At 52.7% G+C, this 284,548-nt stretch overlaps 1 protein-coding gene across 8 annotated transcripts; it reads left to right on the top strand.

Moving 5' to 3' along the window:
- Window positions 1–7,048: 7,048 nt before the first annotated feature.
- Window positions 7,049–170,536, top strand: Septin9 (septin 9). Of its 8 annotated transcripts, none has more exons than XM_075990207.1 (12): window positions 7,049–7,148; window positions 26,445–26,501; window positions 97,341–97,979; window positions 159,307–159,498; window positions 160,490–160,618; window positions 160,920–161,001; window positions 161,369–161,506; window positions 163,185–163,302; window positions 164,729–164,824; window positions 165,019–165,115; window positions 167,793–167,844; window positions 168,741–170,536. In XM_075990207.1, exons 1-12 carry the CDS (start codon window positions 7,061–7,063, stop codon window positions 168,874–168,876), a joined length of 1,824 nt encoding a protein of 607 aa, XP_075846322.1. In that variant the 5' UTR covers window positions 7,049–7,060; the 3' UTR covers window positions 168,877–170,536. The 8 variants fall into 8 exon arrangements, with proteins under 8 accessions (XP_075846322.1, XP_075846323.1, XP_075846324.1 ...); XM_075990208.1 differs by lacking the exon at window positions 7,049–7,148 and adding an exon at window positions 7,436–7,530; XM_075990209.1 differs by lacking the exon at window positions 7,049–7,148 and adding an exon at window positions 11,747–11,768.
- The last annotated feature ends 114,012 nt before the right edge of the window (window positions 170,537–284,548 follow it).

Raw genomic sequence — 284,548 nt, forward strand, 5'->3', positions numbered from 1 at the left:
GAGGGCTGGGGACAGTACATTTTGAGGGTCAATTCGAAGTGGGCTGAGTGTCATGGGCAGGGGACACTGTGCTCCAGTTGGAACCCAGGGACAGAGGCAGGAGTCTTTCCACATGGCAACTTCCTAGGGAAGACTTGTGAAAATGACCAGGTGGAGTCACCCTTTCTTGACACTTAGACTCAAAATGGAGGCAATGCAGGTCCAGGCTGTTGCAAGGAGCAGACCTGGCCCACAGCAGATACTGAGCACAGCATGGAGAAAGCCAGAGTGGGGCTGCCACCTTTCTGTACAGCCTCCCAAAGTAGGTTCCACAGAAGCTTCCGGGCACCCTGTGATAAAAGGATTCTGGAGCCGGGCGATGGTGGCGCAGGCCTTTAATCCCAGCACTTGGGAGGCAGAGGCAGGCGGATCTCTGTGAGTTCGAGACCAGCCTGGTCTACAAGAGCTAGTTCCAGGACAGGCTCCAAAACCACAGAGAAACCTTGTCTCGAAAAACCAAAAAAAAAAAAAAAAAAAGGGTTCTGGAGTCAAGAGCCCCGTCTGGCGGTGCCCACAAGTAATCCCAGCAGGAAGGTGAGGGGGTGAAGGCTCTCTTAGGCTACAGCAAGACTGTCTCAGCAAAACCAAAGCAACAAGAAAGACATTAGAGCCATAGAAGACATTCACATAGTGCCAAGTTAGAGGTGCGGGGGTGGGGGGTCCGTGAATGAAGTGCTTGCCAGTCAAGCATGAGAACTGGGGTACATGTGCTCAGAGCCCACATATTGCTGGGTGGTCATGGTGCACACACACACACACACACACACACACACACACACACACACACACACACCAAAACCAGGCATGGTGGCACACACCTTTAATCTCAGCACTCAGGAGGAGGAGGCAGAGGTAGGCAGATCTCTGTGAATTCAAAACCAGCCTGGACTACAGATTGAGTTCAGGACAGTCAGGGCTACACAGAGAAACCCCGTCTCATAAAACCTTAAAAAAAAAAGGAGCACCCTGCCCCCTCTCCTGTTCCCCCTACCGCAAGCCCTTTGCACCAGCTGCTCTGACAGCTGTTGCTCATGTCTCTCTGTCTCACCCCTGCTCGTTCTGACTGTGCACACCCTTCTGCATGTTCTCAACCCCCCACTTCCACCCCCACCCTTCCACCTCCCACCCCCTGCTACTCATCTGTCCATCCTTCTTACCAAAGCAGAGGCCCATGGGGCAATATTTAAGAAATCAATTTCAGATCAGCAACAGGAAAAAAAGTAACTACAGACACAAAAACACACGAGCGTCTTAAAGCTCTTCTCGTTTTTTTTTTTTTTCTGAGTGTCTTCCAGGAAGGTGGTGTCGGGAGACACACCCACGGAACCTCCTGGAGAGCCTGTGCACAGGGTTACTGTAAATTTCACACTTCGGCAAGGCCTCAATCATCAGACCCTGCAAACAGCCGGAGCCGGAGCAGAGTCAGCAACAAAGACGCTGAGTCAAGCAGGCCAGAGCGGCAGCGCTTAGCTCTGACTACAGGGGACCTTCCCCGGGGAAGCCGCTAGGTGGGTTAGCTCCGACTACAAGGGGCCTTCCCCAGGGAAGCCACTCAGGCGGGTTAGCTCCAACTACAGGGGACCATCCCCCGGGGAAGCCACTCAGGTGGGTTAGCTCCGACTACAAGGGACCTTCTCCAGGGAAGCCACTCAGGCGGGTTAGCTCCGACTACAAGGGACCTTCTCCAGGGAAGCCACTCAGGCGGGTTAGCTCTGACTACAGGGGACCTTCCCCGGGGAAGCCACTCAGGTGGGTTAGCTCCGACTACAAGGGACCTTCCCCAGGGAAGCCGCTCAGGTGGCTTAGCTCCTGCTACAGGGAACCATCCCCCGGGGAAGCCACTCAGGCGGGTTAGCTCCGACTACAAGGGACCTTCTCCAGGGAAGCCACTCAGGCGGGTTAGCTCCGACTACAAGGGACCTTCTCCAGGGAAGCCACTCAGGCGGGTTAGCTCCGACTACAGGGGACCTTCCCTAGGGAAGCCACTCAGGCGGGTTAGCTCCGACTACAGGGGACCTTCCCCAGGGAAGCCACTCAGGTGGGTTAGCTCCAACTACAGGGGACCATCCCCCGGGGAAGCCGCTCAGGTGGCTTAGCTCCTGCTACAGGGAACCATCCCCTGGGGAAGCCACTCAGGTGGGTTAGCTCTGACTACAGGGGACCTTCTCCAGGGAAGCCGCTCAGGCAGGTTAGCTCCGACTACAAAGGACCATCCTCCAGGGAAGCCGCTCAGCAGACCGCCATAAGGAGGATGTTCTCAGAGGAGTACGAAGATGATGGGGGCTGTAGGGCTTAGATGGCAGCATGGGGTGAGCGGCTGAGGCTCTGCTACAAACCCCGCCCCTCTGCAACTGGACTGACTGGGAAAACTTCAACAAGGCCAGGACCTTGGATCGGAGCTACAGACTTGGGCCTTTCCCAAGGGAAGTGGCTGCTGAGAAGGCTTGGTGTGGTCCGCGTCTCCCACTCCTCACAGCCTAGGGTGACCCCCCAAGAAAACCAGGTGGGGAAACATGACAAACACTGGTGCCCTGCTGTTTAGATTTTTCCAGCCACCAGGCTTGATACCCTCCCGCCACTCCGTATTTTTCCTTATAAAGAACCCAGTTTCAGGTATTCTGCTAGTCACACAAAATACACCAAGCTATGAGGCAGTAAGAGATTGTCCATCCCACATTGGTGGTGGACTCATTTCCTTGCTGTCACCGAAGGCCTGAGTTGCTAGACTGGGATGTCCCACTCAGTAAGGTCTTGGCTCTAACTGACTAAAAGCAGAAGCTCTTGGGTCTGGAAACTTGGTGGCAGATCCGGCTCCTGTTGAGCCCAGTCTTGGCCAGCTCCTGGCTGAATCTGAAGAAGCAGTCCTGGGTTCTGGCTCCCGACACTGAGGGTTGCATGCCTGTGGCTTTAAACCTCGTTCTCTGCGTTACTACACTTCCCATGAGCCTCAGGCTTTGGATGAAGTCTCAGGAGGCCACCTCTTGCTGGTGGCTCATGCTCTAGGAGATGGGTTCAAGCTGACATTGAAGGCCACCCAGAATCCCAGGGAAGGGACCTTGGCCCCACGGTGGGAGATGTTTCAAGGTGACTGCAAAGCATGCCGGGTCCTCTATGTCCAGTTGGAATTATGCTCTCATGAAAACCTTATTCCCACCACGAAGGGCAAAAGGAGTCCAGGCCAGAGTGGCCAGAGAGTGGGACGGCCTCGCTTAGGCCTGTCATGGCGGGATCCTCAGCCTTGGCTCCAGTTCTGAGGCACTCCTCCCTCTTCCCCTGAGGTAGTAACCGTCAGGCCCTGAGCAGCCAGCATTCATGCTCCTGGGGGTGAAAGGCCCTTTCACTGCCTTCTGGCTCCAGCCCATGCAGGGCATGCACCCAACTCCTTTCAAAGGGAGGGCGTTCTCAATAGGTGTGCTGAAAACCCACCCCACCAGGAAAACATCCCACCCACAAAACGTTTTTTTTTAAAAAAACTAATAAAACTTGCATTTAGAAGCGTTTCTGGTTTCCAGAAGAGTCGCCCAGAGCATACAGAGAAATCCCAGTGCTCCCCGGTATTTCCGTTTTCACACGCACTGCCTGCTTGCCCCGGTGATGCAGGCTGGCTGCTCTGGAAGACAGGCAGGACTCAGGGTCTACTCCGGGCTCCATCTTCATGTTTTATAGCCTATGAGTTTCGACCAATGTGTCTATTGTGCTGGAACCACCTAGAAGAATGTCACTCTCCCTCCCTGACGCCTGATGTCCTCCCACTCCTTGCTTTAACAACCCCCCCCCAAATCCATGGACATCATTAAACCTTCTGAGAGAAACCCTGTTTCATCTTGGCCTTCAGGAGACCACTGGGGACTTCCCAAGACACACAACGTGCTTTTTCCGGGGCCTCAGAAATCCTGTGACTGTCCAAAGGGTTCATGGGGCAAGAAGTTTTCTCCGAGTTTATTTATTTATTATTTATTTTAGAGGATGTCTCATGTGGCTTCCAATTACTGATCTTCATGTCTCCAACTCCAGAGTGCTGGGATAATGCATACGTGTGTGTGCACTCGTCTGTGTGTGTGAGCACATGCATGTGTGCATGTGTGTGTGTGTGCATGTGTGTGTGCGTGCGCACTACATGAGTGCAGGCATATTCAGAGTCTGGAGGATGGCAGAGTGCTGGCACCTTCTGCATATACTGCCTGGAACACTCCGCAGCTAATCCTAAACTCTTAAGGTGACTGTGCTGTCTGGGACCCTCACACAGCATGAGCCACCGGCAAGAGGTAGTCTTCTGAGTCACCCACTCAGAGGGCACCAAGACCCAAGGCTCATGGGAAGTGCATTAATATACAGGTTTATTCGTTCACTTCAGGCAATGGTTCAGCTAAGTTTTCTGCTACCACACGAGGAAGTGACCTCCAATGCCCAAGAGTGTTTCTTTCTGGCTAGCTCCAACTTCCTCCAGGCCCATCAGATTCTTCCTACTGATCTTGAGGCCAGTGCTATGTGCTTCCTGTTTTATTTAGAGCCACAGAGATAATTTTCTTTCTTTCTTTTTAAAGATTTATTTATTTATTATATATACTGTATTCTGCACTGGATCTCATCAGATGGTCTCTCCAGCTCCTCTTTCTTTCTTCCTTCCTTCCTTCCTTCCTTCCTTCCTTCCTTCCTTTCTTTCTTTTTTTTCCGAGACAGAGTTTCTCTGTAGCTTTGGAGCCTGTCCTGGAAGAGCAGGCTGGCCTCGAATTCACAGAGATCTACCTGCCTCTGCCTCCCGAGTGCTGGGATTAAAGGCGTGCGCCACCACCGCCCGGCTTTTCTTTCTTTCTTTCTTTCTTTCTTTCTTTCTTTCTTTCTTTCTTTCTTTCTTTCTTTCTTTCTTTCCTTCCTTTCTTCCCTTTTCTTTTTTTGAGACCGAGTCTCAGTATGTCACCACAGTTGTCCTGGAACTCACTATGTAGACTACACTGGCCTCCAACTCTCAGAAATCTGCCTCAGAATGCTGGGATCAAAGGTGTGGACCTACACCCAGCCTTAATATCACTTAGGAATTGTGAGCTCAGCGTGGCACCATGTCGGGAATGTCATAATCCTCGTTTGTCACAGCAAGACCTGGATCGTGAAGAAAGCTGGTGAGGGGTCACCAACCACTCAGCAGGCAGAGGAACAGAGTATTGAAAAAACCTTTAAAAAGCCTGTTTAGTGAATTGTAGCGGCATGTGGGCCGTCACCGTTGGTGACGTCAGGTATACTCACAGAGGCAGTGAATCTGTCCCACATTTTAAAAAAATAGCCATTTAAAAGATCCAAAATGAGAGCCGGGCTGTGGTGGCATATGCCCTTAATTCCAGCACCCAGGAGGCAGAGGCAGATGGATCTCTGTGAGTTCAAGGCCAGCCTGGTCTCTAGAGTGAGTTCCAGGACCCTCGCGTAGAAACCTTGTCCCTCTCCCATCTATTCCTTCAATCTTTTCCAATGCAGGTGTCCTAGGCTTTCGGAGGTTCAGGTTCTCAGATGAGAGAGAGAGAGGAGGCACACCGGAGCTGCCTGTGCTGTAACTGAGCTGCCTGTGCTGTAACTGGAATGGGCTCTCTCTCTCTCTCTCTCTCTCTCTCTCTCTCTCTCTCTCTCTCTCTCTCTCTCTCTCTCTCTCTGTGTGTGTGTGTGTGTGTGTGTGTGTGGTGATGGGGGAAGATTGGTGGTCTGAAATCGGCTGAGCGCAACCTCGGTTTTCCACCGACAAGTTTCCCACCACACTCAGGCGGGAAGCGGCAATTCCCTGCAAAGGAAAAAGGGAAGGGGATTTTAGGGTGATGTAACTCTTCTGTGGGCTTTTCAGAACGGTGTGCCAGAGCAGCTCTGCCCCTACCTGGATCGCCCGCTCTTCCTTCCCAGTGCCTTGAGTCGGTGAGGCAGTGGCGCCCCAGGCTTCACCACGCCCTGCATACTGCCCGGAACCTGCACCTCCCATCACCGTAGCTACCTGGCACATTCACCTTCTCCGAAGCCCTGTTTGCCTTGCTTTGGCATAACCTCAATAGACCGCTTTCAACACCCTCGGGACAGAATTAATCACTTTCCCCTCCGCGTCCACGCGCACGCGGACACATACGCAAAACCAAAACAAAGAACGTTTTATTATAGGAAGACTTTTTCTTTTTCTTTTACTTTCTGTTTTATTTACTTATATTTGATCAGTTCACATTTTGTTTACTTACCTGTGTGAGCCTGTAGTGCGTTGGAGGAGGGGTGCACGCCGTAGTTCAAAGGTGATGTGGAGGTCAGAGGACAATTTGTGGCAATGCCAATTTTTGGGGTCCACTTTGTGGGTCCCTGAAATTGAACCTAGGAGCAAGTGAATTTAATCTTTGAGTCATCTTGCGTGAGCCATGTGTGTGTCTGTGTGAGTATATTCACACTTGTGTGCTGCTGGAAGGTGTTGGATCCCCTGTAGTTGGAGTTAGAGGAAACTGTGAACTCACCGAGTGGGTGCTGGGAAGGCAACTCGAGGGTCCTATGGTTAAGTAGCAAGTGCTCCTAACCACTGAGCTATCGCTCAGCGTGCCCACCCCTCACCCCCGCCCATTTCTTTTTCTTTTGGTTTTTCAAGACAGGACTTCTCTGAGTAGCCCTGGCTGTCCTGGAACTTACTCTGTAGACCAGTCTGGCCTGAAACTTGGAAATCCCCCTGCCTCTGCCTCCCAGAATGCTGGACTTAAAAAGCTTGAGCCACCATCGCCTGGCCCCTTTTTGTTTGTTTGCTTGCTCTTTTAAAGACAGGATCTTGGTTCATAGTTCTGGCTGACCAGGCACTCACTGTACAACCAGGCTGCTATTAAACTTGCAGTGATCCTCCTGCCTCAGCCTTCAACGTGTTGAGATTACATGCATGCATTTTTTTAAGAATTTGAAAGTAAGAACTCAGCGCTAGCTGCGGAGTTCCAGATTCCCTTGCTGTAGAGACTCGGGGACCACTAGACATGGAGCCAGGCACAAGCAGAGAGTGGGTGCTTCTTCAATATCAGATGTGGCAGAAATGATGACCAGACCCAAGGTTCTGGAAGAAGACACGGAGGTCCAGGCCTTTGGAGCAGCCAGCACGGCCCGTGCGATACCTGTGGGTGGTAATCAGCCCGACTCATTTAATCCAGCGTCCCGTTCCCCACTCCACCCCTCAGACACCCCGCGACTGTCCTGTGGTAGCCCGTGGCTGCCCGGGTGCCTCCTCCTCCGGCTGCTCCTGCCTAACCCGGGGAAAGTTGCAGTGGCTTACTCTCGGCTTCAGAGGGGTGGTGTGGCGGGTGGCGCGGGACGCACCTGCGTGGGGGCGCGGGGTGGGGCGGGGCGGGCGCGCACCTCGACGGGGCGGGGCGGCCGTGCTCCCGCCTTCCTCCCGCCCTCAGGCGGCCGCGAATTAGCTACCTGGGAGCCCGCGCCCCGCGGCCTCGCCGCCACACTTTCCTGGGAGCGGCGGCCACGGCGGCACCATGAAGAAGTCTTATTCAGGTGGGCGCCGCGCCCGGCGTGGGGAGGGTCGGCGTCGGGGACCTGCGCGTGCCACCTGAGCGCTGGTGGCCGGAGTGGACGAGGTTACCCAGGAACCAAGTCGGTCCGGTGGCTCAAACCTCGCGGGACGTTGTACTCCCTGGACAGTCTATAGTCCCGGGCTGGATTGTCCCCTCCCCCAGATGGTGATTGTGGGGCGCTCCACGCGTGAGCTCTGTTCTCCATGCACTTGGCTTTCCCCTATGCTCAGACCCCCCGGGGCCGCCAGGGCCTGGAGGAGGCCGCTGTGCAAGTCTCTTGCCCTCTGCGCCGCCGGAGTTTCTTCTGATCTTGCCCTTTCTCTGTCCCTCGCAGACCTGGCTCACTCTAGAGAGCGAGGGGCTGCTCTGGGGGCGTCCCCCTCGCCCTGTCAGTGGAATGTTTGACTTATTGGTGGCGCTTGAGGCACCTGGCTGCCTTCCGGGTGTGTTGGTGGGGTGGGGCTGGATGGAGGGGTCTAGACCAGGCCCCAGCACCTCTTTTTGGTGGTAACTCCTAGTAGTCATTTGCCCAGTGGGGCACAGGAAGGTCTCCAAACGGGGCCACCCAGGAGGGTTGGGCCAGTTATTTGGGTCTCGGGATGTCTTGAGTGTTCTAGCGTGGCTAACTTCACTCTAACAGGTAGTGGTGTGTGTGTGTGTGAGGGGGGTATTGCAGGGCTCTCGCTACTCTCTTACTTCACGCTTCCATTTCACAGACAGCCCAGCAAAGGCTGTGAGAGCCGGTTAAGGCAACCCTGATCTCCACTCTTCCTTGTGACCCAGGCTGGATCCTTTGTCCGCCTCCTCTAGCCTCACAGACCTTCTCTTCACGTTCCTTTCCTAATCTGTTTGGACAGGAAGCATTCTGCCAAGAACCTGTGAGTTCATTTAAGATAAGAGCTGTGAATCAGGAGACTGAGTTAGAGTTGAAGAGGTCATTTGAGCCATCCCCCTGCCTTGAGGTTATGCTCTGTTTCCTCCTGCTTTCCATATTCAAGAACCAAAATGTCTTGACTTCATCTTAAAGAGGGTCATTTAGCTTGCCCTAAAAAGAATAGCCCTCTGGACCAGTAGCTCCCTGTGGTTCTTAGCTGTTAACTTGACTGCTTGGCCCCCAGTCACTGGCTTCTTTCAGGAGAACTTGTTGATGGGATGGTGGGGGAGGTGGGGGCTTCCAGGTGGTGTGTGCGCTGGTTTGGCACTGGGCCCCTCTCCCTCCCCAGCATGCTCCAGATGCTTGGAATGGTTGTGGGCATTGGGGCCCTTTCCCCGGGCTCTCTGGCTGGCCTGGGGATGGCTGATGCCGGTGCTTTGGTTCGCGTCTCCTCACACATCCCGACTGGCGGGTCTGGACACTGAGGTACCCAGGTCCTCCCAGCTCACAGGTGCCTGGCTTACTGCACAAACCCCAGAAAGCCACCCCAAGTCTGAATGGGGAGTCTAAAGCCTGGAGTTTCTGGGGATGGTGTGAAGGCCAGTACTTGCCCCAGCATCTCTCCTATGCCTACCCAACCTTGACCAGGTACATTTTTGCAAAAATATGAAACTTTCTGTGATAGGTGTGTGGAAATCCAGCTTCCAGCCCCTAGAAAAGCAAGCTCTCTGTTTCCTTCTGTTTACCTAAAGGGGTAGGGCCCCTGGAGGATGGGCAGAGGGAGGGTCTGGACCATATCCAGTTTGTTCCCTGCCTGGCAGGGTGCCAAGGGGTGCTTGGGTCACTCTGCTGCAGTTGGGTGGTAGGAGTTCAGCCCACACCAGTGTCCTCCAGCTCTCCCGGAGCCAGCCCTGTTCTGAGCAGGGTCTCTTGCCAAAGTCAGATTGACTCCTAAGAGCCATCGCCACCAGAAACTCAAGCAAAGTAGCAAGGAATGTTAAAAATCTCCCCAGCGCCTGAAAATCCAAGGGCAACCAGCAAAGTTTGTGTCTTTCCCATAGACGGAGTGGGATTATCACTTCTAGACCTCTTTATGAAACACATGGACTGGCTGCCACACTGTGGTCAGGGAGCAGCCGTGAGCATTCCTGGGCCGCTCAAGAGGGGAGATGAGAAGCCTGTCTGGAGGGACCCCATGGCTTTACCTACAGCTACCAAATATGCCTTGTGTAGTGGGTGCCCATAGTCAGGCGCAGTAGCAGGACAGGCCCTTAGCTTGCAGGAGCTTGCCTTGTCACTGGGGAGGCAAGATCTGGATAAAATAGCAGCTCACTGCTAACCCTGTCTCCTCTGAAGCAGCCCAGGGCACCTGGGAGGAAGGGGTGGGGCTTTTGGGGTGACCTCTAGGAATAAGGGGTCTGATGCAGTGGAGAATAAAAAGGATCTTCCCAGGTGGGGAATGTGCAGGGCATTTAGAGGACCCTCTGGCGGCCCTTTTAGAGCCTCAGCCCTTCCTGAACACTCCATCTTCCCTTTTGTTTCAGCGGCAAGCTGTAGCAGTGTTGCCCAATGGTTAAGGTGGGAACTTGAAACTGTGAGGCTCTTGGGATTAAGTCCCCGGTGCTGCGGGGACCGGAATACTTCATCTCACGTGTCTCATTGTTAAACAGGGACAAAGCTTGGTTGTGAGCGTGGTTTTCTACAGGAGCAGGTTCAGAAGTACTTGTTCTAACTCTCCAACTGCTATCCAAGCATGATTTCCCTAGGCCATTAGGAGGGACCGGGAGGCTGTGTGTTACCCTGCGCAAGGGGACCTAAGGCTCCTCTTGACTCGCATGGTTTGGAGGCCCCTCTGCACTGGAGCCAGCTGCAGGCCACACCTTTTGTTCTCTGGGGTCCTGAACTTAGTTACCCACAACCTGTGAGTCTCCTGGAATTCCCCTTCAGTGCCCTTGGCTTGCTTGGAAGTCTTCGGTGGCAGAGGCTGGGGGACTTAGCTGCCAGCAACCAGACTGGCCAAGTGGATCTCTGTGTGCACTTTGGCGTTGTCTTGCGATTCGTGTAGCTTTCAGGAGACTCTCAAAGTGGCTGGCTTTGCCAGCTCTATACTGCACAGGGATTCAGTCCTAGGCGGTCCACAGGGATAAGGGTTCATCCCTGCCCAGCGCTCTGGGGGGCTTTGGGAGGGCAGAGGATGCACCTTCTGAGGTCCCCTCTGAGTAAGCTACCCATGTGTTGGCAAGCGTGGGAATGGGCGACTTTCTGGTTCTTCCGCATTTTGGTGCCGGCTCCAGCCACCCCTTGTCTTCTCACAGTCATGCTCCCCTGCATTCAAGAGGCCTGGGGCTGTGTCCCATACTAGCCTAGCTCCTGAGGTCCCTAGTCCCAGGAGAGCTGACTGAGCACAAGTCAGGAGACAGCTCTTCCCAGACCACTGGGGAGGTGGGAAGGCAAGTTCAGGCATGGTCGGCCATCTACCCTGCCTGCCCCTGCTTCCTCCTCTCTCTGACTTTCCACTCTGCGGAGAGGAGAGTGCAGTGTACTGGATGGAGTATTCGGTAACCCACTTTTTACCCGAAACCTGTGGGACCTGCCTAAACCAGGATGGCCGCAGAGAGGACAAAGGGTTGCCACTTAGGAGCAGCTGGCTTAGCTCGACGGCGGGCTGGCTGTCCACGCGGAGGGGCTCAGGTGGGTGTCTGTCGGGAGCCGTGGAAGGCCCATCCCGCAGCTGAACGCTCAGCTGCCCTCCTCAGGTTGGCCTGTCTATCACGTGCATGGAACCTGCAGGCAGCCCGTTCCGCATGTTTGTCCATGGGCAGTGTTGTGTGAGCTCTACAATTTGCTAAAGATGTTTTTGATAAGAAAGATCTAGCTCAGACCAGCCCAGGGCCAGGCCCCAAGGCACATGCTGAGTGGATCTCTAGGGATGTCAGGGGCTCCAGAGAGACACCCCAGGCTCAAGGAGTGTGAATGCTTAGGTAGGGAGAGAGGGGACTCTCGCCTTTCTTAGACTTGTTTGTTGGGGCTGTTACCTTGGAAACAGCCCAGCTCTTGTCTGCTGGAGGGATTTATGGGGGAAGCATCAGGACCAGTGCCTGGTGAAGCCCCCTGGGGCTTGTGCAAAGACAGCCCTGCTGTTCTGAGGGATTCCTAGAGAGGCGTCAGTGTCCTGACAGGAACTGCCACAGGTCATGTGATCCCAGAGTGCCAATTAAAAGAAGTCTGCCTTGCTGGGTATAAGCTGGTTGACACTGTAGTATCAGACACAGGGAGTCATGTGGCAGCCAGGCTCGCAGGGCGTCGTCCAGTGTCTGTGGCAGCAACAAAGCCAGCCATGGCAGGTGAGCTGGTCTCCCCTGATGGGATAGCTTCGCTCTGGCTCCAGGAACTTTAGTTAGCCTTGCCAGAACAGCCCTGCTGAGCTGCGAGGGGCCTCTGTCTCCCCAAAGTTCCTGACAGTTTTTGTGTGTTCTGAGCCATTCATTCCAGAGTGTCTGCTGGGGGCCGCTCAGCCCAGGCTCCATTCTGCCTGCTCCCTGGCTGCTCTCAGCAACAGCACTGGGGAGACAGAGGGTTGAGGGGCACTGTGCTCCCAGCCCAGTTTCTTGGTCTTATCTCTCTAATCCCGCCCTGGGCCCCGGTCCCCTTGCAGCCCTGCTGAAGATGACACCAAGTCACTCCAATCAGAGGGGGTGGCGGCCCCGGGAGCCTTGCTCGTCTGTGGCCTCTTGGCAGATGGGCAACAACCAAGCTTTGTTCGGGGACTGATCTGACCTGGTTCGCTGAAGCCTGACTTGGCAGCTCAGAGACCTCAGGACAGGAAACAGGAGCAAGGAAAGCCAATCCCAGCTTCGGGTCACGGGGTGGCCCTTGGACCCAGACCTTCCCTGGCAGGGTCCCAAGACACCAGTCAAACCCTGACCTTCAGTATCATTTGGAACGCTGGGAGAGGGGAGGAGAAGGACTCTCTGGAGCTGAGGTTTGCCGCAGCAGCCCACCTGACCCTGACATAAGGATCCCGAGGAGAGGACCAGCGGGTGTGCCAGCCTTCCCTGAGCCAGATTCGGCTGCAGTCTGCCACAGTGGTCTCCCCGTCACTCCCCTAGGCCTCCACTGATGCCGAGACCATCCATGCACACACTCTAATGCCCCCAGCCCTACATCTCCAGCAAAGGGTGGGCCACCACAGCAGACAACACCCTCTGGGTCCGTGCCAGGCCAGGCGTGTTGGGGCAGCCACTGACTCGGGGCAGTGGCAACTGTGCCCAGGTTTGAACTGAGTTCCAGGTGAGCATGGTTACCAGGAAGGGCTGGGCACGGGTGATCTGGCGGGCTGCCCAGGCCTTGTGCTGAGATCAGTGGGCCCTGTATCCTGGGGCCTCTTTTCTCAATCCTCTTTGTGAGAGGATCAGATCCCAGCAGGGGGATAAGGCTACTGTAACCCAAGATGCTTGGAAGTGGGTTATAGCCACTGCTTGTCACCTTCCAGCGTGCTGGGGACTTGGCCGGTTGGCGCAGGGAGGTCTGGGGGAGCCATTTGTAAAACTCACCAATAATTTTATATCTTTGGCTCGTATTTGTAGTGGGAGCTAGGCAAAGCTATAACTGAGGGGTTCTGGGTCAGATGGCCACTGCAAGGAGCCCAACGGGCCTGGGAGGAACGGATGGTGGCTTCTTGCCGGCACTGGCATCATACCGCCTCCCAGCTTTCCAAGGTGTGGCAAAACCTCAGCTATGTTGGGTGAGTCACTCTGGATGGCAGAGCTTCCTGGTGGCTCTGGGTCAGCCTTGACTGCTGGACCCCGACATTAGCTTTATTTGATTTCGCTTTTCCCGGAAATGCTTTCTGAGACAGACTGTGTTGTCTGTTTATTTTTATGTGTTTGCTTTATTTCGCTGTTGTTGCCCGTGGGCGATTGTTGCACAGTGGACTTCTCTGTGAACAGGAAATTGAATGGGAAACTTAAAACCCTAAGGGTTGTAACACTGTTACGCGCTCTCCCTGCTTGTTCCCACGCATGTGAAATGTATCATTCAGTTATCTAAGGTGTAGCCCATGCTTTCACAGTTGCATATTCCTGTCGCTGGGCTCCTTCCACAGGCATCCAGACACCCGCGTGGCTCAAGGCCAGCAATAACGGCTCTTCAGAATAGACACCCATGTCTGCCACACTGGTCCCCCTCCACAGTGATGTGTGACCCTTGGAAGGTGCGGAGCTGAGCCGCACCCGTGTTTACAGCACCCATCCCATGCTTCTAGCTGTCGTCGGGGCTGGCTTCAATGCCGTTTGCTTCCCTGAACTCATCCTCTTGCCTTGGCCTTCTGCATGCGGGGATTTCACTTGTGAGTTCCCTGGTAGGCTCTGTCGTCTGCAGCTGTCCCTGAACGCCTTCTTTCTTCTTTTGCTCGTCTTCTTCCTTCTGTTTAACTTTTTGTTTTGTTTGTTTGAGACAGGGCCTCCTGTAGCCCAGGTTTCATATAGCCTTGAACTCCGGATCTTCTTGACTCCACCTGCTGAATGCCGGGATTACAGGTGTGGGCCACTTCTCCGCACTCTAGAGTTTGTTTTCTCCGAGTGAATTGTTGTGCCCATTTGCCTCTGGGGTGCCCTTCTCTGTCCTGGCACTTTTTGCATGTATGTCCATTTCTTCAGGTAGATAAATGGTGACTCACAGGTGGAGGGTGCTTGTTTGTTCCTGGCCACCCAGACTGGAAATAATCACACAGAAACTATATTATTTGCAATACTGTTTGGCCAATAGCTTAAGCGTATTTCTAGCTAGCTCTTACATCTTAAATTAACCCATTTCTACTATTTTATATTTTACCACAAGGCTCGTGGTTTACCGGCAAGGTTCTAGCGCATCTGTCTCCTGCGGAGGCTACATGGAATCTCCTTGACTCCGCCTACTCTCTGGCTTTATCTCTTCCGGCCTGACTATATTCTCCTCTGTCGTGGGCCCATTCACTAATGACAATAAAATATTTGCCATTCCTGTGAGTGTCTCCAAAGCCAGACGAAGGGACCCCAGTACAGCATTTTATTTTATTTTTTTAAAATATTTATTTATTTATTATGTATACAATATTCTGTCTGTGTATATGCCTGCAGGCCAGAAGAGGGCACCAGACCTCATTACAGATGGTTGTGAGCCTCCATGTGGTTGCTGGGAATTGAACTCAGGACCTTTGGAAGAGCAGGCAATGCTCTTAACCACTGAGCCATCTCTCCAGCCCCCCAGCATTTTATTAAGAGGTGTAATGGACAGAGAGAGTTCCCCCACACTGCCTGTCACCTCCAAGTGACCCCAGGGCTGGCTTGCTGCTGAACAACTTCTACTGTCTTGATTCCCTGCTGTGACTGGCACACGAGGCTGGGTCCAGTGTGGCCTCTCCATCTCTGTCACCTCCTTCGTCCCTGTGGGTCATCTATTCCTTTGACCAGCCTGAGCCCAGGCATGGGGATCGATTGGCGGCTGTGCCACTTGGCAAGAGTCATCTGCTGGCTGGTTACTTTGCAGTGATTTCTTCTGGAAACTTCATTTCCTCAGGCCAGTTGGTAATGGCTTTCTGGCCTTTCCTGCCATCAACATTTGGTTCCTCTGGCCTTGGTCTCCCTGCCGTTTTCCTGGTCGGTCCTTACAGGGCCTCTCTACATGCGGTCCTCTATCTCCTCCTCTCTGTGGGGACCCATGCGTGTAATCCAGTGACCCCGAGGTGAAGTGACACCGCGTGTTAGCTGCCTTCCTGTTGCTGTGACGACATGCCCAGCAAAAGCCATGTAGGAAGGGCAGGGCTGATTTTGGCTCACAGCCTGAGGGTCCAGCCCATCGTAGTGGGATGGAGCAGCTGGTCACACTCCATCCACAGCCAGGAGGCAGCGAGAGATGAATGCTGGCTCTCATCTCGCCTGCTCCTTTTTATGCAGTAGAACTCCAGCTTTTGGGACTGTGCGGCCCATATTCAGGGTGTATCTTCGTTCCTCAGTTAAACAACGCTGACGTAGACACGGGCAGGGCAGAGAGGTGTGTCTCCCGGGTGAGTCCAAGTCCAATCAAGTCTTTGGTGACTTGGGGGCACCAGGCCAGTGTGTCCCCACACACTTGGGCAGCCATACATGGCTCTCCTGTGGTGTGACTGGCAGTGTCTGATCGCTGGTAAATCTCACTAGCCAGAGTTTTCTTCTGTGCCCATTGTCCTTCCCGGTGGTCCCTTGTCAGTTGCCTGTGCCTCTTGGGTGTGTGCACTGATCTTCAGGAGGGGTTTTGCAATGAAAAGTTTAATTCTCTGTGTGTGTGTGCGCGTGTGCACAGGCACGAGAGAGAGAGAGAGAGAGAGAGAGAGAGAGAGAGAGAGAGAGAGAGAGAATAAAAACCGCGCACGGACATCCTCAAGGGCAAAGGTCAACCTCGGGTGTTATTTCTCAGGTGGTGTGGTGGCTTTTCTTACTTGTCAGCTTGCCTACATCTGAGATTAACTAAAATTCAAGCAGCTGGGCACTCCTGTGAGGGATTTTTTTCTTAACTAAACCATTTGAGGTGGAAATATCCACTTTTCATCCAGCCTGTTTGAGGTGGGAAGGTCCACCTTTAGTCTGGGCTGCATCTGCTGGCAGCCTGCATAAAGGATACCCATGAGGGAGCCCTTTGCCTACTTCTCTTCTCTCTTGCTGGCGAGTCCTTTCCTTCACTGGCCATAGAGCCTGCTTCTCTGGGATTCTGGTGTATGCTGAAGACCAGCGGAGACGTCCAGCCTTACGGACTGAACAACTCCTGGATTCTTGGGCCTTCCCTTGGTAGACAGCCATTGCTGGACAAGCTGTAACACAGTATGTAAGCAAGTCTAATACCCTCACCTACCTACTTTTCTTTCTTTCTTTCTTTTCTTTTCTTTTCTTTTTTTGAGATAGGGTTTCTCTGTATATCCCTGGCTGTTCTGGAACTCTATAGCAATCTGGCCTTGAACTCAGAGATTTGCCTGCCTCTGCCCTTCTGAGTGTTGGGTTTAAAGCCATGTGCCACCACCGCCTGACTTTATTATTATTATTATTTTTTTTTGGTTTTTCGAGACAGGGTTTCTCTGTGGTTTTGGAGCCTGTCCTGGAACTAGCTCTGTAGACCAGGCTGGTCTCGAACTCACAGAGATCCACCTGCCTCTGCCTCCCGAGTGCTGGGATTAAAGGCGTGCGCCACCACCGCCCGGCTGACTTTATTATTTTTTATTATGTGTGTTTATGTCTGTCTCTCTGTGCGTTAGTACACATAAGTGTTAATACCAACAGAGGCCGGGTGAACCAGATCCCCCCAACCCAGTTAGAGTTGTGGGCCATCATCCAGTGTGGGTGCTGGGACCTGCACTTGGGTCCTCGGTGAGAGCAGTAAGCCCTTGTAAGCACTGAGACATCTCTGAGGCTGGCCAGTGAGCCCCAGGGACCCTCCTGTTTCTGCATCCCTGGTACTAGGATTTCAACGTACGCTGCCGTCCAAACCCAAGTGCTCATACTTGTGTGTCAAGCAGTTGATCAACTAACTGGGCCGTCTCCCCTGCAGCCCCTGGAATGCCTTTCAATATAGATGACGGGAAGAACTAAAAAGCCAAATAGGAAATAAAATCCAAATTGTGTGCTTAAACACTAATTTTTTTCTTTTAGATGTATCTATTTTGTTTTATGTTCATGAGGGTTTTGTATGCATTGCATGAGTGCCTGGTGCTCTCAGTGGTCAGAGGAGCCCTGGATTCCCTGGAACTATAGTTGTAGGTGGTTGTGAGCCGTTATGTCTGTGCAGGGAACTGAACCCCGGTCCTCTGTAAGAACAGCCAGTGCTCTTCTTAACCACTGAACTGACTCTCCAGCTCTCTTAAACAGTTCTTTAAGAGAACATAAGGTAGGACTTATGAGGGCTGGGATTCATGAAGGTCAGTGCCTGAGCCCCCGCCCTCGGTTCCCTCGCCAGCACACGGTAGCAACAGAAATGCTGGGGCAGTTTCCAGGTTGCGATTCTGCTCACTTGTTTCACCTTGAGCCCCGGACACACTCTGTATTACTGGTTGGTTTGGAATTCTGAGCTGACCTCTTGCCTCTGCCTGCTGAGAGCAGGGATCACCTGCAGTTTAGACTGTGCCTTTGAAACAGCTATTAAGTATCGGAAGTATCACGGAATCTAGAAGAGTATCATTTAGTCTGTCGCCTCTCCAAAGTAACATTTTTGTGACTTTCTTTTGGCTCTGCTTCTGCACCAAAACCTGTGTTTCCTTTTCTGTGGAGAGAAGAGAAAGTTAAGTCTTTCTGAGTGGCCACATCTTTTTCCTTTTCTAACTCCTCTCCCCCTTCCTACCTTCTCCTTCCCCTCCTCTTACAGGCCCCCCATCTTTTCAGGGGGTTTGAGACAGACTCTTACTTAATAGTCCAGGCTGGACTGGAATTTAAGATTGTGTCCTAAGGGCCAGTGTTTAAGGTTTGCGCCACCATGTCAGATGGAAGTTTTTATTTATTTCGTTGGCTGAGATTCCTACAGAAGGAGAGAAGGGGATGAGGGGGGTGCGTGTATGTGCGTGTTCCTGCCTGTGGGAGTGGATGGCCTTGTGACTGGAGGCCACAAACCGACCTTGAGAATGGTTCCTCAGTTGCTCTCTACCTTGCTTTTGAGGCAGAGTCTCTCATTGGCCTGGAATTCACCCATTAATCTAGACTGGCTGTCCAGTACCTCCCAGGATCCTCCTGTCTCCACCTCCTCAGTGCTGGGATTACAACTGCACACCAGCTGAGTATGGATGCCGGGATGTGGGCACAGGGGATCTGAACTCGGATCCTTGTGTTTGTGCAGGGAGAGCCCTATACCAGCTGAGCCATCTCTCTAGGCCTGGGGGGTGCAGATTTGTGGAGAGTCAGTAGTGGGTGCAGTTTTTCTGTGCTGCCCTGGCAGTGTGAGTCCAGTCAAGAGCCAGTAGCACGAGAGAGCAAACGTGTGTCATCATCAGATCTGTCCCCCCTGCTCTTGTGATCAGAGCTCCATCTCTGACTCAGGCTGCAGGAGAACAGAACCCTCTGTGTGTAGTTCCTCCCCTGGCGGTTGGGATGGCTTCTCCAAGACTGCTTGCTCCTGGCTCTCAGCATTTCAAATCCTGCCCCTCCCTACTGCCCGCGGGGTTCTGGCGACGAGAGCTGCAGAATACCGCGGTGTCTATGATTTTGGATTATGTACTGGAGGTGGAACTGGATCCGGAAGTGGAGAGAGAATTCCTGGGCTCCATTTCTGCCTCGGGATGCTGAGCCGTAACCGAGCTGCACATGGAAACAACTGGGTATGCCATAAGCATCAGTGCCAAGTGGAATAGCTTTCTATTCCACTGAGCTGAGCGGCTCCTGCAGGAGTCCCCAGACCACCGCTTCCATTCAGAGCTCCGCGGGAGAGTTCTGACACTAGATTCCAGGGCCCACCCTCAGCTGTGGGGGACTTGTAGGAGCCAAAGCCACCAAGGAGGCAGAACCTGTTGCTGGGAACACCTTTCAAGGCAGAGAAGGGGAGAAACTTCTTGGCTGTCTCTTGTACTCAGCACCTCCTAGGCTCTCTCTGGTTGAACCCAGCTTAATCCCAGTAGATCTGAGGTCCCTGTCCCTGTATTCTGTAAGACATCAGCTTGGGCACACCAAAGAGTGCCTGGAGAGTCTAAGAAGGGTGATTCTAGGAGACCAGGACAGGGTGTATGGAGAAAAGCTGTGTCCTCTTGTTCCTGTACACCTGTCCCCCAACATTGCTTCGTGGTGTTTGAGAAGCAGGATGGCCCTGTTTCTGGCGTCAGCCACTTCACCCCGCTTGCTCTACCACCGCGTCCTCGCTCTACCACCGCGTTCTCGCTCTACCACCGTGTTCTCGCTCCCCCTTTGCTCTAAGTGGGAAAGTCAGGCTGCAAGGTTAGTGTCCTCTCCTTGTGGACTCAGTTGTCTTCGTAAGTCTCAGTCACTGCTCTGCCGCTGAGACACCGTGGCCATGGCAATGCTCATAAAGAAAAGCATCCTTGTCGTGTTCCTGATTTTAGTGGGATGGCTTTGAGTTTTTCTCCATTTAATTTAATGTTAGCTGTTGGCTTGCTGTAAATAGCTTTTATTATATTTAGGTAGGACCCTTGTATCCCTATTCTCTCCAAGACCTTTATCATAAAGGGGTGTTGAATTTTGTTGAATGCTTTTTCAGCATCTAATGAAATGATCATATGGTTTTTTCTTCCAGTTTATTTATATGGTAGGCAGTTTGGATGCTCATCTTAGGAGACCTGGATAGAGGTGGGCGGTCCTTGGGCTTCCCACAGGTCACGGAACCCTGATTGCTCTTCGAGCAGATGAGGGAGGGGGACTTGATCGGGAGAGGGGGAGGGAAATGGGAGGCGGTTGCGGGGAGGAGACAGAAATCCTTAATAAATAAATAAATTTAAAAAAACCAATAAATAAATAAAGGAGAAAAAAAAAGAAAAGCATCTAACTGGGGTCTTGGTTACAGTTTCGGAGGGTGAGTCCGTTGTCATCATGGTGGGGAACATGGCCGCACACAGGCAGACATGGTGCTGGGGAAGGGGCTGAGAGCTTTACATCCTGATCCACAGGTAGCAGGCGGAGAGACACTGGGCCTGGCCTGGGCTTTTGAAACCTCAATGCTCACCCTCAGTGACGCAGCTCTTCTGACAAGGCCACACCTCCTAATCTTTCCCAAACAGTTCACCAACTGGGGACCAGGCATCCAAACATATGAGCGTGTGGGGGCCATCTTCATCCAAACTGCCACATCCGGCTCTCCCCCAAGTTCCACAGTGAAGTCTTAACCCTCAGTGGGACTATCTGGATATGCAGCCCCCAAGGGAAGGTGATTGAGTCCTTAGAGCCAGCATCCTTATGAGAGGGGAGGAGACACCAGAGTCCACATCAGGTGTGTCAAAAGGACCACAGGACAACAAGGTGATGAAGAGACTCTACAGGAAACCGGTTCCAGCTGCGTGCTGGTCTTAACACGTTTGCTCTCCTGAATTGTGGGGGAATTGAAGTTCTGTTACCCTCAACCCCCAGTCTGGGCGTTCTGACACACTTGAGCAACTGAGATAGGGTCTGAATAGGATATGGTCATGTTGTGAAATGCCAGCTCGCCAGACCTTTTTCCTGTGTAGTCCAGACTGGCCTTGAATTCAAAGGGATCCTCTAGCCTCAGCCTTCAGAGTGTGTGGGGACCACAGGCATGAGTCACCTTGCCCAGCTTAATGTCAAGGAACAGTGAGGTCATCCTAAGTCTGTCTCGTATTTGGGTGATTTGCATGTTACAAATTTGCATTTTGCATTAATAAACTGTTGCATTTACTACAACTTGATAGTAGCAGCGAGCCTCCCCGGTGAGGAGGCTTGCTGGAGCCTAGAACTGGAAGGTCACTGTCATGAGACAGTGGCTGCCCAGTGGACTAGAACGTGTATCATTCTCCAGGCATGAGAGGAACTCGCAGACTCCAGGGGAGCTTGCTCCACAGTCACTGCGAGTGCTTTGAAGTGGGCCTCGATGACAGGGAGAAAGATGTCACTGCCCCATCCCAGAGCAGGGGCTCTTGCCTGGGGTGTGACTAAACCTCAGGGGATCTGGATGCCCTGGAGGGCTGCTGGTCACAGGACTCCGGAGCTGGCTGGACTCACCTGAGCTGGATTTCCTCTCAGTCTGTCTGTCTGTTTCCAGTCTTGCTTCAATACCACTCCAGCCACTGTGCTGGCTTTGGGGACTTGTGGTCCATGCTGGTGACTATCAGTTGTATTCCAGTGGTCTTCTGGGGACAGGGCCTCCTGAGAGAGCTTACCATGCTGACTTCTGTAGTTCTTGGTGGCCGATCATTGCATGGTCACTAAGGCTCCAGAGAAGCAGGACCTGAACAACTCATAGCTTCGCCTCCCTCCTTAGTAATGCCTGCCTGAGGGCCACTAAAGGCCAGCCGTTGCCAAGCCAAGCATGAAGCAGCAGTCTTTCTGCTCATCTCTGTCAGCTACCAACCCGCCGCATCCTCAGATGGGTTAAGTTTGGATTCTTGAGGATTGATCAAGGGCCACGGCTCAGTCAGTAAAGCGTTTGTCACATAAACATGAGGACCTGGGTTTATCACCAGCACCACATAAAAAAGTACCGCGGTGACCTGTGCCTGCCATCCTGGTGCTGAGGAGGTCGAGACAAGTGAGCCCCTGGGCTCACTGGCTAGACAGCCTAACCAAACTGAGAAGCCCCTAGTTCCGGTGAGAGATCCTGTCTGTCTCAGAAAACAAGGTGGATGGCTGCCTAGGAGTGAGGTGGTCCTCTGGCCTCCACATGTGCACCCGTGAAGGACTGGTGTTTAGTATAAGAATGCCCCCCAAACACTTGGAATATACTTACACCTGAGAGGTGGTTTGCCTCACAGCCGAGATTCAAGTTCAGCGAGGCAGCCTGTATTTTACACAACAACCTCACCTGGGAGAGCAGCAGGAAATCAGACGCTCACTGGGTCCTGACTTGTGTGATGGGTGTGACCGCCTTACAGCTGGAACGGCCGCCCCACAGCTGGAACGCCTGCCTCCTGGAACACACTGGACTCCTGTTCCTCATCTGTGAGATAGATACCTTTGCTGGCTTGACACTGAGCGAGGTCCCTTGTATACTCATCTCCTTGCGTGGTGCCTGGGGCAGCAGTGATGCCTGGTGTCTTCACCCAGCCGCATCCTGTTGATATGGAAACCATGCCTCCAAACGCCAACACACACACACACACACACACACACACACACACACACACACACACACACACACACACCACAAATCCACACAGTAAGAGCCACAGATTTTCTTTGATTTTTAAAAACTTTATTTAATTTTATGTATGAGTGCTCTCTGCATGTACACCTGAGTTCCAGAAGAGGGCATCAGATCCCATTGTAGATGGTCGTAAGCCACCCTCTGGGTGCTGGGACTTGAACTCAGGATCTCTGGAAGAGCAGCCAGGGCTCTTAACCGCTGAGCCATCTCTCCAGCCCCAGCTACAGATTCTAAAGACACAACACTGCCTCTGGTGGTGGGGTCTGGTCTTGCAGCTGGGCCTTCATGGTAAGCGCTAACACCCACAGACCAAGGGCACTTCTTTTTGGTTGGCATTTTGTAGTGGATGAGCGGTTTGCCTCTCATGGCCTGCCAGACAAGAAGCAGGCCCTCCCCTCTACAGAGGAAATAGATACAGGGCCGGGATCTCCTGGTCTAAAGACCGAGGCCTCTGGTGAGACAGTGTTTGATCTGTGCCCTCGCTGTCCCCAGCCCTTACTTTTGTGGAGGAAGAAGCTGTAGTTTGAGTCATCTTGCTACAGAACAAGGTCCTCCAGGCAAAATAACCACCGCCGTCACCAAACCCGCTGTGTCTGCTTCCAGGAGGGCCTGTTGACTGTTGACTGACCTTTCCTCACAGGACAGACTGGGGAAGGTCACCGAACCTTCACCAGAAATTCCAGCTGCCCCTCCCAGCCACTTTTATGAAAGTCTGTGCTAAATCACGTGGCCTTTTGGTGGGGCAGCGCCAGGGTATACAGGCTGAGGGAGGCCGACAAGGCTCAGAGCCATCAGTGCTGGGCAGAGACTTTCCAGTGTGGTTGCTTTGACCAATAAACCCACTGGTTTATCCTGGCGGTGTGTGGGGGGGGACGACTTAGGCTTGTCAATGGGCTTATGAGGAGGAGATTGTCTTATGTCTCCCCAGGTATGGTGGTTTGAATGATAAACGTCCCCCATGATCTCCAGCATTTGAACACCAGCCAGCGGTGCTGTTTGGCGAGGTCATGGGGTGGGGCAGCTATGCTGGAGGAAGTGTGTCATGGGGGCGGGAGGCAGATTCAGAGAGCAGAAGACATCATGGTACTTCACGCACTGCTCTGCCTCTTCCTTATGGTTGGAATATGGCTTCTCGGCTTCCACCGTGGCCTCCATGCCTGCCACTTGCCGTCACGCCTTCCCGTCATTCTGGACCCTCATTCCTCTGAAACCGGAAGCCAACACAAGTGCCCTCTTCCTTAAGTTGCTTCCGGCGACTTATCGTGAGAACAGAAAAATAGCTAATACCTCAGGGAGGGAATTCTCACAGATTCACAGCCAGAGGGTGGGCAGAAGCCCTGGGCTGGCAGAGAGGCTCTTCAGGTCTCAGCCCCAAAGCTTCATAGTGCGCCATTTAGTCCCAGATTCAGAGGCCAAGGGCACATGCTGGGGGGCGGGGGGCATGGACAGACAGAGAGTAGCTCATCAGCTCCATCTCTGGGGAAGACAAGCCCTGAGTAGTTGCTGGTGACATCCCTAGAATCTGTACTCCAGGCCCACCTACAGCCCTCGATGCTGGTCTGGCTTCTCACACCTGCTAGCAAACAAGCCGCTGACCTAGGCTTGTTTGGAGCTGGAGCCCCCATTCCAGGTCCCGAGGGGAAGGGCTACCTGCATTCTGTCTTGCTTTTCTGAGACAAAGTATCTCACTGATTTGCTGAGGCTGCCTGGTCAGGGAGCCCCAGAGTCAGTTTCTGCCTGTGCTGGTTATGTTCTGGTACACGGGCTTTTTCACGTGGGTCTTGGGATCAAACTCAGGTCCTTATGCTCGTGCGAAGCAGTTTATAGATTGAACTCTTTCTCCAGTTCTTCTTGTCTGTAAACCTTAATGGGCCAGAGGAAGAGTCTAGTGGTGCCCCCTTTGACCTGGAAGCTGCTAGTGGATGAAGTCACTGTACCTGGGAGGTCTGATCTGCAGCCAGGCCTCATTCTCGGAGAACTCCGGTCTCTTGCTCTGGGCTGACTCCAGATGGCAGGTTTCGTGTGTCGCTGCTCCTTCTGAATCTTCTTCATTTTAAAGTTGCATAAAAATAACTCAATTCTCTGCTGGATCATAGTCCTTGGCTGCCTTTGACACAGGCCTGTGGGAGGAGGTCCAAGCCAGAGCCATTCCCGGTCTGGGGTTCCTTCCAGGACCATGCCTAGGCCTGGGATGCAGAAGACCCTCAGCCCCTCCTGGTCAGCAGCCTTCTTTGTGGCTTCTCTGGCAGGGTCGCCTAGCAGGGATGTCCATTTTAGGAAGTCAGAAAAACAAACAGCATAAAGAAAATAAAAACTTTGCCCCAGAAACCCAAAAACATGCTGTTTTCCCAGTTGGGTTTGGGGAGAAGGGATCACATGCCCCGGGTTGCTTAACTCACTCAGATCCTCTTGTATTTCTGTCTGAAGCCAGAGGGCAGGTAGTCGGTGTGGGTGTTGAGCTGGCCCAGAGGAAGGACAGGGCACCCTCTGTCCCCAGCATCCCCTGCAGAACTGTCTCATCCGGAAGTGACTCAGGCCACAGGAATGTCCAATGCCGCCCTTTTTGGCTGACTGTTCCTTACCCCAGTTTCTATCTTGGGGACTCAGTGACTGTGCACCAGTGCTAGGTGGTCCTGGACCTGGGTGGTGCCTCCTAGGAGTTTCTTGACTGACTCCATGGGGGTGGGAAAAGGTGGTGCTGATGGCGTTCATCCACAGACGCGGTGTCGCTCATCCGGTGTGGATGGGCTGTTGATGGTGGTGAGGTACCCACACTTTAGCACACTCAGGAGAAGATTCTCTCTCCACTTCTCCTCTGTGTCCCTGGGCACCTCACCTAAATCACAGTCCTAGTCCGGAAGGTGTGTCTGTTCCAGGGACCGGTTCTAAGTTTCCTTACAAACCCCATTTACCTGTTCATTCATCCGCCTACCCATCCATCCATCCGTCCCATCTATCTGCTCACTTATTTAACCATCCACCCATTCACCTACAAGTCCATCTGCTTATCCGTCTATTTCCCCCATTCATCTTCCTAACCATAATCCTCTTCCTGGGAGACTGGCCAGGAACTACTGACTAGGTGAGTGGTTGAACGGACAGATAGATGGATAGATGGGTGGACGGATGAGTGGTGTAAGAATGTAGGAGTCTAAAGAGAAGCTGTCCTCTTTGACTAACAGCCAGGATGTGTGTCAGATGGCTGAGGGCACAGGGAAGTGCCTAGGTCTAGCCTAGGTGACCATCTTGCTGTTTGGGATGGGCGGGATAGCCTCTCGGTGTGTCCCTCGTGACTATCTGAAGGATAGTTATGTGGCATTTAAGAGGGTCACTCCCTGAACACCGTGACCTGGCTATGGTAAGGTGGCAACATGGGTTCTTGAGTTTGCTCCTCTTGGCAGCCCCTGCGTGTGCTCAGCTTAGCACCTCACCACGTCCTCAAGCTAAGGCTTGCCCACCACAAGACTCTGCAACAAGGGAGTGCCAGCCAAGGGGCACCTGTGCCTGGAGGCAGAGTGTGGCGGAGACTTAGCGGATCCAGACTCGCCTGTGTTCCCTTTTGGGGCAGAGAGAGAGCATCCCACCTTCCCTCAATGCAGTCTGGAGGGAGGATGACTTGGAGGATGAATGGAGCTTCTGGTCCTTGTGTCTGGGGAAACGCTATTGATTGAGCAGGTGTGAGTTTTTTTTTTAAGACAATGTTTCTCTATAGTCTTGATTGCCCTGGTCATCCTGGGACTCACTCTGTAGACCAGGCTGACCTTGAACTCAGAGATCTGCCTCTGCCTTCCAAGAGTTGAGATTGAAGGGCTGTGCCACCACCACCCAGCCAGGTATGGGCCTTAAGTGGTTGGTCCAGGTTGAGCGGTAGGTAGCCCCTCTCCATTAGCAATCCTCACTGTGAGGATATTTGACCTGGACCCAGACATGGAATCTCACTATGGTTCCAGCTTCTGGTTGCTCTGTGGCCCCAGGCAGGTTACCCTGAGACTCAGCTCCCTGATCTGCACAATGGGTCCTGTGTCAGTTGTGTGAAGCATCCAGGTGGGTGGCTGTCATCGTTCTGAGGGACAGGTGGAGACCTGTCTGGGTTTATTTGGTTCTGCAGCCTGTGGCAGGTGCAGAAGTGGGGATACTCCCGTGTTTGCCACCCACCAGGAGACAGAGCCTGGCGGCCTTGTGTGACCTTTTCTCTTTGTTTCTGCCTGTAGGAGTCACGCGGACCTCCAGCGGCCGCCTACGGAGGCTTGCGGATCCCACAGGCCCAGGTAAGCTGCTTGCACGCACACATCTTGGCCGCCTTTGAGACCTGACTCCCCATATGACTTTCCTGGCGGGGTAAAGCCCCTTGCTGTGGTGCCTGTATTTGATGTTTCTATGCAGGTAGCCAGGCTAGGGTCTGCCACAGCTTGCCCACCACAGATAGCCACCCCCAGGCACAGGATAGAGAAGTAAGGAAGTGGGCAGAGCAGGGTGACCTTATTTGCGGCGAATAAACTGTAGAAGGGTGTCTTTGACTGTGGCCCATTCAGTGTCTGTGGACAGCTCCAGCAGTGGGCTGTTGGTACAGGGAGGAGGGTGTCACGTGCTGTTCTTTCTGCTTCTTCTGAGTGTTCAAACTTCTCCCCAATAACCGTTGGAGGAGAGGAGACAAACGGGCCCTTGTTAGGGCTCTGGGATCACCTGGGAAGGAATTTCCTCTCCGAAGCTTGAAGGAGACTCTGTTGGTGGCCAGAGATGATGGGACCCGCTTCCGTAGCAAATGATACTCTTTTGAGGTCATGTTCTCATCTATGCAAGTGTGCTGGGGGCTAGCTGGGGTGAACAGAGGAGATACAAGGGCAGAGAATAGGTAGTTACTGCAGACAGGGGCAGACATTGTCATGAGACACCAAAGGAAACCCACAGTGACAAATTGTCATCAACACTACCCCAAGAGCCAAGCTCTTCAGTCCCAACCCCATGGAGGACTCCCTCCAGGCAGGGAGCGGCCAGGGACAAGGGCATCCCACCACCTGGGCCCGCTGCCAGAGGAACACTCTGCTGGTTGGACCATCTTGCTTTGTGTTGTGGGGAGGGTGGCCAGGAGCCGCGTGTGCCCATCAGCCATTGAAATGGAGGCTTTAGGTGTTGGTTTGCACAGAATTTACTTTCAATGAAATCCAACATAAATTGTTATATAAATTTGTAGCTATGGAAACAGACTATTCTGGACCAACCAGGGCTGCCCAAGGTTCCAGAATTCTAAGCATCCCCAAGGCTGTGTTGCTTCTCCTAGCTCCATCTTCTGAGTGTGGCCTGGCCGAGGGTGACTGGCTCTTCGCAGGGTGCAATGGTGACGTCAGGGATGGCGCTGGGCTTAGCATATGTGTGATGTAGATGGTGTGCCAATGTGGCCCTGGGGTTGAGTACGTGTGTGATGTGGATGGTGTACCAGTCTGGTGCTGAGTGCCATGTGTGATGAGTCTGGGTGTCGGGAGAGGAGGCTGATGCCCCAGCTGGAGGTGGCTGGGCCGCTGAGCAATTCAGCGGTTAAGAGGCACCCCGCCCACCGTAGCCACGAGACCCACTAACCACTAGCCAGCCCTGCTACTGCTGTGTGTCTGGACGCCTTGTGCTTGGGGCCCCTTGCTTTGCTCTTCTCTGCTTCTCCTTCTTCTTGTTGGCCACCTTGACCCAAAGGGTTGGAGATAGGCGGCGTTTAGGGGTTCAGGTCTTGGAGAGTTGGTACCCTGGGCTGCATACATGAGGTCTCCCTCTGCTGTTGCCTCCCCAGGCTCAGGCCAGCCAGTTCTGTGCCGTCAGCACTTGGCAGCCTGGACTTGCTCGGCTTGGAAGCCTAAGGCATAATTTGCAGGAGCCTGAGGCTGCGAGCAGTGATCTGGTTTTGCATGGGGTCTGCCTGCTGACACACACAGTCTTCCCCAGGGCCTCTGCCGGCTCCCGTGGGACACCCATTCCTGTTCTCATCTCATCTCTGAGGCCTGCCTCCCTGCTGCCCTGACCCCAGAAGGGTTCTCTGCCAGACCCCAGGTCCCTACTTGGGACCCCCCTTTGCCCCTGTCTTCTTTCTAACCTTGGTCACACACCCTAGCTGGTCTCCTGTCCAGGACTTTTTGTTTGCTTCCCTGGGGAGAAATGGGGACTGTTGGGTCCATTTTCTGTTCTTTCTGAGTCGTTTAGGTCTGGGCACAAGTTACAGTCTCTTATCTCAGGTGACATCTGCAATAAAGCTTTGCGTTTTCTTACTTTCCATATTTATTTATTTGTATTTTTGTGGTACTTGGAATTGGACCTAGGACCTTGTGCATATTAGACAGAAGTACCAACATTAATCTCATTAATTAAAAAAAGAACAGCCATGGTGGTTCATGCCCAATAATCCCCACGCTTGGGAGTCTGAGAGGAAGAACTGCCCTTAGCCTGGCCACACAGTTTTCAGGCTAGCCCAGCTTACAATGTGAGACCGTCTCAAAAGCATCCCAGACCAGCTCAGTGTGGTGACATGGCTGTTATCCCAGCATTTGGGAGGTAGAAGCTGGGGGATCAGGAGATCAAGGTCATCGTTATCTGCATAGTGAATTCAAGGTCAGCCTGGGCTACGTGAAACCCCCCCTCAACAAAACAACAATTGATTATAAAGAATAAGATACCCAAACACAGAGTTGCCTACCAGCCATCTCTAGCAGTGAGATGTTGCAGGGTACCCAAACCTCTAGGAAATTTTCCCCTCACTGTATTCCTGCCAGGGTGACTGTGGAACCGGAATATAGCCTAGGTTTGGGATATCTATGTTTTGCTTCTGGATAGTCTACCTCCCCTGTATACTAACAGCATCACATAATTGCATATCCCCTGTATACTACCAGTGTCACATAATTGTTGGCTGTTTGCTTATGTCACAGCTTTTATGGGTTAGGTTGGACTGTGGAAGCCCTCGTGGCTTTGGCTCACCGATTCTTCCTGAGAGCGGGTAGTTTGTCTACCCTTCACCCTGCTGGACTTCTAAAGATCTTTTCTTTGCTACCGACCCTGCTGGGAAGGCTCTTCTGCTCACCTCCTTAGGTGGGGAGTGGGATGAACTGATACCTACCTGCCCTTCTGGACGTTGCTACAATACCCTTCCCAGTGGTTTTCTGGTCTGTTCTCCCACCCTCGTCTCCTTCCTATGCTCCAAGCGGCCTGTCTGGGCAGACGGCCTTCATCGACCTTTGCCCTGGTTCCCACGGCTCACACAGCACTTCCTGGGCTGACTCGGGGCTTCTCTACCTCAGCCCCAAATCCCTGGAGCCTTCCGTGCCATCTGGTGTGTGCTGGGAGCCGCTTCTGCCTTCCAGTACCTTCGAGGTCTGTGGCTTTGTGTCTGATCCCGCCATCGGTTGACTCATCTCTAAGATGCTTGTCTTTGCGGACGTCATCGGCCAATTACTTTGAGATAAGGTCATCCCAAACTACCAAGTCCAGGGACTGGAGGAGAAGCCACAGGAAGGTGAAGCCAGGGGTAGGGACTAGAGTACTCCAGTCATAAGATGGCCTGTGAAGTGGCCAGGGACAGCTCCCCCTTGCTGCCCTTCAGGAAACGTGGCTTGCCTGCACTCTGATTTTGGACTTCTGGCTTCAAAGCCGCGAGAGAAGAGAGTTCCAATGTGTGAAGTGCCCCCATTTGTGGATTTGCGACACGGAGTCACGTAGCACTCTGACACCTTCCTGTCTGTCCTGGACAGATGTCCCTTCCGTGAAAGGGTCTCTCCCTGACATACCGTGTGGGAACACTGATGTGAGGAGATGGGAAAGGCTCCCCCAACGGCTGTGCTCTGCCTCCCTTGGTTGGTGCCCCAGGCTCCCTTTGATCCCTTACACACTCCTTGTTAGGGAAGCCACCTTGCTCCCAGGCACGCTTGTTTGTAACTAATTGTCAACTGCTGCCACCCCTAGAAGGGGCCCTGTCCTACGTGTCCTGTTGTTTCTCAGGGCTGTGTGTCCTGCTGTCCTGGGTGGGTGGGGGAGCTACTGTGGATGTGAGCATTGACAGCCGGTGACCCTGTGCCAGGCCATGTTAACTGTGTGCCACATGAAGGGAGCGGGTGGAGGGAGAGGTCGCAGAGGGCCTTGCCTCTGGGCTCCTGTGGACACCCCTGGTTCATCCCTTCTGCCCCGACCCAGTGGTTCCCCACGCCCGCTTTTCTTCAATGCCTGAGCTTCACCGCCTGTTCAGAGAGGTTTCTATTTCTGTGTTCAAACGCCGGGCTAAAAGCAGCTTGGGGAGAAAAGGGTTTATTTTACCTCACAGATTCTAGTCCGTCACAGAAGGAAGTCAGGGCAGGAACCCAAGGCCGGCACTGAAGCAGGGCCCATGGAGGATGCTTACTGGCTTGCTCAGCCTGCTTCTTACAGCACCCTGGACCACCTGCCCATAGTGATCTGAGCCCAATCATGTCGATCATTAATCAAGAAATGCCCCCACAGGCTCGCCTACAGCCCGTCTGATGGAGCCCTTCTCTCAACTGGGGTTTCCTTTTCCCAGATGTGTCTAAATTTGTCAAATTGACACAAACGAAGCAGGATACTGCCTACCCAAGTCCTCAAGCCAGGAGTTTCACATCAGCCTTGGCCTCTGCCTCTTCGCCCCACACAGGCCAATCCCTGACTGTTTGCCCTCTGGGGACCCTAGGTGAGCCGACCATGTTTTGGGCCACGCCCCTATCTCCACTGTCTCCTCAGACCCCTGCTTGTTCTTCCTCTTGCAGGCTCCTCCCTGTGCAGAGATGAGTTCATGGTACCAAGTACCGCGTCTGTGCCAGGGAGCAGCCTACACCCCCTGGATAGTCACCTCTGCCTGGGCTAGCCTGCTCTCTTCTCCTCTGCAGGAGCTTTCTCTGGAAAACAGCTTCCATGTCTTGCTGGTTCTAAGCAGGATCCTGAACAACACTGGCTGGCCTAGCCTGTTACGTTTAGTTAGGAGATGCCCGTGGCCATTCTGTCCCCTATGCATGGGGCACATGGCTGGCCGTTGGATCGGACTTCACAGAGCGAGTGGGACTAGCCAAAAGAGCCAGTTTATTTTATTTTATTTTTTTGGTTTTTCGAGACAGGGTTTCTCTGTGGTTTTGGAGCCTGTCCTGGAACTAGCTCTTGTAGACCAGGCTGGTCTCAAACTCTCAGAGATCCTCCTGCCTCTGCCTCCCGAGTGCTGGGATTAAAGGCGTGCGCCACCACCGCCGGGCAAAAGAGCCAGTTTAAAACAGAAGTAGTAGACTTCTTTTACTTTGGCCAAGAAGTAACCGTGTGTCTCCTAGGGCAGAAGGCCAAGGGAGGAGCAGGAGGAAACAGAGGGTTTCGGCAGTTGCTGTCCACTAGGCACTTAGGACTGTTTAAAAAAATGTTTAACTATGTGCATGTGGGGGGTATGTGAGGGAAGGTGCCTACGGAGGCGCCAGATCCCCCTGAGCTGGAGTTAAAGGTGATTGTGGGTCACCAGAGGTGGGTGCCAGGACCCAAAATCAGTAGTCTATGTTTTTTGTTATTGTTGTTGTTTTTGTTTTTGTTTTCAAGACAGGGTTTCTCTGTGTACCAGAGCTTGGCTGTCCTGGAACTCACTTTGTAGACTGGCCTCAAACTCATAGATCCGCCTGCCTCTACCTCCCAAGTCCTGGGATTAAAGGCGTGCGCCACCATTGGCAGGCAAACAGTATACGCCTTTAACTGCTGAGCCATCTATCCAGCCCAGGACTGTTTTAAAAATTATTTTATGTGTGTGAGCTTTGTGTGTCATTACATCACATGCATGCAGTGTCCTTGGAGGTCCGAGCGGGCACTGATCATCTGAAGCTGGAATGATTGATCGTTATGAGCCCCGACGTACCTGCTGGGAAGCAAACCTGGGTCCTCTGCGCGGGAAGCAAGTGCTCCTCAACACTGAGCTCTCTCTCCAGCCCCCAATGAGCTTACGTTTTTCAAATGTTTGCTTGGTTTTGTTTTTGTTTGTTTGGGACAGGATCTTACTATGTAGTGCAGGTTGCCTTCAAACCCGAGATCCTCCTGCCTCAGCCTCCTGAGTGCTGGGAGTATAGGCGAGTGGCACCATACTTACGATTAAGATTTCAGTTCACGGAACAGAAAGCCTTGGGGGAGTGCTGCTCATCAGGATGGCTTCCTGGCCACCCATGTCTCCCATGCCAAGCAAGGCAGATGGAGCACATCTTCAGCCTTGCAGTCCTTTTGGGAGGAGCTGGTTTGGACTGGCTGCGTGGTGCATTCTCAAATTCATTGTTTATCCAGCAAATATTTATTTGGTGCCTACTGAGCAAGCAGAAGGCGGGCTCCCCGTGGGAAGTGGAAGACTCCTGGGCTGTACCTCCACACCTCTTTCCGCTTCAGTTCCCACTCTGGTTTGAGTGCAGCTGGGGGTGGGGTGGGATGAGGTAGGGTGGGGGCTTTGGGTGGCTGAGCGTGAGGACCTTTAGTGAAGAATATGGGCCTTTTGGATCTGGGCTGCTTCTCCCTCTTCTTGGTCGTCGTCCACACTGACCTGGAAGGGTGCCAATGTGGCAACTTCAGGTGGCGTGGTCTGTAAATCATGCCACAGAGGCCCCAACCCCACCCCACCCCACCCCACTGCACTCCTGCACAGAGCTAGCCAGTATTTACTTAGGAAGGCGGATCTTGAGGTATAATAAAAAGCTGAGAGAAGCTTCTAGATAGGAATGTTATGGCCCCAGACTGGAAGCAGCTTGCTGGGGAAGCTGCAGCAGCCCAGCCAGGGCCTCTTCCGGCTGCCCACTCTGTTGGCAGGTACGGTAGCAGGATAGTCGGGTTGGCTCCAAGGCGGCAGCCTCAATGCCTTTGTTTCTAATTCAGGGACCTGACTGGAAATGAAAGTATTTTATGTATTGATTATTATTTTTGCATAGACCCTAGGTATGTAGTCCTGGCTGATCTAAAGCTCACTCTATAAAGCAAGTGGGGTTAGAACTTACTGTAATCCTCCTGCCTCTGCCTCCTAAGGGCTGAGATTACAAGGGTGTGCCAATACACTTGACATAGGAAACTCTGTGTATGTGTATGTGTGTGCTCACGCATGCACATGTGGGCATGCATATGGGCTTGCACATGCATGCATGTATGTGGACGTGTGTGAGGGTGTGCACGTGTGTACATGTGTGCATGTGTGTAAGTATGTGTATGTATGTGTGTGCATGTTTGTAGGTGTACGTGTGCACACAATTGTGTGCGTGCACATGTCTGCTTGTGTGTGTGGGGGCCAGATAGCAAGCTTGGCTGTCGTTTACCCGATGCCCACTACTTTCCCCTTTTTCTTTTTAAGACAGACTCTTTCATTGTCCCGGACTATGTTAGCCTGGGCTGGCCAGTGAGCCCCGAGGACCCTCCTGCCTCTGCCTCCCCAGCACTGGGATCAGGTGTGACCACTATGCCCGGCCTTTTTACATGGATGACGGGAATCAAACTCAGGTCCTCGTGCTTGAAAGACAAGTGTTTTATTGTCTGAGCTATCGCGCCAGGTCTCCAAATGTCATTTGTTTAAGTGGCATTTATAGGGTCTTCTAACTTGGGTTTGAGTGCTCTTGAGTCCCTGCCCTGAGGGAGGGTACGAGGCAAGTGGCAGGAACCAGCCTACAGAGGTACAGTATCCTTTCTGCTGGGCTCTGTACCTCCCTCCACGCAGGACCTCTCCCCCCAGCACACCAAGAGCCCAGCCCCTTCACAACCCCTTTTCCCTGGGCCCTGTCATGTGGTCACAGCCATGTGACTGGTCACAGCCATGTGACGGTCCTTCCTTTCCTGTTCCCCTGGGGTCTCCAGGTTACCGACAGTAACTCGGGCTGCCTGATCACCTAGTACTTTTTTTCTGCCCCCCCCAGTGTTGGGTATGCAGATCTATGCCCCCCAGAAGGGGTCCAAGGAGCTAGGATGGCATGTTGGCATCTTAACTGGGCATGCTGTCGGATGCAGTCTGGGAAAATCCTCGTGGTTTAAGGTCCCAGTTCCTGGTTGCTGAAGTCACCTGTACCCTTTCCTTTGGCTCCATAGGAGTTGACACTTTAATTCAGGGGCCTGACGGTCCACTCAGGAGAAGTCACACCATGAAAGTTCCAGGGGCAGAGTTGTCTGGGAGAGCCAAGTCGTGTTATGGGATAGGACAGAGAGGAGGAAGCAATCCTGAAAGGCTTCCTGACAGAGACGATAATGCCTGAGTGCCGAGCTGCTCCTTCAGGTGGGTTTGTGCCCAGTGAGCTCACCTGCAGCTTGGAGAGGGTCGTAGAATTGTGAATGACATCACAGCATGTTGTGGCCGGGGCATCTGGGGCATGGGTGGGGGTCAGTGCTTGGTGGGGGCCAGGATGCTGACCTCGGACTGGAAGGGCCTGGAGATGTGTTGACCTAACTTCAGAGAGGGTGGGGGTGAGAGCTGGGGCTTTGGGCTTGCATAGGGAGATGCTCCAGAGCTGTGTGCTGGGGGTCCTGCCTCCGCAGAAGAGCGAGCCTTGTCCTCACTGGAAAACCTGTTGAAGCTAAGCTAGTCCCCACGCGCTACCGCATTTCCTGAGTGTAAGCGCCACAGTTCCTTGTGTTACCATGGAGCCGGAGGGCCATGAGTGGCTCTTGAGTTGCCCCTAAAACCTACACACAGTGTGGGCAGTGGATCTCTTGGCTCTTGTAGCCAGGGCTTGCCCTGCCTCTCACCCTTTCTCGTCACAGCCTCCGCCTATGACAAATGTAGGTTCCGTCTGAGCCATTGGCACTGCCAGGGTTTTGGTTTCAAATTACTCCCCTCGCCGGGCCAGAGTGCTTAGATTTTTAGGCATGGAGGGGAAACAAACTAGGTCCTCAAAAACTGAGGGGCACAGTGACTGCAGAGCCCAAGGGCGTGGATGGCCTGGCATCTGCAGGAGGCACCAGCCCCAGCCTGGGCCCACATGCCGTCCTGGGCCACTGGTGCTCACGGCCTCTCAAATCTGGTTTTCTGCTGCCCTAGGAGTTGGGCCTGGGGAGTCTTGTGTGGAAGAAATGATTTCCTCTTCCTATTTTTTTTTTGTACTTACTGTGATAGAATGGATAGACATTGTGTTAATAAGCAGAAAACCATCAAGGAGTCTGTTGTCAAAGTCAAGAAAGAGTAAATAAAACCAGGCCCGGGTGGTACACACTTGTAATCTTAGCACTTGGGAGGAGGAAGTGGGGGTTGGGGGGACAGGGACCCGCAGGTCAGAGTTAGGGAGGGGCGGAGCAAAAACTCAGCAGTTAAAGAGCCAGGTCTTGCAGAGGACCCTGGTTCAATTCCCAATATCCACATAGTGGCTCCAGGTCCGGGGACCCAACACCCTCTTCTGGCCTGCTTGGGCACAAGGTACGGACATGTGGTGAAGAGACTGATGCGCAGCTACTAAGTTGCTTCTGGTGGGGGTGGGGGTGGGGGTGGGGGTGGGAAAGGACTCGGGTTTTTTTTAAGGGGCTGGCCACTGGGAGTTTGACCTTGCTCCAGTGAGTATATGGGCAACACAAATTAGACGTGGTATTTTGGTTTTTTTTTTGTTTATTTTGGGGGGGCACAGGTGAGAGGCTGGGTCCGGGAAGAAGGGGAAGTGAGTGTGATGGGGTGCATAGTATGAAACTCCCAAATAATTAATAAAGATATTATGCTGGGAAAAATACAAATTTTCAAGAATTCTTTCTTCACCCCCATCTCTTTCCCTTTAGCTCCTCCCAGACACATCCCCACCTCCCTGCCCTCCCAACTTCTTGTGTTCACTCTTTTTCATTAAATAATTCATCAGCTCCAGTTTTCATTGCCCACCTGTAGGTAGAGGCTGCTTGTTCATTTCCTGGCCGCCAAGACCCAAATAATCACACAGAAACTATATAGGGGTGTGTCTTTCTCCTTTGGTGGCTCCATGGCATCTCCCTGACTCCGCCTTCTTTCTTCCTCTATCTCTTTGGAATTCCTGCCTCACTCTATTCTGTCCTGCCGTAGGCCAAAGTGGCTTCATTCATTAACCAATGAAAGCAGCACATATACAGAAGGACCTCCCACACCACCCACCTACCTCCGAGTGTGTGTGTGTGAGTGTGTGTGTGAGTGTGTGTGTGTGCGTGAGACCATCTACCGGCACACAGTTGGCCTACCAGGTGCCACGCCCTTTAGAAAAACCGACTCCACCCATCAACTGCCGTCACTCCCCAATTAGGGGTGGGAGGCTCATGAAGCCCTCTCCCCTTTATGCTGGACACGTCCTCTTGACCTCTAGAAGGTCTTATGCAGACAGCTACAGCTGCTATAAGTTCATTGTGCTGTTGTGTCTGGAGACACGGTTAGGATCCATCCTCCCTGACCTCCGGTCTTACCCCCTGCCTTCTAACCTCCCCCCCTGGTCCCTGGGCCTTGGGGAAGATGTGGGATGTTAAATGTCTGTTGTCTGTTTGCAGCTGAGCGACTTTTACTCTATTAATTCAACCAGCTGTGAGTTTCTGTTTTAACCACTGTCCGCTGCACAGAAAAGAACTTCTCTGTTGAATTCTTCCTCTTTCTAAGAAGTTTTTTTTTTTTTTAAATTATTTCCGTGTATTTATTGTGTGCTTGGGAGTTGAGTGCTGCGGAACGTGTATGAAGATCAGAGGTCAGGCGTGGGTGGCAAGTACCTTTCCCACAAGAAGCCATCTCGTTGGCCCCCCTCATGTAGCCCAGGCTGGCTTGTACACCTAACCAAACTGACCTTGAACTCCTGATCCTCCTGCCTCCACCCTCCCAGTCCCGGGATTACAGGTGTGCACTAAAGCACCTGGTTTCTGTGATGCTGGGAGTGGAGCCTAAGGCTTTGTGTCTATGAAGCAAGCATTCTTCTAACTTAGCCACATCGCCAGCCTCAAATATCCCCCTTAGGGACACATATGCTGCTGCCTTCGGGACACCTGAGTGGTGCAGGGATAAAGTCTTCATCGGAAGCCCCGTTCCTAACAAGGCCTCAGTCATGGGTTCTAGGATGTGAATTCTTAGGGGACCATTGGTCAACTCTTCCCGTGCCCCAGCCTCTCTCCACTAAGGCTGTTCCCAGCTCTCTCACGGTGCAGGCTGCCCTTTGAGGCTCCACTCCACGCTCCCTGGCAGGGACATTTCACTTGATGTCTCCCAGGAGGCTAGAAATGATCTGCATACTCCCACAGGAAGATGCCTTACTGTCTAGGGAAGGGCATTTGGGGTCCTGCCCCAGACAGGGAGAGGATGGTCCTGAGGGGGCATCTTGGGCTTGGGGGTGTTTTAGCTATGGGATGGAGGATGCTGGCCTTGGGAACCCGAGCACAGTGGACAGTGGATGGCTTATCTGAAGGCTGTGATGTTTGGGCTAGTGAGCATCCAGTGGCCAGGCATGAGTGCTTTCCCAGGCTTGCCATGTGCCCTCTCTTTTTCAAGAGACACTGTAAGTCTGAGTGAGGCAGGATGACACATGCCCGTAGTCCTGGTGCTCTGGATGAAAACCCTGAGGATCTCCACAAGTTCAAGGCCAGTCTGATTTGCTTAGAGTTCCAATCCCTGGCTCAAAATACCAACAAAAACCCAAATCAATAAAGAGATACCGTTTTTATAGAAACCCTGACATGGAATACATTTTCTTTAAGTAGAGATTGGACAGCAAAGCCCCCGCTTGCCACCAGGTTTGAATGATCTTTTGGTACAAGGATGTCCTACACCCTGGGGTCCTTCCCCTAAATCCTCCTACTGGTACTGCTAAGTCCATCAACCCAGCCAGGGCTCTGAGCAGGTGCTGAGGGCTCCTCCTACCTCTACCAGGTGAGCAGCCCCTGGACCAGGTGGCCACCAGGAAATAGAGCTGAGCCCCGGGGCCAGCCATGTTCTCAGAGAGCCGCTGAGTCTGGGGAAATCGCAGCCGGAGGACGTGTTCCCTCCCTAGGGACAGCTGAGACTGACTGACTCATGTGTATGGGGTGGGAATCTTCCAGGAAAGCCTCCAGCCAGCTCAGCCTCTTGGGAGCGTTGGGTGGGGGCAGCCTGTCCCTCTGATGCTGCAGGCTCACAGGACAAGGGGACCTTCTCAGGGTTTGTCTTGGGCAGGTATCTTCTCCCTGTCCTTCGGTCTGGGAGGTGACCACCACCTACCCAGATAGGTTGCCCGTAGCGGGGTTGAGATCTGGCCCTGCAGAGTGAGGTGAGGCAGGCAGGAAATAGGCTTTTTAAACGTTTAAAACCCAAAAAAAATTCACAGCATCGCTGGACGGGAGGAAAATGAAAGCCTTTGGAAGTGGCCAGGAATTTGACTCTACGAGTTGGTTTCCAAGAGCCTAAGTTAGGCATCTCCAAGTGGATATTAAAAGGGAACAGCCAGACTCCAGCGGCGGGGGCTGGAGGGGGCGGAGAGAGGAGGCGCTGCCGGAAGCTGCACGCTGGACGGCTGAGGCCACCACACTGAAGGCCAGGCAGCTGGTCCCGCGCTCAGGGAGAGGACCCAGGGACTCCCCAGGATCCCATAGAGCCCCCTTCCGTTTTTCAGTTTCTCCCCTCGTGTTCCCTATTCTCCCCTGTGTGGCAGAGACAATGCTACTTCAGTTCGGAGCAGAGACATATGACCACCACATGGAAATGTGGTAATTTGGATCTGTTCGTGATTGCAACAGATTGAAGAAATTAGACCAGACAAAGAGTGTTTTTGGAGGAAGAGGAGGAGGCAGAGAGAGGGAGGGTGACACGGTGAGAACGGGGAGGAGGACCCCTCCGCGCAGGGGACACCGGCATCCCGTCTGCCTGCTGTAAATACATCCGTAGGAATGGAGAGAGATCGCATCACAGGTAGGCCCTCCTTGTCCCATGGCTCCTATCTCTGAACCTGACCCACGTCGAGCTGTGGCTTCACCGGTGATTCGGGAAGTGGGCACCCAGGGTCAAGTTCACTTACTTTTACAGAAATATTTCCTTTTTCTGCTGACTATTCCTCGTTGGTGAGCTGGAATGCCGCTTCCCACTAAGCCCTGCCGAGTCTGGCTTTTATTTAAACTGGGTTCCTCTGCTGTGCTATTTCTCTTTCATTTTCCGGTATGCTGCTTTTACGTCTGTGACCACTGTGAATTTAGAGACTCAGGAAGGGTGGGTGGTGGGGATGGGCTCTGCGTCAGGGCCAAGGCAGCCTGGCTTGCTTGCCCATCATCTGGCCTTGGTCTTCTCCTGAAATAGCCTTGCTGGGCCTCTCGGACAGTTGATTATAGAGGTGGTGGCTCCCAGTGCTTGGAGGAGGTGTATGCACTCATGTGCACCCTCGTGTGTGTGTGTGTGTGTGTGCGTGTGTGTGTGCATGTGGCCCCAGGGCACACTCGTGAGTGCACAAGTGGCCATGCACTCCTGCAGTCCCCTTGGATTAGGTAGAGATCCAGCAGTGTAAACAGTTCAAGGAAGAGAACGGGGTCTCCCCTTTCTTAGCCATCCTAGTCGAGTTGTTCCCAGGTTAAGCTGCCGGTTCCTGCTGGGACCATCCACGTCTGAGGTCACTACTGCCTCCTCTGCCATCAACATCTGAGTCACAGGCCCCGGGATTGTGTGGGTGGGGAATTCTAGGGATGTGACCCTTACTCTAGACCCGTGTCCTGTGGTCACGGTGAGACTAAGCCCCACCCAAAAGTGTCATTGGCCTTGGGCTATTGGTTGCTTCTGTGTGCACGCACAGGGATAGGGGTCTCTAAGAAGTCAGATAGAAGGAAGGAAGGCACATCTCAGGGGCTCCTCTGAGGGATGGCCTGACCCCACCGATTCCAATTCTGTGATTTCTGATGCCGTGTCAAGCTGGCCGGCATTCACTAAGATGGCGGTGACCGTGATGGGCACAACAGAAAACATGGGAGGGGAAACCTGCCTGTGTTGGGCTTGGCATCGTGACCAGCTGGAGGTGATGGGTACAGAGCTGTGCCCAGTTTGCAGGGGTGACATGGCAGAGAACGCCAGCAACTTCTGAGGCCTGGACAGGTGGTACTGTGTCCCCCTCAGATAGCCTGGCCCTACACCTCCTCTGTCACCAGCTGTAAATGACAGTTGTTTTAGTGTCTGGCTGGCAGGGGCCTGCACTTTTTTGTGTGGCTATGCTGGGGTGTGGGTTCTCTGGAACACTAGGCCACTGAGCCACACCTCCCTCCCCCAGCCCAATCCTCCTTCTGTGGATGACAAGACCCAACCCAGGTGGGTGACAACAGGGTATTTGAGAGCCTCGCATAAAGGGGAAGCGGCTCCCTGGAGACCCAGGGGTGAAAGCTTGGAGCCTCACAGGCTGACCAGAGCTTTTTATACACTGGACAAAGCAACCTTTGAGAACCGTGCATCCTGGCCCTCACCACCCAGCCATCGCCGGTGCCCTCAGCCGAGGACAGAGCAGCACCAGACCAGAGTGGGGCCTTCTCCTTTCGTTTGCTTTGAGGCAGGGGCCTGGCCTCAGATTCCCTGTGTAGCCCTGGGTGGCACAGAACTCCTGATCTTTCCTAAGCCTCTATCCCTGGGGTGCTGGGGTGCTGGGATGCTGGGGTACTGGGGGGCTGGGGGTGGAACCAGGGCACTGTGCATCCCAGGCAAGCACTGCCAATGACTACATGCCCAGGTGGGACCTTCTGTGAGGATGGGCCAGGGCCGAAGGCCAGTCCTTCCTCCCTCCCTGTTTGGGGGAATTGGGAACGGCTCTCAGCACCGTGACCACTACAGGCAGCTGCTCTACAACTTCTATGCTCCCAGTCATTTTCATTTCTTTTTCATTTCGAGGCATAGTCTTGCTGTGTGCCCCAGGCTGATATCGAATCCATGGTCATCCTGCTTTGACTTCCTGAGTAGCTAATACGCAGGCGCAGGCCCCCATCCTAGGCTCAACTGGCACTTTAGGAGATTAAAAAAAAAAAAGCACCTCATTTGGATGTGATTTTCCAAAACTCAGCTGTGTACAGCCAGACTAGGAGCGAAGAGGAAAATCCCCGCCACTCCTCCAGTGAGCGTGTTTCTCACCCTTGCCGATTAAGCGGGGTCGGGTGTAGCCCTGGCTATAACCCCAGTCCTTGCTAGGCGGCCTCCTGCAGATCACTGTGAGGTTTGGCCTCAGTTTCCCAATCTCCAGGGTGAGATTGAGCCCCTCCCCGTTCCGGGTGCTCGGTGTGCATTTGGGTGGCTCCCCCTTCCAGCTGGATGTGCTGAGTCCTGCCTTTCTGTCTTGGTGTTGGGTGGTGTGCGAGCTGGTCCATCCTCCCCTGCACTTCCGGAGGTGATGGACTAGGGGTACAATTGTTGCGTCCAGATGGATGGAGATCAGGCTGGCGCCCCAAGGGCTGGTGGCTGAAGTGTGTCCAGGACTGCTGTTCAGGAGGTGTGGCAGAGGGTGTGGCCTTGCCCTGGTTAGGGTCATGGGACCTGCCCAGCTTCAGGGAAGAGGCTCAGGGCCAGAGTCAGCATCCTTAGCTCTGCCCCGTCCTTCCCTTTTCTTCTCTTCCTTCTCCTGCCTTGTGAAACTGGCCCAGGGTCTTCCTTGGCTCTCAGAGATTTCCCTAGGCAAATGCCTCTGGCTCCTTTGCGGAGCTGGCGTGAGTCACTGAGCAGGGGCAGGCCTCAGAGGTACGGAATGCGGCTTCTCCAGCCAAGGGTCGGCGTGGTTTCTTTTCTCGTTGTTCTGGATTGGCTCTGTGGCTTTTAGACATTAGAGCAGTTTTATCTTGTTCCAAGTGCTTGTGTTTCAGCAAGGGGCGGGGGGAGGCTGACTCTCTAAGAAGGGAACTTTCCACTCATCGAGGCCTTGGGAGAACAGGGAGGGTGACAATGGCTGGGCCAGGGAGACCATCACAGACAGGGACCCTGGACAGCCTTGCCCAGTAATGAGTCTACACATGGAAGGTCCCCACCATCCTGGCATCGGGGCTGTGCTTCCGGCTTGGGTCTGGTTTGTGTAGCGGACACACCAGGGTCCCAGTTCATCTCAGGATGGACCCCTGTCTTGGGATAGGGCAGGAACTGGGGGCTCCCTGGAGAGTATACCTCACCTCTCACTGCCCCGCCTGTCTCCAGCATTCTGTCCCTCCTCATCTTCCACTTCTGAGGAAGTCTTATCCAGGGCCTGGGGGCTGGCCTGAAGCCTCCAACAGGCCCCAGCTGTGACTGATGTGGGACTCTGGTTAGCTCTGGGGTGGAAATCAGAAGCAGAAGGTGCCGCGTGAGCGGCGGGGGCTGGCTCCTTCCGAAGCTCCAAGAAGCTTTTTGGCCCAGTCCTCTCTCAGCTCCTGGTGGCTGCAGCAGCCGCAGCGTTGCTTGTCTCTCAGTCCCATCCCTCCGGCTTTTGCCTCTGTTGTCTGGTGACACATTGTATCTGCAAAGAAACTTTCATGTTTTCCTTTCCCCCAAATTGTCTTATTTGCTTTTATTTGTGCATGTGCATGCGTGCTGTGGCAGGTGTGAGGTCAGAGAACAACGGGAAGAGATTCGGTTCTCCTCTTCCATTTGGTACAGAGACAGAACGCAAGTCCTCAGGTTTGGTGGCAAGCACCTTTACCAGTTGAGCCACGCCAATGGCCTAAGAGCCATGTCTCACAGATATGACTGTGTGGGGTAGTGGGTGTGGGGTGTGTGGGGTGGTGGGGGAGTGTGGAGTGTGGGGTTGGTGGGGACATTGTTCACACTGTGCCTGGCAGGCATTGGTCTAGTTATAAGATTGTGCAACTGAGATAATCTTGACCTCCGGATCCTCTTGCCTCCACCTACCAAGTGCTGGGATTACAGATGTATACCACCACGCGAAGCTCTTTGCCCATTTTTGAGTCAGATTGCTTTGTAGTTGAGTTGAGGGAGCTATTTATATATGCTGGCTATAGTTCCTCATTTGCTCTGTCTTGTCAGAACTTTCTTGTGCCCCATGGACTGTCTTTCCCCTTGAGCACCCACCTGGTTTTGCGGCTTTTGATGAGGAGTGGGACAGCATTGCCTGTCACACAGTGCTGAGCAGATGCAGGACAGCCTTTCTTACGGCTCCTCAGGCACCATCTGCCTTAGGCTTCGAGACAGAATCTCTTTCTTGGTGTTGCTGTTTTGTTTTGTTTTTGAGACAGGATTTCTCTGCATAGCCTTGGCTGTCCTGGAACTCACTCCATAGACCTTTAATCCCAGCACTTGGGAGGCAGAGGCAGGTGGATGGATCTCTGAGTCCGACTACACAGAGAAACCTTGTCACACACACACACACACACACACACACACACACACACACACACACACTCACGCTCACACACACACACAGAGATTCTGTCTCTGTAGACCAGGCTAGCCTTGAACTCAGAGATCCACCTCCCGTCTCTTAGCCTGGAACTTGTCACTTAGATCAGATAGTCAGCGAGCTTCAAGGATCCACCATGTCTATGAGGTCAGTGCTGAGATTTGAACTCAGATTCTCATGTTCACAAGGCAGGTTCTTTATCAACTGGTGGAGATGTGAGTTTTGGGGGAGTTACTAAAAGCCTCTCCTTGAGGGTGGTCTGACTTGGGATCTGAACAGCTGTACAAAACCAACAGTTCAAAATCCAAAAGTGGAGAGGACATTAAGAACAAAAGTTCTGAGGTTGGATGAGGGCACAGTGGGGATGGGGAAGAATTGGTCCCTGACTCACAGTGGTGTGAGTCACAATCTCCCCAGTTCCTGAGTTCTGGGGTCTTGGTGTCCTGCTTTGATTGGGTGGAAGCAGAAGGGAGCGGCCACTGTCCATCTTTCTGTTTTGCACCTTTCCTTCAGGCTACCCCCTCCGTGTTCTGTTTGCCCCTGTGCTCGTGGGCAGCCCTCAGTCTGGACTTGGGTAAGTCCAGCTGGCGTCCTCAGCAGCAGATTCTCCCAGCCATGTGTGTGCTGACTCGTTCATGACAGATGTCACAGGGCATTGCTGTCAATAATGACAAAAACGACAGGGGCTGGAGAGATGGCTCATCAGTTAAGGCTTCTTGTTTGTTTGTTTGTTTTTTGAGACAGGGTTTCTCTGTGTACCCCTGACTGTCCTGAAACTTGCTCTGTAGATCAGGCTGGCCTCGAACTCAGAGATCTGCCTGCCTCTGCCTCCCAAGTGCTGGGATTAAAGGCATACACTGCCCTGCCTGGTCAGTTAAGGCTCTTGCAGAAGATCCTGGTTTGGTCCCTAATACCCACATAGCAGGTGCAACCATCTGCAATTCCAGTAACTTCTCTTTTGGCTTCTGAGGGTACCAGGTACACACAGTGCACAGACACACATACAAGCAAAATACCCACACATATAAAATAAAAATAACAAATAAACATTCTTATTAAAAAATAAGAAAGTTTGTATTGCACATTCAGGGTTCTGCCTAGTGCCCCAGCCCAAGGTAGAGAGGAAGACGGGATTGGCAGTGGTGGGGGGTTGTTGGTGTTCTGCCTGGAGAGGGTAGCCTCAGTCTTCCAGTGGGTAGAAGCTATCCTCCAGGAACTGGATACTCAGTGTGGATATAGTGTGTTCTACAGACAGGCAATGCCTATGCATCAACAGCTCCGTAACTTGCTTGGTATTTGTTGGTGGCCCAGCAAGGGGCTAGCTTGCTATCTGCAGGAAATAGAGGGGCAACTGCAGTGATCCCTTCGTCCAGCAGGGGGCGGTGCAAGCTTTTATAAACCCAGTATACCTGGGCGACACTTTCCTTGGATCTGCAGAAGTGGGGCTACATGTTGCTGCTGCTGCTGCTGTTGCTGCCTGTGCTGCTGCTCCCAGGACAACTTGCATCAGGCTGAGGGGAGGCCACCGAATTCCCATTCTAAGTGGATGGCGTCTGGAGGAAAAGGGGGGCGATGTCTCTAGATTCTTTTTGTATTTTATTTTATTTTTCTAGCTTTCGTTTGACGTGTTTCAATCTCTCAAGGTTTTCAGTTCACTTTACTTTGTGTGTTTGTGTGGTTGGCGTGTATTAGTGTGTGAATGCTGACATTGTCTTCCGCTATCATTTCACACCATTGGTTTCAAAAACGACGTGTGTGTGTGTGTGTGTGTGTGTGTGTGTGTGTGTGTGTGTGACACACACGGCATGGTGCGTGTGAGGACAACTTCTGGGAGCCAGTTCCCTCTGTGTGAGCCCTAGGGAATACTAGCACAGGCTGCCATATCTAGCTTTTACGTGGGTGCCGGAAATTGAACCCAGGTCCTGCGCAATAGGCTTTCTTTACCAACTGAGCCATCTTTCCAGGCCACATTTTTCCAACTTCCTGAGAAATATTTCAGACATAAAGGAAAGATGGGATTGTGACCGCCCTTCATCCTTCATTTAGGTTCGTCCTCCGTCCACCAACAGTCGGGCTCTCTCCAGACATATTGTGCTGACTGATTAATTAATTTGCCTTTGAGATAGAGTCTCACTCACGTAGCCGAGGCTACCTTCAAACTCATTTTGTAGCCGAGGCTGGCCTTGAACTTCTGATCCCTCTACCTCCATCAGGCAACCACCACCGGCTACGGAGACAGTCTAAATAAGTCACAGACATCAGCACACGTGACCGTTACTCCGCTCTGTCCATGTCTCTCGTGAACCACAGCGATTCTCTTTCCGTATTTTTGTGCTGCTCAGATGCTGGGTGCGCTGTCCCGTGAATTTTGACTGGTAGATGCACTGTGTGGCTCAACCGCAGCCACAACATGGAACACTGGCATCACCCCAGAGTCCCCTGTCCCTTTCTTTGTAGTTGCTGGCTTTGTCTTCTCCAGGGAATCTCCCCACCCTGGCTGGATTCCCTTATCTGGTTCAAATGCTGGCAGAGTCCCGCTTGCTGCTGTGGATCCCCGTGACTTGTTCCGTGTTACAACTGGGCTGTGCTCCTAGCCTGACCCTTCTGTGGCTTTTACATTTTCCTGTTTCCTCTGGTTGCTTCTGGTCGGGACCCTATGATGAGCGTCTTATTCCGGATGCTGCCTTCATTTGTTTTGTGGAAATGCCTAGCCTGATTGGCCCTTAGGATCAGTGTCTGTCTAATTCTGGAAGAAACTGCTAGATCTTCGCCCAAAGTGGCCATGAGACTTCAGTCCCAGCAGTGGCTTGCTCTGTGTGCGTGCCAACATTTGCTGCTGTCACTCTTAAATTTTAGTCATTCTGGCGGGCGGGTGGAACTGTCCCGTTCTGGCTTTCATTTTGCATCTGTCTGGAGACTAATGTGGCCCAGCGCATTTTCATGACCTCCCTAGCTATTCCTATATTTTTCCTTTGTCAAGTATCCTTCTGAAATCTGTTGCTCATTTTCGAATTGGACGACTCCACTCTTCCTCATTACTTCTGGATATCGGTCTTTGGTCAGATGGGTGCTCTAGGGAGAGTTCACTCCGGCCTGCACCTTGGCTATCGGTTTTGGCTTAACCGTATTTTTTAATGAGTAGAAGGTGTCCCCTTGTTTTGTTGAAGTCTCATTCTGTAATTTCCCTTTGTGGTTTTCACTCTCTGTGTACTGTAAGAATCATCTCGCGCCAGGCTGCAAAGGAACAGTCAGTTTTCTTCTAGTATGTTTGCAATTTTAGCTCTCAGGCCTCAGCTTTGGGTCTGGTGTAAGGGGGGGTCAGTGTCCACGTTGTCGGTGGTTTTTGTGTCCTTGTAGTGGCTCAGCTACTCCTACGGACATCTTTCCATGCTGTGTGGTGTGGGGACTTCTCTTGAAAAGCATTTGAGGACTGGGGACGCAGGAGGAGTCAGCACCATGGAACCTATGCATGGTGATAGACAATGCCTGTCCCCCAGCACGCAAGGGATGGGAGCATGAGATCCGTTCAAGGTCATCAGCTACACAGTGAGTTTGAGGGCACACTGGGCTAAGTGAGTCTTGAATAATAAAGAGAGGAGTGGGGCTCAATGGTTAAGAGCATCGGCTGCTCTTCCGGAGGACCCAGGTTCAAGTCTCAGCACCCACATGGTGGCTCACAACTCTCTGTAATTACAGTCCAGGGGATCTGATACCTCCACACCAATGTACATAAAGTAAGTTTAAATAAATTATTTTAAGAAAATAAGGACGACGAACACTAGAGAGACGACTCAGTAGTTAAGGGCACTGGCTGCTCTTGGCAGAGGGCCTGACTTCAGATCCCAGCAACCACATGGTGGCTCACAAGTGCCTGTAACTCAAGTTCTAGGGCCTCTACAGCATTGCAAGTGGTGCACATGCAAACAGGCAGGCACACGTACACACATGTAAATAGGATTTTTAATTTTTAAAAAGAAAGAAAAGGCCAACTTGGTTGTATGCACCTGTGGTGAATCTCTGTAAGTTTGAGGCCAGGCAGAGCTATAGTGTGAGACCTTGGTTCAAAAAATAAATAAAAATTAAAAGAGGGCGGAAAAGGGAGGAAGGGAGTGAAAGAGAGAGAGAGAGAGAGAGAGAGAGAGAGAGTGTTCGGGGCTGGGGGGCTGAGAGGGTGAAGATGCTTGCCACCAACTCTGACGATCTGAGTTAGATCCCAGAATCCATATGACAGAAGGAGAGAACTGACTCTCAGAACTGCCCTCCGATCTCCACACCCTCCACGCATCCACACCAATATAGAATTGCGAAGGTCTCCCGTCCCTCTGTCGAGAGAATCCATTGCTTGTGGTTTTCACAGAGGGCCTCTTGTGAGTGTTTGTTAGATTTCTTCCTGGGGCTGTAGCTTCTGGCATGACTGTAGACTGAAGAGCTGTACATATATATTTGTAGAACAAACAGACTGTTTCTCTTGGGACCCTCTTATAACACGAGGGTGCTCCTAACACAGCGGGGGCGCCGGCTTCCCCGAGCACCAGGCAGCCCCCCTCCCTGCCGGGGACTGCTGCTCTGTGGGGCAGACCAGCTCTGACACCGCCATTTGTCTGCAGGCAGCGAAAGCCTCCATGGCTCGGGGTTCAGTTCCTCAAGGCTGCCCTTCCTGGGATGCCACTCAGCAAGTCTGGTACTCTGGAAATTCTGACTAATCAGCCGTGAATTGGGGAACCCTCTTGGGGTCCAGCTCTCATTTGCTGAAGCAGTTCCTACAACACCGGGAGCCCTTTGCTTAAACTTGCCAGTCTAGCGGGAGGATTGTTTTAATTTATTTTTGTTCTTTTTAAGTGTGCGCATGTGTGTAGTGTGTGTGTACATGTGCGTGTGCTGCGTGTGTGTGGGCGCATGTGTGCGTGTGTACATGTCTGCAGGTGCACAGACAAGGCAGATTCTCTAGGAGTTAGAGTTGTAGGTGGCTGTGAACTGCCAGCCAAACCGGGTTTGCAAGAGTAGTATGATCTGAGCCGTCTCTCCAGCCCCTCGGAAGCCTATTCTGAAGACTAGAAATGAACGACCGGGCAGAGGGTGAGGTTTGAAAGGGTGCAGCGCTCATTGCTGAGTGCGCCAAGCTCCCCTAGTATGGATGAATCTAGTGTCTTCCTGTGTGTCCCTGAACTGAGTCCTTGTGGGGTGTTGTGGAGAACATGCCGTGTGACAATGACTGCTTTAGTTGTCCAGCGTGGACGGCAAACCCTCTCAGGTGTCAGTCACCTTTTGCTGATTGATGACTGCACAGCCGGTGTGGTCACTCACACTTGGGGTTCACACCCAGGAGTCTGAGGCCAACCTGGAACACACCGGAAGTTCAAGATCTTCCTGGGCTTCAGAGAGAAACCATATTTCCTGGCTGGAGAGATGGCTCAGTGGTTAACAGCACTGCTTGCTCTTACAGATGACCTGGGCAAGGTTCCCAGCACCCTTGTAGGGATTTCCAACCATGTGTAACTCCAGTTCCAGGGAATCTGAAGCCCTCTTCTGACCTCCACAGGCACCGAGGACGCATGCACATGTTGGACAGACATTTGTGTAGGCAAAACACACACATATAAAACAAAAATAAATGAATATAAAACAAAAATGCATGTCTCAGAAATAAAACAAGCGGATAAACAGAAACCACACACAAACGCAACACATCCCACACACAAGCACACACACGCATGCCCTCCATCCCCCACATGAGCGCCCCCTTCCCCACACACATACCCCATATTAGTTGCGGTTAAGATCGCTGATACAAGGCTGTTTCCTGACCAGGCCCTGACTAAGCCACCAAGTCAGTAGAAGGAAGGAAGTAATGATGATAAGGGCAGAAATCAAGGAAATGGAAAAAGAGAAAAAATAAGGTCATTCTTTGTTTCTTTAAGACGTACAGAGCCATGAGCTTCAGCTAGACCACTGAGCTGCAGAGAAGGCAGAGGGGGCTTTGGGATAGAGATAGTCCCTCTTAGCAATTCGGGTCATCTACTCCTGTAGAAGGGCAGGCTGTTGTGCACACCTTCAGTCCCAGCAAAAAATAACCACCAAAAATCAACATTGAAGGGGTCTAGAAGAAACCAGAATAGTGTTCTGTCTGTGGTGCTTAATGGTGCCGGGCAATGATGGTGCACGGCTTTAATCCCGGCACTCTGGAGGCAGAGGCAGATGTCTCCCTTGGTGGATTTTATCAGACACTTACGGGGGAGATGGTGCCCACAGTATGCAAGCTTTAGCAGACAGCGGCGAGCGGAGCCGGCCCCCCCCCCCCGGCCCGTTGTAGGAGGCCAGAATTACTCCAACAAAGACATTACCCAAACCAATAAACTAAAAAAGAAAACACTTGTCAGTATCCCCCATAAAATGTTTAACCCAAAGCAGGCAAATAAAAAAAAACCAACAACAACAACAACATTTGCAAAGGGTTATAGCTCACAGCCAGGCTGGACTCAGTCCAAGACTGGCTTACTATTCAAACCCAATTGGCGTGGTGCTGCAGAGTAAAAAACCCAGCACTTGGGAGGCTGAGGCTGGAAGGATCAGGAGTTCAAGGCTTTCCTTAACAGCATAACCAGTTTGGGGTTAGCTGGGGCTTCATGGGATCCTGTCTCAAAAAAAACCGAAAAAACAGGGTGAGCAAGAAGGCTCAGCAAATAAAGGAGCTTGACTCAAGGCCTGGGACCGACATGGCGGAAGGAGAGAACTGATTGGACAAGCTGGCCTCTGACCTCCACACGTGTGCCACGGCGCAAACACACGTGCACAGTGACCACAGTCGTGGTAAGAAATCTTCAGACACAGGCACAGACTGTAGGGAGGAAGCCGCAGGGAAAGTTAAGTGGCTCCCAGGGGTCTGCAAACAAATTTTCCCTTTTACTTTTTTTAAAAAATATTTATTTATTTATTATGTATACAATATTCTGTTTGTGTGTATGCCTGCAGGCCAGAAGAGGGCACCAGACCTCATTACAGATGGTTGTGAGCCACCATGTTGTAGCTGGGAATTGAACTCAGGACCTTTGGAAGAGGAGGCAATGCTCTTAACCTCTGAGCCGTCTCTCCCTTTTACTTTTTAAGATTTAAATGTATTAGGGGCTGGAGAGACGGCTCAACAGTTAAGAGCACTGGCTGCTCTTCCATAGGACCAGGGTTCAATTCCCAGCACCCACATGGAGGCTCACAACCATTCTAGTGGGATCTGATGCCCTCTTTTTTTTTTAAAGATTTATTCATTTTTTAAAAATTTATTTATTTATTAAAGATTTCTGTCTCTTCCCTGCCACCGCCTCCCATTTCCCTCCTCCTCCCCGAATTAAGTCCCCCTCCCTCGTCAGCCCAAAGAGCGATCAGGGTTCCCTGCCCTGTGGGAAGTCCAAGGACCACCCACCTCCATCCAGGTATAGAAAGGTGAGCATCCAAACTGCCTAGGCTCCCACTAAGTCAGTACGTGCAGTAGGATCAAAAACCCATTGCCATTGTTCTTGAGTTCTCAGTAGTCCTCATTGTCCGCTATGTTCAGCGAGTTCAGTTTTATCCCAGGCTTTTTCAGACCCAGGCCAGTTGGCCTTGGTGAATTCCCGATAGAACATCCCCATTGTCTCAGTGTGTGGGTGCACCCCTAGCGATCCTGAGTTCCTTGCTCGTGCTTTCTCTCCTTCTGCTCCTGATTTGGACCTTAAGATTTCTGTCCGGTGCTCCAATGTGAGTCTCTGTCTCCTTTCATCGCCTGATGAAGGTTAATATTCAGGAGGATGCCTATATGTTTTTCTTTGGGTTCTCCTTATTTAGCTTCTCTAGGATCACTAATTATAGGCTCAATGTCCTTTTTTTATGGCTAGAAACCAAATATGAGTGAGTACATCCCATGTTCCTCTTTTTGGGTCTGGCTTACCTCACTCAGGATAGTGTTTTCTATTTCCATCCATTTGGATGCAAAATTCAAGAAGTCCTTGTTTTTTACTGTTGAGTAGTACTCTAATATGTATATATTCCATACTTTCTTCATCCATTCTTCCATTGAAGGGCATCTAGGTTGTTTCCAGGTTCTGGCTATTACAAACAATGCTGCTATGAACATAGTAGAGCATATACTTTTGTTGTATGATAAGGCCTCTCTTGGGTATATTCCCAAGAGTGGTATTGCTGGGTCCAGGGGTAGGTTGATCCCGAATTTCCTGAGAAACCGCCACACTGCTTTCCAGAGTGGTTGCACAAGTTTGCATTCCCACCAGCAATGGATGAGTGTACCCCTTTCTCCACAACCTCTCCAGCAAAGGCTATCATTGGTGTTTTTTATTTTAGCCATTCTGACAGGTGTAAGATGGTATCTTAAAGTTGTCTTGATTTGCATTTCCCTGATCGCTAAGGAAGTTGAGCATGATCTTAAGTGTCTTTTGGCCATTTGAACTTCTTCTGTTGAGAATTCTCTGTTCAGCTCAGTGAACCATTTTATAATTGAGTTGATTAGCCTTTTACGGTCTAGTCATTCATTATATACACACTCTTCCTTCCTGCCAGTACACCTCTATGCCAGAAGAGGGCACCACCAGATCTCATTACAGATGGTTGTGAGCCACCGTATGGTTGCTGGGAATTGAACTCAGGACCTCTGGAAGAGCAGCCAGTGCTCTTAACCTCTGAGCCATCTCTCTAGCCCCATCTGATGCCCTCTTCTGGAATGAAGGCATACATGCAGTTAGAACACTCATACCTAAAATAAATAAATGAATCTTAGAAAAAAAAAAAGAATGGCCAAGAAGGGTTAAAGAGGCAGAGAGCTATTGGAGAGGCAAACAGAAGCCGCGGGTGGTTAGAGGCCTCGCTAAGGATCCCAGTGAGAGAGCTGCTGGGCTTGCTGAGAGCCCAGACCCGGGCTGCAGGACCCTTGAAGGAAGCTCTTAGATCCTAGAGGAGAGAGAGAGGCACCTTGAAGAGGCTTTTTAGGGCCCCACCACCATCCTGAGCTGTCTGTCTGCTGATTCCTTGCCACGGTTTCACCACCATTGAACCAGAAGAGGGAACAGCGCATTCCAGCAACCCCAGATTTGGGGCTTGGCCTTCAGGGACTTGGGTGTTGTGCAGCTATGGTTTGGTTCAGGGCCCAGCCCCTTTCTCTTATCTTCTGCCCAGCACCAGGGATGAAATGGCATCTTCTTTAGGCCAGGCTTCAGCACCCCAGGACTGCTTTTCCCGGTGTGCCCAGGGCCCTAGGATCTGCTCCCAGGTATGGAAGGAGGGGGCTCCCAAGGGCACTGACCCTTCTGTCTTAGTTATATTTGTTGGTGGAGAGAGACGCCTGACCAAGGCAACTTAAAAAAGGGAGGAGTTTTCTGGGGGGACCTGCTTACAGTTTCATAGGGGACCATGGCGCTGTGAAAGCTCGGTGCTGTGGCCGAGAGCTTACATCCTGTCTGCAAGTTGGAGGCAGAGAGAGAGCCAACTGGAATGGTTATGTTTTGAAACCTTGAAACCCAGCTCTAGTGACATATCTCCTCCAGTAAGTCTTCACCCCCTAATCCCTTGCAGTTCCACCAACAGGGGAGCAAGCATTCAAGCACGCCTCTTGGGGCAATTCTGTTCAAACCACCGCAGAGGGGGTTCTCAAAGGCACCGACCTTTTTTTCTCCGTGTACTTCCCAGAGCAAAGGAGGGCTGACGCAGGCTAGGGGCTTTCTGACAGAGGCCCACACATCTGCGGGAGTCTTCTGCCCCAACCCAGCCTGTGTGTGTGTCCTCAGGTCTTGTCCCTGCACCTCCAGCCCCTGTACATGCACTGGATCCGGAAGGAGGCCCCGTCTCTCTCCTTTCCCCAAGGCACGCACGCTCGCCTTTGACAGAGGAAATGATTCACACCCAGGTTCAAAGGTTGGGGTCAGAGCAACCAGCGTGGGTGAAAGGAACCGAGGAGAGGAAGCAGGGTGGGGACAGGAGGCTGGGTGGGTCCTGGAGAACCAACTCCCACTCTTGGACGCACTGATGGGAATCACCGAGTATAGGAGCCATTGGAGTCCTGTCTCCCAAGTGTAAGATGCACACAGAGTCAAAGAAATGTCAGCGACATGTGTGTATGTGGTGCAGATATGGGGGTGTGTGTGCATATAGCTCTCATATTAATTTCAGTGTCTCCCTGACTGTCTGACAGAATTTCCACATACCTCTCCACCCTTCCAGGCTGCATTCAGAAGGGTGTGCATGCCTGAGTATGCTTGTGTACATGAGATCTCTCTCTCTCTCTCTCTCTCTCTCTCTCTCTCTCTCTCTCTCTCTCACACACACACACACACACACACACACACACACGCACGCACACACACACAAACACTCACATGCATGCACCACGCCACATGCATACGCATATACACATGTACACACACACACACACACGCCAGCTAGGGGCCAGAACCCCCCTGGTCAGTACCTAGGCCTGGCAGGAAACCGGCTCTGGGAAGCTGTACGCCCCACCTTTGGCATAAAACCATGTTTTGTTGCTGTTCGTTCGCAGCAACAGAGCATGGGGGTGGGGCAGGGCAGCCTCAATCTGAAGAGCAGGTATGTGGGGCAGTTCAAGGACTCACCGCTGTCTCTGAAGGGTTTGGGAGACACTACTGTATCCCCAGGGGTCTTGTCAACACCCTGAAGGCCAGGGTGCCCTCTTCTCTGTGCACCGTGGGCAATGGGAAGGCTGACCTCAGAGATGGCCTTCAGTCCGGTCCCTGGAATCTCAGCCAAGATCAGAGCCTAGAAGGTTCCACGCCAGGAAGGGTTGGTCAGCAGCAGCATAGCCAACCTCCCAGCTGGCCCAGGAGCCTTAGGGAACCTGTTAGCTAAAACAGTTTCTGAGCTAAACATATTGTACTCCCAGCCCTTTAGCAGGCTGAGGTAGGGGGGTAGCTGACTGTCCCACAGGTTCTGACTGACCCTGGGTCCCCCGGATACCGTGAGGTTCAGGGAAGGGAACTGAATGACCCTGTGAATGTTGGAGTGGTCATGTGGGGCCCCCACGTGCACAAGTGGCCAGCTGCTGTAGGTGGGACATGGGAAAATCCACCAGGTTTTGCTGACCAGAGTGAACAGTGTGTGACCTTAACCATGAAACAAAATTGGGGAGGCAGAGTTTGTGGGGGGGGGACTGCCAGGTACTGGGCTACAAAGCAGCTGCCTAAAACATCAGGGTTGTCTTGTGAGTGTTCTGGGGACAGAGTCTGAAAGGAAAGTGTGGGCAGAGCTGACCGCTCTTGAAGGCTCTGAGGGATGCACCTTGGGGTGGTGGCCAGGAATTCTTGGCATCCATTGGCCTGTGGCTGTATAACTCCTATTTCTCTTCTCTTTCATCTGGCTTTCTATGTGTGTGTGTGTGTGTGTGTGTGAGAGGGGGGGCACAGAGATGGAGACTACATGCTTGTGTGTCTTATGTATGTATGTCTGTGTGAATCATGTGTCTATATGTGTATGTGTGTTTATTGGTATGTGTCTATCTGTGTATGAGTGTCTGTCTGCATGTGTGTGAATGTATATATATACGTGTGTGTGTGTGTGTGTGTGTGTCTAAGCTACCCTTGCCTTTCTCCGGTTGTTAGATCAGGCCTTCCCATTCTACTATACCCCAATTTTAACACATTATCTACAGATTACCCTATGTCCAAATAGGGTCACAGTCACAGGTACTGAGTTCAAGCCTGGACTCCTGGTACCTTTTGGAGGGGTCACGGTCAGTCCTAGGAGAGGATTGTTGGGCTGGGGGGCGGGCAGGAAGGCCCCTCTGTGGTCACAGAGGTTGAGAGTGTCAGGGATGGGACTCTGGTGGGGCTGTGGGATCAGGTCCTGCACCGACAGAGGATGCTGAAGGAAATTAAGGAGCTGTGATCACTTGCCACAGGACTGGAGGTCACTGTGTCGGGCAGAGAGTGAGCCTTTGAACTCCTCCGAACACCAAATATCTGGCATGCTAGCAGTCTTAGATATTTGGAATGTTCTAGAAGGTGTGAAAATGCGTTTTTCTTTTCTATTTCTCTTAGCATCCGTGGTATAGGTTGCTTCATGAAGTAGTGCCTTAAAGTTTCAGGGAAAAGCTGTGGCCGCCGTGGATGGCTGAGAGGGCAGGGATCTCAGAGCAGCTGTCAATACAATGGGACTCTTAGCTCATAAGGGTTTGAGTTGCCAAGTGTCCCCATACTGATCTGTGCTCAGCAGGGCTCACCGCCAGGCCCCTCAAGTGTCACCAGGCTCTGTCCTGTAGCTCATCTCTCTGCTCTTTCCTTTCAACTGCCTGGGTGACAGGAAGCCTGCTGCCCCGGTTCCTATGGAAACAGAACCCCAGCTTCATTCGGTCTGAGGCCAGACTTGGAAACTGAATACCTCACAGGTTCTGGGACGGTGTGAGCAGATGGTTGAACATGCGTAAGCACAGACGCGTGTGTAACTTGTGCACATACACGTGTGCACGCAATCATGAGCCTAGCGACCGAGTTGCTCAAGTTGAGGTCCCCCAACCTCTGGGCCAACACCGTTCTCAGCATGTGACAGATAGAAACATGTTTTCATTTCAGGATATGAAGGAGATAGCATCCACCTCATTTTATAGATGAGAGAGCAAAGGCACCCCGGAGCCAAGGGACTTACTTGCCTTACTTTCCCTCATTCCACAGTTGCTGTCTTCTCTCTGGCATCAAGAGAGTTTCTAGAAACCTAGGCCCTTTGTTTTGTACTTGGTGCCTAGGAAATTAGTTTCCCTGAAGCTTCTGCTGGGCTTGGACCCTCTTTCTAGCTGAAGACTGAATGATCCCATACATGGTGGTTGGGTTCATGCCCAGCCTCTCCAGCCCTGGCTGCCCTCACACTGTGCTGCTCATGGCTATGGGCTGGTTGGGGAGGGGCAGCTCTTCTGAAGCTGTCGGGGGGAGGGGTGGAGGGAGGAAGTAACCCTTGAGCTTGTTATTTCTCCTCCCTGGATATCCTGGGAAGAGCAGGTAAGGGCTCGGCTGGCTCCGGCTGTTCTTGCTATGCTCCTTACCATGGTGGACAAACCATTGATGGATCGTGTCTGCTACAGGAGAGGTCTAGTGTCTTCTTGATACACAGTCATCAGGGACATTGATCCATGGACTTTGTGGCAACCACTTACTCAAACCAGGCTGGTACCCTACGGTGGCATCTCTCTGAGATGCGGACAGAGGGTCGACAGGAAGTGGCATTTAAAGATGTGGAGTTGGGATGGAGAGATGGCTCAGTGGTTAAGAGCTTTGCCTGCTCTTCCAGAGGTCCTGAGTTCAATTCCCGGCAACCACATGGTGGCTCACAACCATCTGTAATGGGGTCTGGTGCCCTCTTCTGGCCTGCAGACATACACACAGACAGAATACATAATAAATAAGTAAATAAATATTTAAAAAAAATAAAGATGTGGAGTTATATGCTGGCTCATTGAACTAACAGTGGCCAAGGTTTCTGTTCTAAACACCTCCAAATGCCAGGTCCTTACCACTGCACAGGGCCAGGGAGGGATCAAGGTGGAGTTTTGTGGTTTTAATTTAACTTAATTTTTTTTTTGAAACAAGGTCTCTGTAAGCACAGGCTGGATTAGAATTCTTAACAGTTACCCTGTCATCAAGTTCTGGGTTACAGAGATGGGACACCATGCTCATCTCAAAACCAACAAGCCTTATCTACTTATCTACCTCCCTCCCTCCCTCCCTTCCTTCCTCCCCTCCCTCCCTCCCTCCCTCCCTCCCTTCCTTCCCCTCCCTCCCTCTCTTAGTCTCATCTAGGTCAGACTGGCCTTGAACCCCCTTGTAGCTGAGGATAACATTGAACTTCTTGATCCTCCTGCCTCCTACCGGCTGCTGGGACTAGAGACATGGACCATCACACCCGGTTTATTCTGGGGATTGAATCCCGAGTTCCATATATGCTAGACAAACCCTCACCCAACTGATTTCTACCCACAGCACTCAAGATGGTTTTTGAGCTGGTTATCTGCACAACTGGTCATGCTTTGTTTATTGTATTTGCTCAAGAAAACACCTGTGCTTCCTAAGCCCCTGGTGGGTTTGACTGATCTCCCTGACCATATCCTATGGTACAGTGTCTCCCTTTGTGTGTCTAACCATGAAGACAGGGGTTCTTTGTCCCTCCCTGGACGCTGACTCCATGTGGCATCAGGAGTGCAGCTGGAGATGACCGACACCCTGCTGCTGGTGGGCTTGTGCGCCCGATTCCCTGGCATGCTGTGTTGTTGATTGCCAGTCACATATGCGTGGAGCGCCACGTGCAGAGGATCTGCAGATGTCGCTCCTGGGAGGCGGGGCGGGCTTCTCCTCCAGCACATTGCCAACACTTGCTGGCGCCTGACGGCCGCAGCATCCATCTATGCCGCACAGCTGCAAAGACCCCGGGAAGGGATCCGAGTCTGTGTACCCCATGGGCCTCTTACGTGTGGGGGAGACCCTTGGCCTTACACTACACCAGAAAGGCCTTCTGGACAAGGGGCTGGGGTCAGGCTGAGCCAGCCCAGGAAGGCTGAGAAGTATCCTTGGTTCTGTCCCTGTGGTCCAGCCCTGAGTTGTCATTCTCGAGGAGAACTAACAGGTGAAATATCTAGTACCCAAACCAATCAACCAAACAACCCCAACAAAATACCTACACTCCACAGGGCTGTGGATACAACTTGTTCGTACAGTACTGTTCTGACCTCACCGATTTCTCTAATCCAAGACATCCCTGGTGTTTTGTGGGACTGTAATGTGCCTCCTTGCACGGGAGTGTCCCTCACTGTGAAGTCTCTTGTCCCACTGACACCCCTAGAGACCCAGTAGGGATGGCCATGGGAGCTGGGTGTGTGGATCCAGACCCAGAGCTGACTCCCACTGTTAGGGAGCTTGGGGGCTCCTGTACCCTCTGTCCACACTGCACCCTGAGGAAGGGGGACCATGGGGCAACTGCCTTGCAGCCTGTAACAGAGCATCCATTAACCAGGTGACGGGGGTGGGGGTGAGTCCCTGGGGACCAGGAGGCACAGGAAGCCCTTAGAAGGCATAGCCAGCCCTCAGAAAGGGGGAGTTCTGCCCTCTCTCATTCATGTTTCACCCCGCTTCCATTCCTTATGTTTCTCCGTCCCCCTGACACCCCATTCTGCCCCTTGTCCCCCAAATGCCCTTGCTACCACTCTGGCTCCCTGCCCTTGTGGCTCCTGGTCAGTGGCTTCCAGACAGGCCAGTCAGGTATCCAGGAAGCCAATTAGGTGCTCAGATGGGCTGGCGCCCTTCTCCTGCTCTTGAGGAGGGAGCTGCTGTTTCCTAGTATGCGTGTATGCCACGCTCTGAGCACAGGGGTAGGATAGGGAGCTGACTTACACTGTCCAGAGAGTCGCTTGGGTCAGGCAGAGAGAAGGTGAGCTCAGAGTGAGGAAGCCAAGGTCTCTGTCCTGAGTAGGTGTCCTTGGAGTTCTGGGAAGAAAGAGGAGGCGTCCCTGGGGCTGGGCTGTCTCGCTGACACAGGCTCAGTTGTGCCCACTCTTGTTTCACACCTGCAGTGGCTCCCGGTCACCTTTCCCCGGTCTGCGCTGAGATCACTGTGACCCCTCTGCCGCTCTGCGCCAGCCCCATACTGCGTTCATTTGCCCTGCGCACTTCTCTGTCCATCGCTGCGCACCTCTGGATCTCCTTGAGTTCAGTCAGGGTGTGTGAGTTGCTTTTCTGTGACAAACCGTCCTGGGAAAAGCAACTTACGTAAGAAAGAGTTTATTTTGTTCAAGAGGGACACAGTTGGTCCCTGCTGGGAAGGCACGGTGACAGGAGTATGAGTCTAGCTGGTCACACTGTACAGTCAGAAAGCAGGGAGAGAACAGGAAGTAGGTGCAGCTATAAATTTCAAGACCCATCCCTCAATGGCATACTTCCTCTAGCAAGGCTCCACCCCTAAAAATTCCACAGCCTTCCCAAACATTGCCACCATTCGGGACCAATTGTTTGAACACATGAACCTATGGGAGACATTTTACATCAGAACCACAATGTAGGGGCTGGAGAGATGGCTCAGTGGTTAAGAGCATTGCCTGCTCTTCCAAAGGTCTTGAGTTCAATTCCCAGCTACAACATGGTGGCTCACAACCATCTGTAATGAGGTCTGGTGCCCTCTTCTGGCCTGCAGGCATACACACAAACAGAATATTATATACATAATAAATAAATAAATATTTTTTTTTAAAAAAAAGAACCTCTGTAGCCCAGGCTGTCCCGGAACTTACTATGAAGCCTCAGACTGGCAGCAATCCTGCCTCAGCCTCCTGAGAGCTGAGATGACAGATGTGCACCGTCATGTATCCTGAACTAAGTTGCGTTCTTGTTCTCTTCTGGAGTCTCTGCCAAATTCTTGAGTCTCATTTTCAAGATTTTCCATTGCTGCCCAACTCTGCACAGCCAGAGAGCACAGGAGGTGTTAGGACCTGGCTTCAATCTTTGCTCTGACATTTATCCACCTGCACCCGCACCCACCCAACCGCCATCCTTGGCAAATCTCCTTATTCGGCTTAGAACAGGTCTCATGCCAGTAAACGAGGGGTCAACCATCTGCTTCAGATCCCAGAGCGACCACCTCCCAAAGCATGCTATCGTGGATGCCTTCAAGCTAAGCGTCGGTCAGTGCCAGTGTGGGAAGACCTCAGTGTCCCATGCATGGAGTCTGATGCCATGCTCGGGCCTTAGCACCCCCTCATGCTGGGGCATGCGTCCTCCCTGAAGCACCTGCTTTCTTCCTGCCCGCCAAGGTCCCATCTGACCTTGCCTTCCTCTCTCATGATTCGAATGTCCCCTCGCTGCTTCTGGGGACACCTGTGCTCGTCACCTGCCACCCTTTTAGGTTAGCTGTGTTCTCTGTTAGGCGAAGGCTGCTATTTCCAGTCTGAGAAGACAAATCATGCCTCGGATGCACGTGGCTATTCCTTTTGCTGTTTCTTTTGTCATCGTGGCTTGATGCTCAAGACCCCACCTTGTCCTCAAGCAGCTCCCAGCCTGGTGGGATGGTGGCCCCATTCTGTATCAGCCAGAGGACCCTACTGCTACTACTGAAGATGATGATGATCTAAAATGTCAGATACTTGACCAAGACAGGTTGCTTTCTTCTCATGCCCTAGTCCAGGTTTGCGCCTTTGGTGGCCTAGAGCATCCAGGACCCAGTGTGACTGCATTCCAGCCATGGAGAAAGGAAGACGGGACAGGGGATGGGACTGAACAGTGCTTTTCATTTTTAAGAGTGTGGCTTGAAAATTCCATACTTTAACTTTTATTGTCCTTCTCCACCGGCCTTGACCTAGCAGTCAGGGTGGCCAAGAAATATCTTGCTTAGCTGGCCAGCTGTATGCATGGTAGGTGCTTCTGTAACTATGGAAAAAGTTGGTCAAACACGGCCATCAAGAGTCTGCCATATGCACCAAGGCTCCACGCGTGTGGGCAGAGAGGTGGCAGTCACATGGTAGGCGGTCACTCTTAGCCTGCACAGTAGACTTGCAATGGCAGGTGACCAGGCTGCCTGTGGAAGGGCTATGGCAGCTGCCGTGTGCTGTCCAGTAGCTGCAGCTCAGCTGGCAGGTGGGTGAGGAGTGGGTGTCACAGAAGTGACATGGTTCTGCAGAAGAGTGACATAGGCTCTGACATTTTAGGTTTCAGTATGACAGCATTTGAAGTTTTCCTAGATGAATATTCTAGATTATTCATAAGCCAGTGATCAAACCCTCTGCCTCCATGGGCCCTGCTGATGACTAGGGAGATCCTGTGCCCCTCGTGGGTTTCATTACTTCCTTCTGCCTGTGTGTGTGTGTGGGGGTGCTCACCTGGTGGCTCCCAGCTGGAGCACCCGTTTTTTTTTTTAATATTTATTTATTATATACAATATTCTGTCTGTGTGTATGCCTGCAGGCCGGAAGAGGGCACCAGAACTCTTTACAGGTGGTTGTGAGCCACCATGTGGTTGCCGGGAATTGAACTCAGGACCTTTGGAAGAGCAGGCAATGCTCTTAACCACTGAGCCATCTCTCCAGCCCCTGGAGCACCCGTTTTGATCTTAGGAAATGATGCCCCCAGTGCCCGAGTTTCCCCTTGGGTCTGTGTGCGTCACTACGCTCCTGACCTTGAGCGGCCGCCACAAGTCAGACAGACTCCACCTTGGCCCAGCTGGGGCCAGGCCAAGCCACCGGGACTCAGGCTCTGTGGTCCCTACGTGGCCCTGTCTGGGAATGTCCTCGCCCTGCTCCTGAAGGTGAGGAATGTCTCGTTGGTGTGAGCAGCAGAGCAGAGAGTGGCCCATCTGGCTAGCAGGACCTACTGAAGTCAAAGCCAGCTTCACTCCTGGCTTCTCGCTCCCCTGATCAGACCCTGCCTGGGGTCCTGTGCAGTAAGAGACTAAAGGGATGGGTAGCTCCGATTGTCAGCTTGACACAATTAGGATCATCTGGAAAAGACAGTTTCCATGAGGGACTGTCTAGATCGGGTCAGCCATGGGTGTGTTTGTGGGGGTGCTCAGCTGGTGGGTCCCGACTGGAGTATCCATTTGACCTAGGAAATGGTAGTTCAAGTGCCCATGGTTCCGCTTGGGTCTGTTTGCAACCCTGCACTCTGACCTTGAAGGGCAGTCATCAAGCCCGACAGCCCTCACACTATAAGCTTGGAAGCCTGGAGCATCAGGTGAGGAGGGAGGACAGAATAGGGGTGAAGGACTTTGGGGAATGGATGGGGACAGTGGCGGTGCTTCTTTTAGAACAAAAGATTTAAGCCGGGCAGGGGTGGCATATGACTTTAATCCCAGCACTTGAGAGCAGAGGCTAGGATATATCTGAGTTTGAGGCTAGCCTGGTCTACAGAGCAAGTTCTAGGACAGCCTGGACTCCACAGAGGAATCCTGTCTCAAAAAAAAAGATTTTTTTAAAATTTTACACGTGTGAAAGTTTTACCTACATGTATGTATGTGCATCATCTATGTGCAGTGCCCACAGAGGCCAGAAGAGGGCGTCAGATCCTGAACCACCTCGTGGGTGTTGAGAACTGGATCTGGGTCCTTTGTCAGAGCAGCCAGTGTTCTCAACCATTGAGCTATCTCTCCGGCCCCTTATTTTTATTTTTTAAAAAGATTTTTTTCATGTCTAGCTCTATGTGTGTGCCATGTGTGTGGGTGCCCACAGAAGCCAGAGAGGGTGTCAGTCCCTTGGAGATGGAATCACGGTTGTGATCCACCCAATCCCTGACAGTACTTATTATTAATTAACAAAGCTCTGAAGCCTGTCTGAGGTGGTATCTCCCAAGGGACTTGGACCCCAAAGTGTGACCGTGGTAATTGACCCCCAGAGGCCATGCTCTGCCACCTGTTAGGCCTCTCACTCAGTTCTCTGCTGCACAATTCTCCAGTAAGACTGTCTGTTCCCTGCTTAGTCCCGCGGAGCTAGGGGTTCCTTGGAAATGTGGAGGACCCCCAGGTATAGAGCAGCAACAGTGGTGTTTGGGTTCCCAGGCAAGGGGTCTGGTTCTTTGCCGTTTGTGTCGTCTCTCTCTACTCAGACTGCTTGGCAGAGCTGGCAAGCCTCTGGCAAGGGCCCTCTGTCGCAGTCATCCGGCTGTGACTCACGCTGGGGAACAGGGACAGAGCAGCAGCTGGGTGTGTTAGCAGCAAACTCATTAGTCCCGGAGGTCGCTTCACATGAGGGACAAATGGCTCATTTAGTCTGCCTGGGGCTTCAGCCACACTCTGGGCAAGGAAGGCACAGCCAACCGGAGAAAGCAGCCCCACATTATCCCCAGGGCCCCGCCTACTGCTCTCCTTCCTCCCCATCCTGTTTCCCAGGCAGGTCATGGGCCTGGACTGAGGCAGCCTGTCAGAGGGAGGCTGGCCTGAACCGGCTGCCACTCTCGCACAGAGCCACTGTGGGAGCCTAGGGTGTAATTCGTAGCAGGAAACAACAGTGTTTGGTAGACAGGGAACGTGGAAGGCTCCAGTGAGCAGCCAGAGCTAAGCACCCACCCCCAACGCCCCTCCCTTGGGCCTGGCTTTACCCTCTGGGAAAAGCCCTAGAATGTTCTGGTTCCCAGTTCACTGGTCCCCTGAGTGACTTTTGTAACAGTGATCAAATACCTAAGGAAAGCAACTTAGGGAGAAAGTGTTTGGACTATCAAGGGGACGGTCCATCACGGTGAGAGCTCGCTGCTGGCAGCAGGGGCTCCGAGCAGCTGACCACACTGCACCAAAATCTGGCAAAGAGCATCGGAGACTTGCGCTCAGCTCACTTTTCTTCCTTTTTTAAATTAATCAGTTTGGTGCGTGGACGGCATGAACATGCCATTTCAGACATGTGGAGCTCAGGGGACAACTTGCTGAGTCCCTTTCTCCCCCTCCCACGTGGGACCCAGGGGTCACACTCAGGTTGTTGGGCTGGGAGACAGGCACCTCTGCCCACCAAGCTTGTCATCCGAGGGACATTCCTGGAGGCTCTTCTAGATTATTCTAGGAGATTATTCTCATCAAGTAGACAGTTGAGATCAGCCATCGCACTGGCCAAGGTAGAAACCCAGTCCAGATGTATCTGAGAGAGTCACCACGTCCAAGCCCATGCTATAAGGAGGTCTCCAAGGCTGTGTGGTGTAGACTCCAGGACCGAGGCCGTCTCCTCTGGACACCCGCAGACTGGATGCCAGTCCCTCTTCCTTTTGGCCTCCCGGGTTGACCTGGCACGCTCTTGTGAGTGGATGAGGAGGGGGAGAGTTGAAGTTCCTATAGGCCAGCTGTCATTGCAGACACTTGTGCCATCTGCTGTACTCCCGACTGGGGCACTGACACCCCCACATCCAGGACCCCAGGATGAGCTTTCATTAACGCAAGCTCCTACTTCCTCCCTATTAGCTGTTCAGCAAACAGCAAAGTTGACGTCCAGTTATGTGGGTGACCGCACCAGTCAGTCTGGTGTGGAGAGTGGAGTGGACGGCGGTCGGGGTCAGGTGAGGAGTAGAGTGGACGGCGGTCAGTCAGGTGTGGGGAGGTGGATTTCAGCAGAGCTGTGGAGGGCAGACAAGCCTTGCAGCCCCTCTGTGTGGTGCAGCAGGTGAGGGAGGGTTTCTATTCTCTGCCCTTCCCAGGTTGGTCCCTGTTCCTGGCTGAGTCATCTCTCTGCCTGTAGGGGTCCCACCTTGGGACTGGCAGGGGCATTGTTAGGGTCCTAGGCGACGGACATGGGTGGGGAAGGGTGCTCCCTGGGGAGGTATCACTGGGGTAGCTGTGGCGATTTTAAAAACGAATGTTTTCTTCTCACCCTGAGCTACGCTGACGTGGAAGTAGGGCAGGCTGGTGACTCAGCCCTGGTCCCCACACTGCAGCGGTGGCAAGCTGCCTCCGGCCTCAGACCCCACAGAGCAAGGGTGCTTGCTTTAGAGAGGGTGTGTGTGGGGGGGAGGCCAGAACACTGCAGGCCCCTGGGAACAGCCTGTTCTTCCCTGATGGAGATGGGGTCCAGCCAAGAGTCCTGGCAGTGCAGGGCGAGGTGTCTGCAGTTGGCACAGCCCGAGGGGCAAGCTGGGTAGCTTCATTGCTACTGTCCTGAGACTGAGGGCCAGCCTAAGCATGCTTGTAGGCCCATTGTGTGCCTTTGTGATCTTAGGAGGGTTCAAGGCAGTGTGTCCATTGCTGGGCCCCCTCCCCTATCTCAGCATCCCCAGCCTCAGATGCGGGCTAGGATGCTGGGGACATCTCTGTATTCTAGTGTGTGATGGGGAGCAAGGACACTGGGGGCGTAGTCCATGGCAGAGCTTGTGTAGGAAATCAGGGTTGTGAGGACTGAACAGGGGTGATGGCGGAGGATGCCTGAGACTTGGAAAGAAGGGCATCATGTCTCCCTGATATGTGGGTTATCACTCACAATGATGGCCCTGGCGTGGATGATGAATTCACCATCAATGCTCACTGGGTGAGCTATCAGACAAGCTGGGCTCAGAGCTCAGGGGCCAGGGCTCCGCCTTGGAAGGCCCTTTCTCTCTTGCTTCCAGGCTCTATGGGTTTCATGTCTTTTTAACTTGAATTTTTTTTTGGATAAGCTAAGCATGGTAGCACATGGGTGGGCAATCCCAGCACAAGGCAGGGTTAGCAAGAAGATTGAGATTTTAAGGCTAGCCTGGGCTGCTCTGTCAAAAACAAAACAAAACAAAAAAACCCCCAAAACAAAAACAAACAAAACTCTGTCAGAATTGCAAGGGACACGAAGCAAGCAGTCCAGGCACCGCTGAAGTTTTCGGCCCTGTTAGAGTCGGGGATGTGAGGTTCTGTAAGCTGTGCACTGGGATGCTGCCCTCAGGGACGTGGGGTGGAGGTGCCTTTGGAGCCCAGAGCAGAGCAGAGGCCAGGAACCTCTGGGATGACTCAAGAGCCTGCATTTAGAAGACTTGCAAGAGGAATGAGTATTTTGTTTAAAAAGCCCCTGGCTGGGAGATAAGCGCCCAGGCGCTGTGGTCAGGCTTTTTTGTAAACGTTTAGCGTGAGGCAGGCCCAGCTGGGGACTGGGAAATTAAGGAAGGTTAGTCATGTGAATCTGTGAAGGGAAGCCTTATGTCTTGGGCAGATGGTGGGACGGGCTTTGTGGCCCGTACATGCTTGGCTGTCAGCTGTGCCCACCGTGGGGGCTGCCTCAGGGAAGGTTCAGAGTTGCAGCCCGTAGGATAGCTCGGTGGTCCAAGTTTGGAGACTGCCCCGACAGAAAGGGCCCTGGAGTGGCCCAGGTGCAAGCAGCACTCTGTCTGGCGTCCTGTTTCTTCTAGACTGGGGTGGCTCAGTGTAGTGTGCAAAGTCCGTGCGAGTGTTCCTCGTCCTTCGTGCCTTTTTGGACCAGTTCCTCCATCAGGAGTCCACAAGGATTCTGTTGTCTAGCAAAGAAAGTTGGGCATTGCCTTCAGTGGGACTGAACCCTAGCTGGGAGTCCCGCTGGCCTATCTGGAGGTGAGGGAGCAACCGTGTCTGAGGTCTTAGTGGGTGGGGACCGTGGATGGCCATTCTGTTGTCAGAGACTGAAATGACAGCCGCTGCGGGGAAGAGTTGCGGGAGATGCCCATGTAGAGGAAATGACCGCCACAAACGTCCTAGGACAGGAGGTAGCGTGGGAACAGAGAGGGGACCAGTGGACTTAGTGAGTGGATGAAGCCAGGGCAGCTGGCAGAGGTGACGCGGGGCTTGTACAGTGTGAAGGAGGCAGATGGGACATCCCATCTAAGCTCGGAAGCCTGGTGAGCCTGGAGGTGGAAAGGGAGAGGAAAGTGAGGGGGGATGTCAGTCAGGAGTGTGGGGGTGCATGAGGGAGCGTGACGGGGAGCTTGGGGGGCCGTGGCGGGGAGCCAAGGCAGTCAGGGGGTGGTGGCTGTGAGCAACAGGAAGCAGCTACTATTCAACTCTGTGTGACGAAGTAAAATTACATACATAGTCATCTATGAACTAGAGGAGTTTATCCAATTAGGAATAAATTATAGGAGCTGGAGAGATGGCCCTGTGGTTAAGAGCGCTTGCTGCTCTTGTAGAGGACCGGGGTTTGGCTCCCAGGACCCACATAGCAGCTCACAACTTCAGTTCCAGGGGATCTGACACCCTCTTCTGACCTCCACGGGTTCCTGCATGCATGCAGTTCAGGCAAAACTCTTTCTCATAGAGTAAGTTTAAAGGAGAGTAAAATATTTGAGTTTTTGTTTAAAATTAAACTATGTAGAATTATCACACCATCTTGCCATTATACTTGAGTCTGTCCCCAAAGAACCAGAGGCAGGGGTGCGAACATACGTGCATCTCCATGTGTGGATTGCGATGACAGCAGCCTGAAGGCTGAAGCCACGCCAGTGTCTCCTGAGTGATGAGGAAACCGTGGTGTGTCCATACACTGAGATGATTGTCACAGGCTGAGGACAGCCTGGGCTACAGGGTGAGTTCCAGGCCAACCTGTGCTGCACAGTGAGGCCCTGTCTTTAAAACAAATAAACCAGAATAAGCACGTAAAGAAAACACGCATTACTTAGTTAGGAAAACAGTAGGCCAGTGAGGCAGTTCAGCGCTTGCTGCCAACCCTAACGATCTGGGTTCAGTCCCCCAAACCTACTTGGAGGAAGGAGAGACCTGACTCCCCTAAGTTGCCCTCTGACCCTCCACGCTCACGCTGGGGCACACATGTATGCACAGCCACACAAAATTAACAAACAAGATTGAAAATAGATAAATTACTCAAAGTAATCTAAGTAACACTCCAGCTCCACTCCTGAGCCACGGCCCAGTCTGTTGTTGTTCGTATCTGTGTGGGAGAAGTCCCATGTTCCTGGCTTTGGTGAAGATGCCGCACTGACAGCTCGGAATTAGCCAAGATGGGAGCTCTTGTCTCGTAGGCAGATGCTTCAGGTCCTGCAAATGCTATTATTTTTTTAAACCCCAGACTGCCACTGTTAAATAGCACCCAGCTAGAAACTAGAGCACGGTGCTTATCTTGGTCCCCAGATGTTCTAGGAGTACCCTGGCCAGCATTATGATGTTGAGAATGAAGGAAAGAATGGAGATTCTTGGCTTGAGAATCTGGGTAGGCCACAGTAGTTCCATTTTGCCAGGATGGTGATTTCCACAGCTTCGGGGCCGTGGACCGTCCTACGACCACTTGCATTATACCTGTAGCGTGACAGGCCCACACGGAGATGAGGCATATGGGTTCTGCCCTTGAGCAGTCTTGGGCTGTGAGGAGGCCGGTCCTGTCACTCACTGACTGGAGCATCCTGTCCAAAGGCGCAATAGGACTGGGCAGGGAGCCACGACCTCCCTGAGGAGGCCACCCCCACTGCTGAGTTGCTTCCGACTGAGGCTGTACCTGGACTCAAGGGTCAGGGACCCTGGTGCGCATGCCAAGCGACTGTTTCCGCAAGCCCTTCCTGCACCCTTTTTCCCAGGCTTTTTGTGCCCCGTCCCCCAGGGCTGGACCTGTGGGCTTCTTCCCATGCCGTCCCCCCCCACACACACAAAAAAAAGGAAAGAAAAGGAAAAAAGTTCGCCGGTGCTTTCCTTTCTGCGAACCAGCTAGACTCTCGTTCTTAGCCCCTCCCCCATGACAGGGAGCTGCCTGACCAGTCCAGGCCACCACCTGCACCAGGAGGCTTCTTTGTCATAGGACTCTCTGACCTGATGGGTCAGTTGTGAGCTCAGGTCTGTGTACTAACTCCACACACGGGCTGGCTTCACACCACAGCCAAATTGTTCCCTCCAAGGCCAGCGTGTGCCACATACTCTGATGGTGTCTGCAGGGCTGTGTGGTCTTGGCCTGTGGCTGCCCCTCTCGGCTTCTGACTAGAGAGGGCTCTGACTCTGTTTTCTTTTCTATCTTTGATCTGGTCTTTGGATCCCGGCTGATCCTGGGTAGCCTCTGGGATGTTCCTTACCTGTAGCGCATCCACAGGGCCCCTTAGGCTGTGTCTGGTCACATTCTGAGCGTCTGGTAATCACATGTTGTCTTTGGGGGCACGTCTGTGAGCATGCCGCTGTCCTGTTGGTGCGTTCACCTGGCGCACAGCACCCCTCTGGTTAGGTCTCCTGCCGCCTCTTGCAGCCTGGATTATATAACACTGGGCCCTACACTTCTTTCTTCAACCACGGTCAAGGCCAGAGCCCCTAGACCCTAGAAAGGGGACTGAGTGGCCAACCATCTTTCTGAAAATCCCAGAATGCCACAGCCAAGCATGTTATCTAGGGGACAGTTGGGGTGATGAAAGGGATGGGGGAGTGGGGGTGGGTTCAAGCTAAGCAAGGCCCAGTGGCAGTTGGGTTGTTCTGGAGTTAGGAGAAAGTAATTATGGTGAGAAGGGAGGTGCCCTCTGTTTCCCATGTCCTCTAGGGACAGAAAGAAAAGAGACACAAGGGTGAACTTCCTATTGGGAGGGTGGCCAAACCTGCTTTGGTTTCCTGATGGAGGAGTCCGGGCATCTAGCGGATTCCCAGGTCTGATACAGGGCTGAGTGGTTACAGGGAAGGGATAGGAAGCAGAGGGCTGGGTTGCCAGAGTTCCGCAGCCACTCTGGCAAGGGGTGTTCTGGAGTCCCTGAGGGGAGCACTGCATGAAGTCTGCACCCTGGCTGGGCTCTCTTGGAACCCTGTGGTGTGCCTGGATACAGGCTGAGCAACAATGAGCTTCCCTCTGCTAATCTGCACTTGCCCTGGGGAGAACAATCGCACGGGCGTGTCTCCACTTACCAGGTGCTTTTTATAAAAAACACAAGCGAACAACGCCCGCCTGCCTGCCCAGGTTGGATGCTGTCCCAGGGACCCGGCATCTTCCCAGGGCTCTGTGCTGTGGGCCTTAACTTCTTAGATTGGACCCCAGCATCCCCAAATTCAGGACACACAGGTGACGGGCTGATGGTCAGACTGCCAGGCAGGTCCAGGTCCAGACAACAGCGGTTGGGGGTGCCCTGGAAGTCAGGCTTCAGAAGGATGCCTGTGTGAGGGCCTCTAAAATGGCCGTGGTTTTGCAGTTCCCATGTCCACAAAGCTCACTTGGTTGAAAATAGTTTAAACCATCTGAGGCATGAGGGAGGGAGGGAGGGGTGGATTTTCTGAAAAAGGCCGGACTCTATTCCAGGAGCTTAAAAAAAAAAAAACAAAAAACACCACATTAAACCTAGCTCAGGCTTGGCCTCTCCTACAGAGACCTCCAAAGCCTCACCTGCCTCTGCAGGTCTCAGCACCCCACCCCACCCCCATTACCACACTTTTATAGTGATGGAGGAAGCAGACCCAGAGCCAGGACAGCTCAGCGACTCACTTGTCACCACTGAGGACCAGGGGATAGGCTACCCACCCACTTGGCAGGGACTTATCTCCTGCTATGCATCCTTAGAGCTCTGTCTGCACAGAGGTCCTGAGTCCGAGGTAGCGCTCTGGCAGTGGACTGTCCGAAGGGAAACTTGTTGGCTCAGCCAGGAAGCGGAGAAACACCCCGGTCTCCCTGGGGACCCTTCCTGGTAACTGGTGACTTGCTTCTGTGTCTAACCCATGGTTTTATCTGACTGCCCAGGGATGTCTGAAGTGTGAAGGCTGCTTGGACAGAGAAAGGCCAAGCTGTGGGTACCCACTGATGAGGAAAGGGCCCAGGAGCAGCCCTCTTCCTTTCTTCTGATGTTAGGAACTATAGTTTCTCTCTTCTGCAGGGAAGGTCGCGGTCCACTCTCTGTACTCAGGAAGCCCTTACAGTGGAAGGGGGGAGGGGTGCGGGAACGACTCTTTGAAGGGCCGCCTCTCCCTGCCCTCTGCTTTCTGTAGCACCTACCCAAAGGGTGCAGCAGCGACCCCCGGGGACTCGAGGGGGTAGCAGTCCTCGATGTACTGGATGCTGGGGGACTCCCAGGACCCTCAGCCCTGTAGTCAATAGCGTGGGGTCTTGCGGACACGCACTAGCCCAGCGCTGCCCCTTAACCCTTGCAGGCCCAGTGCTCTTACGCGAAGGAGGCGTTCACGAACTTTGGCTGCGTAAATAAAGCCTCCGGCAGCAAGAACACTGCGCCCAGGGAAGGGGAGGAATCTCGTCCCCCTCGGCGCCCGCCCGCTGCTGTGGCCCGGCCTCCACATCCTCCACATCCGCCCACATCTGGCCGCGGAGGGGCGTGAGGGGGAGGGGCCGAGGCTGTGTCTGTCGCGGTCCCCTGGGCACCCGCCAGGAAGGGAGAAGGGGGGCCAGCTCAGGTCGTGTGCCTGGGACTCCGCAGTCCCTGTAGAAGCTGCTCTGGTTCCAATCCCCCCCTCCGCCCAGTTTTGACAGGCGGGCGCAACAGCCAGTGCGGAGTCGCGGAGTCCGGCGGAGTGCGGGAACCTGATCCAGCCGGGAGGCGGGGGCGGGGCGGGGGCCCGGGTGCTTGGGGAGGGGCCGGCGCCCGCCTTCCTCCCCCATTCATTCAGCCGACCGTGGGGGCCGAGGGGCTCCGGCGGCCAGCTCGGCACTGGGAGCGGGAGCGCGCAGAGCCGGGGCTCCGCGGGACTCCCTGCGCACCAGCCACCATGTCCGACCCCGCCGTCAACGCACAGCTGGACGGGATCATTTCAGACTTTGAAGGTGGGTGCCCGACCCAGCGGCTGCTTGGCGAGCTGGGCAAGAGCCTCCAGGCGGGCCTGGAACGGGACAGGGGTGAGCACAGGAGAGGCACGACCCCGGATTGCTCACCCTGGGGCTCTGCCCCCCAGACCTAGTGTTGCCTACATGAAGAGCCCTAATTAGGGATCCTGTAGTTGATAGACCCTCTGGTTGGGAACCATGCACCCCCGGGGACCCGAGGTTCACATTGCCTCTGGGGTGTTCTTCCTTTTATTGTTGTTTGTGTTTGCCCAGCGACTGTCGCCTCCTCTGGGGCTGGCTTGACTTCTTCGGAACTACTCCGGGGAACGCAATTCCACCCTAGAAATCAGTGGGCTTTCTTCTTTGGGTGTTCGCCCTCAATCCTCTTCAGCGTGGGAGTTAGTTCCCCTCCTCGGATCCAGTAGGCGGCTGAATCCTCAGGGTGGACCGTCCTCCCCTCCCCCACGCCAGCTCCGGGGTTGGGGTTGAGCCCAGTCCCGGGGCTGGCAAGGGCTGCCAAAGTTGATCAGCCGTCAGGCCCCTTGCATCCAAGGGGATCCCAGCCCAGCAAGTTTCAGGGTCCAGGGTGGGATATCCCATATCCCAGATCCAAGCCTGGGACATCTTTATCTATCTGTGAGGGAAGAGCCTTTTGGGACAGAGGGGCCCTGTGAGCGCGCAAGGACAACACTTTCGTCTCTGGTCCTGAGTTTACAAAGTGCAGAAATACTTGGGGTCTGTTTTCTTCAAGAGTGGGCCTGCCATCCCCGCCCTGGGCTTGCATGCGCGCGCTTTCCAGAGGCCTCGTGACTGCCACTGCCGGTGCGGTGGCCCCGAGTCCTGCGTCCTCCTCCGGAGTAAATAAAGCCAGTGGAAAGGGAGGCTTACACAATGGTGTCCCGCGCGCGTCTGGGGCTGGGTTTCCGAGGGGCGGGCCTGACTCTGCCGGGCCGGGAGCCCCCGCCCCTCTGAGGGGCTCTCAGGCAGCCCTGGGCAGAGCCCTCTGGTGGGCTGTGAGCGAGGGAGGAAGGGCTGCACAAAGTTAGCCAGGTTCCAGAGCAGAAGCCCTAGCCCTACAAGTGACCAGTTGGGGGTGCTTCAAGGCCCCATGCTGGAACCAGGGGGCTTGTCGTAAGCCCACCCGAGGTCTTCCGTGTCTCTGAGTTGGGTGACTTCTTTGGGGAGCAGAGCCTTTGCTCTGTATTGGGATGTGTGTGCAAAGTCTGGGAAGTTGGTGGTTGCTGGTGTGTTGGCAGGCGCTGGCCGTTGAGGAGCCTGGGATATCACATCCACTTGGTCACCTCAGTGTTGGGGGCAGTTTTTAGATTCTAGCGTTTGCCATATGTGTGCCTATACAAGGCAGAGCTGCTTCTAGGCAGAACTTGTGTCTCTGACCGCCTGGACCTCCTGGAGTCCATGTCTGTTCTTGGGTCTCCCGGGCCTGTTTTGTTCTGTTCTGTCTTCTGCATGCCCTAGTGACTGTTCAGGCTCCTCTGTGCACCTCGCCTTTACTCTCGGGACTTTCATTCTCCTGGGACTGTGATCTGAAAGTCAGCCAGTCAGTTCCCTTCTCTCCAAAGTCTGGCGGGGAGAGGAGGGGCAGAGGGAGATGAGAGGGGTAGGGGATGTACCACCTTTTATAGGCCCTGGTCTCTTCTGTGTATGCGCTCTACTCCAGGCCTGGGAGGCATTCCTGAGGATTTTCTGCAGGGGTTTCTGCAGAAGGTCTTGTTGAGGAGGGAGAAGTTTAGGGATGGTGCCCATCTCAGCAGCTGGTACCCTTTGCATTGTGGAAGTGGAGGCTGGCCGCTCCTTCCTTCCTGACGATGTCATGCCCTGACTGGGCTGCCTCCCAGGCCAGCTTCTTGACCCTCAAATCTAATCCAAGACAATGGCCTCATTGAGAGCACCCTGGTATAGGGGTTGGCAGTCTTAAGTGATGGGGCCTCCCGTCTGCTTTCCTGGGAATGCCAGTCTTCCTACTGGGGACCCTGACAGCTCAACTGGGGAATAGGGTCAGGCCTCTGAGTGGCCAGCAATTACTAGCCCCTGGCCATCAACAGTGGAAGTTGTTGCTGGTGTGTATGTGTGTGCACGCACGTGTATAAACATGCATGACACTTGTGCACTGGCTGTCTCACTTTGTGCATTGAGCAAAGGACCCCAAAAGTGGCCCCTCAGTGTCCTAGGAGTATGGAGTTGAGCTGGTATGTGGAGAGGGTGTGCACGTGGGGGTTGGACAGCCCAAGACAACTGGACAGATGGAGGGACGGGGACCATGTGACCCAGCCCAGCACGGGTGATAGAAGCTGGCAACACAGGAGACCAACTAGCAGTTGGGAGATGGGGAGGCAAGATCTCTAGTGCAAGTAGGGTGTGTGAAGGGGAGAAGAGCTCTCTGGCCAGCCTGCCCCCACAGGCAGTGAGCAGCAGAGACTCTTGGGAAGAGGGGCCAGCTTGTTCAGAGGAGCCCAGCCACAGGAGGTCAGGTGCTCCCTGATGTCAGTGTGACCAGAATCAGCTGAGGAAGCCAGCCGGAGAAGCGTCCTGGCTCATGCTTCCACCCACCAGGTATGTGGGCCTCTGCCAGGTAGTTGGGGAAGGGGGAGGGAGAAAAGAGCCAGGTTGACTGCAGCTGCTGGGCCCCAACAGTCCCTTTGTGAGCCTGGACAGACAGGCTCATAGCATGGGGCACTGTGGCCTGCTGAGGGGGTGGGACCCAGGTGCTCCTCGCAGGACAGGGTTAGTTCTGAGCTATGTGTATCTCTGGGGGTGGTTTTTTTTTTTTTTTTTAAATTGAGCAGAGAGCCTGCTGCTCCTCGGATCCAGGCAGTCTGGAGCTAGCAGCTGTACCACGCAGGAGCATCCTACACTACAGGACAGAGGGAAGTGGCCCTTGGTGGGTTAGACTCCCCAGATCAGAGCAGCGTGCCTACCCTGCTAGGGGCTGGTGGGTATAAGGTGTGGTTGTGTGGAGTAGGAGCAGGTAGGGCTGTGTCTTCATCACACACCTGTCTTTTTGTTGGGCCCTCACGTCTCCTTCCATTTTTTTCTCTGTTTAATTCCATCTGTCCCCGTATATCCCATCCTGTCACTATACCCCCAGGAACCGGGGGGGGGGGGGTGGTCACATTGGTGATCATCAGGAGGTCTCGTGAGGATTCGAACTTTTGGTTTTCTGTCCCTTGGGACTGAGAGAGTGGCAACTTCCCGTGTCTGGGTACCTGGCCTTTGTGTCCTTTCAAGAAAGGTGTTCCTCTCCCCCTCTATCCCATTCCCCGGGGGTGGAAAATATTTCTTATTTTGCTCATGGAGGTTTTAATCTTGCTAGTTTCTCATCTGTCTGTGATTTTCTACTCTCGTATTTCTCAACATAAAGGACTTTTAGTTGGCTTTTTAGCCTGCCCTTCCCCATGAGATCACTCTGGCACCCACCTCTCTCCCGTGAGTGACACCCGCCATTCCCTGTGACTGGGTTACAAGTGGAGTCCCCTCTCCTTTCGCGATGAAGCACGGGGCAGCTGGATGGTGTTCTTGATCGAAGGCCAGAGTCGTTATCGCAAACACAGTTATAGGCCGAGCCCTTGTATAACAAAAGCCACTTCGAGTGCCAGCTGTTGGCCTGCTCTCCTCACCAGAGTTTGCTGTAACTAGTTTTGCATGCCCAGAACAATCTTGAGAGTCAATCCTTGACGTTGGTTGAAACAGATCTGGCCCAGAAGCCCAGACACTCCAATCCGAGTGGCAAAGCTTTTCTCCGGTGTCCCGGAGGAAGCTCTTCCGGACTTCTTCCCCTCAATAGAGAGGTGGCCAAGAAGGCAGGGCCTGTGCAGCCACCTCTGGGACAAGGTGGAGGTGATGGCTGGACCCAGGTGCCACTTCGCTCCCTGGACGAAGGGCCTGTTGCTTGCAGGTAGCTGTGGGCCTGTCCTTTTAACTAACACCCGTGGGCCTTCTATGCGATGACTCCTGAGGTTTTCAGCCAACACTCCAGCTCCTGGGAACGCCGCCTCTACCGCCACTGAAGGGGCTGAGGGGAATCCCAGGGCTTCCTGTAATGAAGAGGGGCTGGCCTCTTCTGTGAATCCCAAAGCTTTTGACATCCTCAACTTGTTACACCAGGTGATTCCCATCAATGGTTCCCGTGTGAACAAGTTCACTAGACATTAGGGAGGGTAGGTGTGTAAGTACCCCACAAAGGGTTACCTGAGTCAGACATCTAGTGGGGGTGGGCACACCCCCTCTGAGGGACATCAGCCAGGAATCCTTTCTGAAGCATGTGGCATTTCAGGAAGGGTTCGAAGGAAGCGCTGTGGCAGGGGGTGGAGTTTATATTGAGAGAGAGGTCTTTTTTTTTTAAATATTTATTTACTTATTTATGATGTATACAATATTCTGTCTGTGTGTATGTCTGCAGGCCAGAAGAGGGCGCCAGACATCATTACAGATGGTTGTGAGCCACCATGTGGTTGCCGGGAATTGAACTCAGGACCTTTGGAAGAGCAGGCAATGCTCTTAACCACTGAGCTATCTCTCCAGCCCGAGAGAGAGGTCTTATGGGGGAGTGATGGTGGCAGCCTGGGCACTTGGTGGCTGAGCCTGCTCTATTGTTTGGAAGCTGTGTGGCTCAGGGCCAGTCTCTCAGCTCACTTGAGCCTCCATTGTGATTGATGATCTGATAGGTTTTGGGGGGTGTTCTTTGAGGTACAGAACTGGCTTCTTGGGGTTGGGGGGGTTGCAGCAGCTACGGGAACCGGGAGATGTTTGTACAAGACATATAGATCCTCAGTTCTTAGAAGGTCTTACAGACAAGAACTGTCTGAGCCCACTATGGGGACAAGATTGGATAACATAGTCACCCCTGATGGTGGCAAGTCTCAGGGGACTTGGTACCCATAGAACTCTCCTGGGAATCTCTCTGACCTTAGATGAAGCAGGATGGGGGAGCCCCTCCTCCTCCCTGTCTGATATTCTCCATGGAGGTCAGAGTCACATGGGGTGCAGGGTCCTTCTTCCTGGGAGGTTGTCCCAATATCTCTCCCACCAGAACATCACAGGCAAGGGAACGGCATGTCCATCTGCAGGGCCGAGTGCTGACAGTCCCCGGGCATGCACCTGGTGATGGGCTGTGAAGTGAGCCTCAAGGCTGAAAAGCTGGGGACCCTGCTAGTGGAGTGGCCTTGAGGCATAGTGCACACTCAGCTCTGAGGTGTGATTGTCCATCCAGTAGATACCGGAGGGCCAAGGAGCCAAATCTACACATCTTCAACTTACTTGGCTTGGGTACCAGTGGCAGCTGTGCACCCCCTACATATCCCTAAGGAACCCTGCGCCTGGAGTTGAGGGTTGTGGGGTACTTGGTACATGGAGAAAGGGATTGATTGCCCTGGCTGGATGTTGAAATAGGAGCGGCGGGGCTGCGTCCCCAGCACCCGGCCGCCCCCACAAAATAATTACATGGAAATTGTATTCTTTTAAACACCGCTTGGCCCATTTCTATCTAGCCTCTTCTAGGCTAGCTCTCGCACCTGGATTAGCCCATTTCTAATAATCTGCTGTAGCCCATGAGCTGGCTTACCAGGAATGATCTTAACCTGCATCTGCCTGGAGTGGGAGAACCATGGCGACTCCCTGACTCAGCTTCTTTCTCCCAGCATTCCGTTCTGTTTACTCCGCCTACCTAAGGGTTGGCCTATCAAATGGGTCTAGGCAGTTTCTTTATTAATAAGAAATCACTCCCACGTCAGCTGGAGTCCTCTGTCTTGGTCTGGATGTTCTTTAGAACCTGGTTGACCTGTTTATGTGCTGAAAGTACCTACCACCACCCAGGACTGGTGTTCCCAAAGAGAATACAAGCGCTCGATTGTGTGCTTGGTCTAGGAGCCAGGGAGTTTCCCACCTGGTGAATGTGGCCTCTGCCTGCCCTTCTTGGGGGACAGGGTTTGGCCTGACATTCTGGTGCCAGGAGGACAGAGCTGGGTCCCCTTTCCTTTTTCCACCTCCCATTTCAGAAGAGGTCACGCTAGGATTCTGACCTTGGTGGCTTGCGTGACCACCCACTTTTGTCTGTCGGGGGCTAGTCTGCTGCATGGAGGATCTGTATTGACACCTAAACCCAGGACAGAGTTCCACCTCTGTGAGACTGGCCCAGGCACTTTCTTCTGGGATCGGGGCCCTATGGCGGAGATGTGTGTGGTCTGCTCACACACAGTGGCTGGGTAAGGGCACTGGGCAGCCACAGGACTCTTGGTGTGGTCCACCTTGAAACCCTAGGCAGTTTCATTTTGAGGGAATGTAGGATAGTTGAGACAGTTCCTCCCCCTATGTCGCCCATCAAATTCACAGAAGTCCTCCTGCCTCAGCCTCTTGAGGGTCACAGACATAAATCCACCCCCAAAGACCCATTCATTGGGAAGGAAATTCGTGTAGTTTCTTTTGACTAAGCCAGGGGTGGGAGGATTGGCCGAGCAGTGGCTGTCTTTTTCTAAAGGCCTCTAGTTTTTTTTCCCAAATTTGGAGTCTCATGGAATTTTCTGCAAACACAATCTCAGAAGCTCAAGGGTTTGTCATCTCTCTGGCTAGAGAGACCCGCCAGTTGGCCTCTGGACACGCCCAGGCACCGGAGGGCATTTCTGGGCTCTGACTGTTTAATTTGGTCTGGACAGAACTTGGAGGCTCCATGCTGTCGGGAACCAGCAGATGTTTTACAAATTTCCAGTTTGTTCCCATTTTTTTTTTAAAAGACAATCTCAAGAACTTACAGAAAGAGACAGCACCACCTTGCTTTCTATGGGAACCATAAACATTTAGCCCCCCCCCCCAAACCTGTCCCCTTGGCTCCCTGAGGAACACCTTGGGGGGGAGACAAAGAGTAGGTGGGGTTTCTATTCTACCCCTTCCTTCCTTCCCTCCCTCTCTCTCATCCTCTCCTCTCCCCTCCCCTCCCATTCTCCCTCCTCATCACAAAAGGAGAAACTTTGTTACAGATTTGTTTTTATTTTAGGTGTGTGGGTGCTTTGCCTGCATGTTTGTGTGTGCACCAGTGAACGCATGATGCCTGAGGAGGTCAGAAGAGGGCATCAGATCCCCTGGAATTGAAGTTCCAGACCGTTCTGAGCTTTCTGGGCGCTGGGCACCACTCGTGGGTCTTCTGCAGGAGCAGCCAGTGCTGTTACCACTGAGCCATCTCTCCTGCCCCACTTAGGCTTTTCTCTGTCACGGTTTGTTCCCGGAAATAGCTCCTTTCCCACCGCACTCTTCCCTGGCATCTTTGGCCCACAGTCCAGGAACTGAAGGGCCGTGGTCCTGCGTGCACAGCCTCATCCCTGCCCCGTACAGCTTACAGCTTCTTGTGACTCTAAGACTAAGTGCTTGAGGCTACAGGGAGACTGTGCAGACACTTGAACACTGACCATCTGCTCCTTTGACTGCAGATGTCGGGTGGGATCTCTAGGGGCTCAGGCTGAACCTGCTCAAGGGGGAGGATTGAGGACAGCTGCCCCTTGCTGCTAGATGGGGCCTGGCATTGTTCCCTGTCCCCTTTTACAGTGTCTCGCCTTTGAGAAGCTGGGACTCCAGAACTCTATACAACCAATGCCACACCTTTAAACAGGGTCCTGGTTTCCCACTCCCAACCCACAATGTGGGAATGAAGAGCTCACAGGCCCTTGCAGAAGGGACTTGGACACCTCCTTATGGGAGACCGCAGTTGAGGGAGCCTCTGGGAACGAGGGAAGTAGTCACTTTGGGTTTCAGGTGGACCCCTTCCGTACCTCTAGGATGTTGACAGTGGTCATTGACGGTTCCTGTCTCATTTTCCGTTTAGGCCGAGAGAGTGGTCAGTCTCAGACAGAGAATGTGGCCCCAGCCTGCTGCAGCCAGCATCCTCGTGGACTCTACGCTCTGTGCAGGGGCTCACCCTCTCAGGGTTCAGGAAACAGACTCTGATGGAGGACTCTGCCTTGCTTTTCATGTGGGTGGGCTGCTTCCCTTCGAAGGGAAGGTCAGGCCCCTGCCCTGTGTCCTCTAGGGACAGATAGCATCTGTGGTACAAACGGACTCATTTTCCTGACTCCAATGTCCCTTGCCTGCTGTCCTCCATCATGGATCAGGCTCTGGACCGCTCTGAAAATGAACTGGTTATGGGATTTTTCCTTAAGTGCAAAATGAAAACTCCCAGGTTCTCCACTGTTTCTGCAGAAGCCACCGGGTGCCCGCACCTGGCGTGCTCAGCAGGAATGGGTGGGCCTCTTGTGCAGGCCAACCTGGCCACATGAAAAATTCTCATGCTTGTGCCTGTGAGATGTGGGCTCTGTGCCTGTGCTCCCAGCCAGGAGGCACACGGAGCTGAAGGCCAAGTTGGGTGGGGGAGAGGTCCTAAGTGTGGAACCCCAGCCAGGGTGTGAGCTGCTGTAGGTGTGCAAGGAGCTGAAGATATGCAAGCAGCTGACAGTGTGCAGGCAGCTGTAGGTGTGCAAATAGCTGACAGTGTGCAGGCAGCTGTAGGTGTGCAAGCAGCTGACGGTGTAAGCGTCTGAAGGTGTGCAAGGAACTGAAGGTATGCAAGCAGCTGTAGGTGTGCCAGCAACTGCGAGTTTCAAGCCGGGCCCTCCCTCCGGAAACCCCAGGAAAGGCAGCTGGTTTTTTTCTTTCTTTCTTTCTAAACAACAAAAGAAACCCTTGGCCACCAGGGGCCCCTGGGGGTGAAGTAGACCATAGACTGGGATCTTTCATTCTCTTACCACAGGCAGCCTTGCCTGGTACAGCTGAAGGTGGAGGGAGGAGGCCAGGTCCTGGCTCAGAGAAGCTGGGCTGCAGACAGCGGGGTTTGAGGGACGGGGCAGGAACACTCCTCCGACCCGAGGAACAGTCTTGAACATCCGGTCAGGCTGTGGCAGCTCTCCCAGTTACCTCTCTGCTGGTATTTAAGTGAGGAAGCCAGGCTTCTGGGAACAGCTGCCCTGGAGCCAGCTGTCAGGGGCTGGTTGTGGTGAGGAAGGGGACTGTGTCTCTTCCCGTACTTGTGCGTTCTTTGTCTCTGACCCAAGTCTTGGTCCTGGCCCTCGCAGCTGTTTCCTGGTAGCTCCCAGGCACATCCCTTCCACCCGCTTTTCCTCATTGTCATGCCCATTTCCTCTAACCGTGATGTAGCAAGGTGAACCCTTCTGCGGCTGCTGCTAAAGTGTGGGCAGGCACTGCCTGGCAGACCCCGTGTGTCCTAGCCATTTAGCCTCTGGCTGTCAGTTCCCGTGCTGAGACCTGCGCCCTAGTCCCTTCCAGGTGCCACCGTCATGTTGTGAATCTTTGCCTTTTTCATCTGCCTGGCTCTTGAGTATGATGGAACTCTCAGTCCCTTTAGCAGGAGAGAGTGGGTATCTGAGGTCCGGAGCCTAGGGGCTGATGGGGCAGCCTCCGCTTTGGTCCAGTCTTACATCGGTGAAACAGGAGCTCTGCTCTCACCTGGCGGGCTGTGTAGTGGGGGCAGTTGGAGCTTTTCCCAGAGGCCTCAGGGGACATGAGGACAGAGTGTGTGACTCAACTCTGAGCTCAAAGAACTTCACAAGGCTTCCACCTTTCTGTGCCTCAGTTTCCCGTCTGCTGTGAAAGTGGGCATGTTGTCCTGGTTCTACATTAGGCCTAGAGACACCACATTCTCCACTATGCCCTGCCTGATGTTTCTTATTGCAGGGCAGAAAAATGAAGATCTGGAGATGAATCAGGGGCTGTAATATTTTACCCCCTCCTTTAGTATAAAAAGAATTGCCGGGTGGTGGTGGCACGTGCCTTTAATCCCAGCACTTGGGAGGCAGAGGCAGGTGGATCTCTGTGAGTTTTAGTCCAGCCTGGTTTACAGAGCAAGTTCCAGGACAGCTAAGGCTACAGAGAGAAACCCTGTCTCAAAAAACAAAAAACAAAACAAATGGCAGGCTTCTCTTATCTGTGCTAGAGTCATGTGGGGACAAGAGTAACTTACTGCCCTGGCTGTCGCCTGCGTGTGTGTGTGTGTGTGTGTATATGTGTGTGTGTGCGCGTATGTGTGTGTGCATGTGCGCACTTGTGTCTGGGGAGTGAGGGCGTGTGGGAAGTGCTCAGTCACCCCTGACTTGAGAGATTCCAGCCCCCTAGGCCTCCCCTTGCCAGGGCGCAATATAGAGAGGACAGCAATGAGGAAGCCAGGTTCCTGTTCGCTGGATGGTGACTGTCAGCTGGAGGAAGGTGACAGTGGCTTGGAGGATGGGTGTGTGCGCACGCTGCTGCATTTGTGATGTGTTTCCTGCAGGAGGGACATGCAGCCAATTCCCTTTCAGGCCCTGGCTGTGGGCCACAACCTTGTGACTCACGAGCTCCCTTTGTCCCCAGCAGTGCCCCTTAGGTAGCTTCGTTCTGGTGCCCTTCAGTTTGTGACTGCCTAGCGAGTTGTTGGGATCTGTGGCAGCTGAAACCGGACATTGTCCTCCAGTGACTGCCGGAAAGCAGGGAGTGGGGTAGCTGCTGAGCTGGTAGCTCTGGGGTGCCCACAGGCAGGGCCATTTCCAGGATGGTGTGGGCCGCTGGGTTTGCATTTTGTAAGATGCCAGGAAGTGAATGAGGCTTGTGAACCCCCTGCAAGGCAGAGGTCCCCAATTGCTGCCACTTGGGAAAAGCCTGGGGTGTTCAGGTCCTCCATCCTCTGACTAGGGACTATGCTTTATGTTCTGAATGTTATTCTGATGCGGAATGACTCATTTAGAGCGAGAAGATGAGAACTGTAGAGAATTTGAAAAACAGGACCCAGGAATGTGGGCGGCCTTGACCACCCGGCTACCTGGAGAAGTGCAAGGCAGCTCTGGATGTGCCTGAGATCACGGCAGAGTGAAGGACGCCTGTGAAGATACTGCGCGTTATCTGTATCGTAGGGTTACAGACTTCTTTCTTTCTTTCTTTGCACATTTCTATCTCGTGCTTAGATTGTATTATAGTCAGGGGAAAAAGTAGCTATCATTTTTAAAAGTTAATTTTCAAAAAGAAAAGTAATTTTACTCAAACAAACCTCTCGTCTGATTTGAAGGTTGAGGGAGCAGAGGTCAGGGAAGGGAGTCCAGCCACGAGGAGGACAGGAGGAGGACAGCCAGGGTGCCAAAGTGTGATCCTTGCAGTTCAGGGTTAGGTGCTGGGTGGAGTGTGTCACCTTTGCAGTGAGGGCTGCTGGGAGCCACCTCTGCAGGAGCAGTTTGGATCACCGTGTAGTCCAGAGTGTGTCCATCCCTGCCAGGCTTGTGTCCAATACCTAGAATGGCTCGATCAGGTTGGTACAGGAGAGAGAAGTTGCTAGGGCTGGATCAGTTTGTGTTCTGTTGTGTCTGGGATGGAAGGGAACTTCCTTTTCAGGAACCAGGCTAGAGGGCCCTGCACCTGGACCACCATGGGATGTAGATGGTCTTGGTTATTTCTTTATTTCTCATACAATCACCCCCCAGCTCTGGGCAGTCCACAGAGCTCCCCAGGACAAAAGACGACTTGGCTAAAAATTCCCTTTTGTTTTAGCTGAGAAAAGAATGGTTCCAGCAGCCCTGTGATCACTACAGGCTCTTCCTTCCTGTATTGACACTTCCCCAACACCTCCCTCAGTGGGGCTTCAGTCTGGTGGGCCTGGTCCCTGCTGAGACAGACTCTCAGGCAGTGTCTTGGGAGGACAGGAGGAGGTTTCTTCATGCTTGACATCCCCTGGTTCCCAGCTGCCAGGTGCCTGAAGACAGGTCAGAGGTCAGGGGCTGCATTGCTGGACTCTGGGCTGTGGATTGACGGCCCTGGGATCAGTCAGATTGCTCTCTGGCACCTCGGATTTCCATTTACTGTAAACAGGTCCTTCCAGGGTTTCTGGTACTGGTGTAAACAGTCCAGTGAATGTGGGCTGGAGAGGTGGTCTGTCCACCTGAGAGGAGCAGGCAGCTGAGGGAAGGACTTTGCTGCCTGCATGGAAGAGGGGCGCTCCTGTGAGGCAGAGGAGAGGTCTTGTCTCCACTGAGGGACGCTCAGCAGGGGAAGATAGTGCTGGGAGTCGAGGAGCTGGGACTGAGTGGGTGTTGAGACTGAACAGCTGACTAGGACAGATGTGTGAGATACAGAACGATCGGGGACAGCGGTGGGGACAGTGTGATCGTGATCGGTCCCAGGAGGCCCAGGGGAAGCTCAGCAGCTGAGAATGCAGCCGCTCGGGTCTGAAGGGCCGGAAACAGAACTGGAGGCCAGAAATGCGGCCCTAGGGATGTGTGGGGCAGGGTTCTTCTGCCACTTGGAGGGGTAGCCTGTGCCAGGTGTCTGCCCTCTCTGGGTCATGGTGACTTCCAGATGACTGGGTCACCCTTGGTGTGCAGGCATGTCCCTCTGCCTTTGCTTCAGCCTCATGGGATCTTAGTCTGTGTCTCTGAATTGTTTGTCTTTAATTTTTAGAAGACTTTACCTTCTTTTCTTCTCTTCCTTTGTGTACACACATTCATGTGCACACCCGTGTGTGCTGTGGCTTGCGTGTGGAGATCAGAAGGAAACCTGTCCAAGTTGGTTCTCTCTCTCTGTCTCTCTCTACCATGTAGGTCCAGGGGATCAAACTCAGGTCGTCAAGTTTGACAGCAAGCACCTTTACACACTGGCCCATCTCACTAGCCCCTGGCTTCTTGTTTTCTGTCTCCCCACTCTAAACCCAGGATGATGTCACCTTGAGCTCCCTAAGGGCATTTGCAAAGGCCTTCATGGATACCCAGTGTTACTCTGACCTCTCCTTTGGGGATATATTGAGTCTGTAACATAACAGATCTTACGGGCAGTGGAGTTCAGGCCCAGGCTGAGCAGTGGGGCAGCCGGAAAACAGACCTGATGTACTCATGTTTTCCTTGAGTGGCTGCTGGCCTCCTGGTCCGTCTGATAACTATGATATAGCATTCTTCCTCTTGGCTGTTTGAGAGGCTGCACTTGGGAGGGACAAAGGGAATCAAGGCTCTGTCCCCTATATCTCTGTTGCTGCAGCACACCGCTGTGGTCCAACTTCCGCGTAGGTAGACAGGGTGGTGGGCGAGTTGTGGTGGAGGTGGACATTTTTGTGACAAACTTTAGCTGCCTCCTTCCTGCACCTGTTGTGTGAAAGCGTAGTCTCCAGACAAACCCACCGGCCCTTTTCCTCCCCAGACCCGCTGGCCCTTCTCCCAGGACTGCGCCTCGGAAGGTCCCTCTGGTCCTAAGTCCTCCTCCCTGAGCCTCGGCTCCTGAGAACTGGTTAGTATGGGAACCCTGGACTATGGCCAGCTCTTACATGGTTCTGTTCAAGAGGATTTCATGGAGTGTCCAGTGCTTTGCTGACAGAAGGGGACCCCAGGGAGTTTCTTTAGGAAGGTCCCCCGTTTCCCCAGCCCTGTCTAGTTTCCACCCCTGACTGCTTCATGCCAGCTCCTTCTGGAATCTTCTCAGTGTCCAGCTGGGGCCTCTCCTACACAGCAAACCCACCGGCACTCTCAGTTTCCCATGATCCTCCTTTGCTCTATGTCTTTGAGGCCTAACAGAGAATAAACCTACCCCATCCTCATGTTCAGTGGAACCCAGCCAAGCAAGGCTGAGCGGGGACAGGCAGGGCTGTGTGGTCCCTGTGGCTGTCCCCACCTCCAGGCCGCTGGGTGAACATTGGGTGTGATTGTCAAGAGATGGCCTCTAACCCCTCCCCTGGCTCCTGGGTGCTGCTGTGACCGGAGCCTGAACTCTGCCCCCTGGGGTCACTGTGCCCTGTAATTAGGCCGCAGCTCATATCTGCCTGGGCCTCAGGCCACAGAGTTGAGCACCCCATCTGGCACTCTGAACATGAGGGCTGGTATGATTGATGGAGGGTCCCACCTGGGCCAAGTGGCCCCTGGTGGTAGGGGTTGCTTCTGCCTTTTGCTTTCCATTTTTAAAGTGCTTTTGAGACTTTCCCATGGTGGGTGAGGTAAGGAGGGAGGGAATTGCTCTAATCAGGCAGGTCAGGACTGGTCTCTACCCGTGTGTCCAGGGCCTAGTGGCAGGACAGAGAAGGAATGGCTGTACCGGAAAACTGGACTCTGAGAACTGGTTCTTTCTTGCCTAGCAATTCTTTTCTATGCTTCAGAGTGGAAACAGACCAAAGTCTCCCTCAGGATTTCTGGGTCCTCCTGGTCCCCCAGGTAAGCATGGGAAAGGCCCAGGCTGGACCCAGTCAGGCCTATATCAGACAAGCTGACTGATGTTCATTCCATGGAGGGTTCTTGGAGTGCCCCCCCGGAGGATCATGGGAAATGAGACTTTGTGAAGAGCCTCAGAGTATGGGAGAGCAGTTTGGGGAGTCGGAGACCTTCTGATGGTGTTGGATGGTGGGGAGCAGATGAGGTGAGTGGGCTGCACTGTGCTCTGGCCTGGAGTTGGAGTCTCAGCTTTCTGTCCCCAGACAGGACCACAGGGTCTAAGTGCAGGAAGGACGTGGGCCCATTAAAGCTTAGGAGAGTTTGCCTCCCCCCCCCCCCCCCCCGGGGCTTCTAACCTCTACCCTAAGAGCTTCAGGTGATGCTCTTGTTGAAGTCGGAGGCCTCCCGCGGCTGCACTCCTGCCTTCACCAGCTGCCTTTTAGTTAGGAACCTTTGACCTTAGGGGACTCAGAGGTCACATGATCCCCTCCCCTCCCCCAAAGCAGGGAACGTCCAGACCCTCCTCCAGGGACCTGTCCACGTCTGTGTCCATTCCGTGTCCACTTCTGGATGTGCACAGTGACACATGCCCCAAATCTCAGCACTTGGGAGGTAGAGGCAGGAGCAAGGGGTTCAAACGCCTGCGTTGTGAGTTCGAGACAAACCTGGCAATATAAGGCTCTTTCTGATAAACAAAAAACAAAACCCAAACCCTCGGTGTCATGTCCACCTCTGCACAGCTTTTGGGAGAGTGGCTTCCTCTTCCCCGCAGCCTCATCCTGAACCAGGAAGTTCTTCCTCAACTCTTCCACATCTTTTTAGTTTTGGCTCCTTTTTCTTTCAGCAGCTGGTGATTCCAGGTGTGTTCGAGTCCCGTAGCTGTAATTTAGCAAAGAAGAAAGGGAGTCTGCATCCTGTAGCCATGTTTATGGTGAGCCTGGAATGACCCTGGGGCTCTAGGCAGGAGGGGCCAAGGTGGGAGGTTGGAGGCAGGAGTCTAAAGCCTACAAAGAGAGCACCCTTCACTAAAGCAACCTCGTTGAGGGGCTTTGGCCAGCTTTGGAAGAAGAAAGTTGGAAGCTCCCAGGGGAAGGGCGTCTGCTCAGGTCCCCCTTGAGCTCTGGGCAGAGGTTTCTTGCTGCCTGTCTGATATCTTTGTGGAATTGTGAGGAGGCTTCCTGACCCTTTATGTGGCCACCAGAAGTCCTTCTGTGTGTGTGTGGCCAGGGGGGACATCTTCTGCAGGTAGAGTGACCCTGAAATTCACAGCCCCGCTAGGAACTCTGGGTTCTGATGGGGAGCCGTAAGTCTGTCCACAGTGTGCGAGCTGGGGCAGACGGACTGATAAGGAGGGGACCCCACCTCCACTGACGATCCCGGCAGCAAAGGGGTCATTGTTAATGGTGCTCAGTAATGTGAAGCTGGGCAGGGAGCATGGTGGGCTGCGAGAAACAGGAGGCCCACCCAGGGCATAGTGTTCCTTCTCTGGACTTACAAGCCAGGATGGAGAGGTGGCTTCAGAACAGACAGAAAGCCAGTCAGTGGCTGCAGCAGGCTCAAGACCCTTTCTCCCTCTTCAGCTCTTTCCCTCCCCTTTTCTTAACCCCTTCCCTTCTCTTTCTCCTCGAATTTTGCCATGCAGGGTCTCACACAGGCTCCGCCGCAGGGCTGCACACAAGCCTCCTCTTCCCTTTTCTGAGTTCTCAGGGGCACCTTCGTTTCTGGCGCTTCTGTTTCAAAGCATCAGATTCCGTGGGGCTTACCTTTGTCACGCTGTGTTCTCTCAGAGCCCTGTAGGCCAGCAGTCCCACCTCGAGGTGACTGTGGTGTTAGGATGTTCTCCAGGCCCAGAGGGAGGGATGGATGTTCTGCCCGGTGCCTCTTCCAGCTTTGGAAGCTGCTAGCGGTCTTCAGCTGGCAGACTCATCCTGGCATCCTGGTCTCCACCCTCACGTGGCTGTCTGTCTATGTGTGTGGTTTTTCAGCTTTGTTTTCTCCCATCTTTTATGATGACGCTTGTCACTGGTTCAGGGTCCGCTCTAATCCAGGGCAGTCCTTCAGACCCTGACTTGAGTTAGAGAAATTCTCCCCAAGCAGGACCATAGTTGTAGGTTTTAGAAGATAGCACATAAATGCGTCATTTGGGTGAGCCCTGTCTATCTCAGTGCCCCTGGCCCACCTTAAAGAAGGTAGGTGGAGGGGCTGGAGAGATGGCTCAGAGGATAAGAGCACTGTCTGCTCTTCCAGAGGTCCTGAGTTCAATTCCCAGCAACCACATGGTGGCTCACAACCATCTGTAATGAGATCTGGTGCCCTCTTCTGTCCACAGGGATACATGCAGGCAGAATATTGTGTATATAATAAATAAATAAATCTTTAAAAAAGAAGAAGAAGAAGGTAGTGGGTCTAGAGGAGGCCATTGTGATTCCAGGATGCCAGGCGCATGAGCCTGTCGCTGGTTGGACCGGGGAGCCACTTCATCCTACACCTTTGCTTGACTGGTTTGTCCAAGAAGAAATTAACAGAGTGAAGTTGGGGCAGGATGCCTAGGAAGGACCCAGGAGTAGAGCACTTTTCCAGCCTGCCAAAAAAAAAAGCCAGAGGCGGGAATCCCGAGAGCTAGGTCTCCACCACCTACAGCTGCCCGTGGACTGCCTGGGCAAGAATTTCCACACTTGGTTTCTGAAAGGAGCGATGTGGGTCACTTGCCTTGTGGGCTGGACTGAGGAGGGGACCCCACCCCCATTGTGCCTCTATGTGTTTCTTCGTTGTTTCTCTTGGCCTTATCTCAGGGGCAGAGATGTGATGTCTCTGACCTACTTGTTCACGTGATCATCTCAGAGTGTGCCCAGCCTGCCTTTGAGCATGATAGTGAGGGGGACCTTGAGTGCCCAGAGTGACCTTGGCAGAGAAAGAAGTCTATTTCTGAAGTCACCGGAAAGCAGTATATGGAGCTGGGCTTGGTGCTACATACACTCGAGGCTGAGGTAGGAGGATCACTGAGACTTTGAAGTCAGCATGGGCTATATACAGCCTCTGTCTCAAAGAACCAAGAGAGAAGAGGTGGGGGGGGGGGGAAGAGAAGAGGCTGAGGGAGAGTAGGGAGGGGGGAGAGGACACAGAATTGGCCCTTAGCTTCAGTGGAAAGGCTTTGTCCTTGGAGCCCCAAACCCCTTGGCAGATCATTTCTCAGGGATACCTAGAGGTGGGTGGGTGGAAGCGTCCAGCCTTTTCCTCACCCAGAGATTCAGGTTAGAGCTTTGTGAGTTTATGCCAGGTTTCCAAAGGCAGGCAGCGGGGATCCTGGAACAGGACTCTCGGGGCCATGACCTTAGTGTCATGAGCCTCAGAAAGCTCCATCTGTGGACCACGTGTACAGATAAGCCAGGGTAGTCAGAGCCCTTGGCTGCCATGCTGGAGCCCTGGGCAGAGGTGGCTTCTCCAGGGTCTGTCTGCTGGACACAGCAGGACCTGGCCTTGAGGAAGGTGCATCGCAAGCGGGAGGGGAGGCTCCCCTGGTGTTAGCCCCTGCTTTCTCCCTTTCCTTCCGGGACCCTGGACTTTGAGGTGTCTGAGAGCTTGCGCTCTCAGGAGGAAGAGCTTCCTCTGTCTTTATCTGGACTTGGCCAAGCCTTGTTAAATAACCCATGTGGTTGTTGGTAGGGATTCGTGGCTGGGAACAATAGCTGTTTACAGACTTCCGGTACAGGCTCTGCTTACCCGGGCTATTTTTAAGTTCATCCTTTGGGGCTGGTTCTGCTTCCTGAAGGGACATCCCTCCCCCTGTCACTCATCTGTATCCTCCTTGTCCTAAGCCTGTCCCCTACCCCCAACTGCCTCCACTCACCCAGCCTGACTTTACCCACACCACCAGCAGCCCAGGCCTCCAAAAGTAGCTCCTGAGACAGGGACCTAAGGTGGAGGTGGCCACGGGGGTCCCCATGTTGGGATAGGATAGAGAGGACAAGACCAAGAAAGGGAATAGTGTTCAGCCGGTCCTGGGGAGCCCTGCGGACTGTAAACTGGCCCCAGAACTTGCTGCCTTGGAGTGCTGATATTCCAGTTCGGGGAAGACTAGGGCGTGGTCTCCTTCAGACCCCAGGTGGAGCAGAGGCAGGCTACCTGAGTTGAGGTAAAGACCTGCAGTGTGTGTGAGCAGCAAGTGCAGTCTCAGCCAGGAGAGGAGGCCACCTGCGGAGCCACTCCCAACAACAGTGTTGCAGCGGTCTGTACCTGTGTCATGGTCACTGTCACTGGAGCACCAGGTCACTCTCACAGCTTGGTGAGGCCCTGCGTTCTAGCACAAAGACGTTCCTTGTGTCTCCAACTGTTCTAAGTCTTCAGTTATCAGACTTGAAGGAGACTCACAAACCACAAGGTCAGCAAAGGAGGCCTGGGGCCCTTGCTCTGGGCTTCCAGTCCCAGTGCAGGGTGGGAGTTGCTGCTTCCAGTTCAGGAAGAGTAGGAGGGTAAGGCCTCCCAGCCAGCCCCAGCTCTGCCAAGGCCAAGGCCTTGCCTGCTGCCCCGCCCCACCCCACGCTTTCTCAGAGTGAGGATCTGGACCTGAGGCCGGTTCTCAAAGGAGTCTGAGAAGGAGACAGGGCGGTCGCAGCCGGAGGAGCCTGCTGGTCCAAAGCCCACCTCTGGATACAGGTGCGTCCACAAACTCCTCATACAGGCGCGTTGTTACCTGTGGGTGGACCGCTTTACTCTGTTGCTGACTCTGCCTTCCTAGTGGCTCCTGTATGTTGCAGCTCCTGGGAAGAAAAGGTTTTGTTTGACCCGAGACGGTGTCTTAGAGGCCGAGCTGTGCTCCTATGCTGTTCCCTCCCACAGGGGCTGCATATGGCACTGTTTTGCCTTCCTCTGTATCCTTGCGAGACAGTGGTCTCATGCTAGAGCCTGGCTTAGCTGATTTCCCTGGCCTCCCCTCTCAGAGCAGGCCCAACGCAGCAGTCCGTGCACCAGGAAGTGTTCGATCCGGTTTCAGAAGCCGGCAAAGGTTGAGAGGTTCCCGCAGCCCGTGGTCAGAGCAGGGGCCTTAACAATGGTCCCTTGTGCTTGCCACATTCCTCCTTAAGCAGGCCCAGACCCTGGCTGCTCCAGCATAGGCCCCCCACGGGTTCTGGGGAAGAAGGGTTTTACAGCTGGAAGGAGAGGCTGGCCTCTTTTTGTGCCTAGCAGCTGAGACGTGGTGCTTGAAGGACAAGCAAGGGGAGGGGCTTGTGCTCAGCCCCTGCTTTTGGAAAGAGCTGGGAGGTGAGTGTCGGCTTGGGGCCCGTGGGGCCGTGTGCAAAGTTGTCCGGAAGCACCAGAGTTTTTCCTAGCAAGGTGTGTCTTTACAAAATGTCTTTTGTTTTGGGCCTTGGATATTGTGTGTGTGGGGGGGGGCGTGGCAGATGTCGTCACCCCTGTGAACACCTGTGGAGGCCTGAGTTCCTCTCAGTTGTCTCTCACTGAACCTGGAGTTTGCCATTTTAGCTGGACTGGCTGGCCAACGGCCCCATCCTCCCGTCTCTGCGCCACTATGAGAGTTACGGATGCAGATCACCACACCTGGCTTTCACATGGTTTCCGGGGATCTGACTGCTGTCCTGTTGCTTACAAAGCGAGTTCTTTACCACCTCCCCAGCTGGGGCTGGCTGGCAAGCTTCATCCCGAACCTAAGGTCGCAACTCTCACAACCATCTCCTCAGTCTTGGGTCCCGGAAGTCTTAGTGACCCACGTTTACCACTGGAGTGTCAGGCCCGGACAGGAGGACCTGAAGAACACCCACTGCCATTCCGTCTAGAGGCCGTCATTCCTGAGTGGGTGCTAGCGCCTGTGTGCGTGCAAACTGCATATGTGCCTGGGATGGAAGTTAGGGTCTGTGTACGTGGCTTATAGCCTGCTATTTTTACTTAATATTCTCAGCGTTTCTCATCTTCCGTGATGTGATTTTGATGACTCTGGGATTTTAGCGTGTAAGTCTGAATTGTTTCCAGCATGTGCCATGTTCGTGTTGACGTAAATGTCTTTGTACATAAATCTTCGGACTATTTCCACGGGATACAATCCCAGAAGTGGGCCAGAAGCACGGGATTCCTCAATAGGCGTTGACTCAAGTTAGGAGGGTGAAGGCTGAGGAGGCTCAGAGAAGAGGTGAGACTTGAGCCTGGCCTGGTGGGGGGTGAGCCAGTCCTCCATAGTGTTATTGGGTGGTGAAGGGCTAGGAGGGCCTCTTCCTGCTCTAAGGGCTGGTGGCACTGTTTTAGCTCCCAAGGGCAGTGTGGAGACCTTTCCCGTACGGCTGGGTCCTAAATGTGTCTGTGTGCAGGAGCCCACAGTTTGTGGTGCCCCCTGCCCAGCTCCATGGATACACTAGCTTGTTGGGTCTGTTCAAGGCCACCCTGCTACCAAGCCAGTCCTTGGGTTCTGATATGTAGTCATCTCAGATCCACAGAGGGTCCCATGGTCACAGATAGATGCTCCGTGGTGGAACTGCAGTGTGGGGCACTGTGCCATTTTGGGGGGCTTCACAGAGGCTCTCCAAGAGAGAGAGGAAGGGCCTGATAGCCTCACACCACTCCAAGTTCATCTCTCCTACGGCTGTCTGCATCCCGCCTGCTGTAACGCAGTGCCTGAATCCCGCCTAATGTAACGCAGTGCCCGCGTCTCGCCTAATGTAACGCAGTGCCCTCGTCCCGCCTGCTGTAACTCAGTGCCCGCGTCCCGCCTGCTGTAACGCAGTACCCGCGTCCCGCCTGCTGTAACGCAGTACCCGTGTCCCGCCTGCTGTAACGCAGTACCCACGTCCCGCCTGCTGTAACGCAGTGCCCGCGTCCCGCCTGCTGTAACGCAGTACCCGCGTCCCGCCTGCTGTAACGCAGTGCCCGCGTCCCGCCTAATGTAACGCAGTACCCGTGTCCCGCCTGCTGTAACGCAGTACCCGTGTCCCGCCTGCTGTAACGCAGTACCTGCGTCCCGCCTGCTGTAACGCAGTACCCGCGTCCCGCCTGCTATAACGCAGTACCCGCGTCCCGCCTGCTGTAACGCAGTACCGGCGTCTCGCCTGCTGTAACGCAGTACCGGCGTCTCGCCTGCTGTAACGCAGTACCTGCATCCCGCCTGCTGTAACGCAGTACCCGCGTCCCGCCTGCTGTAACGCAGTACCCGCGTCTCGCCTGCTGTAACGCAGTACCCGCGTCCCGCCTGCTGTAACGCAGGTCCGGCACCAAGGCGGCATATTCAGTCTTAGTTCCGGCGTTTACATTCAAGGTGTCAGTAAGGCTGCACTCTATACAGGCCCTCCCAGGAGGTACCTCCTGCCTCTCGCAGCTGTGGTCCTTGGCCTTCCTGGGCTGGGGGCTGCATCCCTCAGATCTGTGACTGTCCTCTGGCTTCTCTAGCTCTCGGATGATCCTATACCCTTCCTTTCCTAGGACTCTACTTGCTCGGTGTCTCTCCCAAATTCAAAATGTTCTTCTTTTTTAATATATAATTTATTTATTTTTATTTCATGTGCATTGGTGTTTTGCCTGCATGTATGTCTATGTGAGGGTGTCAGATCTTGGAGTTACAGACGGTTGTGAGCTGCCATGAAGGTGCTGGGAACTGAACCTGTGTCAATACTCTTAACCACTGAGCCATTTCTCCAGCTCCCCCCACCAAATGTCTGTAAGACCCTTTCCCACAAGGTCCCTTCCACAGGCTCTGTGGGGTTTCACTTGTACAGGTCTTTGGGGTGCTGCTTTTTAAGCCTCTATGCAACCTTTGAAGAAGTTGGGGCTTGTTGGGCTGGATGGGGTGAAGGCACTGCCTCCCTGCTCCCAAGGCTCATCCTCTGGGCTCCGTGCCCGCAGTTAGAAGCCCATGGCCGCACTGTTATAAGTTGGTGAGGTGATTGTGTTGCTGTGGGTAGGCCATATCTGGTTCTGAGTGTACTCGCTGAAACCAGTGGTGCAGGGAGGCGTGCTGTGGACAGCATGGGGTCCAGAAAACCTGGAACGAGCTGGCTTGGTGACCTGATTCTTCTTCTTCTGAGGAGGGCGGGTGCTATCTGGGGATGGTCTTACAAGGTAGGCACCTCCTGTCTGTGTGCACATTGTATAGATGGTCAAGGGCCTAGAAACCTTGAGATCATGGCTGACTGGGGCCCATGGATGCCATTTCGGTCAACTCTGCTCCGTTTTGCTTTGTGCCAACCTTCAAAATCCTCATGAAAATATAGACCGCTGGCGGAGTGCACACGCGGAGTCCAATGCTCCATCCCATTGCTGAGGATGGGGAGGGGGCAGTGAGGGGTGGGGGTGGGGGTCGTTGCACTCTGTGACTAGAGATGTGGCTTGGTGGTAGAGCACATTTATTTGTCATACACGAAGTTACTTTAAAAAACAAAACGAAACAAAAAACAAGAAGAAAGAATTCTTAGGGCTTCCAAATTTATTTCCTGGGCATGGTGGTGCACCTATGTAATCTGAGCATTTGGGAGGTGGAGACGGGATAGCAGGAGTTCAAGGAAGGTCAGCCCAACTACAGATTGAGTCTGAGGTCAACTTACACGAGACTGTCTGGAAAAAAAAACAAAATATATCAATTAATAGCAGGGGAATCATAAAACTCCAGTGTTCTAGACTCTCTTGGAAGGTGAGAAGCTCAGATTGTAGGTTCGCCAGAGACAGGCACCCTGGAGTCCACACCCCCCCTCAGCCAGTCAATCAGCTGGTATCTGCCAACTGGTATCCATCAGATGGAAACTGCCCCTTCCTGCTTCCTGGGCATCTGGGATGGTTGAACACAGCAGCCCAGGGCCTTGTTCCCTTCTGTGTCCCTCAGAAGCAAAGGGCAACCAGCACTATAAAGGGGACCCCAGTCTGGGGAGCCAGGTCCCAGGAGCTTGGGCTTTCTCTGCCCCTCACCCCTACAGTGTGGCCTCACACGGCACAGTGCTGCCTTGGCCACAGCAGTGCCTGCTTGCAAGGCCCATCAGGAGTGTGCCACTGACATTCCCTAGAGAAGGAGGGAGGTGGGGAGGGCATTGGCTCCTCACCTGAGATTTTAGCCTCTCCTCCTAGCTACTTGTAAGCAGCTCTTCCCCAGTTGCTGTTGGTGGTATCCAGAAGGGCTTAGTGTATATAGGCTGGAGAAAGTTAGCTGAGGGGGCTCCGTTTATGTGGCTGTGGGGACGCCATCATTCATTCTGGGTAAAGACTTTCTCGTGTGGCTGTTTTGGGGTCACCCATGTTTTCACAGGTAGCCCCTTACCTCACCAGTTCCCCAGGGGCAGCTGGGGAATCCTATTTTAATTTGTTGTTGGGACCTTGTGAGACATTGTTCATGTTTCCCAGGGAAGAAATTCTGACACCAACAGTATGGGCGTGTGACTGCGTGTGTGCGTGTGTGTGCACGCGCACGTGTGCCCCTATGTGTGTGTGTATGCACGCATGCTTGCATGTGTGTGTAATGTGCATATAATATGCTCGCACACACATACGTGTGTGTGTGTGTGTGTGTGTCTGTGTCCGTGTAACACGCTCATCCAGAGTTGACCTCTGAGTCGGTTTTGAGTCAGGGTCTAGCTAAGGAAATCAGAGGTTAAATTCTGGGACCCACTGAGCTCCACTTCCGAGCATTGGAATTCCAAGGGTGTGTCCTGGTACCTGTCTTTTTAAAATGTGGATTCTGGTAGCATTTTATTGACCAGTTTTTCAGTCCCAGCCTGTAATCTTCTAAAGGAAGTCTGGTACTTTAGCCCTGGGAGTGGGGATGGGAACAGGGGTGGGGACAGGGATGGGGACAGGGATGGGAGAAGGCTGGAACTGGGGCCCTTCCATGTGACCCTGGGGCTGTGGTTAGGGGCTGGGCCAGCTCTTGGTCCTCTTTGCCGTGGGCAGGAAGAGGGCACCATGGGGTCCCATGAAATCTGAGTTCGGGGCTTGGTGAAGAAGACTTTGCTTTGTCTGGAGCCAGAGCTGTTGAGTGTTCTGCCACGTGGGCCCTTCCCGCTCTGTGCCTGGCCAACCTACACAGCTGCTTCTCATTTCGCTGGTGGCTGCATAGACAAGAGTATGGAGGCTTCCTAGCCGCCACACTGCTGCGATCCCGGGAGCAGACCCCGGCGGTGGTGTCAACCCAGCAGAGTCGTCAGCACCCTGGCCGGCCAGGAGTACTGGATGGACAGGGCCAGGAGCGAGGAAGTCGTTGAGTGTGTACCGCTGAGTGTGCACCGAGCCTAGGGAGCAGGTGTGGAGGGCTTACTCACAACGTGATATTTCAGAGACAGGTGCTGTGGTTCCATCCTGTTGGGCACATCACAGGGTGTTCTCTGCCAGGGAAATAGTATTCTTTTTAAAATGGCATTTTGTTATTTAGTTATGTGTACATGTGAGTCAGAAGACAAGCTTGTGGGGGGGGTCACTTCTTTCTAGCGTGTGGATATTGGGGAGGCACTTAGGTCGTCGTCAATCTTGGTCATGAGGACCTTTACACGCCAAACTGTCATGCTGGCCAGGCAGGGAATACTCCTCTTTTCCTAAATATTTACTGTATGTGTATGTGAGTGTGCCTGTGCAAATATGTGTGCATTGCATGCATGCAGGACACGGGATGCCCTGAAATTGGAGCCATGGGTGGTTGTGAGCTACCATGTGAGTGCTGGAATCGAACCTCTGCCAGAGCAGTACCTGCCCTGCACTTCGGAGCTCTATTCAGCCCCAGGAATACTATTCTTTGCTTTTGCTTTTGTTTTCTTTTTTGGATTTTTGGATTTTCGAGACAGGGTTTCTCTGTGTAGCCCTGGCTGTCCTGGAACGCACTCTGTAGACCAGTTTGGTCTCGAACTCAGAGATCCTCCTGTCTCTGACTCCTGAGTGCTGGGGTTAAGGACCTGTGCCACCATCATCTTGGCAACCAAGTAATAGTATTCTCTATAGCACAGCTGTCGGGATATTGTCATGGGGTGTCACTGCTCATGGCTGGCGGTGCTCTGTTGACTGATGGAGGCTGTGTGTGTTCAGGGGAGGAGAGGAAGAAGGAAGAAAAGCCACAGGAGAGGAACTCCAGAGTCCTATGTCAGAGCATCCTATGGCTGTCTCTAGAGAGGGAGGCTGTGCGGTCTGGGCCGTAGCCACAGCAGAATGGATGGCGGGCCGTGAGGCTGTCTTCCTCTCAGTCCAGCCTCCTGATAGTTGGTGCTCTGGGGGAGGTCCTCCAATGGACTTGTCTGTTTCTCTTATGGGTAGGCAGAAAAGGGAGGTGGCTTTCTGAACTCTGTGGCATCCTAGCAAGTGTGTTTATGTCCTTTCGTTTTTCCCTTTTGACTGTGTTGGGTATCGATCCCAGGGCTTTGTACGTGGTGGGGAAGTACTCCTTAATGGAGCTGTATCTGCCCCTCGCTCCTTAGGGGACAGGTTCTCTCTCACAAAGGTACCTATGTTGACTTTGATATTGGTCTGTAGCACAGACAGGCCTTAGACTTGAGATCTTTTCTCAGCCTCCCAAGTAGCTGGGATTCCCTGCCTCTCCTGGTCTGGCACCTTTACCCTTTTTATTGAAACGCAGAATACACCATGTACTGCAGGGTCCCTCTGCAAGTGTGCACACCGCATCCACTCTTCCTCTCTCTCTTTCAGCCTTAAAGAGATCGTTCGAAGTCGAGGAGATTGAGCCACCCAACTCCACGCCACCCCGGCGGGTCCAGACCCCTCTGCTTCGAACCACGGTGGCCAGCTCCAGCCAGAAATTCCAGGACCTGGGCGTGAAGAACTCAGAGCCCGCTGCTCGCCTTGTAGACTCCCTGAGCCAGCGCTCCCCGAAGCCATCCCTACGGAGGGTGGAGCTTGCAGGGCCCAAGGCACCTGAGCCTATGTCTCGCCGCACTGAGCTATCCATTGACATCTCCTCCAAGCAGGTGGAGAGCACGGGCTCAGCTGCTGGGCCCTCGCGCTTCGGGCTTAAGAGGGCCGAAGTCCTGGGCCACAAGACACCAGAGCCCATCCCGCGGAGGACGGAGATCACCATTGTCAAGCCCCAGGAGCCAGTGCACCGCAGGGTGGAGACCCCTGTCTCCAAGGTCCCCGAGGTCCCTACCATGCCTGTCACTGAAGCAGCCCCCAAGAGGGTAGAGATCCAGGTGCCCAAGCCAGCCGAGGCACCCAACTGCCCACTCCCGCCCCAGACCCTGGAGAACTCCGAGGCCCCGATGTCTCAGCTGCAGAGCAGGTTGGAGCCCAGGCCCCCTGTGGCTGAGGTCCCATACCGGAACCAGGAGGGTGAGTAACCCCGGGCTGGGTCTTCAGGCTGCGTACTTGGGATGGGATCTTTCTGTGAGATTCGTGAAAGAGATCCAGTGTGTGTGCGTGTCGGGGGGAGGGGTTGTGTGCTGTGTGAATGTGTGTGAGCATTCATGAGTGCACTTGGATGTGTAGAGTTGTGTCCTGAGGCTTAGGGGTCACAGCAGGCGTCTGCGGCTGGGAAGCACCTCTGAGGCACCAAGCTCCTGGTGGCCAACAGTTGGGCCATGCCAGATCTCTGTCATGTGATCCTGGGAGGCCTGGGAGGTGGGAGGGCAGTAGTTGGTGCTCTTCCGTGGGATGGGACAAGCCGTGTGCCGGTGATGGCTAGGTTGCTGGTGGGCTTCTGGGAGGCAGATCTCTGCCTGCGAGGAACTGCTGCCTGAATGCCTGGTGGGGGCCCAGAGATGAGGACGGAGGAGGAGGAATGTGGGTCCTGAGGTTTGCACTGGAGGCGTCCTGTCCTCCTGCCTCCCTACACAATAAGAAGTGGCTCTTCTTATTGCGGCAAAAATACCCGACAAATGCTTTAGGAGGCTCATGGTTCCAGAGGATGTTGTCATCATAGCGGGGAAAGCATGCCGGCAGCTGCACAGCCACAGCCAGGAAGCAGAGAACGCCCATCTCTGCTCTCTCTGCTTTAGTGCCTGGAGTGAGACACACACAGCTGTTGTGTTGTGTTATTGTTGGCTGTTGTACTGTGTGAGAGTGTGCAGTTCAGTGCATAGTGACACACACAGCAGACACTGGCTCTTGTACTGTGTGTAGTGAAACACAGCAGACGTTGGTTGTTGTACAGTGTGTAGTGAAACACACACAGCTGTTGTGTTGTGTTATTGTTGGCTGTTGTACTGTGTGAGTGTGCAGTTCAGTGCATAGTGACACACACAGCAGACACTGGCTCTTGTACTGTGTGTAGTGAAACACAGCAGACGTTGGCTGTTGTACCGTGTATAGTGAAACACACACAGCCGTTGTTGTGTTGTTGGCTGTTGTACCGTGTGAGAATGTGCGGCTCAGTGCTGTTAAGTACCTTCGGGTTGTACCACCAGTACCACCTCCAGGGTTTTCCAGAACTTTCCCACATGCCAGACAGAAACTCTGCTCCCTGTGAACCGACTCCTTATACCTCGTGCCTCGGGTCCTGACAGCCCTACACTTGGTTCTGTTTGAGGGTCCATGGCATACTCATCCTGTCTGGCACAGTGGCCTCAGCCCTCCTCCATGTTGTAGCCTATGCCAGCACTCAGTTCCTTTTGAAAACTGACGATGTTACATGTGTAGTCAGAACACCTTTTTTCCCTGTAGTGGGATTTGAACCCCGGGACTTGTGCATGCCCGGTGAGTGCTCTACTGCCGAGCCTTGTGCCCAGGCTCAGGTAGAATCAGTTCGTCCATCTGTAAAGAATGCCTGTAAATACTCAGGGTTCTCATGGACCTTTGATGGGTCCTTCCAGGCCTGGGTGTGGCTGTGCCTTTCTCCCTAAGTCTTAGACTTGACCCTGCTGAGAGTTGCCCAGACTCATTGTCCAGACTCAGGTCAGGGAAACAATTGTTGAGTAGAGGGGCCAGTGTCCTGTCTTTCCTCACAGTCCCTGATTGGTTCGAGACTTCCAAAGACACCAGATACATCTCTCTCCTGAGATGAGCTGTTCACACTGCTGACTCAGACAGGATGTGGTGGGAGAGGGAGACAGCTGCACCAAGCCACCCAGCAGTTGATCACAGCTGGTGCTGGATGCATGGGAGGTGGTCCTGGTTTTGGGGTGGGGTGCGGAAGGTCTGTTTAAGGATGCTGATTGTCCTCTGATGAGATGCAGCTCACACACCGCATTCAGGCCTGTGCCAGGCCCTCAGCCACAGCGAGGAGTCTACAACCTCTGCCCTCAGTAGCTTGTGGGCAGGTGGTGGGTGGACAGTGAAAACGGCCTTGTGGAAACTGTTGGGGAGGGCGGGATTTCAGTAGGCTAGGGTGAAGAAAGATATGTGTGTGTGTGTGATGTGTGTGTGTATGTGCATGTGTGCATGCATGCATGTGTGAGTGTGTGTATGCATGTGTGTGCATGTGTGAGTGTATATGTGCATGCATACTTGTGTGAGTGTGTATGTGCATGCATGCATGTGCGAGTGTGTATGTGCATGTATGCATGTGTGTGTGTGTTCTCACACGTATGTGAGCATGTGCATGTGTGTGTGAGGGTGGAGGCCAGATGTCATTCCTCAGGAGGTATCCACCTTCTTTCATTTTTGTTTTTTAGATCTATTTATTTTATTTTGCGTGTATGATTGCTTTGCCTTCATGTATGTCTGTGTCCAGTGTACATGCCTGATACCTGCAGAGGTCAGAAGAGGGCATCAGACCCTTCGGATTTAGAATTGGGGTTGGTTGTGAGCCACCATGTGGGTGCTGAGGCTGTGGATAACTAGGTCCTTGGTCTCACACAGCAGCGTTTACCAATGGCTGGGGACCCTCTGCCCCAAAGGAGGCCTTTCGTAGTCGTCCAGAGCCCCAAGATGGTGCTGTTCCTCTCGGCAAAGGGCAAGGCTGGGAGGGACAGAGCAGGCAGAGCCCTCCCCAGGGAGCCTATTGGAAATCTATGGCATGCCTCTGGGGGGCCCTGCCCCATCTCCTCTGACCCCCAACTTGTCTGAGCTACATCTCATTCTCCATATTCCTCTGGTCACCCATCCATGGGTGTTGGAGGAGGAGGCCGCTTGTTGGTTCCTGGCTGCTCAGCCCTGAAATAATCACATAGAAACTGTATTATTTAAAACACTGCTTGGCCCATGAGCTCTAGCTTTTTATTGGCTAACTCTTGCATCTTAATTTAACGCATTTCTATTAATCTGTGTATTGCCACATGACAGTGGCTTACCAGGTAAAGTTCTACCTGGCTCCAGCTGGTCTACATGGCTTTTCTCTGACTCCGCCCTTCTTTCTCCCAGCATTCAGTTTAGTCGTCCGTGTCCTCCCCCACCCCCACCTAGCTCTGTTCTTTTGCCCTATCAGGCCAAGCCAGTTTTCTTTATTAATTAACCAGTCGTTCTCACAGCATACAAAGGGGAGTCCCACATCACATGGGGTCTCTTGATACCCCTGGCCTGACACCCTATAGCAGGGTCCTTCCTGCTTTTTAGCTGTACCTGCTCAGTTCTTCTCTGGGTCTCCCACACCTTCCTTGCAAGCCCTCAAGTCTGACCTCCTGACCTTTGTTTTTGTTTTGTCGAACTCCTACATACTCCTCAAACCCCTACCCATCCTTTCCTGTAGCTGGACTTCCCTTCCTATGACTCTGAGGCGTCTTTGTGTTTGCCTGGGATGTAAATTATTTGTGTACGAACCATCTTTCCTCTGCTAGCTTCTTTTTCCATGCAGAAACAGATTTCCATAGTACAATAAGTAGTTTATTATTTTTCAAAATGCAGAAAATGTGAACATTAGGAAAAAGCTAAAATTTAACCATAGGCTTTCATTACCCTGAACATCCTGCCGTACGGTCTCAGGATTCTGACTGGAGACTGGTGTCCTAGGGGCAGCACTCAGACTGCTGTCTGTTTTATAGAGTGCCATAAGGAGATTAGTAAGTGACCTGGGCATCGCAGATGCCCAATAAAATAATGGTGACAACTGGCGGGTGGTGACAGCATTTTGGTGGCTGCTGCAGGCCCACGCGGGGATCCCACAGGACCCCCAAGGGACCAAGAAGGTAGGGGTCCTTGCTTCCTGCCCCCACAAACTTGCCTGTCCCTGCAGTGCTGTGGAGTGCTCCTCAGGGTGCACTGGGGAGGGTGTTCCCTGGCAGAGTCTTAGAAGGAGTATGGTGACCTAGATAGCAAAGGGAAGGGGTAGCCGAGGCTTCCGGGCCTTGTTCTCTTATTCCGGATCTTGGAGGGCTCTAAGCTCCCCCTATATATGGTGGGTTCCTGGTGTCATAGATCCCTGGGTGGTGATGGGTTTTGCTGTCAGGGCAGGGTGCCGGCCCAGCCGCTACAGCCTCCCTCTGGCACACAGCCACACTGGCGGCTCCCCAGGCTGCCTTATAAGGCAGGCATAGCACTTGCTCGCCACTCTCTCGTGGTCTGGTACCTTGCCTTCTCTGGCGCTCATGAGGCCCCGCTGAGTTCCTGGGTGTGCCCTGGCTGCACCCATGAGCCCACTGGTTCACAACCATCACCTCCACTTCCCAGCCTGCCTCAGTTTCTGAAGCTCAGGGTGGTCTCTGGTTCCTTGCCTGGGAGGAGTGGCTGACTTCCTCTCATGTGTCCCTGGGTGTTGTGTCTACATCAGTCCTAGGGTCAGAGAGGGGAGAGGCCCCATGCAGACAGTGGGGCTCCAAGTCCTTTGTGTCATGGAGGGGGTTAATCATAGCACAGGTTCTCTGAGGCCACCCAGTGGGTCACAGAATAGGGAACTCAAGGACAGGAAAGTCCGACCAGGGATGGGGAAGAGTACACCAAGTAGCCTGGGGACTTGATACATTCACAAGTTTGGGGAGTGGGCAACCACCATGAGAACTGATGAGGAGGCACCCCAACCTTTGTATTTTCAGGACACCCTACAGGTTATGGGGACCCCCTGGCTGACCATGGACTGTGGCTTTCCTCAGGATGGGTTTGTTCATCCACAGCTCAAGGCTTAGGATGAAAGCCTGCTTGTGCTTCATGAGGTCAGCAGAGAAGTTGCTCACAGGGGCCTGAGGAGCCTCCTGTGTTTCTTCTGGAGAGACCCAGCCACATCTGCAGGAAAGTTGTTCCCACTAGGCCCCCGTCACACCTGAGTGACCCTCTGCTCCCTGCCACAGTGGTCCTGTCCTGGGACTGGATGTCTTTCCCTCCAAAGAATGGACGTGCTCAGTCTGAGCTGTTCCAGACTGTTCCCACCTAGGCCGAGTTGGGAAACTGGACGACTAGGGGGCCAGAGCGGTCAGGCTGGTTGGGTCTCCTTCAAGGTAGAGGCAGACAGACCCTGGCTCCAGGGTCCAGGCCCAGTCCCTCCTTGGCTGCCTACCCAGCTGTCTGCCGCCCAGCTGTCTGCAGAGCCAAGGGTGCAGTGATGAGGGAGAGGCAGGCCTCTCCACGGATCACAGCCCAGCAGCTGTGCAATACCTTAAATAGAGAGACAGCTGCAGCTGCCTGCCTGGGGCACGGGTCCTGCTCCACCCCTCCGATTCTGTGGCTGAGGCTCTGACCACCCAGGGTTCCTGGGGATTGATTGAGCTTGGCTACAGCACAGGGCACTATATAAACCCCCCCACCCCCTACACGAAGCAGTTGCCCAAGGAGGAACCATGCCCACATCCTCAGCCTCCAGGCCCTGGATGGCTGCTAGGATCCAGGGTCTGAATGGCAGTGGGGCTGTCAAGTGTGTCTGTGTGGCTCGAGGGAGGGCACCTTCAGCCATGGAGGAGTACATTGATGCTCTTAGCTGACATCCTGGGTGTGGCCAGCCCCTGACCAGACTCTGGTGGCCAAGGAAAATGTCACATGGCATATGCTGGCCCTGTCCCTAGAGCCTCAAGTCTGGGGGTTGCAAAGGAAAGTAGACTAAGGGCTCCACACCACTTCCTCTAGGGCTTGCAGTGGACCGGGTCGGTGCTGCCCCCACCCACTCCCACCTCCCATTACGGAGACTCATTTACCATCCCGTGGTCAACAGACCATGGACGTCGGGACCCAAGACCTGGCTTCCGTCCAGTTCTCTGCAAACACTGGGCATAGGAGAGGGTGAAAAATGAGGCTGGGAGTGTTTGGGGGGTAGAGCGAGAAAATCAAGAGTGCTGCTCAGCCTGAGGTGTACGAACCATCTCAACAATAAAACCAGTGGAGGGGGAGCCTTGGAGAGATAACTCGGTGGTGAACAGCGCTTGTTGCACTAGCACCTGAGAGGCAGAGGCAGGTGGGTCTCTGTGAGTTCAAGGTCAGCCTGGTCTACCGAGCGAGTTCCAGGAAAAAAAAAAGAATGAATCTCAGCACCTGAGAGGCAGAGGCAGGTGGGTCTCTGTGAGTTCAAGGTCAGCCTGGTCTACCGAGCGAGTTCCAGGAAAAAAAAAAGAATGAATAAATAAATGAACAAATAAATTAGAAGAAAGGGGGGAAAGTGTTTGTTGTTTTTTGCAGAGGGAGGGGCTATTTTCAGTTCCCAGCTCCCATAGGTGGCTCACAACCACCTGTAACCCCAGCTCTGTGATGGATCTGATGCCCCCTTCTGGACTTCACAATCATTCTCTCTTTCCTCTCTCTCTCTCTCTCTCTCTCTCTCTCTCTCTCTCTCTCTCTCTCTCTCTCTCTCTCTCTCTCTGGACTGGAGAGGTAGCTCAGCAGTTAAGAACACTTCCTGCTTTTGCAGAGGACCTGCGTTTGGTTCCCAGCACCCACATCAGGTGACTTTCAGCCACATGTAATGCCAGAAGCAGGGGGATTCCATTGTCTCCAGCGTCCACCCAGACATGACACATAACGGAGAATTAAAAATGTAAAAATCCTAAAAAAACAAACAAAAATCCCAAACTACTAACCAGTGAGCTTGGAAGGTGTTGGGGTGATAGGAACCTATGCCCTTTGTTTCTGACTACTTCACTTTCCCAAGACCAACAACTTACTGGGGAAGTCCTTGTGTGGGGGCAGGTGGGTGCCTGCTGTCTCTGTCTCCCAGAGAGGGAAACGGGCCCACAACCACAGCGCCATACCTGGCCCATGCTGAGTTCTACCCAGTGGCTCTTGGTAGAGAATGTCGTCCGTCTCCCTTCGGATAGTTCACAGCGGCTCTGACGGAAGCAGAATCAGCTCTGGCAGACATTGCTTGTTCTCGGGGCCTGGGATCCTGTTCCTGCTTTGCCCTGTGCCTGATGACTTACTTACCCCTCTGGCCCTTTTGTTTCTTGTGGTCAGAGCGGGTGTGACCCCTCATTATTACGGAGAGTGGCACTGGGACCCAGCACCAAGGAGGCTTATGCTAAGTACAGATATGAAAACTGAGCCCAGCCATTATTAAAGAAGCTGTGTATACACACAGACAGAATATTGTATACATAATAAATAAATAAATAGAAGCTGTGCCTTGCACGCAGACCCGAGGAAACAGAACTTTCAGGTCTCCCAGTCCAGAGGTCTAGTCGATGTGCCTTGGCCACCTACTGGTGGGTATGCACAGGCGCTGTCTTGCTCCCTGGCTCCCGTCTTCTCCCTTCCCCTTTTCTGTCAAGTATTCTAAAAGGCCTTTCTTACTCACTGCTAGATCATAAATTCTAAAGATCCCCAAAAGCCTGGAAAGGAAGCCATCTCCCTCCCCCGCTATCTTCAGGAGGGTGTGCCACGCCGACAGCTGGGCATGCTGTCGACATTTGGAATTGTGTGCGTGTGTGTAGATTTTGTCAAAAAGTCTGTGTAGTGGACTGGGGTGTTGGCTCAGTGGTAGAGCTCTGGGTTAGCATTTGAGGCCTTGGGTTGGATCCCTAACATGGCCAAGAAAAAAATAAAAGGAAGAAAATCTCTTTACAGTCGTCTTGAGAATACAGAGGAAACGGAGATTGCTTCTGTTTCTGTTTGGAACGGCACGAGCCTTTGTTTTCAGCTTCGAAGATTTAGCATAGTCTTTGCAGTGGTGGGACTTGAACCCAGGACATCATGCGTGCCAGGCACACGATTTTAACCCCAGCATCATGGGCTGTCTGCACTCGTTATATAGTGGAGGGTAGCACTGATCTGATCTTCCTACTGATGGAGATCAGCAGTCTCTGGAGATGAGCACACCTCACCCAGTTTTTAAATTTTTATTTTATTTCAATATAGGGTTTCTCTGTCTGTCCTGGAACTCAGTCTGTAGACCAGGCTGGCCTTGAACTCACAGAGATCCACCTACCTCTGCCTCCCAAGAGATAGAATTAAAAGCATACGCCACCACACACAGCTAAATTTTCTTTTGCTAATAGGCACATGTGTGTGTCTGTGTGGGGGTATGGGGGTGTTTGTGCAGGGCTCTTTGGAGCTGGAGTTACGCAGGTTGTCCCACGAGGGACCAGAGTCTCTTCCACTCAGTAATGGGGCTCAGCTCCCCTAATGATATTCCCATGGAGAGCAGACTTTAACGCGTGGATCTCCGGGGGGCGGTTCACCTCAAAACTACTTCAGTCTTAGTTATATGTTCTCGCTGTGTAGACTAGGCTGGGCCCAAACTCATAAAGATCCACCTGCCTCCACTTCTGCCTCTGCTGGACTAAAAGGCATATGTCACCTGCATCTTTTATATGAGCTGGATTGTTCTTTTCTTGCTGATTAAAAAATAATAATTTTTTAATTAAAAAATTTATTTTGTACATATGACTGTTTTGCCCATACGCGTGTCTGTGCACCACGGGCGTGCCTGGCTCTTGTGGGAACCAGAAGAGGGCTTCAGTTTCCCTGGAATCAGATCAGTGTGAGCTGCCATGCGGTGCAGGGAACCTAACTCGGGTCCTCTGCAACAGCAGCTCGAGCTCTTACCGCTGACACCGTGCCAGCCTTGTGATTTGTTTTTAAGGGTTTTTTGAGCTGTTGTTGATGATCAGACTTATGGTTCCAGCACATGAGAAGTTCAGCCAGAGAGCTGGCTGGTATTTATATGTTCTCACTAGGCAGACCAGGCTGGTTAAAGCGGTACGGGATTTAAGGGGTCCCTCCGTTAACCCCACATAGTTACAGCTCTTCCAGACAGAAAATTCGAAGGCTCGTCCTGTGAGGCTTCTGCTTTTGCTTTGGGCTTTGGGTTTCATGTCCTGCTGCTGCATTCCAGGATTACAGACAAGAATTTCACCCATGTTTTCTTCTAATGTTTCTGTGGTTTTATTTTTATGTACTGATGTCGTTAATCTGCTGGAATTTATTTCAGTTTGAGCATTGTGGTGGGGTCTGGGGTTTTGGGTTTTTTTTCTTCTCTTTTTTTTTTTCACGGATGCTCGTGGTGAGCTGGCTCGGCAGTGGCAGTGTGGGGTGTGTGCGGAGCTATTTTTGTTTTTTGGTGACAGCACTGTGCTGGCTTAGCAGAAACACCCTGGATGCTTTTCTCTCTTCCTCTCCCTCTGGAAGGCTTTCACAGCAGCACAGTCCTGTCTTTGTTAAAACTCTTAAGGCGCTCACTAGTGGAACCATCTGGGCCTGATACTTTTGTGGGCGTCTAGCACTTAAGAAAAAGAAAAACCACTTAAAGTTATTTTCCATGGGGCTCTGAGTTTAGAGAGACTCTCCCAAACTTATTTTTTTAGGGTTGAGGATGTAGCTGAGGATATAGCTTGGTGGTGTGGTGCTGGCCTAGCAGGCACAGCCCCAACATCCTCAGCTCCGAAAGAAACCTGTTATTGCTTAGTTGGGTGTGTAGTGAATGCCTGTAATTCCAGCACTTGGGAGGCTGAGGCAGGAGGGTCGTGGATCTGAGACTAACTTGAGCTACATAGTGAATTCCAGGCCAGCTCAGGCCACATAAGAAGACTTTGTCTCAATATGTTATGTGTACATATATACATATGTGTATTATTTGTAAAAATGTATCTGTAAGATGGCTCAGTGGGTAAAGGTGTCTGCCATGAAAGCCTGATGGACTCCTGGAACCCATGTAAAGATGATCACAGAGGACTGGTTCCACAGAGTTCTCCTCTGACCTTACATACACACACATATACGTGTACACGCACACATGCACACGCACACATGCACACGCACACATACATACACACATATACACACATGCATATACGCACATATGCGCCCCCCACATGCACACACATATACACACACATAAAAAGCAACAATAATTTTGAAAACATGTCTTCGTATGTGGTGTATGCCTGTATGTGTGCCCAGTGTTTCTCTCTCTTGGTCCCCTTATTTGCTTGAGGCGGTCCCTCACGGAACCTGAAGCTCCATTGTGTAACTAGGCTAGGTGGCCAGCAAGCCCCAGCCCTCCTCTTGTCTGCACCTTACTCTCAGAGTTGGGGTCACACACATGCATGTCCCTGCTGTTTTTCAATGTCAAGTCTGAGGATTCTGAATCAGGCCTTCATGCCCAGGCGGCAGTCATCCCCCCAGAGCCCATGACCCCCCATTTTTTTTCCTGTAGAAGATTATTCATTCATATGTTTAAAATCTCCCAGGCCATTCAGAGTTAGGTGCTTCAGCACCTTCTGGGGGAAGGGCATCATGACTGCCCTCAGCATCGGTCCTGGATATGGTCCTGTCTGCAGGTATATGAGATGTGTTGGACCAGGCGAGGCCCTGGACCACTCTGGATGCACACTTGTACATTAGAGAATGACACAGATTCTGAAAGGGACATGTGCAGAGGACCCCGTACTCTGAGAAACGAGGCCACCTACCCACCTTCCATTGTTGCAGCCTTGGAGGAAGGGAAATTCTGCCTCGGAGTCGGGGGCGGACAGTGGTCTAGGCAGGATGCTAAGTCTCGGGAGCATGAAATCTGGAGTCTTCGGGAGAGTAACTGAAATACATTTTACATCAGAGCATAGGCACACGTGTGTGTGTGTGTCCTTGTCTTCCTTAATCTCTCTCCACCTTATACATTGAGGCAGGGTTTCTCACTAAACCCAGAGCTCGCTGGGTCTAGCTGGCTCCTTTGCTCCAGAGCTCCCAAGAGCTGAGATTACAGGCGAGGACCTAAACTCTGGTCCTCATACTTTGGGGGAAAGTACTTTATTCACTGAGCCTCTTCCCAGTGCCCCCATTTATTTAATGTTCAGAATTATGTGTACTTGTCTTTTTCCTTCCTTCCTTCCTTCCTTCCTTCCTTCCTTCCTTCCTTCCCTCCCTCCCTCCCTCCCTCCCTCCCTCTCTTCTCTTCTCTTCTCTTCTCTTCTCTTCTCTTCTCTTCCCTTCCCTTCCCTTCCCTTCCCTTCCCTTCCCTTCCCTTCCCTTCCCTTCCCTTCCCTTCCCTTCCCTTCCCTTCCCTTCCCTTCCCTTCCCTTCCCTTCCCTTCCCTTCCCTTCCCTTCCCTTCCCTTCCCTTCCCTTCCCTTCCCTTCCCTTCCCTTCCCTTCCCTTCCCTTCCCTTCCCTTCCCTTCCCTTCCCTTCCCTTCCCTTCCCTTCCCTTCCCTTCCCTTCCCTTCCCTTCCCTTCCCTTCCCTTCCCTTCCCTTCCCTTCCCTTCCCTTCCCTTCCCTTCCCTTCCCTTCCCTTCCCTTCCCTTCCCTTCCCTTCCCTTCCCTTCCCTTCCCTTCCCTTCCCTTCCCTTCCCTTCCCTTCTCTTTTTTGGGCCCCAATCTTGTAGCCCAGATTGGCCTTGAGCTTGGTGGCTATCCGAAGATGACCTTGAATTCCTGATCCCCCTGCCTCCATGCAAGGCCACCATTTGCAGCATAGTTTTGTAACTACCACTCACAATCCTGAGACCCAGCAGCCTGCCTAGACCACCTACTTGTTAAGATGTGGTTTCTCATTTCTGCTTCCTCCATAGCCAATTTAAGAAAATGTTTACCACCCCAGAAGGAGGTGCCATAGTGCTCTGCCTCCAGCCTTAGGCATTGCCCACTTGTCGCTGGGACTTTCCATCTGTTCTGGAGCTTTCTTATTCACAGGGTCACATGCTATGTATGCCCTTTTGTGTCTATTGTCTTCCATTCTTTTTTCATATTTATTTATTATGTATACAATATTCTGTCTGCATGTATGCCTGTAGTCCAGAAAAGGGCACCAGACCTCATTACAGATGGTTGTGAGCCACCATGTGGTTGCTGAGAATTGAACTCAGGACCTTTGGAAGAACAGGCAATGCTCTTAACCGCTGAGCCATCTCTCCAGCCCTGTCTTCCATTCTTGTAGCCCAGGCTAGCCTCAGAATCACTATGAGCTCTTGATCCTCCTACCTACACTCCTCAAATGCTGGAATTACAGGGGTAATCCCACATTTAACATACAAAAACATTTTTATACATCATATTACGGCAAACTATGTTAATGTTCCTTTGCCATGACAAAATAAACAGCTTGTAAGAGAGAAAGGTTTGTCTCAACTCAGTTCAAGGGATTTTTGTCCGTGGCTGGTTGGCCCCTTATAGCCACAGAGGGCATCATGGTGGGAGCACATGGCCACGGACACTGCTCACCTTGCTGTGGCTGGAAGCAGAGAGTCAGAGGTGCTGAGTTCTCAATGTCCCCTTTAGAGATCACCCTCTCCACCCGACCCCATCAACCCCCGTGACCTAACCACCTGAAGCTCCACACATGTCTACCTATGGTCAAGATCCAGACATTCGCAGTGTTCACTGCGAGCTTTTGAAGGTGACCTTGATCTTACTCCTTTCTAAGTCTTTGCATTTCTGTCCAGACTTCCAAATGCTCACCCTGCGATGAATGGTAGCCTTATCCTACCAATGCTTTTCAGTGGGGATCCATGCCGCGTTCTCTTTATATTTGTGTACGTGTGTGAAAGACAAGTCTTTGGGGAAGTCTATGTCAGAACAGAGCTATGTCCTTAGAAGCTATGACTATGAGATTAAAATGTTTAAAAGGTTAATCAGGTTTGTACAAAGGAAGGGATAAAAGGCCGAGACCTGTCACAGGCTAGCCGTGTAGGGCGCCAAGGAATACAACAGTGATTGTCCACAGTAGACAAATTTGTGTCCCCAGGAGTGGCATGCTTGCCTGGGAGGAGATGAGTGACAGGCAGTGAGACCGAGAGTGGGAGGGGTGAAGAAATGAGAGGCGTGGTTGGGCTAGAGATGCCTGGTGGGGTGGTGGGCAGGATCAGCGTAAGCCTTAGGGTGGGCTCCAGATGTGCAGGCTGGGGGGTGCCAAGGACATCTGGAAGTTGGTGCGAGATGAATGAGGCACAGGCGCTGGGCAGAATGTACGGGGGTGTGCAGAATAATTCGGGAATCCAGACAAATGGTGTCTTAATACTGTTGGGTTTTTTGTGGTGCTATTGTTTTTTGGGGTTTTTTTCCCCCTTCCAATTCTGGGATGGAACTCAGGGCTTTGTGTGGGACAAGTGTTCTACCATTGAGTTACAGCCTCAGCCCATTAATACAATGGTGTGTATGTGTACATATGTGCATGTGTGTGCATGCATGTGTTCACATAAGTGTGTGTGTGTGTGTGTGTGTGTGCATGCATGTACGTAGGCCAGAAGCTGACACTGAGTACTTCCTCAATCACTCTCTGCCTTACTTTTTGAGACAGGGTCTCTCACTGAACCTGGCGCACCGCCATAGGCTGACTGGCCAGCAAGTCTCAGGAACCCTCCTATTTCTGTCTCCCCAGTGCTGTGATGCCACGCCTGGCTTTTAACGTGTGTGCTGCTAACAAGTCTGTGTGCTTGGTTGATTTACCCACCGAGCCATGTCTCTAACCTCACAGGAAAGTATGTTCAAAGACTGAAATTATACAGCAAGCTTCTACGGTGAACAAATTCAGAATTTCCTCTAGGCACAGAGTCCCGCCCTGCATGCACTTAGCCCCACTGTGCTTCCTTAGCCCTGGCCCTAACCTGGTAGACTTGTGGTTTAGGGCCTAATTTGCCTTTGAAGCTGAGTGGCTCTTGGGGTGAGGGCAGGTCAGCTTAGCCCTGAGACCTCAACAGCCCTGTGATTAGGCTGTGGCCATATGGCATTGCTCGAGTATGGGAGGGCACCTCATTCTGGCCCAAAGCAGCTCCTCTGAACCTAAAGCTCCAGACCAGGAGCCCAGCCCCGAAGATGCCACCTGCCCCCCACCAGTGTCCAGGCCCCCACAGGCACCCACTCTCTGTGTTGTACAGTCCTAGGATTTTTGAGTCCCAGAACCCCTTAATTTCTGAATTTCTATTCACCTCATCCAGGGATGAAAAGGGAGAGGGGACCCCAGCCTTTAATTCTCTTATGTTATAGCCATGAGCCCAAATAAGCTACTGACTCAAACTTCTGACTCTACTTCAGCTGGGTATTCTCTTTAATTAATTAATTTATTCATTCATTCATTCATTTATTTATTTATTTTTGCCCGTAAAAATCCTGCTGTCTCTACCTTCCCAGGGCATTGTGAGATGACCTGCGTTAGAGCTGGAGGTCAGAGTCCCCGGAAGGCTGGGGATGAGGCTTAGCTGGTAGAGTGCTTGCCTGCGTGAGCATGAAGACCTGGGTACCACACGAGCCTGATGTGGTGGTGCATGGCTGTAATCCCAGCAACCAAGAGGCGGAGGCAAAGGATCAAGACTTCAAGGCCATACTTGGCTGTATGTCAAGACCAACGTGGGCTACATGAGATGCTGTCTCAAAACAAAGAATCAGTCAGCCTAGTAGGTGGGGTTTTTCATCCCGCCAGCCCACTCCCAAATAACCACACAGGGACTAATTATTAATTATAAATGCTTGGCTGCTAGCTTAAGCTTGTTGCAAACTAGCTCTTATAACTTAAATTAACCCAAGTTTCTTATCTACGCTCTGCCACGTGGCTCGGTACCTTTACCCACCACGGCAACTTTATCTCCTATTTCCTCTGCGTCTCCTGGTGACTTCTCTCATTCCTCCCTTCTTCCCAGCATCCTCTTAGTCTGATTCTCCGCCTAACCTTATCCTGCCTAACTATAGGCCAGTTAGCTTCTAAGTATGTGTGTATGTATTTATTTATTGTATTATGTATAATTTATGTATTATGTATTTATTGGTTTTTCGAGACAGAGTTTCTCTGTAGCTGTGAAACCTGTTCTGGAAATAACTCTTGTAGACCAGGCTGGCCTCGAACTCACAGAGATCCGCCTGCCTCTGCCTCCCAAGTGCTGGGATTAAAGGCATGCACCACTGCCTGGCTAGCTTCTTTATTAAACCAATCACAGTGACATATATGCACACACTATAAAGGAATATTCCCAGGTAAACATATCGCAACTTGCATTTGAATTTTGGCTCTGACGCTCTTGGTTTGAAGACTCGGGCCAGTTTCACGTCCAGTGCCTCAGTTTCCCCACTTACCAGGTTGTTGGGAGGATTAGCGGAAGGAAGTGCGGAGAAGTGTCGGGTATTGTGATGGTACGCCGAGCTGCACATAGTAGGCACTTAGTAGACGTGAGGTGGCGTCAGCGCTGTGCCGCAGGCGCGGTGAGGGACAGCTTTGACGAGGATTAGGCATGGATGCAGGAACAGACGTATATCAGTCTGTACAGGACGTGAGCTTGCTTCTGATGGCCGGTCAGCATGAGCCCTGGCTTCCTATGAGGCCCGAGGTCCAGCGCTGTTGTTTTGGTTTGCAATTGTTTCCTGGTACACGTATGTCCGTTCATGCCTGAGTTCCCGTGAGGGTTTGTTTGTACCCGCTCACCCCCTGTTGTCCGCTACTAGAAAGCATCTTAAATGACCAAGATCTAAATCCTTCCCTCCTAGGGGACACCAAGAGGCCAAGGGACTCCTGCCGCCCAGGTTGTTGGTTGGTGAGGTTAGAGATGGTCGTAGCTCCCTTGATGAGCACCTGTGGCAGGCTTGATTGCTAGGTGGGTTCATTCTTCTGCAGCCTGTACCCCCAGGGTGAGTGCTTAGGGGTTAGTGGCACCTGAAGTACAGAGTCCAGGAAGACAGCTTTTCCCTCATGGCCTCTTGACGGGTCCCCTGGCCTCCACTCTATGCTGACATGCCTCCAAGGCCTTGAGGATTCCCTCTTCTAATCCCACCAATGCCGCTCTGCCAAAGCCACTTCTGCTCTGGGCCTTCATGAGCTGGCCAAAGGGCCCTGCTCCCTCAGCTGGACCAAGCCTTGGTGCACAGGACAAACTGGGGGTGGTGGCTTCCTCTCTCCTGCCTCCCAGGGTTCTGGACAGACCCACCCCTGCCACGGGCATCCTAAACCTGGTGGAAGGCTGCCTCTAACAACTGTCTCTGGGCACTTCCTCTCATCTGTGCTTTACTGTTCTGCTGGGCAGAGGAAAGGGATGCAGTTCACACCGGGGCCCAGTCTGTGGTGGATCTTCCCATGCCCGTCTTCAGGGCCAGTCCTCTTCGCATAGCTAATCTCCTGCCCTGCCAAGGATGGGGACCTGTATGTGCCCGTGCTGGGCATCCTTGCCAGTGTCTTCCTTTGCCACTTTCCACCTTGTGAGACAGGGTGGTCTCAATGAATACAACTCTGAACTTATCTGTCCTGGTTGGCCTGCAACCCCAGGGATCCCCATCTCACTCTCCCCCTCCCTCACGGTGCTTTTTTACACGGGTGTTGTGGTAAACGCTTTACTGACTGAGCCATACCCCAGCTGCACTCTGCTGTGTCTTCATGCCCTCACCACACCAGAGGGACCCAGCTTGAGGGGTGACAATCTCCGTGAGCAGCAGGCCGATCCCTGCAGGCTTTCTTCTGCCCAGCCCCGGAGGAGGCAGGGTCTGTATTCCACTCTGGAAATGACGGCTGTGGAAGGACCCTGCGCCTGACACTGCTCTGTCTTCAGGCCCTTCTGGGCTTGCTGTTCTGCTGACTAATTCTTATCTGCTCACTGGTGGGGGAGCCGGTCCTTGTCACAGCTGGCTCCGGTTACAGACGGTCGAGATGTGCCCAGAGTGAGGCCCCACACAATTCTACTGTCTTACCGACCATCCCGATTTCAGGAAACCCAGCCCTCAGAGCTCATCACGGCCCCCAGGTAACCTCAGCATGAGGGGTAGAACTGTGGGAGGCAAACCTGCCTGTGGGGTGCAGTAGTCTTCCGGTGTGGGGCGAGGCTGGGGAGGAGATAGAGGAGGAGCCAGGGCCTTGGTTGAGGAAAGTGGTCCTTTAATCCCAGACCCTCCCCCAGGCCTGTGCGCTGGTGTGACGGACACATGGTGACCCACGGTGGGGAGTCCTGTCCCCAGAGAACCTGTAAACTTGGCGGGGCCAAGGCCCTCATTCTTTAGCACTGAAGAACCAGGGCCACCCTGGAATCCACAACCCTGCTTGGCTATGCCTACTTACCCAGTCTGTCAGGAGACCTTCTGTTAAGGGAAGGAGGAGATGGGGCATGGCCCAGGCCAGTGTGTGGGAAGCTGAGCACCCGCCCTGAGGAGAACCTGGGGAGCAGGAAGTTCGCCTCCCCTCACCAAGGCCTGGCTCATTAAATGTCTCTTGCAATCTGCTTGACTGACCTTGGTACATTACATTCTCAGTAGAGGCCTCAGGCAGCTCCCAGCCTCTGCCTTTGAGTCTTAAGCACTCTGGGGTTCACTGGTGGGTGATACTCTGAGTTGGGGGCTCTGGGGCTTCTAAGCTCAGTGTGCTGATGTGGGGTGTTCCCTAGGGCATTTATAGACTTCTATCAGAATCCTTCTGATCTCTGAATGCTGACTGTCTGCCTGAGAGACCAGACGCCTTTTCTCTTTCTTCCTGTAACAACATCTAGCCAGGGGCTTTCCTATCCCTCAAGCATCAGGAGTTGGGTGGCTTTCCTGGCCTAGCTTGCCAGGACCCCAAGCCCTTCCATCTCAGGAGGGTGGAAGAAGTTGGTAACTGACCACCATAACTCCAGGAGCCCCCGCCACCATTTCCCACGTGGCCCATTTTCCAGATCTGGCAGTCCCAGAGGGTGCCCAGCACTTGCCTGTTGACATGCCAGGGGAGCCTGGCTACTGAGCTGCTCTAGGGGGGGTGGATGGGAGGCAGTGCCGGCCAGTGAGCAAGTAGTACCGGCCTATAGGATTATGCCTGCCCATGCATCTACTAGACGGGTGGATGGGCTGTTGCCGTGGGAGGTGGAGCAGGAGCTCCTGGGCTGGGTGGGAATGGGGTCCTGGTTGCTGGTTGCGCAGAGTGACCCTGCATGGTGACTGTTGTGCCTGTGACTGCTGCTGGGTGGCGTTGTCGCCGCGTGTCCAGGATGGGAGATCACCACATCCCAGCACGCAATGCCTTCGTGTGGAGGGTAGACTTTGGCTGGCACTGGGCATCTCACTCAGGGCTCCTCAGTTATCCTGGGAACAGGATAGGCCTCTTTCTGGTTGGAATGAGCTGAATGCTGAGACCTGGGAAGAGATGGACAGCAAGTGTCTAAGAGATTGCACACCTTGGCCTCCCTCTTTCTCTGGGGTCTCCTGCAACCACGCCAGGGTGCAGGTCGCAGGATGCCTGGTCTCCAAAGACTAGCCACTTCCTCTTCACAATCCAGCTGCTCAGGATCCTATGAGCCCCCCGGGCTCTCCTTTCCGTCTTTCTGGAACTGAGCTCTGTGTTGGGTATTTGTTGCCTTGAACGGCACCCAGATCTCCTGGGACTCAGCCCAGGCCCTCTGCCTCTACCCTAGGAGCCTCAGGTGCAGAAGCAGTCAGAAGCCTTGTCATCTCCCTGTCCTGGAGCCAGACAGTGAAGCCAGGACAGTAGCCTGTGACCTGCTTGGCTTCCTGGGAGGCCAGCCAGCTGATGTGGCCCAGGGGACTAGGAGGAGCCCCTGGCCTTGTCTCTTCATTTCCAGGCTCTGGGCTTGAGCAGGCCTCCAGAGCTGTGGGTGGAGGGGTTGAGGTGTGGCTAGCTTGGGTAAGAGAAAGAGGCCTGAAGGATTTAGAAAATGTCTGTCCTTACTGCTGGGCCTGCTGTCCCTGGGAGCCAGGCCTGGCGCTGACGGATGAGAAGGTGATGTTCGTGAGGCTAGATCCGGGAAAGGGGCACTGTCCTCTGCTGCCCATCATTTCCCAGATCAGAGAACTTCAGCCACCCGCCCGCAGCCCACAGCACAGGGAAGCCCTCTGCCCTCCTGCTTTCCCCTGCGTGGCTTTGGATTCTGTGCGGATGGGTAGTCTTTTGGGGAAAACTCTGGTTTCCAAGAGCACCTCTGCCTGCAGAGAAAGTGTCCCCAGCTCTGCTGTCCCCTGGCTCTGCTCACCTGCCTCTGGTCCAGTGCTAGGGACCCAGATGGGAGACCCAAAAGGTTATGCTATGTCTCCACCAAGCTGTTAGCAGGAACAAGCCACTGGTCCCTCTTCCTGCCACCTGGCTGCAGACCACTCAGGAGAACCACACTACACCGGCGCGGCGGCCCCTCAGCAAGGCTGTGACCACATGGTTGGATTCCACAACAGCAAGCATGGGTACTTGAATTCAATGCCCAGAACCCTTGAGAAAAGCCAAGCATGGTCGCACTGGGGAGGCAGAGACGGGCAGATCCTTGGGGCCCAACAGTTATTCAGCCCAGCCAACTTGGTGACCCCCAGGCCAGTGAGAGGCACTATCTCTAAAGCAAAGTGTCTGGTGCTGCCCTGAGGAATGACCCTTGGGGTAACTTCTGGCCTTCATTCACGCACCCCAAAGAAGTGTATCCCCTAAAGGGGACCCATGCTGTGGAGGCTGGGTCTTCATGGGGCGTGGGCATGGAGGTGAGCCCTGGCCATTTCCAGTTACCCATTTAGCCTTCTCCCAGACTCTGCACCCCGAGACCCGAGGCCCCCAGTGAGTGATCTCTCCTGCCACTCACGGCCTCCCCTCGTGGCTGCAGACACTTCCAGGGAGCCGCTGACACATTTGGACTGTGAGATTTGTTTCTGAACAGCCCTTAAAGGAGAGAATGAGTAAGGAAGCATGGGGGAGGCCAGGGGGAGGGGGAAATGGCCTGGAAAGTCCAAACATGTGTTTCAGAAGCAGGTGCCAGCATGACATCATCAGGATGGTGGCTGAGGGCCCCAGCCCAGCCCAGCCAAAGCTGGCCTTGGCTTTGTTCTGCCATGCTTAGAGCTTTCCATTTTAGGTACAGCTTGGGAGCGCGGCCTCTTATTCTTGGCCGCATTAATATTTAATTAACTCTGAGTACTTACTGTGTTCTTACATGTTCCAAGAGCGAGGTGGTTGTTGAGAAGGCACAGAGAGGGTGAGTCATGGACTCCGGGCCTCTCAGCTTGGAGGGTTTGACGCATGCCTCAGCTGGCAGGTGAAGAGGCTTGCGGTTTCCACGGTCTCTACACTGCAGGAGGGGGTAACCTCTGCTTGACTTTCCTGGCCCAGCTGGAGGTATCCATGGACAATCCAGCAAGTGACAGCTACTCTTCTGTGGCTCTTAGGATAGCTGGACAGGAGGCAGAGATGCAGGGAATGGTCGGTCCCTTCTGCTTGACCTTGGTCCATTGGCGTTGCTATGGTGTGAGGCGGGTTTCTAAACTGCCAAACTTGCTGGTCCGTTGTGCCTCCTGCTTTGTTCAGGACCCTCCCCTGTGTCCCCCTCCCCCACACCCACATGTCCCCAAGGCTGATTTGGGCGCTACCAGTTAGAACATGGTCAGAGGTAATCCTCCGCCCACCATATTTTCTGCTGACTTTGCAGTGTTTGGCATTGGCATTCTCTTTGTGACTCAGTTGACATGTCTATAAAGTGGGCCGACTGGCGTCTTCCTCCCTCCTAAGACTTTGGGAAGAATCTGGTGAGAGGCGGTTGCTGGAAAGTCCTTTGCACTGACAGGTTTTCGAGCTGGCCGTGGCTTGTTTGGTAGAGTGCTCGCCTCGCATGCACAAGGCCCTGGGTTCAGTGTCCAGTGCTGTGTAAACCGAGTGCAGGAAGCTAAACATCCAGACTGATCCTTAACTACGGAGCGAGTTCGAGGTCATCCTGGACAGCATGAGACTCTTGCATCTAAATAAATAAGTAAAGCAAAGTACTTTGCAGAGAGCAGTGCTAAGCAGTGGTTTGCTGGGGCCTCGAGCCAACGGAAATCTAGGTCCTTCTGGAGCCTGGGTGCTGAGGGAGGGCTGAAGTTAGCGCAGGCTCAGTGCCCAGGAGGAAGTGGGGGAAGCCGGGGCTGGGATCCTGCCTGTCAGGGTAGGAGCCAGCCTCGATTCCCCTCGGTAAGGAAGGGATAGGTGATCCGGATCTGTGTGGGACTGAGTGACACCGTATAACCCCCTGTGAGTCTCAGCCTGCCCGTACACAGTGGGACCTGGGCCAAAGCGAGCTCTTCACCCCCAGCCCACTCCCTCAGCCAGCTGTTCCTGGTGGCCTGCCCTCCCCCAGGACCCCACGGGCCCACACCACATATCCAAGCATGGGAAGAAGGGCCCAGCTGTGGGAGGTCATGCTGGCCGGGGACTGAGTCTGCAGCACCGGCCTCCCAGGAAAACCAGCTGCAAGGGAAGCAAGCCAGCAGCTCCGGAAGTCCATGCGATACAGGCTGGACTCCTGGCCTGTCTCTGTGACCTATTCCTTCTGTGGTTCAGAGTCACCATGGCCAGTCACTGCCAAGCTTGAGACCTGTCTCTGTGAGGCTCCTGCCGAGGCCCAGCCCTCCCCGACTACACTAACGTCTCTTGCACCGTCCAGTCAGTTCAGACTGAGTAGGGTCCCAATGGCAGGAAGCAGCCTCTGGCCCTCCCGTGAATGACTGTCCTCACCCCACGCTGCCCCCTGCAGTCTGTCCTTACAGTGACAGCCACAACCCCACCACACCACAGCCCCAAGAGAGCTATCCAGGCGATTTGTGTGAAGAGCGCCCCCTGGCTGTGTGTGGTGGTCTCACGTCGTCCAAAGCCACTCTGTCCATTGTAACTGGGGCGCCTCCAGGGACCACAGCCGGGGCTTACAGTGCCTGCACCTTGCTGGGGAGCGGTGGGCCTTTCCTTGGCTGCCTCACTCTGGTCCTGGCTTCATGGCTGTGGCCTCAGAGGGATTGTCCTTTCCAGCCAACACAGCCAAAGTCCCTGCCTATGGAGGCTCTGCAAGCAGCAGTGAGTGTCTGCCATCCCGGTCATTCGAATTTTATTTATACATTTTATTTAGTGTGTGCGCGCCACAGCACACATGTGGAAGTCAGGGGGTAGCTAACAGGAATCAGTCCTTCTTACCAAGCAACGGCCCTTGGAGACCTCTCTCTGGCCCTCGTCATGGGCTGTCTGTGGTGGCAGGGGAGTACTGGCTTGTCATTCATGCCTCTGGGAGAAGACGCTGCGGTGGGAACCTGAAGAAGCGGTCACAGAGGGCACCCAGGCAGAAGCGGCAGGTAGCCGAGCTGCTGTGACTGCAATGGATGGGTTGCCGGGGGTCAGTTGGTGCCGGGGGTGAAGAGAGGCTGTGTTCACATGGGTGTGTGTGAGTGAACCCTCGCACAGGCCTCTGGTGGGAATCACTGTGTGTGAGGGGTCGTGTGAGAGTACGCTTCTCCCTGCAGCAGCCCCTACATCGTGAACGAGGTGGGGAGAGGAGAGAGAGGCAGTGCAGGCCTGTTGCTACCAACCTGATGGGAGACTGGGAGAACACAGAAGGAGGGCAAGAATGCTCTAGAACCACAGAAGAGGCAAGTGATGGTTGTGCATACCTCCGGTTCCTGTATGTGGGAAACTGAGGTAAGAGAATTCGGAGTTTAAGGTTAGCTTGAATTATGTAGAGACACCCTTCAGCAGGTTTCCAGGGTTTGCTGTAGAATGTAGGAGGTGCCCGCCTCACCCTCCTTGTGTGCCTGGCAGGCATGGTGAATCAACGGTGTTTCTGCTGCAGGGTTGGCTTCCATCCCTGGCTTGGGGCTACATCACTGTGTCAAGGATGCCAAGGCCAGGTGGCAGGCTTGTGCCGTGGATAGGTACTGTTTGCCTGGGGCGAGGGGAAGATGGTGGATAGGTACCTAAACTGCTCCATTTGGCCTTCCCGTACCGTACCTACCTGGGCAATGCCAGCTCTGATGTCACACTCTGTCCTGATGTTGGGGCCATGCAGCACCCAGGGTCTGGTCGCCTGGACCTGCCCAGGTCAGTATTTGAATTGGACTTAGCCTCTTTGTTATATAGTGAGCACTCTGGTCAGCTCTGGTATCCAGGCACACCGTTTGTACTCTGGCCATCCTATCCTATGGCTGCCCCAGAACTAGCCTTTCATCCCCGCTTGCCCATCCATTGGGCCGTCTCTACTGTCTCCTCGAACACACTCTGAAATTTAGGAGGCCCAGAGAGAGGCTGAGTTGCTGGCAAATGGTCACACAGCAGAAACCTGACAGTAGTAGGATGCAAGCCAGACCTGTGACGCCCCAGATGTCTTGGGGCAAAGACATATGCAAGGAAGCTAAAGGACACCTGTAATGGCTTTGTCTGAGACACGGTGACCTGGTGCACCCTGGACTGTCGACAGTACCAGCCACCTGTGGGCATGCAGTCCCATTGATGATGCTGTGGTAAGAGAGAGGGCTGTGATCTATATGTTGCTCTGTGTCCACCCACAAACTGGTGGTGCTTTCTGGAACCTTTGGGTCTCCTTGTGTAGAAACAGGTACTCCATGCTCAGGGGTCAGTGGTGCAGGCAGGCCTGTGACTGTTTCCCCGTGAGGACGGTGACCATGGCTGCTGTGGTGGGGTTAACACCCTGCACACTGGTGTCTAGAAAGGGTGTGTTCCTGTCCACTTTCTTACCCGTGAATCAGGTGTCCGGTCTCCGCCAGCCTTCATCGTGGCATTAGGGGCAGGAACTGACCTAGTGAGGGTGCAAGCCACCCTCCATCATCAGTCTGGAGCCCTCCACCCCACCCTCCTCTTCTGAATCACCTGTCAGTGGAACTAGCCGAGGTCTCGAGCGCCCCTGGAGGGCTGGATCCAGAGGACTCCAGGGATCTGGCCGAGGACAGCCCGCCTTCCTATACCCTGAGTTCCCTCCGTGTCTGCGTGTTTTTCCTGGAGCTGTCGTGCCTGCCTGGGTGGGGGATCCCCAGCAGACTGGACGAAGCAGAGCATGTTGACACAAACCCTGGCTGAACCCCAGTGTTCTTTGCAGCCAGCGGTGGCTTGTGTTGGGATTGGGAAAGGGACCATGGTGGCGCCTGCCCTACATCCAGTTCTTGGCGCGGGGATAGTTCTGAGGAGTGATTCCCGCCTCCCAGAGTCTGCTGAGGAAGTCTTTAACCAGACCTGCCCTGCCAGCAGCGCTTGCGTCTGCTCTTTGCCAGGCAAGGCAGGGCTGCCGGGAGTGCTGTCTTCTCACTGGGAAGCCCCTGCTTTTCCTGATTATTTTTTTTTTGTTTTGAGGTAGCACTCTGTAGGCCAGGCTGGCTGCAGACTCCAGACGGTTCCCCTGTCTCTGCTAAGGCCTTGGAGCCATGCGCCACCACACTCAGTATTTTTAATTCGTTCATTTTTAAATTTGAGGTGGGCTTTCATGTAGCTCAGGTTGGTCTTGAACTTCTGATGGTCCTGCTTCCTCTGCTAAGTGCTGGGGTTAACAGATGTGTACTGCCATGCCTGGTTGATGACCTCATGTGTGTATATTTTTACATCTTTTTGTGTGTGAGTGCACATGTGGCCATCTCTCTATCTGCTCATCTGTCTGTCCATTCGTCTGTCCATCCATCAGTCCATCTACCCACCCACCTGTCTATCCATCCATCTGTCCATCCATCCTTCCACCCATTTATCCTTCCATCCATCCGTCCGTCCGTCCGTCTACCCACCCACCTGTCTATCCATCCATCTGTCCATCCATCCATTCATCCACCCATTTATCCTTCCATCCGTCCGTCCACCCACCCACCTGTCTATCCATCCATCCCTCTCCATTCATTCATTCATCCATCCATCCACCCATCTGTCAGTCTTTCCGCCCACACATCTGTCTATCCGTCCATCCATCCACCCATTGGTCTATCTGTCTGTCCATTCAACCATCCGCCCACCCATCTATCCATGCACCCACTCAAAGACTGCAGCCGGTCCAGGCTTCCAGCTGAGACGTGGGAATGACGAGCCCCAGAGACAGAACAAAGGCCTGCTCCCTGGCTTCCTGTTTCCGATTGGAATGTGAAGTTCTTGGAGACTTATCCATGCTGTGTCACCTCTGTCCTTGGAGTGGGTGGACAGAGGAAGGCTCTCTTGCTGTGTGTCAACATTTAGTTGCTTAACCCTTCTGTGCCCATTCCTGATTTCACAGATGGGAGCACTGGAAGAATTGAGTGGGGCTTAGGAAAGTCTTGGGGGGGGGTAGTGATGTGAGGCACCGGAAACGGTGGCGCTCACCAGAGGCTTGTGTGACAGTTTCCCTTCTCAGCCTATTCTTGGATCTCAGGATGCTGACAGGGACTGAATGCTTTCCCTGAAAGCCATCAAGAGGGGGGTGGACCCAGAGTTGCTGGCGTGGGAGCTGCCGCCATCACAGTCTCTGTTCTCACAGGGAACCTCTGTCCCTGTCCCCTCTGAGAGAGGACAGTCCACTGAAGGCACTGCTGACTCTTCAGAAGAGCCCCTCCCTCCCCAGGGCTCCCACCTGCTTTGCCTTAGCTGCTGTGTTAAGCTTCGGGCAGCAGAGAGCTGGGCTCCAAATGCCTTTAGCTGCGAGGGAGAGTTTGCTGAAATTCAAAATGATCTGTCCCTGAACCTGGGGCAGCCCAAGGATGTTACGGACGACCCCTTCCTTGCTGTCCTTGGCCCCTGGGCCCATCCTTGCTGTGGAGTTCTTTGCTAGCCAGAAACCCCTCTGGTAACCCCCTGTTGTCGGCACACCAAGACTGAAGCGCGAGCAAGTGGTGTCCCCCAGCTCCAACAGAGCAGGCAAGGGATTCCCTAGTCCACGAGGGGCTGGACAAGAGAGGCAGAGCAGTGTCTGTCCAGATGGCCATCCTGCAATGGAGGGAGCAAGGCTCCCCGTACTCTGACCAGATCTGTGCAGACCTCTCATTTAGCCGCCAGAAGGCACAGGACGCCAGCTACTACTTCCCAGTCACCCTCGAGCCTGGCACGGCCTCCTTGGACGCAGCAGCTGTGCCCTGCACTGACCCATTAGCTTTCTAGGGCTCAAGAGGGGTTGGGCTGAGACTCAAGTGTGGCCAGCTGCCCGTGATGGCTGAGAGGCTGACCCCATGGGGTGGAGTGTGCAGAGGAAGAGAAGCGTTGGCACGCACTGTGCTGGCTGGTCCTCCGCGTCCACGGGGATCCCTGTCTTTTCCTCCTCGCAGGGACCTTAGCCCAGGCGCTGGCCTTCACGTCACCCGTGTGGATTTCTGTGCTGCACTTTCTCTCCTGATCATTTTCACTCATCAGGTAGGAATGAAGCCCTTCCTTCAGCTGAGAAGACCCCTTACCTAGAGGAAATACCCAGTGGGACTTCCGACAGTCTCGGCCTCCTGTGTGTTGGCAGAGCCAGGCCACTACACTTGTCTGCAGTTCCCAGCTTTGGCTTTGGTGGGCTGGTGCACCATGGGATTGCTCTGGGAGGCCTGCACTGTGACAGGGGCCTTCCCTCCGCATTGGCCTGCTATCCATGTGCATTGCTTTGGGACCTGAGCATCTTTTCTAGAGCAAGATTGGCAGGGGCTCAGCCTCTAGCCTCAGCACCTGCCAGCAGTGTGGCTTGGGACATATGCTGCAGGGTCTCTGTGTTTGTGTCGCTTCGATCACCTCTCAGGACTCTGGGTAAAGAGGGCTGGCTGGCGGCGGGGCTGCGGAGGCTGGCGGAGGGTCTTCGGGGCTTTGTGGCCCTGCTAACCCTGGTCTGGATGTGTGGAACACAGCCCATCGATTCCTGTTGAGGTGGAGATGCAAGGACGGCCCTGTACCCTACAGGGTCAGGGCTCAGGCTGCCATGGGCTCCATGGCTAGATCTGGAGCAGGGGAGAGAAGAGGGTTTGAGGAGGTCAGAGTGGTCACACAGCCTCCTCACATCCGGACACTGGAACAGCCCCAGGGGTCCCTGTGCTCTCTGACTCAGAGAAAGGTCACCGTCTGCAACCAAGACTCAAGTCCAGCTTTGGCTGCTGCCGGAGGGGACAGGGCTGACAGGAAGCAGGACTTACCCTTGGCAACAGACAGTTGCCCATCCAAGCGCTAACCAAGCCAACACTGCTGAGCTTCTGTCCTGAGACGTGATCTATCACAGTCAAGTGGCTATGGTAACTAGAGCTTCCTGTGGCCCCAGAATGTCCTAAAGTCAGAATTTCCTTGAGTCCGTCAGCCCTGTCATGCTGGTTCTTACCATTATCAACGTTTCACAGAGAAAGAACAGAAGGCACAGAGAGGTTAAACAAGTCCTCTAAGAACACACAGCTGTTGGGTAAGGCAAATGGATAGTTTAAATTTGAATCCCTTCCCTGGCCATTTGTCACCTGCTGATTGGTGGATGGCCTTTGTTGCAGGACATGTGTTCCTGGTGCTCACTACTGTCTGTGCTCTGATGGTTTGCACCTTTGCTGGGACCAGGAAGCCTTGAAGATGTGGCTCTCATGAAGGGGTTAATGTGACCCCCACCCCCACCCCAGCTTTCCCAGGACCAGGGCCAGAACAGAGAGGCCTTATCTGCAGAGGAAGGGCGGGCGGGATGTGGGACTCTACAAGCTCCTCTCCACCTCAGCTCCAGCACCTTCTGTGGGCCAGCTGTTGAGAGGACTGAGGGCAGAGGGGAGGGAGGCAGTCAATGTGGGATTCATTACTGGGGCTGGGCTGGGCAGAGAATCTCCTGAGGTAGGATGGGGGTGGGGCCTCCTGGAGAAGAGGCCTAGATGCCACCAGTGACTGGGGGAAGGGGAGGGTCCCCCCGCTTCCCCTCTTTCCTTTTCCTGTGCTTGAAGCAGCTGTCTTCCCTGCAGGGGTGTGGCCTGACCTTTCTGGCCTCTGCCACCTACTGCCTGTTGGGCTGCAGTGGCCCCGTGGGTGGAGGCTAAGCTTAGGAGGGTGCGGGGGAGGAGCATCAGTTCCTCTATCTTGGAAGCAACTGAAAGCCGCTAGGCTTCCTGCAGCCTTGGGGCTGACCCCGGAGAAGGCCTGGGCTGCTGGGTTGGGGCCGAGCTGCAGCAAGTCCTGAGGGCATGGTGTGGCTACACCCGTAATCCAGCACTTGGGAGTCCTGAACTATACAGCTGGGTTCCAGACTGGACAGGGCACTGGAGGGCGGGGTTGGAGGGAGGGGGGACACCCAAAGCCCAAATGTCATTACCTAGAGGAAGCGTGGGTGGAGGTTCTAGAAGCCTTGATTGTGCTGTGGAGCGAATGTAGGGTGTAGGGCTGAGGCACCCTGGAGGAGACTCCAGCACACATAGGTTATAGAAGACAACCTCTAGGAAACAGGCCCAGAGTGGCAAAGTAACTTTCCTGAGGTCACACAGTCTAGCTTTGATGCCTCCGTCATGTAGCTCAGAACTCCTGGGCTACATCTCAGCCATCCAGCCCCAGCAAGGCCTGCTGCAGAAGTGGTTGGAAGGCCAGAGACAGGGAGAAGTGAGCCGTAGCCCTGGCCAAAAGCAGAACACTGCCCTGCCCCAGCCGGACCTCTGTGGGGAGTCAGTGAGCAGGGCTGGGAGAGGCTGTCTCCCACCTCCATGCAGGAAGGCCACATTTGTTCTCCTGGGGTCTCTCTGTCTGGGACGGATGAGGGGAGAGCTTCCCAATGGTTCCAGTGAGGGTTCTCCAGTCACCCTGCTTGCCGCCATTGCCGCACCAGCACCCTCAGAGGCAGAGATCCTGGAGGAGGCTGAGGGACTCAGATCCAGAGTGGAGGCTGTCTGTAGGGAGCCCCCCCCTCTCTCTCTGGATTTATTTATTCTTATTTCATGTGTGTTAAGCACCCATGCCTGCCTAAGACCCACAGAGGTCAAAAAAGGGCATTGGATCCCCTGGACCTGGGAAGGGGGGCTCTGACACAGGTGTGGAGAGCCGCCATGTGGGTGCTGGGAACTGAACTTGGATCCTGTGCTAGGGCAGCCGGTGCTCTTTACCCCTGAGCCGTCCCTCCAGCACAGAAGACTCTTTTAAACCCTTTTATGCATTTATTATCATCATTAGCATGTATATACGTATGTGCACGCATGCCCATGCCATGGCACACACTTGGAGGTCAGAGGGCAGTTTTGTAGAGTCAGCTCTCTGTCCATCTTTATGTAGGTCCCAGGAGTTGAATTCAGGTCACCAGGCTGGTGCAGGAAGCCCGTTACCTGCTGAGCCATCTCTCTGCCCGGGGCCTCACTGTCTCCCAGGTCTATCCTGCTATACACCTGTGGGCCTGCCCCTCCTGCCCATGGGGCAGCCAGGCCCCTGAGGCAGCATCTTCCAGGGCCTGCCCCAGGTCAGAGGTCACATTGGGAGCTGCCAGTGTGTGCTGGATGCTGACTAATACTAATGGCAATTTTTTTTTCTGGACAGGGTCTCACTATGTAATTCTGGCTGTCCTAGAACTTACTCTGTAGAGATCCGCTTGCCTCTGCCTCCTGAGTGCTGGGATTAAAGTCGTGCGCCACCACTCCCGGCTTGACTCTGGTACAAAAAGAATTTCAGGCTGAGCCTATGAGAATTAGAGTTCATTAAGACTTTATCAGTGAACTGAACACAGGTCCTCAGTCGGGGGTTGTGGGCTACTCGAGGGCCCTGCCTAGCTCTCTTCCTGATAGCGAGGGATACGGCTTTTGTGGGAAGGAACTGAGGTGAGATCTCGGTGTGGCTTTGCAGGTGCTATAGGTTACAGCTGACAACAGGTCACCAGGTCACCGCAGGGACGCGCCTGAGTTAAGCAAGTTTTTACTGTAAATGGAGTTCTTAGTCTTGCCTGTGAGATTTCCAGAAATTTGGGGGTTCACTTCTGGGAACAGGGCCGGGCCATACTCAAAGGGCGTCTGCGCTCAGGCCTGAAGCATGTCTCATTGCTATCTTCACATTCTTACACGAAAATATCTCCCTATAAAAAGAATGTGGTCTCCCTGCTAAACCCGTCATTGCAATGTTGTTAATTGGGCAGAAATTTTGAACCGGAGACTGCAGACTCCAGAGGGAGGGCTCCCTCCCCTCCCAATGTCTCCTGGCTTTCTGGCCTGGTTTTCTATCCTGCCTCTGTCTTATTCTGGCATGTCCTGGCTGAGGAGCCCGCAGTATCTGCTCGCTGTATGGTGTGTGGGGCTGTAACTGCCCGCGGGTATGGGGCTCAGGTGCTCATGGGAGACACCCTGCCCGTGGGTGCCTTGCCAGGTGACCAAGAGGAAAGATGGTGAGGTTTGAGAGCAGCAATGAGGAGGTGGCATACCACTCCTCATCTTAGAGACAGCAGGGATTGGAGTCCAAGTAGACAGACTCAGGTCTGTGGTCCAACCCTTACATGTCTACTGGGATCAGAGTTGCCCGTGGCCTTGCTGCAGTGGCCGGATGTGAGGCGAAAGCATGCTTCATGGGGTTACTGAGGGAGATACACATGGGCCTAATGCCACCCAAGGGTCCTTCGGAGTGGGAAGTGTCCTGGAGTACAGTGTGAGAAAGGCCAGGCCGAAGGAAAAGGGAGGATTGAGAACCAGGAAGTTTAGGTAGAAAAGGCCAGAAAACAGATTCAACCCCAGAAGCTCAAGCAAGGACAGGCCTGTGGACACCCTGACCTAGTTCGACTACTGACTGACCCCTGACTGAGGGAGATAACACACCTTCGACTCTGTCACCACTGAGTCATCCAGTGTATGACCGGAAACACACAGCCAGGGAGGTGATCCTGTTCTGGAACGCCTGGAGGCGTTCTCCGGCAGGGCTGCAACTCTGAAAGATTCTAGATGCTTCTAGATTCTGCCAGCTCTGGCTGGAAGAACGTGTTCTCTCCCCCACCCCCGCAACCCAGTGGGAAACAAACTGGGAACAAAACTGTTAGTTCCCTTTTCACAAATGGAGGTGAGGGTGGGCTAGCCACCTGTTTCTTTTTCGGCAGTGTGGACTTTCAGATTCGCGAATATATACCCAGGGTCATGCAAAGGGCACAGCCCCCACTGATTTCCTGCTCCTCATCTGCAGTGTTCTTCTCCCTGGCAGTGTGTGGGCCCCAGGAGGGCAGTGTGAGCAGACCTGGACCCTCTTATTTCCCCCTCCATCCCTGACCAAGTGTGCTGTGGAATACTGCTGGCTCCTCTGCTGGATGCTGAGCCTGTAGCAGGAGCTTCTCTTGGTCCCCTTCTCCCCTTTCCAGGCTCTTGCCTGTGGCCAAAAATCAGTCTTTCACTGAGCTGCATGGGTATGGATGGAACAGCTTCCTGCTGTCCAGCCTCTGTAATCATTGTGTCCCGAACTGGACGTGCCGAGGGGCAGGCAGTCTGTCACTTGCCATCGCCCATGTCTCCAGCCTCCTACTTCTCTATGGCTTGCAAAGGCCTTTACCCCTTCAAGTCTATTGTGTGTGAGGTCTGCTTCCGAAGGGGCACTGGATCCCGGGACTCTGGCTGTTCTTTGTACCACAGGCCCTAGCCAGGAGCTGCAGGTGACCATCTCGTGCCACTCAGTCTTGACCTTCAGCTCTGCACAGTGCCTGCATGTGTGTGTGCCCGGAGGCCAGAGCAGGATGTTCTGCCACTCTCCACCGTCTCTCACGAGCCTGGAGCTGGGCCAGCAGCCAGAGTGCCCCATGATCCTCCTGTCCGTGCCTGCCACAGCACTGGAGCCCGTATGACCTCTCATGTCGGTGCTGGGGATTCACACTCAGGTCCTCACGGTTCTGCAGCAAGTGCTCTACCCTCCGAGCCATCTTCTCAGCCTCCCATCTTGGCCTTTGGGTGAGGGCTTGTGTCTGTGAGGTACCCAGGGAGGTACCCAGGGCCCTAGCCTTTGTACGCGGGGATAAAATTCTCCCAGCGCCAACGGTGTTAACATGGATTGCAGAGAAAACGTGCCCAGAAGACCTTTTGCATGCGACACCACGGTTTCAAGCACAGACAAGCATAGCTGGCAGGCAGCAGCAGGTTCTGCTTATTCCTTTCTTGCAGCAGGGAGCTTTGGTCTGTGCCCAGTGGTAGCCACTCCCTTCTTCCCAGCTGCCTGTGACCACACCCTCCACCTCCTCGCCAGCCCAGGAGACTGCTCCTCTGGGATCCTCTGCTAAGCCAGTCTGCCCGTGCCATCTTTCCACTCTCCCGGGTATCCCTCTTCCTCCTTAGCAAACGAGAACCCCCTCTTAGAGATTAGGATGCTTGCCCAGCTACAATTCTCATGTAACTTGGTAGCTCATGAACAGGATCAGTCGCTCCATGCCAGGGCGCAACTTGCCCAAAGGATACGAGGTTATCTGAAGGGGAGGTGGTGTCACCACTCTGAAACGACACCATCCCCCTCGGGTCTCAGCACACTCAGCCAACCTTAGCACAACTCTTAGAAGTGTGTGTGCCCACGTTTGGTCCTAAGCCAGTGGTTCTCAATCCCAGCTACATATTAGGGACTAGGTGGATGACAGGAACTGGGGTCCGCTCCCCCACAGGTGGGGGTCCCACTTCCTATGTTACATGGACAGTGCTATGCTCTTCAGAATGAGAGTGGGACTATACTGAGCCCACCCCCCCTTTTTTGGATTTTCGAGACAGGGTTTCTCCGTAGCTTTTTGGTTCCTGTCCTGGAACTAGCTCTTGTAGACCAGGCTGGCCTCGAACTCACAGAGATCCGCCTGCCTCTGCCTCCCGAGTGCTGGGATTAAAGGCATGTGCCACCACCGCCTGGCTACTGAGCCCATTTTTAGAAGCCAAATAAATAGCTTGTCCTTTCTGCCCCTCCCCATCGCCTGGGCCTGGGGCACCATCAGAAACACCAAAATAGAGTTTGGTCTAAAATCCAGCATCTGAAGACCTCAAGTGTGTGTGTGGGTACCGTCCTGACTGCAGGGTGGGAAGACTAGGAGCTGCCCTGGCAGCAGCCTGGAGTACCCAGCCTGCCAGTCTTCTCTTGGCGCCCAGGAGCCCACAGGGCCGAACACCTGGGTGCTTTGGGACTTGTCGCCTTGGAAACCTGAGGGTCTGGTGGTTTTTTTTGGCTGCATTTGCTTGGGGTGAGGTGAAGGGCCAATGGGAGGGAGTGGCAGAGGCTGGAACCAGGGTCACGCTTCAGGCTGAGATAGCATAGAGTTGCCAGGCAGTGGTAGCACAGCCCTTTAATCCCAGCCCTGGGGAGGCAGAGGTGGGCAGATCTCCGTGAGTTTGAGGCCAGCCTGGTCTATAGATTTCCAGTACAACCTGAATTCCAGGGCTACACAGAGAAACCCCATCTCAAAAACAAAACAAGACAAAAAGATAGCGTGAAATATAGAAGACACGACCGATCCAGACCTCTGTGTTCGAGATGGCCCTGCAGTATAGCGCAGGCTGGTTTCAGAACTCAGTCCTCCTGCCTCGGCTTGTCGCATTCTGGAATCGCAGGTGTGCACCACCAAGGCCCGCATGCATCTGGCTGCTGCTTTCTAATGAGGGGAAGGGTGGGGCTTCTTAGAAAAGCGGAAATGGGCCTATCCTGCCCTGTGGTTACCAAGGAGACCAGGAGGGGACAGGGCCGGTAGAATCAGCAGCAAGTCCTCCAGGCTGTGGAGGGACCCAGGTTGGGGGTGGGGAATGTCACCTGTGCTGGTGAACTCAGGGAGGGCATCCTGGAGGTGGTGGTGTCTGGGAAATCATAGAGCCCAGCTGAGGAGTAGTGCAGTGTGTGTTCTTAGAAAACAGCGCAGGCTGAGGTTGGATGAACCGGGGTACAGGGGTGCTCAGCCCCAAGGAAGAGTTCTGCTGTAGAAGTTGTATGGGAAAAGGAGGAAGAGGGGAAGTAGACAACACTGAGGGATTGCAGAATGGGCATTGCCACCAACTGTACGGGGTGTGGCAGGAAAGGGCAGCTGTTACACTGGAAAAGCTAAGCATTAGGACTGGCGGGACAGGGCCCTGGGACCTGAGGAGATGGGCAGAGTCTTGGGACTGACGTGGGAGAAAGCAGGGCACTGGCAGCCAAAGCTGGGGTCTCAGGCATATGGGTTCTCCTGGGGAGGAAGCACAGGACCTGTGGAGGGAGGAGGGGTGTGGAGAGACACGTGAAGGAGGCAGGGGGGAGGTCACCCCAGGTAGCCACATTGAAAATGAGAGGGAAATAGGTCCCAGGAAAGGTCCTTCAAGGGCTGTCCTCAGGATCTCTGGGCGTGGACTGAGATGGGCCATGAGGAATCCTCCAGAGCCCTGGAGGTGTGTGGTTGGCAGAGGCCAGATGGCCAGGACCAAGAGTGAGTGGGCGCTAGGAAGAGGGGACATGAGTGGGCTCTTGAGAATCAACAGTTGGAAGAGCAGAGCAGGCCACTCAGGTCTGGAGATTGGGGCAGCATAGCTTCACCTGGGCCCACTGTTTGCACTGGTGAGACACGTCCTGGGGCCTCTCCCTCCCTAGCGTCACTACGTCCGCTCCTGGCCTTCCCTCAAGGCCTTTTGGCAGGGTGTTTCTTGCAGCTTTTGGTGGTATAAGAGGCACACGACGGACCCCTGGGGCACCCATAGTGCCACACAGCCCACTTGCAAATGCCAGCCTTGCTCCTGGCCTCCCGCACTAGAGCCTCAGAGGGCGGGAGGGATATTTTTCTGGGCATTTGTTTGGAAGCATCTGCCACACTCGCTATTGCCTGGGTGGATGGAAGGCAGTTGGCAGGAGGGTGAGCTCAGTGTAAGCCAGGTGCCTACCGGGAGAGAATGAGTGTGTGTGTCCGTCCACACGTGCACCGTGCTCACACGTGTGCGTCCATCCCTCTTTCTTGCTGGCTTGATTCTGCATATAGAGCGACGTGTGGGTGTCCTGCGCTTCCTGGCAGGTGTCAACCTCTGAAATGGGTATGTATTGGCCTTGTCTTCACATTGGTTTTTCAGAGGAGGTGGAAGTCCCTGCTGTCACCAAGAAGGACTGTGGGTGCTGCTCCCACCGGGACAGCGTGGACAAGGACTCGGTGGGGGTGCTTTTTCAGCCAAGTGCCTGGCAAAAGATTAGGGGCTTCCTCTGCTTTAGGGTAAGACTTGTCGGATGTGGACCAGGCTTGGAACTATCCCAGGAGTCCACTCAGGAGCTTGAAGGACGGCATCCTGCTGCACTGCTTGAGTGTGTACCTCCCCTGTGTGCTAACCTTTAAGTTCTGTGGATCAAAGGGGCTAGAGGGTCGCATTAGTTTCTATGGCTACTGACGTGGGTGCAGAAATCGTGCAGCTTGCAGCACCAGACATTACTATGTTAAACCGGCCCACAGGACCGATGCCAAAGTGTTTGCTCCTGCAGAAGGCTCCAGAGATCTGTCCCTGGCCTCTTCTTGCTCCGGTGGCTGTTGGCACACCTTGGCTTGTGGCCACATTATTCAGATCTCTGCCTCTGTCACTTCCTGGTCACCTCATACCCTGTGATCAAACCTCCTCTCTTTCTGGTCAGGACAGCTGTGCTCGCATCTGGCCCATCTGGTCACTCTGTGCCACTGTCTGGATTCAGATCCAAAAGTCACCTTGTCAGGTGAAGTCACAGCACCCTTCAGGCCGAGGACAGGACACCGGTCATTCTGGTGTGTCTCAAGACATTATAGCTTTAAGGCATAAAATGTTAAAATACATTGGGCCAAAAAGAGGAAAAAAATGATGTATTTAAGTCTTTAAAAATATTTTTAAAGATGTGGTCTCACGTGTTGCCCAGGCTTTCCTCCAAGGATGACCTTGAACTCTAATCCTCCTGCTTCTGTTATTTGCCACCACAGCTGGGTTACCGTGGTACTGGGAAATTGGACCTATGGCTCTGTGTATGCCAGGCAAGCATCCTGTCGACTCAACCATATTCTCAGTCCCATATTCAATTCTCTCTTTTTTTTAAAACACATATATTTCTACCTGGGCGGGGTGATATACATCTGTCACCATGGCACCAGGCAGGCTGAGGCGGGAGGACCTGGGGTTTGAGGCTATCCCGGGCTGACAGTGCATGGGGAATGTAAACGGGTCTCCCCCACCCACCCCTGCCCATACTCCCCCACCCCACCCCTGCCCATACTCACTCCTCCCCACCTCTGCCCAAACTCACTCCTCCCCACCCCTGCCCATACTCCCCCACCCACCCCTGCCCATACTCCCCCACCCCAACCCTGCCCATACTCCCCCACCACACCCCTGCCCATACTCCCCCAATCCCACCCCTGCCCATACTCCCCCACCCCACCCCTGCCCATACTCACTCCTCCCCACCTCTGCCCAAACTCACTCCTCCCCACCCCTGCCCATACTCCCCCACCCACCCCTGCCCATACTCCTTCACCCCACCCCTGCCCATACTCACTCCTCCCCACCCCTGCCCATACTCACTCCTCCCCACCCCTGCCCATACTCCCCCCACCTACCCCTGCCCATACTCCCCCACCCCAACCCTGCCCATACTCCCCCACCCCACCCCTGCCCATACTCCCCCACCCACCCCTGCCCATACTCCCCCCACCCACCCCTGCCCATACTCACTCCTCCCCACCCCACCCCTGCCCATACTCACTCCTCCCCACCCCTGCCCATACTCCCCCAATCCCACCCCTGCCCATAGCAGACGTGGCCTGAGTGCTGCGCAGCCAGCACCGTTCTGGTGCCAGCATCTTTTCATCACCACTCTGGAAACCCCACATCTTAAGGAGCCAGCCCCATGTCAACCCCTCACCCTTGGCCACCACTAGTCTGCTTTCTCTCTCTCTCTCCGAATTCTTTTTAAAGTGTGCTCCTATGTGACTTTAGAATAAATAAACACAGCTTGATGAGTTGGCTGTTGGAAGGATACGCATGGGGCGGAAGCCAATGTGTGGATGGAGACCCAGGCTCCGGAAGGCCAGGGATGGAAGTAGCCTGGGTGTCCGTCACCCCTTCCTCTCTCGCTCTTTTCTAGGGGTCTTGGCCTGAGTGCCCACTTGCTTTCTGAATCCAGTTGTACATGACCCCAGGTAGCTTCCTCACCCCCAAGTCTTCATCAGATTCAAGTTTTAGGGGCGTCTACTCAAAAAAAGTTCTGAGCTCCACACAGGGGAACATGCAGTGAGTCGGGCCAGCAGCTGCCCCCGCCCCCGTGACTTGGGCTAATCGTCTCATGTCCCTTCAAGCTCGTATGAATGCGAGGGCCATCCAGTAGAGAGCTGATGGTGTCTTTGGCGCAGTCTGCAGGGTATGTGGCCAGGCATTCATTGAGTTGACTCCTTAAGAGAAACTCTCCTTCCTGACAGTGAACCTGGGGACACTGCTCTGGGATCTGTGTTTAAGACTGTCTCGCATAGCCCATGCACATGAGTGCAGATGTGTAAGTGGGTACATGCACAAGTGCAGATGTGCAAGTGCGTACATGCACATGAGTGCAGATGTGTAAGTGGGTACATGCACAAGTGCAGATGTGTAAGTGGGTACATGCACAAGTGCAGATGTGTAAGTGGGTACATGCACATGAGTGCAGATGTGTAAGAGGGTACATGCACATGAGTGCAGATGTGTAAGAGGGTACATGCACATGAGTGCAGATGTGTAAGAGGGTACATGCACAAGTACAGATGTGTAAGTGGGTACATGCACATGAGTACAGATGTGTAAGAGGGTACATGCACAAGTACAGATGTGTAAGTGGGTACATGCACAAGTGCAGATGTGTAAGAAGGTACATGCACATGAGTGCAGATGTGTAAGAGGGTACATGCACATGAGTACAGAGGTGTAAGTGGGTACATGCACAAGTGAAGATGTGTAAGTGGGTACATGCACTAGTGCAGATGTGTAAGAGGGTACATGCACAAGTGCAGATGTGTAAGTGGGTACATGCACATGAGTGCAGATGTGTAAGAGGGTACATGCACAAGTACAGATGTGTAAGTGGGTACATGCACAAGTGCAGATGTGTAAGTGGGTACATGCACAAGAGTGCAGATGTGTATAAAAGGGTACATGCACAAGTGCAGATGTGTAAGTGGGTACATGCACATGAGTGCAGATGTGTGTAAGAGGGTACATGCACAAGTGCAGATGTGTAAGTGGGTACATGCACAAGTGCAGATGTGTAAGTGGGTACATGCACAAGTGCAGATGTGTAAGTGGGTACATGCACAAGTGCAGATGTGTAAGTGGGTACATGCACATGAGTGCAGATGTGTAAGAGGGTACATGCACATGAGTGCAGATGTGTAAGTGGGTACATGCACATGAGTGCAGATGTGTAAGAGGGTACATGCACAAGTGCAGATGTGTAAGAGGGTACATGCACATGAGTGCAGATGTGTAAGAGGGTACATGCACATGAGTGCAGATGTGTAAGTGGGTACATGCACATGAGTGCAGATGTGTAAGTGGGTACATGCACATGAGTGCAGATGTGTAAGTGGGTACATGCACATGAGTGCAGATGTGTAAGAGGGTACATGCACAAGTGCAGATGTGTAAGAGGGTACATGCACATGAGTGCAGATGTGTAAGAGGGTACATGCACATGAGTGCAGATGTGTAAGAGGGTACATGCACAAGAGTGCAGATGTGTATAAAAGGGTACATGCACAAGTGCAGATGTGTAAGTGGGTACATGCACATGAGTGCAGATGTGTGTAAGAGGGTACATGCACAAGTGCAGATGTGTAAGAGGGTACATGCACAAGTGCAGATGTGTAAGAGGGTACATGCACATGAGTGCAGATGTGTAAGTGGGTACATGCACATGAGTGCAGATGTGTAAGTGGGTACATGCACATGAGTGCAGATGTGTAAGAGGGTACATGCACAAGTGCAGATGTGTAAGAGGGTACATGCACATGAGTGCAGATGTGTAAGAGGGTACATGCACATGAGTGCAGATGTGTAAGAGGGTACATGCACATGAGTGCAGATGTGTTAGTGGGTACATGCACAAGTGCAGATGTGTAAGAGGGTACATGCACATGAGTGCAGATGTGTAAGTGGGTACATGCACTAGTGCAGATGTGTAAGTGGGTACATGCACAAGTGCAGATGTGTAAGTGGGTACATGCACATGAGTGCAGATGCCTGCAGAGACCAGAGATGTCAGATCCCCTTGGAGCTGAGGTTTTATGCAGATGTGAACTGCTTGACATGGGTGCTGGGAACCAAACTCAGGTTCTCCTTCTGTACTGAAGTGTGCTCCCCCCCCCCCCCCCCGGTTTTCCAAGTCAGGATTTCTCTGTGTAGCCCTGGCTGTCCTGGACCTCGCTCTGTAGACCAGGCTGGACTCAAACCCACTGAAATCTGCCTGCCACTGCCTCCCGAGTGCTGGGATTAAAGGTGTGCATCACCACCGCCAGGCTTACAATATGTGTCCTTCCAGTCCCTCAATGTGTTTTTACGGGAGACGTGGGTTTAGGTGGGCTGTGTGCCCTCACCCCAAATGTGGCTTGTAGATCTGGTTCCAGAAGTGACCAGGGACTCCAAGTAGACTCGTGAATCAGTGACCCTGCAGTGAGAAGAGCGACAGGGTGCCGTCATGCCCGCTTGTCCAGCACCCAGGGCTGTCATGCCCCCGACACAGGCCTGGTTGCCACTGAGAGTGCACCAGAGGAGTCAGTCAGATGCATTCTGGATTCCAGGATCTTGGCACGGAAAGGAAGAAGTGTGTGAAATATCTCTGCCATTTTCATGTCAATGACATCTTGAACTGATAATATTTTGGCTTTGTGAGATCAATTAAAACAGGCCATGTGATTCCTCACAGTTTCCCCCTGTGGTAGCTGGAAGTGTAAGGCTCCTTCTGTAACTTGCATCTTGGGCTTTGTGCCAGAGGGCCGGATAGTACTTGGATCACAGTCAGGGAGAGCCGAGAACCTCTCAACTTGTGGATGGACGGATGGACGTTTGGGAAAGTGACCCTTTATAACCTGTGGCCCCCTTCATGATCTGGAGACCCCCATTTAATGGCGCTAGATGAGGGTCAGAGCAGTAGGAGGCGCCCTGTGCCGCTCACTTCCCAGGCCTGGAATCTCCAGAGCTGACACAGGGGGCCTTAGAGAGCTGTGGGGGCTGTGTGAGGTTCTGGAGGGAGGAAGCTCTGTGTCCCCAGGAGGGAGAGTCAGCAGGACAGTGGGTGCTCAACTTTGATGTGGGTTGATAGGAGTCCCGTCCCCCCACCCCCGCACCCCGCGCCATTCTGTACGGACTGCCAGGGCTCGGTGACAGGAGGGTGGGAGGAAGTTGTTAGACAGGGAGCTCCTCCTGGTTTGAAGGGACCCGCTGTTCTAGCTGTGACTGGAGTTGGTGTATCAGCTCCAAACAGGGAAGACAGATTCCCAAGATCTGCATGATGGCCCAGACGCCTGGGGGTTCCGTGTTTCACTGGTAGAACAGAGCTGGACGGGGGTGGAATATGATTCTGTGCATATCTCGGGGAGCCTTTGGGGCAGTTGTTCCTGCAGACTGGGGCACTGAAGTCACATGGGGAAATCTGTCACTGGCCCTGAGGCCCCTCCAGAGTTACCAAAGGCTCCTCTCCACTTGAACCAATTGCTCCCTGCTCTGAACAAACCTCCAATCCTACCCCAGCACTCCCAGTGTGGGAGCTGGCCTAGGGCCACCGTGGCCATGCCTGAGCCTGGGAGTGACTCATTCCAGGTCAGAGGTTATGGGGTCTGGCAGATCCCATCCTCCAGGCCCAGCCCTAGCCCCAGCCCCAGAAGTGTCAGCTCCTATCTTTGGACCCCCTGGCTCATCCCTCTCAGGGTCCCAGAACATCACAGGGGTCTGTAAGGAGTGGGAGGGGCAGACTACTGACTCACTGCCCAGCCCCCAAGGAGGATAGGGAGCAGTGGGAAGAAGCAGGCGTCAGAATAATTCGGAGTCCCTGAGGCTCCAGAGCAGAGAGTCAGGGTGAGCCAGCCCCAGCCCAGCCCCAGCCCCAGCCCCTCGGGGTCTTGCCTTTTTCTCCAGCTTTCCCCTCCTTCGGTTGCAGCCAGCAGAGCCCTCTTAAGCAGGGTGCCTGTGCTGTCTCAGTTGCCCAGAAGCCTCTGGGGGTCAGGGCTTCGGAGAAGGAGGCGAGCCCTACCAAAACACAGAAGGCTGCCTGAAAACCAAGGTGCGTGCCTGTTATCTGACCGGGTGTGGGGTGGAGCCAGGCCTGGTACCATGCCCAGGGTCAGTGGAAAGCCATCCTGGCTGGGAAGAGGTCGCATGGTTCTGGGCTGGCACAGATTTGGGCAAACACAGGTTAAAGGCTAGGGCAGCAGGGCTCCAAGGTCCATCCTGTGTACCCTGTCATTTTCCTCTTAGTGGCCCAGACTGCTCCTTGGTGTGTTGAGCGCGGAGGCCTTAGGCTCACCCTGCCGCTGTCGCCTGCAGCCGGTGCGCCTCTCCCCGCCTCCTCGTCCCCTCGCCCTGCCCCTCGGAGCAGTTCCCTAGCAAGCCTCCCTCTGCAGGCCATCCTGAGCCCTCCTACCTCTCTGCCCCACACTCTGGGAGGCTCCTTGTTCCGAGGCCACAAAGCCCCTTTGATCCTCTGCTCGGCTCCGAGCCATGTGACCCGGTGGGCGGGCCGCAGCGCTCCAGCGTCCAGGCAGCCCGACTTTCAGCTGCTGGGGTGAGTCCTCGCTCTTTGTTCTTCCACCCTCTCACAGCCTGCTCCGGGGGCCTCCAGGTGGTGGGGCCCGCCTGGCCGGCCCTGATGGGTGCAGTGGGACTGGGATCCAGGTAGCCCCGGAGCCTGGGGGCTCTGGCTGGCAGCTCAGCCCTGGGTTCCTGGGAGAATGGGTGGCGGGATGCCGGGTCTCCACGCGGGAACCAGATTTTCGATCGCAGAATAGAAGAAAAAGGGACTTTGTGTGGTCACAGCTATCTTTTTGTAAACGTTTGGCCAACTCTGCCGAGTGATGGGAGTGTCTTGAAGCACGTTGCCCCACAAGGGGCTTCTGATATCCAGCCAGGGCAGGAGGAGAGGTGAACTGGATGCTTCTTGCAAAAATCTCTCTACCCAGAGTTATCAGCTTCTAAGAGTGGGCGGCTTCCAGCTCTGGCTGGAAACTAGTTACTGCCGGCTCTGAGAAAGGTGGCAAATCAGAGACCGCAGGGGTGAACCGTGATGGGGACCCCACCATCAAATATGTGTACCGCCCGTTGGCCTGGGGTTCTTGAGATGTGCTGATGTGCTGAGCCCAGGAGGGTGTTGCTGGGTGGGGTGGGGGTTTGGTATGCATCTATTTTGCTAGAGAATGTGCGATGGGGGTGTCTGCCTTCTGGAGCCATGTGTTGGAACCTGTGCTGTATGTCAGAGCCAGGGCAGGCAGTGTCCTCCAGCAGGGTTTGCAGCTAAGACCATGCGAGGGACCCTAGCCAGCACTGAGAGTGGTCGCTGGCACCCAAACACAGAGAGACAGCAGCAAATGCCGGAAGACCGCCTAAGCACCCCCCACCCCCACCCCAGTTCTTCGGAAAAGCTGCTGGCTCTTGGTCAGAGGCCTGGGGAGCAGTATGTCTGCTCCCCGAGAGGAGTGTGAGATTCCTTTCTTTGAGAAAAATGGACCGCCGGGCCGGGGGGTGGGGGGGGGAGCCCAGGAGCGGGTTCTGGCCACTCTGTGTTGGGCAGAGATGGAATTTGGTTGGGATCTCATGTGGAAGATCCAGGGGACAGCAACGTTCCCTGCAATGGTGTGGGGCCTCCTTCATTCACACTTGGCTTCTAGCTTCATGGGGCTCTTGGGGCATTTCTACACGATGTCTTTCACTCGCCTTGCTCAGCTTCCGTTGGCAGCCAGGGGCTCCTTTTCAGCAAATAGGGAAAATGTGCTTATTAAACCTCTGGATAGGCAGCCAGCCTGCACCCGAGGCCTGCTGGGAAAGGTAGCTCATCCTTCTCTTCTTGGGTCTCTTTCGTGGTGTGGGGTAGCTACAGAAGGAAGCTTTGAACTCATAGCAATCCTACTGCCTCAGCCTCCTGAATGCAGGGATTTATAGGTGTGTAGCACCATGCCTGGGTAGGACCCGAACTGGGGTCCTGAGTTGTGACTGACCTGGCCCGCCCCTTCAGACCACTGGTCATTTCCATATTGGTTCACCCCAGGTTCTGTGCCATCTACTGTGTCTACCGGGTAGACCCCATCACGGTGACAGCTGAGCTGGTACGAAGAAGAACCTGTGTGGAGGGTGGTGACGACCCTAGGTGGAAGCCAGCTCCTGTGAGCAAGTGTGAGACAAGACCCATCATGCCAAGTCCAGGGCCTTCTTTGGCCTATGGAGTCTTCTGAGCCCCAGACCCGCTCTCCCTAGCTGTGGGAAGAGCTCTGGGACCTTGCCGTAGGAGCCCGCTACTCATTGGGCAACCCCAGTGCTGTTGCCTCTGCTCCCCACCCCCTCCCTTCCTTGCCACAATATCCTCCCCGACTTCCTGTTATGTCAATGCTCTTGTCAGATAGGGTGGCTCTGCTTGGGGCCGAGGCCCCCTTGTACAGAGAGGGCCCCTCGGCCTGGGGGCGGCACAGATTCCCTGCCTGTGTCAAAGGTCTCTAGGAAGCCGGCACCGAGGCTCCATTTCCGCTCTCCCGTTCCCCACACAGCACAGTCTCTATCTGCTTTCCCACACCACCCCGGAAGTTTCTAGGCTTCCTCTCTCACTCCCTGACCCTGTGTGTGGGAAGAACAGCTTTATTTTAATGCAAATAGGCAAAAAAACCCAGTGGCTGTTGGGGCAGAGGCTAGGTGGGGCTCCTGCCTACTTACCATCCTCCCCTCATCACCTTCACTATCACCTTCACCGTAGACTAGGCCAATATTGCCAGGTCCTCCACCAAGAGCGTCCGACTTCCTCCAGTTTGGTCTTTAGAGGTGTTTCCAGCCAACTCCCCCTGTAGCCGGCACCTCTTCAGACTCTGCTCCCAGCATCAAGCTTTGATTTGTTTATTGAGTTCCCTCTGTTCCTCGGGCAGGTAGAAACCTGCCCTTAGGAACTCCTGAGCCTTGGCCTCCTTCCCAAGGAGGACTTCTCAGGGCGGCTGCTCTGCAGAGCTGCACGCTCTACGTTTTGTGAGTGGAGTGGGGCTGGGGGCTCCTACCTGCATCTGGGGAGGTGGGCGCTTCTGCACTCTGCCCTGCAGACCCCACCCACTTGGCTGCACGCTGAGCCTGCCTTGGTGCCTGAGGATGCTGGTGGTTCTTCAGTCTGCTCTCTGCTATGCACCCAGAGGAACTCACCATCCCAGGCTGGGAGCCTGGTCAAGAGGGCTTTGTACTAAGACCACGGAGCCTGATCTCATCTCCCTGCAGCCGCCCTGAGCTGCTGTCCGCACTCATCTGGTGCCCCTGCAAGATGAGCTCACCCTCCTATTGTACCCAGCTCACTTCTTCCCGCGGTTGGGGCCTTGGCTTCCTTTAGGAAGGGTCGTGAAAGACACAAACTCCTGGGGCCAGTGAGATGGCCCACTGGGCCAAGATACTTGCTGTCACGCTGGGTCATGGTGGTATACCTCCTTTAATCCCAGCCCTCAGGAGGCAGAGGCAGGCAGGTCTCCGAGTTTGAGGCCAGCCTGGACTACAGAGTGAGTTTCAGGACAACCAAGCCTACACAGAAAAGCCCCCATATCGAAAAACTAAACAAAACAAGATGCTTGCTGTCGGCCTTAACAGTGTGAGTTCTGTCCCTGGACTCCACAGGGTAGAAGGAGAGAACTGTCACCTCTGACCTTTACACATGCACTGTGCCATCACACACACACACACACACACACACACACACACACACACACACACACACCACATACACACGCATGCACACTGAAATTTTTCTTTAAGATACAAGGCTATTGACTGGCCGTGGGGCTAGGGCAGCTGGCTTAAGCACCATCTTACAGATATTCTAATATGTGTACAGTGGGTGGATCTTGCCCTGGACTCCGCCCCCTCCTAATTGCTTAGCATCTTCCTGAAGCCAAGAGCTGTTGGGGGGCACCCTGAGGTGCTGGCCACTTGAGGACCCATACCAAGTCACTGACACTCAGTCAATTGCAGGTCCTCATCCTGGGCCTGACATCGCCCTGATCTGTGAGTCATTTGAGGCAGGGACTAAACTACCCTCTCTGCCCAAAGATGGCCTGTACTTCTGATCCTCCTGGGGACCGAACCCAAGGCTTCGTCCATGCTAAGTAAGCACCCCATGCTAAGTGAGGACCCCACTAGCTGAGCTGTAACTCCGCCTCCTTTTTGGTGATTCTGTGACCTAGGCCGGCCTCTTGCCTTAGCCCCCCATGTGCTGGAATGACAGGGACGTGCCACCATGCAGGGTTTCCTGCGTTTGGGTGCTGGGCCCCGAGCATGCCTTGGTCACCAGAGGTCGTGGGGACAGTTGTGTTTTCACAGTGGAACGCTCTCAGAACTCTGTCCTTATCAGGATCTCTTATCTCCCAGGCCTCCTTCCAGGTGCCTGTCACCACTGGAGGGGGAGATAAGATAGGTCCTGCCAGGCAAGCCTCGTCCAGCTGAGTGCCACACAGGTCTCCTGCTTAGTCTGGCCCTGAATGTGGCTGCAGCTGGCCCTCCTGTTCCGTGGCAATGTTAGTGTCCTGCCTGCCCTTCTCAGTGGCCACTAAGGTTTATCGATTTCTGTGTCCCCATTCTGGATGACCTAGGTGCTCACTTGGTTAATGTTTGAGTGAATGAATGGCCAGCCTTGTGTGACCTCAGATTTTCTGCTTCGATCCAAATGTTCTGTGCTTCCACCAAGGTTAGCTTAGGGACCTTGAGGGGGTTTTTCCTCCCTGCCTTTCTCCCATAACTGAAGCTTGGTGGCTTGGTGACTGATGTCTCTGTAGGGGTGCCTGGCTTTTCTGCTTGGTGTGTGTACATGTGTGCGTGTATGTGTGCACACACGCTTGTGCGTGTCAAGATTGGGGGCTATCTCACTGTATTTTTGTATTTTGGCATAGGCCTCATCACTTTTACCTGGAGCTTACCCACTCAGTCAGGCTGCCTGTCCAGGAACAAGAACCCACCTGCCTCCTTCCCAGTTCTGGGATTACTGGGATTACCAGGGCTCACCACACACCCGTCTTTCAGTGGGTTCTGAGCGATCCAACTCCAATCCTCATGCTTGTGCCGGAAGCCCTTGGCCCAGTGAACTGACTCCCCAGCCCTGAGCCTCTTCCTTATCAAAGGCTAAGCCAAGCTTATAGTACAAACTTGGTTAGGCTGTGAATGAGGTTCCCCCATTGAGCCTCCCTGAGCAAAGTCAAAAATCCCTAACAACCTGAGAGGCTGATTCTGTGTCTCTGCCGCCATGTGGGAAGGTTGGCCTGGCTCCCAGGGACCCAGTGAACCCAGTGGCATCTTGGAGAGTTGTGACTTCCTCTTGCTAGTGACTTCTGGAGCGTGCCCAGTGCAGAACGTGTGTTGGGAGGGAGGAGGCTGTTGTCCCTGCGAGTTGGGCCCTTGGCTATCAGTTCAGCCACTACCGTGCCAGGCCCTTCTGGACAATGGCAGAGTTGTGACATTCTCCAGTGTATTTTCCACCCAGGTTTATGGGGTGCCCACCTTCACTCTTATACTTAGTACCCCAAAGATGCTGAGAACCCTGGAAGGCAGAAAAGAGGGTGGCTCAGCTCCCAGAGAGTGGAACATCCTGGGTAAAGCCTGAAACCTTGATAAAGTAGGGTTAGCTCAACATGGAAGACCTAAAGTCAAGATGTGGGAGCCTGATTTGGCTCCAGTGAAGGTTTGTTTAGGAAGGTGAAGAGGAGAGAGAGTGGGGGAGGGGCAGAAGCTTCCAAACCATTGCAGGGTGGTTGAGAGACCCATTGTGGGTCAGGAGACCAGGGTCAAGGTACTGGGGCTGCCTCTGCTGTGGGACATGCAACAGGTCCCTGAAGGACCCAGGCCAGTGTCTTGTGAGCTTCTGGCACCAAGCTGGCTTCGAGACTAACTCACTGCAAGCTTTAACACTGGAGTGGTTCACCTGTCACCCTAGCAGTCTGGAGGTAGAGGCAGGAAGAACGCGAGTTTGAGGCTGACCTAGGCTACGTGATGAGACCTGGTCTCAGTGCTCTCCCCCAAGGATATACATGACGTCAGGACGTAGACATTTCGGAATTGTGCGGCCAGGTTCTGTTCCTCTTGCTAACTTCATTCGGTTGACAACTCTATGCAGCTTTCCAGGGTGAATGGAGCTAAGTCCAGTCTATTCACATAGGATATGGAGAGTAGAGGTCTAAGCGCCCTGGGCTGCAGCTGCTGCTGAGCACCAAGCACACAAGATAGGTCTTCTAGAAGTTTCTGCACCTATTGGGCAATAAGTCCCAGGGCGTGACGTGGAGGTGGCGCCTGGGGCCCTAAGATTTCAACTGCGCTGCAGCCAAGATAGTTCTGGTGTGAGACGGCAGGGCGGGGAGGGGCTGCTCGGGGTTTGGCAGCGTAGGTGTGTTCAGGGAGTGGAGGAGAACGTTGAGAGTGTGGGTCTCCGGATCCTGGAAAGCAAGTAAGGAAATGTCCGGGGTGCCCCCACAACCAACCGCTACTTTAAAAGCTGGTGTCCCAAGTGCCACTCCCCCACCACCCTCCCTCAGGCCTTGCCTGCTTCCTGCTCGCCTGGGAACAGCCAGGCTGCTCCCAGACTGGTGCTCAGCTGTTCTCCTGCACCCGCCTCCTAGCCTGCTCAGTGTTAACTGTAGTCTGGACTCCCGGCGGCACCTCCTATAGCACCCTGAGGCTGCCCCGGGGCCACAGCCACCTTGCTCTGCTTTCCCTGGTTCACAGATGAAGGGCCGTGGAGCGTCTGTCCCATGGAGGACAAGCCAAGGTGACTGTGACCAGGTCTCTGTCTGGGAGGACTTTGCTGCCCCCAGCCAGGCCCATTATCAGATTCAAGAGGATACACGGGACACAGGTAGCTTCCCTGCCTGGGTGGCACTGTTGGTCTGTCTGCTGAGGCAGCAGCAGAGCCTTCTCCATTCCTAGTGCATGGGAGCTGGGGGTGCTGACCCCCCGAGAGGCCTGGGAGTTTGGGGTAGTGTAGGAAGTTATGAACGCCCCCACCTTGTGCCTTGTTAAGTCAGTCCCTCTGTTCATTTAACCTTGGACCATCCAGAGGTACTTCTCCCTCTGGTGTCATGTGGCCCTAACATGTGGGGGGCTCACCCTACTCCTGGGAGGAGGTCATGCCCTCCTGGGGTTCAAGGCCCCTGTTGGGGGCCCAGCAGCCCCTGCTTCTGGATCCCTCGACTCTGGATGCAGAGAGCTGCAAGGCCTGGGCTCTTAGTCTTTGGAACAGGAATGAGAAGGAGGTTTTCCCTAGTGTCGTTACTGCCCAGAGACGTTGGAACCTACAATTAGCCCTTTCCTGTGTGCCTGGCTGTTTCTATTGCTGCCCTCCTTTATTTAAAAGTGTCTTTTGGGGACTTGACTGACTCCAGTCTATGGCACACAGGGACACTTTAAAATCCACAGACCTTTCTGAGCATGACCACGAGGAGGGGGGTGGTGAAAAGGCAAGCCACTCGGAGCCTATTCTCACGGGGGCTGCACATGGGGAGGTTGTCCCTGTGGGAGCCACATAGCTCTGTTCGTGGGGCTGCAGGCTGGGCATGGACAGCTATGGGTGAGGTGGACATTGCCCACTCGTGTGTTGAGAATGTGCGCACACTGCCAGGCCATCGTACAGCTGTTGTTTTTGTGACAGGGTTTCATGTAGCCTAGTTGCCCCAAACTCTCTATGTAGCTGAGGATGACCTCGCACTTCTCAGTCTTAAGCGCAGGATTGTCTAGTGAGGCCAGCAGATTCTATGCGCATCACAGTTCTCCAGAGAAGCAAGTAGAGAAAAGATGGACAAGCCCCTCACACACTCAGGGGTGCCCACTGGGTCCCTAAACCTCCACAGACCTGAACCACATGTGTGCTGTTTTTTTCCCTGTGCAATTGTACCTCTTTTCGTGGAGGAAGGATGCTCCATTGCAGGGTGGGACCGTATTTTGTGTTCATGGCTGTCAGATGAGGACCCTTAGGCCAGCGTCCACTCTGGGGCACTATGAGTGCTTCTGCTATGAGTATCGAGCACAGGTTCCCCTCATCCCATGTCTGTTTCCACCTCTCTTGGGAAACTGCTGGGTCACATGACCAGTGTTTCTAAGCCAGGTAGCTGAGGATGGCCCTGGCCTGGTGAGGGGCACCATGCTTGCTCCAGCTGCCTCTGAGCAGCCCCCTCCCTCTCCTTCTCTCAAGGGGTCACCCTCAGGGTGCCCTAAGCCTCCCTGTATCCCCAGAGGCTGAGGAGTGTGGTGAGGGGCACAGGTGGGAAGCAAAGAGCAGGCCCCTGATTTCTGGATTCCTCTGCCAGTCCAGGGCCCAGAAAGTGGTGGCGAGGGTAACTGAAGGCTGCGCATGTTCTGTCTTCCTTGCAGGAGGCGGTGGGCTGGTACAGTGGGAGAGAAGTGGACAGGAAAGCCTACTATGACTTAGGTCCCTGGTACACAGACGCGGAGGGAGAGGAGCCGCAGACACACAAGGACAGTCAACTTTCGGTTTCTTCCTTACCCCGGAGATTTTTCCAACCTTAATTCTTTAACTTACAGAGAAAGCTCACCTGATCAAGATGTCTAGATGGGGTGGGGTGAGGTGAGGACGAACTCTCCCCCACACACCGTACAGGCTTCAACCCAGGGAAGCAGCCTTCCTAGGGGAGGTGCAGTGTATGCATGCAGGGGAGCTTGGTGTCCATGGGGCCACCGTCTATGGGGAGCATTTCTGGACTGTTTGGTTACCCTCATCACCACCACCACCACCACCACAGAGTAAACCAAAAAATAAATGATAACCATCCAACCACAGGCACTGTGAAGTTCGTGCTCCCCCCTCGCTCCCCGCCACCTGCAGCACCCCCATCCTTCTGTGACTCAGCCCCACCCTTGTGTCCGCTTTTTAGGGACAGCCAACTTGGAAGGCCCATTGGGCACAGCTTCCAGAAGTTTGCCAGGGCTCCTCCTTCTGTCTCCAGCCCTTGTTGTTCCTGGAGAAATTACCATATGAATGTTGTTCCTTCCCAGAGCCAGGGTTGAAGGGGCCCTGGGAGAAGACAGGCTCCCAGGCTGCAGGTTCCGGCTCTGGCTGAGGACCATCCAGTGGAGGACACACAGTTTTCCTGGAGGTCGGTTACTTACATCCCGTAATAGGTCTGGCTCAGTCCTGGTTCTGGGAAGAGGTGGAGGAAGAAGCTGAGGGTGCCGGGGACGTGAGCTGGGAGGGGGCATGGTGGACCCCAGCAGTTTGGAGACCCCTGTACCTCCTCATTGAGCGGTCTCTCATTGTTGGGTTCTGAGAACCGTGTTATTCGCGGCCTTCTTGTGATGTCGCTAATTACTGTTTGCATACGGACAGGGAGGGCGGCTGTGTGAAGCCGTGCAGTGACTGTGACTGGCTGGTAGACTGTAGAGAGCCACACACACAAGGCAAGTCTGCCCAGTGACTGTGCAGGCAGTGCCAATGGCCCGGCTTGATGTGTGTGTGTGTGTGTGGGGGGGGTGTTTCCATTGAGTTCTTTATTATGTCTCAACCACTGATTCACTTTGCAACCTGTGTGAGCCCTGCTGAGATCTGGGCTGCCAGACATACTGTCTCAAGCATCAATGTCTTTGGAAGAACCAGGTAGCAGTGGTATTTCTTCTAGACAGTGCTTAGTTGATGGTCATGTGACACAATCCCGCTATGGGGCATAGTAGGCCAGGCTTCACTGAATGGGACAAAAGTGTTCTCAGTGATGGAGGCCCAGGTGAGGATCCTGTCCTCCATTGCTGCCTGCTTGTCCTGCTGTGGTGTCTTCTCTCGCTCAGGGCTCAGGTCTGAACCCTGCTGTGAGTGCTTTCCCGAGACCCTGGCATTGAGCCCCCAGCATTGGCGTTAAGGTGACATAGAGAGGAGATAGAACTAAAGCCCAGCCAGGAGCCACCCTGACCCCCAGTCTCTCATCTCACCTTTGACCCCATCAATACTTCTGAGCAGTTTTCCTCACTAGACCCTCATTTAAGCTTCCTGGGACCTCTTTTCCTTAGTATGCTCCCTTCCTGGGCTCTATTCAGCTCCCACAGGTGACAGCATCCGAAGTTGTTAGTATCACATTTGGGTGCCGGAGCACACACAGAGATTCATGCATGTGCACACATGTGCCCTGGGAAGGCACGAGTGAGCACTTTGTTTAGGAGGCCTGGGTGGGGGCGGGCAAGCAGGCTGATGGGGGAACAGAGAAAGAGAAGGTCCTGAAGAAAGGGAAGCAGGTAGTCACGCCAGGCGCCCAGCCAGCCAGTTGTTCGCAGTGTCCTGCGATTCGGATGTGAGAAGCTGTTCTGTCACGAACAGTCAAGGCATGTTTACTGCGCACCGTGCAGCATAGGAAAGCAGGGAAACCCACCAGCATAGATCAGCAGCCCTGGGAAGATGGCGGCGGGGGGGGGTGTCCCAGGAGCAGCAGGGAAAGAATGTTCTAGACAGGCTGACGCTGAGGAGCCTCGTTTGAAGATCTGAGAGGAGACTGGAAGGCGTTTGTATGTTTGGAAAGTGGAGGGGGTGGAGTGTGCATTTTACTGACAACAGCTGCATGAGTCGTGGGTTCTGTAGCTGTCACCCTGCGTCTTCGTTGTCTCATGAGAGGATATCGCCTCGTGTGATACGTGAGGATGCCGTCACTCAGCCCCACCGTCCCGTGGTATGACAGGTGGGAGAAGGTAAAGGGCCTGAGTTGCCCTGGGTGCTTTGGACACCAGCTATAGTTTGAAGCAGAGCCAGAGCCAGATTAGGGTGTGTGTCAGAACTGCCCTTCTGAGGCTGGGGCGACAGTTCTGTGGGTAAAGCACAAGCCGTTTGGCTCCATGGGACCTGTGTCATATCCAGGTACAGACGTGCAGGAACATGTGATTTCAGTGCACCTGGGAGATGGGATGTCAGAGCTAACAGCATGCACAGCCTTGAACGAGAGACCCTGCCTAGATTTGTGGTGATGGCAAGGAAGGGCACCATGATGTAGCGGCTGGATGGCGTGAAGGTGCCGTTTCCAGTAGCGAGGGGATGGGGTTAGAGGTCATGCACTTTTCCAGGTGGTTCTTGCACACACAGACCTGGACGGGGCTGTGGCCATAGATAGCAAATGCCTCCCTTGTACAGGACCTGGCACAAAGAGCCCTGGAACTTGCCTACTGAGCCATGATGAGAATTTATCTATCTGCCCAACTCTCCACCCATTCCCCCACTCACCCATCCATCCACCCACCCACCCACCTATCCACCCATCTATCCATTCATCCATCCACCCATCCATCCATCCATCCACCCACCCATCCATCAATCCACCCACCCACCTACCTATCCACCTATCCATCTATCCATCTACCCACCCACACATCCATCCATCCACCCACCCATCCACCCACCCACGCATCCATCCACCCACCCATCCATCAATCCACCCACCCACCTACCTATCCACCTATCCATCCATCCATCCATCTATCCACCCATCCACCCATCCATCCACCAGTCCTTATCCTCAGTTCAGGTAGTATTTGACACTGCTGGCTTGTCCTTTTGGGTACTGTCATAGGCTGTCATGATGCATTTGCCCCATTCAGTCCATTGACTCTCCTCAGAGAAGACTTTTAGGCATCTGAAAGTCCTCCCTGAGGCAGACACAGTTGGGTGGGCCACCTTCTAAGCTGAGACACAGGGATCATGTACAGAGGTCTGCAGGTCCCCAGACTAGTGGCTGGAATTCCTGAGTGTTAGAGCCTCCCTAAGACAGGGATCTGGGGCCACAGCTGGGAGCCACTCATCTCTGTGTTCTCCTGCCTTCTTGGAGAGTCAGAGGTTTCTTCTTTAAGGGGTCCCGTGGTCAGGCTACCTTGCACCATACCGGACTAGCTTCTTTCTACCTGGCCCTTAAGACTCTGTCTTTAGTCCCTTCCCCCCTCCGAGGGTGAGCCAGACATCAGGAAGCCTTCATCGTTCTCAGCAGACCTGCACAGATGGGACCTACTTGGTATCTCTGGGGTGAGGCCTTTGTCCACAGGATTTCTGGCAGGGGGACTTTGTCTGCTTGTTGTTATTTCAAGTGACTTCATAAATTGGGGGAGCCTTTGCCCATGTTTCACACCCCCCAAGCTCTGGTGTATATCAACAGCTGACAGCCTGCTGATAGGAGAGGGGTCAAAGGGTAGGGAAGCAGTTCTGTCCCCTCTCCCCTTGGGGGACATCACTGATAAGAGGAAATTCTTGTAATAAATGGCCAGTGTCCACCAGTCCGTGGCGGGGCGGGGGTGATCGAGGGTGCTCTCTTCCACCCCCTTCTTTCTCCGTCGACATTTGCCAAGAGCAAAGGGCATCTGTGGTCCAGCAGCCAGAAGGACATTTCAGTGGGGTCCCGGGTAGGGCCGGATCTTTGGGTGCAGCTGTTGCAGTTAGGGGTTCCTGGGGGCGAGCAGAGTCAGGGCCGCCTTCCTGATTCTGCCCTTTGGCAGACTACTGCGGGAATGGGGCCAGAAGGAGGGCCCTCCCTCCGACCCAGGAACCTGGGGGCTCCGCAGGGGCCTTGGTGTGGTGGTGGAAGTCTGCAATGGCTTTTGAGGAAATGAATGAGGAGGGCTTGCAGGTTGGAGCCTGCCCTGAGCTAAGATTGATGTCTCAATAGGCCCTGCCTAGTGAGAAATTGAAAAGGAAGACCAGAAGAGGCCTCCTCAGAGGGGGTGGGGCGCCCCTGGACTTGGTCCAAGTTCGCCTCTGTGGATTGGGGCCAATTGAAACCACGTTGGCAGAAATACAGGACTTCTTGAGAGTCCTCCCCACAATAGAGGGGAGGTTGGGGGAGGGGAGCTTGGCTGGCAGCCAAAGTGGGGGGACCCTACTTCCATCTTTGGGATGCCTAGGGCCTCTGCCTCTCCACACCTCCCCACCCTGTCCCCATTGAATGAAAGAGGAGCCGGTGGGACTGAGGCGAGCCTCTCTGTCCCTCCCAGGCCCTCACTGGTCGCAAGGTCACGGGCATCTCCCAGCAGAGAACAGCTTGCGGAAACCACATCAGGGCAGTGTTAAGTCCCCTCTTGGAACTTGGACTGGGAAAGGCCCTCCAGCTGGGAGAGGTGGGAAGCTCTCCCTCTGCCCAGCCCTCGCTCTGCAGAGGCCAAGGAGTTGTGTTGAGTTTCCAAGTGGGGTCTGGTGGGAGGGGGCAGGGGGAGGAGTCTCATATTTCTGGCATTCATGTTCTTAACCAGACTCCAAGGAGACACTTCCTGCCCCAAACAAAGTGTGAAGTGTAATTCGATTTTGACTTACTTATCAAATTAGATGAGCCATTTGCTTTTTAAAAATCCGGCCTTTGAAACCGGGCACATGAATTTGCAAAATTCGATCATTTGTATGCGGTGTTTCCATCCTTGGAACAAGACAGGAAGCCGCCTGTGACATTTATGAGCTGTGCAGGGTGCTCCAGGGAGTCAGCAGGGACAGGGCGCAGTGCAAGGCAGCCTTGAGAAGATGGGAAAAGACACAGTTCTCAGGGAGACAGCCCGGTGTGGGGACAGCCCAGTGAAGCCTGCCCTCTCTAGGAGGAGGATCAGCCCACCTTCTCCTTACACGGATTCCTCCGATTTTCCTCCCATGTTCCTTAGCTCTCTGTTTCTTCTTCATTCACCTTCCTCTCCAGCCACGGGACCCGCTGACCCAGATGGTCTCTGTGTGTATAAAACGTTGGAAGCTTGAGATAACTCAGGCAATGGGCCTTTACTCAGCCCAGCCTGCCTGTACCCCGCCCCGCCCTCTATGTCCTCCACCCCCACCCTACCCCCTACTTCTGAGGATGCAGCCCCGGGCCCTGGGTGTGCAAAGCTAGTGCCCTGCTAGCCCCAGGTGTTCTTGAGACACAGCCTCGTGATGTAGCTCAGGCTGGCTCTGAACTCACTCGTAGCCGAGCTACCCTCGAACTCTCAATTTCGTCTTCGTGTCTGGTTTTACAGACATGTACCACCATGTGAGGCTTACAAGTTATCTCTTAAGTTGGGTCTATGAGCCTAAGTATTTTTCTGTTCCCTAAAGTGTCCGTGTCTCTGCCCGTGTGTGTGTGCGTGTACAGATGTACATGCATGTGTTCCCTAAAGTGTCCGTGTCTCTGTGTGTGTACATATGTACATGCATGTATTCCCTAAAGTGTCCATGTCTCTGTGTGTGTCCGTGTGTGTTGTGTACAGATGTACATGCATGTGTTCCCTAAAGTGTCCGTGTGTGTTGTGTACAGATGTACATGCATGTGTTCCCTAAAGTGTCTGTTCGTGTGTGTGTCCGTGTCTGTGTGCGTGTATGTGTGTACAGATGTACATGCATGTGGAAACCAGAGGAGCACATCGGCATCTTCCTGTCTGATTTTTGTGACAAGGTCTTTCAGTGATCCTGAAACTCTGTCAGTTCAATTCGGTTGGCCGGCCAGCTGGTTTCTGGGCCCCAGCTGGTTTCTGGGCTGCCTTGTCTCCACGGCCTCCATCTCTGGCACGTAGAGTCATGCATGACTTTTACATGAGTGCTGGGGGCTTGAACTCAGATCCTTGTCACTCCATAGCAAGTGCTCTTACCCGTTGAGTCATCTCCCAGCCCCTGCGTCTTCACCTTGTGTGACATAAATTCCTGTACCGCTGAGCTATTATCTGTGGAGGTTGTCCTGGCTCCATCTAGAGCCTTTGCCGGTAAAGCTCCCTCCACCCACTGCCCAAGCCTGACCTTTCACCTTCTTCCTAGTGCTTTAGGTATGTATTTCCTAAGTCCTTGGTATGTATTTGCTGAATGACTCGGTGTCGTGGTCCTGGTCTCTGAGGAGATGGAGTCACGCTTGTCATGACTGTTGGTAGCTGACTCTCCAGGGCAATTCCTGCTCTAGAGACCCCCACCTCTGCATGTGCCAGGTTCCCACCGTGTGGCTATTTCCCCCTCACCTTTTTTTTTCTGAGCTGGCTCATTCCTCTCTCTGCACTTCCGCACACCTGGCACAGTTACCTCTGAGCCTTTGTGGGTCTCCTGGAGTGGAGTTACGCCCTAAATGGACACTTTGATGTCTGCTCCAGGTGTGGGTCCTATAGAGAGTTTTGGTTTGGCCTGTTTGTTCTGGATGTATGATCTCTTAGGCCAGGAGAACCCTGGAGTCAGGAGCCCTATTTGGGGCCTAGAGTAGTTGGTGTTGAAGAACACGTTCATCCCTTTGGCCCTGGGGTGTGTTTTCTCAGACTACTGAATTAAAGTGACATTACCCCGAGAGACCTGTCCAGCCAGCTGGGTGGGAGGTTCTGGCAATCCTGGGCTCTGCCTTCAGCCTCTGGGGCCCAGAGAGGGGCTGAGCTCGAGACCCCAACAACACTGAGACCTGAGGCAGAACATCCACCCAGAGAGCATGTGGTATATTTAGGGGTGTTCATATACCACAAGTCCAGGTTGGTCTTGACATTTTGGCGATGGGTGCGGATTCTTCTCACCCCAGAGGCCTGGGAGGCTAGCAGATGGAGCAAGGACTGGTGTCTCGGTACTCAGTAGGCCCTGCTGGTCATGCCTGATGCTAGGCACAGGTTAGCGCTGTTTTCTGCTGAGCCACAGGAGTAGGGCTTGAACAAGGTGTGTGAGGACAACAGTATTGGCTCTTAAGAGCTGGGCATGGCTTGTGCTGACACAAGATAATGGAATGACACTGACTTTCTGAGAGCTTTGTCCTGGGAGGGCGAGAGTGGCTGGGCTGTCCCTGGCACCACACAGATGCTCCTGCCCAGCATAGCGGTTCTCACATTTGGCCAGGGAGGCAAAGGTTCAGTTAGGGAGTGGACAGTTCTGGAATACTGACCAGCGAGGCCAGCAGGAAGGATGAAGCCAGATGGGTGGCTCCTGGGTGTTGGTTCCTGTCTGTCCTTACAAGCCTGTTGGCCTGGGCCTTCATTCTTGTGGCCAAGCGGGTCAAGGTCAGCCATGGCCCATCCTTTCTGGGAGCCCCTCCCAAAGATCGGTGGCCCATGGCCCTGTCCCAGTAAGTGTGAAGGGTGACATAATCCTGTCCTCTTTGGCAGGGCCTGGGGTGGGGGAGAATTTGTTACTCAGTGGATAAGTCTGTCTGCAGATGGTGGTGTCTTGGGGCCCAGTTGTACCTACCATCAACTGGAGAAAACGCGGGGCTCCCCGCAGGTGTCTGGGGCAGGAGGGGGTAGATGGGACCTGTGTGCACAGTGGGACCCACAGAGACACTGTCAGTCTCCCAAAGGTAGCTGGCCACCCCCTCAGGAACACCCTTGGCTGGGAGATGACAGGCCACTTGCTCAGGACATTGCCTGTTAGCATCTGCCAAAGGGCCTCAGCTTGAGTGTCAGCATCTGGGACTCAGGCATCCTGAGCTTGTGCGCTGGCCGGTGGCCTGGCTGGACCCTTTGTCCAGCTGTGCTATAAACACCTGCCTGGTGCCCGCCCCCCTTCCCTCATTCCCTCGCCCCAACCATGAAGAGCAAACACTTCCAGGGGTGTTTACTCATGACGTCATGTAACCACTGCCTCTGTCTAATTCCAGTGCAGTTTTATCACTGTGAATGGAAACTCCACTCATTAAATAATCTCCTCTTCCACTGCCCCTGCGGATTTGCCTCTTCTGAGGGCTTCCTGTAGTCATTCATGCCTTGGAGTATCTGTTCTGTAGCTCAGTATGGTATTTTCTTTTTTTCTTTCTTTTAAAGATTTATTTATTATTTGTTATGTATACAGTGTTCTGCCCACATTTCTGCCTGCCGGCCAGAAGAAAACAACAGATCTCATTACAAATGGTTGTGAGTCACTGTGGTTGTTGGGAATTGAACTCAGGACTTCTGGAAGAACAATCAGTGCTCTTAACCTCTGAGCCGTCTTTCCAGCCCCTCAGTATGGTATTTTTCATTCATAACTTTACCCCTCCTTGTGGATGAGCGGTGTTCCCTCAGATACGCCTGCCACGCCATTGTGTGTTGCATCTGTGAACAGTTTAGCACTCTGTCTGTCGTCTGTCTCTGTGTGTGCGTGTCTGCGTCTGCTTGTGCATGCACCCATTCCACAGCGCTCATGTCGAGTTCAGAGAGCCAGTTCTCTGCCTTGTGAGTTGCAGAGATGGCTCATGGGGGTTGGTGGCGGGTGCCTTCACCCCTGCTGGTGTGAGGATGCCCCCTGAGCAGGCTGTGGCCTTGGGTGGTTGAAGTGGGAAGGTGTCAGAGGACTCACTGTCCATACCCAGGTGAGGCACGGGGGAGGTTCTTGGAGGGAGAAGTTCAGCAAAGGTCTTACTTGTTCATCTGGACATCCAGAGGTGTTTCAGAAAAGGGTCAGTGCATAGCGCTGTCCCCTCTGTGAGGTGGGGGTTCCGAGCTGCCTCGCACTCTTGCCGGGAACGTTTGGGGGTTTAAAACCGAAACCAGGTACAATAGAGTCTTACAGTGCAGCCTTCCTGCACCAGCTCAGTCTCCAGTGCTTGGAAGTCACGTGGATGCATTCTCTGGTTCCTCAAAATTCAAAATAGAACAGCTCACATTCAAGTGTCTGTCCAAATCCGTCTCGCTGGGCATGGTGATTTATGCCTGAATCACACTATTCAGGAGCACGAGGCAGGGGAATCGGTGAATCTGAAGGCAGACTGTGTATAAGAGAGGGCCCAAGGGGAAGAGGTGTGGGGAGAAGGGGAGAGCCAGCCTAAGCTCGCAACAGCGCCTGCATACCCGTGTTCACACCATGGTATTCACACCAGCCAGCCAGAAACAATCACTCAAATGCCTATAGATAAAAGACTCCCTGTGCTGAGCCTAGAGACGGCTCAGCAGTTGAGAGCGCACATGCTGCTCTTCCAGAGGACTGAGTCCAACATCACATCTGGCATCTCACAGCTGCCAGCGGGGATCTGATGTCCTCCTCTGGCCTTCTTTTGGCTCCTGTACTCAGGCACACATACCCATACACAGACACACATGCATACATATAATTAAAAATAAGTGTCTTAAAAATTAAAATCATATGAATTGAGTTTTTTTTAAAAAAAGACTAAATGTTCATTAAAGGAATATCGTCGGCCTTTAAAGGGCCATTCTATAGCATGGATGAACCTTAAGGACACTGCTCTGGATGAAACAGGCCAAAAGTCAGAGATCATCCACCCCTGCTTATCCAAGGATCTTAGACAGAATGAACATTGCCCGAGACTGGTAGGAGACTGGTCAGGGCAGTGTGGAGTCCTTACAAGGTACGAAGCCCAACCCTCATGACCTGTGCTAAAATGCTAAATTTTACCGCACGTTGTTCTAAAGGCGGAAGTGGTCAGGAGCTGCTGCGCCTTGGGCTGTGCAGGTTCAGGACGCGTCTGGTGATATGGGTGATGATATGACATTGGGTCTGCGAAGGGCTCCAGCCACTCACAGTCCTGAAGACCTAGGGCTGGGATCACAAAGGCAACCCTGCCTAGGTGGAGGGTCTACCTCCCAATCAGGCAGGCAGGTGGATAGGGAGGCTCCCCCAGTGGGAAGGGTCACAGGGGTTTGCCAGAAGAGCTTCCAGAGCCCTGGGGGAGGCTGGGGCTCTACTGTGTTCTTATTATTTCTCAAGCAGGGCCCCTGGCAGGCTGAGTGTTTAGTTTGGTTTGAGTTTCTGCTATGAACCTTGGTGTATGTAGAAGGGCCACCTGGGGCTGAGGCAAGCCTTCCTTGCCTGGATGTGATTAGAGAGGGTTGGGGGACAGCCCTTCCTCCTCTCACCGCTCAGGAGAGAGGTGGGGGCAGGGCGAAGTGGGTCTCAGACAGATGGAAGCAATTTTCAGTCACGTGGAGGAGGCCTGAACCGCTGCCCGGCAAAGCAGGGCCCCTTGTCCTTCTCCAGGAAGCGGCCCCAAAGCCACAGGTTCTGGGGCCAGATGTTGTGCCGTCTTTGTTTATTTAAAGATGCTAGAAACCGAAAAGAGTGTTTCTGAGTGGGGAGCCGGCACTCTGGAAGCCTTGGGGAGAAAGGACTATGGCCCTGACCTGCACTGGGGATGCTTCTGATGGGAGGCACTAGCCCCTAGGGCCTGCCTGTGTCATTGTTTGGGGACACACACATGTGGACTCTCTGGAAGCTCCTGGTGTGTTTACAAGATTCTCTTGTTTAGTGCCTCCCGCCCCCCAATGCCAGGAAATGAGGTGACTGAACCCTATGGAGGCAGAGAAACAGGAAGCGATTGATGCAGTAGAGCCACTGCCTTTGGGGTGGTCCTGTGCCTCCTTCCTGGAGCTGGCTTTACAAGCCTTCTCCTGTCCTTCCTGCCACTCAAGCTTGGGGAGCCCGGCTTCGCTCCTGGTGGCCACGCCAATAGAATGGAGAGAAAAGCCATAAGTCCAGAGATGGCCAGGGCTGAGTTCGCTGAGGATGTAGGTGTCAAGTCAGCTTGAGTTTAGTGTTTCCCCTGGAGGTGGAGGGACAGTGTAACCAAGGCCTGCACAAGTCTGTGTGGTACTTACTGGCCCGCCTTCCTGCTGCTTCCTGGGCCTGCTCACTTGAGAGGAGAGCTCCCCTGGGAGGTGGCAGGGGACGGGGAGTGCCTCCTGAGCTCATGTCCCCAGCAAGCACCTTTGGTTGCCCCTCACTTCTGAGGAAAGATGTGTGCTTATGCATTGAGTTCCTCTTTCCAGGCAGTGCGACCCAGGGTCAGAGTTGGGGAACCCTTCCCTGGAGGTGGGGCAGGGCACAACACAGAATGGAAAAAAAAAACCGACTTGGTTGGAGAAGGGAAGGGGACTTGGGAGCAGCTGGTGTCTCGTCTATGTTGTCCATGTTTGGGGGACTGGACCAAGGGGTCTTAAGTTGAGAGTGCTGACATTTTCCGTGCAAGAGGTGACTTTAAGACTTTTTCAGGCCGGGCGGTGGTGGCGCACGCCGTTAATCCCAGCACTCGGGAGGCAGAGGCAGGTGGAACTCTGTGAGTTCGAGGCCAGCCTGGTCTACAAGAGGTAGTTCCAGGACAGGAACCAAAAGCTACAGAGAAACCCTGTCTCGAAAATCAAAAAAAAAAAAAAAAAAAAAGACTTTTTCAACAATGCAACATCCACACCTCGGCAGCCCCACAGCCACCCGGGTGGTTGTGGTTCCGAGCGGCACCTGAAGGATTCTCTCAGCATAGCAGTTCGGTGTACTATAAGCCTCTTGTTCAGCCAGACCTGGGTGAACCGGCCTTGCACGTCCTTGCTGGGTGGGCACACCTAGGGTCTCCAGGGGCCACTGTCTGAATTGTCCCCCAGGCCTGGGCTCCGACCATGCTGACCTGCTGAAGGAAGCTGGGGTTTTCAGTTAATCCACAGACCTCCTAACCAAACTGACCTTTACCTGAGAGTGAGGGGCACTTGGTGTCCAGCCTGTCCTGCTTCAGGACTGTATCGGTCAGGTGCTTGGGAGTAGAGACACTCCCCAGTGAGGGTGTGTCAGTTCTGGAAAAGGCAGATAAAGATCAGACCACCCCTCCCATGACCAGCTTGTGGTCACCTGCTGGACTGGGAAGGACTCTGGGTTGCACAGGTACTGCAGGCCATCTGAGCAGGCGTGAAGGGTGTGCAGAGAGCGCCCTGTTGGCAAAGCTAGCAGAGATAGCCCCGAGGGACAGGTGGCTGAGGGGTGATGGCCTATTGAATGGAACTGTACAGGGGACTTCACTTCTGAGGTGTCCCACAGGACTTTCTTGTGCAAGTTGCTAAGCTAGGCAGCCTTGGTTTCCCCCTCCTGCCTGCACGTCCCATTCTAATGACTTTTTCCCTCTGCAGGCTCCGAGGTGGCTCCCAGCTGTGTTGGCGACATGGCTGACAGCCCTAGAGATGCCATGCTCAAGCAAGCGCCCGTGTCCCGGAATGAGAAGGCGCCCGTGGACTTCGGCTACGTGGGGATCGACTCTATCCTGGAGCAGATGCGCAGGAAGGCCATGAAACAGGGCTTCGAGTTCAACATCATGGTGGTCGGTGAGTGTCACAGGCCCTCTGCCCGCCACGAGCCCATCTTGCCATTCGAGGCCCTGCAGCTCTCAAACTGTGTTCCCAGCTGGGTGGGGGTAGCCCATGACTTTAATCCTAGCACTTGGGAGGCAGAAACAGGCAGATCTCCGTGAGTTGTAAGCCTTCTGTGACCAGTAACAATGGCATCCACATCTGAGTTGTGTTGAGTGTTCGCTAGTTATTGCCCAAGCCCTGGCCTCTGGGCCGGAGTGGGACTCAGCTCTCATGTCCAGGCCTGGCTAGAGGCTTCCTGGAGGTTCATCTAAACTTCCACCCAGGAAGTGGGGTGTGGTAGCCATCTTCTTTCTCCTGTGGCCTTGGAGAGCTCGAAGTCACCAGTGGTAGGTGGACAATTAGTGCCACCTGAGTGGGTTGTGTCCAGCAAGCTCAGAAGTCCCTCGGACCCCACACATGAGAACTCACAGAGATCTTACCTGTCTTTGCCTCTCGAGTCCTGGGGTTAAAGACATGCACTACCACACCTGGCCTATGGTCCGGTTTTTCATTCTTAGAAGAGGGCTTTGCTCAGAACAGGGCAGATGCCAGGGTGGCATCTGGGTAAAAACCTCCCATAGGCTGACGTCCTAAACCGAGTAGAGTCTGGTGGTTCTCCCATGGCAGGGCATCTGTCTGTCTGGGGAACTGTGTCTATGTGTGTCTCCTCTGCCCTGGTTCACAGACAACCTACACCTGTCTTTGGGGCTGTCAGCTTCTTCTGTCTTGGTGTCTCTTCCTGCTTTGGGTGGCTTCTCTAGGACCAGGACGGAGTTGGGCCAAGTTAAACCAGGGCCCAGAGCCCCACACTGTGGGTTTAAACTCAACCCTGGACTTCTACTGAGGAGGTGACGGCCCAGGTGGGGCTATCTAAGGATGTTGTGAGGCCAGGGGTCTCAGTGGAACATAGCCATGAGCTATGCTCTTGGAGAGCCCGCCAACCGGCCTCTCCTTCTCTCCCCAGGGCAGAGTGGCCTTGGGAAGTCCACCTTAATCAACACCCTCTTCAAGTCCAAGATCAGCCGGAAGTCCGTGCAGCCCACTTCAGAGGAACGCATCCCCAAGACGATCGAAATCAAGTCCATTACCCACGGTCAGTTCCATGGAAGTGGGGGCTGAGACTGGGTGTATGAACCCACTTTTCCCAGAGTGTAGGGTCAAGGGTGTCCCACTAGAGATGTCACCTTGCCCCCTCTGGGAACATTGAGACTCTGAGTAGGAACAGTCTGGGCCCCACCAGGCTGAGGCACCATCCAGACTTCTTTACTAGAGGTCGGTTTCTCCCTGGTATAACCTCGGCTGCCATCATAGCCCATCCTGGGACACCCAAGGCTGGTCAGGCAACCTGAGGGCTTGGGTGATTCCTCTGACGTAGGGTGCTGTGGTTTATGCAGATATTGAGGAGAAGGGGGTCCGGATGAAGCTGACGGTGATTGACACGCCAGGCTTCGGAGACCACATCAACAATGAAAACTGGTAGGTGACCTCGAAGAACCTTCCTTCAGGTGGAAAAGCTCCTGGAGCTTCAGGATCCCAGATACCACTTGTGCTCAGACACCCAGATAAGATCGCTCCAAACCCTAAAGCCACACCTTTAGGGTCTAACATTCCAGATCAAAATGGGGTCACCTGGGAATCACACCCTCCCACCCCAGGACAAAGATCAGCATGGGGAGTTTGGGCAGAACAGTCTAAGATAAGGCTGGCTTCTCTTCGCAACAGCCAACGGTTCCTGTGTGAAGTCAGATGGGTGTCAAGCCAGCTGTGGGTGGGGTCTTTGGGGGCTTAGAGAGGACACGCCCCCGCATGGGCACTGGCTCAGCTAACCCGGATCTCCATGCAGCTGGCAGCCTATTATGAAGTTCATCAATGACCAGTATGAGAAATACCTGCAGGAGGAGGTCAACATCAACAGGAAGAAGCGCATCCCTGACACGCGCGTCCACTGCTGCCTCTACTTCATCCCGGCCACTGGCCACTCGTACGTCCCATTCGGGGCCCTTGGTCTCGGTGGTGGGAGCCCCTGTGTCTAACACTGCTGCGGCTACATGCAGGATTCTGTCCGCCCAGCCCTTGGGCACAGCGAGGGGGCTGGGTGGGCATGGGACATGACACTGAGTTGGGGCTGTGTCGGCAGCCCTTATGTGGGTGTCTGTGTCCATAGAGGGTCTGTGACCTCTGCGCTGGGTGGCTCCCTGCCCATTCTGCCTTCTCTTTGTCCAGAAAGCTGAGGACTGAGTAGGCCCCAGTCTAGAATCTGGTAGACAGCCTCTGCGGATGGAATGAGACTCTCGGGCTCTGTGTGTGTGTGTGTGTGTGTGTGTGTGTGTGTGTAACCCTAGCAGTCACATGACCATCCATGCCTAGGGATAGCTCTTACCTCCTGGGCCCCTGAGGAACATGGCTGTGTGAGACACAGAAAACAGTGAATGTCCCCTGTCTTCTGTGCCACAACCTGTCCTTGCCAACAGTGCTCCCGGGGCATCTGAGGTGTGGGAGCACCAGGTGCCTTTCAGAGTCTTCCCTACCCCAGGGCAGGCGAACTCTGGCTGGTCTCAGTGACCAGGGTTCTTGACTCCCTGTGAATTGCATCTGTCCCCAGTACATAGGTTCCTCTCCCTGCTGGACACCCTTGTCACTTGTCCTGACTCTTTGTAGGCCGGTCCCTGTGGAGGCAGCCATGGCTCGTTGAGGGCTCCCAAGTTTGGTGCCTCCTGGCCACAGCTGCTGGAGGCTATATACTCTAGGCTGTTCCAGGCTCCTCCCAGGCTTAGACTTGGAGGGTATCTTTCATCTTGCACCCTGTCTAGATGGCATGGGGTTCGCTGGGGCCTGGTTGGAAAATGCAAATATGGGTGTCTGAGCTTGCCAATAGTGACCATCTCTTGTGGGGCCAACAAGAGCCCATTCATGGCAGGGGGTGCCATAGGCCTCCTCACCTAGGGCTGGCTCATTTGGGGTTCTGCAGCTTCTCTAAGCACAACCTGGGGCAAGGCCAAGATGATAGCAGGAGACAGGACTGACGTGGCTTCAGTAGGGAGAGCCGAGGGTGCTTCCCCAGTGATGACCCTCTGGGCTAGGGTCCCAGCTGGGCACCTCGCCTAGTTTTCTTCCCCTGACACTCAGTCCCCGTGGACAGCAGTGGCTTCTAGCCATCTTTGCTCAGACTTCTGCCTGCAGCTTCACTTCCCACAGGCTGTCTGGGCCAGACAATACTGCTATGGAGAAAACGCAGTTTCAACAGGAAAATGATGCCCACTCTGGGTTCTGCCAGCCGCCTCCCCGCAGCCTCCTCCCTGCTCCTGTATCAGACCCTGGCTCTCTGGAGCCAAGCTGAGCTGGGGAACAGTCAGCCTGTCCCAGGGCCCATAGCTTCTGGACACCGTCTCCCCTTCTCCCTGACACTGGGAGCCCTAAGGCATGATTGTGAGCCAAGTCACTCTTTGGGCAGAGTCCAGGGCCAGTTGGGCTCTGACAGTGGCGGATGAGGGGACTTAGAGCCAGCTTGGCTCCAGCTTTCCAACCTCAACTCAATAGGGGAAGTGTTCACCCTGCACCCTTCCAGACCCCAACCGTGCCCCTCTACCGATGTGGCCTCCACTGTGATCCCCGAGACAGGGGACCCCAAAGCTGCGTCTCATTTTACTGTTCTGTCTCAGGCTTAGACCCCTGGACATTGAATTCATGAAGCGCCTGAGCAAGGTGGTCAACATCGTCCCAGTCATCGCCAAGGCTGACACACTGACCCTGGAGGAGAGGGTCTACTTCAAACAACGGGTAGGATGCACAGCCTCTACTCAGCCCCCTCTCCCTCAAGGACTGCCTGGACACATGATAGGGCCAACAGGGGACTATCCAGCTCAGGGGATACGTGATAGAGTCACCCTTCAGCCCTTTACAGTGTGTGTTCAGCCTTGGGGGACCCCCAGCCTGGGTGGCTGCCTGGCACTCCCATTTCCAGCAGCCTCAGGTTTTGGAGTAGACTAAGGAGAGGCAAATGTCTGGGGGCTGTCGGACCCAGCACACTTGGGTTTTATCAGGTGGGAAGGAAAACCAAAAGGGCAAGTTTACCTCAGTGGCTCCCTCCCTCTCTGCCATGGTCGAAGCCACCACTGGCTGGGTGACAGGGGTGCCCCTGTGGGCATCTGCAGTGTGACGAGTCCTGGGCCATACTTCAGAACCTCCTGGCAGCTCCAGCCTTAAATCCAATTCCAGAGGCTCCCAGGGCCTCCATTCCCGGTCATGTGTCAGGGATTTTCCCAGCATGCATAGGGGAGGGTAGTCAGACAGGGATGCTCTGCTGGAGACTAGAAGGCTCTCCAGTGTATGAGAGCCTGGATCTTCTTGGGCAAATGAGACAGCTGTGTCCTGGGATGTCCTCTGTCGACGGCCACCCACTTGGGTTGTCATGAATGTGGGAAGCATCTCAGCAGGCAGGTACCCCCTGAGCTGCAGGAGGGGACCATGCTGGTCCTTAGAGGGTTCTAGGAAAGAGGACTCAGCAACCCTGAGGTTTGTTTGTTTGTTTTCCGGGGTTGGGTGGAAGAGTGACGAGCTACACAGGAAACATGGGGAGAGATTTTCAGGACAGAGATTGCAGGGCCCCTTGGCCAGGCGAGTCCCTTCTTGATACAGAGGCACCAGGACTGGAGAGTCTGGCCGAGATGCAGCTCGGTTGGCAGAGAGCTTGCCTAGCAGAGAGAAGGTTCATGGCCCTAGCTTCAGCACCACATAAAACTGGGCATGGTGGCACAAACCTGTAACACCCACACTTGGCAGGTAGAGGTAGGAGGCTCAGGAGTTCAAGATCATCCCTGATTCCACAGCCAGTTCGAGGACAGCCTGAGCTGGAGACTTTGTCTCCCAAAGGGGTGAGTGTGGGACTGGAGAGATGGCTCAGGGGTTAAGAGCACTTGCTGCTCTTGTAGAGGACCTGGGTTCTATTCCCGGCACTCACACGGCAGCTCACAACCAGTTCCAGGGGATTCAACGTGCCCTCTTCTGGCCTCTATGGACAGTAGGCATGCATGTGGTGTGTGTGCATACACACAGGCAAAACACTGAAATAAAAATAAAACGAATCTTTTTAGGAAATTAGATGTTTTCAGTGCAGGGCCACTCCGAGCTAGCCTCTGTAGGGTTCATGACTCAGGCACCTGGTGGCTGATAGCCTGATTCAGGACCACACCCCTGTGCTCCCCAGATTATGGCAGACCTACTCTCCAATGGCATTGATGTGTACCCCCAGAAGGAGTTTGATGAGGATTCAGAGGACCGACTGGTGAATGAGAAGTTCCGGGTGAGCTGGTCAACGGGATGCTGGGGGTGGGGGCAGCGGTGGGATGGCTTTAAACCATGGGGGCGTAGCCTCCGAGCTGGAAAAGGATGGGGGTCCATACGTCCACCCCTGGTCCTCTCCAGCCAAGGCCTGCAGTTCTCCAGGTTCAGATCCGGGGGTCACGTGATTAACACAGTCTTCCACCTCTCCTCCAGGAGATGATCCCGTTTGCCGTGGTGGGCAGCGACCACGAGTATCAAGTCAATGGCAAGAGGATCCTGGGAAGGAAGACCAAGTGGGGGACCATTGAAGGTACTGGCTGCTGTGCTGCCCGTGTGCTGACCTGTAGTTTAGCTTGGGCCGTCATCCACTGCACCGTGGGTCTCTGCTTCTTCTTGTCTTGTAAGGACAATGGCTGTGAGGTGCACTTGAGTTCCTTGAATGTAACTACTTTGTCATAGACTTAGTCACTCTGTCCCAAGTACTGAGGGCTAGGACTCTGGTCTTCTCTGGGGTCCAGGTCAGCACCTTGGTGGGACGGTCCCATGGTCTTTCTTTGCCTTTCTTTCGGCTCTTCCATCCTCGTTAGAAAGGACAGAGCTGCCTGGAAGATGAAAACCCAGTTTGTTCCTTGTGACCGGTGGAGTCAAAAGGCCCCACAGAGGAGGGAAAGCTGAGGCTTTGTGAGCTGGGGTGAGCCTCGGTCTGCACACTTTATCAGTGAGGGATACGTCCTATGGCCTAGTTGACGGCCTAGGTGACATAAAAATGTTCCAGATGGTTAGGGCTCTTCTTTTGGTTGGTTTTGGGCTCTCTCTGTAGGTCACAGAGTTCTGCCTTGCTGGGATGTCCACACCGCACCAGGCCGGCCGGAGCTCTTTGGGGAGTTAGTTTCTCTAAGAATCCTGTAATAGTGTTTCCTGGCTCTGGGCATGGAGGCACCCAGCTCAGGACTGCCTCCCACCCTTTAGTGGATTATCATTTAACCCTTTCAGCTCTCTGGGTCCCTTTCTTCACTCTCTGTGCTGATAGGAATTAAAATTAGCCTTCCTAACGCTGTGACTCTTCAACACAGTTCCTCACGTTGTGGTGACCCCGACCATACAATTATCTTCATAACTAACTTTGCTACTGTTATGAATCATAATGTAAATATCTGTGTCTCCTGGTGGTCTTGGGTGACCCCTGTGAAAGGGTCATTGGACCACCAAAGGTTTGTGAGCCCACAGGTTGAGAACCACTGAATTAGAGGGACAAGCTCCATGGGCTGAGGGCTTGGCTAGCACTGAGTTCCATCTCTGCACCGCATGAGTCAGGTTTGCTGGTCCCCACCTGGGATCTTAGCATTTGAGAAGCGGAGGCAGGAGGATCAGGGATTCGATATCATCTGTCCTACAGCGAGGGCAAGGGAGGGCAAGGGAGAAAAAGTGCAGCCTTGCGCTGGAGCCCCTAGAGTTAGGAGTTGTTACCTGGTCTTACTGAGGTGAGGCATTGAAGAGAACCCGTCTGCCCTTCCTGCCCACCGCCCTCGCCCCGTTCCTTTGTATACTGTGCCCTCCATGTGAGTCTGCCAGGTAGGGTGCCACGGGGATATTTTCCAAATATGCCCTGGGTATTTTATGTGATTATGGCCTTCTGTAGCACACTCCCCCCCCCCCCCATGCACACACAGACAATGCCACAGAGGTGACCCTAGGGCTACGTTATTCCTCAGCTCCCTTTCCCTCAGTCCCTCCTTCCTGTCTTTGCTCATCCTCCCTGCATCTTTCCACAAATAATGCAAGGCATGGTTGGCATGAGGAAAGTATAGGGTAAGATCCCCTGGGGATCTGAGAACGGTATTGGCTATTGGCACATCTCTTCTGTCCCCTGGTGGTCAGTGTGGGTACTGCAGACACCCAATATGAAATCAGGAAGTTAGCCAGGTTAGATGACTGCCCACAGCTGAGGGTCCACGTGGCCTGTGTGAACCTGTAAAGCTGCTCCCCCCGGTGGTGGCTCCCACATGCAGCAGCCTTCCTGTGAGGACCTCTGGGGACTTATCAGAACATGGTGAGTTAATCACTGAACAGGCCGTATCCAACTGTGCCCACTCCTTACCCCCTCCTTGGTGTACACCATCCAAAGTGCCTGTTACATCCTTGGAAGCTGGCCAGACTGCTGCCTGAGGACGGAAAGTTGCTTGTTCCTTGAGCATAATGTATCCGACAGCCTCACAAAGTCAAATTACACCGCCATTGGCGCATTTGGTCCTTTTGTGCCCCCCAAGGCATGAACCAGGCCATTCTCCCACTTAAATTTCTTTTTACATCTATTTACTAATGTGCTTGTTTTATTGGGGGACACTGTATCATGTACATTGTCTTGTACACGCCAGAACACACATGTGGAGGTCAGAGGACAACTGGCAAGAGTCGGTTCTCTCCTTCTACCCTGTGGTTCTGGGAGTCAAGTTCAGGTGTTGGGCTTGGCAGCGAATGCCCGTATCCGCTGAGCCATTAACTCATTTTATTGGGAAACTGGGTCAGAGAAGCCAAGATTCACCCAGGCCTGGAGTGTAAGGAATGATGGGTTTACTTTGGCTCACAGTTCCGGGGTGCAGCCTGTCAGGATTGGGGAGTCATGGTAACTTGACAAGAGGCATTTGATCACCTGGTACACACAGTCAGGAAGCAGCCATGAATGACTGTGGGAACTTCGCTCAGTTTCTCCTTTCATTCAGCCAGAAAGCCCCAGCCTGTGGGATGCTGCTGCCCACATTCAGGGCAGGTCGTCCCTCAGCTGAACCTCTCTGGATGCACCCTTATAGAAATGCTAGAGGTGTGTCTCCCAGGCAACTCCAGAACTAGCTGGGTAACTGTCAGTCACAGGTCCCTTTTCTTCCCCTGCCCACTTTTGGGTGGGACTTTCTGGAGGCTGTTGCCATTACTGGATAGGAGAGGAGAAACTTCCTCCTCAAAAGACATTGAGCATCTTCTCTTTCCCTCAGTTGAGAATACCACTCACTGTGAATTCGCCTACCTGCGGGATCTCCTCATTAGGTAAGTCAACCATCAGCTCTGAGGGCCCCTTGCAAGGACCAGATCTGGGGTTTGGTATTGGTAGACGGGTGGGCAGAGGCCCCACCCTGCTGGCAGCTGCATATTGTCAGCCCTGCCCTCAGGGACCCATTGCCTAAAGCAGAAAACAAAGCAAAACCCTCTTGGGAATGAATGAAGAAAAGGGGTTCTTCCTGGCCTTATGAGGTCACCAGGATAGAGGGGGCTGAATTCTGGCGCCCTGTGGTCTAAGCCTGCTGGGTTCAGCTATAGATACTAAGGGCACAGCCTGGGCTATATATGTCTTAAAACCTACAAAAGAAAAATATCATAATGAAAGCTATTATTTTGTATAATTAAAATATATCAGTAGGGAAAAATAAGATGCAGAACAAGGGACCTGAGGTGGGGGTTCCAAGAACAAGCCTTACCACTTTTGGGACTCCTTGCCAACTTCCCTTTCCAAAGTAAAGGGGAGTGGTAGAGCTTGCCTGCCAGGCACACCTACAAAAGAAACTAGAAAAAAAAAAAGCTCCGGATGGCAGGGTGACAGCTCTGGGGACTGTGGTCACCTGCTGCCTCCTGCTGGCCACAGCCTGAATTTCTGTCTTGGACCACAAATACCGGAGTCCTGCCCACTGGTGGGGACCTTGGGACCTTTCAAGTTTGTGCTCAGCTTCTCCCTGACTAGCCACAGCATAGGCACAGAGAAGAGGAGGCATAGGTTAGGTTAGAATGACAGGCCCCAGAGGGTCTGGAGTCACCGGAGAGCAGGCTCTGCCTGGTCCTGCAGTGCGTACTCCGCCAGCCTGCACCCTCGAAGGGCCGGGAGAAGGAGAGGTGGTTGTGACCCCAGGCAGGCTAAGTGCTCACCCCTATGCTGGCCGCGTTCCCTGCAGGACACACATGCAGAACATTAAGGACATCACCAGCAGCATCCACTTCGAAGCCTACCGTGTGAAACGCCTCAACGAGGGCAACAGCGCCATGGCCAACGGGGTCGAGGAGAAGGAGCCGGAAGCCCAGGAGATGTAGACGCCATCCCGCCCCTGGACCCCACCCCCAAATCTTCTCATCCTCCCTGGCCCACCCACCTACCCTGTCTTATTTTATATAATTGTCTCCTTTTGTCACCCGCCTCCTTCTCTTTCCATGCGCTACCCAGTAACAAGAGAGGGCTTATCTCCCAACTGTGCTCTTATTGGCTGCAGCAGGAGGGTGGGCGGGACTACGGCCTGAGCTTGCCTCCGTGCCCCATTCTCTCGGCGCTGGGAAGGCTAGAACCAGCTCAGCTTCTGAGGGCTTAGAAGATCTGTGTGTCCATCCCCACTCTGAGTTTTGAGCTGACGTCCGTGGGGAACGGGTCCTAGGGGTTGCGGAGGAGCCCATTAAGCCACAAGTTCCCATGGCCACAGCCTCAGAAGCAGGCTGCACCAGGGGAGGATGAGTAGCCAGGTCGTCCTGGAGCAGCCCCTCCCTCAGCTGCCTGCTCCCCACGGAAACTAGAGACACCCACAACCAAAGTTGCCAATCTCTTAGACATAGTGACAACCGTGGCCCTTCTCCCTCAAGCTTGTCCCAGAGCAGAAAGTGCCTTGATCCACAAGAGCCAGTCACCTCTTCCCAGTTGTCCCTTTGAGTGAAAAGCGAGGACATGCTGGAGAGAGGGAGTTCTTTTCTCCCTCCCCTTGATCTCCCCACCCCCGCCCCGCCCCGCCCCGCCCCGCCCCGTGCTGTAGACTCTGCTGAGGCACCGGGCTCTAATTATCAAACCGAAACCTGAACGATGCGCCCCGTCCCCACTCCCAATCTTAGAAAAGTCAACCCCGACCCAAGGAGCTGAGGGAGGGAGCCTCAGAAGAGGACCAGGGAAGGTCTGTTTGGCCCTGGGTTTGGCTCTGGTTACATTGTTACCCAGTTGCCTCGCCCCCCCCCCCACATACTGCCCAGGCTCAAACCTTGATTCAGTGACCGCTGGGTGGGAACCGGGAAAATCTGACCATTTTGCTGTCCATATGTGCCTAACCCTGTGTCCCCGAACCCATTGGAATACCCCCGCGGACTTCAGAGCACAGGGCAAGACTTCATGCAAAGCCAGGCTCCCTCGTCTTCTCTCCGAGGGAACCGTTAGGGACCAGCCATGCACAGCTGACCAAAGCCATGCCCTTTCTGCTTGCCCGCCATCCTTGTCCTGTCCCTGGGAGGAGTTTGGTGGGTGTAGACAGGTTGGACCCGCTTGGGGAAGGCACCTCCATAGACCCCGGGCTAGCTTCTTGCGGCCTAGAAGTGCGGTGGGAGGGGTGGGGTGCAGACAGATGAGGGGTGCTCTTTGTTCCCTGTATTGAGCGTCTACTCCCCCACCCAAACGTGGAAGGCCCCCTCATCGAACCCTGCAGCCGAACAGTTCGCATGCCAGCTTGCCAAGTTCTTTTGCCAAAATCAGGACTTTGAAGGAAATCTCCAGCATGCTGGACCCAGGGCACCTTGGCCTTCCCCAGCTCCAGTGTCCCTGGGGACTTAGCAGCAGCCCAGTGCCACCAGGGTGACATCGTGCCTCTGTAACCAGCCACTGAAAACTGTTCGTCTCACCAGGCTGCTCCATGTGGCCTTTCACTGGGGGCCTCCAGTGAGGGGGGGTGGTCTCTTTTTGTATAAATAACAAAGTGTTGAAATAAATGTTTCAAATACAAACTGGTTCATTCGGGAGTGGCAATGGGTTCTCTTGCCTCAGGTTTGTCCCGTCCATTAACAGGTGGATGGATGCTCCTTCCGGAAGAGATGGGCTATGTGGGACCCCAAATTCAAACCTGCAGAATCAGTGGCTCAGTGGTGACAAGAGCTCTCCCAGAAGACTCAGTTAACACCCATTCAGGTGATTCACAACCGCCTATAACCCAGCCCCAGAGGGATCTGGCGCCCTCTCCTGGCCTCTGATGGTACCCGTACACATGTGGCAGACACACAGACCCCATATACACATGAACACAAATCTAAATGTTATGTCAGGCCCTAGGAACAATAATGTTATTTGAAGAGCACTAAACGATTTGTGGTTCTAGTTGGGGGCCTGGTTGAAACAATTGGGATGGCAAGAGGGGAGGAACCATGGTCCCAGCCCCTGTGTGTGTGTGTGTGTGCGTGCGTGTGTGCACGTGTGCATGCGCACACTCTAATGTCCTGCAGCTCCTGGGACAAATGACCACAAATGAGGCCACCTAGAACAAAGAAGTCTACATTCCTGTAGTTCTGGAAGCCCCTAACTAAGTGCTATGACCCTGCTCCATCCACCGTCTTGAGGATAGAGTCCTCTGCCTTTACCTGTTCCTGGAGACTGCCTTGCTCCAGGCTCTGTCTCTGTCTTCACATACTCCTTCTTGTATGTCTTGAGGGATGCTCTCCTCAGATGGAGGGGCACTTCGGCCAAGGGTAGTCTCACCTGGATCTTTAATTATATCTCTAAAGATCATGTTTCCAAATAAGGCTTCAGACTAAGGTTCTGCACAGATGGGAATTTGGGGCAATGCACGGATGACCTCACCAATCCCCTTCCTACATCTTGGGGTTCCCAGAGCTACAGGGGCAGCATGAGGAGAACCTGAGACTCACTTGCCTCCACCCAGCCGATGGTCTAAGGAGTGACTCCCCCTCTCTGCCTGCCTGCACTCTTTGAAGGTCCCCGAAGACAAATGGGTTTCATTGGTGGTGAGCTGATGATCAGTGGCCTTGTGGGCTCTTTAGGTCAAGGATTCCGAGTTGTGGGTTTGACTGTTGATGGTACTGGTGGGAGGAGGGTCAGACCCATGGAGCCAGCCTGCTGTGTTCCCCAGTTCTAAGCCTTGGCAGGTGCTCCCCCACCTTGAATTTCTCTTTCCTCAGCTGAACTGTCCCCATGTTCATCCGCATTGTCCCCCAGCCACAGACAGATGCAGGCAGTTGTCAGTTCAGTAATTTGACTGGTTACCAGCCCAGCCCAGATGTGTCCCCAGCCAATGATGGGGGGACCCTCACCTCTCACTCAAAAAAAAGCAGATATTCCATGTAGGACCAGAGTGGCCAGTCATTCCCATCTGCCCAGGAGCATGGGCTTTCTTGCGCCTCCCACCAACAAACAGCCAGCAAGCCCCGCTCTCTACAGTGCTGGGGTTACAGGCGTGCAAAGGGAAAAAATTGAAATGTAGGTTTTGGGGATCTACGCTCAGGTCCCCAGGCTCATGCAGTGAGTTCTCTTGGCCACTGAGCCATCTCTCCAGCCCTGAATGTGCCTCTCCATGAGACTGTCAATGCTAGAACTGGAGGTGGAGGGAAGGTCGGACAGAAGAGCAAGGTAGCTTCATGGCGTTGGGACCCCAATGCATCAGATCTTCTTCCTGCCTGTCCGGCCCCAGCCTCACATGGAGCCAGCACAAATGGCTCCTGGAGCAGCAGTGTGGTCCAGGATGAACTGTCACCAAGACACGGAGGCCCTGCAGCACGCCCTGCTCATGCTGGCTTAGGCTTCTATGAAAGCTGGGGTGTCCTAGAGGATCTATGAATGCCAGGTGTCCCTTTCTCTACCCCAGGTCTCGGGGCCTGAAGGCAGAAAACAGATGGGCAGCCTCTGGGGAGCCCCTGGAGGGAGGCCTACCCAGAGCACCTGGATCAGGCCAGAGAGCCCAAAGAGCCCATTCAGAGTGGGCCCTGTTTGGGTGGCTTTGGGATTTTTGTTTGTGGGTATCTTCTCTCTTTTTTTCTTTTCTTTTCTTCTTTTATTTTAATTTGAGACGGGGGCTCTCGTTGGCTTAGAGCTTCCAAAATAGGCCGGTCTGGTCAGGTCAGTGAGCCCTCCATGCTGGGCTTTACCTGGTTCTGAAGAGCCAAGCCCAGGGCCTCCTGCTCACATAGCAAGCATTTTACCAATGGAGCTGGCCTCTCCCTGCGCTTAAAATATATCTATTTGTTTGTTTATTTAACGTGTCTGTGAACCAGGTGTGTGCCTGGCGCCGAAGGAGGCCAGAAGAGGGTGTGGGATCCCTTAGGACTGGAAGTTACAGACTGCCATGTGGGTGCTGAGACTGGAAATCGGACTTGAATTCTCTGGAAGAGAAGTCAATGCTCTTAACCATTGAGCCATCTCTCTAGGTCTCTACTCAGTTTTAAACACCGTTCTCAATATGAAAAATACCAGGGAAAAAATTACACACTAGAGAAAATACTCCCGTTCACATCCAGTGATGCTGCCTAGCTCTGATGCTGGGGCATGGGTTCAAGCTATAGGGAAGATGGGGGCATTTCCGGCATTTGAGAGGCTGAGGCGAGAGTGTCAGAAGTTTGAGGCCACCACAGTTCCCAACCCCCACCCAAGTCCCTGTGTCTTCTGCCCAGAAGGGTTCCTCAGCCATTGGAGTACCCTTCTATGGTGCCCCTCTATGCTCCCCCATCCTGCCTGTTAGAAGGGGAGGCAGGGAGAGGACTCTCGTCCCTGTCATTATCCCCGCCCCACGTGGGACCCAGCGTGGGACTGAGGGGCATTTCCTGAGTCGGAATAGAGATCCATTCCAGATGCTCTGCTGTCCAGAGCACAGACAGGAAGGGCTTGTGCAGCTGCATTGCCCCGCGTGAGGGATGCTGGCTGCCTCCACACCTACACAAGGCGGCAGTTGTCTTGGCCTTGGAGAGCTCTGGTGTGTAGGGTGGTCTGCCTGGATGGCCAGAGGGTCAGGCAGCCTCTAGAACATCTCTCCACACTGCCTCCACGCCAGGTTTCCCACGGCCACAGACCTGTGATCCTGGCGGTCCGCAAATGAAGGCTGGCGAGAGCCAGAGACAAGCCTGGCTGCGTACAGACATAGTGAGACCCTATCGCAAAAGGATAAAGTAAGAAGTTAAATCCTCTTGTGACTCTGAATAAGTCAAGCCATGCCTGTGTGCTATAAAACATTTGAACGGTAGCCATGGGAACAACAAAAGCGACAGCCAACCAGCCTGCATGTGAGTAGGAGTTAAAAAATAAAAAAGAACCGGGTGGTGGTGGTGCACGCCTTTAATCCCAGCACTCGGGAGGCAGAGGCAGGCGGATCTCTGTGAGTTCGAGGCCAGACTGGTCTACAGAGTGAGTTTCAAGTCAGCCAGGGCTATGCAGAGAAACCTTGTCTCAAAAAACAAAAACAAATGAATAAACAAACTTTAAAAATGTGTGTGTGTTGCATGTGTGTGTGTGAGGGTGTGGGTTCATGTACTCATGCGTGCACATGGGGAGAGGCCAGAGAACACTGAGATCTCTTCCTTATCGCCTGTGACAGGGGTTCTTACCGAGCCAGAAGTTCACCATTTTGACTAGGACAGCTAGTGAGTTAACTGTCAGGATCCTCTTGTCTCTGCATCCAGGAGTCCAAACAGGGAGTCTCTCCACAGCAAGAGACAGGGGAGCCTCCCATGCAAGCTCTCCTCCTTCCTCCTGTCTCACAGGCTCATGGGTTTGAACACTTGCTCTCCAGAAGGTGGCGCTATTCTGGGAAGCTATGGAGCCTTTTAGAGGTGGAGATGATGAGGCTGGAAGGTTACAGGCTGGCTCTTCTTCCTGCCCGAGTGTCCTGATCATTGATCTGTAGAGAATGAGGGAGCTGTGCCACAAGCCCCTCCCCCAGCTGTCATATCTTCCTGCCACAGTGGGTGGCATCTCCTCCCTTAAGTTGCTTCCATCAGGTACTTGGTGACAATGATATTATAACTATTTCGCTGTTTTCCCTTTACTCCTATCCAGTTGCCCCTTCCTGGCTTAGGGATAGCCATAGTCTCCTGCTCTGCTGGCGGCGTTTTAGCTCAGGGGTGTAGTAATGGTTAGTCGTCATTGCCAGCTGGATTTGGAATCACCTCATAGGCGCCTCTGGCAGTGCCTATAAGCACATTCTAGGCTGTGGGCAGCACCACCCCATGGACTGGGGCCCTTGAATGAATCGATAAAGGAAAGGGGAAGGGAAGTCCTCCAAGGACCAACACTCATCTCTCTACTTCCTGACTGTGAGCACCATGTGACCAGCCAACTCAGGTGCCTTCCACCGTGATAGACGGTGACCCCTCAAAATTGAGCCGAAACAAGCCTTTGTTTACTCCCGTCTCTTCTACCGTGTGTTGTGTCACAGCAAGGAGACAGGTGGGGCTGAAGCGCTAACTCTCCGTCCAGTGTAGATTCAACTCTGCAGCCTTGAACGTGGGTCCACAGAAGGATCCCAGGGTATCCCTCCTAGGTCACATATGGAAGAATTCCTGGAGGCCAGAGCTGGGCTAGTGGACAGAGGGGCTGAGAACAGATGGCCCTCAGTAGTGCCTGAGGGTCCCTTCTCTGTCAGTGTGACTAGTGTGGTCCCTGGAGAGGCCAGGGATTCAATGGGACTGGGATGGGTGTCTCTTTTTCTTTTTTCTTTTTCTTAAGATTTATTTATCACATACACCGTGTTCTGCATGCAGGCCAGAAGAGGGCACCAGATCTCATTACGGATGGTTGTGAGCCCCCATGTGGGGGCTGGTAATTGAACTCAGGACCTCTGGGAGAGCAGGCTCTTAACCCCTGAGTCATCCCTCCAGCCCCTTGGGTGTCTGGTTTTCTGCTATGTGGCCTTGGGCAAACTCTGTCCCACCAACAGGGACAATGGTCACTAAGGCATTCTCTGATGCAGGAAGGAAGCTTGTGTTCATGACAGTGATCAAATATCCAAGAAAAGCAGCTTCTAGAGGAAAGATGTGTTTTGGCTCACAGCCTAGAGATGTCCTCAGCTCACTGCCTGCTTTTCAACTCACTGGCAAGGCAGAAAGAAACCTCATGGCTGAAGGACATGGTAAAAAAGGTGGCTCACCGCACAGTAGCCAGGAAGCAGGGAGAGAAAGGAAGGGAGAAGAGACAAGGTCTGCCCTTCAAAGTCATCTACTTCCTCCAACCAGGTTCCATCTCCTGGTTTCTACCACCTTCTGGCAACACCATCAAATGATGAATCCACCAGTGAACTGACCAGGCCAGAGCCCTGTGAACCAGTCATGTCCTCCTTGGGGTCTGCAGTCTCACCGCTGAACACTGTGCTAGAAAAAAATAATTTTTTTTTTTTGGTATTTCGAGACAGGGTTTCTCAGTAACTATGGAGCCAGTCCTGGAACTTGCTCTTGTAGACCAGGCTGGTCTTGAACTCCCAGAGATCTGCTGCCTCTGCCTCCTGAGTGCTGGGATTAAAGGCGTGTACCACTACAGCCCAGCTAGCCTTTACTACATTAGTATCAGGGAGTACATTTCTGTGATGGTTTAAAGAGATGTCCACTAGCCTCAAGCATTTGAATACTTGGTCCTCCGTTGGTGGCACCATTGAGAGGCTTGGGGGTGTGGCCTCGCTGGAGGAGGACTTTGAGGATTCAAAGCCACACACCATTCCCAATGCATGCATGCTCTCTGCTTCCTGCTCGTGGATAAGATGAGAGTTCCCAGCTTCTGTTCCAGCGTTCATGTCTGCTGCTTGCTTCCCTACCTTGATGGACTCTTTCCCCTCTGGAACCATAAGCCCAAATAAGTGCTTCTCTAAGTTGCCTTGGTCATGGTGTTTTACTTGTTTTAAGATTTGCTTCTTTATTTTATGCATATGATGCTCTATCTGCATGCACAACTTTATGCCAGAAGAGGGCATAAGATCCCACTTCAGATGGTTGTGAGCCACCTTGTGGTTGCTGGGACTTGAACTCAGGACCTCTGGAAGAGCAGCCAGTGCTCCTGACCTCTGAGCCATCTCTCCAGTCCCAGTCATGGTGTTTTATCACAACTGTAGTGTCATGCCCACCTCGACCAGCAAGGAAGACGCAACACCGGAGCTCTTCTCGCTAGCAGTTTATTCAGGACCTTGTTACAGAATCGCGATCTTTTCTTTCTCTTTCTCTCTCTCCCCGGGCAAACCTCTCCTAGCCCTTAAGTAGGCATGGGCAACCAACCCCAGATTGCCAGGTGGGCACTGCCCATAGGTCCACGCATATGCAAGCAGCTGACAATCATTGCGTGATGATAGCATGAGTCAGGCCTTAGCCAATATTAGGAGTTGATTATCGCAGAGAGCACTTGCTTTCGGGATCGCGGAGGGCAGAAGCCAGCACCATTAGGTGTGGCTCCACGCAGCTCTCTACACTGTAGAAAAGTAACTAAGGCAGTTTCATACCCAAACCCCAACAAGCACGGTGAATTCTCCCTTAAGCCAAGGGCCACTGGGACCCAGCACCAACTCACACTGGGCTCCACTCTCTCTCCATCACGATGACATTCCCTCCTCCAGCCCCGGCAGGTGGGCCTCTTAGCATCGCTGGGGCCTGGATATGTGCGTGCAAGGGAAAGCCCTGACACACTTGAGAGCCACAGCAGCACTGTCCTGCTCTGCAGGACTGGCTGACCCAGGGCACATCTGAAGCACAGTCACAGCCTTCTAGGTCGCAGGGACTCCACCATTGGTGGCCAGGTTCTGTTGTACCATTGCAGGTTCTGTTACACCATTGCAGGTTCTATTACACCATTGCAGGTTCTGTTGTACCATTGCAGGTTCTGTTACACCATTGCAGGTTCTGTTGCGCCATCGCAGGTTCTGTTACGCCATTGCAGGTTCTGTTGCACCATTGCAGGTTCTGTTACACCATTGCAGGTTCTGTTGCGCCATTGCAGGTTCTGTTTCGCCATTGCAGGTTCTGTTGCGCCATTGCAGGTTCTGTTGCGCCATTGCAGGTTCTGTTGCACCATTGCAGGTTCTGTTGCACCATTGCAGGTTCTGTTACATCATTGCGAGCTCTGTTGTGCCATTGCAGGTTCTGTTACACCGTTGCAGGTTCTGTTGCACCATTGCAGGTTCTGTTACATCATTGCGAGTTCTGTTGTGCCGTTGCAGGTTCTGTTGCACCATTGCGAGTTCTGTTGCGCCATTGCGGGTTCTGTTGCACCATTGCGGGTTCTGTTGCACCATTGCGGGTTCTGTTGCACCATTGCGGGTTCTGTTGCACCATTGCGGGTTCTGTTGCACCATTGCGGGTTCTGTTGCACCATTGCGAGTTCTGTTGCGCCATTGCGGGCTCTGTTGCACCATTGCAGGTTCTGTTGCACCATTGCTGGTTCTGTTGCGCCATTGCAGGTTCTGTTACGCCATTGCGGGTTCTGTTACACCATTGCGGGTTCTGTTGCACCATTGCAGGTTCTGTTGCGCCATTGCGAGTTCTGTTGCGCCATTGCAGGCCCTGTAGTGCCATTGTGAGTTCTGTTACACCATTGCAGGTTCTGTTGCACCATTGCAGGCCCTGTAGTGCCATTGCGAGTTCTGTTGCACCATTGCAGGTTCTGTTGCGCCATTGCAGGCCCTGTAGCGCCATTGCGAGTTCTGTTGCACCATTGTGGGTTCTGTTGCACCATTGCAGGCCCTGTTGCACCATTGCGGGTTCTGTTGCACCATTGCGGGTTCTGTTGCACCATTGCGGGTTCTGTTGTGCCATTGCAGCTCCTGAGCACCCGGATGCCACAGGGCCTCAGATACCTTGTAACCAAATGTACACTGAGCACCCTGTGGGAAAATCATCTTCCCTGCCCTTCATAGAAGATACTTATAAATAATTAGAAGAAAATGGGGCATGAATAATTAAGGCTGCCCAGAGTAAGTGGTTTTTGATCTGTCTGCTTGAATTAAAAAAATCATCACTTGGAGGGGTCTGGAGGCCAGATGGTTTCTGCAAGGTCTTATTACCCATAATGCCACTGCCTGCTCCTCTTCTTCTCCACTCCCCTCTGCCCCTCTTCATCCCTCTCTTGGGTGTCAGGGACATCGGTATTGGGCTCTTCACCAGCCCTGCCACCCAGGACACCACCGTGGCCCCTTCTCTTTCCCTGGTTAATACTTTCTTCCGAGTCCCATCCCAGCAAGAAATATGAGTCCCTAAAGAGAATGGTTTTGGGGAGGCTCCCTCCTGAAATGGTTTTGGGGAGGCTCCCTCCCTGGGAGACCGACTCCAAGGCTGGGACATTCAGGAGTCCCGGGAGTACACTCATCTGGCCAGCCTATGGGCATGCCTTAGGACGAGGGTTTTGGTCCAGCAGAGGCTCTGTAATGGACTTGGGGACAGGCCTGCCACACAACTGCCTCTGTCTCTTCACAGAGCTGTGGCGCCCGTTCCATCTGTAGACTTCTTGCCTTGGGATGTCCTTGCCTGGATGACAGCTGCCAGGGGCTGCTGGAGCGGGTTGACATGGGGACTTAGGGTCTGTCTGTCTGCCTGTCTGTCTGTCTTTCTGTTTTACAATGCTGGGGATGGAATGTGGGGCTTTTACAATATATAGCAGGCAAACATTCCACCCCTGAGCTGCACCCAGCCCCTCTCTCTGGCTATTCGGATAGTCTCTATCTTGGTTGATAGTCTCCATCTGTTCATGGGAATCATCGTCCTCTCCCGACCGTTCACCCTATAGGCCTCTTCACGTTTTCATTCACGCTAGCGAGTCAAGACCTCATCTGTTGTTACTGTTTGAATGTGCATCCAACAGGCTTGTGTGTTTGAATATTCGGTCTCCACCAGGGCACTACTCTGGGAGGTTGTGAAGCTTATCGGAGGTGGGGCCCTTCTGGAGGCAGGGCGAGCTGGAAGAAGTAGGCCACAGCTCTTACTCTGGTCTGAGTATTCTCTCTGCTGTCTGGTCAGCTCCATGTAACACTGGCCACCAGGGAGCCACACACTGCCCTGCCTTTCCTGCCATGATGCACTTCTCTCTTTCTTTTCCTTTCTTTCTTTCTTTCTCTCTCTCTCTCTCTCTCTCTCTCTCTCTCTCTCTTCCCTCCCTCTCTCCCTCTTTTCCTTCCTTCCTTCCTTCCTTCCTTCCTTCCTTCCTTCCTTCCTTCCTTCCTTCCTTTCAAGGCAGGGTTCTGGTTGTCCCAGAACTAACTCTGTAGACCATGTTGGTCTTGAATCACAAAGATCCTCCTGCCTCTGCCTCCTGAGTGCTGGGATTAAAGGCGTGTGTTGCCGTCCTGCTATGATGGATTTCCTAAACTGAGTTAAAACAAACTTCCCCTCCCTTAAGTTGCTTCTGTTCCGTGTTTTATCATAGCAATAAACAGAGAAATTGACTTTGGCTAATAATCCCAACACCCCGACTTTTCCTGGTGAAGGTTTTCTCATGATTATGTTTTCTTGCTTTTTCTATACTTCCTGCAACGTATTTACCCCCAAATCATGTATTAGGAAAAATATTGGAAAACAAAACTCAGATTTGCTTCATTGATGGCTACAAGTGGTTTGAAGGTGGGATCAGGTCTCTCCCTAAATCAATGCATAGGAGAGAAACGGAAGATGCCTGAAACTTTCATGTGGGTGGAATGTAGAAGCTTGGAGGATGTGGTGGTTTACATTAGAGGGTCCCCATGGGCTGATATGTTAAATGCTTAGTCCCCAGCTGGTGGAGCTCTTTGGAAAGGATTAGGAGGTGTGGTCTTTTTGGAGGAGGTGTGTCACTGGGGGGGGACTTGGAGGTTTTAAAAGCTCATGCCACTCCCAGCTCTCTCTCCCTCTCTCCCTCCTTCCCCTCTCCCCCTCCCTCCTCCTCCCTCTGCCTCCTGCTACTTGTGGGTCAAATGAAAACTCTCAGCTACTGCTCCAGCACCATGCATGCCTGCCTGCCTGCTGCTGTGTTAGCCACGAACACACCCTCTGAGTCTGTAAGCAAGATTCTAAATACATGATTTATATAAAGGTTGCTTGGTCACTGTGTCTCATCACAGCAATAAAGCAGTAACTGAGACTGAGAGTGTGGCTCTCATCTGTGGACGTTGGTGTAACAACACAACACAGGTGCCATTGCTGTGGAGGGCTGGGTGGTGCCAGATGTTACAGACGTGAGCAGTGACAGTCATGCTGTCTTGCTTACAGTTATTGTCTGTCAGGGTGACCTTGAAATGACCTTAAGAATGCTCTTGACAACCCCCCCATCCTCATTCCACTGTCTGCAGGCATCTGCTGCTCTTGTGAATTCAGAACACATTAAAATCCCCAGCTTCCACCTGGGCAGGCTCAGGCTGCGAGGCAACCCAGGATTCCCCAGCAGAAACCTGGCCCTGATCTCTCTGTCTTGGCCTCCATTGTAATGGGGGCCTCCGCTGACTCCCTGCCCAGATTCCTCCAGAATGTTCTGGCTTTTGTCAGTTCAAGGCAGGCCTTGGCAACTGCAGGAGCAGAGGGGGTGTGTGTCTAATAAAGTCAGAATGCTGTAATTTAGCAATTACTGAAACCCACACTTGTAATTTAGGGGGTTTCTTGTAATTCTCTGTACTCTTTATCTCTCTTCGAACAAATGTGCACTTTTAATAGCTTCCTCCTTCCTGCTCCCAGGGTTGGTATTTGCCACCCATCCCCCACTCAGCTCCAGTTCACGGAAGTGTCTAGATTGTGTGGAAGCCACTTTCTGGGGCTCCAAAAGGTTAATTTAACAACCAGCACGTCCCAAAGCCCCTGGGCTAACTCCCCACAATCAAGCATTGCCTCCAGAGCTCTGAGTTCAGGACTGGGGCTGATGGCCGGCGGATGCTGGAATCTGCTTCCTGCACGGTCTGTGGTCAGTCATCCCATCGCGGCACCCGGACTTCAGACCCCTTGCTCAAGCAGTTACTAAATAATTTGGCTTTGAGACTCTGTAGGGAGCCTGAGCTATCAACGATGGGCTTGTCCTTTCTAGAGGTGTGCAGTCTAGCGGGGGAGAGGATGGTTATCTGTCAAGGGCGTCACGGGTCACAACAGAACCAGCACCCACAGCTATGGCAGGCAAGGGAGCCGCCCCTGTGAGGATGAGGTGTGAGAGGAGGAGATGGCCTCTGGAGTGGAGGAGAAAGGGGATGAAGCCTGAGAGGGAACCACCGAGAGTACATGGACTGGAAAGCACTGTGAATTCAACGATGGCTCACATTGGAGGGACTGAGATCCTCATGGTTGCTCAGTCACTGAGACCGGTGCCTCAGCAGCAGAAGCCCTACAGTGGCTGTCCCTCTCTGAAATTGCCAGGCCACAAGCAGTTCCGCAGGACTCCTGTTCTTCAGTCCACGATGGAAGCCCCGAGAAGGCAGTGCTAGTTTGAAGAGATCAGCCATGGCAGCGACAGAGTAGGTGAACTCGTCAGCGAGAATGAAAGTCGTGCAATCAAAATAGTGAAACCATCAAATACGTCAGAGCTCACTGCGAACTGTCTCACTGCAGGGAAGGGTTAGGATGCCTGTGTCCCTTCAGACACACACAGGGGCATGTACCCACGAACACATATGCACACACACATGAAAACACACATACTATATTAAAAATAATGTATTCATTTTTTGAAATTACATACCTATATTCTTCACACATGGGTACAAGGGGGGGTGTGTCTGTTGTGAAGCTGGCTCACACTGAGAGAACACATGATTTGAAATCATTTATCTGGACACATGAGAGCCAAGAGCTGACATTTCAATCTCAAAGTCAGCAGTCATGAAACACAGGGGTCGAGTCAATCCAAGGGTAGGAACAGTTTACTGGAGGAGGAATTTGTCTTTTTTTTTTTGAAGACTTATTCATTTTATTCCATGTATATGAGTGTTCTGCCTGTGTGGATATAGATGGGCCATACGTGAGCCTGGTGCCCGCGGAGGTCAGAGTGTTGGATCTAGAGTTATAGAGTTATATTTGGTAGTGAGCTGCCCTGTGCGTTCTGGGAAGTGAATTCTGGTGCTCTTCTGGACCGACAAGTGCTCTTAGCTGCTGAGACATCTCTCTAGTGCTGCCCACACTTTTTCAAAGTAAGGGTTTTACTGCGTTGCTTTGGCTGACCTGGAACTCATTTCACAGGATCCCCTGCCTCTGCTTCCCAAAGGCTGAGATTTAAGGCGTGCACCACCCTGCCCGACTTGTGGGATTTGTTCTTAACTTAGGGAGGGCTACTTTTTGTTGCAGGCGGCCTTCCGCTGATAGGACAAAGCCAGGCTGCGTTAGAGAGGGCAGTCTGTCACAGGAGTCCCAGAGCAGCCTCGCAGAAATGCCAGGAGAAGCTCACATGACTATCTGGGAATCTCATGTCCCAGTCACACATAAAACAAGCTATCACAACACTCAGGAAGCACCTGGCATTTTTTATAGACTTGCTTGGAAGAACCCCTACTAAGCGAACATAGATCTTGGAGCTAGGCCTAATGCAACTCTGGAATTCCAACTCATATTCAGATCAAGGAAAGAAAGGAAAACCAGGATGGTGGTGCCTGTAATCCCAGTCCTAGGGACACTGAGGCAGGAGGCTCATGAGTTTAAGGTCAACCTGGGCTACTGTGGTACTATCTTTCTGTGAAAATATAGCTCACCCTCGGGGACTGAACCTTTGCCAGACTCTGCTGCCAAGATAATAATATACTTTGGGATTATTTAAGCCCATGTGCTTAACCTGCTGTCCTAGTGTGTGGTTGGTCCAAGTTTAGCCTGCCTTTAAGAGGGCAATGTAAGCCAGATGGTGGTGGCGCGCGCCTTTAATCCTGGCACTTGGGAGGCAGAGGCAGGCAGATTCTGTGAGTTTAGGACTAGCCTGGTCTACAGAGCTACTTCAGGATTGCCAGGGCCACTTAGGAGCAGCCCCTGGCATCTGCATGAAGTTCCCGCCTCTCGTCTGCAGGCTCCTTCTTTCATTTCTCCCGGAAGAGCCATTTTTGTTCTGCAGACGCTCTGTTGGCAGCATCTCCTCCCTCTGGGCCTCAGAGCCAGAGAGGAGGGTGTCAAGTAGCTTCTGCAAAATATTTTGAAGGAGAACAATCTGCCGTCAGCAGTCGAGGACTCTCCTACCCAGGCTGAGGCTCAGACTGCGGACAGAAGGTGTGCAGGAGATGCACTGAGCCCACAGGGCCCTCTGCCACCTCCCAGGTCTGGCTATCAGCACAGCCATTTCAGAGATCAGAATGGCTTCCAAGTCCTGGGCTAGAGGGAGAGAAAGAAGATGGCGCCTGAACCATCCTCCTTCCTTCCACCATCCAAGTTGGGAGTTGGTGCCACTTACAGTTCACTCCTCCACCCTCCTCCGCCACGATCCTCCACCATCCTCCTCCACTCTCCTCTATCCTCCTCCACCCTCCTCTACCATCCTCCACCTCCTCCACCCTCCTCTACCCTCCTCCACCATTCTCTACCATGCTCCACCCTCCTCCACCATCCTCCACCCTCCTCCACCCTCCTCCACCATTCTCCACCCTCCTCCACCCTCCTCCACTCTGCTCGACCCTCCCCCACCCTCCTCTACCATCTTCCATCCTCCTCCACCCTCCTCTACCATCCTCCACCCTCCTCCACCCTCCTCCACCCTCCTCCACCCTCCTCCACCATCCTCCACCCTCCTCCACCCTCCTCCACCCTCCTCCAACCTCCTCCACCCTCCTCCACCATTCTCCACCCTCCTCCACCCTCCTCCACCCTCCTCCACCCTCCTCTACCTACTTCCACCCTCTTCTACCATCCTCTACCATCCTCCACCCTCCTCCACCCTTCTCCACCCTCCTCTACCATCCTCCACCCTCCTCCACCCTCCTCCACCATCCTCCACCATCCTCCACCCTCCTCCACCCTCCTCTACCATCCTCCACCCTCCTCCACCCTCCTCCACCATCCTCCACCATCCTCCACCATCCTCCACCCTCCTCCACCATCCTCCACCATTCTCCACCCTCCTCCACCCTCCTCTACCATCCTCCACCCTCCTCCACCCTCCTCCACCATCCTCCACCATTCTCCACCCTCCTCTACCTACTTCCACCCTCCTCCACCCTCCTCTACCTACTTCCACCCTCTTCTACCATCCTCCACCCTCCTCCACCCTCCTCCACCATCCTCCACCATCCTCCACCATCCTCCACCCTCCTCCACCATCCTCCACCATTCTCCACCCTCCTCCACCCTCCTCCACCCTCCTCCACTCTGCTCCACCCTCCTCCACCCTCCTCTACCTACTTCCACCCTCCTCCACCCTCCTCTACCATCCTCCACCCTCCTCCACCATCCTCCACCATCCTCCACCATCCTCCACCATTCTCCACCCTCCTCCACCATTCTCCACCATTCTCCACCATTCTCCACCATTCTCCACCCTCCTCCACCCTCCTCCACCCTCCTCCACTCTGCTCCACCCTCCTCCACCCTCCTCTACCTACTTCCACCCTCCTCCACCCTCCTCTACCATCCTCCACCCTCCTCCACCATCCTCCACCATCCTCCACCATCCTCCACCATTCTCCACCCTCCTCCACCATTCTCCACCCTCCTCCACTCTCCTCCACCCTCCTCCACCATCCTCCACCCTCCTCCACTCTCCTCCACCATCCTCCACCCTCCTCCACTCTCCTCCACCATCCTCCACCCTCCTCCACTCTCCTCCACCATCCTCCACCCTCCTCCACTCTCCTCCACCCTCCTCCACCCTCCTCCACTCTCCTCCACCATCCTCCACCCTCCTCCACTCTCCTCCACCATCCTCCACCATCCTCCACCCTCCTCCACTCTCCTCCACCATCCTCCACCATTCTCCACCCTCCTCTACCATCCTCCACCCTCCTCCACCATCCTCCACCCTCCTCCACTCTCCTCCACCATCCTCCACCCTCCTCCACCATCCTCCACCGTCCTCCACCCTCCTCCACTCTCCTCCACCATCCTCCACCCTCCTCCACTCTCCTCCACCATTCTCCACCCTCCTCCACTCTCCTCCACCATCCTCCACCATCCTCCACCCTCCTCCACTCTCCTCCACCCTCCTCCACCATCCTCCACCCTCCTCCACCATTCTCCACCATCTTCCTCTGTAAATGGGACAGACCCTTAAATGGTGCAGCAGCATTTGTTACCTCCAGGTGAACCCTGGCCGTGTTCTCTCCCTCCCTGGTCACACTGTCTCCCTCCCTGGCCATGCTCTCCCCCTGCCTGGCCATGCTCTTCCCTTCCGTAGCCACACTATCCCCCTCCCTGGCCACACAGTCCTTCTCCCTGGCCACACTGTCCCCCTCCCTGGCCGCGCTCTCCCCAGGCCTGCAATCCCCCTCCTTGGCTGGCCCACTCCATCCCCTGCAGCGGGAGAGCTCTCCCCTGCCAAGCTCTTGAGACAGAGGAGAGTGCAGTCCCAGCCAATGAATTAAGCTCTGATGAATATGATATTAATTAGTTACATGAGGATCCACGCCTGCGTCACCTCTCCCCTTCTTCCCAAGTTTCCTTTCTGCTGGGTCAGGATTTGCTGGGTAGATAAGAATGCCAGTGGCCACCACCCCCTTAACCTGACCCGAGGTCGAGTCCATGGTGTGAGGGGCACCACTGGGGCCACCTGGCATCACTGCAGGCTGGCTGTCTCTCCCTACACTGGGATGGCAGGCTGGGGGTCAGGGAGTCCAGAAGAGATGGTGATTGTCAGGGCAGCTCTGAGAGGGGAGAGTCACTGTGACTCCCAAGATAGTGTCACCTGGTCCCTCCACGTCACAGATGGCTGGGGGGTCCTTTCCATTGGGGGAGTGGGCAGGAGCACTGCATGGTCTGCCTGAGAGACCTATGGAGGCTGCCTCTCCCTCACACTCCTGTCCACCAGTATGCCTGCATCATTAACCCTGGTAATCACCTTCCTGCCTCTCTTCCCAGAACACTGGGGCTTTCTGGAACATTCTCTCTGTCTTTGAAGGGCTTATTTTATTTACTTTTATTTTGAAACCATCCACTAGAGCAGTGGTTCTCAGCCTGTGTGTCATGACCCCCATAGGGTTGAATGACCCTTTCACAGGGGTTGAGCATCAGATACTCTGCATATCAGATACTTACATTGAAATTCATAGCAGTAATAATGAAAATAATTTTATGGTTGGGGGTGACCACAACATGAGTAACTGTATTTTTAAAAATTTTTTTAGAAGAGATGTATTTATTTGTGTACTTTATATACATGAGTGCTCTATTTGCATGTATGCCTCATGACAGAAGAGGGCACCAGATCTCATTATAGACGGTTGTGAGCCACCGTGTGGTTGCTGGGAATTGAACTCTTAACCACTGAGCCCTCTCTCCAGCACCTGGGGGAACTGTATTAAAGGTTCACAGCATCTTCTCCGTGTTCTCTGTGGATCAGGCTAGTGGCTGCTGCTGTCCTCTGCCTGATACAGGTCTCAGCCAGCCATTCCCACCTCCTGGAGCAGCAGTGACCTTTGGTTTTGCTAAAGACAAGTGCAAGCCAGGTTTCACATCCCCAGCTCATGTCTGAAATCCTTGACTTGGGACTCTAGGATAGACAGGGTCAGGAAAATGCTTTATGGAAGGTAACCAGGGTGAGCTGAGGTTCTAATTCCAGCAGGATTGTCTGTGTACAAGGAGGGTTTGTGACTGTAATGGACACCCAGAGGCACGGCCATGTGAAGACCCAGGAAACAGAGGAAGGGGCCAGACAGAGCTCCAGGCCTAGCCTCTGAGCCAATCCTGTGACTCTGTGACCTTGGGAAAGTAAATGTCTGTTGTGCCCTGTGGATGAATGGTGATGGCGCCACACAGATGGGGATGGCAGAGTGTTATCAGGCTGTCCTGGTACACAAATGCGGAAGCTGTTGGGCAAAGGAAGCCAAAGCTTGTTCTTAAAGACACCTCCTACGTTCCTAATGACATCTACTCTACTAAGAGGGCATCATGGCACCAACGATCCGGCAAAAACCTGCCGGTTTTGTAACACGGCTTTCCGGCTCTCACCCCCACCCCACACAAACCATCCCTTCCACAGCATCTTCTTACAGAGCTCTTCAAAGGTGTTTACATGGTAGATAGATATTTAAATATACCTCTGAAAAGGGGTTATAGGGGTTATGGAGGCAGGTTACTGAAAACGAAAGGATGTTTGAAAGAGCCTTATAGACACTTAGTATCCTACTAGCAAGGCCGCTAGATACTTAGTATCACACTAGCAAGGCCGCTAGATACTTAGTATCCCACTAGCAAGGCCGCTAGATACTTAGTATCCCACTAGCAAGGCTGCTAGATACTTAGTATCCCACTAGCAAGGCTGCTAGATACTTAGTATCACACTAGCAAGGCCACTCGGCATTTGCCGTCAATCCTGCTGACCTGAGTTTGAGCCCCAAGACCCACGTGGAAGGAGAACTGCCTCCTCTCAGTTATCCTCTGACCTCCACACATATGTTATGGTGTAAGTGTACGTACACCACCTCCCCACGCACTAGAAAAACAAATCAATAAACGTTTAAAAACATTTGCAAGCAGCCGGTCATCCTGGAACACAACTGTAACCCCAGCACTCAGGAATCAGAGGTAGGCAGACCTCTGAGCTCAAGGCCAATCTGTCTTACATAGTCCCAGGCAGCCAGAGCTACCCAGTAAAACCTTGTTTTAAAATAATTTAAAAGAAACCTACTATGAAATAAACTAACTTGGAATATAATAACAATAAAGAGTCACGACCAGCGAAGTCCCAGAGGCTCTCAGAACAGTCCGGGCTATTGTCCACTGCGCTCAGATGTCCCTCAGAATTAGATGGGTGACACTGAATACTTTGGTGGCAGGATACAGAAAGCCAGCTGGAACTGAGCCGGAAGTGTCCTCCCGGATGGCCAGCTGTCACAGTGCAAGGAAGCGCTATGGAGGTTGCTGGAGCAGCAGGGTGGAGGTGGGGAGAGTCACCCAAGGCCCTCCGCAGAGATGGACCCTGTGAGCTGCAGTACCAACCTGCCAGGCAAGATATGCTTGCCTTAGTCACTGCTCCGAGGCTGGGAGGAGACACCAGGACCAAGGCAGCTTATAAAACAAAGCATTAAGGGGGACTTCTTATAGTTTTAGAGCATTTGCCCATGATCATCATGGTGGAGAGTGTGGCGATAGGCAGATTGGCGTGATGCTGGAGAAGTAGCCAAGAGCTCACATCTGATTAGAAAGTTGTAGGTGGGGGGGGGTGTGCAGAGAAGGGGAGAGGAGAGAGGGAGAGAGATAGAAACTGGGCCTGTTGTGGGCATTTGAAACCATAATCCCCCAGTGACAGATCTCCAAGTCCATACCTCCTAATCCTTCCCAAACAGATCCAGCACCTGGGGACCAAGCACTCAAACATACAAACCTCTGGGGGCTCCTCTCATTCAAATCATCACAGTGCCGACGGTGCAACAGCCGCACGACGGGTACAGGACTAATCAGCTGTTTCTAACTGAATTCGAGGCTTACTTCCCAAGAGGGAATTCATGCTTGGTACTACAAGACAAATCAGCACCCTTTGAATTGTGACGCCATAGGCCCTCGTTGGAGACCTGCTACTATTGCTTTGCTCAATAAGCGTGTTTCCACACTGACTTCTAAGTGTTTCGTTGACACAGCAGCAGAGATGTATAATGTTGGTCACTCAGTTTTGCGATTGTCCCCATGTCTTCTATAGACTGTTGGCACTCACGGTGCCCTCTTTGGTTTACAAAAGATGGTGACGCCTACAGCTGGTGGTCCTTATGCTCTTTGGATTTTAAAGCCTCCAAGATGGTCCTTACCATGTGCTGTAGGGTCCGACCCCACTTCTAGGCTCAAGAGTCCTTGGAGGCACTGTGCTTGTTAAGGCTTAAATCTGAAATGTCCCCACAGGTTCATATTGAGTGCTTGTCCCCATCAGGTGGCACTATTTTGGTAGTAGATGAGCCCTAGCCGGGGCTGGGGTCATTAAGGGAGGGTTTTGAAGGTTCCGATTCAGGCCCTGGCTCTGGTGTTCTCTCTGTCGCCCGATCCACTGTGATATGAAAATTCTTTGCTACATACTCCTGTCTTCATGGTCACACGGAGATGGACTGGAACCCCTGGAAACCGTGAAATAAAATTAATCTCTCTCTCTTTGAGCTGTGCCTGCAAGCACTTGGTCACAGAGACGCAGTGTTGCCTGCCAGGTTCGTAGTGCAGCCGGCTGGAACCTGTGCTCACGGCAAGGCTGGGTGTCCTGTGCTGCAGCCACCAGGCTCAGCGAATGCCGCGGCTTGCTTTGTATTTTGTGTAATATTTTGTGCCCTTAACAAATTAAAAATAAGGTTAGCTTGGACTACAGAGCGAGTTCCAGGACAGTCAGGGACAGACCAAGGAACCTTGTCTTGAAAAACAAAACAAAACAAAAAAACAAAACAAAACAAAAAAACCCAACCAACCAACCAAAACAAAACAAAACCCCAAAAACAATAACAAAAATTGAAAAAAAAAAAGCCTCCACACTGGGCCATCTGCCTACAGGGTCACACATCAGGAAAGACATTATGGCTCTAAACTGACAGAAAACTTCGCTTTAGGAAATTTTTGGTTAAAATCTACTCACCAAGCTGTTGTGGGAATTCATTCAGCCAATAGCCTTTTGGGTACCGGCCCATTAGGGCGTGAACTGATAAGCGCCGTTGGGAAGGGAGGCTTGAAGAGTGCTCGCTCGGCTCGGATGGTGATCGGAGTTCTGTTCACGGATTCCAGTGCCCGCAGATCAGAGGATCACTGCTTTCTACCCTCGTGGGTTTTTATTTTCCCAAATAAATATTTGTTATCCTTTATCCCATGCTCTCGTGGACTTCCTTAATTACGCTTACACCAAGTACATTCAAAACGTGGACCAAGAGACGACCCTCTGGCCCGTCAAAGGCTCCACCCTCTGGGCCTCGGTCCTCCTGCCTAGACATCGCTCCATCATACAGATTTCCCAGCATGCTGTGTGGCAGAGCTCCTGCAGCTCTGGAGGGGTGTGAGCCTTCGACTTTGAAAGTATGGAGTTCCTGGCCACCGACCTCTACAGTCTCAGCGTCGACAGGTCACTTGGGAGAGGGAACAGATCATTACATCTGCCTCAGATAAGGAGAGAGAGAGAGAGAGAGAGAGAGAGAGAGAGAGAGAGAGAGAGAGAGAGAGCAGGTGGGTCTTCAGTACTGGAAGTCAGGCTCTGGCTTTCCCCAGTCTGCTCTACAGGCTGGCCCAGGGGGGATGGAAGTTGCCTCCCGAAGCTCCTCTAGAGCTCTAGAGGCCCAGGCCTTGCTTGGCCCAGAGACACAGTAGAATGGTAAAGAGTATACAGAGGACCCTGACCCCAAGCTTGGCCTTCCTGACTTGGCTGACTTGAGGGGGTGGTAGAAGATCTGTCGGAGCTCTCCAAGGAACTCTCATTGGACAAAAACAGTGCGTTTGGTCAGCAAAGAATGATCTGGAATCTGGACACCATCCCGGCTGGGGTGCCGGGTTGGACGTAGCAACACTTGCTCGGAGCCCTGGATTCCACACCTGTGCTAGTCTCGGCAGTACCTCTTTCGGGGCCGAGTCAGCCGAGAAAGCCCCCCCCCCCCCCGGACTGAACCCCAACGCACCCTTGGTCAGCTTGGAAGGAAACAAAAAGTGAAAGTCATTGCCTGGGGGTGCCCTGGGGGTGCCGTTTGCCCTTCTGCAGGAGTGGGAGGAGGTGGGGGAGGCACGCTATCCAGGGAGCCTATGTGGTACCGGGAGGCAGCTTTAGCTTTAAGCAGAGCCTGAAGGGGGGGGGGGCGCAGGCTCTGCTCTCTGTATATTCGTCTTTTTTTTTGTTTTTTTTTTTTTTTGGTTTTTCGAGACAGGGTTTCTCTGTGGTTTTGGAGCCTGTCCTGGAACTAGCTCTTGTAGACCAGGCTGGTCTCGAACTCACAGAGATCCACCTGCCTCTGCCTCCCGAGTGCTGGGATTAAAGGCGTGCGCCACCACCGCCCGGCTCGTCTTTTTTAAATAAAAAGAATTCCCTTAAAAAAAATAAAAAAAGAAGAATTCCCTTTATTCTTAGGGTATGGGTGTCTTGCCTGCATGGTTGTCTGTGTACCACATGGGTTCAGTACCCATGGAGCTAAAGGGAGTGTTGATCTCCTGGGGCAGGAGTTATAGGCAACCATGAGACCCCACATGAGTGCTGGGAACGGAATCAGGTCCTCTGCAAGAGCAGTCAGTGCTCTTCACCGCTGAACCATCTCTCCAGTCCCTGCATATGTGTCTTTACATTAACACGAGATTGTTCAAACGGTAATAAATCTATATTACAGGGAAGCCCAACAGCTCCAGTGGCGATAAAAATTAATCCTTTATCCTAAATGTTACTAGACGGCTTTTAAAATGAATTGACAGGCGGTTGGGCTCCCGGTTTGGGCTATTATTAGTAATTAGTGCAATCAACAGCATCATCCATAATATTGTCTCTCCTGGCTCCAGCCTCACCGGCCCCACCCCTGTGGGTGTTGAGTTGGGAACTGGGTCTATGAAGTGCCAGGGCTGTAGCTGGAATGTGAATAAGGTCTCGTCACACAGTCCAGCCTGGCCATAAACTCAAGGTCCTCCTCCCTCAGACTTCTAAGGGCTGGGAGTACAAGCCTACACCGCCACACACAGCTTTGAAAAACTGTATTTTATTTACTTATGTATTTATGTGTTTGTTGGTGGGGTCTGATGTAGCCCTGATTGGCCTAGAATGACTTTGTAGTTGAGGATGACTTTGAACTTCTGATCCTCCTGCCTTCGCTCCCCAAGTGCTAGGGGTGTAGCTAGCTACCAGCACGCCCAGATTTGAAAGGCAGTTCATTGCAGATGCTTGCTTGTTCTTAAGATAGGGCCTCGTGTGGCAGGGGCTGCCTTGGGGCGGGCTGTGCCGGCAAGGACAAGCTTGGGCTTCTCTCTGATCCCCGTGACTGTTTTCCAAGCACTGGGATTTACGCAGCACTGTGCACTACCACGCCCCACGTACGCAGCACTGGCTCTTAAACCTGAGGTTTTATTCACACCAGGTGAGCTCTACGCTACCTGTGCTACATTCCCAGTCCAGGGACTGTATTCCTGGAAACATTGTGATTTCTCTCTAGAGGGACCTGCTGAGTTGCTAAGAGCTCTGCCGTTTGTCTACCCTAATGGAGGCTCCAAGGTGGGCTTCCGGGGGACCAGCGCACCCAAGGTTATCTGGAAAAGGTGACCAGGAGCAAAGAGGACAGTCGTGTTTCCCCGAGGATCAGGCTGTTCCTCTCAGCAGAGGGAATCCAGTGACGGAAGACAGGATGAACTGGGGTGCAGCGTGGAATTGGAGGCGTGACTTTGACATCAGATGTGGAGATGCAGAGTTTGGAGTTTGCCGGGCTTGCTTTGGTGCGGTGTTTCCCCACTCTGCCCCCTTCTCTATGGTGTGGAATGGTAATGCATTTTCTATGCCATTATACAGTGGAAGTGTGATCTGCTTTTTGACCTGACTTTACAGGGGACCAGTAAAAAGACTGCATGAATCTCGGAAGAGACTTTGAACTTTGGACTTTTAAACATTGTTGAGACTGTGATCAACTATGGGGACTTTTGAAATTGGACTAAATGCATTTTGCATTGTGATATTGTTAAAGGTTTATGGGGGCCAGGGAGTGGGATGTGGTAGTTTGAATGTATTTGGCCCCATAAGCTCATAGGAAGTGGCACTACTAGGAAGTGTGGCCTTGTTGAAGGAAGTACAGTCTTGTTGGAGGAGGCATCTAGACCTTGAGGCTGGAGGGCACACCTTTAGTCTGGGGCACGCCTTCTGTTGGAAGTGTGCGGCCGAAGGGACAGACTTTGAGGTCTTTTTCTCAAGCTTCACTAGTGTGACAGTCAGTAGACTTCCTATTTCCTGCGGTTTCTCTAGTACCATGCTTGCCTCCAAGCTCACCGCCATGATGGTGAACTGTAAGCGAGCCTCCTCAATTAAATGTTTTCTTTATAAGAGTTGCCGCCATGGTCATGGTGTCTCTTCACAGCCATAGAAACCCTAAGACGATCTTTCTTTTTGAGACAGGGTTTCTCGCTGAATCTGTAGCTTCTGACTCAGTTAAACAGCAAGTCCTAGGGATCCTCCTGTCTCCACTTTTTTAGGGCTGGGATCACCGGTGTGGACCGCTGCGCCCGGCTTTTGTCGTGGTGGTCGCTGTGACTCTAAACTCAGGTCCTTGTGGTGCTGTGTGGTAAATGCTCCACCATTTGTATTCAGGAGGCTTCAGGGAGAACAGACTTCCTCCAAGCCTTTCCTCATCCAGGGGAGGGGGTGAGGGGCGAGGTCCTCAATGTTTGCTGACACCTTTATCAATATTTAATGAGCGCATAGTATGTGAGCTCCCTCCTTTCTCTGCATCCTGCAGCGGCTCTGCATCACCCTCAGCACAGCCTGAGCCTTACTCCGGTTTGTAAGGCCCCGCCTGGTCTGTGGCTCCTCCCTTGCACAAGTCCTGCTGGGTGAGTCTGGGTTGTGCTGTGCTGAGGTCTGACCGGACCTCACTTCCTCAGGTGTTTCTTCCCTCAGCTCCCTCGTGGCTGAGGTCCCTCACCCCTTCTTACTTGCTTGTTCTTTCTGTCCTGAATCTACAGCTTCTCTGTGTGGCTCCTCCTACTAAACCAGCTGAGATATTTGGACATAGCCGGAGTCTGCCTGCGACAGCTTGGGAAACGTCCAGGGAAAGCCGGTGTGAGGGTCTTGCCATCCTCCTAGTGCTGGTGGACTCTGGCAATGCCGGACAGAATGAATTCCCTGCCACAGAAATGGCTCCTCTGTCAGGACGAGGCCAACGCCAGGTCTGTGCTGCAGGGTCCCGGAGCTCCCGGGTCCAGCCATCTCTGGGCTGCCCTTCTCAGACATGAGGCTCTCTCTTCGGTCCTTTCCCATCCTGCTTCCTCAGCCTAGCCACGGGGGTGTGTGGCTTGTCACTGGACGTGGACTTAAACTAGAACTCTCCAGTCCCGAGGCAAGTGAGCCTGACAGTGAAGTGGCCTCAGGGACCCTGATGGAGATGTTCACACCGTTCCAGCGCGGGCTGACCCTGCCGTGGGCACCTGCTGGGACCAATTAGAATCTCTCTGACGGGCCAGGGCTCATTTGCATAAACTCTCTTCCCCAGGACATTTTTTCCAAGAGGCTTCCCGCTCTGCGCTAATTAAAGAAGACTTCCAGTCTTCTTTGCCCATCAGGGCTCAGTCTGTGTCTCCAGCAGGTGCCCCACGTGGCCTCTACTCTCCACAGCTCCAGCTGCTCGGAATTGTTTGAGGGGTGCGCGCGCGCGCGCACGCACAAGCACGCGCTCGCTTCTTCCAAGACTCCTGCCACGCCCCAAGGCGTGGGGTTGTCATTTGATTGGCGTTGCAAATCCAGTACCTAGTCTATATATGGTTTTTGTTCAATAAAGGAATTTTCTGGGGCTGAAGAGGTGACCTACTCAAAACAAATGCTTCTTGTGTAAGCTGATCCCTGGCACCCGTGTAAAGGCCAGGCATGGTGGTACACGTCTGTGACCCCCAGAGCTAGGGGACTGGAGACAGATGGATCCCTGGAGCTCGCTGGCTAGAGGGCATGTCAGGTTCGATGAGAGACCCCATTGCACAAGAAATAAAAAGACGAAAGGGCTGGAGAGATGGCTCAGTGAACAAGAGCACTGACTGCTCTTCCAGGGGCACTGGGTTTGGTTCCCAGCACCCACATTGTGGCTCCCAGCCAACTGTAACTCCGGTTCCAGGGAATCTGATGCCCTCTTCTGACTTCTGTGGGTACCAGGGATGTATGTGATACACATATATACAAACAGGGAAAACACTCATTTATACAGAATAAGGAAAAGAGTAAGGGGGGGAAAGACTGATCAGTCGCTCCCATGGTCCCGTGACCACACACACACACACACACACACACACACACACACACGCAGGAATTTCCTCATGGGATCCTCCTTCCCCTGGGTCCCAGGAGATCCACTCAGCATCAACCTGACCGTGTTTAACAAGCTGTCCAGCTCTGGCTAAACCGGCTCTCACTAGGAGGCCTCTTTGCCTGTGTCCCAGCCCCTCCCCTACCCCCCACAGGAGCTTACGGCTGAGCCGCTGCAGTAAGATGTAAGTTCAAGGGGTTCAAGGAGAGGTTATTTCTATTTTTGGCAAGTTGAACGTCTGAAGAAAACCTCCCGGGAAGCTATGCGCTTAGGCTGGAGGTTAATGCCTGTCGATGGAGTCGCTCGAGTTTCCGTGAATCTTCATCCTTCTTTATTTCTGCAGAGGTTCGGCCATCCCAAGGTTAGGCTTGGGACAGAAGCAGGCGCCAACTGTAAAGGAAGGAAGGAGGCAAGGGTTGCTTTGAGATAGTCCCGGGAATTGATTTTGGGGGCTTGGAGATGTTGTGAGGAGGCTAGTGTCTGGGTCTGTGCTCCAAGGCCAGCACATCTCAGCTCCCGTTTCTCGGAGGTCCTTGCCTACTGGTATGGACTTGATGATTTCAAGGCACTGATGGCCCAGGGACTCAGTGAGAGGTACTATAACTCTGTCAAAGCAGAGGGTTCCCAGCGCTGCAGGGGACAGGCTTCCACATTTCGATGGTGTGAACAAACTTCACTTGCCCACGAGAGGAGTCACAGACACTGATAGTTTAGGGATGGATTCCAGAGGTTTCTGTCTTTCTAGGAATCCCAGCCTAAAGAGCGGGGGCAATTCATGGAGTGGCCACGGGGTGGTAGTATGGAATCAGAAGCCCTGCTGGCATTGGCTGACCCTTAGTCTTAGTTTGAGATTGCCAAGCTCCTGGAAGCCGAGCCTGCAGCCCCGTGCTGGCTCTGCCAGAGCGCTCCCCTAATTTAATCGCCTGACCACCGAGCTGGGAACAAGCCTATACCATCCTTTCAGCCTGGGCAGTTCCGAGGCTGTCAAGTTGTTGGGTAGCTGGGCTGGGAACATGCTGATAAAACAGTTAATTTCTATTTGCTGTTGCAGCGTAATTGGATGAACATGAAAGCAATTAAATATTAAAACATACAAACAAATAACCAAGTCACCGTAATTAGCCAAAGTTTGATCACTGTCATATTTATTTAGGGAGAGGTGATATGTCTCAGCAGGTGACATTTTAAATACCCGGGGCCACTCTGGGGCTGTCTTTGGAGAATGCCGGATTATGTAGGGAGAATTTAATTAAACCCTGCTGTAAATCAGCTGTGATGACAAGGGAATGACAGCCACATGTTGAAAAGAGAATTAGTCCACAGCAAGGGATATTAATTAACTCTTTTTCTGAAGGCCTCTGGCACAGAGTGGCATTCAAAAAAAATCAGCCCTTTGACGCAGAAAGAGGACTGCGCCTGCTAGTTTTACAACCATCATCATTATTTATGGATTGAGTTTCTTCAATAGTCGGTGTGTCTAATAGACACATACCATACACCGGTATTAGATAGTTCTCTGCTAGGAGTTCCTGATGCAGTGTGGAGGAGCGCTGCAGGGAGAGGGCTGTGGGGGAGGGGGAATACAGGAAGAGGGGGGAATGCAGGGAGAGGGATGCAGGGAGGGGGGAATGCAGGGAGAGGGGGGAATGCAGGGAGAGGGGGGAATGCAGGGAGAGGGGGGAATGCAGGGAGAGGGGGGAATGCAGGGAGAGGGATGCAGGGAGAGGGGGAATGCAGGGAGAGGGGGAATGCAGGGAGAGGGGGGAATGCAGGGAGAGGGATGCAGGGAGAGGGGGAATGCAGGGAGAGGGGGAATGCAGGGAGGGGGGAATGCAGGGAGAGGGGGGAATGCAGGGAGAGGGGGGAATGCAGGGAGAGGGGGGAATGCAGGGAGAGGGGGAATGCAGGAAGAGGGGGAATGCAGGGAGAGGGGGAGTGCAGGGAGAGGGGGGAATGCAGGGAGAGGGGGAATGCAGGGAGAGGGGGAAATGTAGGGAGGGGAGAATGCAGGGAGAGGGGGGAATGCAGGGAGAGGGGGAATGCAGGGAGAGGGGGGAATGCAGGGAGAGGGGGAATGCAGGGAGAGGGGGAGTGCAGGGAGAGGGGGAATGCAGGGAGAGGGGGAATGCAGGGAGGGGGGAATGCAGGGAGAGGGGGGAATGCAGGGAGAGGGGGGAATGCAGGGAGAGGGGGAAATGTAGGGAGGTGAGAATGCAGGGAGAGGGGGGACTGCAGGGAGAGGGGGGAATGCAGGGAGAGGGGGGAATGCAGGGAGAGGAATGCAGGGAGAGGGGAATTCAGGAAGGGGGATGCAGGGAGAGGGGTGCAGGGAGAGGGTTTCAGGGAGAGGGGGAATGCAGGGAGATGGGGGAATGTAGGGAGGGGGGAATGCAGGGAGAGGGATGCAGGGAGAGGGGGGAATGCAGGGAGAGGGATTCAGGGAGAGGAATGCAGGAACCAAAGCCCACTTGAAGGTTTAGGGTCCTGAAGATCTGAGGGTCCACAAAGAGGTCAGAAAGGGAACACACAGCCTGAGCCAGTTCACAGCAGAGAGCGGGGGCCAGTTCACAGCATAGAGTGGGGCCAGTTCACAGCATAGAGTGGGGCCAGTTCACAGCATAGAGCAGGGGCCAGTTCACAGCATAGAGCAGGGGCCAGTTCATAGCCATAGAGTGGGGCCAGTTCACAGCATAGAGAGGGGCCAGTTCATAGCCATAGAGTGGGGCCAGATCACAGCATAGAGCGGGGCCAGTTCATAGCCATAGAGTGGGGCCAGTTCACAGCATAGAGCGGGGCCAGTTCATAGCCATAGAGTGGGGCCAGTTCACAGCATAGAGCAGGGGCCAGTTCATAGCCATAGAGTGGGGCCAGATCACAGCATAGAGAGGGGCCAGTTCATAGCCATAGAGTGGGGCCAGTTCACAGCATAGAGCGGGGCCAGTTCCATAGAGTGGGGCCAGTTCATAGCCATAGAGCGGGGCCAGTTCATAGCCATAGAGCGGGGCCAGTTCATAGCCATAGAGCGGGGCCAGTTCATAGCCATAGAGCGGGGCCAGTTCATAGCCATAGAGCGGGGCCACTTCACAGAATAGAGCATAGAGCGGAGCCAGTACACAGCATAGAGTATAGAATGGGGTCAGTTCACAGTCATAGAGTGAGAGTCAGTTCACAGCATGTGGCCTCTCTGGATATTCACACCATTTGGGGTGCACAGACCAGACCTTCTCCCCTTACTGACTGTTAGAAGTCAATCAGAGTGGCAGGTTTGAGAGAGGGCTTGGTGCGTGTTTACTTTCAGAAATAAGAGAGGAGAGGGTTTCTTGACACAGGGTGGGTGGTGTTTGGGCCTTGGTGGAGCCTCTAGGTGGGAGACAGATTAGGAGGTGACAGCATCCTATCAGGGAAATTGTGACAGAGCCTAAAAGAGAGGTTTCCCTTTTTAAAATGTTTTTTAAATTCAATCAATCTATCTATCTATCTATCTATCTATCTATCTATCTATCTATCTATCTATCATCTATCTATCTACTTTGAAACAGGGTTTCTCTGTCTAACAGTCCTGGCTGTCTGAACTCTGAAGATCAGGCTGGTCTCCAACTTAGAGATCATGTGCACCATCACCACCACCAGGCTTAGGTTGTTTGTTTTAAAACAACTTTAAAAAAGAAATTTAAAAATTTGAATTATGTACATGTGTGCAAGTGAGAGCAGGTGCCTGCAAGGCTAGGTTCCTGTGAAGCTGGAGCCACCTCTTGTGGGTGCTGGGAACATAGGAGCCAAAGGGGAAACAAATTTGGCTCCTCTGTGAGAGCCATGTACTCCCTGAGCACCCTGCCATCCCTCCAGCTCCCTGGGTTGCTTTTTAAAAGCTTTTTTATTACAGCGGCAGAAAGGAAGTGAGGACCAGGGAGGGGACATCTGTGATCTGACAGTGGCCTCATGCCTCTGGGCCAGCAACTTTAGTTTTCTAAGCTTCTTGGCATCAATGAATCTGAAATAATTCCTGGGGCCACGGAGCCTGCCGGACGTCACTTCATTAAACACGGAAGGGCAAGGCTTACATGTGTACAAGGATGCGCGCATGGTCTGGGAGCTGTGGACAACTCCGGGATGCTGGGCTCCAGATCTCTGAGATTGCCTCACCTTTCTGAGGACGAGATGAAACACAGCCAGAGAGACTCATCCTCCTGGGCAACGGGGCTTCTGTCCATCCCTATAGTAGAAGAAAGGTCAGGACAGTGGTGACAGCCCCTAAGCAAGAACAAGGCAGCCACCAGGAGAACCCTTCGCTCTGAGTGGAGGGAGAGCACGCGCTTCTGTGCTTCGGGGCTTCGCAGACAGTTTCTTAAGCAAACATTAGAGTTTATTTATCTCGGGTCAAACTGCTTAGAGGTCAGAGGGCTGGTGACCGATTTTCATTTGTAGCGAAGGAGTCAGGAGGTCATGTTTTCAGGAGCTTGGGTGGCCCCCTGTGGGCGGGGGATGGAGCTCGGCTCACGTCAATCACACCTCAGTCTTCCACCCTTGGACTGGGAAGGTGCCCATGAGCAGGCCAGGACAGGTTGCTCTAAGTAGTGCCCAGCACCATGTAGACACCTTGCAGTAGACACTCAGCTTGGATCTCTCTTCTTCACCCACCACCCCCGCCATGTCCATTCCCCCCCCCCATACTTTTCTCACCCAAGTTACCACCAATTACAGGCCCCCTTTCATATCTTTCTCAGCCCTGATGGATGGCCCCCGAGGATGCTGGCATGGTGAAGATGCCTTCTATAATCTACCGTCTCAGGGTTGTCCCCGAGCCTTAGGCAGACACAGTAGGGTCTGCAGGGGACAGTGATGAGGTGAGGCTGGGGAGATGGCTCCCTTTTGCTGATGAAATTGGCTTGACATGGGGCGGAGGGTGAAAAGGTTGGATATAAAGTGTAGAGGTTACAATTGTGAGACAAGTCATTGAAAAAATGACTCGAGCCAGTGTTTGTGAGGCGGAGGCATGAAGATGACAAGTTTGAAGCTAGCCTGGGCTACGTGAGACTCTGTCTCAAAGCAAAACGATGCAATGGTGGCGCACACCTTCAGTCCCAGCACTCGGGGGGCAGAGGCGGGTGGGTGTCTGGGTCTGAGGTCAGCCTGGTCTGCAGAGTGAGTTCCAGGCTAACCAGGACTACCCGGAGAAACTCTGCCTCAAAAAAACTACAAAACTACCACAGAGCCTAAGTGGGGTTACTTGACTGGTCTTACTGCCCTGACTTTTTTCATGTGTCCTCTTTGTGGATTGTAAGGCATGAGGTCTTACGGTTCATTTTGTAATAAAAAGTACTTTGAGTAGTGTGGCTATACCAGGGACGAAGAGGAAACACTGACCCGTTAGCTAGGACAAGAGTCTAGTTAGACTCTGCAGATCTAGCAATCCTCTCACCTCAACCAGGAATTTAGAGTAGAAAATTACTGACTCCAGCTGCCTAAAGACCTCTAGACGCGACGCGGTCTTGTGCCCAGTGAGCATGCATGTGAATCCACGGGCAGTATTTGTTGAGAAACAGATACTGTAAGCAGAAAAGATGACCAGACCCAGATGATGAGTAAAACTGTAGCTACCTTTGCAGCTGAAGCCAATATTCAATGGCTAAGAACACTGGCTGCTCTTGCAGGGGACCTAGGTTCAAATCCCAGCAACTGCATGTGCCCCAACCATTATTTATAACAGCAGTTCCAAGAGATCCGACGCCCTCTTCTGGCCTCTGAGGGCACTGCATGCATGTGGTGCACAGCATTAATGACTCATACACATAAAATTAATATTAACAATTTTTCTAGTTGTGCTAGTAGGTTTGCTGTGGATCTCAATGTGGGTTTTACCCCTCCTGTTGTAGTTTCTTTGAGACAGGGTCTCACTCTGTGGCCCAGCCTATGCAGCTCAGGCTGGCTTCAATCTCAAAGCATCCTTCCTGCCTCAGTCCCAAGTGCTGGCTTAACTGGTGTGAGCCTCTGCCCCGCTTCTCGCTATTGGCCGTCAGGTTTGCCCCCACAATACCTAATGGCATTGGGCAGACTTGCATTGTTGCCGCCTGCATTTCTTTTTTAATGAAATATGTCTTTTCAAATCTTTTGCCAACTTTAAGCCTGGGTTTTTATTTGTTGTTATTATTTTAGAAATGTAACCCAGGCTAGCCTAGAAATCACCGTGTAACCCAGACCAGCCTAGAAGTCACTGTGTGATCCAGGCTGGCCTCTAGGTCTTGGCCATCCTCCTGCCTCAGTGTCAGTCTCCCAAGTGCCAGGATTACAGGCATGTGCTGTCGGGCCAAGCTCCTCATCTTACTAAATCGTAAGGGTTCTTTCCATGTCCTGGATTGAGCTCTCAAGCAGATTTGTTTTACAAGTATTTACCCACACTTGGGGGGCTTATTTCTAATCTTAAACTCTTCAAAAGCAAGAAGACTTTTAATCTGAAGATCAGTTTATAGCTTGGAAACCTTACACAATGTCCTTCTTTGCTTTGGGGAGCCTTAGCGCTTGGTGTGTGCGTCTCACTGGCTCTGTGTTCACACCTGGGGTCGCACACCGAGGTGTGTGTCTCACTGGCTCTGTGTTCACACCTGGGGTCGCACACCAAGGTGTGCGTCTCAGTGGCTCTGTGTTGACACCTGGGGTCAGCGATGACCTGAGATGAGCTTGCTTCATTGTTGTATTAGGATTTTCTCTGCCACTTTATTGTCTAAGCAGGTGGACGTCCCACCAGCTTCCTGCTGCCATGTCATGAGAATGCTGTTCTTTCCCCAGTGGAGTGTCTTTATTCCTGTGTGGGGAAAGAAACTGCTGCTGTAGCTTTGAAATCTGGCTTACTAGTTAGTGATTCTTCCATAATCTGTTTGGAACATGTTTGTACTTTTTTGTGGTTCATTTTTTCCCCCCGCTTGGACTCTGGATCCAGCTGCTGGGACACACACTGCCGATGTTGTTGGGGTCAGGTGTTCTCGTTTCAAACCTGAGTCCTCTGATTACAGCTGCTACCTGGGAAAGTTAGGAAGAGTCCTGGGCCTGATGAAGCTGGACCAATGGCTACTGACCCAGCCTGGCCACAGCTCAGCCTACTGGGTACCAGGTGTGTAAATGGAGGTGTCAGCCTCTGGGGTGGTGTGCTCATCTGCGGGAACAACCTTGCCACAGAGATGAGTTCTTCCTGGGTGTGGAGGGGGAGAATAGGAAAGGGGACCAAAGGGCAGGAGGAGAGGGACAAGGAACCAACACTTGAGTGAGGAAAAGAGAAAGAATGGGAATAGAAGATGGAGGGGGAGGGAGGGAGGAAGGAAGGGAGAAGGAAGAAAGGAAGAAGGGACGGGGGAGGAGAAGCGGGAAAGGAGGGCAGGGCACAGGCACTCACACCCGCCTTGTCCTCTGGTACCCTGATCAGCCGCTGTTAAAAATAGAACCCGCTCCTTGCACAGATTCTCAGATGACACCCACCAAGTGCCCATTAACTCATCAAAGTGGCGATTCCAAATTGATTATCTCGAGTGTAAGACATAATAACATGTTCATCATGGGAAGTAATTAGCGGTGGAGTGGCCCGGTGGCTTGCCGCTACCGCCTGGTGCCAGCTCACGACCCGCAACCGGCTGAGCTGAGCGGAGTGGCCAGTCATGTTCAGGGGACCAGGCCATGGGGTGGGGTAGGGGGTACTTGTCCCTGCTCCCCCCGCCCCCCCGCCGCCAGCCTGCAGGGACAGGCAGGACTCCGTGGAGCTTGCTTGGATGTGGATTCCAGGCCCTTCCAACTGGCTGAGCTTCGGATGCGGGGCCCTGCACAGTTGCCTTGGAAACCGAGCAGCTCCACTGCATTCCGCTGACAGGCTCCCCACGCACCCCCTTCCTGCGCCCTGCGGGAAGACCAAGTGCTTCCGAAGCGCCCTTCTCCGAGTCCCAAACTTGGGTCAGTGCCCATCCACTTGGTGAGGCAGATGAAGATAATGCTGGAGGGAAGTGTCTCTGGGAGCAGGCAGCTTGTCAACGGGGGCAGGGATCTGGAAGCACCCTGCCGTCCTTTGGAGGGGGGCTTTGGTCCTGCTCTGTGGCACCGCTCAGCCTGTTCTGTCCTCTTCCCCTGATCTCCTTGCCTTGGATCAGGAACCATTCGGAGGAGGCTGGGCTCACCCTGGTGTATGTTGGAGGGGTCCCCAAGCCCCCTCAAGTCTGACAAGCTCGTTTCCTGCTGGGCTCTCTGCTGAGTTGCTCTCCAGGGGGCACTGCATGGCCTGAGGTCACATGGGCAGTCCGTGCTGGGAAAGCACCCTCTTTGTGGGCAGTCCCCTTCTTCGCTCTTTCAGAGACCTAGCATATGCCAGTTTCTTCAGAGCTGTTCTCCTGGAGGGCTTCTTGTCCTTTTTGACTAAGAGAGAGAGGGAGAGAGAGGGAGAGAGGGAGAGAGGAGAGAGAGAGAGAGAGAGAGAGAGAGAGAGAGAGAGAGAGAGAGAGAGGAGAAAGTGTATGCGGAAAGCTCTCTGCAGAGCTAAAATGGGTCACATGGTAGGAACTGGACTGCTTTACTAAGTGGCCAGGAAGGGCCACTCTGCGAAGGTGACATTTAAACTGAAACTCGGTGACAGAGAACCAGGAACCAGTGCTATGAAGAATTGGACGAAGAAACTTCCAGACAGACAAATGATAAGACTTCAGGGGGCAGTCCAGGTTGGGACATCGGGGCAGAGATGAGGTCTCTGGGCGGCAGGGAAGAGGTGAGGGTGCAGAGCCCCTGGCTGTCCAGTGAAAGGAGCTTGGGTCTGTTTCCAGGGACCGTGGGGGAGGCTTGGAGGAGTGACCTGATGTGATTAAAAACATGTTTAGTTTTTTAAACAAATAAATTGCTTAGTATATTTAGTTATTATGTGTGTGCGCATGTGTGTGTACAGCGTGCACACATACGTGTTCCACCGTGAGCATGTGAACAGAAGACAGCTAGCAAGAGTCGCTTCTGCTTTTTCCCTAAGTGGGTCCTGGGGATGGAATTCGGGTCATTGGATTTGATGGTAGGTGCCTTTACCCGAGGAGCTGTCTCACCAACCCAAGGTAGGGTCTGTTTATTTGTTTGTTTTGTTTTTAATCGTGGTGAAAAGTATATGACTTAAAGATGATCATTTTAATCACTTAAAAATATTAAATGACTTCAAATGCATTCAAAGTAATACTAGCTAACACCAGAGCCTCCTCAACTTCCTGCACTGAAAGTCTGTCTCTATTAAACACGGACCCTGTCTCTCTGCCCCTCCCTGCCCCTGGTTTCTGGCAGCCCCCACGCCACTCATCTGAATTCGATGACTTCTGGGAGTCTAAAGTGGACCCTCCAGCCTGTGCCCCTCGTCACTGGCTCACAGGAGTCACAGGAGGACCTGAGTGGAATGGCCCTGAGGTCCATCCATGGGGCAAGGATTGGGACTTACAACCTGTTTCTTTGTTCACTTATCTGAGATGGTAACCCTCCTGCCCCAACCTCCTGAGTCCTGGGTTTTTGTTCACTTATCTGAGACAGTAACCCTCCTGCCCCAACCTCCTGAGTCCTGGGTTTTTGTTCACTTATCTGAGATGGTAACCCTCCTGCCCCAACCTCCTGAGTCCTGGGTTTTTGTTCACTTATCTGAGATGGTAACCCTCCTGCCCCAACCTCCTGAGTCCTGGGTTTTTGTTCACTTATCTGAGACAGTAACCCTCCTGCCCCAACCTCCTTAGTCCTGGGTTTTAGGAGGGGGACACCACCACACCACGGCCAGTTTACATAGTTCTGATGTCCAAACCAAGACTTCATGCTAACACTCTATCCACTAACCCACATCCCTAGCCCACAATTCCATTTCTCCTAAAGATACCCACATCTGTTCCAGACACTGGTCACTAAGCACATTTGACCCGTACTGTCTGTGCCTGAGAACCTGCAGCCTGGCCTGAACTCCACCCCGGGAACAGAACCTCTCTGAGGTCTGCCACATTGTCCTTCTGTAAACTGGATAGACAGCAGTGGCTGCTTCACAGGGATGTGGAACCCACTGAGACATCGGACCCGGGAGCTCAGAGCGGAGATAAAGTGGAGTGTGCAACAAATTTGCAGTCTCCCAGAGGAGAGCGGATGATTGACACACGTGCCCCCCATCCAATCAGGTAAGGCCTTGGGTAGCCTTCTTGTACCCTAGGCCCTGGCTCCAGCAGCCTCTCCAGCACACAGTGGTCTCTGCTGTGGGAGCATCTCCTCTCGAAGATTTACATTTTCAGCTGGTGTGGGGATTAGGTAGAGTACAAGTTCCCGGCTGGATCACAGTTCAGAGGGACCGGGATGTCTCACTGAGAGGTGGAAGGAGACGGCCAGCTTTGATTAGAGTGGCATGCCCCTTGGAGGATCGGGAGGGGAGGGGAGCTATTTTTTTTATACTTATTTATTTATTATGTATACAATATTTTGTCTGTGTGTATGGCTGCAGGCCAGAAGAGGGCACCAGACCCCATTACAGATGGTTGTGAGCCACCATGTGGTTGCTGGGAATTGAACTCAGGACCTTTGGAAGAGGAGGCAATGCGCTTAACCTCTGAGCCATCTCTCCAGCCCCTGGGGGGAGCTTTATACCTTCGTGCACACACACACACACACACACACACACACGCACACACACCCCTCCAGGCCTTTGAGAGTACACTAGGAGAAGCCTCAGGATGACTCATGAAGGGGAGGGGCTGCCCAATTGTGGAAGATGGCGGTTCTGCTTCTTTCTGGGTTTGGACATCAGCACCCTTTGTCCACCCTGCTGGAAACTCTGAGGGTTAGTGCGCCCTAAGTTCAAAGGGAGGCCCCAGTTCATCACACAGGTACGGGCAGCCTCCTCCAGGCTCAGTACCACACCCAGCACTCGGTCCTGTTTTCTCAAGCCTGTGAGGCAGCTATTGTTATCCACCCATTGTACAGAAGGAGAAAATGAGACCCAGAGAAACTGTCATGTCCAGTGAAGGCAGGGCACGGATCAGATTGTCTGGCTCCAGGGAGCTGCTCCTGTGCCCTCTACTGTAGAAAGACTTCTTCTCTGGGAGCCTGGTTAGAATATCCAGACCTTTTGCCGGCTCCTGACTGTCGGGGACACCCCTAAGCACCCTCCCGTGCTCCGGAGCTGGTGATTCCTCAGGATGGCCGCCATCTCTGAGCAGCTATCAGAGAGAACTGTCTTGCCAATGGTGCCAGTGACCTGGTTCCGTTACCTTCACCTCTAGGTGTCACCCTCACCTCCAGGTGTGTGCCAGCCTTCTTCAGAGACAAAGGGCTTGGGCTTCAGGAAGCAGCAGCTGTGGTGGTGACAGAAGTGGGAGGAGGTGGGGCGGTGGAGGAGAGGAGGAATAAGGGGAGACAGGGGAGGAGGGAGGACGGGGAAGGGAGGGAGGAGGACAGGAGAAGAGGAGGAACTGGAGGGGCGAGGTCCTCAGATCAGCTTCAACCTGGCCTCATGCATCAGCCCCTTGCTAAACATTGCACACACACCTTGCACACACACACACCTTGCACACACACACATTTTAGCTCCCCTATGAAACTATCTTCTATCCTCCCATTTACAGGTCGGGAAACTGATGCCCTAAAGGGTAAATGGTCTACTCAAAGTCAAGGTAATTATGGAGATGGGGCTGGAATCCACCTGGCCATGCCCAGAAAAGACCGTTCCTTCTTCCCCTCAGCCACGCTGCCTGCCAAGGGTTGCTCTCACAGACAGAGGTTGTTTCCGGGCTGCAGACAGATGGAACCCTAAGAGGGCCAGAGGACATCTCTGGAGGGTTCAGCAGGTCTCTTCTAGGCTGGAAGTGATGTTCACATCGTTGGGTCACAGGATAAGCAAATCAGTGTATCAAGAATGGAAGCCAAGCTGAGCCCAGGTCTCTAGAGCCATGGACTCTGCTCTGCATCTCCTTATGCCCTGGTCACTCACAAACCCCATTCACTTTCTGCTCTTTGTGTAGCTGTTGGTTCATGGGAAGCCTGTGCCCCCTCTCTGCAACTGTGGGCTCATGAGGGGTCACCTTCATATTCCATGTTTCCTCAAAGGAGAAAGGATCTGGGGTTCGTCTATGAGTCACCTCTTCCCTCCTGTCTCTGCTGGCTGCCGCTTGGTCTCAGATGTTCTTTTCTCCCACTGCCTGAGCACCAGTTCCAGCTACACGCTGCTCCTATGACAATGGGAGGCCCGGAGGACCAACCAGGATGGCCTGGGTGCCTCCCACCTTGCTGAGTCCTGAGTTTGGGCTGTGCATCCTCTGCTCACGCCTCTGTGGGGAAGAGGCCTTGCCGTTGCTCACACCTCTGTGGGGAAGAGGCCTTGCCCCTGCTCACACCTCTGTGGGGAAGAGGCCTTGCCGCTGCTCACACCTCTATGGGGAAGAGGCCTTGCCCCTGCTCACGCCTTTGTGGGGAAGAGGTCATGCAGCTGCTCACACCTCTGTAGGGAAGAGGCCTTGCCGCTGCTCACACCTCTGTGGGGAAGAGGCCTTGCAGCTGCTCACGCCTTTGTGGGGAAGAGGTCATGCAGCTGCTCACATCTCTGTGGGGAAGAGGCCTTGCCCCTGCTCACACCTCTGTGGGGAAGAGACCTTGCCCCTGCTCACACCTCTGTGGGGAAGAGGCCTTGCCCCTGGTCACACCTCTGTGGGGAAGAGACCTTGCCCCTGCTCACACCTCTGTGGGGAAGAGGCCTTGCAGCTGCTCACGCCTCTGTGGGGAAGAGGCCATGCAGCTGCCTATCCTCTCAGGTCCATGTGCATTTGTCCCCAGGTTGCTGTGCCCCAGCCACTCCAGGCTCCTTGGAGATGAGGCTTACCAGTATCTCAGAGGTGCTTGACAAATGCTAGTGATCCTTTGAGCGTGTACCCAGATCGAGCATAGCGCCGTCATATGGTTTTTTTTTTTTTTTTGGTTTTTTTGAGACAGGGTTTCTCTGTGGTTTTTGGAGCCTGTCCTGGAACTAGCTCTTGTAGACCAGGCTGGTCTCGAACTCACAGAGATCCGCCTGCCTCTGCCTCCCGAGTGCTGGGATTAAAGGCGTGCGCCACCACCACCCGGCTAGCGCCGTCATATGGTCATGTTATTTTTGGTTCTTAGAAGACTGCCTCATACTGGTTCCCATAGTGGCTGCAGTCAGGGACACCTGTAAGCATGTTTACTAGGGACTCACAAGAGTCAAGTTAATGAATTGGCCTAAATGCCCATCACCAGATGAATGGATAAAGAAAATGAGGTGCAGACACTGGACTTTTGTTCAGTCATAAAGGAGAGAGAAATTATGCCATTTGCGGGGAAATGGATGAAACTAGAAACATTCTCATGATGACATAGGCTAGTCTCAGAGAGACAAATAATATGTGTCCTCTCAGATGGGGAATCTAGGTTTTGAAAATGTGTGCATGCGTGCATGCGCGTGTGTGCACGTTCAAGTGCTCGTGTTTGCACATACATGTGTGACTGGGTGTGTGCATATGTGGACGCACACACATGCATGACTGTGTTTATGTGTGTGCGTGAGTGCAAGTGCATGTAAACATATATGTGACTGTGTGTGTGAGTGTCCATGCGTGCACACACGTGTGTGACTGTGTGTGTGAGTGTCCATGTGTGCACACACGTGTGTGACTGTGTGTGAGTGTCGATGTGTGCACACACGTGTGTGACTGTGTGTGTGTGAGTGTCCATGTGTGCACACACGTGTGTGACTGTGTGTGTGTGAGTGTCCATGTGTGCACACACGTGTGTGACTGTGTGTGTGTCGATGTGTGCACACACGTGTGTGACTGTGTGTGTGAGTGTCGATATGTGCACACACGTGTGTGACTGTGTGTGTGTGAGTGTCCATGTGTGCACACACGTGTGTGACTGTGTGTGAGTGTCGATGTGTGCACACACGTGTGTGACTGTGTGTGTGAGTGTCGATATGTGCACACACGTGTGTGACTGTGTGTGTGAGTGTCCATGTGTGCACACACGTGTGTGACTGTGTGTGTGAGTGTCGATGTGTGCACACACGTGTGTGACTGTGTGTGAGTGTCGATGTGTGCACACACGTGTGTGACTGTGTGTGTGAGTGTCGATGCGTGCACACACGTGTGTGACTGTGTGTGTGAGTGTCGATGCGTGCACACACGTGTGTGACTGTGTGTGTGAGTGTCCATGTGTGCACACACGTGTGTGACTGTGTGTGAGTGTCGATGTGTGCACACACGTGTGTGACTGTGTGTGTGTGAGTGTCCATGTGTGCACACACGTATGTGACTGTGTGTGAGTGTCGATATGTGCACACACGTGTGTGACTGTGTGTGTGAGTGTCCATGTGTGCACACACGTGTGTGACTGTGTGTGTGAGTGTCCATGTGTGCACACACGTGTGTGACTGTGTGTGTGAGTGTCGATGCATGCACACACGTGTGTGACTGTGTGTGTGTGAGTGTCCATGTGTGCACACACGTGTGTGACTGTGTGTGTGTGAGTGTCCATGTGTGCACACACGTGTGTGACTGTGTGTGTGTGTCTATGTGTGCACACACGTGTGTGACTGTGTGTGAGTGTTGATGCGTGCACACACGTGTGTGACTGTGTGTGTGAGTGTCCATGTGTGCACACACGTGTGTGACTGTGTGTGTGAGTGTCCATGTGTGCACACACGTGTGTGACTGTGTGTGTGTGTGTCCATGTGTGCACACACGTGTGTGACTGTGTGTGTGAGTGTCGATGTGTGCACACACGTGTGTGACTGTGTGTGTGAATGTCCATGTGTGCACACACAAGTGTGACTGTGTGTGAGTGTCCATGTGTGCACACACAAGTGTGACTGTGTGTGAGTGTCCATGTGTGCACACACGTGTGTGACTGTGTGTGAGTGTCCATGTGTGCACACACGTGTGTGACTGTGTGTGTGAATGTCCATGTGTGCACACACAAGTGTGACTGTGTGTGAGTGTCCATGTGTGCACACACAAGTGTGACTGTGTGTGTGAGTGTCCATGTGTGCACACACGTGTGTGACTGTGTGTGTGTGAGTGTCGATGTGTGCACATGTGTGTGACTGTGTGTGTGTGAGTGTCCATGTGTGCACACACGTGTGTGACTGTGTGTGTGAGTGTCCATGTGTGCACACACGTGTGTGACTGTGTGTGTGAGTGTCGATGTGTGCACACACGTGTGTGACTGTGTGTGTGAGTGTCGATGTGTGCACACACGTGTGTGACTGTGTGTGAGTGTTCATGTGTGCACACACGTGTGTGACTGTGTGTGAGTGTCGATGTGTGCACACACGTGTGTGACTGTGTGTGTGAGTGTCCATGTGTGCACACACGTGTGTGACTGTGTGTGTGAGTGTCCATGTGTGCACACACGTGTGTGACTGTGTGTGAGTGTCGATGTGTGCACACACGTGTGTGACTGTGTGTGTGAGTGTCCATGTGTGCACACACGTGTGTGACTGTGTGTGTGAGTGTCCATGTGTGCACACACGTGTGTGACCGTGTGTGTGAGTGTCCATGTGTGCACACACGTGTGTGACTGTGTGTGAGTGTCGATGTGTGCACACACGTGTGTGACTGTGTGTGTGTGTCGATGTTTGCACACGTGTGTGACCGTGTGTGTGAGTGTCCATGTGTGCACACATGTGTGTGACTGTGTGTGAGTGTCCATGTGTGCACACACGTGTGTGACTGTGTGTGAGTGTCAACTGTGTGTGTGAGTGTCGATGCATGCACACACGTGTGTGACTGTGTGTGTGAGTGTCAACTGTGTGTGTGAGTGTTGATGCATGCACACACGTGTGTGACTGTGTATGTGAGTGTCAACTGTGTGTGTGAGTGTCGATGCGTGCACACACGTGTGTGACTGTGTGTGTGAGTGTCGATGCATGCACACACGTGTGTGACTGTGTGTGTGAGTGTCAACTGTGTGTGTGAGTATCGATGCGTGCACACACGTGTGTGACTGTGTGTGTGAGTGTCGATGCATGCACACACGTGTGTGACTGTATGTGTGAGTGTCAACTGTGTGTGTGAGTTTCGATGCGTGCACATATGTGTGTGACTGTGTGTGTGAGTGTCGATGCATGCACACACATATGTGACTGTGTGTGTGTCTGTGTGTGCATATGTTGAAAATAGAGGAGAGACAGACTATTTGAGAAGGACACCAATAGGAACAGGGAGGGGACAGGAGAGGGGGATGGGGTAAACTGGGCTCTTTTCCCGACCCACACCACTAGAAACACCATAACAAAGCCCATCGCTTTATGCTATGGATACATGCTAATAAAAAGAAAAACCATTCTGTCCTATACAATTTAAAAAATCCCACTCATGTTTCCATGCTGTTCTGGTAGCCGGGGCGGCTGCTGTGAACCTTTTAGCGGTTGCTCCCTTGTGAGGGAGTCAGTTTCCACACGTCTTGGGTTCTCTGGGATCTTGCTCTACATGGGAACTCAGATCCAGCAAGATGTAAACATTACAGAGTTGTGGTTTCCCCAGCCCCGCTGCACAGCCTCCTGCAGGACTCAGCAGGGTCGAGGAAGAGCTCCCCCACCCCTGTCCTCATCTCTCTCCTCCACCTGTTTTTCTCTTTACCTCCACTGAGTGTAAACCCCCCACCCAAGGGCCTCCCCACTTCTACACTGATTTACACGCTGCTCTCGGACCCAGAGAGAGCCTGACGTGTCCATGCCTGGGTCAGCCTTGCGTGAGCCACAGCCTTTGGGTTTGGGGACCCAGCATGAACAGTGGTGGCGGCAGGTCCTGGAGGATGAAGATAACGTGTGATAAGCAGGTGCGCCCCTCCCTCTGTCCCCTTGGATACCCGATGTTCTTTATGGCCTTGCTCAGGTAGATCATTAGTACCATAAATTTTCTTATCTCCGATGCTTTTCCAATTACGGGTAACAACAGGAAAGCTGCCGTTGGCATCTAAAAGGTCACTAAGACATAGAGCCATTTAGGAAGGGGTGACACGTGACTGGCTTGTGTAAATCTCTGTAAGTTTTATGCACAAGTCAGGACAGAAATGTAAGTAAGATTCATAAAATATATCACGATTTACAGGTTTTCAGCAGAGGAACGTGGGCTCTTCTCTGGCTGTTTGTGTGGGAGTTTGAATTGTTCTCTCCCAGTGTTTCACACACAGCTCCTGGACAAAGCCCCTGAACGTGACTAGTGACCTCCTGGGGACTCGATGATGATAACTGGTGAGACAGGATGTCTGGGAAACCCTGGCTTCCTGGGAACACCTAAGACCCATGTGTGTAGCCTCTAGCCAGCCATTGCTCCCCTCCTTAGTGCACTGGCCAAGACAGGCTTCCCTCTTTGCGCTCAGCAGCTCTGTCGTGCAGTTGTTATGGGTGGCTCTGTCCCATAGGGCTAGGGTCCATGTCTGCCTTTTCTCAGGGGCTTCTTATCCGGCCCTTCCCAGCTGTCCTCTGAGAGATGTTGCAAAGAAGGTTCAGGGCTGGGGCTGTAGCACCTTTGCAAAGCCCTAGGTTCACCCTGAGCATCTCATAAGCACATAAACAGGGCATGGTGGCACACACTGCTAACCCCAGCACTTGGGAGGTGTAGGCGGGAGAATGAGACGTTCTGGGTCCTTCTTGGCTACACAGTGAGCTTGAGGTCGATCTGGGCCACACTGTTTCTACACTGCCTCTAAACATAAAAAGGACAGAGAAAGTTCAGGGTGCATTTGCTGATGCCAGGAAGATCAGGGGGCTGTGGTTCTTATCTCAAGGGAGCTGGCCTAAAACAGCAAGTGACCTGTGCCCTAGCTAGTCCTCCTTCCTCTGTATCTAGTTGACAATACCAGCAGAGCCAGTAGGGTGTTGTGCTTATAACACACAGAGGGACTGCTTCCTCTGAGCCGTGATGTGGTTCCTTTATCCATTCTTCCGCATTTCCTCACCTGACTCTGAAAACCACAGGAGTACAAAGGCTCCAAACAACCCAGTCCCATAGTCCTGGGTTCAAGTCTCTACACAGGTACTTGTGATTTGCCTGACATGGGGCTCAGCATCCTTGTCTGTACAGCAGAGATGATGGTGCTATCGTTTTTGTAGATGCCTTGGGTCTTAAGTAGAAGAGGGATGAGGCCCTTGGGGCGGGGCTTGTCACACCTGTTGCCAGGCAACCCAGCCCTGCGATGGAGGTGTGCATAGCTGGGACCCTGAACTTCCCCTTCAGTTCCTGCTTCTTCTGGGTTAGTCTCTGTGGTGGGTGACATTGGCTGCCAGATTGGCAGGACCTAGAAGCGCTTGGGAGACAAAATTCTGGGCATGTTTGGGGCATGTTTGCGAGGAATTTTCTAGACTGGCTTAATTGAGACCCCTGCCTCAGGCCCTGAGCATGGGTGATGTCATCCCTTGGGCTAGAGACTGGAAATGCATAAAGAGGAGTGTGACCCAAGCACCGGACTTCATCCTTCTCCGCTCCCTGACTTCAGCTGTAGCATAACCAGCTGCCTCATGCTCTTGCTGCCAGCCAGCGGTGACTTCCCCATCCTGATGGATGGGTGCCTCGAAGTGCGCGCAAGCTAAGATCTTCACCCCCATGGGAGGAGTTTCGTTGATCGGGTGTTTTATCATGGCAACAGATTTGCTGTGGTCTGCCGAGGTGAAATCAGAACACGTTGGGAAGCAGCTAATGGTACCTAGCACATAAATACAAAAATAGCAGTCATCCCCGGAGCCCAGGAGCCATGCTGCCGCTCCCTCCCTGCCCTGGACCCTCCCTGCGGCACTCACCACAGCCCTGGATATGCAGTGTGCCCTTCTTATTCCCCATCCTTGGACCCTCTGCTCCCCCCTCATCAGGGCAGTGCCCCAAGGCACCGGAGGGTATGGCAAGAGAGCGCAAAGTCCCGAGATCCCGACATGAGAGGACACCGTTTTCACCAGAGATGAGATGGCCATCTGGACAGCTGCCTGTTTTCATACCCAGCTCATTCCAGGGGGGCAGCTGGGTTTCCACTGTACGTACCGACCCAGCTTTCTCCCCTGGAACCACAGTTTCTCACCCTCTGCTCTGACACAGTGGAATCTGGTCTGCTTCACCTTCGCTGGAGATGGATTGAGGGGAACCCCTGTTCCTGCAGCTTCTTTTCCAGGACCGAGGCACAAAGGCTGGCCTCCAGGTGCAGCAGACCTACGAGGGACTGGAAGCTGCTGGGCAGGGCTGTTCCTCACCTTGAGAATGGCAGAGAGGAAGCAGGGATTTGGCTTAAGATGACAGAAAAGAGTGGGAAGGTACATGGGACAGAGATAGTAGCGTCTTGGTGTCATTTCTCTTCACTATTTCCCCCACTTCAGAGTTCCGTTATGGGACTGGAGCAGTGGGTGTCTTTGAGTCTCATGCTGTCCCCTGGGTGAAGATTCCCAGAGGCCGAGGGGATAATTATGAATTTTCTGGTCTACAAATATCCTCGCTGTCTGCAGAATGCTCAGTGGGCTTTGTTCTGCTCTGTTCTAGGTGAGAACGCAGGGTTACAAACTTCCTTTGCCATGGGATGAAAATGAGACCATCCCCTCCCCAACTGACTTCTTCCTTTTCCTGTTCCTCTTCTTTGGTGTTTTGTTTTGAGACAGGGTCTTGCTACATAGTTCAAGCTAGCCTGGTACTCATTATATAGCTCAAGTTGGCATTAAACTCACAACAATCCCCCTGCCTCCAGTCCTAAGTGCTAGGGTTGCAGGTGTGCCCCCCAGCCCAAAATGACCTTTCCTTTTACATGGAGGAAGCAGGTGGGGGCGAGTCATCCTCTGGTTCTCTCTCCTAACCGCAGCAGCGGGGTTGGCTGTGTGTTTCTGCAAACCATTGCCTTCATGGTCAGTCTCTTCTCTGCCTTTGGGAGGAGTGGAGGAAAAAGCTGGAGTTTTGTGAAGGTCACACAAGGGCTGTGGGACCTGGGAGCCTCTTCCCACTGTGTTTCCAGGCATGAGATAAATAATTATTCTCCTACTGTTCTCCCTGGCATCCCCAACAGAGGCCTAAAAGCCGTGAGTCTTTCTCATCAGGAAATAGACCTCTAGAATTTTCTGTGACCCAATGACTTCCCTCAAGGCTCAGGTCCACCACAATGTCACCCTGGGGACCAAGCCATTCACACATGGACCCCTGAGGGCCACAGCGTCCAAACTCTAACAGTTTCCTTTTATGGAGATGAAGAGGGTTTGGGGGCTGGGAGTATGGCTTTGTGGCAGAAGGTGTGAATGTCTTGAGTTCTGTCTCCAGCACTGAGAAAAGAAATTTCCAGAACAAGATAGGAGTGCTGGTTCTCCAACACTGGGATTGAACTAAACAGCATTGAATTACCACTTTTATAAATATTGTTTTGAGATAGATAGGGTCTTGCTATGTAGCCCTGACTGGCCTCAAACTCTTGGAAACCCGCCTGCCTCTGCCTCCTGAGTGCTGAGATGAAAGGCTTCCACCACCACACCTGGCTAAAATGGCTGTTCTTCTGCCATGCTGTTTTAGCCTTGCATGTGCACATCTGAGACTCCAGAGGACCCGGGGAAGGGCTCTGAGCCAGGGAGTGCTGGGGTAAGGTATAAAGAGCATGGTTTTTCTTTTTGCTTTCTCTAGCTCAGCAATAGAGGTTGGAGAATAATCCCGCACCCTGGCTGAGTCACCGTGGGAACTGTCTGGACAGACCAAAGCCCGGGTAACAAGCTGAGTCTCCTCCTCTGCACCCACTATCACCCAACGCCCAGGTCCTGCCACCTAGAGGCAATGCTGTTAGTAGCCCAAATGCAGAGGAACTGGCCAGGAAGCCCTTCTGGTGTGTGGCAGGCTCACAGACCTCCGTTCTGTCCGGTCTCCCCTCTGTGAGCCAACAGGCTTGTCTGGCTCTTCCCCCAGCAGGTGCAGCCCCTGAAATGGCTTTGCCTGTGGCCGACAGAGGGAGAAAGGAGGCTGCCAGCGGCCTGCATCCTTGGGCCTTTCAGCACTAACTGGTGCCTTCACCAGCTCCTTTGTCCCCGCCTCACCTCAGAGCTCCCTAGCTGCCTTAATTCCACTGTGGACTGGTCCTGAGGAGCCCCGCTACTGCATCCTGCCCTTAGCTTCCTGTTCCCTGGGGCCCAGGAGGTAGTGTTGACCACACCTGCCTCCCCTGATCTACCTGCTGCCCAGCAGTCCCAGCCTGACACTGTCCCTAGCTTCGCTCTCCCCTGATTCCAGCCTAGGCCCTTCTACCCCTGAACTACTCCCCAGCCTGACTCTTTGCCCCTGGAATCAGAGAGTAGTTATAGGTAGACTCCATTCCAGTTGTCTAACTTGGCTGCAGAGTGGCTTGGAAGAGAACCCTTCTGAGTGGTGGGAGAGGGGCAGGGAAAGGACTCCCAGGACCCAATGAGATGATAGCCCTGGGAGTGTGTACTGTGCTGCATGTGTGTGTGTGTATGCGTGTGTATATGTGTATGTGTGTATATGTGTATGCGTGTGTATATGTGTATGTGTGTGTATGTGTATGCGTGTGTATATGTGTATGTGTGTGTATGTGTGTATATGTGTATGTGTGTGTATGCGTGTGTATGTGTGTGTGTGCTGGTTAGCTCAACAGGCTCCTACAAGGGTAGCTAAAGTCACTCTTGACCCTTCCTCTTTGTCTCGGTCCCAGAAGCCCCCAGGAGCCCTGCAGCCTGGACTCTTCCCCGTTCTGAACCAGTTCCTCCAGCATACACAGACTCAGCTTTATTTAGTTGTAAACCAAACCTCTGGCCTGGTCTGGATCAAGGACCAGGGAAGCAGTTTTATGAAGGGGTTTTGCAAGCCAAGGGGATAACTGTCCTCAATTCAGAGAAATCTCCCTGGACAGAGTGGCTCTCAAGGGCCCTTGTTTTAGCCATTTAAGAAAGGAGAGAGAGAGGGAGAGAGAGAGAGCCCACAGTTAACACCTCCCCCTGCTAGAGGAGCCTGGTTGGGTGTGTGGAGTCGGCCCCAACCCCCACCTCAGCCGTGGGGATCCCCCCCCAAACAATCCTCCCGAAGAGAGGATAATTAATTCAAACAGACCCTCATCCATCCCGGGCTGGGCCCTTTGACAAGGCAGAGGCGGGAGGCGCAGGCAGAGCGGAGCTCAGAAGTCTGGCAGGCTAATCCAGGGCTCAGGGCGAGCTTGTTCCGGCCCTAATGAGACTCCCGGGCATCAGCCAGGTCTGCTTTGTCTCTGGCGGATGGGAAGGAGGGCGAGACCAACTTTATTTCCGAATCTGGATTGACTCACAGAAGTAGCATCGGACTTGAAGGGCACCTCATCTATCTGTGGCCCTCGCTGCATGAAATTGTATTGGCTTGCCACTTGCTATCTGGCTGGGCGCAGCTGGGCCGTAAGTCATCGGCGATAACGTTCTTTATTATGCCGCCGTGTTTATGAACTGTGCCTGCAAGGGAGACGATAGAAATATGCAGCCGTATGCAAAGGCGGAGGGAACGGGAGGGGGAGCATATGCTAGTTGCTAGGGCAACCATGGGGCTATTTTGGGCATCAAATTTTTTTTTCCTGGTGATAAAAACCATTTTCTTGGGCTGGCTGGCCTTTCCCCTCCCCCTTCCTGAGCAGAATATTTAGGAAAGAGGTGACTTAATTTCTTAATTAAACATTATGCTATCCCCTCCTTTACCTCCTTCAGAATGGATGGGAAAATAGAAAGGTGTTGATGAGTGTGCCTGAGTGGAAGGGCACCGGCGCCTGCCGTGATGGAGAGGTGTGAACAACTCCCTAATCTTTGCTGATCCCGCTGCCTCCCCCTCCACACACACCCCCTCCTGCCTCCACCGACTTAACTGTGATAAACTCCTCCAGTTCTAGACCTGAGCGCAATCTCAGGAGCTCCAGGTGCTTGTAAGCAAGAGGCATACCAATGAGCTTGGGGGGAGGAGGCGTCTGGAAGGTGACTGCATCCCTGAGAAACAAAAGCCAGGGCGATGCTGGCAAGCCACCCTGCTCTGGCTCCATCCATGACGTGGATATCTCTGTGGGCAAGGGGGGCAGGGTATGTGTTGGGGGGGGGCTTGAGCTGTTTACTCTAGCCTGGTTAGCTCCATGCCCAGTCCCAGCTGCGGGTGAGGCTGGTGGCCGGCTGGCTCTAGGCCCATGTCCTGCCCATAGCCCAGAAGCTTTCTCCTTGTTTCTGGTTTTCAAAGTAGGGTACCCGACTGGCAACAGCCTGGGGACTTGGTGGCAAGGCAAGGCAAAATGAGGTGCCTTCTACTCTCTGTGGGTCAGAAGCTGGAGCTCGGTTTGGACCATTTCCCGAGGGGCCATGATGCTGCTGCCCCATAGAAATCACACTGCCGCATCTTCCCATCTTCCTATCCGATGCTATCACACCTCTGTCTCGTGGTCATGGGTGCTCAGGACGTGAACACAGCCAGGGAAGAGATTGTGAATGCTCCTCCCACTCTGTCCAGCCTTTGCCTGCTGCCCACCTGCCTGGCATGTTCTGGGTGAGGCAAGAGAAGCCCACAGGGTATTGGGGTTCTTTGCTTCAGTACCAGGCTGAGGCTGGAAGGGGGGACGTGGGTACCCAGCAGTCCCTTTCCTTTCTGGTGTTCAGACTTCCCTATTTTGCTGACCCTGCCCAGACACTTCATCTGGGGCAGGCGTGTGCTAGATGCCCCAAGGATAGGGACAACTGGACACGCTCCCTTTGTCCGCTGAGTGCTGATGTCAGGTCTAAGTGTTAAGGTGGGTGGGGCAGAACCCAGGTGGCTAGAATGGCATTTACTGCGTGGTTTGAATGGATGTGCACCACACGCATACCATGATCAAAAGAGGGAGGTTAGAAGAGGTGACAGATTCTCTGGAACTGGAGTTACAGACGGGAACTGGCTCTGGAATATCAGTCACTTGATATGGGTGCTGGGGACTGAACCCAAGTCCTCTGAAAGAGCAGCCAGTGCTCTTAACTGCTGAGCCATCTCTCCAATCCCCTATTCTTTGTTTTTAAAACAAACTTGTAATTGAACATTATCCAAGGAATATGTATTTGTGTGTATATATATGTGTATATATACATATATATGAGGTATATATGTGTGTATATATGAGGTATATATGTATATATATGGGGTATATATATATGAGGTATATATATGAGGTATGTTATATATGTATATATATGAGGTATATATGTATATATGAGGTATATATATGTATATGAGGTGTATATATGTATATATGTATATACCTCAGAAACTATAGGAAAGTATAGAAGAACAAACAAATGATTCGCTCTTTTTTTTTCCTGCCGGAAATGAAAGGCTCTTTTCTGCCTTTCTTATTTTCCTCGTTTATTTTCACAAACTTGAAATACATTGTATCTAGCTTTTTCCGGCTCGCCCTGGAATCCCTTACATGGTTCTCAGCATACATCTGTTTTCCTTAGTGGCTGCATGCAATTTTACAGTGTGGATGGATCGCAGTGAGACGTTCTGTGTGCGAATAAATTATTTTCCATGTCTTTCTCGGGCTGTGCAAGTGGCAGCTTGTGATTTCAATACCAACCGAAGCCGGAGCCTGGAGCCAGGCAGGGGTGAGCCCCTTTATCTTTGACGCCTGGCACTAGAGCCAAGGCTGCTGTGAGAAGTCTGTCAGTCAGTGGAGACTGAAGTTAGCTTCTGCAGTGACATTTGGGGGTAACAGACCAGACACCCCTCCTGCCCCAGGACAGCTGGCAGCATTTGGCATCTTGGACAGTGAGGGAGGTGGAGCAAGAAGGAAGCTGAAGCAAAGCCTCCTGGGAATGCAATGAGCTGGAGCTGGCAGAGGAGCGAGTTGTCTGGGCTTCCATTCTGACTGCCAGTCGAGGGTTGCTCTGAGAGCTGCCTTTTGCTTTGGGGAACCTGCATGCCGTGCCCTCCCTCCTGCCATGGAGAGAAGTGGGCTAGCAAGGAGTCCCGGGTGACAGTTTTGCTCTGTTTCTTTTCCCCTATTTGGGGTCCATACACTTGTGCAATATAAAGGAAACCATGACGTCTCCAAGTGACTCCCAATGACCTGCTCATTTTCCTTTGCTGCTTCTTCCTTTCTTTTTAAGGAAAGATTTTATGTTTGATTTATGTGTATGTCTGTATGTACATGCATGCAGCTGCCCAGAGAGACAAGAAGGAGGGGTTGGATGCCCTGGAGCTGGAGTTACAGGTGGCTGTAACGCTATGTAGGTGCTGGGAGCCCACTGTAAGTCCTCTGCAAGTCCTCTTAGCTGGGGAGCCATCCCTGGGGCACAGCACTTCACCATGTGCTGTGGAATAATCCTCCTGGACACTGTAAAGATTTGCCACTCAAATTGGTTTAATCAAACGCTGATTGGCCAGTAGCCAGGCAGGAAGTATAGGCAGGGCGACCAACTAAGGATGATGGGAAGAGGAAGCCAACTGCAGAGGAAGCAGGAGAAGAACATGCCATGCTGATAAAGGTACTGCCACATGGCAGAGTGTGAATAAGGAATATGGGTTAACTTAAAATGTAAGAACTAGATAGTAATAAGCCTGAGCTGTTAGTTGAGTATTTGTAATTAATATGAGCCTCAGTGTGGCAATTTGGAAGTGGTTGCCATGTATTTGGGAGCAGGCAGTTGGGGCAGGAAACTACATTTACAATTATGAATCTTGATATACAGATAGCTGCCATTGGTTCTGGAGGAGAGTCCTCTCAAGAGAGGATTTGGTGACTCCCTCCATTCAAAAGGTCTCCCTGCTCTGAGTCCTGACCCCTCCCCTAGGGAGAAGCACCATTGTCATCCATAGAGAGGGGACAGTGTGGCAGAGGTCATGCTACAAAGGGGCTTTGCCAGCGAGGATCCTCCTTCAAAAATTCATGACTTGCTTCTGGCCACTAGGGACTTAGAAGAGAAAGATGAGGGATTGGAAATGACACCTTAGAAACAACTAAGTCCTGTCATATGAGACAACATGGATGAGCCTGGAGGACACCAGGAAGACCAGCTAGTAACAGAGAGAAATACATAAGTCCACTCAGCTCAGCTGAGTACAGACATCAAGATTTAAAGACTCAAGACTTTACAAAGCTGAGGTACAACGGGAGCCACCAGGGCCTGTGGGAAGAGGAACTGAGAATCTGTTGTCATCTGCAGTGCTTGAGGGAGCCGAAACCATCTGCCTTGGGTATACAGAAGTGGCCAACTATACAGCCAGCCCTTGCTCTTTGAAGCTTCTGCGGCTGGGAACACGGCATTGCCACTGTTTGTAAAGCCCTCTAGGGATTTGTGGCAGTTGGTGCGCACCAAGACAAGGTAAGAACAGCCAGCAACAGCAGTGCAGTAGCCTCCCTAGTTCTTGGTTTACACTTTGATTGGCCGATTGATGGTTGATTGATATTCATGTCCATGCACTTGAATACATGCCTGCATGTGTGAGCACAGGTGCCACAGTACGCCTGGAGCCCAGAGGGGAGCTTGCAGGAGTCAGTTTTCCTCCAGCATCCAGGTTCCGGGGAGCCAGCTCAGGTGTTAGGTTTGGCAGCCAGTGCCTTTGCCCTCTCAGTCATCTCACTGGCCCCAGTTCCTTGGCCTTAGTCAATGGCCACCAGACGACATTCAAAGAGGGAGGAACTGGTTGGAGGGCGGGGCTTCTTTGTCTTAGCTTGGCTGACACACTAGGTGGTCATTCTCTGCTATGGTGTCACGGAGTGTTTACTCAGGGGGTGAGGGCCCCCATCCTGGTCTACTAGGTGCATGTAAGACCCCCAGTGCTGACAATCACAAATGCCCTCAGGCTGCCAGGAGACTAGAGGACTCACTGAGCCCTTTGCACTCTTCCCTAAGTCCCCAAATACTCCCGAGTGAAGTGCTCAGCTTCAATGTGGCGACCCATGTCTTTAATCCCAGCACCAGGATGCTGAGGCAGAATTGCAAGCTTTGGCCCAGTCAGATGAAGTTAAATGTCTTTGGGAGATGTTGGCCAAATTGCGTCTCCTGATTAATACAGAAAGATATGAACGGGGAAAGCAGGGACTCAAGGCAACAGAGCACAGAGTGCAAACCACACGACGAGGCTCGGTTTTATTATTCCACCTCCTTGGATAACAGTTAGGAGTTCACAGCTCAGCAAGGACGCCTGGCTCACAGGCAGCATGTTCAAGGGAGTAGGAAGCACGATGTTATTATTTTTCTTCAGAAAAACGTTAGAGGTGTGGGAACATCATTTGCCCTAAGTTTTCTTTAGGAATCGAGGTTGTAGGCATTCATTCCTGTGTTCTGTCCCACGTCTGCTGGCATGCCAAATGCCCTTCTTGAGAAATACCAGAATTGGATGTTGCCACACCCGTGTGACAAATCATTACATCATAACCTTGATCAAACTCGAAGTCCACGGGAAAGCAAGTGAGTGATGGATATTGGTTGGCACGAGTTTCCATATTGCTCTCCCTCTACTCACCCACCTGGGACACCCTTGCTGCTTCCTGTCAGGTGCCCTCCATGCCCCACAACTTGCTGCTTCCTGTCAGATACCCTCCATGCCCCACAACTTGCTGGTTCCTGTCAGATACCCTCCATGCCCCACAACTTGCTGGTTCCTGTCAGGTACCCTCCATGCCCCACAACTGGTCAGTCAGGCCACCCTCCGTCTGTCTCTCGGCCCTGGCTAACGTGACCTTCAGACATGACGCGGTTTCAAAAGTGAGGTGCAAGCTGGAGGTGGTGGCTCTCGGTGTAATCTCAGCGTTTATCAAAAATTCAATCATCCTCACTCTCCAGTGAGTCCGTGGCTGGCCTGTCCTACAGCAGACCCTGTGCCAAAGCAAACAAACTGAATGGATACGGTCAGGACCACTGAAACGTCTTTCATCCGCTGGAACATGCCTTCACCTAAATGAAGTTTCTGAGATTCGTTACAAAGTGAGAAAAACAAGAGCAGAGGCAGTGAACATGGCAAACTCTGACATGTGCAAAGAAACAGAAAGCAGAAAGCATGTATGTCAGTCACCTGTGCACGAACATGTCCATAGGGACCACTAGGAGCCTCTCGTTACGGTTGTCCGGGGAGCTGCAGGGGGAAGAAGACAGATCTCGGATTTTAACTCAGTGGCCTCTGACTGGCTCCCCAGCATGCCTTGTCCCAGTGTCGCTTGGGCTTTTCCAGAGCAGAGCTCTGGGGATGCACGATAGGTTTCTAAGGTAGTTCGAGGGTGGAGAAGGTTAAAACCACAGAAGGCCCTTCAAACTAATCACTGTGACCGCTGCTTAGCGGTCATTGTGTCAGGACGGTGGACAGGAAGGAGCTCAAATGGAGAGGGTTGATTTCGGCTTAGAGTTGGGAGGGATACAGTCCATCATGGTGAGGTCACACTGTAACCACTGTTAGGAGGCTGAGAGAGGTTGATAATGTTGTCCTTCCTCCCTTTTGTTCAGTCCAGGACCTTAACCTGTGGCATGGTGCCCCCTGTGTTCAAGATGAGTCTTCCACCCCAGGTAAGCCAGTCTAGAAACTCCTGCACAGACGTGGCCAGAGGTTTTCCTGGGGTGATTCTAGAACCTGCCAAGTTGACGGGTAAAGTTAGTCATAACATAGGACAAAATCACTGCCTTATATTAGCAACAAACTTAAGCCGGGCAGTGGTGGCACATGGCTTTAATCCCAGCACTCTGGAGGCAGGGACAAGGGAATCAAAAACGTGAGTTCAAAGTCAGACTGATCAACAGAACAAGTTCCAGGACAGCCAGAACTGTTATACAGAGAAACTCTGTTTCAAAAACACAGAAACACACAGACAAAACAAATGTAGGGGTTCAGAATGGTGTACCCTCAAGCAGCAAGTGTCCCCAGGGTGTGTCCTTTCTCCTGCCACATCCAACTCTGGTGTGAGAGAAGTGGGGGGCGGGGAAAGGACATGGAGATGGCTGTGTAATAGAGGAAGGGAGAGAGACAGGGACAGAGAGACAGCTAGAGAAGGCAGAGAGACAGAGGAATAAGAGACTGAGGTAGAAAGTGGAGAAAGAGAGAAAGGGAAATAGAGATAGGGGTTTAGACAGGGCAGTGCCATTACTCTCAGAGAGAACACATCCTGGCTGTGATGGTTCAAACAGGAATGCGCCCCCCTCCCCGCAGGCTCACGTCTTTGAAAGCGGTCTCCATTTGTTGGCTGTTTGGGGAGGGTGGGGAAGTGTGGCCTTGCCGGAGCAGGTGTGTCACTAGGGAGCGAGTTTCAAAACCTTGCACAGTTCCCAGAGTGTTCCCTCCACCTCTTGACTGAGGTCTGAGATGTGAGCCCCCAGACCCCTGCTCCAGCTGCCGCAATGCTGTCCTCATCATGATGGACGCTAAGCCTATGCCTTTCCCCTGTGGGCTGTGGAGAAGCCACAGAAGTTGGTCCAGTGCCTCTGAAGTGGGCATGCAGTGGGGTCTCCAGGAATCTGCCAAACCGCACTCTGTTGCTGGGGAGCAGCAGCCTGTGCTGCAGGCAAGGGGAAGTGGTCTGTGGAGAAGTATGGGGTGACTCCAGTCTGAGGGTACCACATCGGCCAAGGATTTCTCTGGACCTGGAGGAGGGACAGGACTTGGAGGCCAGGATGCCTTGGTTGAATAGACCTCTGCCTGGCCTGCGCTGGAGATTTTTCTCTCTGCCAGGCAGGTCCAGCCTGTTGGCATAGCGATGACATGTTGTTATCACTGAGGACCATTCAGTGAAGTTACAAAAACAAAAAAAATTTTTTTCTCTTTCTCCAGACTATTTTTCTTATGCTTGGAGTAAGTTCACAATTTCATGTTGTGCTGAATGTGGCACAGGCCACAGGCTGGATATGCGTGCTCCTAGAACCTTCCATTTCCCTCCGAGCAGAGTTCTGACCCGAGCTGCTGACCCAGAAGATAAAATGAAAAGACAGATAGACTAGAAAGTTCATTCTGGCTTAATCCAGGTGGAATTTCATCGGAGCTCCTGGAGAGTTTGACAACACAGCGGTGAGGGGGCGGGGGAGCTCCCGGAGGGGGATGGGAGGACAGACGCTTCCCCAGGTGGGCAGACCTTGAAGCGTGGTGGAGACGGACTGCTGCCACGGGGTTTCCTGGGACCCAGCCTTAGGATGAAGGGCGGGACCTCCCGTCTTCATTCCCTAGGAAGTGATTAGCCCGACAGACCTGTTGTCCTCCAGAGGAGCAGGCTACTGGCGGGTGTAATTACCCGTTCACTCTGTTATTAGCTGGGGTAAGAGATGGAGGCACTGGGCCCGTTCCTGCATTTCAAAGCTCACTCGCACACCCGCATCCCTGATATTAAACACAATGAGACTTTTTTGAATTCAATTAAGCATTTGCCTACTGTGACTCTTAATTCATCGCAAATTGTCTCAGTAAATAATCTTCATCAAAAGTCAGAACCAATCCCCATTAGTTGTTTAGATTAATTAATGGGTCCCCCCGGAGCCACCCAAATGAATTCAATTTGAACGTCAACAACTTGCGGTGGAGTTTCCCAGGCCGGCATGAAGACAATATCAAACCTGCAATAAGTCACATTTAAAATGTTAATTCAGGGAAGCTTTCCATTTACAGTATTTAATTAAATCTTTAAATAAACGGCGCGGGCTCAGGACCAGATGGTTCTGCATTTTCATTGTGGAGTGGAGCCTCGAAGTCATCGAGGGAAGTATATTGGAGGCGCAGCATAGATAAGCAGGATATATGGAGCAATAAAATCTAATCTGGTTTCCAGGGGGGAGATTCGGTGTATGTACACAACCGGGGCTCAGATTGTAAGTTAATAACATTAACCCCGGTGTACTCGGGGGTCTGAGCAGCCCGAGATGAAATTAGTCTTTTTCCTATCCTAAGATTCTTTTCAACTTCACTATATTAATTTTTAGCCAAATACTTACTCATAAGGAAAATTGAAGTTAATGTAACCAAAGATAAAGGAACGCAGCCTTAATATTCTGAAGGGATTACGGAGACCCGAGGAAACGCGCTGTGCAAATGTCACCGGCTTGGAGTGGATTTATGCGGCGTGGTAAGGGGAGCGATAAAGATGCTAAGGAGATCTTGCCCTGCCTACCGCCCCGCCCTGCCCATCGCCCCGCCCCTCCCGGGTTCTAAAAGAAGAAAATGCAGTCTTTGGGCCCACACAGTCCTCGAGAGGTCCACGGCGGTGCCGGGAAGCGACCCGGGTCCCAGAAGGAGCCAGAGCTTTAGACAGGCAACCAGCCAGGGGTCTAGCTGTGGATGGCCTCCGCTGACTCTTGAGACACCCCCCCCCCCAAAGAAGTGTGGATTTTCAGAACTCAGCCGCTTGGCATTCAGGCTTTGAGGGAAGAGGCTGGCCACTTCTCAGCCCTTTTTCGGGGGGTACCCAAAAGGATATTTTGTTCCCAGCCATGCGGGGGTGTTCCTTAGTACACACCAAGCCTCCATCACCCTGGGCTGCCAGGACTGTCGATAATGGGTGTGGGCTTTCTTTGAGTGGGCGTGGCCAGAGAGCAGCCGAGCAGCAGTCGGTGTTACCCTGTCCTGCCCCACCTTGTGCCTTGAGACGCTCTCTCCTTGAACCGGGGAACTCATTGATTCATCTTGGAAAACTGGCCATTGGGCCCCACCTCCCCAGTGCTGGGATTACAAGCGCCCACCACCACCCCTGGCCTTTTACACGGTTCTGTGCAAGGTCGTCAATGCTTGCACACTTTAGCAAGTGAGCCATCCCGAGCTCCTTAATCTCCTCTTACAAATAAACAAGCAAGAATGTGTGTCAGTGTTTTGCCAGCTTGTGTGTCTGTGTACCTCATGTATACAGTTCCTAAGGAGGCTAGAAGAGGGTGTTGGGTCTCCTGGACCTGGAGTTACAGATGGTTGTGAGCTGCCACAGAGGTGCATCCCTTCAGACACTCAGTCTCCTCTTACTCAGAACTGCCTTGGTCAAGGCCATGCTGAGTGAGCAGGTGGACCTGGGAGCTCTCAGGCACGCTCAGGAACCTGAGGATGTCTTCTGTGGTGAGGGCTGCTGCCCTCTTCCCTCCCAGCAGGGGTTTTCTGTCCAGCTCAGACACCTTCCAACTAGGGCCACACCTGACCTCTGGTCTCAGCTACATCCAGCTCTTGCACAGAGGATCAAGCAGGGAATGCTTCCAGCACGCAGCAGAGGCTGTGCCGGTCGTGATTTTTCTGGTTGCCAGGTTTGTAAATGGCAAATCAAATGAAGAGAAGGAAAAGTCATCATTAGTGACTTCAGGTATGGTTGGCTCCGGGCGCTAAAGTCAGTTGGTGTCGCTGTGATTCACTGTTTTTTTGTGTTTGTTTCACTCCTGGGCTGGACCTTTGCCTATGATGAACCCTGGCAGAACCTTACCTTATATACCAAATATAATGCCATTTGGAAGGCAGTTCCCGCCAAGTCCCCAATAGGTCTCTGGAGAAGCCAGTCACGGAGCACGCTGGGCATGTGTCCACCCATCATGGCAGTTGGCATTGGCATCACAGCTGCTGTCGGGTCCCAGGTCTACCTGGCACCCCTGTGTGTGCAGAGGCAGTTGGAGCTGGACTCCTGCCCCTGAGCTCTTCAGTGGGTATTTCCCAAGGTCACATTCCAGACACAACTTCTGCTAGTGGGTCTGAAAGCCTGGACCTGTGGAAGGGAACACGAAAGGCAGGTTCTGCGGCTTTCCCGAAGGCCCTGAGCTGTCATTGCTCTCAGCTGGCTGTGGGTATACGTGCTCAGTTCCAGCTTCCCGGAGATGTCTCTCCCAAAGCTACTCCCAAGCTGGGGTTCTAGGTGTACACCTCCGTTCCAGGTTAGGTTGTGCTGGGAATGGACCCCAGGGCCTTGTGTGGGCTAGGAAAGCTCTCAGCCATCTGAGCCACACCCGTAGCCCTGAGACAGGATTTTCTCCCGGTGGTACTTTCCGCAAGCATCTTTCTCTCAGACTGTCCTGTTGGGGGTGGCCAGACTAGGCTGTTTCCTTCGCACGGGGTCCCAGCGGATGTAGACTCTGTATTGAGCTTGCATTTGGGCCTCCTTGCTCAGCTGGAGCGTCCCCAGCCTTATTCTGCCCTCCTCCCCAATTCAATGCCCCTGGACAGCTTCAGGAGGGATCCTCTCAAAACTACCACCTGTCCCTCACCTCCACCCCTACACCCCTGCTCCCAAATGACAGTACTGACCCTCTGTCTTCAAGTCCAGGTCATGCCCTTGAGAGTCGTCCCAGCCCATTCTAGCTACCATTGCTTGAACTCTTTAACCCCTTCAGTGCTGAGTCAAGGGGCACACTCCCGAGCTGCTGGTTTTTCCTGTCGGGCTGCCCGGGTAACCCAGTCAGGGGAAGGCAGCTTCTCCTAGGAGGCTTGTGCATCAACCAGACTGTGTTTCTCTCATCCCTTTATTTTGGAACTGTGGGATTCTTGGGCACTCTGAGTCATAGCCCAGGGATCCCAGAGAATGGCCAGGGGTGGCACTGGCCACTCACAGGCTTTTTCTACGCTGGCCCTGTCGTTCCACTGTGAACAGCGTTTAGGATCAGGAAATGTGTTTAGGCCCAGTGTGGTGGCTCCAGATGCAGAGACAGACAGGTCTCTATGAATTTGAGCCAACTTTGTCTACATAGGGAGTTCCAGGCCAACCAGGGCTGCAGAGTGAGACCTTATCTCAAAAAACGTTATTTCTGCACCCTTCACCATATGCTTTGTCCAGAAGCTACAAGGAAATACCTCTCTGGAGTGTTTTGTATGAATCAAACTATCGGCAGATGTTTATTTCCTTCTTGAAGACAGCATCTTGCTTGCTTTGCTCTGTGGCTCAGACTGACCAAAAATTCATGATCCTCCTGCCTCAGCCTCACATGGTCAGGGATTACAGGCATCTGCTACTGCGCTTGGCTTCAATCAAACTTTCAAGCATTCTGCCCCCAGCCCAGCCCTGCACACCCATTTTTGTGTTGAAGATGGTTGCATCTAAATGCAGTTTTTCAGAAGTGAGCTGAGCGTATTCCCAGCAGGGAGAATGCCAGCTTCCCAGAGGGTTGTGGCTGAGGTCTGGACCTGCCTAGAATCTTGTTCTGGACAGCACAAGCTAACACAAATGTGCCTTGCACTCTGCAAATGATGGGACTCAGACATCCGGTCCAATCTGTCCCATGTTCTGTAGACTCGGTGATGGCCCTGGTCAGCTTCAGGGATGACCTACAGTCTGTCCTGTTTCTATGGAGCTGTGCTTTTACCTCTCAGTCATCTAGCTGGGCACTTCTGGCCCATGGCTTTTGCTGTGACCTGAAGCTCACCACGTCAGACTATCTGAGGACGCTCCTTCTCTGCCATGTAGGGAGGGGCGAAGGCACCGGGCCACAGCCTGGCTGGCTCCTGATTCCTGGACTCACTTTGGCCCTGTGACTGGCATGTGACGGTGGAACATGGCCAAGGGACTGTCCTGAGAGTCCGTCCCTCTTGCACACATCTGGAGAACATCAGCAGAGACACAGAGAGAAGTCTGTGTAGTGAGAAGTGGTTCCATCTCCCTTATGCGGAACCCTTTTATGGACGCCAAGTCCTTCTGTCCTTAAGGGACTTAGGCTCCTTCCCAAGTTGCCAGTTATTGAAAGAACCAGTCATGCTGGGGGAGGGCTGGCTAAGTTGAAAGTGCACGGGGGCAAGGGGTGTCTCTAGCTCCAAGGGATGTGGCTGACCACCTGCATGGAGCACACATGTGTGCCCGGTGCCAGGTGAGCAGGTCCACAGGGCTCCCTGCAGGAGGGCACTGGGCCGTGAGCAGAGGCCGCGGAGGTCAAGGTAGATCTGTGCCAGCTCACAGACCCAGAGAGCAGGAAGAAGCCTGCCTCTGCCCTTGTTCCACACTGCACACCCTTGTCAGGGGGTGATTAAGGCTGGCCCTGCACAAGAAGGGCCCCAGGGTCACCAGGCACCATGCCTCTGGGGACGAAGAAGGGGGCAGCCTCCCTGGCTTGCAGAGGTTAACTCAGATTGTCTTCACTTTCCTGAACTCTAGCTGAGCTCTCCTGGGCCACACAGGGTGCAGCCCCTTCCTGTCTTAGAGGAGACTTATGAAACATCACACAGAGACCCTTCTTGAGGCCACACCTGGAGCCCAATGGCTGTGACTATAAGAAAAGACACGCTCTTCACTCTCCTGTTCCTCTGTACCCTTGGCCTTGTATTTCTCTCTTCTCGTTTCTGAATTGGTCAGTCTGTCCGCCGAGATACTACAGTCTGGCTTCATTCAGGAAAGACCCGTAGATTTCATTTTCCTTCACCCCCGTTCAGGTGGACACAGACGCTGCCCAAGCCTTGGTGTGTCTGTCCCCAGCAAGTGTGTTCTCCTGTCCCTCTGTACACCCCAAGTGCAGACCCTGAGAAGGTAGACCCAGATCCAGCAGATAGCTCTGGCTTGGCCAGCACACAATAGACTCTTGGTGTGTGTGTGAGAGAGAGGGCAAAAAGCCACAGTACACACGGCTAAGTCGGGTGTGGTGACACACACCTGCAAACCCAGCACTAGGGAGACTGAGGCAGGAGGATCACTGTGAGTTTAAGGCCAGCCTAAGTTACAGAGTGAGACACTGTCTCAGATAAAACAGAAGAAAGCAAAGCAAAGCAACACAAAATAAGACAAAAAGCAAAGCAAAAACATAGCTAAAAGCCGTGATCAGTTCATCTTCTCCATGGTGCAGAGGGTAGAACCCAGGGCATGGCTCATACCCAGGCAAACCCGTGCCTCTGAACCAGGTCCCAAACCTCCAAATTATTGCTCTAGAGAATAATGAGAGGGTGAGGTGTTTCATTGTCTGTGACTCATCTTGAATTCTGCAGGTGGCAGGCCTGTGGTGCACTCAGGCGTCCTGGGGGAGATCCCACCTCCCAGTTGGACGCTGTAGGATGATGGGTGACCCGTAGCTCTGTTGAGTGTAATGATGAAATCATGCTAAATAGTCTATTTCCTCAACCCCGTGGATCCATCTTTCCCCTCCGTGTCCTCTTGAAGGACGGCACTGTGGAATCAGTACCGGGTGGGTTATTGAAGTATCTGGAGGGAGACTGAGGCTGTCTTCTTTGGAATCAGCACCCACGGGACTGAACGCAGGTTTTTTATTTGTCAGTTGTGAGAGCTCAGCCCAGTCCGTGGGTGACACACCGGCCACCTTGCCGTGCTTCCGATAAGCTGAGTAGGGTAGAAGATTTGGGGAGCCTAGCAGGGGCTGGGCAGGTACCAGCATCCTCCAGGAGACACTGGACACTGATTGACCCCTGAGGAGGAAGAGATGCTGGAGGAGAGCACAGAATACCTACCCAGGTGGTGGTACCAAGGTCCCTAACATAATGAGAGACCTATGGAGAGTGACAGAGAGCAGGTGTGTGCTGAAATCTCGGGGCACCCACACCCCTGGATCACCTAGGTGTGGGTGTTCCTCACTTCAGACGGGAGTGACATCTGTGAGGGAATGTCTTCTTGACATATGGGTAGCCTCATTCTGGTCACCTGTTCCACCTTTGACTAATGACCGACCTGACATCTTTCAGCGGGTGACCTTGCTGCCTTCTGGTAATGCAAATATCCTTCAGTGTCAGGCATAATAAGTATCACTAGGAGATGAACAAGCAGAGCTTAAGTTGAGTGTAGATTAATGGGGTTTTAATATTCCTAATTTAATCAGTCCTTTCTGTCGCACTGTGGGCAACATGATGTAGCAGCTAATTATTTTTTTTTAAACTGTGATGGGGATCTTTCCTAATCAATTTCATATTTAATGTGAATGAAGGGAGGGCAGTGATAAATGAGAGAATAAATCTTACTGAACAGACACAGAGAGATAGGTTAAAAAGATGGCGCGATGATTTCTTTTTTTTTCTCCGCCTATAGCAAATTCACCAGGGACAGGATGGGGAGATACTGCCAGATCGTCTCATCCTGGAGAGAGAAAGTAAAGTTTCAGGGAATGTGTTGGATGGAGAGTTTACACATCTGTCTTTATGACGTAAAACTGTGGATGCATATGGACCCTGGGGCAGGTGAGACCAGCCATGGTGCTGGTAGCAGGTCTTTGTGTACAAATGTATACCCCTTTGCTACAATGTATACCCCTGAGCATCCTGTATCCCACACCTGCTATGCTGTACATTAGCAACTCTCCCTGTGCACTCAGGTTCATCACCCCTGCCTAGGTTCCCTGTATCATAAAGGGACCCGAGAAACAGATATTGATAAAGGGGCTGACAAGATGGTTCAGTGATTAACAGCACATACTGCTCTTGTAGAATACCTAAATTCTGTTAGCAACAATGTCATCAGGCAGCCTGTAATTCCAATTTCTGGGGTTGGAGACCTTTTCTGGCCTCTGAAGGCATTGCACTTATGCGTACATACTCCTCAACACAAGTACATACACATGAAATTGATAAATAAAAATGGATTTATTCACAATTTTACCAAGTCTTGGGACAAGTGATTCCCAGTTTCTTTCTAGAACAGTGTTACAGTTTTAAAGAAAAACGCGGATTTAGTGACAGACAGGCCCAGAAGGGGCGTGGCTTATCCATGGACAGGGTCAGAGAGTCTTGGCTTAGTGGATAGGCCTAGAGGAGGCGTGGCTTAGTGGTGGACACCCCCAGCGGGTCTTGGCCACGTGATGAGCATGGCTTCCTCTGTGGGTAGCAGGAAGGTGCTGGAGGTAGTGGCTGCAGAGAGACACCTACTTTTCAGTCACAATGCTAACTTTGTGGCTGGGGATGTGTCTCAGTGGTAGACTGCCTGGCTGGGATGTGCCAAGCATGAGTTTCATCCCTAGCATCCTTAGTTTTGTCGAGACAGTGTCTCTCTGTGTAGCTCTGGCTGTCCTGAAACTTGCTCTGTAGGTTAGGCTGGCCTTGAATTCAGAGATTCACCCTGCTTCTGCCTCCTGAGTGCTGGAATTAAAAGGCATGAGCCATCATTGCCTGGCTCCTTTTTTTTAAAAAAAAAATATCTATTTATTTGTATATGCATTGGTGCTTTGCCTGCAAGTATGCTGTAGGTGGGAATCAGATTCCCTGGAATAGGAGTTACAGACAGCTGTGAGCTGTCATGTGGGTGCTGGGAGTTGAACCCCAATCCTCGGGAAGAGCAGCCAGTGCTCTCTTTTTTTTTTTAAAAAAAGAAATTGTAAAACATCTGCTGTTTGTTATTAACGGTCGTTCTTCTAAAAACACAAACATGAGAACTGAGCACCACATCCAGAGTGACTCACCCCTGCAGCTAGGGAGACGCCAGAACAGAGGTGGTGGGTCTTTCCTTGCTCCCCAAGTCTTAGCTTCCTAACTCACTCCAGGGCTTCAAGCTACCCCTGAAAGGAAATCACTAAAATCCGCAGGCACAGGAAGGTCACAACCACCTTAGGGCTTCTGACGCTAACTGCTGCACTTCCCAACCTGCAACTCTAGCTTCCCTATCAAAACCCACGGTCAGACAGCTGCCCCATGCCCTTTGTGTCCTGACCGGCTAGCCCCAGCCTGGCTTCTGCATACCGCAGAGCACGGGTGCTAACATCCACACAGTGTCCGTGTTCAAGTACAAAGGTTTTTTCGGGACAGCCCAAGTCACATAGTGCTTAAACCTCTGTGTGTCTATACTGTGGCCAGACCCCTGAGCAGGCTGGTCAAAGATGGCACGATGCATGAGGAAGTATGGATAATGTCTCACCACCAAACTTGTTCTCCATCCAGTATGGCCCCCACCCCTGTCAAGGCCAAAATCTTGACATCAATAGTAACATGGTCGACTAATGTGATATTCACACGAAACAGGAATCTGTTTCATTTCTTCAAGAAATGGAGTTTTCCAAAGGTATCAAGCATCACTCTTATCCACTGAGCCGTCTCTCCAGTCCCCGTGTGGGGCCATTTTCATTCAAACTACCACAGCTAGCAAAGGGAAGGCTCCAAATTACTCTGAGCTGCTTCTCTGTCTGCATCCGAATTATCCCTAAACACTGCCCTGTCTTTCAGTCACTTTGTTTGGAAGGTCATTCAAAACCCTCAGTGGGATTGCCCTACAGTCCTGCCGCGCCCCACCCCAGGGAATCCTGAAGAACCTTGCAAAGGGAGAACACAGGCCTTGAAAACTGTTCTTCCCCCAGGAAAACCAAGGGACTGGCAATGTTTTAAAAGGAAGAGCTCTGCCCCCACTCCCATGGTTTCTTGCTCCTTTAAAGGCCTCTGACCTCTTTGGCCCCAAACAGTGCCATGAGGGTGGAGGGTATCCCCCATCCTTCCCTTAAAGGGAGACTGAGTCTGAGCCACTGAGTAGTTGTACCCTGTCTGGTGCAGGCTCTGGGGTTACAGGGTGCTAGGTATTTTCTCCGGAACACTTTTCTCCTTTGGTTCTGAAACCATTTCAGCTTTAAGGAATTGAATTCATGTGTGTTTTGAGTCATGGCCTAATTCCTCGGGAGGCCATTTTGTGGGAGCATCTGAGATTCAAAAGGCTACTCTAGTTGCTTCCTGCCCTAGGGCGTCAGTCAGGGAGGTTGAGAGCCTACTGGATACACTCTGGACTCAAGCTGGGGTGGACTAGTGAAGAACCTACTGGCCAAGAGAAGTGTCTACTAGATAGTGTTCTCTTAAACCTCAACTAGAGCCCCAGGCCTGTCTGGGTTGTTTCTGGTGTCCATACAGTGGACGATGGACCTTCTGTGGTCTTATGCTCAGTCTGAGATTCCCACTTCCTAGAACGTGGCCATTCATAGAAACCGAAGAACAGAATTGCAACACCCAAAGGGGTGCCTGCTTTGATGCTGGGGACCTGGGCGGTACCATGGACACAGTTCTGAGGGCCCAGCGCCTTCCTACTGGGTTCTTAGCAAGGGAGGAAGAGGAAGTCACTTTCACAAACGGCCGAAGGCACCCTAAGCATCCTCTCCAGCAGTCCCAGCCTGCAGATTCCCATCTGGTAGATGGAGATGCCTCTGACCCCAGCGTTACCGAGATTCTGTCTCTTGCTGGTCCCAGGCTTGGATGCGCAGGTGTCTGCTTTGGGCCAGCGCTGTCTTGCTCCCTCTCCTGAGCCCATCCCTCTGCCTCGCTTGTGTGGCAGCAGTTGGCAAGCTTTGGGGTAAGTTGACAGTCAAGAATTTCAGAAGGTTACAAAGCCTGGAAGGGAGGTGATGGGGGTAGTGTCGGAGGGCAATTTTCAGGGCAGGTGTTATAAATGCTCGGGCGAGTTTGTGTGTCTTGGTGACTGCTGTAGGGGTACAGGATTTCCCCCACAGGCTGGCTGCAATAAGAATATATGTTCACCAAGTTCCGTATTGATGGAGAAAGTATATAGTGGGGTGCTTCCCACAACGGACTGGCCTTTGTCTAGCCATAATTGAGTCCTGGAGGCCACACGCAGCTTGGCAGGCTCACACTTAGGTGGATTTGGTCCATATCTGTAACTTTAAGTGCCACATACCTGAGGGTCCTGGGGATCGTAGACCTCTGAAACACTGCAGGAGCTGGACCCTGCTGTAGCTGTCATGCACACAAACCTAGTGACGCTCCTGCAGGGTAGCTGCACTAGTCCTGTGTGCCAGGAATTCCGAAAGGGTCCAAAACCATGAAGTTCTGGTGTCGCCTCTGTGAAATTACCTTGAGGGAGGGGGCAGCGTTTAATTGCGCTCAGAGGGACCGTCCGTGGATCCTTGAGCCCTAGTCACTCCGCGTATTTCAGAGTAATTGCTCCTTCCTGGTGGTGGGGGTGACCCAGGGGACCAAGGCTAATTTGAATATCAAGTCTGATAAGGATGTAATTAGGAAGGGGATGTACAAAATCCAGCAATGTGCTTCTAAGTCAGATAAGCTGTGCCCTTGGTTCTCGGCCCGCTCTCTGTGTAGGAAGCACACGGCTGGGGATGTGGAGGGCTCCTGGGTGGAAATCAGATGGTCATCCTCTACGGTGGCCTTCGTGCAGGCACCTGCTCCAAGGTGTCCTGTTCCGGCATATCGATGATTCTCAGTCTCCAAGGATTCATGCCCCTGAGATAATCCACTCCTGTAAGCTGGACCTCAGCAGGAACAGCAGGGCACGCTGTCTTCCTGGGCTTGTCCGTTCTCTGGGCTTGGAACCCAGAGCTGTTGATCCTGCTAGGCTTGGGCAGAGTCAACTCAGAAGTGAAACCAGCGCTGGGAGACAGAGTGGCTCCTGAGCACATCGCTGTCCTGTGCGGGTTTAGCCCTGGGACACATTCAGAATCATGTAATTGTATAACCACTGTCTCTCCCTCTGTAGCACCAGCAAGCTAAAGTGGCCTTTGCTCCTTTGTCAGCAGGGGCTTCTCCAGCTGCTGTGTCGGGGGCCTGCTACCTGTGTGCAGAATTGACACTGCCAATGGGGTCAGCCCCCACATCTCCCCGTGCAGCCCCCTTCCGCTATCACATTCTCTCTAGGGATGAGCAACAAGTGAGTCCGTGTGGGGGAGACCTCTGCCAGCTGAGGCCCTGAAGCTTCCTACGCTCCTTCGAGACTCCGTTTCCTTCCCTGGCTTTCTGGGGTTTGTGGATAGCCGAGGGTGTGTTGGGGAGAACTGGGTGCTGGACCTGAAGTATTACGGTTTGAATGGGAAATGTGAACCCCTGTTCCGGGCCGGTGGTGCCGTATCTGAAGTGGGTCACTCGGAGCCTGGGGCAGGTGACGAAGATGAGGTTTAGAGCTCTGTGTGTGGTGCTTTCCTGATTGACTTCCCGACTCTGGCTTGGAGCTGTAGTGGTGAGCTTCTGCAGCCACCAAGCCTGTGGATTGTGACTGTGTCCTCTCCAACTGTGAGCCAGAAGAAATCTCTCCCGCTTTAGTTGGCCTCTTTTGGGTATCATGTCAAAGAGGCAAGAAAACAAGTCTCTTGAACCCACCCCAGCACGATCCTCACTGTCCTCATAAGGGCCTCGCTGCCTGGAAACTTTCTCTGAAGTAATTCCATGGGCATTAAAGTGTGAGCCCCAAGGCAGAGAACTGGGGCTGGTGATGGGGAGGCCTATGCCTCAGCCTGACCATCAGCCCCCTCATAATCACCTGCCAGGCCCCGCCCCACCCATAATCTCCTGGGACACACCTGAGCCCAAGCTTCTCTTCAGCTCCTGTTTTGGGACTCAGGTGCCACCTCTCTTCAGTACCTGCATGTCCCCTAGGTGTTTCTGCCTGCTTCTTCCCTACTCTGAGTCCTATGGCTGCTTCCTAGGGTCACATGGGGTTCCTCCTCCCTCCACCCTGCCCCCTCCCCTTGCTCTGAGACCCTCTAACTCTCAGCCGAGGGCCTCCCCTGCGTGACAACAGAGCTGTGGGCATCCATCAAGGTCTGTGTTTGTCTCTGCTCTTTCGGTGAGGTCAGGGGCAGGTAAGACTTATTCTCCAGCCACTGTGATTTACTCCCCCTCCCCGGGAGGCAGGCCTCTGCAGTCACTTTGAGTTCCCAGTGACCATTTGTTTTCTCCCACAGCATCACCTCGTCATGGTGACGAGGTCCCCTGGGCCAGCTCCCCTCCTAGCGTGGGCAAAGTGACTCTCCATCATCTCTCTCTAGACCTTCACCTCTGCCTGGAATGCAACCCGAGTCCAGTTCCTCCTTGGTGGAGATTTTGTCCTCCTGTCTCCACGCTAGGTTGTTCAGAGCTGAATGCTGAATCACTGATATGGGTGGCCTGGCCAGCGGCAGGTACTTCCTCTGAGCTCTCAGCTCAGTGTCTGGTCTCAGTCCAGGCCAAGCCGGCTTCCCTCCTCATCCGTGTCCTGCTTAGCTTGACGGTCTGTGATGCCCACCCACAGCTGGCAACTTCACAGTTAGCGTCCTGTGGTCACACCAGGCTTCCCAGCCTGCGACAGTGGTCTATAAAATGCCTGTGACCTCCACCATTGCCTGTGACCTTCACCATTGCATGGCCACTCATGTCAACACCAGTTGGTGTCTTGCATCATTATATTCAAATCATTGTTTGGTTTCATTTAACTTTATTTATATGGGAACATGAGTTTCTGGGAGTGTAGAACACATAACACATACACAGAGGCCCCGGGGAAGGCACAGCATCCCTTGAAGCTAGCTAGAGTTACGGGCATCTGTGATCTGCTGCATAGGGTTGCTTGTGTCTAACTCTGGCCCTCATACATAGGCACCAAGTGCCCTTGACCGCTAAGCCATCTGCCCAGTCCCATATCGTATGGTGACAATACAGTGCCTTGTTCTGAGCAGCCATCTTGCTGTCTTCCACAGCGGCTGCATTTTGTGTGTTCTCCCCTAACGCACAAGCGTCCCAGGGCCTCCACACCCGTCACCTTCTGTGTGTGTAGACAGTTACGACCATTGCAAAGGGTGTGAGCCTGTGTCTCACTTCAGCTTGGCTTTGCATTTCCCTAGAACTTCATGATCTGGGGCTTGTATTATTCATTTGAGCTGTGTGTGTATGAGCATGCAGATGTGTATGCATGCTCCCATATGGGCAGGTGCATGTGTATGTAGGCACACGTGTTTGCATGTGCTTGAAGAGGCCTCAGATCGACTGGCATCAGATGTCTTTTCTGATCACGCTTCATTTTCTTTAGCAAGTCAGGGTCTTTCCCTGAGCCTGGAGCGCTCTGATTTTCCTAGTTGGTCTCTCTAAACAGCTCTCGTCTGGGTCTCTGATGTCCCAAGCTAGGATTATAGGTGGGCCCCCAAACTGACTGAGCTTTCCCTTGGATTCTGGGGACTTGTGTTTTAGTGATTGAGCCATTCCTCCAGTCCAAAGCCTTTCTCAATGCATACATTTCTTTTTCTTTTCTCTTTTCTCTTTTTTTCTTCCTTCCTTTTTCTTTTCTTTTTCTTTTTTCGATACAGTGTTTCTCTGTGTAGCCCTGGCTATCCTGGAACTTGCTCTGTAGACCAGGCGGTCCTTGAACTGAGAGAGTCACCTGCCTCTGCCCCGAGTGCTGGGATTAAAGGGTGCGCCACCTCACCTGGCTCAATGTGTGTATCTTAAGGCTGCTCAGCTCTCTCTTTTGCTGTGTCGCTGTGCCCACACATTTCATAGCTAAGCTGAATTTCAGTTCTAATTCAGCTCAATGCCTGTGGTCTCCCTGGCGGCACCATCGCGAGTCCACGGCTTATTCGGAAATGTTTTGTTTCCAGGCATTTGGAGATCGCCTTGTTGTCATCTGTCATTCATCTCTCATTTGATTCCCGTCTGCCTGGAGAACACGTTCAGTGCGTCTGTTTAATTTCTGCTGTGTGATAGAACACCCCAACGAAAGCTATGTAGGGGAGATTTATTTTACCTCACAATTGCAAGCCATGGTCCGTCCTTACAGGGACGTCACAGCGGCAGGTGAAACAGGTCACATCATACCCACAGTCAAGAGCAGAAAGCCGTGAATTTGTGCACGCTTGCGTGCATTCGACTGGCTTTCCTTACTCTTGTGTAGTTCAGGATTCCCTGCCTAGGGAACAGCGCCACCCACAGCAAGCAGGTCTGACTGTGGTGTGATCAGAATAATCCCCCCGAATTGTGCCCATGGGCCTCACCGAGAAGCCCCGAGTGGTTTTAGATTATGTCAAGTTGACAACGAAAGCCGTCAAAATATGACTGCCATTCATTTACAGTCATTGAGGCTTGTCTCAGAATCCCCGCTTAATGCTCTGTTTTAAAGATTTATTTATTTTTTATTTATTTATTTACTATGTGTACAGCATTCCTTTCATGTGTACCTGCATGCCAGAAGGGTCACCAGGTCTCATTACAGATGGTTGTGAGCCACCATGTGGTTGCTGGGAATTGAACTCAGGACCTCTGGAAGAGCAGTCAGTGCTCTTAACCACTGAGCCATCTCTCCAGCCCCCCTGTTTAATGCTCTTTAAGTCTTTTTAAAAAAATGTGTGTTTGGGGTTGGAGAGATGACCCGGTGATGTGGGATTTCCCTCTGTATGCTATGAATACCGTTAGTTAATAAAGAAACTGTCTTAGGCCTGTGCAGGGCAGAATAGGGTAGGCAGGGAAAACTAAACTGAATGCTGGGAGCAAGAAGGTGGAGTCAGTGAGAAACCATATAGCCCCAGCAGACACAGATGTGAAAACCTTGCTGGTAGGCTACAAACCTCATGGTAAAATATAAAATAATAGAAATGGGTTAATTCTAGATGTAAGAGACAGCTAGCAATATGCTTAAGCTATTGGCCAAACAGTATTGCAAATAATATAGTTTCTGTGTGGTTATTCTGGGGCTGAGCAGCCAGGGACAAACAAGAGGGCTCTTAAAACAGCCCAGAAGTTAAGAGTGCTTATTGCTCTTTCAGAGGACTGGTGTTTGATTCTCAGCATCCATGTTAGGTTGCTCACAACCTCCTGTAACTCCAGCTCCAGGAGATGATCGGATGCCCTCCTCTGGATTCTGTGAGTGTCTGTACTCATGTGCACATCCACACACAGAGATATATACATAATTTGAAATGCTATACACACACACACATATTTAAGTGTGTGAGGCAGACAGACATCTGATATGAACCTTTGGTCTCCACATGCACATGTACACACTTGGACATACACGCGGTATCTTTGTCATTTGGCTTCATCCACCTGTAGAATCCAGGATGCTTTCTTCCCGAGATGCTCAATGTAACTAGACAGCAAAGGCTCTTTTCCAGGTCCTCTGCATGGGTTCCATTTCACACACTGTGTGGGACACGCTTGCCCTGGGTGTGTCAACCCCTGCGCTGCTCACCAACACCCAGTCAGGATGAATGCAGTGACTCAGGGCCTGGGCAAACATGAGAGGCATTGTCCTTGCAAAGGTGAAAGTTGAGGTCTAGAAAGTTCTGCAGGCAGAGAAGGGTCACCTCATTGGAGCCAAAGAAGCTGTGGTTGGGGAGCCTTCCTCCTTGACAGCAGAGGATACTTGGCCGAGGTCTGGCCAACCTCAAGGGAGACAGTAGACATTCCCAGCAGACTTAGGAAGGCTGGACCCAGAGCAAGCTGGGTGTGGGGGCTGCACTGACTTCTGGAATCAGGGTGCTTTCAGCTAGGGTGTTAGCTCAGAGCCAGGTGCCTGAAACTAGCTCTTCACCGTCATTGCTCTCAATCTCTAGGTCTTTCCCTCCCATGGGGATGACGAAAAAATGATTCCGTTTCTGTTACTGGATGCCGAGCTGTTACCTCACCCTCAAACGGTTATTAAGTTTCATCATGCAGTAGGCACCAATAAAATACAGTCCTTTCTAGCAAAAATCTCCCTTAACTGGGGGAAGGAAATGCGTGTGAAAAGATCCTGAATGACGTATAGGGGTTCTGGGCTCTGACTTCATGCTTGCTGAGTGCCTACATGGCCCTGGGCACCCTTCAGCAAACCCCTCCATAAACGCAGGTTGGCTGTGTAGGCGGGTTTGCTGTGACATGTATTCACACAGTGTAAGAATATTCCACAGCAAGGCTGCATGTTGAATGTGATGAACCAGAGCCAGTGTGTGCTTCCTGCAAGTCTCAACCATTGCTAATCCTTCTTGGGACACCAACAAAAACTGGGGCCAAGGAGCTGGGGAGATAGCTCAGTCGGGCAAGCAAGGAGCCTAAGTCTGAACCCTCAAATCTGGGTGCTGTGTCCTTTGCTTGTAGTCTGGGGAGTACTGGGGAGGCAAATCCAGGCAGGTGGCCGGCAGAAGGTCAGCCTAGCCTAGCCGGTGACCCTCCAGGCCAGTGAGAGACTTATCTCAAAAAACAAAGTAGATGCAGTAACTTGAATGTAATTGCTCCCACAAGCTCACAGGGAGAAGCGCTATTAGGAGGTGTGGCTTTGTTGGAGTTGGGATGGCCCTGTTGGAGGAAGTATGTGAGGGTGGGCTTTGAGGTCTCTTTTCCTTAAACTTCACTTAGTGATAGACAAGCGCACACCTGTTGTCTTCTGATAAAGATGTCTGCCTGCATACCACCATGTTCCCCGCCGTGAAGGTAATGGACTGAACCTCTGAAAATGTAAGCTACTGCCTCAGTTAAATGTTTTCTTTGTAAGAGTTGCCGTGGTCATGGCGTCTCTTCACAGCAATAGAAACCCTAACTAAGACAATGGGGCTGAAGAGATGGCTCACAATGGTAGGAGCACTTGCTGCTCTTGCAGAGGACCTGAGTTTGCTTCCCAGCATCCATATCAGACACCTCAAAACTGGCTGTAAGTTCAGTTCCATGGAGGGGGTTAGATGCCCTCTATTGGTTTCTGAGAACACTGTATCACTTGTAGAAGCCCATATACAAGCACACACATACATTAAAAATAAATAAAAGGCAAGGTACACAGTGCCTGAGGCACAACACCATGGTTTTCCTTTTACATGTGCATGCACACACACACACACACACACACACACACACACAGAGTCATACACAAGATTTGAGTTCAAGAGGGACAGATAACAGGAACTGTTGAAATGGGCAGGAGGCATTTACTGGACATGGCAGACACATGCTCAACCATACAGAGAGTGCCAGCCACATATGACAAGAGTCAGACAGGTCTAGCCTGTGCTCATGTAAGGTAGAGAAGCCCACAGCTTAGCTGCAGGAGGGGAGCGCCATCCATCCAGAGCCTCAGGAAATGCCAGGCTGAACCCTTGCCTCCTGTGTGTGTAGAGGTGTCTGTCTCCACCTAAAAACACCGATCCCTCCCCTGTAGGATGGAAGCTGTTTCCGGAGCTGCTGCAGGACCCCCTTTTTCTCGGAAGTGGCTTGGGCCTTCTTCAAATCATAGTTTCCCTTTGTTGAAGCTTGCTGCTCCTGCACTTGAAGTTTGCATTGTGTCCAGGGGCTGGGGCCAGGTCTGCACCGCAGCAGCCTGCAGGGCTAGCCTTGCAGGGCAGCCCTCCTCAGCAACCATTGCCAGCCAGCAGCTCACCCCCACGGTGCCTTGTGATAGACCCAGACAGCTCTGGCTGCCCACTGCTGCTCAGGCGAACAGGTTGCCATGGAGACGAGCCCACGTAGGACTCCCCCATCACTATGCCAGCGACTTCCCAAGACTGCTTGGAAGCCCCAGGGTGCCCTTGCAGGTGATGAGCAGTGAGGAGAGGCGCTGCGAATGAGCGAGGGGTCAGAGGTCACTGCAAATCACTGTGTGTTGTATAAGTTGCCTTCTGATCCCGCCGTGAGGATTATCCGCTTGGTTGAGTGAGGAGCAGTGGGGAGTGTTCTGGGCCCCAGACTGTAGACGCTCATGAGAATTGCTTGGAAGAGTTGCAGGTAGAGGCTGTGGACCTGTTTTTGAGCTTGTGAATGTGGACTATGGTGCTGGAGTTTAACTGCTTCTGTGGCTTCATCAGGGGCCGGGGAATGTGAGAGGCAGGGGCTCTGGAGGGCTCCTCCTCCGTGAATGGATTAGGGTCATATTTGGTGGAGCTGTTGCAGGTGCAGGAAGCTGTTGATTCCTCCTGCCTCAGGCTCCCTTTCCTTTCTGCCATGTAGAGTAGTCCCATGCAGGTGCTGGCAGTACACCCTTGGACTTCCAGCCTCCGAACCCCACGCCAAGTAGACTTCTGCTCTGTATGAATCGCTCGGTCTGTGGACTTTTGTTATTGCAGCAAATAGTGACCGGAACCTTGTGTAGCTCAGGTAGGGCTCAGGGTGTGGGCATGAGACACCGTCAGGGTCATTATTGCTTAAGGGGGTCTAGAGTCCAACATGGCACAGCCAGGAGACAAGCCAGAAAGCTTGCTGAGACTGGGCTGCCCACAGACACCATTCATTTGTTTGTTTGCTTGTGGGTTTTTGTTTTGAGACAGGGTTTCTCTGTGTAGCTCTGGCAGTTTTGGAACTTGCTCTGTAAATCAGACTGGCCTTGAACTCAGAGACCCTCCTGGATTAAGGGCATGCCCCACTCACTGCCAGGACACTTTTTAAAAAAACATTTATTTATTTATTATTTATTATGTATACAATATTCTGTCTGTGTGTATGCCTTCCGACCAGAAGAGGATACCAGACCCCATTACAGATGGTTGTGAGCCACCATGTGGTTGCTGGGAATTGAACTCAGGACCTTTGGAAGAGCAGGCAATGCTCTTAACTGCTGAGCCATCTCTCCAGCCCCGCCAGGACACTTTTTATTTTTTAAAAGAGATTTATTTTTGTTGCAATAGGAGCAGCGGAGCTGCGTTCCGGCCTCCCTGGCTCCCGCAGCCTGGCTAGCTTATGCCCCGAAATAATTACATGGAAACTATATTCTTTTAAACACTGCTTGGCCCATTAGTTCTAGCCTCTTATTGGCTAACTCTTACATATTGATCTAACCCATTTCTAATATTCTGTGTAGCACCATGAGCTGGTGGCTTACCAAGGAAGATCTTAACCTGTGTCTGTGTCCGGTGGGAGAATCATGGTGACTGTCTGACTCAGCTTTCTTTCTCCCAGAATTCTGTTCTGTCTACTCCACCCACCTAAGGGTTGGCCTATCAAATGGGCCAAGGCAGTTTCTTTATTAATTAACCAATGAAAGCAACAGATTAGAAAGAAATCACTCCCACATCATTTTCTCCCTCTCTCTCTCTCTTCTCCCCCCCCCAGCCATGCGTTTGTGTACTTGTGTGTGCATACCCTAGGAGGCCAGAGATGTCGAAGTCACAGTGACGGGTGGTTGTAAGTTGCCTGACATGGGTTCTCAGAACCAAATTCCGGTCCTCTCGAAGAACAGCGCACATTCTTAACAGCTGAACCACTCTCTGGTTCTTCAGATGTGTTTTATTGCTGGTGGCTGAGTTTGTGCACACTGTAGAAGTCAGTGAGGAAGTGGGGTGGGACCTGGGGAAGGGGGGTGACATCCCAAGGGTGCGGACAGGACTTTGGAGGATCCTAGGAGGCAGGATAACATGGCTTTGACACCAGGCTGGTGGAGGCAGTGAACCAAAGGGGACACATGGGCCAAAGCCTCCTGGGAATCTCAGTTCTGGGAGGAGAGCTGCTTTAGGAGCAAGACAGTGGCAGTCACTGAGTCCGGAACTGGATCTTATGGTGCTGAGCAACAGGCCCAGGGCCCCGAGCAAGCCACACAAGCCCCCTATCACTGAGCTCAGCCCCACACCTTGGTTTTCTAAGTAAACATTGTAAAGAAAAGAGTCATATAACTGGGCTCAACCAGCCTACGTCTCTGTAAGACTAGATCCCCTGTCCCCTCCTTGGGTGTCCAGGCCATTCCTCCCCCCTCAGCCCCTCCCCCACACCCTGCACCTTCTCCAGATCCTCCAGGGATTCTCTGCAGGACCCGGTCTGTTCTTCTAGGCGGTCTCATTCCTCACACACTCCTCTCTGATAAAGTGATGGATCACATCCTGCCTCTGTGTTAGCCTGGCTAGCCATCCCGCCTCTGAGTAAGCCTGCTGTGTATCCAAACAGCAGACTGCATCCTCAGAGGCCAGCAGGGGCAGGCTTCACTCCCAGCTCAGCAGTAGGAGCCTAGGAACCATGTGTGTGTTCAAGGTCCCGCCCTCAGCCTCCTCAGACTTTCCTCCCAAAGCCCTGCGCTCTCCCGACTGAAGAAGCCCTTTCTGAAAGCCTTTCCTCCCACCTCAGCTGCAAATCTCACAGAACAATAGATCGAATTGTTTAAATTTAATTTGTAGATGTCTGCTGTCTCGTTTGAAAATACCTAATGAATAATTAACATTTGATAAATATTAAAATTTAGCATCTATTAACTTGGGCTTGAATAGTAAACAGTTTAATTGCTTAATTTGGTGTCTACTTTAAAAAACGAAACAGGAAGGAGTCCTCAGAGCCGCTACAGCCTTAGTGTTCTCAGCCAAGCCAGACTCTTTTTCTCTGCCAGAACAGGCAGGTGTCCTGTGTCACAGGTGTCTCCTGGGGCAGGCATCCTAGCGGAGAGGAGACTGTGGTGACATCACTTCTTCCCCTCTGAGACCCAGGAGGGCTTTGGTTCCCAAAGGCTCAGTGCGTTTAACTCCACAATGTCACAATGTCAGGAGTTGTAAAGTCCTCAGGAGAGCTGGCGGCTGGGCAACACGGGTCTGGGCGGGGAGGAGGAAAGCTGCCTTAAGACTGAGGCTTCAGTGGGTGTGGTGGTGGCGCACGCCTTTAATCCCACCTCTCGGAGGCAGAGGCAGGCGGTTCTCTGTGAGTTTGAGGCCAACCTGGTCTACAAGAGCTAGTTCCAGGACAGGCACCAAAGCTACAGAGAAACCCTGTCTGAAACAAACAAACAAACAAACAAAAAAAGACTGAGGCTTCCGGGGCTGTGAGACAGCTCACCTGTTAAAGGGGCTTGCTGCTAACCCTCAGTCCCTGAGTTCAATCCCTGAGACTTACATGGTAGAAAAAGAGAACCTGTTCCTGCTGGTTGTCCTCTGACCTCCACATGTGCTCCACATGTGCTCCATGGCATGTACACACACACACACACAACACACACACACACACACAGAGAGAGAGAGAGAGAGAGAGAGAGAGAGAGAGAGAGAGAGAGAGAGAGAGAGAAGAGAAAAGAGTCAAGGCTTCTAGAAGGGCACAGCGCTCTTCTAGAGACCCGGGCTCAATCTGTCACCATGACTTGGCACCAATGTAGTCTGTCTAGTTAGTCCAGCAGTTAGTTACCAACAAGGATCTGTGGTGCTGCCTGGTCTTTGGAGTTCTTGACAGGCAGGCTCTGGAGAGGCACCCTGGGTCCCCAGAAGAGCCGCACCGTGGCACCCAGGTGACAAAGAATGAACTCCTGTGTCTCTTCAAAGCTAATCCGTTCTCCTGTCCATTGGGGTGGAAGAATGACAATCCCCTGGTCTGATTCCAACCAAATCACACACTCGGGAGGGAGCCATCTGGTGTGGGCGTGTCCTGTGGGTGCTGGGAGTCTCAGGGAACCCTGGTTTGGGTGTTGGAGGCAAACAGGGAAACCTCTCTGCAACTTTCTTACCGTTTTTGGATGTACCTGGCTTTTCATGGTCACTCTGTCCTGGGGGACGTGAAGCCGCCTAGGTGTGTGGACCTAGAAATCTGTTCAGAGCACGACCTGATCCAAGCATCAAGGCTACCCGGCCAGGGAGCATCCGCAGTGCTCTGCCGCCCTGACCAGGCAGTAGATGGCAGACCCAAGACCCTCTATTTAAGGCCAAGTCTCTGGCCAGGCCAGCATGGTGATGAGTTCTCTGTGACCTGAAGTCACCATGTGATGTCCAAGGGCTCCGAAGGACTCAGAGCACCGGCTTCATCCACCGGGACTGCTCCATCTCTGGTTCACTGCCCGGCCTGAAGAGGAGGAAGAAATCAGACAGCACAGGACTCTCGGGGCGCAGAGCCACTAGGAGTGGACTCAGAACACTCCTGGGGTTCTTAAGAGAAGTCAAGCTTGGAGGGTTGGGAAGGGGTGAGTGCCCCTCCACCCCCACCCCACAAGCGTCTCCTTCCAGCCCCCCTCCCTCACCTCTCTGCTGCCTGTGCCCCCTTTCCAGGGTGCTCTCCCCACAGGGTGGATGTGAGCCGCCTATGCCACGTCCTTGGGACGTGGTATTCTCTGGCTCCACGTTCCGAGGCCAGGGCCTGCGGCAGCACAGGCCAAAGGGTCTCGGGAGTTTTAAATGGCAGAGAAGGGGCATTTCCGATCTCGTTTTCCAGTATTTCAGCTGCGCCATAATCTGTTTACCGCACAATTTGTGTCACTTTGATAAGCGGCTGCTTCGAGACTACATTTATTAAAATCCAGAGCCAGGACAGCTTTCAAGTCTCCCAAGAATTGTAATACATGTTTGAAATTAGTCATTACGGTGTTTGCTGGGCTGTGTGTCTGTGCTCCATCTAGGAGACAAATGGTCACATCTCATGTACGTTCCTTTTGGGTGATGATGGCAAAGTCTTCACTTTGACACCTCCAGAGGTGGGGGGTAGGAGGGACCAGGACAGGGTCTGGCAGCTGAGCCTCTGGGCCCGCTGCTCAGCCCCGTGAAATGCCTGTTTAGTTTAAGCTCCGTTACAGAGGAGCACAGTGGCCAGGGAGGCCCTTCCCTTCCTCTTCTCTCCTCCCCAATCCAATCTACTTATTCCGCCCCTGGAGCCAGAGCTCCCGTTCACCACCACATCCAACCGTGCCATCCAGCATCCGGGGACATTGCAATTTTGCGGATGGTTTCCGATTTCCTTTGGGTTGGGGAGGGGTGTAGTTCCTCAGAAAAACAGCCTCCGCTCTAGGGTGCTGCATTCTCAGGGGCTCACGCTCAGGCAGGTTTTGCGCTCAGGGAGAAGGAAGAAGACCTACATAGCACCAGCGACTACTTGGGGAGGGGAGGGAAAGCAGGTGTGGGAATGGGACTCCAGCCACGGTCTGCCTTGGCGATGCCCTGGGACTCAGGGTCCCAAGGTGTGATGGTCAGAGTGCTGAGCCGGCAGAGTTAGAGATAAACCAAGAAGCGAGGATGGGGCTCTGGGTGGCTGTGGTCTGGCAGCAGGCAGGCGAGGCGCGAAGCTCCAGGGCTGGGCATCCTTTTCCGGGTTCCTCAGAGCTAGTGGTGCTCTTCTCCGTGTTGTTGGGGCTTTATGGGTGGTGCTTGGTGCAAGCCTATTGGACAGGTCCAGGGTCTCCACCGTGGAGGGGAACTGAGTGGGCTGGCATAGGTGGAACAAATCCCAGCATGCTCCTGCGTAGAGGACACCCACTATGTTAGCTGATCTTGGTGGCGGGTGGAGGTGTGTGTGTGGGAGTCAGAGACAGGCAAACATAAGTGAAATCCAGAGCAAGACAGATGGGGAGGCAGAGAAACAGCGATGAGAGAGAGACAGCGTAGCCGGGAGCAGTCTACCTGCACACTGAGCATTCCAAGTCCTGTGGTGACTTCTGTGGTCAGGAGCCAGAACCTGGGCCCCTAAACAGTCCTTTCTCTCCCCTTCAGGAAGTGCTGGCCAGAAGTGAGGGAAATGGAGCCCCGTGCTCATCAAACAATTTCTAGATTGACAAATTTGGGCAGCTATGACAGCGTCTGAGAGAAGGGAGCTCAGTGAAGAAGAGGAAGGGAGTCCTGGAGGTGGGGAGTCAGAGCTGGCTCCTCTCTGGGTGGGTGGGATGAGATGGCAAGCCAGACGGGAGTTGCTAGGACTGAACAGCAATGGCATCCTCTGCTCTGTGGGAACTGGGCTTGCGTTCCTAGGGCTGATGTGGGCAGGTGGCTGGAGCTCAGAGATGAGGCCGCAGGGCAAAGGGCGGGACCTCTTAGCCTCATCTTCGCCAAGGAGATGAGCTGCCAAGATGTCAAGCAGGGCCAATGCCTAATCAGATCCCGCACTTGGAAAATTTCACTTTGGCTGCTTAAGTAGAAGAGACCAGAAGGAGAGGGCTGGGGTGTAGTTTGACCGTAGAGAGCTTTCCAGGGTGTCCCAGACTGTGGTCTTGTCCACAACAGCCCAAAAGCAGGAGGAGGGAAAGCAGAAAGGGACAAAGGAGGGAGGTTTAGGAAGCTGGTCCATCCAGGCAAGAGGGTTGAAGGCTCCGAGGGAGGCAGGGAGGACGAGGAGATATGGGGAGGGAAAACCAAAGGTTTATTCAGCTTGTGGCTCTTAAGATTCTGGGTGCACTGTGAGGCCCTGTGGCACGACAGGGGGAACAGGGGACGCAGGAAGCAGCCACAGTTCAGGACACAAGGCTAGAGGGCTGTCAGGGGTTGATGGAGTCAGGTTCTTACAGCGGCTCACTCCAGAGTTTATTCCAGGATACTACGCACCCTCCTCACTCCTACACATTTCGAGACCATGCGACCCAGCTGCCAAAAGTTCCACCATCTGCGAACAGGCACACCGGGAAGCAGCCCCCCCCCCCCCCCCGCCCCGTCACTAGATGTGTGGAAGGGTACTTGTACACAAACCTCAGTGGCACTTTTCCTGGGCACTGTTGCGGGTTAGTTTTGTTTATGCTGCATTTGTTTAACTCCATGAAGCTGTGATTCTTTGCCTGTCTAGAACACCTGATGGTCTACTAAAGATCTGAACAGCCAATAGGGAGGCAGGAGAAAGGATAGGCTACGCTAGCCGGCAGACGGAATACATAGAAGTAGCCAGAGAAGCAGGAGGACATCAGGGACCAGCCACCCAGCTCCACAGCAATCTACAGAGTAAGAGTAAGATTTACAGAAGTAAGAGAATGGGAAAAGCCCAGAGGCAAAAGCTAGACAGGATAAGAAAAGCTGACATGAAACAAGCCAAGCTAAGGGCAGACATTTATAACTAAGAATAAACCTCTGTGTGATTTGTTTGGGGGCTGGGTGACGAGCTCCCCAAAAGAGTTCAAAAGATCAAAAAGAGTAAAATATCATCCTCCTCCTACTACTACAGGGCACACCAACAGCATTCACCTAGGTAAAAACTGGAAGCGTCAGTGCTTCAGGGAGGCTGAAGTCGGCGTTCAGGACGTCCCTGCTGTCTTTGCTTCCCACTCTCGCTTCAGGCCTGTGTATAGCACAATATCAGGGTCTCGACTCCCCAGCATCCCCCTGCCCGCTGGCACATCCTAGTATGCAAGTCAGACTTCTCCACAGAGGCCTTGCTGTGAACCACAAAGCAGGCTATGTTTCTGGGTCACCCAAGCTATGAGCAATTGCTTTACTCTCCCCCTTGGTTTTATAGCTGTCAGGACCCTGAATTCTGTGCAGAAAGGCCACTTTGCAGCCTTTTGAGGGGGCAGTCAGGTTAATCCATTGGGCATTCTCATAGTAGGCCACATTAGCATGCCTTCTGATTTTCTTCAGAGCCTCCTCCCTCCCTCCCTCTGCCCCCACCCGTGTAGGGTAAGTGTGTATGTGCTGCGGAGGCAGAGATCCTTGCCAGACTCCTCTATCACATTCCGCCTTATTTTTTAAGCATTTTTATTCTTTAACTCTGTGTGTGTGCATGTGTATATGTGTATGTGTTCATGTATGTATTGTGCGTGTGCCACACATGTAAAAGTCAGAGGACAACTTTGAGAGTCAATTTTTATTTGATCTTCATCTTGTTTCTACCATTGTGCTGTGTGCTCCAGGTTAGGTGAGCAAGGAGCTTCAGTGACTCTCCATTCCTGCCTCCCATCCTGCTGTAGGACTACTGAGACTGCGGATGTTCACCACTGCAGAGCCACTGAGACTGTGGATGTTCACCACAGCAGAGCGCCAGGATTGCGGATGTGCACCACTGCAGAGCGCTGAGACTGCGGATGTGCACCACTGCAGAGCGCTGAGACTGCGGATGTGCACCACTGCAGAGCGCCAGGACTGTGGATGTGCATCACTGCAGAGCGCTGAGACTGCAGGTGTGCACCACTGCAGAGCGCTGAGACTGCGGATGTGCACCACTGCAGAGCGCTGAGACTGCAGATGTGCACCACTGCAGAGCGCTGAGACTGCGGATGTGCACCACTGCAGAGCGCTGAGACTGCAGATGTGCACCACTGCAGAGCGCTGAGACTGCGGATGTGCACCACTGCAGAGTGCTGAGACTGCGGATGTGCACCACTGCAGAGTGCTGAGACTGCGGATGTGCACCACTGCAGAGTGCTGAGACTGCAGATGTGCACCACTGCAGAGCGCTGAGACTGCGGATGTGCACCACTGCAGAGCGCTGAGACTGCAGATGTGCACCACTGCAGAGCGCTGAGACTGCGGATGTGCACCACTGCAGAGTGCTGAGACTGCGGATGTGCACCACTGCAGAGTGCTGAGACTGCAGATGTGCACCACTGCAGAGCGCTGAGACTGCGGATGTGCACCACTGCATAGTGCTGAGACCTCAGATGTGCACCACTGCAGAGCGCTGAGACTGCGGATGTGCACCACTGCATAGTGCTGAGACCTCAGATGTGCACCACTGCAGAGCGCTGAGACTGCGGATGTGCACCACTGCATAGTGCTGAGACCTCAGATGTGCACCACTGCAGAGCGCTGAGACTGCGGATGTGCACCACTGCATAGTGCTGAGACTGCGGATGTGCACCACTGCATAGTGCTGAGACTGCGGATGTGCACCACTGCAGAGTGCTGAGACTGCAGATGTGCACCACTGCAGAGCGCTGAGACTGTGGATGTGCACCACTGCATAGTGCTGAGACTGCGGATGTGCACCACTGCAGAGTGCTGAGACTGCAGATGTGCACCACTGCAGAGCGCTGAGACTGCGGATGTGCACCACTGCAGAGCGCCAGGACTGTGGATGTGCACCACTGCTGAGGCCTAGAACTGCAGATGTGTGTCACCTCATCTCATCTCTTATGTGCATTCTGAGGATGAGACTTGGGTCATCAGGTTTGTCCTGAGCCATCTCCCTGCCTCTCCCTCTTAGTTTTTTGACAAGGTCCTCTCACTGAACCTGGAGCATGAGGATTCAGATAGACTAGCTGGCCAGAAAGTCCCAGAAGTCCTCCTGTCTCCGCTCCCCAAGCATGGCTATACCATGTTTTTTCATAGGTGCTGGGGACTATCCTCATACTTTGATGACAAAGGCTTTACAAGTGAGCCATCTTAGCCCTAGGCCATTTCTCTTCCTCCTTTCTCCGCTGCTGGCTTCAAAGCCATCTCTCACGCCTTCTGCCCTGGTATTTAGATATGCAGATCAGATCCAGGCTCCTGTTTTGCATGAATGTTTGACCTTGGGCAGGCTGCTCTTGCAGGATGGATGCATCCTAGCTGCATTTAATCACCAGGAGCAGCGAAAGCCTTGAGAAACCACAGAGGCCCAATTCCCTGCACTCTGCCTGCCTTGGCATAGTAATGAACTTCTGGAAAATAGTTAATCAATAAATTGAGCAAGTAGACCCAGTAGCTAACCCCTTTTGCGAGGTTCTTAATCATAATTGCAGATATAAATTGGGAGGGTGTGGGGAGAGATCTCTGGGAGGCCGGGACAGGAAAAGCTTATATTAACCTCTGGTTTCTTGAGCAGGGTTGTGCTCTGACAGCGCTAGGCTTAGATTGGATGAGGGGACAGGACAGAGAACTGGTCCATCGGCTTGCCTCTTTAATTAATTAATTAACTACTTTGCCGGCTTGGGGGAGTTAGTTCTTCCCTTGCACCATGCGGGGCCCAGAGACAGAGCTTAAGTTTTCATGTTTGGTCTCAAGCACCTTTACCTATCTTTCCTCTTCCCTTTCTGCCCGTGCTTAGTTGCCCTTTGAGGCCTCTAGGGAAGGACTGAGGTATTGACCAAAGGTCAGCTGTGAGTTCAGAAGCCAAGGCCCTGCCTGTGTGACTCACGGAGCCATAGGGCCACGCCTGCATCTTCTAGCTCCACCTGTATTGTATCATCCAGCCCCTCTGAAGATTCCCTTCCACTTACAGGAACCCCGACCTCTGGTACTCGGTACCTACCTACGGCTTCCTGCTCCTTGGTACCTTAGTGACCTCCACAGCCCCTTCATGCCCAGACATGATCTATACCCTGGGGCAGCCAGGGATGGTGATTGGTGGTAGGGCAGAACAGGAGTACATTTTGCCTGACTAACCTCTGCCATCGCAGAGACACCTTGGTAGAAGGCAAGGTGTTGATGAAAATGATACGTGCTTTCCAGACCTGAGAGACAGTGGGTACAGTGACTCTCTCTCTGAGGACATTGAAGGCATCCCAGGCCTGCCATTCAAGAAAGGAGAGTTCTTCCTGACCGCCCTAAAGCCCTAAAGGCCCAGGGGCCGTCCAGGAAACTCCTGCAGTGAGGAGGGGGAGGGGGGGCAATCCTGGCTCTCCTGGATTACTTTGCTCAGGAGGCTACTGCCCACAAATATTTTATTCAAAATATAAACATATAAAATATAAAGGGCCAGGAGCATAGCTCAGCAGTAGAGTGCTTGCCCAGCACATTCAAGGCCATGGGCTCCATCTCCAGAGCCACAAAAAAAAAAGCAGGGATGAAAGCTAATAATGAAAAAACACTCACATGAGTCAGACATGGTGTGCACGCCCTTAATCCAGCCTTTGGAATCTGAGAGACGCATCATGTGCTTAAGGCTGGCCTCGGCTACAGGGAGACCCGATGTCAAAACAATAAGAGCACAAGAATTATGTAAGAACTATTTAATAAGTGCAGATAAATTAAAATTTGGATGAGAAAACAGAACACTCAATTACATGTAAGTCATCCTAAAGTCTTTCGCCTGGGAAGGAGACAAGAACTAGGCTGTGGGCTCTGTCTAACTTTCTCAGGCTTCCCTGCATCCAGCTTTATAATCACAGAGATGGCATGTGTACATGTGAGTGTGTATCTGTGTGAGCTTGTGTCTGCGTGTATCTGTGTGCATATGTGTGTATGTATGTGTATAATCATGTGTTGTATTGTGTATGTATGTGTGTGCATGCCTCTCTGTGTGTATATATGTATGTGTGTGCATGTCTCTGTGTGTGTATATGTGTGTGCACGTGTGTGCCTCTGTGTGCGTGCGTGTGTGTATGTGTGTGTGCCTCTGTATGTGTGTGTATGTGGGTGTGCCTCTGTGTGTGTGTATGTGGGTTGTGCACATGCCTCTCTCTATGTGTGTGTATGTGTGTGAGTGCGCGTGCCTCTGTGTGTGTGTATATGTGTGTGTGCCTCTGTGTGTGTGTGTGTGTGTACACGTGTGTGTGTGTGCTGAGTGCTGGCGGCTGCAGGAAGTACGATGCAGTGGTAGCCAGCTGCCCGTCTTGGAGCTGGAATTTTCCACAGCAGTAAATCTCTTTGAGAGGGGCGGCCACAGAGGAAGTGAGCTCAGGATATTTACAGCTCTCTTTAATACAGACTTCCATATCCTGCAAGGTCGCAGGAACGTAGGAATGGTCATATGTGTTTGAGAGCACGTTGGTGCCTGCAGGCCTGGCGATGGCAGCCCATGTGTCTGCACGCAGCATAGCTGCAGTGGGAAAGGAGAAAACAAATGGGAGTAACTGGTGCCCTGCTTCCCTTTATCCCTCCCTCTCCCCCTCCTTCCCTCCTCCCTCCCTCTTTTCCCTCCCCTTCTCCTTCCTTTATGCCTCTGACACTGACCTCATTATTCTCTTTTCTCTTTCTTCCTCTCTTTTCCTAAACTTTTCTGTGATCGGTTTCTTCATGTGAGGGACGACTTCTGCCTTCTTACCTTCCTTGACTCCAGACATTCGGGGAAGGAGCAGTCTTGAAAAATGTTCACTGGGAGAAAAGCCCTTGCCGAGTTGAAATTAAATATTGTAATGATATCAAACAGTAGGCAGTCCCACTGACAGCCCTGACAGCTGTTTGTTCTTGAGAATAGCATTTACCATGTCACTGCTATAAGGGCGTGTGCTTGAATTAAAATAATTATGGCGGATCACACAACAAAGATTCCCCAGAGTCAATCATCCCTCACAAATACTGTGGTGGAAGCTTCTGGAAGTGGAAAGACCCTGCCACAGGAGGAAGCCCTGGAGTGCTTACTGAGGTCCCCCAAACAGCAGGGCTCTGGGAGAATCTGGGGAGCCTCCTGGTGACATGTGTGCACAGGTCACTGTCACACCCGTGACCCCTCCTGAGAGAGGTCCAAAGTCAGCGTTCTCAGGCACTGTACCTCTTGGCCATTCTGAATCGGAGGCTGCAGTCCTGAGCCGTCATGGTGTCCACCAATGTCAGGCTCCCTCAAGCCAACATGGCCCTATTGGAGACACTGCAGGGCAATCAGCTTCTCGCTGACTATGACCAAGGGAAGTGTCATTGTGTAGCCCTGGCTGTCCTGGAACTTACTCTGTAGACCAGGCTGGCTTCAAACTCCCAGTGTTCTGTCTGCTTCTGCCTCTAGAGTGCCAGGAAGAAAAATTAAGGGCAGTCTAGGAGAGATGTAGGAAGATACTCACCAAGGAAGGGCCATTATTTCAGATGACTCAATGAGGTGGTATAAATACTCGGAATGTATAATAAATAGAAAAAAAGGAACCAGGAAAATATTAAGTGGGGAATCTAACTTGGCTTTCAAAGGTGGAAACAGCCTTGGCCCTGCCCAGGCAGTGATCCAAGAAAGAAAGAATTAGTTAGGAGCCTCATATTGGCTGGCGGGGTGGAGGATGGAGCCGAGAGGGAGGATGGAGCCGAGAGGCAGGTGCTGAAAGAAGGGTTAGATGAAGGACACTAAGTCACGTTAGTCCTGCGACACCAGGGGCAGCACCCAAAGCTCCGCAGTAGTCAGCGCTGAGGATGAGGGTGGCTTAGGCAGCAGAAGTTTCTCTCAACCGGTTCTGAAGATCAAAAGCCTGAGATCTGCCATCCCGGGGCTGGGTCCTCCTGTCCCCATCTCTCTTGGCTATGGGATGTGCCCGCATTCTAGTGCCCTTTGACATGTTGTACCCCTGGCCCCTGCCTTCATCTCTGCCTGGCTGCTCCCTTTGTGTGTCTCCGTATACAAGTTTTCTCTCTCTTTCTTTTGTATGTTCATGTGTGCACATGTATGTCTGGAGGTCTAAAGTGCATCCTGGATGATTTCCTCCACACTTTCAACCTTCCTTTTGGAGACAGGATCTCCCTCGGACCCTGGAGTTCACCAATTCAGTTACACCGGAGCGGTGGCAAACCCCGAGGCTCCACCTGTCTCCTTTCCCCCACGGCTGGAACCGGTGCAAACTGCCATGCCTGGCTCTCCCTGTGCAGCAAGCTCTTTGCAGACCAAACCATCCCACAGCTCCAGTTTCCTCTCTTTATATAGACTCCAGTCACAGTGGGTTGGGACTACTTAATGGCCTACTTTAACTACATTGCATTGTTTGTTTATTTGTCTGTCTGTCTGTCTGTTTTTTAAGACAGCATTTCTCTTTGTAGTCCTGACTGGCCTTGAACTCACAGAGCTCTGCCTGCCTCTGCCTCCAGAGTTCTGGGATTAAAAGCATGCATCACCACCGCCCTGCTTGATATTGACTGCGTGTCCTAAGACCCCATTTCCTCACTGTGTTGGTGAGCTTTTATGTCAACTTTGGGAAGAGGGAACCTCAATTGAGAAAATGCCCCTGCCAGATTGACCTGTGGACAAGCCTGTGGTACATTTTCTTGATTGATGATTGATGAGGAGTGGGAAACAGCTCCCTGTTGGCGGTACCACTCCTGACCTGGTGGCCCTGGGTTCTATAAGAGAGCAGACTGAACAAGCCATGGAGAGCAAGTCAGGAAGCAGCACCCATCCATGGCCTCTGCATCAGCTCCTGCCTCCAGGTCACATCTTGAGCTATGGCCCTGGCTGCCCTGGATGAGGGACTACAAGGTGTAAGATAAAATAAATGGTTTCCTCCCTAAGTTGCTTTTGTACATGGTGCTTGATCACAGCAAGAGAAACCCTAACTGGGGGCATGAGTTCATGGTCTAACACTTGCTTGGCATTGGTGAGGCCCTGGCTTCAATTGCCAGCACCACAAACAACCACACATCTGAACCAAGTTACACCTTGAAGCTCCAGAATTTACACATACGTTTTAGAAAGGCGTGATTTAACTGGTGACAGAAAACTTGTAGTTACTCTTTCTATGTCCTCTAGGGCTGGCGAGATGGCTCAGGCGGTCAAGGGGCTTGCTCCCAAGTCCAATAACCTCTTTCTGGTCACCAGAACCGACATCGTGGGAGGAAAGAACTAACTTACACAAGCTGGCCTCTGGCCTCCACATGTGTGCATGGCGTGCATGCGTGGCCCCTTCCCACCAAACGGAATTAAAAATAAAAAAAAATAAAAAAACTACTTTAGTATGGTTCAGTTGGTTGCACTCTTTGGGGAGACTGTAGAGCATTTAGGAACTCTCCCTCTCTCTCCCCCCCCTCTTTGTATGTGTGTGTAGAGGTCAGAGGTCAACCTCCAGTGTTGTTCTTCCAGCCTCACCTACCTCCTTTTTGGAGACAGTCTCTCACTGGCCTGGAGCCCCAGTGCTAGGATTCTAATATAAACACGCTACCACATCCGGCTTTTTCACACGTGTGCTGGGAACGGAACAAGTTGGAGAACAGCAAGTGCTCGTAACCACTGCACTGGTTTCTTCAGACAACTTTTTCCCCAAATATGTTTCCTCTTTCTTGTCTGTCTCCAATCCTTTGGGCACTCACGTGATGGTGGTTAATATTGTCCCTAGGGTTCTAAGGCTCTGTTCTTTTCTTTTCCGGTCTTGTTTTCTTTTTGTTGTGGTTTCAGTAATTCACGTCTTTATTTCCTCGGTTTTCATCTGTCATGGCTAGTCTGTTCATACCATCCAGTGCATTTTCTAGTTCAGACATTGTCCTTTTTAGGTCTAGTGGTTTTTGTTTTCTCTTCTGCTGGTCTTCTGTTTGCAGCTTTCCTTTACAGGAATTTAATATCCAGTTCCAACCAGTTTATCTTTTATGCCATCTCAGATGATCTTCTCTGATTAGGGGAAATTAAAAATAAAATGCATGTTGTCTGCTTTCTTGTGTGTCCTTTTTCTACTGGGTACCAGACATTTGAATTGTACATTGTGGTGTTGGATTTTGTTATATTCACTTAAATATTGTTGGACCGTGTTCTAAAACACAGTTAAGTTACCTGGTAATGTATTTTCCCAGTGCTGGGAGGGGGCCTCCGGGGTTGCGGACGACTTCTGCCACTGAGCACATCCCGAAGGAGTAAGTTTTTAAGCTGTATTAACATAGGCTCAGAGCAGCATTTGTTCTGGGGCTAGTGTGGTACCAGTCTGGAGAGGAGAGGCTGTATTTCAGCTTTCATGTAACAATCTATCATTGAGGGACACCAGGATGGGAACCTGGAGGTAGGAATTGAAACAGAGGCCATGGCAGAACCCTGCGTACCAGCTTGCTTTCCCTGGCTTTCTCAGCCTTCTTTCTCATCGTCTCTGCCCAAGGATAGCATCACCCAGAGTAGGCTGGGCCCTCTGATATCAGTTAGCAATTGAGAAAATGCCCCCCCAGACATGGCCACAGGCCAATCTGATGCGGCCAACTCTGCAGCTGGAATCCCCTCTTCTTAGGTGTGTCTACATCTGTGTCACATTGACGACACCTGACGACACCTTGACCTTAAGTCCGCGTAACACTGTCACCAGCTCTCACGCTCTCTCAAGATGATCCACTCTTGCGCCCTGACCATCTTTGCCCCTAGGACCGTCTGTCTGGGCTGTTGAAGATTCCCAAAGACATCTGCCTGTCTCCCCCAACACCAGTGTCTGCATCCATGAAGACATCCAGAGAGTAGGGACCCCTGTGTTCCTGGTGCTTAATACCATACCGGAGGGGCAAGTTCTGAAGGGTTCATCTGTGCCAGGTTGGCTATCTGGATCACTGGGTCTGGGAAGGTTTTGGAAGGCAAGTAACATTTAGTCTGTTTCTTGAGTAAAGAAGATTTGCCCTCCCCAGAGTGTGTGTGTGGGGGTATCATCCAATCCACTGAGGGCCTAGACTAGACAAGCTAGAGGATGCCATAGTCCTGCCTGTCCTGCAGTTGGGACATCCATCATTTCCTGCCATCTGACATCCTGGCCTTCTGGGCTCAGGCAGTGACACCAGCAGCTCTAGGTCATCAGGCCTTTAGCCTTAAACTGGGAGTCTCACCCTTGCTGTCCTGAGCTCTTGGGCTTTCTCACTCAGACAACATCACAATGCAAGCTTGCAGAAAGCAGACCATGAGAGCACTCAGCTCATGTACCTGTTCCTACATCTGCCCCTGCTCCTGCACCTGCTCCTACACCTGTACCTGTTACTTGCTTCTGCACCTGTACTTGCTTCTGCACCTGCCCTGATCCTGCACCTGTACCTGCCCCTACACCTGTACCTGTACTTGCTCCTGCACCTGTACTTGCTTCTGCACCTGCCCCTTATCCTGTTCCTATACCTGCTCCTACACCTGTACCTGCCCCTACACCTGTACCTGTACTTGCTCCTGCACCTGCCCCTTATCCTGTTCCTATACCTGCTCCTACACCTGTACCTGCCTCTGCACCTGTACCTGTACTTGCTTCTGCTCCTGTACCTGCTCCTACACCTGTGCCTGCCCCTGCTCCTACACCTGTGCCTGCCCCTGCTCCTACACCTGTACCTGTACTTGCTTCTGCACCTGCCCCAATCCTGAACCTATACCTGCATCTGCACCTGAATCTACATCTATATCAGCTTTTGTGCCCACACTTGCATCTCTATCCCATTGGCTCAGTTTCTTTGGTAGTGGTCCCCAGTAAGGACACCCACTGGGGATGGTCTGGTGATGGAGAAGCCTCTGTGAATGTGATGCCTGAGCCCCTTCTCACACTTGAGCTCCATCCCTCATCTGCCAAAGGCAAACCTGAAGCAATGGACCCCTGGGACCTAGGATCATGGATCCTTATAACTAATGCCAAATAAACAAGATAAAATGCTGTGTAATTACTCCTGGAGTCATTTCCTTGCATTTATAATTGACCTATGCATTCTTTAATCTTTAATGCTCTTTTGAAATTCAGCCTCAGGGAGCCATCATGTTATTGATGTTTGTCATGGTTAGGACTCTAGAGGCAGTGGGCTTTGGTTAAGATGTCATCAAAAGAAAAAGACAGTTTATGAAGGCATGGCTTTTACATGTCTGTGAAGGGGGATACAGAGAGGGGGCTGGAGCTGCCTGCATTTTGCTGCATCAGGATGACAGTGGTGGTGATGGCAACAGTGATGGTGCTGATGACAGTGGTGATGTTGATGGCTGATGGTGGGATTCAGGTGACTGGTGGTGGTGATGGCAATGATATGATGGTGGTGGTGGTGATGGTGGTGGTGATGAAGATGGTGATAGTAATGATGATGGTTGAGATGGTGGTGGTGGTGATGATGGTGATGGTGGTGGTGATGGTGATGGTGGTGGTGATGAAGATGGTGATAGTAATGATGATGGTTGAGATGGTGGTGGTGGTGATGATGGTGATGGTGGTGGTGATGGTGATGGTGGTGGTGATGAAGATGGTGATAGTAATGATGATGGTTGAGATGGTGGTGGTGGTGGTGGTGGTGGTGGTGGTGATGATGGTTGTGGTGGTGATGGTTATGATGTGATGATGATGATTGTGTGTTATGGATTCCCCTCTGTATGTTGTGAATATGTTTTATTACTATTGGTTAATAAAGAAACTGCTTTGGCCTTCGACAGGGCAGAACAAAGTCAGGAGGGCAATCCAAACAGATATATAGAGAGGGAGAAAGTAGGTGGAGTCAAAGAGATGCCATATAGCTGCTGAAGGAGACAGGTACTGGACCTGTCTGGACCTGGTACCTTACCAGTAGACCACAGCATCATGGTGATATACAGATTAATAAAAATGGGTTAAAGATGTAAGAGGTAGCTAGGGATACGCCAGAGCTATTGACCGAGGAGTTTTGTAAAGAATATAGTTTCTGTGTGATTATTCAGGTTTGGGCAGCCGGGAGCGAAAGAGCAGTCTCTGTTTACAAAATGCACCCAATGTGGAACAAGAATTTCCACATAAAACCTAAGAAAACTTCAAAAAAAAAAAAAAAGGCTTCTAGACCCACAAAAATGGGAGTCAATTGGAACTTCTTGGTAGCCACATTTTTTTTAGATAGGCTGTTTGCTGGTGGCAAGTAGAGGTGTGACTCCTTTAAGAGAAGGCTTTCTGACTCAGCATTAGTAGCAAAAACTGTACAGCTTCAAGAGTCAGCTTCCTGGTTCATGCTGGTGGCATGAACTCTGGCTCTATCGAAAGGTCCTCCACTTAAATGAGGCCTGGAGCTGTGTGTTACAAAGTGCTTAATGGTGACATAGACCTGCTGTGTCCCTGGAGCTGGGGCAGTGAACATACCTTCACCATGTTGGGCTGGGTAGAGCAAACAGGCGGGGCTATGGAGTTGGTCCTAGTCACACCTGCTTAGCATTTAAAAAAAAGGTGCTCCTGGTCAGAAAATGATTACAGATACACAATAAGACAGATTCAGATTAAAAAAGACCTCTGAATGGGTCATAGTGTTGGATGAATATATGTAGGCTTGGGAGAGAGAAGAAAAAGAGTATAGACAGTTATAGAAGGAAATAGGTTTAAAGAGACTGGGGGCTGCTAAGATAAACCAACATAAAGGTATCTGGACTTCAAAATTTGGGTCTAAGGATATGTTGCTTTGGAAAAGAGGTTCTGCTTTTGTTTCCACAGAGGATGGGAACTTGTGGATTCCTTCCAGACTAATGTGGTTTGATGGACCAAGACCCTCCAAAAAAGGTCTCCATGAACCCTAAAAATACTTCACCCAACAAACAGCAGGAAGCAGTTTGGAGAAAACTATGATCAAATTCCCAAAATGATTATTTATAAATGTTTATTTTCATTTAAAAGGGGTTATAATATAGAGATGAATACTTTGAATTGTTATGGATTTTGGTCTATTGATACAAATTTAAGGTTGATTTGCCTCATTGTGTATATGTATTTCTGCTCTTATTTAAGGTATTATGTTTATACAGCCCATTTAAAAATGTGACATATAATTAAAAATTACATATTAACAGTCATTTATAATAGTCAAACTAATCTCTGTGAGTTTGAGGTCAGTCTGGTCTACAAGAGCTAGTTTTCAGGATGGGCTCCAAAGCTACAGAGAAACCCTGTCTTAAAAATCCAAAACAAAACCCACAAAAAAAACCCAAAACTAATCTAATTAGTAATCATGTTAGTTGGGTTTTCTAGATATATATAAAATATATATATAAAATCTTCAACATGTCAAAGACTATGGAATATGGCATTTAAAATGTTTTGAGGGGCTGGAGAGATGGCTCAGCGGTTAAGAGCTTTGCCTGCTCTTCCAAAGGTCCTGAGTTCAATTCCCAGCAACCACATGGTGGCTCACAACCATCTGTAATAAGGTCTGATGCCCTCTTCTGGCCTGCAGGCATATACGCAGACAGAATATTGTATACGTAATAAATAAATAAATATTTTAAAAAATGTTTTGAGATCTTGGACTTTTTATGACAATGAGATATATCCCCTGGCAGCACCAATCTACTTCAAGAGGATGATGGGCATTGAAGAGGCTTCTTATGGAGTTTGTTAGCCATTTGGGCAAGAAACTGCTCTTGCCTGGACTGCTTGATGTTATGTTGTATGAACAGAACATGTAGGACCCACAGAAAAATGACTGCTGAACTTGTCTAAAGAAGGTGAGACAATCCTTCAGGGTTCCTGCTTCACAGAAAAGACTGCCAGACATTCTGCAGGACATAGAAGAAAGCAACTGATGGACTTTGCCATTACAAGGCAGAACAGATCAAATTTCCTGCTTCATGGAAAAGTCTGCCAGAGACTATGGGCCTGTAGGCTGAAGATAGATGTTCCAATGTTACAAAAGAACTTTGGGTAACTGTCCAGGCATCAAGACATCTCTGTTAATTCTATAATGTTGGAATTTGCTTACATTGCACTTCTAGTTTACGTAGGTAATATTATATCATTCTGGAGTCTTTGAAGAGTTGAAGACAGTTATAGTTTTCTTAGTTATGATAAAAGATAAATTAGATATAAATATTGTAACTGTAATTCTTGCTTGATACCTGTTTTGTTATATGTAATGTTACTATGTTAAATTAAAATCTTCCTTTTTATTTAGACAGAAAAGGAGAGATGATGTAGATTTCCCTTTGTATGCTGTGAATATGTTTTATTAACATTGGTTAACAACATTGGTTAACAAAGAAGCTGCTTAGGTCTATGGCAAGGAAGAATAAAGCCAGGTGGGAATAAAGCCATGTAGCTGCTGAAGGAGACAGGTGCTGGAACCCTTACTAGTAGACCACAGCCTCATGGTGATTCACAGATTAATAAAAATAGGTTAATTTAAGATGTAAGAGGTAGCTAGGAATATATTGAAGCTGTAGACCAAGCAGTTTTGTAATTAATATAGTTTCTGTGTGATTATTCAGGTTTGGGCAGCCAGGAATGAAAGAGCAGTCTCTGTTGCGATGGTGATGATATGATGGTGGTGATGGAGGTGGTTGTGTTGGTGATGGTGATGGTAGGGGTGATGGTAATGGTGGTGATGATGATGGTGATGATGGTGGTGATGGTGATGATATGATGGTAGTGATGGAGGTGGTAGTAGTGATGGTGAGTGATGGTGATGATGGTGATAATGATGGTGGTGGTGGTGATGGTTGTGATGGTGATGACGATTGTGATGTGATGGAGGTGGTGGTGATGATGATGATGGTGGTGATGGTGGTAATGATGACCATAGGGATTTATTTGACTCTTTCTCCACAGCATTGATTGATGATGATGGTGGTAGTGATGGTGATGATAATGATGGTGATAAAGAAGATTGCAGGAACAAGATGTATGGATTTCTCATCTTGATTAATCCTCTAGAAATCATTGAGGTGGGGGTGGCTGTAAGCTTGTCTTGCTGAGAAACTATGGCTCAGGGTGATCACACAACTACAAAAAGATACATCCAAGGTTGTCCTTAGACTTGCTGGAGACCCAGACCCCAGTCCTTCTGACTTCCAGCATTCTGCCGTGGCTGCTGTGTCCCTTGGGCTCTTCAGGGACAATTCCTGTCGGCCTCCTTGGACAAGTTTTATCTCCATTTTCTGCCTTGCATGCCTGCAGCCTGGCTAGCGGCTCCCACTCCTTGCTGCGCTGAGACAGTTGAGTGGGACTGGTGTTTCTCCTTCCAAGCCAGATGTAGTGAGGGACTTGCGCTGAGTGTCCACATTTTCCCTCTCATTTCCCAGAGATCAAACGGTGGGCAGGCACTTTGCTCAGCTCACGTTGTCACTCCGAGTGCCATCCAGGATGTTTGGCATGGCTTCCAGACAAAACAAAACACCTCCCAGGACTAGCGGTGAGCAGGAGCTACAGCCTCCTTCTGCTGAGCTTTGAAATGTTTGGTCCTCTGCGAAGGCAGTCAGTTCCCTGGACCCCTGAGCCATCTCAGGGGTTCATCTGACTCCACCTCCGCTGCACTGGGATGACAAGCACAAGCTACCATTTACAGCTGTTTTTAACCTGAATACCTGGGCTTGAACTTGAATCCTCATACTTGGGAGCCAAGCACTTTAGAGGCCCTGGACTCCTGCTTTGAAGAGGTCGTCTACCAACGACCATCGCCCGCCACTCTATGAAGCTGAGCCATGCCCCAGCATTCAACTCAAGCTCCCTCCCCATTGTGACCCCAGTTCCTCTAGCACCATCTACAGTCTGAGAACCCAGGCCTGGGCCTCCTCCCCTGAAAGCCTCAAGATCTGACTTCTATTTCCTCTTGGCTACACCCTGGTTTTCCTTAAAGCACCCGCCCTGCCCTTGGCTGTGGGATGGCAGCATCTCCACTACCCACCACATGGCTTTCCCAGCCTTTTCCCTCAGCCGCAGCCCAGGGCTGGGTGGAGTCTGCACTCACACAGAGCTTGTTTAATGAATTAGCTGAATAAATTAATTTGGGGTTCATTTTCCCAGGCCTCTTGCTTGGGTAAGGAAGCCGCCTCCTTGACCCACAGGGTGAGGCCCCTCGAGGTGGGACAGGACAGGCGCATTAAACCCAGACTGGATTCCATTAAGTCGCCGGGCAGGGGTGGGGGCCGGTGGGGGTGGCTGAGGAGGTGCCCAGAGAGCAACGCCTGGTTAAGGTTAAAAAGGAGAGGGGCAGGTTCCGCGGCTAATAATTCTTGCCCATTAATCACAGCCGGCTGCGCTGGGGCCTCTGTAGAATGTGTTAATTTGGTAATTACAGAGGAGGGGAGGCTGCTTGAACTCTCGGCCTTCGTCAGGATTATTTTTTTTTCAGCTGAAATATGAAATGCAGACGGAAGAGCAGAGCTTCCGACGAAGATTTAAGCTGGGTAGAGCCCAGCCTGTCCCCAGCGTCTGCTGCTTCTGAGTTGTCCCACTGTCCCATACCTCACTGCCTCTGGGTCCTGCCCTAACACCAGAGCCGTCCCCTGGGTTTTGAGTTTATGATCTCAACAGTGGAACAGCACTATCAAAGTGTTTCTTTGGGAGACAGGAGTGGAGCCAACACTTGTAAGAAATACCACAACAGCTCAGACGCTGAATGAACCTCCAGGCTGCTGTGTCCTGGAGGCCCAGCCTGACAGACCTTTTCAATGAGCAAGTGGTCCCCTACCACATAGAAGCCCCCTCCCACATCCCTGCTCAGTGTGACTTCCCCAGTCTGCTGTGCCTGCTCCCATCTCTTACTTCCTGACTCTCCTTGTTCCCCAACCCCAGCTCAGGCTCCACTTAAGTCATGCTGGGTGCCTCTCAGCTTTCAGGCTAGGAAGCTGTCTCTGCACTGTCCTCACCCCCCAAACTGGGTCACTGTGATGTCTGAAATACAAAGCCAGGTCCCAGCTGGGACTGGGAATCTGTCTCCTTCCTCAGCACGGGACTGATGGATCTGCCCACCCCGATACATCTCCTCCTCCATGTTCTGTGGAGTCCGGGCGATCACCAAAACCTGAAGGGGCTCATGTATGCTCTCCTTCAGCCAGACTCTGTCCCCTCTGATCGGCTCCCTCACTTGGGGCGTGGACAGCAGGGCACAGGGATGCTGTTACGGTCTCAGAGAAGACTGGCAGTACAGCTCAGCCGGTGTGGTAGCCTGTACCACTGTGGCTGCCCAGTAAGTCTGAGGCCAGCTTGGGATACCCGGATACGTGAAACTCTACCTAGAAAACAGAGTTTGGGGTTGAGATGGCTGAGTAGGTGATGTCCTTGCTGTGGAAGCCTGGGGACCCACATAAAAAGCCAGGCATAACAGCACACATCTGTAACCCCAGCACTGGGAAGCAGGAGACAGGGTGATCCTGGGAGCTCACTGGCCTGGCCACTTGATTAGCTCCAAGCTCAATGAGAGACCATGTCTCAAAAGATAAGGTAGAGGGCCTGCAAGAGGGCTCAGCAGGTAAAGGTGCTTGCTGCCAAGCCTACCAACCTGAGATCCCTAAGAATCACGTGGTGAAAGAAAAGGTTTCTTATCCCCCAACTTCTACACACTCACTGTGACAGCCTCTCCTGACCTGAAAAGAGAAACAAATAAGTGAAACATAGTAAAAAAAAAATTAAAGTGTAACAAAATAAAATAACAAACAGAGGCATTTGAATGACAGTAAGCACTTCTTGCCATCTGCTGCAGAAGCAGCTGTGGGGAATTCCCCGCACATCCTCCTGAAGCCGTCTTTACACGCCTAACCATATGTCTGTCTATCTTTATTTTATGCACACGACCTTACACCCTTCCCGTGCAAATAACAATGTCTGACACTTTTCCTATCAGCGATTTTGGATCTACCCAGCCCTCTTATTGGTTGCATGATGCTCCACGAGGTCATGGCTCAACTGTCTGCCCCACAGCCATGGATGTCCCACCAGTGGTACCCGATGGTGCTTTGCCCCTGTGACATCACGGCAGCTGGCCTTCTCGAGCAGACTTCTTCACTCTGTATGTCCACAGATGCACATCTGCAGAACGATTGCAAGAGGCAGGATTTCATTGCTGCTGTGGAGACCCCAGCAAATGAAAGAGGGGGTAATAAATAGAAATAAGAGGCAGCTGGGCGGTGGTGGCTCGCGCCTTTAATCCCAGCACTCAGGAGGCAGAGGCAGGTAGATCTCTGTGAGTTCAAGGCCAGCCTGGTTTACAAGAGCTAGTTCTAGGATAGACTCCAAAGCTACAGAGAAACCCTGGAGAGAGAGAGAGAGAGAGAGAGAGAGAGAGAGAGAGAGAGAGAGAGAGAGAGAAACACACAGAGAGAAACACACAGAGAGACAGAGAGAGAGAGACAGAGAGAGACACACACACACACACACACAGAGAGAGAGAGACAGACAGACAGAGAGAGAGAGAGAGAGAGAGAGAGAGAGAGAGAGAGAGAGAGAGATGATTTGACAAGACAAACCCGCCCTTCACAGATGACACTCTCCCACCCAGAATATCCAGGAGAATTAGCTGACAGTTGTTAGAACTAATGGAGACTTCAGCTAGATGACCAGAGGCTTTCACACTGAAGAAAGACCCAAGGACCCACATGTCTTTGCCCCTCTCACTGGGGCTTCCTTCCCAGACTCCAGCCAGAACCAGTTAGAAAGCACAATACATAGGAACATGCAAGTTCTGGGCCTGAAAGTCCTCTCCATCCGTGGCTCGCCAACTCCAAGGGATCAGAATCACCAGGAAGGCTTGTTAAAATGACAAGCCCCAACCTGTATGCAAGCCTCACAGGCCTGCCCCTGGAAGATGAACCTGCATCTTAGCCAGGCTTTCCCAGAGGCCAAGGCTGCTGGTCTCTGGGCAACCAGTACCTAAAGATGCATTTTCTGTGTGCAAAGTCTGCAGTTCGCAGAAAGCAATCCCCGTCCCCACTCTTCCATCACAGACATGTGGTTTTGCTGGTTGGTAGTGGGGGAAATGACCCTATTTTCTGGCTTTAACATGGTCCTTCAGGTTCACACTCGACCTTGGTTTCCACACCACCAGATGCAAAAGAGATGAGCATGGGACCAAGGGCTCACATCTCCGGATGGCACTGCCTCTCCCTGGGCCCCACCCAGCCCACCATGGCGAAAAGGATCCAGCCACTGTCTTGGGAAAAGTGCTTTCCCAATCCAGCTCAGAGTCCAGTGATGTGGTTTACAGCATCCAGTGTCCCCAATCCCAGTGTCCCCGCCCTTGTTAGACCCCAGAGTCTGCAGCACACCCCCGCCCCTGCATCAAACTAAGTTTTCAAAGGAAAGAACAAAGAATGTGGACCTAGTAGCCTTCTAAAGACTCAGGCCCACCCCGGACTCTTAGCCCAGGCTTTATTGCCTTTAAAACAAGGGTCTGACACTTGGGAGAAGGGAAGATGGATCGAGGATGCTAGAAAGCCACCCTGGGTGGGAAAGGTGATGGGGGTGTATGTTCCTGCTATTTAGATCCTGCGACTTCAGCAATGCATTCTGGCATGTCTGTTAATGAAGACGCAGAGATCGGGCAGCAGTGTGCTGCTTCAGCCCACCGTCTCCCTCCAGAGCAAAGTTCCTGGAGTCGCACTGCATTTTCAGACCTGGTGAAGCTGCAGTCACAGAAGCATTTTATGCAAATGTGTGGCGGAGAGAATGCTGTGTGCAAACCATAAACCCTAAGTACCCGGAGCCCGGGTTATAAGTACTCCACACTTACAACACGTCCTTATAGGAGGCAATTGTTTTTGAACCAATGAACTTCTTTTTTAAGAAAGTTTGTCTCAGCTTGCAGAAAGAGCCTGCTTATGCATAGAGTCATAGGGTGTGATGACAGGCCAGCCTCAGTAGCCATGAGCACAGTACACGAGGGGAGACGGAGGCTTACCCATATGCCCTTTGCATGAATGTCATTCCTTCTTTCCACTAGTCTACCCATCCATCTATATATCCATCTCTCCATTCCCCCACCTGCCATCCTTCTTCCGTCTACCCACCCACTGCTCCACCTCCTTTCACTAATTCATCAATCCAATGTATCCCTTTCTTTCTCCAGTCTCCATATACCCACCCACCCACCCACCCACCCATCCACCACCTACCCATCCTCTGACTCCCTCACTTATCTATATCTACCTTTATCTACCCATCTTTTCATCCCTCCACCCACTAACCTACCTACCCCTCCATCCATCCATCCATCCATCCATCCATCCATCCATCAATCTATTCTCACTTCATCCACCCACCCATTCATTCCTCCGTCTACCCATCTCTTCATCCCTCAGTCCGTTTATCCACCCGCCCATCTATCCCTGTCCATCCCTCCATCCCTCACCTATCAATCCTCCCTCCCTTGGGATGCAGTAGCTAAGCAGAGGGAGGCATAGCCAGCATGGATCCTAGTCTTGACGGAGAGAGGGCAACAATGGTTGTAGCCGGGTTGAGCCCAAGTGAGAAGGTCGGTTGGTGTTTTGGAAGTTCAGTGTGGGCTGCCACGGTCATATGCCTATGTTGCAGGCAGAGCAAGGGGCTGAGAGAAACTTGGGCTCTAGATGCTCAGTGCCTTTTAGAATCTCAGAACTGCTTAGTGGGTTTTGCAGTCACAAGCTGAGAGGCCTGTCAGGGATGCGGAGGGTGCTGGGGTACCAGATGGCTATCAGAGCATCTAAGATCTGGCATCTCCGTGGTGTCCCACCACAGTCTCCCCAGACTCTGACTGAGCAGTTATTTTGCAAACAAGGAAACTGAGGCTCAGAATATATGATCCTCTCTCTCTTCCTCTTCCTCCCTTCTTCCCTCTCTTTCTCCCTCTCCCTTTCTGACAGTCCCACCCAAGGGGCAGCATCTTCCAGGTGAAGCCCCTCCCACCCCTGCTAGCCCCTCCCACCCCTTTATCCCTTACAGACATCTCTCCCTGGCAAGGTTCTTGCACTCTGACTTCTGTTTTCCAGGACTCCCTTCCTCCAGGGACCGGCCTTGTTCTGAACAGGGCAGATGACTTTGTGCTTGCGCGAGAGTGGCTGCCGCCTACCGGGTCTTTGGAGATCCTATCCTGGGGACAGAGAATCCCTAAACCTGGTTAGCGCCAAGCCATCTTGAGGCTGTGTGACTAACATCGATGTGCGGACGGTGAAGACGGGGACTGCAGGGACTAGTAGCTCTTACTCTGTCTCCAGCGACCCGATGGTCCTTTCTTCCAGCCCGAAGCCTCCACCATAGCGGATACCCCAGGAGGAGCTCCCAAGCTATTCTCCTAGTAGAAGAGAGAGAAGATAGAAGGACTCTAGAAGCTTCTGCCATTTCTCTGCTGGGAACTCAGTGTCCTGGGGTGTTGTGTGATGATTTATTCTTTTGGCTTTTTGTGGGGGGCCCACCATCCAGATCCCAAATAAATCACACACGGAGGCTTCTTCTTAGTTATGAATGCCCGGCCGTAGCTTTGCTAATTTCTTGCCAGCTTTTCTTAAATGATCCTGACTACCTTTTGCCTCTGGGCTTTTTCCTTTTCTTACTTCTGTAAATCATGCTCTTTCTCCATGGTTTGCTGTGTATCTGGGTGACTAGCCCCTGAAGTCCTCCTTCCCTTGTTCTCTGGTTGCTTCTCCTCGACCAGAGTTCTCCTTCCATTTATTTTCTCTGCCTGCTAGCCAGCCTACCCTTTCTCCTGCCTCGCTATTGGCCGTTCAGCTCTATTAGACCATCAGGTGTTCTAGCCAGGCACAGCAGCACAGCTTCAGAGTTAAACAAATGCAGCGTAAACAAAAGTCACACACCTGAAAATGATAGCCCCAACATCAGAATCCTTTAGGTGGGGCCTTTTCATGCCTGGGGATCTTCACTTGCTAGGCCCAGGGCTCTTGGCATTGTTCAGAGGCAGACCTCCCTGGTTGGTGCACGGCCTGTGAGGGTCCTCCCTCTTCTCTCACAGGCTCGGGAGATGAGTACGGGACGCTGGTCCTCGGCATCCTTGACCTGTGGATGCTTCAGTCCCTTTTTGCCTCTGTCCCACGTGGATTCCCTTAACTGAGGGTTTGTATGCTGCCACCGTTGCCATCTCCTCCTCTTCTTTCCTTCTCCTTCTCTCCCATCCTCCCTCCCTCCTCTTTGCTGTCTGTCTCTCTGTCTCTGTCTCTTTCTGTCACTCTGTCTCTGTGTGAGTGTGTGTTTATATACAAGTGTGTTCACATAGCTTCTGTGTGGAAGTCAGAGGAAATCTTCCTAATTACTCTCTGTACAATTTTGCTGACCTTTCCTGTCAGTACCCTGTCCCTTTAAGAGACAAGCTCCGCCCACTCCCAATTTCCATGCGTGCTCTCTCTCTCTCTCTCCCTCTCCCTCTCCCTCTCTCTCTCTCTCTCCCTCTCTCCCCCTCCACTGAGGAGGCAGATTTCTGTCTCTCTTTCCCCTTCCCTTCCTCGCTCTCCCCTTCCCTCTCTCTGTCCCTCTGTTTCTCTCTCTCCCCCCCCCCCCATTCGCCCTATCCTAACCCAATACTTAATAAACTTTTCATACCCGAGCTCTCTCTGCATGGTGGAAATGTCTGTCCCCCACACCAGCAGGGGGACTACCAGGGGCACTCACACAATAAATCATAACACTTTCCATGTTATCTTTTGAGACAGGGTCTCTCGTTGACCCTGAAGGTTGTTGCTTGGGCTAGACTGGCCAGCCAGCAGGCCCCTGAATCTACCCATCTGCCCCCTACCCTCGCCCTGGCACTGGTAGTACAGACCTCTGCTGCCACCCCAAGCTTTTAATGCGGTTTTGGGGACACAGACTCAGATCCTCATGCTGGTATAGTAGCAAGCAGTTTATCCACTGAGTCACCAACTCCCCTTTTCTGTCCCTCGTTCAGACACTCACTGGATTCAGCCACCCCCCAATCTAGGTTGACTTCAGCTCCACCAGTGCCTTAATTACATCTTTAGAGTCCCTTTTTCCAAACAAGGGCCACGGTCTTCATGGATTGGCGTGAATCTGGGGACACACTGCTGAACCCACTAGAAAAGGAGATGGAGCTGAAGCTATGGGGCAGAACCATTGTCTGACGGCAGCAGTATGTGCCAGGCTGAGGGGGCCTCTTCCACTCACGCACTATTCTTGGGTTCCTTAATGCAATGCCCTTCTAGAACCTTTTGCTGGTCCCATTCACCCACTCCTCCCTGCTGGAGGGCTATGAAGGTATCTTTTGATTTATTGAATTATTAAAGAATAAACGGTACAAGTGATTCATAAGGTTGGGACTGAGCAGGGGGCTAAGAACAAAAAAGAGGTTCCACAGTCTTGGGGGTGCCTAAGTTGGCTGAACTGAGGGGTGGGGACATAAGTGGCTGGGGGGATCTGTCGCCAACTTCTTTCCCTTCCCTTTGCTGTCCTCCTCTCCCAACTCTCCCCTCCCCTCCCTTCTCTTCTCCCCTCCCCTCGGCTGCTCTAGAAGCTGTGGCCACAATTTAATATGCAGAGGTGGACAGCTGGTACCGAGGCAGCGCATCCTCAGAAGGGCACGCCGTATTTCAAACAAAGAACACACAACAAAGGCTTGTGCGCGATTTGTGAGCATCTGTGTGGAGCAAGATTTATCTAAGCAAGCAGAGGGCCCCTGACCTTGGCCATGAGAGCTCTAAAGCGAACAGGGCTGCCGCTGCAGACGGAACAGAGAGACACTTGTGATTATCATTATTTAATATAATGGTCCTAAACTGTTGGGAGGGGGGGATAGATGCCGCGGGAGGACTGTTTTTTATTCTGGGAGATGTGATGTGAAGAACGGTGACAGGGAGGAGGGGGACTTGCATTCCTGAAGGGAAAGAGGAGGGGGGGATCAGGAGCTGCAGGCAGCGAATAAACAGATTTCCCTTCCTCCCCTTCCCCCTTCCTCCTTGCGGCTCCAGCCTTACCAGCAGGAAGAAAGACAGGGGCAGCCTTAGAGTGGTTTGGGGAACAGAAAAAGGAGACTAGTGTCCTCAGTGCCTAGAGTGGGGGTTCAGCAGGGCTGCAGGGTCCCCAAGGGATTGCCAGAAGACCAGGGGCATATGGGCATCTGGATCAAGGAAGGCTAGGATGGGAGGAGCCATGAGGGAGGTCCTGGAGCCAAGCTGGTTGTGTGCTCTGCCTGGGGTCCCCAAAGTCAACCTGGGCCACCTCCTGCAGACACTGAATACTGGGTGGAAGGGAGGTGAGGGGGAGGGGGAGGTTGACTGGGCCACTTTGCCACTGCTGACACTGAGGGTCCAGGGTCAGTCTACCCATGCCACACCCCCACCAGGTGCTCCTGGCTTCCCATGGACAGACCTTTGTGCTGGCTCCGATCGCCAGTTATTTTCACCTGTGAAGATGCTCTGTCCTCCTTGCAAGAGTCCACTCACCCAAAACCTCCCTAAAGCAGGATCAAACAGGTGCTATCATCCAACGATGCCCTCTCTGTAATGTGCCAGAAGCCTGGTACCCTCAGGCAGCAAGGACTTAGCAGAGCCTCAGCACCAGACTGGAGAAGGGGAGGCGGCAGGAGCTGGTTCTCTCTGGGCAATGTCCAGATAGAATAGAGGGGCTCACAGCCTGTTTCCACAGAAAGGTTCCTTCACCCCGCAAAACAGCTCAAATGCAAGATGCAGGGAGGAGAAATGGAGGCAGGAATTGAACTTGAGGGGCTGAGACCATGCAGAGTGTGCTCCCCAGGGAGAGCTTCAGAGCCCAGACCATGAGGAAGCCAGGCTGCTCTCACTGTCTTCATTGCCTGGCCTTCAGTAGCAGGAGGGAGCCGTGTCAGAGGCAGGTCGGGAGAGTGTGGGCACAGAGGCACACCCCAGTGGTGATGCCACCAAGAAACACTGAGGAAAGTGAGGGCTTGGGGGCAGCTACCAGTCGCTCCACACACACAGGAACCTGGGGCTCCCACTGCTGTTTGTAGGTGCCGCCCGCCCGCCCGATGCTGGGACCGGTTCTGCCTCCCGCTCCAAGCACAGCCCTGGGCCGCAGTCTCATTGACTATAAAATGCTTAAAATGTGGCTGAAGGGACTCACTCTCAGGGTGATGGTGATAATGGAGAAGTGTAGAGGGGTCTTTTCATCCTGCATACTCTAGCACACACACACACACACACACACACAGAGAGAGAGAGAGAGAGAGAGAGAGAGAGAGAGAGAGAGAGAGAGAGAGAGAGAGAATGGACAGGCAGGCTGCTACCCTGAAGGAGCACCGGGACTGTCAGTACCTCTGTTGGCCATGAGGACCCTAGCTGCCTGGAGCAGGGACTCTAGCATCAGAAGGAAGGTCAGCCTTCTTCTACACCGTACCAACTGCTGAGCCCCTGAGAGCCCCCAGTCCAGTTCCAAAGCCTCCAGTCAGGGAGCCGGCCAGGGTGTAGGGGAAGTTACAAGACCTACAGTGAAGGCACAGTGAGCCTCTGCCCCTCTCCTCCTCCATGACACCAACGTCCAGCATCCCTGCCCCTCTCCTCCTCTGTGTCACCAGTGTCCAGCATCCTTGCCCCCTCCTCCTCCATGGCACAAGCATCTGGCATCCCTGGGTGTGTCCCTGGAGCTCCTGGTAGTGTTTGGTCTTTTCGCTGCTGTCTTGGAGATAGAGATTCCCACAAAATCAGTTTTTCTGTATCCTGGGTGGGAAAACCTGACAGGACGTTGAGCATGCTTCCAATTCTTCCTTCCACCGCACTCTACATCTATCCTAGATCCTTCATGCTGTAGTTAAGCTCATTTCATGTTCTGTTGTTTTATGTATTTATTTCTGCATTTATATGTGTGTGGGCTTATGTGCACATGAGTGCTTGCATGGGAAAGGTCAGAAGTCAACATCAAATTGTTCTTCACCTTATTTTTTTGAGACAGGCTCTCTCACTGAACCCAAGGCTCACTGATTGGGCTAGCCTGGTTGGCCAGCGAGCTCCAGGACCCTCCCGTCATGGTGTACCTCATCCGCCATACACACGGTCAGCTCCGGGTTTATGGTGTACCTCATCCGCCATACACACGGTCAGCTCCGGGTTTACAGGCTGCCGTACCCAGCTTTTCCTCTGAGTGCCGGGGATCAAATTTGGGTTCTCATATTTGCACAGCAAATCCTTCCTGACCGAGCCATTGCCCTGGCTCTGTTTGCTTTAAATGATCACCGAGGCCCAAGCAGAAGAAAAAGAACCCTTTGTCAAATTCTTCATATTGTCTCTCAACCATTGGCTGCCTTTCTGCTTCATGGAAGCCCAGGCCCAGTAGGGAACCACCCACCTTGGCAGAATCTGGCTCTGGGATTCTCTTCCCCTCATCTTGCATTGTTATTGAGAGATGGTGCAGGTCTTGGAGAGAGAGAGGGAAACCATGGCTCTGGAAAATGCTGTGTGGCACTCGTTGTATGGATCAGGTGATTAACAGAGGCCCTGACTTCCTCCACCATCGCAGTAGGGGGTGCAGGCTGCACTCTAATTCCAGATAATTAAAGAGCCATCGGGCTGCTTGGGGAATGAAGGCTTCTGCCATTACCAAGACGGAGCCCTCTCCGTTCTCCACACCCGGCTGCAAACCTCGACCTCTGCTTTGCAAGCTGATGACGGACAGCCAAGTCTGGGGCCACAGCCTCTGTACTATAGCCTTCTGGATGTGGGTGCACATATGCCTCACATTGTGTGTGTGTGTGTGGGCATGGGCATTGAACGCATGTGTACTGGAATCACACCTGCTCCTAGAGTTTTGTCCATGTCTCCCCCACCACCACCCTGGGAATCTCTACATGCTTGCTGTGCCACCCCAGAGAAAAAGTGAAGTCTCGGTTGTAAAGAGCAACATCACAGGCTTAAGGTCCCTGCTCTATCCCCAAGGAAGTTCCCTTGTCTCCCTGGTCCCGGAGAGTCCAGGAGCTGAGGGTCTCGTGAATAGTGTTGCACACACACACACACACACACGCACACGCACACGCACACACACACACACACTGCAGAGGTCCAACCGCTCCTGTGGGCCGTCAGGGCCACCGGTCTGCTGCTCCCCTCCTGGAGATGTGTAGGTGTGAGTGGCATCCGTGTGACAGGAGAGCCTCCCCAGGAGAATGGAGCAGAGGCTAATTGCAGGTGGAAGGGGCTGCCAGCTCTCCCGGATTCACACAGCGCATCTGTCGCGTCTCCTGATAAATCAGTTCCGTCTTATCAGCTGGCTCTCCCAGTCTCCATATCCGACTCCGCCGCTCCTAGTTAGTGGATTCAGAACAGCCTGTGGACGCACAAGGAAGAGCTGGGACCAGAGATGCAGCCAGGGGAGGCTTTTCATCTTATTAATATAGTGCTGGTTTAAAATTTTTATTTACTTTACTTTGTGTGCATGTGTGCGTATGTGTACTCAAATGCATGAACATGCACGGGAATCATGTGTACTAATGTACCTGAGCATCACTTGTTGAAGTCAGTTCTCTCCTTTCACCATGTGGATTTCCGTGATCAAACCCAAGCTGTCAGGCTTGACAGCAATCACCTTTACCTGATGAGCCATCTCTCTGGTGCTGACGTTAAAGAACAAAGTTTTTAATGAGAAGAAATCCTTTTGCTCATTTTCCCAGAGAGTTCGTGTGTTTTGTCCCATGTTAGGTACTTGCTCTGTAGCCTTCCATCCCTGGCCTTTTCTTCTGCATGTTTCGTGGCTTCAGCATACAAGTCTAAGTCTATGACCAACTCCAAGCTAATGCTGTATGTAGGAGTCTTCGTTTTTCTATGTGAAAATTTCACTGTTTTAATGCCGGTCCCTGCTGAGGCTGTACCCTGATACATTTGTCGAGAGTGAATCAACGGTACCCGTGCGTCTGTCTCTCTTCCAGAGCTGGACTCTGTTGTATCCATCTCTCCTAGAAGATCTCTCTTCTTCTCTTCACAAACTCAGGGTCTCACCCTTGCCAGGCAAGCGCTCCACTCCCGGACTCCTAGGCAGCTGTAGCAGCCCTTGGCCTATAGGTTAAGAAGACACTCGGGGGTCATACTGGCTGTCAGCTGTGCATACTTCCAGGGAAGCCTTCTGGGGGAGCCAGGGTGAGGTCTCAGTGGTGAGGTGCTCACTGTGAAAGCATGAGAACTGGAGTTTGGATCCCCAGAACCCACTTACAAGCCTGGTAGGAGTGGTGTGAACAGGGAGGAAGGGGCTCAGTGAGGATAGTGAGGTGTGAACAGCGAGGAAGGGGCTCAGTGAGGAGAGTGAGGTGTGAATGGTGAGGAACGGGCTCAGTGAGGACAGTGAGGTGGGAGTGGTGTGAACAGCCAGGAAGGGGCTCAGTGAGGACAGTAAGGTGTGAACAGGGAGGGAGGGGCTCAGTGAGGACAGTGAGGTGGGAGTGGTATGAACAGGGAGGGAGGGGCTCTGCCTGAGAATATAAAATGGGCAGTGATAGAGGATGAAGCAAGCTCAGGCCCCCACAGGCACTTGCACACACATATGCACACATATTATGTATACATACATAAACACCCCAAACTTTCAGAAACAGAACAGTAACACTCAGGGAGTGGGCTCCACGGACCTACAGGATCTAACCTGTGTGGACAGAGGTTTCTGTCCTGCCCAGTCCCACAGCTGTTCAGTCCCAAAGAAACACACAAAGGTCTTACATTAATTACAAACTGGTTGACCTATTAGCTCAGACTTCTTATTAACTCTTACATTTTAAATTAGCACATAAGTCTTGTCTGTGTCAGTCACGTGGCTCAGTACCTTTTATCAATGAGGCATTCTCATCTTGCTTCCTCTGTGTCCAAAATTCACTTAATGAGCATTTTTGCCAGGGCGTTTTCCGGCTTGACCTATAGACCTCCCTTTATGAGAGCAGTGGAATTCTTGTGGGGTTTGCATATGGTTGGCTTCTCCCTTTCCTTTCATCATATTTCTGCCATGCCCATGCCAGTCCAGCCACCTCCATACGACCTAGGCTTGCTGAACAGCTGATCTGGGACGGTTGCTCTAGGAACTCCTGTGGCTGGAGGGTTTCTATTGTTCTGCCTTGACAACAGGTGGCGGCAGCAGCAGCAGCAATGTAATAAACTTGCCCAAGTGAATGGGCTTTCTCAAAGCACAGTATGGGTCAGCAGGCTACGAAAAGATCAGTGAGCCAGAGACGGGTAAGACAGGAGCCTGTCACAGTCGACTTAAGACAGAGGCCTTGTGTGCTGAGGCAAGTGTTCTTTATGACGGGTAAGATGTGAATTTGCACTTCTGCAACCCAAGACAGGGCTGGTCTAATTGTATAGAAAAGAGGGAGCTATTGGGGACTGCAGACCTTCAGACCCTGAATTTTCTATGACTCCTTGCCTGCTGGAGTAAGCAACTTGTTTTCCTGTGCTTGCAGCTGCTCTGAGCAAGAGACCCTCATGAGTTCCTGATGGCAGAGGAGTGGTTTCTGGTGGGCTTGCAGCTGAAAAATCCCAAGAGCTAGGGTGTGGCCATTAGTCAAGGAGAGTTCTATCTAAGCTGCCCTGGAACACAATAAAAGGGGGTGTTCTTGTTTCAAGGATGACCCATGTCTGTCTCTGTGTGTGTGTGTTTCAATCTCCAGCCCTTTGCCTGACTCGCAAACCATCCTGTGGTGCAGACGCCACACCCCACCCTTTAAGACTGGAGCTCCTATATCTGAGATCACATGGTGGCCTCAAGCTCACTAGGCAGCTGAAGGTAACCTTGACTTTCTCATCCTCCTGCCTCCACCTCTCGAGGGCTGGGATTGCAGGTGTGAAGTACCACAGCCAGTGTGTATGGTGCTGGGGTGGAAGCCAGGTCTTTCTCCATCCTAGGCTAGTTCTCTACCAACTGAGCCACACCCCAGCTCCTGTACGCACTCTCTTAATTCCTCGCGGCCTTATGGTCCACATTCTGTAAATACAGAAATTGAGGCTCCTGTAATAAAATCATTAACCCGCGACCAAGGTTCTGAGCCCAGACTGACGAGCCATTCTATGCATTCCAGCAAATGCAGACATGTGGGAGGGGCGGTGGAGGGCTGGGGTGTGAGTCCAAGTGCAGTGTGCGTGCCTCACCCTGGCCAGCTCCCGTCCAGATGGCAGACACAAGAGGTTGCACAGAGCAGATTCAGGTCTCGGACTCCTGGCCTCATGCAGGGCTTGAGCTTTGGCTCATTTGCCCTAATTTTCACACTCTTTCTAGCACATTCTAAGTCCTCCAGCTTCTGGCCTTAGGCCACTCAGCTCTGCACATCCATCAGTGCCTCCACTCCTGGACAAGAACTGAACCAAATCATGAGTTTCCTGCATCTACTTCCCGCCTCCCTGACAATAGCAGACATCACTAATCAATCACAGCACCCTGGCTGTTGGAGCATCCCAAGCCTCCCTGATCTTTTTCAGTAAAAGATGGCCTCTGGCAGTGTGGGATCAGCATGAGGAATGAACTCCATTTTCCATCCTGGTTTTTATCTTTCCTTGTATTTTTTATGGTCAGGCCCACTCCGGGTTGATGTCCTGTCTTTCATGCACGCATTCATCTCCAATTGGGGCATTCCTCCCAGAGCAAACTCTGAGCACACCGTGAGTGCACAGCCTTCATATCTGCCCATCCCAGCACCTGGCACGGCCTGTACACACCATCGAGTCTTGGACTGGCTTGCTGTCGCGCAGGTTCCAGGCTGAGCAGATTGGCTGATCCCAAGGCCACCAGTTTAGCATCCTTGACACTGAGATTTGGAGTCACTTGTAGGTCTGGCCTGGTTTCCTGCTTTATATTTCAACTTGTCCCCTGCCCCCCTCTCTCCCTGCCTTGTACACTGCACCCCACACAAATATTTAGGATGCGTTTTTAGTCACATCTGCCTTCAACCCTACTCTGCCCTGATATCCCGGCTTTTGGCCTTAGTTTTGTTCATGTCTCATCTCTAGTACCTTTAACAGTGCCTGGCACTCAGTAGGGAGGCAGGATTTCTTGATGTTGAGGGGACCTCCTCGAATAAGTCTCAGCTCTCCTGTCTCATCTTTCCCCAGGGACTGAATGCTGCTTAGGAGCTCTGATTGGCAGGTGCATATGTCTTGGATAAACAGGAGCAGGGAAACGTGTTCACGCTTGCTTAATATGCTCGGTCTTGTTGACAACCTAATGGAGCTGGGGAGGTGGCAGGAGGAAAGACAGCGAGAGGAGTCTTGGGCTCTGGGGTAGAAGGACGGCCAGGCCTGGGCTTCATGCCTATCCTGGGCTCCTCCTCGGCATGGGCTCCTCTTCGGCGCGGGCTCCTCTTCTGCGTGGCTCTTTGGTGCAGGCTTACCTTCCTTTGTCCTTGCCCGCAACAGAGAAACTTTGCCTCTACCCTAAGCTGTAGTGAGATTTTGTTTATGTTTTAGCAAATAAAGTTTGCCTGAAGATCAGAGTGCAGAGCTAAGTCACTAGAGGTCCAGGAGTGGAGGCACACACCCTTAATCCCAGGACTCAGGGAGACAGAGGCAGAGGGATCTTTGTTAGTTTAAGGACATCCTGAGCTACACGAGAATGAATCTGGCTAAAAGAGAAACAGCTCACACAAAGGTGATCCCAGCACTTAGGATCTCCTGCCTTTAATCCCAGCACTAGGGAGGTGGAGATAGGAGCGCTATGGCTGGGAGGAGAGAGGAATATGAGGCGGGAGGAGACAGGAGCTCAGTGAAGTCTGAGGTTTGGTGGAGACAGATGCAGTCTGAAGATTGGTCCTGCAGTCTGAGGATGCAGTCTGAAAATGCGGTCTGAGGATGCGTTCTGAGGATGCAGTCTGAGGACAGGATTGCCCCTTAGTCCGAGCATTGGTAGGGGTAAAAGGTCTCTCTAGTGGCTAGTCACTCTGCTTCTCTGATTTTTCAGCTTTAAACTCCTAATATCTGACTCTGGATTTTTATTAAGAATGATTAGGATTTGTGCTGCACTGAGCACTTCCCAGAGACATTGTAAGGTCACTGCGTGTGATAGTTTGAATGTAAATGAATATTCTCATAAGGAGTGGCACTATTAGGAGGTGTGGCTTTGTTGGAATGGGTATGGCCTTGCTGGAGGAAGTGTGTCACTGTGGGGGCAGGATTTGAGGTTTCCTATGCTCAGGATACCACCCAGCGTCTCAGTTGACTTCCTGCTGCCTGCAAGATGTAGGACTCTCAGCTACTCCTCCAGCACCACATCTGCCTGCACCCTGCCATGTCCCACCATGATGATAATGAACTGAACGTCTGAACTGTAAGCAAGCCACCCCAATTAAATGTTTCCCTTATAAGAGTTGCTGTGGAAATGGTGTCTTCTCGTAGCAATGGAAACCCTAACTAAGACACTGTGCAAAAAATGTCTCCTGAAATTAAATCAAGGGACTGGGAGCCTGTGGGAAAGAATATTAGGGCAAGATTTCAGGCCATGGTGTATTTGAGGCCAAACTTGTTGGGAACTGTGGACCCCCAGCCTCTGAATTTCCTGTAAACAACTTGTTTTTTTATGCTTGCAGCTGCTCTGAGCAAAACAACTTGTTTTCCTGTGTTTGCAGCTGCTCTGAGCATGAGACAGGGGAGTGGTTTCTGGTGGCTTGCAGCTGAGAGTGTTGGGCTGTGGCCATTGGTTGAGGAGATCCTATATAAGCTGGCCTGGAGCACAATAAAGTTGGCATTCTTGGGAAATTCAAGGATGACCCATGTCTCTGTCTCTGTGTGTATGTATTTCAATCTCCAGCCCCTTGCCTGGCTCACAAGCCATACCGTGGCATGTAGAGAAGATGTTGTGACTCACGTCCACCCAGCACCTGTTGATTTTTGTGTTACTTTGTTTCCTTGTTGCTGTGAGGAAAATCTATGGAAGCACTCACAGTCAAGATTTACATCGGCTCACAGTTCAGAGGATCCAGCCATTGTGGTCCAGAAGGCAAGGTGGCTAAAGCAGGTTAGTTTGTGGCAGTAACAGTGTGAGGTTGCTGGTCACCTCATGGAGACAGACAGCAAACAAGAGGTAGGACAGAACCAAATACAAAGTACCTTCCTGCTAGCCCATGTCAGTGAACTAGACCCCATGTCCTCAAAGCTGCACAGTTTCCCCAACAGCCCCACAAGGCGGGAACCAAATGTTCAAACATAGAAGCCTGTAGAGATGCGGACCACAGCAGTTCTCAAGCATGTGTGTCGGATGAAAACTTCAGAGACTCAGTTTCCTCAAATGTAGCAACAGCAAGGAAGCTCCGTGGGTCAAGGTGTTTGCGCCAAAGCCTGATGACCTGAATTCTCGTCCCACATGGTTAAATGAGAGAACTAACACTTGGCTGTTGTAGAATCTTACTTTAACTAGGCAGAGATGGTTTAATTTGTTTATGCTTCAGAATATTACTGTCACTGTGTAGAGGTGTGTTACTTTTGTTTCTGCTGCATTTGTTTAACGATATAAGGATGTGTGTTTAATTATGTCAAGATGTGTTGCGTTTGTTTCACCTTGCCTGCCTAAGGCACTTGATTGGTCCAATAAAAAACTGAACAGCCAATAACTAGGTGGGAAAGGGACAGACTGCGCTGCCAGGCAGAGAGGATAATAAGTAGGAGAAATGTAGGCTTGAGAAGAAAGAATGAGAGGAGGAGAGAAGGAGGGGCATGCCTGGGGCAAGAAGCCAGGCAGATGCCAGCCAGCCAGCTAGACATAGGGAAGCCATGAAAGTAAGATATACAGAAGAAAGATAAAAATCCCCAAGGCAAAACAGAGATAAAGGGAAATAGGATAATTTAAGTTAAAAGAGTTAACAAGAAAGAGCTAAGCTGAGGCCGAGCATTCAAAACTAATAACAAGTCTCTGTGTCATGATTTGGGAGCTGGTTGGTGGCCCAAAAGAAAAAGCCTGACACCCTTGGAAGTCATCCTCTGACTGCCATGTGAGCACCACAGTGCACGTGCGCACACAATAAATAATTAGGTGTAATAAAAAAAAGTTTAAAATAGCACCAACCATATTATGTGAAGTTTCCACGTTCGCGCAGCCTGGACAGGTGAAATACATCCTACAAACAAGAAAACACAGAATACAGGGCTGGAGAGCGGGCTCAGTGGCTGAAAGTGAACACTGCTCTTCCAGGGAACCTGAGTTTAGTTCCCAGCCCCCACATCACTGGCATAACCAGGCCTACATTCAAATGCCGCTCTCTGTTCCTCACAGCTCCTTGGCTCTGGGAAGATGACACCCATCTCCTTTTCCTTCTGTTCTGGGTGACAATACAAAGGTTGTCATGAGGACAAAATGGCAAATGCAGACCAAGGCTAGGCCTATCCCCAGGCCCTTGGGGTGCTAGCCTCCGCTTCCCCTTTGAAAAATAGAATACATAAAGGCCACCGATCTGCACGTCCTGTCAACAGCTGGCCCCGCTGCATTAAGTTGGAAGCAGTCATGTTGCAGCTTGTCACACACAGCTGCTGTTGTGGCTGCTGGCACAGGCAGCCGAGAGCTGCAGGTCCCTTGCCAAGCAAGCAGCACCTCGGGGAGGACATCTTTGTTCCCTCATCTCCAGGGACCCGCACAGCCACCGGGAAAGCTGGTTCTTTCTCTCATTGGAAAAAGACACCGTGTGTCCTGGAGAATTCTCGGTGTCTCGTCTTTATCAGGAAGTCCTTCTGTAGAGAGAGACGCGTGGCTGTCAACTCCACAGTGCCGCATCTTAGAAGTCATGTGTCTCCATATCACGCTGCTGACTGCCAGGGTGAGTCTGCCAGCTCATGGCTGCTGAATGCCCTTCACTATTGAGAATCCCCAGTATATTTGGAGGTGGTACCTGGGACACCTGCAGGGTG

The sequence above is a fragment of the Microtus pennsylvanicus genome, chromosome 11 (assembly GCF_037038515.1).
Source record: "Microtus pennsylvanicus isolate mMicPen1 chromosome 11, mMicPen1.hap1, whole genome shotgun sequence".
Lineage (NCBI taxonomy): Eukaryota > Metazoa > Chordata > Mammalia > Rodentia > Cricetidae > Microtus > Microtus pennsylvanicus.

What these genes read in the sequence shown, in the direction of transcription:
- Septin9 (XM_075990207.1), top strand. Translation starts at nt 7,061, where the DNA reads ATGATGACCAGACCCAAGGTTCTGGAAGAAGACACGGAGGTCCAGGCC. An exon ending in CACATCAACAATGAAAACTG is followed by an intron (nt 161,002 to 161,368) that starts GTAGGTGACCTC and finishes ATCTCCATGCAG; the next exon opens with CTGGCAGCCTATTATGAAGT. An exon ending in CTGCGGGATCTCCTCATTAG is followed by an intron (nt 167,845 to 168,740) that starts GTAAGTCAACCA and finishes CGTTCCCTGCAG; the next exon opens with GACACACATGCAGAACATTA.